We start from the raw sequence: 276,409 nt of genomic DNA, 5'->3' as shown, positions 1-276,409 counted from the left end.
TCAATGTACATTTAGACTGTGATTTTAGAACCTTACAAAGTCCATCTTCTCTGAGCACAAACAGAAGGGAAGCACATATTGCAGCCAGGAAGGACAGGGATGGAAAGGACAGTAGTGCTCCAAAAAGATGGACTGTCCTTGTCCCTCTGTCCTAGGTGATTCAGGGCACTTCGTTCAAGCAGTCTTTGAAGAGGTGGATGGTACCACTGAAAGCCAGGGGTAGCTGTACTTTGGGCAGATGAGGTGCCAGGCTTAAAAATCCTGAAAAATCAGGAAAGACATATGTCAAACAGAAAAATCAATTTTCTGGCAAGCTCCAGCTGTCATGATTTATATTGGTGAGTACAGATGGGATCTTCATTCATGGACATGCTAATTACACAGACCATGTGTTTTCTGTGGAGGAGAGTGATGACTCCCCCAGAAGGATACCATGGCTGTGTCATTCAAAGTTCTGAAACTGAGCATAATGACCTTATTTCTGGTATTGCCTGGCTTTTGAATCCTTATCTTGGCAACCTTTGGATTGTTCATCTAATCAAAGTTGTATGTGCCATAATGTGACTCTGACAGGCTGGAATGCTAATTATTAGGCAGACTTCTTAATCTCTTCCTAGTTTTGCTGTTCCACATGGAAAAAGCCCAGCCTTGAAACTGGGTTATGAAATATGACTGACCTAAAGCTACAGTTTTCAGTCATCAGATCCCTGGAACAACTGCTGTGGAATTTGTCCAAGGTAACTGCTTGTTGCCAGTCAGCTTGCATTTGAAATTCAGGTTCTTCCCCTCTACTACATGGTTCTTGGTTTGCAAATAAAAAACATGGATTTGAAGCATCAAGGCCGATTTTCCTGGTGTTCTATTGCTGATGGCTTGCCAGTGGGGTTTAACTAGATATACCTGAATGTTGCCATGTGATTAGAACAGAATAAACATTTTGGAATAAAGATAATATTTGGACAGTTCAACTTTTTTTTTTTTTTTTTTCTCTTTGTGAATTGACCACAAGCAAGTTATGACTATTTACAACATTTTTGCTTAATCAAAATTACTCAGAGGATAACTCCCTGGTCAAAAGCAATTTAAGAGCAAACTGTATCTAATATGCACTATTTAGGCACTGAGTAAAGAATGAATTCATGACTCATAAGGGTGGTTTTGCACCTTGTTCTCCCACTGGGCAAGTAAAATTTAGCTTCAGGTTTTGTGCAAGATCACTCCCACTGCACAAGTCCAAAATTTCCCTTGTCTGTGAATGTTTCCAATTGTTCCTCAAAAATCTATTGCTTGGCATAAACAATAGATGTCAAATTCAATGTGCACTCGGACACCTGCAGGGCCTCTGGAAAACAGCTCCTGATTCCTGGACAAGTACGAACAACTTAAAGGCAGTAAATGCTTCACTTCACACTTCCTTTTTATTAAAAAGCCAACAAACTTTTTTGGCCTATATGATATCACTAAGTAAAGATGTGAAAGAATGTTTCCAGAAAATCATTTGTACATACAAGATCTGGCCAGGGAAATTGCTTGGTTGTATACAGGACACCCTCTGGAGGAGCTGTGTGTCACATGTAGGTCACTGCAGCATATCAGATCTGCAAGAGCAAAATGCTTATAACATCACATCATAATCAAAACAAATAACAGTTTCCCTTGTTCACTTCTATAGGTCTGTTAACTCTTGGCTGTCGTGGATTTTGACCAGCTCAAACATGTCTGACACTAAGTTGTACATTACTCATTGGCTTTGTTAATCACATTATGGCCTTTTATGAATTCTCAGAGAAAAAAAACTCATAAAAAATTATAAACTTACGCATTTTTTTTTTGTAAAATAATTTATTTGTCTTTTAAAAATAAATATAAAGGCTTCAGTGAAAGGACAGGAATTTTTACTCAATTGTTTTGCATTCTAGACATAAAGGCTAATAGGCATAAACTGTTTTTAGGGGAGAGGGAAGAGGGAAGTGGACTAGAAAAGTTTTGGTCTGTCCTCAGGATTTTCTCACCTGGACTGAGTCGTTGCATTGCTTCTGCCAACACAGACAGCACTGTACACAGCTGTGCCGTTTGTACTGTGCCCCATGGGCAGCAGCAATTAGGCTTGAATCGGGACCCATGGAGGGACTTCACCTCAACTGGGTCCAATCAGCACCCTGTCTCTCTTGGTAGGCAATGAAAAGAGGGGGGTTTTTGGAGACCCTGTTGTTTTAGACACCCAGTTAGGGTGAGACATGCTCAGCTGCTTGCACTGACCAGGTCCCTGCTTGCTATTATTATTTATTATGCCATTATTTATTATTGCTATTATTATTTATTATGCCATACTCAGACGTCACTCATATCTCTTGCACTGTGGCTCCCACAGCCACTCGCACTAGAGCTGCAGCTCCCCTTTCTAATCCTGCTGGGCTGTATTTGCCAGTCTGGCTGGAAAGTCACTCCAAGTGTAGAAGACATCTACAGGGCCTCAGCATTTACCTGAGTGGTTCAGAGACAGGAGACCTACACCGGGGATGCAGTGAGCAGTGGGAGCTGGGACTCCCTTGTTCCTTGCAAGCTCCCCTGGAGAGCTGGAGCACACTGGAGAGTAGATTGAGCAGAGTGTTGTACAGAGCAGCACAACAAGCCCAGTGTGGTTTTGTCTTGCTGAGACATCTTCTAGGATGTCAGCACAAAAGAGGGGAGATTGAATTCTTTCTCCAGATCTGCGTCACATTTCCATATTAAACTATTCTCACTCGAAGAAACTTGCTCACATGCAATTCTCCCCATAATTCAGATTTTTCTTTCCTCTGTAAATCACATGCACTAGAGAGCCCCATTTATGAAAACAAAATCTATGACAAAACCCTCCTAACACCAGTAAATCTTCTTTTAATGAATTGGGCCTGTAGCTTCAATTATGAAGCTGGGATGTGACGGCTGCTAAGTGAGCCATGCCAACAACAACACTGAGGCAGATCACTGTCACAAGGGTGTTAGGAGAGTCTTGGGAAAGGCTTGGATGCTCCCTCTTTCCCTTCAAGCATTTTCACATCTGCACTGCATTATATCCCCATCCAGATGACTTTGCTGGGATCTCCAGTGTTCTTGGGAGTATTAACATTATAAGAAAAAACCCATTAATTTATTTGCTCAGTCTTTTACATAAATATACCCATAGTCTAGCGTGAAACAGCTCATGTTTATCTGGTTTGCTTTGTTTTCAAATGCACCTAGCTTGGATTTTCAGTTTTACAGTGTATGTAAAGAATTAAACCCTTTAATTACATTGTAAACCCTCTGGTTCATTTTTTAACCTGTTTCTGTGCACTACACACCATAAGACACTACTGTCCTTTAGCATTACCAGGAATAAAGCCCTTCCAGGTATCCTGTAGAAGCTGGATGGGCCAGTCACAGGGAGGGGCAGATCTAGTGACTCCCACATGGACAGGTGATGTGGGAGGATGAAGGTGCTATTTCTGTCCTCTCCCTTGGCAAGGACATTTGGGCCATCCATAAGACACAGGGTATTGCCAAGCCCCGTTTTCTCTTTAGCATTGAGAAATTGCCAATGGACTGACACGTGATAGGCAATGCTCTTATCCTTTCTGTCTCTGAGAACAGAGAAAGCAGCAAAGCACAAAGCAAATGTTCACCCTCAAACCCTCCTCCCCTCATCTGTGACCAGCGTGATGATGAATGCACTGGGGTGGAGGGATTAGATCGTCTCAGATCTAGGATGATTTTCACCCGTTCTTGTCATATTGATACCAGTAATAAGCTTTTCTTGCTGCCTCTTTTTTCTGTTGGCCTTCCAGGGTAGCTCTCTTGAGTCATCTTGGTACCATAGTAAAACTCAGTATTGCAGAGGACCTCTTTGACTCTACCTTAATTTTTGAAAGTCTGCACTTGTCCTGTTCTCTGTCTTCCTGCAGCAGTCTGGGTCATGTTGATTTAGTGATGGAAGATTCCTTGGTTGAGAAATGGGAGAAGGGAATATTAAAACAATAAATTTCACTTACTGGAATGCTTGGCCAAGAGACACCTGTTCCTGTGGATTTTCATCACTTGAAGTCCAGCACATAGGCACTCTTGTGGACTGCAAGGTGGACTGCAAGGTGGACTGCAAGGTGGACTGCAAGTTTGCTAAAGGGAGATCTCTCAGCAGTGAGGAGAACTACAGAAGTTTTTCCATGTTGTACCATGTGTTGTTCCACCTTCTTTCCTAAAGTTACATGGTTTCCTACTGGTAAGGAGGAAAAGGTATTTAAAGTATGAACATTTCCAACACATTCATCTGAAACTGGGCTTCTGCACAATGTTAATGATCCAACTTTTTTATTGCCTTTGTTTTTATGAAAGTGCCTGGCTTGCACAGGAGCTTCAGTTTGGGGAAAATTTCAAAAAATTTGGGGAATATTTAGCTGCAGACTTTGTGGTTTCCTTATTAAAACAAAAAAAAGTGGGAATTTATTGAGCTGCAGCAAATATGTATTCTCATGCATTCCCTTACTTTCAAAATATTGTGATGAAAACAGAATACATCCTGCACACAATGTCTGTTCTGCTTAACCCTATCACAATCCTGAATTAATGCACAGTCCTGTACGGCATGGATTGGCAGGAGAGGAGTGGCTGAACAGGAGCTGTGTGTACAGCTGCTGCAGGAAAGGTAACAGCTGTCACCTGTGTGTGCACCCAAGCTCAGGAGAAAGGCTGCAGATGTTTCAGCTTCTGAAGGGCCACAGCATTCTGGGGTGCAGCAGGGGAGGGATGTGTGGGGGCACATTTGTCATTCTGGTGACAGCCACATGACATCTATGGCGCTTGGGAATTTGAGGATGAGTATTTCCCCTGAGAGTTCAATTTCTGAAAACCAGCTGGGGGCACATCAGTAAGGTCAGGCATTACTCATGAGTCAAAAATTAGTCACTCTTTATCTAGATATCAAACTGTAAATGTTCTGGTCTGGAAAATCATTTTGCCGTTATAGACTAACCCCATGGACTTGCGGTCAGCTGCATAACCCAGAAGGAGATTTCAGGGAAGGGTGTGGCTGAGAAAGCAAGAGAAAAGACCCCAGGACTGCAGCCAGCATTAGTCAGAGGAACTGCTTTGTTGTTGTATTTCAGCTGCACAGTGTTTTTAACCACAAACTCCGCTTCAGACCCAGGCTGAAATGGGTGCCACAGTGGTTTGTATGGCAAAACAAATTACAAATCGCTCATGACACACTGTTTTAAAGTCCTTTGAAAGCATTGTTTGGGCAACAGCAGGACTCTTCTCAAACCCTACTTGGGTTGCAGCTCTTATTTCTAAAGGTACAGCTATACAAACAAGTGACTGTGGGGAGATGCATGTACATCACATCATGTTTTCCACAGCAAGATCCCATTCACAGCCTATGGGAAGTGAAAAGTTCCCTAACCATAAGGGAAATTTGCTCCAAGGCAAGAGGAAGAAGTTGCCTCTAGCAGCTGCACTGACACTATAAATCCATACCTCCACTTCATTCAGAAATATCTGTAGGTGTACCCTTTATTACTAGAGCACTTGTTAGAGGTGCAGTGCTGCAAGAAGCAGCTGTGCAGGAGGTACCTGCAAAGTGCTAGGGGTGTTGGAAATGGATACCGGTACTTGTGCTTTCAATGGGAAAAGGGAAGTGTGTCCCTTTACATGCCTATGTGTTACAGTGTTATCTGCCTCCTCCATCCATTGCCTGGAAAATTCTGGCTAGTGGAGTGTTTTCTATGTGAATCCCAATCTAAACTCTCACAGTTAAAAGGAGATGGGCTGATTTTGCTGTCTGCTGCATTGGACACAATGAAGGGCAGAAGTGCTGCTGTAGGTGCTTGTGGCATCACAGGAAAACAGCTCCTGCCCTTCTGACAAGCTCCTGAGAGCACAGCATGGCCTGGGCTGCTGGAAGGCCCATCTCAATGTGTGGAGAGGCCATAGACTCAGTGTAGACTTAATTTTATGGACTTCATTCACAGACTTCATTTTATCTGTTACTCTCCTTTATATGAGCAAAAGGAAAACAGTGAGTGAATGGGACAAGGGTTGTATTTGAAGTCTACCCATATTTCCCCTCCAGCTAGGATTTCAAGTGCCTCTAATTCCCTAAATTAGGGACAAGGTTAAATACTGCCAGAGAAATATGGGCTAAGGTTGAAGCTCCAGCCAGCCAATATCTAGGTAATAATTTAAAATGTATTATTCATGAACGCTTTATTACTGTTCACATTAAATTATAATTCTTTCAGTACCAATGTCCCTGCTTCACATGAGTGGTGTTTAATGTTAGCTGCTGTTCAGCCCTTTCCAGCCAAATAAAATCAGTCTTAGTTCATTCTGTCTTGCTTGAATCAACAAATATGGAACTTAATGAACTCCCCCTGCTCTGTGACTTATCTTGCCAGGATGGGAGGGGGAACATGCCACCACAAACATTCCACAGCACTTTCCTTTGACAGCACACAGTCCAACTCGTGCAAGGACCATGAGAGTGCCACAGGATGCTGCACATGCCAGCTCCTCTGTCTGCCAGCACAGGTGGGAGGGCAGTTCAGCAGAGCAGTGGGTCCTACAGTCAGTCTGCTTCCCAGAAAGATTCACTGAGGGATATTCCCTCTTCCTCTGTCCTCCCCAGTATTCCCTGTACAAGGCAACAGGTTGGACACTGTGAGAGCAACCCTGGTGCTGGGCTGGCAGCACAGAAGCTCCAGGCTCTGCAGCAAGTCATGGGATACCAGCCTATCCCTTGAGGGAGGCTGGCACACAATGATGGAGACTGGAAACTTTGGGGATACCCAGACCAATCTCTATTAAGAGTTTGAAAGCTGGGCACTGGGAATGTTTTTGAACCACGAAAGCAATGCCAAGAACAAAACCATAGAATAAGGTCAGGTTCTTTTGGTTAAATCTGAAATGTTCCCAGTATTACTTGAAAACTAGAAGCAGACAAAATTATCCATCATGCTACAGATAACTTGGCTGCAGAAACATGGCATCAGCATATGCTGAAAAGTAAAAGCTAACATGATTAGTAGACTATTAATTCTAGCATCAGACTTGCCTGCATGAGATCCATAAGTACAGAAAATAAAGTCTTTGGAGCAAAGACCAGAGTTTCTGTGTAGCTGTAAAGCAGGTGGAAGAGGTCTGAGTATTAGACTAAAAATTGTGATATTGAAAAACTGGTAACAGCCTTCAAAAATGTTTGCACATTTGAAGAGTTGCCACAGACTTGTGCTTCTATTGAAACTGGATTATATCCATATGTTTAATTCCACTGAGCTGGTTAGGCTAACTTGGATCTGGCATCCAGGTATGTCTATCCAAAAACTAGGTTTTCAAAGCACAGCTACAACAGCTCCTGGAGTTCATAAAAGCTGTGATTACAGAACTTGGAGTCAGTGCTCTGTGTGATGCAGTTTGCACGATAATGCATCAAACAATGGCTCCCTGATTTGCCAAACCTCTGGGGTTTTGCACTTGCTGTTTTCTAAGTGTCTTAACTCAGGAACTGCAAATACCTCTTTCTTCATTTATAGGGGGAAAAAAGGGACTTGATTAAAGACTGTTAAAGACTGTACACCTGCTTAGATTAGCCCCACAGACATGCAGTGGGAACATTCTCAGGGTACATGAAGAAGAAATTGCATCCTGCTGAGTTTTGGCAACAATTTCACACTATCAGCAAAGCTTGTGAAAAACAAACTTCAAGATCACTTGATTAAAAAAATCCTGTTAAATCATGTTAAATGTTTTCTATGCATCCATGAAGGGTTTGACAGCTAATGTCTCCATATCACTGCAGCCTGGGTTAAGTTACAAATTACACATACCATCCTCTCCTAGACTCCCTCTCATGAATCCAGCTTAGCCCTTCCAAATCAATTTGGCTATAGCATTTTCTGGCTTGACCTTCAGTATTTTAACACTAATAATGTGTGTTGCAGTTAATCTCTCCCAGGATTTTTGTTTCCTTGGTGGGATCTGAGGGAATTCATATTCCCTTTCCTGGAAAAGGCAGTGATTTCCTCAAGGTGGATGCAAGCTTGCCACTCTCTGCTGAAATAGCTCTCCCTCACCCAGGAACCTGCTGTGCTGTGCAGCTCCCAGTCATGCTTCCTCTGACCTTCAGGAGCCACCCTGTACCACATTCAGTCATGGGAATTGTGGCAGCCAGAGCAAGCCCACAGAAGATCAGAGATCAGTAGACCCTTTCCTATCCATGGCCTCTCTATAATTTTAATGTTACCACATTTAATTAATTCCAGAAATTCTTATGTTAAAAATCTTGTTTGCAGGTGAAGGAGAAGCTCACCATATATTATTGGGAACCTGAACAATAATTTGAAAATCACTGCTGATTGATACAGAGAAAGAAAGAAAGAAAGAAAGAAAGAAAGAAAGAAAGAAAGAAAGAAAGAAAGAAAGAAAGAAAGAAAGAAAGAAAGAAAGAAAGAAAGAAAGAAAGAAAGAAAGAAAGAAAGAAAGAAAGAAAGAAAGAAAGAAAGGAAGGAAGTGTCGGAAGGAAGGAAGGAAGTGTCGGAAGGAAGGAAGTGTCGGAAGGAAGGAAGGAAGTGTCGGAAGGAAGGAAGGAAGTGTCGGAAGGAAGGAAGTGTCGGAAGGAAGGAAGGAAGGAAGTGTCGGAAGGAAGGAAGTGTCGGAAGGAAGGAAGTGTCGGAAGGAAGGAAGTGTCGGAAGGAAGGAAGTGTCGGAAGGAAGGAAGGAAGTGTCGGAAGGAAGGAAGGAAGGAAGGAAGTGTCGGAAGGAAGGAAGGAAGGAAGGAAGTGTCGGAAGGAAGGAAGGAAGGAAGGAAGGAAGGAAGGAAGGAAGTGTCGGAAGGAAGGAAGGAAGGAAGGAAGGAAGGAAGGAAGGAAGGAAGGAAGGAAGGAAGGAAGGAAGGAAGGAAGGAAGGAAGGAAGTGTCGGAAGGAAGGAAGTGTCGGAAGGAAGGAAGGAAGGAAGGAAGTGTCGGAAGGAAGGAAGGAAGTGTCGGAAGGAAGGAAGTGTCGGAAGGAAGGAAGTGTCGGAAGGAAGGAAGTGTCGGAAGGAAGGAAGGAAGTGTCGGAAGGAAGGAAGTGTCGGAAGGAAGGAAGGAAGGAAGGAAGGAAGTGTCGGAAGGAAGGAAGGAAGGAAGTGTCGGAAGGAAGGAAGGAAGTGTCGGAAGGAAGGAAGTGTCGGAAGGAAGGAAGTGTCGGAAGGAAGGAAGTGTCGGAAGGAAGTGTCGGAAGGAAGTGTCGGAAGGAAGTGTCGGAAGGAAGTGTCGGAAGGAAGTGTCGGAAGGAAGTGTCGGAAGGAAGGAAGGAAGGAAGGAAGGAAGGAAGGAAGGAAGGAAGGAAGGAAGGAAGGAAGGAAGGAAGGAAGGAAGGAAGGAAGGAAGGAAGGAAGGAAGGAAGGAAGGAAGGAAGGAAGGAAGGAAGGAAGGAAGGAAGGAAGGAAGGAAGGAAGGAAGGAAGGAAGGAAGAAGGAAAGAAAGAAAGAAAGAAAGAAAGAAAGAAAGAAAGAAAGAAAGAAAGAAAGAAAGAAAGAAAGAAAGAAAGAAAGAAAGAAAGAAAGAAAGAAAGAAAGAAAGAAAGAAAGAAAGAAAGAAAAACAGTGCAGTTAAAATTCTTTCACACACACCTGATTTCCACTCCTTTTCCTGGTGTCAGGCTGTTCCTCCATGCCCTGAGGTGGGTGGTCTCAGACTGGTAAGGCTGGGGTATTGCAGTGAGTCATGGACATCCAGAATGTTTTGCAAGGAGTATGCTGATGCTCAGGCTGATGCTCAGGCTGATGTTCAGGCTGATATTCAGGTTGATGTTTAGGTTGGTGTTTCCTTTCTTGATCTAGGATCCACTTGGAGTAGTTTTCATAAGTTTTCTAACTTGCTTTCTTCAAACCTTTCTCTTTCTGCACTGGTCTGCAGCTCAATGTGCTCTGGAATTTACTATATGTAATGCCTTTGACATATGTTTAGTACTGTTTCTTTTTCTTATTTTATTCTAAAACCAAATTTGTCCAGTTCCAAAATTCATTGAACTAACTCTACTTGAATTTTATGGAAGGGAGGGATATTTATAGCTGTGGGATCACCAGTGCCTGTCTGTGCCACATCTCTTGCCATCCCATGCCTGTGCATCCTGTGCATCCTGTGCTATGGAGATCCACTTCTCCATAGATGTGGTGGCCAACTTGTCCACCCCTGTACTGCATTATTTTATTGATCAGAAATAGCTTATTCTGCATAGAATAACTACAGCCTCTGTAAAATTATGGCCATAGCATGCAAAGATGTGCAAAAGTAAAACCAACTAACTTTGCACACACAGTCACCTAGAGAAGTTAACTGCCACGTCTAAATGAAGCAAAACAAAGTAAAAAACTTCAAGCAGATCAAGAACAGTTCAGACAGAGCCCAAAAATCTCAGTTTTGAGTATTTTGAAATCCAGTACAAAGCTTCTGGCCTGAGAAAGGCAGTGCTACACTCCAGGGCTGCCTCACCACATGATGCCCTGCTCAGCTTCACAGGCAATAGTTTTTCCAGTGCCTCACCTGAAAATAAGATTGCAGGCATTGGAGCATGCAAGGATGGATGACAGTGACACATGAAGGCAACACCATGTTTCAAGTGTTAGACCAGTCTGTGCTTGCTTTTTTTTTGTTAGCTGTTCAACAGGTGCTAGTGGGGAAGTGCTGCTGTGGGTGGTGGAACAGGTATCTCCTGCTTTTCATCTCTTGAGCTTCTGGCCTGTCTTAACAGAGCCAAAGGTGGGGTTTGACAACCCTGCTGTGTCCCAGCAGGCCTGGGAAGGTGCATGTCCCCAGGATTACCCTGCTTGCTTCCAGAAGAGAGGAAAAAAACTTCACATTTGGCATGGGCAGCATGTCAAAACTCTTTTCTTTCTGACACATTTTTTTCACAGATAAATAGCACCTAAGAATTTCTGTCATCACTGCAGTATGTTCTGTTCTTTAAAGAGATATGAGTGTCTATGTCTGCATCAGTCTGGCTTTCACTGAATTAGAGCCATGAGGCATTGGTCACTTTTATCCTGAGCTGTCAGTAGGTCTCTGACCCTGACAGTCCTGCTGTAACTTAGTGCCACCAAGCAAGGAAAATGTCACTTCTATCTGCAAAATGGACACACTTCATTGGATGATAAATGAAGCAGGTCACTGTCCATACAGGCTGGCACTTATCTTCAACTCCTTGCTCCTTGATTTACTGTGTGTGGGAGCAGCTTGGCACATCAATATTGCAAATTAAATACCAAGCAGATAGGTGATCTTTTCAATTTGCATCTGGGAAGGAAACAACTTTCAAACTGAGGTTCAGCTCTCCTTCAGTTCAAATCATGGCACTCAACTAATCAAAGTGTTTGATCAGCAGTTTTTATGGAGCTCCAATCTGCATAGTCTGTTCTGGGCTTTTTCTTCTCTCTCTTTCTGTCTCTCTCCTTGAGCAGTCAAATTTTACTTCAAAGGCTGGTTGAAGCTTTTAGACTAGTATTACACCACTCACTGGTTAAGTGGAAGCTGCTTAAAATCCTGCATAATTGCATTGTCTTTGTGTATCTGTTTTCTGTGGGGCCCTCCTGGTGTGTGGAATCAGTGGGCCTCTTAGAACTATTAAGGCCAGGCACAGTTAAGCCAATGAAAATGCTAATTAGGATTGAGAAATATGTTGTATGCATTCCACATGTTTAGCTCTTAAAAAAATATGAAAAATCTACAGCCTTAACACTCTGAAAATGTCAGATAGTTCTCTCAGACAATGTCTTGGAGTTCTATAAGCCTTGGCAGAGATAATTTTGTAAATGCCCCCCCCCGATAATTAGATCCACACGCACACAGGATACACCATGAGCCCTGTCTTGCCTTTCAGCTTCAGGCCTGTGACAGTGGCTTGTGTTGAACTTCAGGGTGTGTTTTAAAATAGCACAAAAATATGTCAACTAAATATTGAACATCTCAAATGAAGCCCCTGGGCTAGGAGAGGCCAGTACCCACCCCAGTGCAACCCTGCTGTGCTGCCTTGTGTCACGTCCTGCACAGCCAGATGCTCCATCTCCTACAGGACCTCTGTCCCACCCAGGGTACAGCAGCCTAATTAACCAACAGCTCATCAAGAGGTGGGTTTCATCCTGTTCCTTATAAGGTAATCCAGGACCCTGGGTCCTGTGGCCCAGGGCAGGGTCAGAACTCAGACCCCAGACCCCACAGCTGGAGCTCAGCAGCCAGTTGCCAGCACCCAGCAGTGCTGGTGAGGATGTGGCTGTCCTCTGCCTTCTCCAGATATCCCATCCACCCCAAGGACATGGATCCTTCCTCTTCATCATCCTCCCTTCTCCCTTTGGGCAGACCCCACTGGTTCCTCTGTCCTTTACTTCCAGCTAAAGGCAGGATATTGAATCCTGTCCTTGCCACTCTGTTGGCAAAGGGACATTTGGGACCCTGTGAGGGAACATGTGCCTGGCCCAGGGGGACCATGGGGCAGCCCACAGCTGCTCAGTGCCTGCAGCAGCAGGAACATGGCTCCTGGTGGCACATGTCTGGGCAGTGCCATGCAGCAGCAAAGGGCAGTGGGGCAAGCTCACTGCTGGGGCACCTCAAGAGCTGGGCAGCTTCTGTCTCTACACAGCATGTAAGAAGTGCAAATTCTCTGAGGCAAGAGTTAGCCTTTATTCTAAAAGCAGGCGAGCCCTTGTCTGGGAAGAATGATGCATCTGACTCCATTGATATCAGAAGGCTAATTACTTTATTATACTTTATTATTCTATACTATATTACACTGCATCTAAACTAAAACTGCACAAGCACTCAACTGCTCAACTGAACAAAATCTTGTGACTGTCTGCTGACCAACAATCTGCACACAGGCTTGGCCCTGATAGGCCAAGGAAACAAAACACCATCACTTTGGGTAAACAATCTCCATATTGCATTCTACTTTGGCACAACACAGGAGCAGAAAATGAGATAAGAATTGTTTTGATCATTCTTTTCTCTGCTTCTCTCACTGCTTCTCTCAGGTTCAGAGAATGTGAATCCCACAACCCTTAACTTGGGGAATGTCCTTGGAAGGGCATACATCTGTAATGGCAATGCTAAACTGCTGCTGCAGCCCAGGGGTGGCTGGAGGAGGCTCATCAGAGAGGCTACAAAGGAGGCTGTTATGTTTATACTGGGCTGAGCAGTGTGTATTTTATTTTAGCCGTACTCTTGGAAATGGATGAACTGGTTTAAACTGCACTCCCAGTGTCACAGGGCCTCTTATAAATACCAGCACTTTGCTACACACCATTTCTGAAAGATGAAGGAGGTGAGAGCACATTTGCACCCACTGGAGGAAGGGCCCACTCTGCCCCTTGCTTCACAAGCCTCCCCACCTGCTCTTTGTGGCCCACAAAGCCTCTCATGTGCCCCCAGCTCTCTGCTCTGCCGTGGGCTCAGGAGGGAAGAGGCACAGGGGGATGGTTCCCCCACATGCTTGTCCTGTGTCAGGACTTGCCTTCCCTTCCCTCAGCCCCAGGGCTGCTGTGGAAACACAGAGGTTATGCATTAGTGCAAGAGGAGGAGAGCATTAAAACATCAATAACTGCAGAAAATGAAAATTATATTAAGAAAACAAGTCCAAAGGTTTTAACTGTTAAAGTGGTAAAATAAGATTTTATAAACATAATCTTCCTAATACTCCATAATGTACTTCTCTGTGTCACACAGCACAATAATTTCCTGTTCAGCTTCACTTTCTGAGCAAAAGCAGAGACCAAGATTGGCAAGCTGTAACAGGAGAGATGGGGCTCTCCCCCAGCCCCAGGCAGCAGAGAGCCTGGAGAGCCTTTCTGCTTCCTTACTCCAGCCTGCTTTCAGCTGCCCTACCCCAGCCTGCTTTCTGCTGCTTTACCCTAGCCTGCTTTCTGCTTCCTTACCCCAGCCTGCTTTCTGCTTCCTTACCCCAGCCTGCTTTCTGCTGCCTTACCCCAGCCTGCTTTCTGCTGCCTTACCCTAGCCTGCTTTCTGCTGCCTTTCTCCAGCCTGCTTTCTGCTGCCCTACTCCAGCCTGCTTTCTGCTGCCTTACCCCAGCCTGCTTTCTGCTGCCTAACTCCAGCTTGCTTTCTGCTTCCTTACCCCAGCCTGCTTTCTGCTGCCTAACTCCAGCCTGCTTTCTGCTGCCTTTCTCCAGCCTGCTTTCTGCTGCCTTACTCTCGGCATAAGCCCCTTCAGCCACCGGGTGATCCTCTTGAATCGCTTTTTAACCGAGTCAAGACTTCTATGGCAACAGCCTTGTTTGTGTGTAAGGAAAGGGATTTGTCGAGAAGTAGTGAAGGGGGAGGAGAGAGAAAACATTTGGCTAAGAACTGCTTACACAAGTAAAAACCGTATTTCCTCCACATCCTGCTTCAGAGTTTTTGGAGAATGGGAGCTCTAGAAACATGTAATTACCGTTTGCCTTCTCTAGAGATTTTATTTTTTGTCTTTACGGCATTACTCTGTTCGAAGCCAGCTTGCTTTGCAGACTCCTGCGTGTACCTGTGGCTGTGTTCAGGGACACCCGGCTCGGTCCCGGGCTCTGTCCCCGCTCTGCCGGCCCTGCCTGGGCCGCCCCGCCCGGCCCGGGCCTGGCGCGCTGCACAGCACGTCCCGACTTCCGAGGTGCGGGGACGCTTGTTGCTTGTGCCCGAGCGATCCCAGATTGTTTTTCCATTTCGGTACCGCTATATTTAGGCTGCCCAGTAACTGTGCCCTGGACTTTCTAAAATAAATCGGTGCACGAGGCCCTGTTTCAGCGGAGTGCCAGCGCGGAGCCCGGCCTGGCCCGGCTGGCCCGGCTCAGAACAGCCGCGGGCAGAGATCCCGTTCTAAGCCCGGGCTTAGGGAGCCTCTCCTGCCCCGCTCTGCCCTTGTGTCCCGCCTGCCACCTGCTGACCGGCACTCAGCTTCATACAGCGCCGCCATGAATCCAGCTGAATTACAGATTTGCACCTATGCAGAGAGGCCAGAGCTCCTGGGGTGTTTTCCTATTTTAACCATCACTTGATACATATTTAGATTTGTAAAAAAATAACCGCCTGTCTTTGACGTCTGTAGGAAACAAGTCAAACAAAACAATCTCGTCTCTTGCAAGTTTGATCCTAAATCTGTATTTTAATACCAGGGATCCACTTGCAAACTGAACCAAAGGTTCAGTTTACAACCTGAACAATTACTGACTGTAATTTTCATAAGTTATCCTGCAAGAGTCAGACACCAGAAATTTTTTCCTCACTTATCAAATACTTTTTTTTTTTTCCTTAACTTGGATTGGACATTGTGAAGCTAGTTAGAAAGTAATTTTGCAGGAATTAAGCCTCAAAGCTTAAATACAAATTCCCCTTATTTCAAATAATAAAGACTGATTTTGTCCCATGTCTTCACTGACCAGTAGCTGGGTTTGTAGCCACACACTGCCGCTCCATCCTCTGGAGACTCTGCAGTGTTTCTGTGAGGCTCACTGACATATTTATCTTACGGAGTAGCCAGCGATGCTCCCTGCTCACAGACATCGGCTGTGGGCTGGTGCTGGTAGCATCATTCAGAGGCTTTTGCAGAACTGAATTCCCACTGGGCTGGCAAGGCTGTGTGCCAGCAGCCTGTCTGGCCCCACAGAGTGGAGGATCTCCAACATGAAACTGAGTTTCATACCTAGAATATCACCTTTGAAGACAACCACAGTGTCTTTATTTAGAACTCATTCGAGACGATGTTAGTAATTAATTTGCTGTTCAGTTTTTGTGGTTGGGATAGGATTTTTATCAAGCTTGTGTAGTTGAAGCACACATGGGTCACATTTATAAATAAAAGGTGTCACTGCTGGGGTCATGTAGATCTTGAACAGCATCCAGCTGTTCATCAAGGTGCAAACTTGCCAGGCAATATGAACTTCTAAAGTTCAAAGGAATGGTCAAAGCCTACCAAATTGCAACATTTCTCATAAATATAAGTGCTCCAATGTATCAGCTGTCAGGAATTCAGTGCCTAATCTGTCCCATCATTGACTGGAGTGATAGGAACACTGCAGTTGGAAGGATGCCATTCTGAGAAGCTATCACATATAGTCTGTAAATTAATTCTTGAAGATTTTCAGTAATTTTGTCTAATCAGCATTTTTGTTGCTGTTTTCTTTTTAAGAAATCTTGTGACTTCTGCTCCAGTGATCCGGCCAGACCCAAGAGTGAGGGACTGAGAAGTTTCAAATCAAATCAGATGTGAGAGCTAAATAAATTGGGGAGTTCTTGGCAAGACTTCTCAGAAACATAGAAACAGATGTAAAAAGAGGCACTGGAGAAACAGCAATGCCTCAGCTGCTCCTAATGAGGGTTCCAGCAGGGAGCTGGTTAACCCTGCTCTGGGACTTGCAGGCTCCTGGCTAACCAGAGGAGAACCTGAAAATGCAGTGTCAGCATGTGCAAGAGTTAAAATGGCTCTTTCCAACCTCTTAAGCTGCCACCACATGCTGCTGGTATTGTGCTGTGGCATGTATTGCACAGCCTAGCAAGGCTTCTGTCTGTCTTGTGAGCTCTTGTGCAGCAGCCCTGAAATGATCAGTTCTGCCATTTTTGGCAAAGCTTAACATGTCTGAGAAAATGCAGAAATTCATGGACTGTCACTGTCATTAGTGTAGTCTGTTTGGTGGGAAATACAAGGTATATGAAGGTTTCAAGAAGAGTAATTTCCACTGATGCCAGATTTGGGGCCCATCATGCTGCACCAATGGTGCAAAAAATATTTCCATATGTCTTAGGACCCTCCCAAGAAGAAAGGTTTCTCTGAACACTGGCTGGAAAAATTCCCATGCACTTCAAGTGCTTGTGGTTGTATTAGTCATGCAATGACAAGAAAATAATCTGCTCTGGGAGCTGTGTTGGTGCTGGCTGGGAGAGTGGGATGGAGCTGGTTTCCCCCAGCTCTTCCACCTTTCCTTTCCAGACTAACAGCAAAAGGGGCACAAACCACTGACAAACATGCATGGCAGCTCAGGGCTAAGCCAGGGAAGCTGGTCTGTTGTTGAAGTCATCCTGAGGATGGTAGGAGAGGAAGACATGCCCTGGTTATTTTCAAGTACAGAGAAGCAATATTTTAGCAACTGTTGTGAAATGTAAACAAGGAGAGGTTTACTGCGTAATGTTTCCTGGCTTTGAGGTAATCTTTGTTACAAAAGCAAGTTATCACTTGTAGATTTTTTTTTCATTCCTGATTAACCAAACTCCAGACTGCCTGCCTCTAAAATAGTCCTATTTTGTAACTCTGGCATTGCTAGAAAATGAAAAAGAGAGCTCTTGACTGGCATGAAAGCTCTTTTCTTGCCTTTTTTGGTAGTGTGTCCTACTACAATAATTCTGTCGAAACACAAACAAAGGGCACTTTCTAATTGCTAAGCAAAAAGCAAAACAAAAACCATAAAATATTCAGTGCGGTAACCCATGCTTTAAATGTTGTATTTCTGAGCATTGTGTCACATTCTGAAATGAGTGGTAATGCCCTGTTGCTTTTGTAGCGGTGAGGTTTGCAATGCTGATATCCAGCAAGCAGGTAAAGAATTATGTAATGATGTAAAAACTTTTTTTTATTTTACATGGAAAAGAAATTCACCAAAAACCTAACCAAATCGATTCTTACTTTCACTGAAAACCAGACATTGGGGTAAGTGTGTTTCACAGCAGCAGCTCACAGGCCCATTCCACTGCCAAGGAGTAGCTCCTGTGCCAGACTAAGCCTGACATGGTGTCCCAGGTGTTGGTGTCCCCTAAGCCCGAGGGGCTCAGCAGGCTGGGGAAGACCCCAAGGAAGACAAGCATGGAGCTCAATCCAGTGGTAATCTAGGAACTGCAAAACTTAAAAGATTCTGCTTTCTTATGGTTTCTAGGAGTCCACTTGTTCCATATAAAGCCAACAGTCTGAAAACTGAGTGGCACTAAAAATGCAATTTTCACAGAGGAGTTAGACTGCCTGGAAAAGTGTTGGCCGCCTGTAGTAACAAAAACAAAATGCTGTTGAGCCAGTCCTGGGGGTGTACCTGTACTGCTGAATGTGCCCCATAGCTAGGAGGGTTTCCATGCCTCTGCATTCCTGGCCAGAGAGGAAGGGCTGACTATGGACATAGAGGATCACGGCGGAATGCAAGGCAGGTCACGAGCTGCAGCAAGGACAGTCAGATGGCCAGAGGTAGGTGTTTATTGTATCTGTCTCATGGATTTACAAAGTGAATTTGGAGTACCTATATAAGGAGAACTTGAGGTACTTATAATCCATTAGATTTGACAAGGAACATTACTGGATACAATATTGTTTCCTAGTGGTCTTGCTGGGACTAGAACCCTTGTTGTAACACCTATTCCTATTTGTCTTGTTATCCTTGCTAACCCCTATTTGTTTTCTCTCTTTGTGTCTAACCCTGAATTTCTTTAAGTTAGCACTTGCAGCATCCTGTGGTATTGGGGAGGAAATTTGGACATGAAATTGCACAGCAGGGAGAAAGTTCCCTGTAGAAGTAACAAGCAGCAAGAAAATATATGCAACATTTAACTTATTTCTTGCTTCCTTGCCCTGGGCGGGCTGGTACAAATAGTATCTTGTGTCAGACTACAAGAACCACAGAGGGAACAAGGGATATCAAGGAATTCAGTTAACAGGAGACAAAATGTGTTGCTTAGTGCTCAAATGTGTCAGAAATATTTATATAACAATAACAAATTATTTCATAGCTTACGTATGACTTGGTATTTCCAAAGACACTGTTAAATAGCAGGGCTTGCTGGAGTCTCTAGCAGTGAGGACAGTTTGTATGCCCATTAAAATAGATAGGTTGTACCCAAATAGACATTATATTTTCTGTTATATATTTATATTTCTGGTATATTTTCTGGTGCATTTCAAGTCTCAAACTCAGATCTAAAACTTTGGGAATTGATGAAGTTATGCATCCTCAGCAGAAAGTTTGGGAAATATTCTCTTCAAGGAAGGCCACTTTTGCTTTGACTTTTGGTACTGCAGCCAGGGGGAGCTTCTACAGATACTCAGCCAAAAAAGCACCAGCACAAAAAATTTTCAGGAAATCTGCAACTTGCTCATATAAACGTGTTTTATGAGTGTCCAGAACTGCTCTAAATCTTTCCTTGTCGAAGTGGAGTCTCACTGTTGTGGATAACAGCTAGAAAATAAATTACAAGTAAACCAAGCTGTACCAAAATTAGATGCCAGCTGTACTTCAGCCTCACAACAATATATGTTTGAATCTCTGCATAGCTGTGATGTGTGTGTGCTGGACAGGCATTGAACTCCTTTGCAGAAATAAACACCCCCAAAACAACCAAAAAGACTCACCAAAGAGGGAGGGAAAAAAAGAAAAAATCCCATCCAGATAATGAGACCTCAGGGCAACTTGTTATTTGGAAATTGGTTTCTCACTGAGCCGCTGTGTCTGCAACGGGCCGAGATAATCCCCAGTCATAAGCCCTGGAAGGATTGATCTTGGCTGAACTCTGTGACTCTGGTCTGTCATGCTCAGTGAGAGAGGAGCCAACAGTCCCTAAAATACCCTTCCTCCCCGTGGCTGGGCAGTTGCCCTCCATCGTGGTGCGAGCAACACTGCTGCTCCTTGCATGCTGAGCTGCTGGTGACAGGCTGAGAGGAGGGTGCTGGAGGCTGGACAGCAGCTGTGCACGTCACAGCACCCTGAAAGTGCTGAAAAGTGACTCAACTGAATAGTTCAACTCTGGTTGGCCTTAAAAATAAGAATGAGGGAAAAGTATTGAACCTCCAAGGCTTGTCAGCACGGACAGCAGTCTGACAGATTAGGGGCATGCAGCAGGAGGGCTGGTGAGTCTCTCTAGCTTGGGTGTGCAAAGTGACCAACCCAAACAAAATCAAAGTGGTTCATAGCCTGCTAAAGAGAACAACACTTAGGAGTTAGGCTGGTTTAATTAACACAGATCTTTATTCCATAACAAGACTTGCTTTTCTTGAAACAAATATTTGAGTCCTTGAGCAACACATCTGGGAAACTAGAGAATAAGAATAAATATAGATCTCCTTGGAATAATTACCTTGTCTTGTGTGCACTTTGAAACACTCAACACCCTTACAACCTTTTCTGTAAAGCTTGTGGAACTTCATGGCCCTCATTATTAAAGGTATTGAAGTCACTTTTATCAGGGAAAGGTGGAATCCTTTCTCCTCATCACTTCACACTGAATCTGCATCAAGTCCATTTGGTTTTATGTCATTTCTTGTGAACATGACCCAAGCCTACTCCACCATCAGAGGAGAGAGAAAAGGTCAGAACCATAAATTTTTGACCTTGCTGGGTGAAAGCAGACATTACACTCAAATCCCTGTTACTAATGGTTGCTATACTTCATGGCAGTGCGGCAGCGCAAAAGGGCACCAGCAATGACATCTTTCATCACTTGTGCTAAAATGCTCCTCACTTACTGCCTCTTGCATGGGGTGCCAGCAAAATGAGATGTAAATGGATCTGTTGACAAACAGGTTAAATGTCAACACCCACAATGATACGTTGTTAATAGTGAGGGCACAAGATATTACAGAATTGTTTAAAAGGGGCAAGTGCTGAAAGGTGAGCAGAGTTATCATCAGGGTTATTTACTGTGTAAGTGCCATGGTTGGACTGCTGGCTCTGCTTCAAGGCAGCTCTCATCCTAATCTTCCTTTTCTTTCTGACAGCCTTGCTCCAGACTTTGCTGCTGATCACCCACAGCCTTGTGGTTCCCCTGCCAGTGTTGCAAGGCAGCAGGAAGACTCAGAGGACACACACAGAGGTACCAAGCCCTCTTAGGACCAGTAACTGGAGACTAAAGTGCCTTTGGCTTGGTGGAAGCTGTTCTGGGGCATGGTGAGAGCTCCTAGTAAGAGAAGTTAGATATTGTGCAACTCAGGGCAGCTATTAGATGTGACACTCCTTCTGTGTGCTCTGACTTGTTTGCTTTAGAGGGAGACTTTTTAATCACACTGGTATTTATATTGTTTTGCAATGTTTTTAGTGCTATTCTGAGTCTCCATTCAGGGCAAAGAGTCTCTGTTTTGCTAGGCACAACTTAATAACTTAATGCTGTTATTCTCCCTTGATTTTCTTCTGTAATAAGGATCTCAGGACACTGACAGTTCCTACTAAGGGAAGCAAACTGAAAACTTCCCTTTCTCTAATGCTGAAATACACAGGTTTTTTCATGGGGAAGGTGCTGGAGTGAGTGACTGCTGCTGGTTTCCACCGTGCCTCAGGCAAAGGAGGAAAGATTCTACAGAAATATATCAGAAACATACACAGACAAGGTAGTATTTGTGAATGACTTAGTGTCTTCCAGGCAAAATAGTTTATAAGCAGGATAGCAATTAGACAAATGATTCATTCTTTTGGTAAGGCTGTACTATTTGTTATGTTTAACCCACAGTCATACCCCCATCTCCTATGAAGGTCTGCTGTCTTGGGTGATGTGTAAACATGGTGAGGAATATAACAGGCAAGATTAGACTTATTCCAGTCAGTTTTTGATGAATAAATATTGTGATGGTACATCTTAATGATGTGAATGGAGAAACTATCCCATGAAAGGATGTTAATATAAAATAGCCAAAGGGAAAAGGAACTTCTAACAAGATAGGCACAGCCCTGAAATCAGTGTTTCCTGTCTTAGGTTGATGGATTTGTCACTTCCTCCCTTGGCTCTTTCCCAAATGTAGATGCCAAATGAAACAAAAACAATAACTACAGATTAAATAACAAAAATAATAACTACAGATTAAAATCTTCCTTAGAATTAGAAAAATCAAAAATCTCCATGCAGAGCATTAGAAAAGTATCTTCAAGAAAATTTAATTTCAGCATAAAATGTAAGAACGTTTATTACTAGAAAAAAAAAATTTAAATAATAAAAGGAAAGCATGACATGTCAGTCAGCAGGAACTTCTGTGGAAACAGGGCTAGTTTATGGCTCAGTCAGGGATCATCTCAGATGTTTTTTACAGCTAATCCTGAAATAACTTTTTCTTTGGTAAAACAGTGCAACTTTGAGATGAGAAGCCGAGGGCAAAAGTGAGAATTCCTGACACAGAAGAAGTACTTGGTTGTTTCTATGCTTTGGAATTAGAAGGAATGCTCTGTGAGACATATTTTCAAAAATATATTTTCAAAGATATTTTTCCAGCCAATAATTATTGGTTTGAAAACAAGTAATGACCACTTACATTCTAGAGTTAAAAAGTGGAATGGATCTCAACTTTGAGGCCATAGGGCAGAATGTCACCTCACTCCTGGGGAAACCTTTCCTTGCAGCATCTTTTCCCTAATGTCAGCCTCCCTGATGTTCCTTCCTCCATGTCCTTTGCTGTCATTCCATAGGAGGTTCTGGCTGTGAGTGTGATCCAGACCAGCAGTTCCTTGGTACCCCACAGAAGAAATAAGTTTCATGGAAATATCCCAGGCCCAGTGGTGGTGAGTCTCTAAGCCACATGGCAGCTGCCAGTGCTCTGCCTGGCTTGCTCTCCAGGCTGTCTGCATCCCAGTTTGGATGTGACCTCCAATCCCTCCTGGCTTTCTGCTTCCTTTTACTTTTTCTCTATGTTATTCTTAGGGCTCCTTCTTTTTGCTCTCTAACAAGGCAGCTCCATCTGGCTCCTTCTAGTGCTTATTCTGTTTCATGGTTTACTTGTGTTTCCCTCACAGTGTGCCAGGCAGGAGCATACAGGACAGCTCTCTTATTGTTTGCAATAATAAGAAAGGGGGTATTATATGGCCCTTTTGTATGAAATTTCTTGCAGGATTACAAATCTCTCCCTGCTGTGGTGCTAGAATGCTCTCACTCCACCTCAGGCTGTACACCACTGCATGCCCTTCCTCACAAATGGCTTCATCCTGTAATAAAGGAAGTACCTGGAAACTGTCCATTTATAGGACAATGCTCGAGTGCTCTTTGCTTCAGTATTGCATCAGTTTTGCTTCTATCTACTCCTGACTCTCTCTTTTCTCCACAGAATTTTCCATGCTTTGAGCCTGACCTCCCTTTCTCTGCCTGTTTATTAATCCTATGTCTCTTGGTCAGGTCCTGGCTCTTGGCAGTTTGTACAAACCAAGTGACTCCTTTCTCTCCAGACCTTTGCTAAAGTCCACAATCTCTCCTATTTTTCCTGCCTTCTCTTTTGCTGCTTCTTGGGCTTCTCAGCAGTCACAGAACGTCTTCTTCCAATTCCAGCTATTCATAGCTGTGAATTTAATAATTGTCTCACAAACTCAGTAACAGCAATAAATATATACACTGTGTTAGCATTTTAACTGTACTCGGTTATTACTGAATTACTGCACAAAGGGAAGCAATCTGGCCTGACAGTCAGAGCTGCTGAAGGTGGATTCAGCAGTGCCTCAGGGCAGGTGTATCAAATGGTGTTTTGTGCTGTGCTGAAGAACTCTGTCTTTTCAAGTGGGAACTTGAGAAACTTTTGTGTACCATAAATTTACAGCCTGTGTTCTGCTCTCCTGTCACTGTGTTGCCATACAAATCCCAGCCAAATAACTCATACTGCATAGTAAGCACTGGTTAAAGAATACCACACATTACATGAACTTACATAAACCACTAAGGTTACCAAAGATTTATCTCCCCAAAACAACATCTTACATCTCTAAGACCGTAGCATGAACTTACCCAGGAAATACCTCATCACCTTCTGCCCTCAGTATAAACTCTGTTTCTTTGATGTTACCACTTTTAAATATATAATAACATGTGGTGTTGTTAGAAAATTCAAATAACTGTATATACTGGAAGAGAGAGTAAAGGAGAGCAAGCATGTGAGAAGCTGATCCCAGTGGGGAGCTCAGGAAGGAGCTGAGATGTGGTGATGGAGTGTATCAGTTTCAGTGTGGGAAGGATGGAGTAGCCGAGTGGCTTGCCAGGATGAAGTGACTTTGTACTGATGTGGGAAGGGACCTCACAAGGTCTGACTCCAGGCTCTTTCCTTGACCAGTTTTTGCAATTAAGAAAAGAAACCCCCTATCTTCCTACTATTCAAAATATTTTGAATAGGCACTATTCAAAATAAGACATCAGTAACAAACACAATGTCATTTACCACAGCTTAACCTTAAGGTGAGGGTGGAGATAACTTTATTCCTGCAGTATTTCTTCCTGGTCTTCAGCTCCAGTCAAGTGAAGGGTCCCTAATGGTGACAGTAGTAACTCCAAAGCTTGATAAACTTGTCTTTATCAGTGGAGTCAGAGCATGTTATTAGCAAATGTATATAATGATTCTGTGTTTTACTATAGTACATGTTTGTGTAGCCTTTTCTGACAGTTAAAGATGTGCTAAGTTTCCTTGACAGAAAATAAATTTTAATAAAATGGCTGCCATTTAACTAGAAACTCCTGGGCAAAGCTCTACAGTTCCCATGACCTTCAGGGGGGAAGAAATGTTTGTTTTTTAATAGGGTTCCATTCTGTAAAAAAAGTCCTTACTCTGCAGTATCCAGGTTTTTTAACACAACCCTAATGATGCAAGTCCTGAAGAACTGCATATGCCATTTGCAGAAACATATTGCTGATTACACTAGTCTTTACTTTCAGATAAAGAAACTTTGAACTATTTCAGAACAATGAATTTGGAGCAGAGTAAGGCTGAAGCAGAATCTTTTGTAATGCCTCTAATTTCATTACATTATACCTTATAAACCTGAAATGACAATTGCATATTGATTTACTTACCCATTTATGCAGCTGACTGATAGTTTTGTGTGTCTGGCAATTCATACTTGTACTTTGCATTGGTTTTGGTTTGGATCATATTTAAGTTAACATCTAATGTATTTATTTTAATATAAAGCATGTTTTACAAAAGTAGCAGAACCTATAACCCAGCTGTCTTTATTCTGTGTATTCTGTTCATGCTTAAGGGTCACCAGCTTGAATTAGGTCCTTATTCAACATTGAGGGATTGTTTATTGGCTGCACGTCACTGAGCAATTGTTAGAAAAAATGTATTTATGAGCTGCCCTACCTGGGAGTGTTCCCCAGTGGCAAGAAGGGAGCAATGGGAACTGAAGTTGCAAAGGAAGTTACACCATCTGTCTTGAATGCCAGATACAGGTGAGAGATGGAGAAGGGATGAAGAGGGGCATTTGTGAAAAGCTGATTCATCACTGATCTGCTTGTACTCAAACATAGAAAACAATAGCTTGTTTATGATAAGGTTCTGCCCTTCCAAACTGCATTCCATTTTGGCAGAGAGAATGTACTGTATGCCATGAACTCAGGGTGATTGGCTTCATTTCACCAAAGAGCTTGTGCTGAAACTCCATTTTTTGTCTGTGGCTGGCACTGAAACAGAATGGGTCTACTGGGCAGGAAAAATGAGAGAAGCTCTGCAGAGTGCACCTGGACTGATTGCTCTGAAGGCTGTTTGGCAGAGCTGGATGGACAGCCATGCTCAGTGTGAAATCTGTGCAGCTCCTCAGGCAGCTTTGGCTCTGAGCCCACCAAGGGTCACTGCTCACCCCTTCTGCAGTGGCACCAGCTCTCTGCATCTCTAACCCAGTCCCATAGCCTTGATTTCCTACATGTTATATGGCCTGTGGGTTTGTGCTGCATGTTCTATACCCATTCTGTACAGCTTAAAGTCAATAAAATAACAACAAGTTTCTGTTTTTTCTTGCATATGTATAAATAAAAATATTTTTGAATTACAAACACAACACAGTTCCTTATCCTGCCTCCTCTGGCAGAGGCTTTTGCAAGCAGTGTGCCTTACCCTGCCATTTGTGGCAACCACTCTCAGTTTTCTCTTGGAGCAGCAGCATTTCCCACATCTCCATGGGCAGGATGGCTGGCTGGCCCTTGGGCACAGCCCCACCTGGGGTGCTCACAGGCTGCTGCACCCATGAAGAGGCAGTCCATTGCTCCCCAGAGACACCTTCACAGCTGCTCTTCTGGCACAGCACAATTCCATGCTTGTATCCTGAGCTCCCAGTTCAACCCATGACTTATTCCAATGCATAATAAGACAAATATAAATCACATATATGCTCATATGGTAAAATAAGAAAATCCAAGAGGGATGAAGTTTTTCTTTAGGCTTCTAGCAGCTGCAGAAGGAAATCATTCTAGGAAAAGAAGGCCTGTACACTTTTTGACAAGCCTGCTTTGCAAGGGAAATGATGCTGATGTGGTTGCACTCTGCCTATCAGACTCCTTTCCTGTCCTCCAGCCAGCACCTTTCCAGCTCATGTGCCAGCTCATACAGGTTGGGACAGGATGAGGGTCCCAAAGAGGCTCTTTCTCCCTGTCACATGAGACCTGGGGGCTGCTCAAAGGACTAGGACCCAGCTCAGTGCCTGCCCTGTGGGAAAAGCCCCAGTTGGTGTTGAGAGTTACCCAGTCCAGTTAGATTCCTTGCTGGCAGAGCAGTTCAGACTGTCTGTGCAGGGGGGCGCCAGATATTTATATCAGAAAACATTTATTTCATTCATGGGTCATGAGAAGGAAAGGAAGAATTGGCTAGACTTCACATGGTGACACCAGGCTGCTCAACTGCTGATTAAGCTGGATTTTCTGTTTCTGAGTTCAAGAGGGATTTTTACAGACTTTAATTGCAGAGCAAACAAAACATAACATGAGGGTCTCCATTTTTCATCATGTTTTTCACACCTGAAATGAGAATCACTGGGGCTTGAGGCTTTGCTAGTTACAACATGTAAATACTGCAGACCTTTGTTTTGAGAGGGAAGCCAGGTAGAAGAATGGCATTCATGGAAGAAAATTTCTGTCTGGGTATATATAGAGCAAATACTCCCCTCCTGCATTTAATGTCAGGTTTTCTTGCAAAGGTTCAATGAATCCTAGGTGCAGGGTGTTATCTTTTCACTGTGTGCAGCATGGGGACATTTTGGTGTCCCAAAACATCAAAGGCAAATGGCAGTCTGGCCCAGGCACTTGGGGTTGTGATGCCACTCATGCAGGCAGTGCAGAGGAGGGAAAACTGTATGGCTAAAACTGGCTCTGAGCACTTTGGTTACTGAAGTAAACCCAAATTTACCTCTCAAGTAAATTTCTTCCATGACAGTGGCTACTGGGGTGACATTCTTGTCCTGTCAAGAGACGTGCCCTCAAAGATAGACAAAAGAGCTTTGCACTGCTGAAAGCAAGAGAAAAAACCATGTTGTGTGGATAATTGAGGGGAGTAACAACTGTTATTTGACTTACAGTAAACATTACAGGAGAGGCTCTTGAAGAGCTCTTGGTGAACTCGCACATTTCACACAACTTGTGAAGAATAAACATAAGAAGAAAGGACAAAAATAGCAAATTCTTTTGTGTTCAAGTTGTACTTTAAAAGCATAATGGCAAGGTAGAAAAGGTGTAAAGCATATCATTCCATGTATATATTGGTTTTTAAATACCTGACTTCACAGTTTTATTGCAGCAAACAAAATTTCATTAATTGTTTCAATCACTTTCCTGGAATAATTTCTGACAAAAGATTGAAAGCAAATTACCAAGTGGCTTGTCCATGTTTAAGGAAATTGTACTAGGGACTGGTCTAAGCTCTATTTTCAGTCATATTCTTCAACTTGCTAAAATACTTAGAGTTTTTTATGCCCTTTCTCTCTTCATATGCAGGAACAGAAATAATATTTTTTTTATCTAAACAGGTTGCAGCAGAGATCTACAGACAGATTTTTATGAATTGAAAAAAAACCAATAGAGAATAAAATTGTCTATTACATCTTAAACATCCTTAAAAACTCCTGAATTATATTAAGGGCAGTAGCAATGTATACTTAGGAAGGAAATGAATCCTCTCTAATAGAAATACAGTGCCTCTGACTATCCCATTGAATAAAGAGTTGTTCCACATTTGTGCCTTATTTCCAACCAATACAGGCTGTGGTGCACAACCACTGTGCTGCCAAATGGGAATATCTACAGAAGCTAAAAAAATTATTTTCTTGCTGAAAGACACCATCACCCCAGCCTGTATATGGGGAGCGCAAAATGAAAGTGAGGGGTTCCGGGGTGTTCCAGAGGGTGGTGGTCCACAGGGCTGGAGTGACAGGAATGGTAGAAAGAATAAAATTCAAAAAGGGAAATATGAGGGAATAAGAGTGAATTGAGACCACAGGAGAAATGTGGTATTTGGGGTTGCTGAGTAATGGTCCATGAACGTACCATGAGGTGATGCTAACCATCAGGTCATGTGCAATTCAGCCCATTAGCTGAACTGCATCCAGCAAAATCTGATATTTCTCCTGGCTCACTCCTAATACAGTGCAGCTCACAGTGTGTGACAACCACAGTGCCGAGCACGTAGTGGCTATCAGCCTATGGCTTACAGACATGGGGCTTGTAGAAAGTAACAAAGAAAAGGCAGATTATCAAACAGGTTTCAACTACCTAGAAGGTTTCTCTCTTCAAAAATATCAGAGCAATTCAAGCCATAAAGGGTCCAAAGATGGCATAGTGTATACTATCCAGTGGTGATGCCATCTGTTCATTGTCAGAGGATAGCTCAGTAGTCTGCTGGATTTTAAGTCAGTAGTAACACTGATGTGCAATTTCAGTGGAGCTAGAGATGAGATTTCCAAATTACCATCTTAACACAAGTGTCAAAAAAGAGCAGGGCTTTATAAATTGCTGCCAAGCCTGTTTGGTGCTGTCAGTAATCATTCATCTCTCAGTCAGGCATTGCAGGAGATTTTGTGTTCATGTGATAACAACCCATGGATGATGGTAATGATGCCAAAGTGAAAGAAGGAGATATATGTAAAATATAGTCCACTTAATGAGGTCTATCTCCTTCCAATGTAAGTCTGTGAAATTCACTCAGCTGCTGAGCACCTGCACTGTCCCTAATTGGATGTGGTCACTGACATTGCCAGCAGTGCTCAGCACCACTGTGCAAGAGAAATTCAGAAGCAGTGCATTTGTGTCTCAATGACAGCCAGATGAGTGGTGACCTCTTCAGGCCTCTATGATATGCAGGCTCATTACATCCACTGTAGCTACAGAATATCACTCTCTTCCTTTCTTTTCCACTGTGCTCTTGTGAAGAGCTTCACACAGGGAAGAGCTCAGCTGCGCTGAGAGTGATTTTTTTGCTCACCACTTCGTGAAAATGCAACCACAGCTGCAGCTACAGGACAGAAGAAACATGACAAATCTTTATCTCATTGGTGTCATCTGAGTTGCTGTCTCTGGATAATAATTATCCCCTAATAATGTTTTAGCTTGCACTTTGAATCTTGCTGTCACCATGTTTGTAAGCTTAGAAAGAAACTTCTGTTAAAAAAGTCTCTGTTTGCACCCTGAGCTGCCAAGACACTGCACAAGATTCCTTTTCCAAAGAGCAGAACCCTGCTGCTGGTGCTGAGTTGCTGGCCCAGGAGTTGGACTCCGCCTTGAAAAAGCCTGCATCTCCATGGCTCCTCTCAGCCTTCAGGGAAGGAGGTGAGGTGAGAGCAGGAGCAACATGACTTGATTTTTCAAAATTCACGGTAATCTTCAGAGATAGTGGTGAGAGAAAAATAGCAGAATGGCTTCCAAATTGCATACAAACTCAATATCATGTGGAGTCCATCATGTAGGGACTTTTTTTTACTCTAGCTGCCTCTCATTTAATAATGAAGGTCCTCAGCTTTCCATCCAGAAGTCTTGTGTTTTGATAATCTGCTCGACTGTTTCCCCAAATCCCCTTCCCTCTGTAATCAGACCATCAGTCACTACAAAGGATCAAAATTGCCACATTTAAATACTATTCTTCTTGTGAGAAACTACCCTCTGATCAAAGATTAACAGCATGAAATATGTTACTTGTTTTTGCAGTAAACCTGCATGTCCCTTGTTGTCGATCCAAGTTCATGGAGGTTTATTTTCAAAGCAAATCTCTTGTTTTCCTTTCACCAGAGAGTTGTTATAAAGCCAGCTATTGTTATTGTAGAGTATAACTTTATTTTTTTTAGTCCAACTACTAGAAGCAAATGGTTTTCATCAGGTAAAAAGTCGTTGCATAAATGCATTATATGGACAGATCCTGGACACAACAAGCAGTTAATGGTTTTTAATTAAATACAGTGAGACAGGACACTCAAGGAGTGACCCAAGGATTACTTGTAGAGGAAGTTTCTCTCATGACTAATAGTGACTACAAGTAAGATGGGGTATTACAATAAAATTCTACTGCTGACAAAAATATTAGCAGCAAACGACGACAGAGCTTTCATCTGGGACTAGGAGAGCATCTGGAATATATTAAGACTGTAAAATTTCCCTTAAAGTGTGGCTTGCTAAAGTCAAAACCAGCCACCCTGAAACTATGGCACTCAGAGAAACTCAATATTTTTTTTCATTAAAAATTACTTAAGGAGATTTACATCTTCCCTTGGTTGACATTGTGATGTTCTGCTTGTCCAGACTTTGAGTCCTGAAAATATGCATGTGATGAGAAGGAGACGAGAAAAAAATGGTCTCAAATATGTCCTGCCTATGTTGATCTGGGAAAACAACCCCATTTCCAGGCATCCTTCTGCAATGCAATCAGTCAGATGCTCTTTGCAACCACTCTGTGCAAATGCCCACTGCTTATTAAAACCGTATGTGAAGCTGATGAATTATGTATCTAGAAATGCAATATAGCACCAGATATTGACAGAGATAAACAGGACTGAAGTGGAATGTGCTGGGAGATCATTACAGGAAAAAAGGAAAGTTTGCTTTAAAGGAAAAGACAATGTGCTAAAAGACCAGCATCAAGGCAAAGTTCCTGTTTCCCAGCCTCCTTTCTCCCTGTCCCCAGGTGTCATGACACCTCTCACAGACACAGTCTCAAGACTGTGACTGTGAGTTCCTGGGGACAGAAATTGTCCTGTAACTTGCATCCATTGTGTGCAGCCCAAGAAGTGCTCCTGCCTCTCCTGGATCTTGAAGTGGTGTTTGTGGGGCAGCTGCAGCTACACTGGGGAGCTCCATGTCTCTGCAGCTGAACTGCAGAGCATCACAGGGACCCTGGGAGGGCACCTAGCACTTGCTCCTGTAAAGCTGCACCAGCTGTTCTCAAACCACCAGGAATTAGGAATAACCAACCCTCTTGTACAGACACCCATTTTCAGAGTGAAACCCAGATGACATTAGTTTAGGCTCCACTGGAAGCTCCCAAAAGGCAAGTCAAAGGTTTGAAGAACAAGCTGGGAGACAAAGGGTAGCAGTGAACTCCTGCTCTCAGCAAACTAGGCCAAAACCTGCAAAGCTCCAGAAAGTGGGGTTCATTTCACCTTCCAGGAGGCCACAGGTCATGAAGATCCTGGGTACTTCTTCCATTTTCCTTCACTTGCTCTAGTGACAATAGCAATGGGAAGGACTTGTTCCCCAGCAGTTATTTCCAGCAGCTTGTGCTGAGTGACATAAAGTCAATCTGCTGTATTCAGGAATCAGTCCTGCCAAAGAACTTTCCTGCCCTATGTTTTCCACCCTGAGGCACTTCCTGACTATTTCTGGAGGAGTTTTGGTGAGGGAAGTGCAGCACAGCTCAGCACATGAAGCACAGGAGGACCTAATTTGCCATCAGCATAGCAGTGGTAGGTCATGGTGTCTCTTAGAGCCAAGGATCTCATGACCAAAGATATTCACAAATTCAGAACAGAGAGTTGGTCCAGAATAAAAGCCAACTCACTGGGTGGCCTTGGTAAGCATCTTATGTTAAATAAATATGTTTTTATTTCCACTCATGCATGGTTTCCTCAGAACAGGGGAAGGGTTTTACATGAGTTTCCTGTAAACCTTCAGCCCAAATCCTGATGTTGAGATAACTGCCGATATTCAGAGATCAAAGAATGGTGTTAGGAAGAAGAAATTAATCTTCTCTCTCCTCTCCCCACCTCCTTCCATCTCCCACTTCCTCTTTCTTCTGACCATCTATTTGTGTGGGTGAAACATTCAAAAGTAGCTATAGAAATAAGATCAAGTGTTTAAGAAACTGGCAAAGAACATCTGTCCATCGAGATCCTTACACATGGACAGCACCTAGGATCTAAGCTCTAATGATCTAAGCTCACGGGATCTAAGCTGCAGGATGAGCCTCTAGCTACCTTTTTGGCACCTAAGTGGAAGTTTTGAAATGCCAGCCTGTAGTTTTAAGAATGACAAAACTCTGTACATTTCTCCCATCAGGGAAATCTGAAGATCTTGATCTACCCCACATCTCATCCTACCAAGACACTGGTGAATGTTGTCAAAACAAACCAAACCACAGAGAGAAAGTCTGATCCTGGAAATATTCTACAAGGAGAAAATTACAGATATGCACTGCTCTGAGGACCAGTCCTTACCACCCAGTCCCACTTCAGGTCTTGGTAGTAAGGGAGTGGCATGTGTGTGTAGGAGACAAAGTAGGGAAGCTGGAATAATCCACTGATGTCCTCAAATTTTCCCTCCTATCAGTAAATCATTGCTGCTAAAGGCAGTGAAGGAAACGTGCCAAATATAACAGCTAAAACCAACACCCTGAAAAACATAATATTTAGGGAAAGTTGTGTGTTGGGGCCAGCCTGTACCAGCTGCAAAGTCTGCAACCACAAGAGGTCTGGGCCATGTGGAGGTCTCCAGGAAAGTGCCTGTTGGTGGCCAGGCACAGGACAAACCCCCTGCTCCTGTGCAGATATGAGACCGTGACCCTCACAGCTGATGGATGGTCCTGCTGGCAACATGGAGGGTTCAGCTACTCCTCCCTTCAAACAGGTTGCTCTTTGCAAATGGAAACGAAGATAAATACAGGTGACCCAATCCCAGAGGGATGCATGGTCTTGGCAAGCAGTGACTCTACAAGGACTGAGGCCATGGCTCCAGTGGCAGCTCACAGGGCCTTAGCAGGAGCTCAACATCAAGATGGAGTGAAATAGGGCCTTAAGGAGGGCTTGGACCTACTCGGGTCCTGTGGATGTCCTTTGGAGTTGAAGTTTTTTCTAACACATCTCTGTTAGGATGAGGGCAATGCTATTCCTTTCTTTAGGAGGGAACGTTGGGAGGGATGCACGTCATGACACATGGGTCTCATGATAGACATCTTGTTAGAGATGAGAAGACAGGATGTGAAATATGCAAAGAATTCCCCATTCTCCCTGTTTATACACGTGGGGCCTAATCTGGGCCTACGGTGAAGCTCCTTTTCCCATCATAAAGATGACATTGCCTGGTTACCCTGCAGGGAGATTTGACTGAGGAATTGTGTGTGGATGTTATAGGGGTGATTCCTGATCTTTTGCTGGTAGCTGCTTTTGCTTAGCAGCTCTATTCCCTAAGGATTTGTGTGTCTTTGTCTAATTCATGGTAATGGGCTCAAGTGACAGCAAAGCAAAATTTTACTGGTTAAATACCTAATTTGCAGGTAGTTTGATCTTCTGCCCTTAAGGTCCATGAAATCCATGGCTTTAGGTCTATGTGAGGTGCTCATGAGCCGCTTCTTTCAGCCTGTGTTGCTGTCCTTGGCATTGGAGTCTCCTGAGAAGTCTGAGACTTAGGGCCAGGATGTGCAAAATCAGTAATGGTTCAGGATGAGTAGTGGCCATTTCTACCAGGAGATGTGAACTCTGAACCATGCTGAGCACCTATTCTCCAGTCAGGCCTGTTCAAGCAGAGCAGATACTTATCCAAGGGCCAGGCTTGCTGGCTCCACAGTTCATGTGAGCTCTGCAAAGCTTCTGCCCCACCAGACTGACCATGTTGGGGCACAGCTTCTGGGGAAGGTGCTGCTGCAGCACCAACAACATTCACTGTACCTCATTAAAAATGTACCTGTTCATTTTTGATGGTCATCTCTGTCTAAAGAGTCCTAAAACAGCTTTTAAATACTTCACAAGCTCTTCCTAAGAGATCTCCCTAATTTTTCAGTATCTGAAAGCCTCTTCTCCCCATGGGGCTCCTGGAAGCCACTGCAATTGCTCCTGTCTTGCTTCTCCTTGCAATTTTCTGTACACACTCTCACTCATCTGCTATTCCTGTGCTCATTTTTCTCTTACACCAGGCTTGAGCTGTGGCTCATTGTGACAATATTTCCTCATAAGGCTGTGCTTAAAAAGCGAGGAGCTCGTATTTGTTGGTGCTGGGTGATGGCATGTGAGGCTGCACAAAGGAAAACAAATGTTTGAGATGTTTTTGAAGGTGCTGTCATGAGACAAAACAGGGCCCTCATTGCTAAGTTTACTTGTGCTTGGATATACCAGAGTCTGTTCAGGCTCTTTAATAATTCTGCCCTGGGAAGTTTCCATCACCTCCCTTGCCTTCCTCCCCTCCTGCCAGCACTGCTTGCCACTGGAGCTGTGCACTTTGGAGGGATTGTGGAGTCTGACCAGCCACTACCACCTTGCAAAAGCAACTTCTTCAGCCCTGTTTGTCACAGGGTGACACAGCTGGGAGCACCTCGTGCAGTCACAGCAAGGCTGCATTTGTCCTCCTCCAGAGGAGTTCCACTCAGACCCCACAGATTTAAACATTCCAGAGGCTTTGTCCAGGCTCTAAGCAGGTAAAGTATCCATGCAAATGGATAAGGGACTAATATCCACTCAGTTCAGGGGAAGCTGTAACAAGGAAACACTAAATCCTATTTCTCTCAAGGGTCAGGGGAGCAGAGGAAGTGACACTGGATTGGCCACTGCACCAAGCTGAGCTTGCTCACTCCTTATCCAGCCTGATTTGGAAGCAGAGCTTAAAAGCTGTTTGCTTAGGAGGTTTGTTATAGCTATGAAAGCTAATGCTGGAGTTAGGCTGAGCAGCAGGGCAGAGGGTAAAACAATATTTTATCCCTAAGTTAAAACACTTTCACAAGAGTAAAGTCATCTGCTCTGTCAGCAGCTTGTGGATGCAGGGTGGGATCATCCTGTGGGTGCCTCACTGGGGATTTCCCCATGGCTGCCTCCGAGTGGGAATGCTGCACCTTTGGGTCCCCAACTCACCCAGGGTGCCACATCCCTCACCCTCCCTGTCCTCTGGAGACCCTGGTGATTCTCTGGAGTGAGGTAAGGGGGTTATTTAACCAGCCAGCCAATCCCAGGGAGAACAGCTCTCTTAAAGCCCTCAGAATGTTAGACCTTCTTTCCCTAAAAATGAAGTTCAGAGCTGTGAAGTTGTGATTCCTGGAAACTGGTGTCTTCTCCTACAATAATTGTGTGAAATGGGTAACAAAGCACTCCTAGTATTTAGGAGAAGACTTATTTTGAGCTTGAAAGGATTTGCTACTTCTCTGGCCAGCTGTGCTTTTCTCTGAAATAAAGGAAAACTCTCTCAGGCTTTTAGGCTTTTTTTTCCCCTCCTAATATTTGAGTACCAATTTGCCCTGGAAATAAGATATGCAAAGGAAATACATTTGGAGAAGAACTGTACTCTGAATGTGGGAAAGTGAAGTCCCAGGAGGTCAAGGGTCTTGCCCCAAGCCCCATAGGAAGCTTGTCCCACACTGTAGAACTAAAGGACCTTTTGAACACTGACACTTTTTCTTAGTTGTAATTTTCTTGTAAATATTTGGGTCTCAGATTTCAAAGTTCAAGCTGGGTTAATCACAAAGAATGCAGCTCTTCCTGCTTTCCATGCAGGGTGTAAGGTAACAGTCTGTGGTGCCCTCCCAGACACCCCATGCATCTGCAAGGGTTTCAAGTGACAGCTGGTCTTTAAACTCAGTATCACACACACAGATTAATCATTACCTGGCTGCTGTCCTGGCTCCCAATCAGTTCTACTTTATTGACTTAGCCTGGGCTCAACAATGGTTTATTAATCTTGCCTTTGTGTCTACATAGCAGCCTTATTGTGATTAAATAGTTCCCCATTTTATTAGCCAGGTCAGTGCTGTAAGGCACTGAGGACTTTGTTAGCTGGGGCTGTGGTCTGCAGCCTGGAATAAAGGTAAGATTGCTATGAGATTGCTATTCTCATATGGAGAGATTTGATAACAAGATGCTGCTGCATCCTGAGGAAAACATGGGAATGGAGCTGGGAGACTGTCAAGACCTGAAAGTTGCCCATCCCATGGGGTGCCATCAGAAACTGTGCTGCAGCCCAGCCAGGCTTGCAGGGCAGGGATACCTGTATGCCAGAGATATCTGTGTGGCTCCAGGTAGCAAACATATTTGGGAAAGTTGCCCCAAACCATTCACCAGACCCTGTTCCTGGAAACAGATAATTCAAAACATTTGTCCAAAGGATGATTTGTGGGATAACCACAAGCACTTATACATTGGAACAAATATTTGAGGCACATCCAGATCAGCTATTACTGATGTTATTGTTTTCAGTCATCTTTCAGAGGAGTCCCTCAGGGTTGCCTGCACTGGGAAGTGACAGGACGAGAGCTGGGGCATGAGGTGCACCCCAGAATGATGATTCATCTGCTCCTTCCAGATGCAAGTCCCTCTGCAAGCATGGACCTGAGAGCCTGGGACTGTGATGCAGAACCTCCAAAGGTTTATTTTTAGGGAGGCAGCCTGCATATGAGGAGAAAAAAGAGCCCATTATAAAAAGTGAAGGGAGTCAAATAGCAGCTGTAAAAACTAAAACTTCCAACAATACAACAAACAGAAAATTACATTTCCCCTCATTGTGTGGAAGGAGCCAAGCTTCCAGCCAGCTGTGGAGGAAATAAGGAGTTTACATTATTTGCAGTGTCAGTCTGCAAATTTCCTGTCTGTCTCCCTCTACAAATTAGCAAAACTTTGACAAAAAATTATTTTCATTTTATTCAATTTTTCTGTTTCTGTGGGGAGGAAATGCACCCCAAGCAGTGTGGTGACAAACAGTGTAGCTGAGAAAGTGCCATGGGAAACTGAGCAAACAGGAGATCAGAAGAGGAAGGCAGGAACGGCTGTGATGCCAGAGCAGGGAAGCTCTGCCCCTCACATTTCTGGGCCCAGACAGAGCAGCAGCTTGCAGGCCTGTGTCCATGTCTGTGGTCTCACAGAACAGCATTTGCCATTAATTCACAAACCCAAGCCCAAAGATTTTACATCTCCTGCCATGCAGAAAATTACCTCCCCCTATGTTTGTTTTAAGTTTCAAAGCATTGACATGAAAACTTAAATTATTAAAAGAAAAATGCCATATTCTGTCTTGGTGCTTGTTTATTCAGTCTGGGTAAGCAGAAATCACAGCCCACATGTGCAGAGAGTTTTCCATGCCTTCCTGCACTGCAGCATGGGATATTTTAGCCAGCTGTGGGCAGAAATGAGCCCCACAAAACCCTGGCCCTGGGTGGTGGCTGGCATTCCAGCTGCTTTCCCAGCTGCTTCCAGCATCCTGTGACTGATGTTGCTGGGCATGAAAAAAGCAAACATGCAGAGTCAGCACATTTCAAGTCAGGTGTATGTAAAATGAAGCAGTTGATAGTCATTAGCAAACCGCTCAGTATGGCTCAGCATGGCACAGGCTTCTTGAGGTACTCTGGGGGACAGTCATGGGTGTGAGACCCCAGGCAAAGTGTCCTGACTTTGCATTCTCCTTTAGTCAATCCCACCAAAAATAAAACTAGTATTACCAGCTCATCTTCCTGTCCAAAATTACAACTTTTATGTTCCTAATTTAAGAGCAGCTCCTGCCTGCCCTTTGCCTGTGTTTGAGGTATGCTGGCTGCTGGGTCTCTGGTCTTAGTGTCTTGGAATAAATAGCAGAGCAGTCAGCTGCCCTGTTCCAGGATAGTTGGAATCATCAGGGTGCATTTCAGGTGACAGAGGGAGGAATAATTCAAGCTTCTTCTCTTGAGAGAAGGGAAAGAGCATGCAGGAACCTCTGAATGAGAAGAGCTGGATTTCACTTGAAGTACTGTATTGCAAATTGACCTAACTCAGCTGCTCTTGCTTCTCTTTGTAGCCAAAGAGATTTTCTCCCCTGCCTGAGGTGCTTCCACAAGTTCTCTTCCTCTGCTGTTGGATGTTTGTGTATCTGTTGCCTCTGTGCACTGAATGGGGGGCTCTTTTCCATGCACCTGCCAGGGCAGCCCTCAGAGGGGACCCTGAGAACCACATGGAGGTGGTGGGGAATTGTCAGAATTCAGGACATCCCTCTGGCTGTCCTGGATTGCCAAGACCCCTGCCAGGGGGCTCAGAGACCCTGGCACAGAGCCCAAAACACCTGTGGGTTTGATTATGACCCATGGAGCAAACCTTGTATGAAGATATGCAAGCCCCAACAGTTTACGTAGAATGATAGTGAATTTATTACAGGTGAAAAATAGATTCTTGGGGTTTTTAGAATGGGGGTTCAGGGGGCAAGATGGAGGGATCTGGGTGTGTCCAGTCTTTCTCCTTCTTCTTCTTGGCCTCCATCTTCTGCTGTGACGTTGGCACTTTTGGATTGGTTTAGAGTAGAAGCTCACTGTCTAACACAGGTGATAGGTATTGGAAAGTATTGTAAATATTGTATATGTAGTTTTTAGTATAAAGACATAACACCCCCCAGGGGCAGGGAGAGTGCCTGGACTGTCGTGCTGAACAGACCTCAGCTGGACAGGAGAAAGAATTTTATAGATAAATAACAATAAACAACTTTGAGACCAAGAACTGAAGAGCTCTGACTCCTTCTTCAAGCTCCAGGCTGGGAAAAGAGACTTTCCAACTTTTCTGGGGGTCACTCTGAGCAGCGAGAGATCCCGAGAGGGGATGGCCGGGGCAGAGGGGTTGGGGGCCAAGCTGAGGGATGTGCCCTAGGAGGGTCCAAGGAGGGGGTGCACTAGAAAAGAGACAGAATCTGCTTTTGGAATGGCTACAAGGATTGCTGGCTCCAGGGTCTCCCAAGCTGATTAACTTCTGGTGTGGAGTAAGCTCATGTGTTTACCTTCTCAGGAGATGAAAAACAGAGTGACATTTTGCAGCACTCAGATTCTCTGAATTTTTTTAAGATTTTGATTAATCATGAGGCATTTTGGCAGCCTCCTTGGGTACTCCATCAGCCCTATTTAATCAGTCACTGTCTGAGTGCTTGCTCTGCCTGGTCTCAACTGGCAAGGCTTGACAATACAGGGGAATGGGTGGGCCTCAAGGTGCTGGTGGGGCAGGCAGCTGGCTCTGCTCAGGGGCTGTGCCAATATCCCCTTGGTTTCTGCAAGGGGAGACCTCATGATAAATGCCCTTACATGGATGTAGAACATAAAATAGCCTTAATGTGTATTCTGTGCAGTCACAGTTGGTTTGAGGGGCTCAAGGAAATAAAATGAGCCAGACTTCATGGACCTGGAGGTGATCATCATTAAAGCTGGACAATGCCATCAGTATTACAACAGTGAGGTTGTGCAAGTATTGCCAGATAGGTTATGAAGGTGGGTTTTCACTGTGCCCTTCAGCTCTCTGAGTGTTTCTGCTGTGCCAGGTAAATGGACAATGAGGGACCCCTGAACTGTGTCTCCATTAACAACTTTGTGCAGATCAGGATGAGACTTTCAAAGCAAAAGTCTCTATGTTTTGTGATGAGAGAGAGATTTTGGAGGATCTAAGCTGGATAATCTTTCAAACAAATGGGAATGCACTCCAGACATGCACTGGACAGCACATGGGACCTCATCCAGATAGTGCAAAGCAGCCCCTCCTTGAAAGGCTCAGTGTGTGGGTATGGACGCACACACACACCTTCCACTTTCCACTCAGCAATTTTGCTCACTGGGCAATGATACACAGCCAGTGCTGAACTGGTCAAAAAGATAGATACCCTTTTCCTGTTCCCTCTGCATGGTGGATCGCTTGTTTAGTTCCAAAAGGTGCTGTATGGTAACTCTTGTTTAACCAATCAGCTTTTCTTGTGTTTTACTGAGATGGCAAATCTGCTTCTGTACACAAAAAGTACAAATATTATTTGCAGAACAATCTTTTTTCTCATACAGAATGGAAGCTGTGCTTCATTTCCCCTTCTAAATATTTCATTGTCTAAACCAGGAAAATTTAACATTCTTCCTTCCAAAAAAGGAATCCCAGGAATATGCATAAATATGCCACTTTACAGACCTTGAATAACAATATAGGCCACTGAGAAGCCTAACAAAGTACAACCAAGCATGTCTGAAAGAACAGGATGAACATAAATTGGCACAAGAATAAAGACAAGAACTTCTACAGTAAAGAAATGTGTCACTTATTTTATGTCTTACAGTGTAGCACCATTAAAAAATGTACAATTCCCTGCTGTTTCAAGTCCATTTGGATTTACTGCATTTGGGAACACCAGGTTTCCATCATCACTGTGTACCCATTCCTTGATTTCCTCCTGTGATGATGACTGTGGCTGGTACAGGCACAGTGTCAGAAGTGTCATCTGTCTCTTCTTCAGAAGCTGAAGTAGATTTTGCTACCAATCTTCTTTGTGCACCATCTGCCATGGGGGTGTAGTCTTCTAATTACCTGGTTTTGCACTCACAGCAAGAAGCTGATGAGTGGATTCCTTTCTGAAATGTGTTGAAGACTCTTACTGGTGCTGTATTTACATGTTAGACAGAGTCAGAAGTGTAGAGTGAATTACAATATCTTAGGTCTTGGGCATTTCCATCAGAGGATGGAACATGGACTGGCTGAGAACAGGCAAAGCTCATCATGTGGGAATTGTTCAGCAAGTTGTGTGTGCAGAGAGCTGTCAGCTGTCTTTCCTGCCTCTTCCTCTCTCAGGCATTACAGAGTCAAACCTACACAGCAACAGTCATCAGATTTTAGATGCACTGTAACCATTCTTTCTGATAAAGTGATAAAACAATTTGTCCCTCATTCATTGTTACAGCTGAATGACATGAAAATAATAATAATGCTGGTGGTGAATAAGTAGCTGAGACAGTTTCAAGTTTTAAGCTACGTGGCATTTAGTAAGCTGGGAAAAAAAGGCTTGTTCAGAGAGCCAAACATTGAGTTAAATGCCATGCAGACAGCTTGAAATTGGTGTCCTGGGATCCCTTTTTCTCATAATTCCTGAGCAACTAAAAAAGTAAAGGACAATTTTCTTTATAGATTTCCCTCATGGAGGTATTTATTAGTTTAAAAAATATTAACATAATTAGGGGAACATTAGAGGGAATATTGACCTCTAACTGGAACCAAATTGCTATCCAAAAGAACACTCACATGCTCTACTCCCTGATACCCCATGTTTATTTTGCAGCTGTCAGCACTAGGAGAGGTATGTGTGATGTGAAAGAGGCTGAAGAGATGCTCACTGAGGTTTCCTGATCAGGCCTGTAGCTGGGCCAGACAGATGTGCAGTGAGACTAATTTTTGCCAATAATTACGCAACCACCACTGATTTGTCTTGAAGAACTTCTAAGCTGCTAGGACAGACTGTGCACACAGGAGTTTAACAATGGCAGTGGAAGAAAATATTCCCCTTGCCTTGTTGCTGGTTCCAGCTGTAGATTGCTCAGCAATTTTCCTGTGTCCATCTTTAGTCTAGAGAAATATCAAAACTGTCCTCAGCCAGTGCCCCTTAAAAATTCTGGAGGGCCAGTGGAAAATACATAACAAATAACTTGTGCCTATGTGAATTTTGCTATTTTGATGCCACCATTTCCCTCACACTGCTGGTGCCGAGCACAGTAAGGGCAGAGAAAGTCACACCAATGAGGACAAGAAATAAGAAACAGAACTATTCATTCCTCTTGCAGCTCCTGCTGCACAGATACTGCTGGGTCCTCTCTTTAGTGGCTGCTGGTACTTCCATGTCTGTGGCAACCCAAGTTTCCTCCTGTGCTGCACTATCACTTTTTATCTATCTGAAATAGTGAAATGATATGAGAAGATTATTCTTAAGCCTTAAAAGGCTGAATATTATCTTTAACACACCATTGAAAGTTTGGGACTTCCTTGTATCTTATCTTGAGCTTTAGCTCTGCAGTCCCCTGTTCTAGTTTGTACCTTTATGGGCTCTACTGTGATAAACCAGCACACCACAGTGGCTCTGCAGCTCTGATCTAGGTTTACACATCCAATAGGGGAATGGGAAAAGGGGGTTTACTCCTGTTTTTAAGTTCTTGGAAGGATTTGAGCCATTGCATTGTCTGCAAGGGGAAAGTTTGCAGCAAAACATGAGAGCCACGATTCCTGGATTTGACCACTTAATTAAGAAACTAGAGACAGATTCAGATCCCAGCTCAGGACATTTGTGCCCACAGGTGTTCTTGATGTCCGAGGCCTCTGTGGTCAGAGGCCAATACACCAGCTGGGTCGACAAGAATTTCAGATGCCCAAATGTGATCACCAAAGTCTCTCCAACCCCTTTCATCCACCAGATCACCACTGACAGTCGGAGGATAGCAGATACCTTCGCCTGTAGACACTCTTGCGTTTAGGGGTTTGGCTCTCAGGACCAAATTCCACCTTGGGATTTGCAGATGGACCTTGCAGCCTTTCATGGGCAGTCATCAAGAAGTGCTGGAGGCTGGAGCACACACCCCAGCCACAACACAGTGTCCATCCATGGCCATCCATGCTCTCCCAGCTCAGATTAGCTGTCCCTGTGCCTGCTGACCCCACAGAAGAGTCAGAGCTGCAAGCACCAGATAGGTCATGGCAACAGTGCAAGAGCAAGAACAAGAGCACCAAGACCTGGAACTCAGGTTCTGAGTAGGAACTGCAAAACTGCACTGATAAAACTGGAAAAAAGAAGTTGTCCTTTAAATTAATAAAACATGTCACCCACAATAAACAGAGAGCTTAATACAGATCTGAATGCATCAAATAGAATAGAACTAGATGGAAAAATCAATTATGTGTTCTGCAGAACTGAAATGGAAACCTGGCTGGAAGTCTGCCAATGGAAAAAAATTACTTGCAAAACATTGACTGCAGTTAATTGTCTTGAGGATACTTTTGGCCTTCAATTAATAAAATAAACTGAAGGGGAAAAAATGGAGACATAATTTTCATAACAGTGAACATTTTTTCTATTTGGACATCATCAGTCTTTTTCTTTGTATTATGAGCTATAACCTATTCCCAAAAGCTTATTTCAATCAAAGTCTTCATTTTTGTTATATAAGATGTTTGAAGATGTTTTAACCACTTTGTATTTTTTCACAATTAGGATTCATTTGCAATATTCATTCTGGAATGGAAAAAAAAACCTCAAAGAAGTAAAATGTCCTCTGCAATGAAAACTCTAACTTTCGGATTAGCTGTTTATGTTCCTCCTGAAATATATTCACTTACTGGCTTTTCTTATATTTATATTATAATATATTCCAGCTTTTGAAATAAAAGCACAGTTGTTGACTAGGACATTCTTCTCACACCTTGTAATATGTCTGCACAAGAATGCAAGCAAATTTTATACTCCTTGATACTTACCATGTTCCTAGAAATAGTTGTATGATAAACATGTGCCTAAGTAACTCAGATTTATTAAGTTCTGCCAGAAAACCTCAATTATATTATTTATTGGATTTATATTTACTTTTTCTTTTATTTGTTCATCCCTAGGACTCAGACTGAAAATTTCCCCAGTCTGTACGGAATCCTTCATGGAGACAAGAAAAATATCTACTTTTTTTACTTGTTTGTCTGGGTTTTCTTTTTTTTAATGAGAATAGAAATTAAAAATACACGCACAAGACCTGCACAGAACTTCTCTAACAGAGATTGGATATCTCATGATAAAAAAAGGTGAAAATGACTGCTTGAGAAGTTCCAGGGGATAGAGGAAAGACAAGAGCCCAAGGAGAGATGGCATTTCCTCAAGAAAGTCAAGGTAAGTGTGCAAGGATGAACATCTTGATTAGGGTGGTGACTAGCCTGGCTAAAACAGTGGCTTCAGGAGCTACAGGGGACAGAAGTTGTGGAAACTACATTGTGTGAATTCAGTATAAAGTATGAAAAAGATAGGCAAGGTTGAGGCAAGAGAGAGGCCAGAACAAGCCAGGAACAAGGGGGCAGGACTGTGGTGGCTTTGCCACTGGTGGTGTCCCACAATGTCCAGGACCCAGAACTCACACAGAGAAGCAGCAAATTTATCTGAGAAGCTGACATGGCTGACAGAACACCCAGGCTTGGGGGACATGCAGGTCCTTCCAGAGGACACAGCAAAGGAAACCACAGCACACATCAAGCAGTAGCTACCAGGTGACATCTAGAGGAAGAGGAATCCCTTTGATAGAAGCAGTGGTAGAAATAAAAAAGCCAGGGAACACCCTGCTTCACTGCTCAACAATGTTGCAACTGTTGGCAAAAGACTTAAATTTATTGCATATTTTTTTATCAGTCTTTGCTGTAAACAGGTAACCAGTTAGTTAGTTACATATTAGGGAAAAAGAGTCAAGGCTTTGTCTTTAGCAGTTAATTTTAATAGTCTCAATTTTTAAAAAATCATTAGCAAGGAAATAAATAGCAGTCTGCATGGAATTGTCAGAAATAAAGTTATTTTACCCCTGGGGTAAATAGCAGGCTTTGTGGGGGAGGGCAAGCAGCTTCATTTTAGCCAAACACTGAATGCCATGTTTGCCATTTTCATAAGCAGGGCAGGGAAATGTGGTGTTGATGGAGGGAGTGGACATCTTTGAGAGCAGGCTACACAAATAACTGTGAATTCTTTACAGGTGAAACTTTTAGAGACCAGAGAAGAAAAAAGGGATTGTTGGAGCATCTTCCCCTCTATTTTTCTGTTTTCCTGTGACTTCACGTGCACATAAATTATTATTAGTTCCTATTATATTCTGCATTCTGTTCTTGTCCTGCTTTGAATCCTTTGCTGTTTTTTCTTGTGTAATTGACACTGAGTTCAGTGCCTGCTCAATTATATCACAACTGTTTCTTAGTTCCAAGAGGCATCAAGATCTGAAAGCCTCTTTTGCCAGAGGAGTTTCTTTCTCCTTTGAAGTCATTAAATTCAATAACATGGAGACATGACAAGGCAGAGAGAGAGAATTGCAAACAAGAGAAGCCAGACTCCACGGAATCGATAGCAAAGCTGACAACTGAGCCCAAATCTCCTGGATCCCCAGAGAGTATCTCATGTGAATGACTCTCCTATTAATCATGGGGGCAGGACAGGCTGTCATGAGCCACTGATGAGCCTCACACCAGCAGCTGCCTTCTTCTCTCTTTCTCAAGTTGAGTACAGGAGCTATTGGGCTGTGTCTTAATTGTGAAGCCCAGGAATTACTCCTGAGGCTCCAACATCCCAATAAATGCAAAGTTTTCATCTCAGCATCAGCATTGCAAGCTAATGAGCCTTTCAAAGCTCCCCTCAGGTTGTCTGGAGCCACTCCCCAGCCACAGACTTAATTTTCTCTATACACTCTGAAGAATGTAGTCTATTTAATATTCTACCCACAAGCTGGCTTGAGGCTACTTGAAGCTATTGTTTAAGGTTTTTTTCCGGTCTGTTAATTATACCTAAAATTGGCAAACTACCATTTCTGATGTAAAGCTACATGTGATGTGTCCCTAAGCCAAATCACATACTATCTTAGCCTGGAAACCGGCAGCTAGCAGCCAAACACAGCAAAAACTGGGCTTTGGAAGTGTCCCCTGAGCATGTGTAGGCAGCAGCAAAGACAAGATGAGGAGGTGCCAAAAGGGCAGATCCTGCAGCACTCGTTCAGTTTTTATGGCAATCCTTTGCACAGGCAAAACTCTTATTTGTTTTAGGGAAGTGAAGGCTTTGGAGTGTGGATCTGCAGCACTTACAGGCAGATGACCCTGGGGAAAGATCCTCTCTGTGCCCCCTATTTATGGTTGATGGCTAATACCAGGTTGTGCTGCTTCTCACCCCACCGAGCGATGCAGGTGAGAGTCCCTGGGGTGTCCCCTGGGGTGTTGGGGACAGCCAGCAGCAGGGCCACCTCCACGGCCCAGCAGTGCCAGCCTCTGGAGAGCCCTGGCTGTGTGGCACTCACACTGCACACCGTGGGGCAGAGCTGTGCTGAGCTGAGCCCTCTGCTCACCTCTCGGGTTCTCAGTTGTTGGAATGGCTCCCGAGGTATTAAAGAGTCTTTTTTCCCAGCCCCACAATCAATGAAGAAGTCAGGATTCCTCAGCTCTGGTTTTCAAGGTTGTTTGTTTTCTCTTGTCTGATACATTCTTTTTAGGACCTGCTGAGGTCTGTCCACTGACACTGACCACCCTTGGGGGGTGTTATCTTTTTATACTAAAAACTACATGTACTTTATTTACAATCATTTTCCAATACCTATCACCTATGTTAGACAGTCTGTCTCTACCCTAAACCCATCCAGAAGTGCCACCATCACAGCAGAAGATGGAGGACAAGAAGAAGAAGAAAGACAAGACATGCCCAGATTCTTCCATCTTGCCTCTTGAACCCCCATTCTAAAACCCCAAAATTCCACTTTTTCACCCTGTGATAAATTCACTATCATTCTATTCAAACCCTTGTGGCTTGTAAATCTTCACACAAAGTTGGTAACTGTTTCCATGGGCTAAGATTGAAGGCTCAGGTGTTTTTGACTCTGTGCCAAGGTCTCTGACCCCCTGCCAGGGTCTCAAGTCCTCCAGGACAGCCAGAGGAATATCCTGGGTTCCAACACATGTCTCTCCTCACGTGCTGCACCCTCAGCATTGCTGATTTGGAGAGGAAAGTGGTCCTGGCAGGGGAAAGCTGGTCCCAGAGACGGCAAGCTCAACAGGAGAGCTGTCCCCAAGCAGGATCTGCTCGCCAGGCTGCGCGCCTCTGCACACTCAAACTGAAAGGCAAACAAGGCTCCCAAGGGCAGGGCAGAGCCTTGGCCTCCTGCCATTCCTGATCCCAGCCTGAGGTGACAGAGAATTCACCCAGCACTGCCCTGTGGTGCCACAGAGATGGACCAAGGGACAGCCACCACCATTGCAGGTGGGCATGTTCACTGTCAGTGGTCAGAGGGGAGGAAAAGGACAAAGACTCTGTGCTGGCCATGAGATAAAGGGAAGGAAAAGTCCAAGAATTGCTCTGAATCCATGCATTTTCCTCGGAAATCTCCATATGTGGCTGCCAAGGCCTTACGCGTGGGACACAAACCATGCCTCTCCTCCCAAGGGTGACAAATCTCCAGCAAAATCCACAGGGATGCTTGTGAACCTTCCTCTTGCAGTCCACACAATTGAGGGACAGCTCAGGCCTAAGCAGCCATGACTTTTAGTTGCTACAATAAGAAATTAGAATGGAAAAATCTAACCAGAATGGAATAAAAAATATTTTCATTTTGCAAAGTCTGAAGTGAATATTTTTTTTACACTTTTTGCAATTTGTGGAATGTTTTTGAAGTATTTAATCTTTTTGGTAGTTTGGCTTTTAGTTTCTTATTTGCTGCCAAATATAATAGACTAAGTGGTGGCCACAGAGTAGCACTTTCCCCCACTTTTTAAAATTTAACCTTGTTACCCTGAGCTTTCAAGACATTATAAAAATGTGGAAGTTCTGAAGAATTAAAGAGTGGCAGAAAGAAAATTAAAAGAAAAGTGATGAGTGGGGAGAAGAACAGGGGTTATTCAAGAAAAAAAGCTCAATAGGTTCTCATCTGGCAAACGGGTGTTTTCTCAGAAATCTGGACAGACTGACTGACAATCACAGGGCCACCCTCACACAGTTTGTGCAGCCTCTGACTGCACTGTCAGATCTGCTGTACAGAGGCATGAAATGAGTTTGTGGCACAACATCTGTGCTTTAATTACAAGTGCATTTCATGCCATGTAGCAAAGAAATCTGAGGCAACTTAATTTAACCAATTACTCTAAGATCAGGGTTAGTGAAGTCTCTTACATAAACACTTCAGAGCCTATGCAATCCATTTCCTTCTTTGCACAAATAAACCTCTCTCTTCTGTAAAATTTTGCACACAGAAAGAAAATTGGCTAGAGCAAGTCCCCTGGTAGAAAGGCTGCTTTCTGCAGCTACTCAAAAGAGATATTTTATGAGCAAATCTATAAAGTTGTGTGAAACAAGGCTCCAGCCCCAAAAACAAAATGGGGTGAGCTGGCTGGATCTTGGGCTGTGGCAAATGGATGTGGAGGGGGTTGGCTGGGTCAGCAGCAGCCACTGGGGTGGCAGTGCCATGCTGGGTGGTCCCTGGTGGGTTTGGGGACTGTGGCTGCACAGGCAATGCTGGAGGGCTCACAGGGGACTGGGCAGCCTGGCAGTGCAAAGCTGCTTTCCCAATTTGGCATCTGTGACTGGGCTCAGGCTCACGTCCAGCTCCATGCTTTGGTAGTAAAACTGCAAATATAACAGAAATGTATAATTTGACAAAAAAAAGTTACATTTTCCTTCCCACCTTAGCAAATTATTCAATGAAATGCTTTATTTGTAGAAAACTATAGAAATTTGATCACTGCTTTATATTAAAAAGCTGTAATTCCCTTGTCACTCTTGCATCATGCAGGATTAAATCCACCGTGATCTGGAAAACAGCAAGGGAGGGGAAAAGGAAAGACATGACAAAGGTGTCCACATATTAGAGCATTTACCTCTTTCTGAATATATCTGGAGCAGCCAGCATTGCTGGGAAATAAAATAATGTAAGAGAATTTAGAGGGCAACATCTGTTTTAGTGTCAGAATTCATTAGTGAAGAAAAGGAGAACACAGGTACACCATGGGGATTTGCAAAATCTGAGATTACAAGCAAATGTGTCATTCAACATACACTATTTCCTGTTTCTTGCAACTTTGCTTGACAGATGAAAAGAATTTGAGTCCAGCTAAAGAGTGTATGTGAGGCTTAGAAGTATTATGGTACTCATTATACTTCATGGAATCCTCCTTAATGATTTGTTCTGTGGCCATATAAAGGATCACAAATGCAATGAAAGTGGGAAATATTGAGTTAAAGCAATGTCTGGCACACTGATGTCATCTATACAATAAACAAATGTCAACATGGAGCTATAAATAATCTCTTTGTCATAACCTTGAATTGATCCGATACCAGATGTATGCACACTTCATGAAAATTCCTTAGCTTTGAAGAAAGAGGACAATAACCTGTAACATAAAGCTGTATGAATATTTCTCTGTGTGTGTGTGTGTGTGTGTGTGTGTGTTTCCTATGGGTTGCATATGCTACAGCAAGAGGGCACAGGGCTGTTGTCCTTCCTGCAGTCGGTGCCTCTGTGCCAAGCATGACACACTCCTGCGAGCATGCAGACTGCAAGGATCACCCTGGGCTGGTAAAGACCTCCCCAGTGACAGGCAGGTCCTTGGAAGCATAGAAAAAACTCTGTAAAGAACATCTCATTATGAGAGAGATCTGTGCACACCTGAGCTTTCCCTCTCCAATGCAAAGTGAAGCACATTGTGATGAAACATCACGTGAACATACATCTGTGCTGAAATATCAGTCCTGGGCATCTAAATCCATCCTTTTGTTTCAGATCTCTTTTTAATGCTGCTTATGTGAGATATTTCTGTCCAACAGGAGCTTTTTCATTGTAATGATTGCATTTAAAAAAAAAACAAAAACATTTCATCGGCTGAGCAGCATCTTGGGGTTGACTCAAGCCAATGAGAATCTTTCCATTGACGTCACTGAGCTTTTATTCAGGCTCTTAATCTGCAATCAATCAACCCTTTATGTTATTCCATGCAGAGCTCCATGCCTTCGTTTGGTGATAGAAAAAGATGAGACCAAACACTTGTCCCAGCTACCAGTGCTGGCAAATGAGCCTGGGTCATGATTACACTTCCAGTGAGCCTCAGTCAGGAGTTATCCCGAAATTCACTGTTTTGCCTTTTCTCCTTTGTGTACATTCCTCCAGCTTTGTGTTTTGGCTTTCATGCTATACTGGGATGCTCCTGCTGATCTCAGCTGGAGAGCCCAGCCCTGTGGCATCCTGAGTGCTGCTGGGGACAGCCAGCCTGAGCCATGGGCTGTCTCCAGGGGCAGGCAGTGTGTCCCAAGAGCAGGCTCTGGGATGTTAAATCCTCCTACAGTAGCACAAGTTATGTACTAGCAGTGCTGAGATGCTGCATGAGATTGTCAGAGGAAAAAAAAAAGGCATAAAATCCCTAATCTTCCCTGGCCTCTCCCAGCAATGCACTCAGTACTCCTCATTTAACCTTTCCCTCTCCAATGGCCTTGGCTGCATTTTCTCTGCACAAGCTGCCAGAATAAAGAACACATATCTAGGGGCTTTGATGACAGGGACTTTATCTCTTTATATTCTGGTGATCTTTCTGGTATGTTTTCGTCATATTTTTTTTAGAGGAAAGAGAATGGGAGCCTGGGTCTCCTCCTGCAGGCACAGTTGCACAGGACCATATACAGCTCAATGAACCACACACTCCATGACTATGATGTGTCTGTAATGGGTGAAACAATTTCCCTCAGGTAGCAGCAGAAAAGAACAGGGAAAAAGGAAGAACTGAAATGCAGGGCATTATCAGAGGTCCCTGAAACATGGTCTGGCAGAATGGACACTGAGATGTTACCTGGAAGAGGAGTGACAGAAGGGAAGGCTGAATAGGTTCAAACACAGAAATAAGTTCAAACACTTGCTAAACAGTGACTGCAGAGGTGCCAGAGATGGTTAAGGTCCCGGGTGGGAATTGTGCCTTGCTGCTTCCTATTGCAAGTCTGTCACTTACATTTGGAAATCATTCAACAAAGCCTTGGCTTTATTTGCTTCAGTGCCCAGTTGTCCCTGAAAGAATAAAAATTAACCAGCAACCCGATGAGGTCAGACAACAGGGAGAATGGTTTTAACTTTCAAGAACAGGGAATTCAGGATAGCTCTCAGGTATCTAAGGACGCCAGAGCTACAAATACCCACCTATACCGGAAGGTGTCAAAGTCTTGGCCAGTCATAAACTGGAGGCCAAATGGACAGATTTAAAGGAATAAAGAGCACCCTAACAGAAACTGCAGGTCCAGAGAGTGTCCACACATCTAAAGTAGACCAGGAGCAGAGGAGGAATCACTTCCATGTCTCTAACTTTGGTCTCTCATTTTACTCATGCTGACTCCATCATTCATGCCATGGATGAGGAGTGAGGTGTGCAGTTGGACAGGAAAGGAAGCTCATGGACAGAGGGATGCAGGGCTCAGGGCTGGCCTGCTCTGCTAGCAGACAGCAGGTTTCCCCCAGACCAGGGGGCACACACTGCCCAGGACTGGTTTTGTGGGCTTGAGAGGTGGGAGAACCCCAGGGGCAGAACTGAGGGTCAGGGAGAAAGGAGAGGAGCAGTTAAATTTAGAATGCTTGAACTGTGGCATGTCTGGGTGAGGGTAAAGATGGCCAGGGATCTCTCCCAGGAGGTTTGCATAGTGAAGAACCTCCCTGCATCTGTAGCTTCATTGCAATGCTAAAGATTAAATACGTGCCACTTAAGGCTTAATTTGAGGTGAAACCATAAATTAATTTTTTCTCATCTCTCACCATTCATCTTTTCTGGGAAGATATAAGCATATACAAGTCAGAGCTAGAAAATGAGGAGTAATTGATGGAGCAGCCAGAGGGCTTTGTTGTAGCCACATGCATTTCGTGCTTGTGAATTCTGCCAACAACAACAAATAGATTTACATTAGCAGCACATTCAGGATAATTTCTTGATGTGTAAAATATGTGCAGGTACCCTGATACTACAGATTCTGCAGAGATAGGCATTATCAACAACACACAGCTTTGTTTCTGAATTAATGCTGAATATTCCAGGTGCTCTGTAAGACTGAAGGCCTTTGCACTATAAATCACAGGAGAGCAATAATTTTAGCCTTTTACAATGAGAAAGCTTGTTCTGGGAAGTCTTTCCCTCTCAAAGGGCCCCTCTTGACTTTGAGTAGTTTGGTCTTGCAGGTCTCCCTAAATTTCTAGGCTAGAATTTACAGATAAAAATGTAAAAAACAGGTCTCCATCTTCAATATTTGTCCCAAGTGTGAATATAATATGACACTAAGGCAACAATGCTCAGCTGAGGTGGGGTGGGGGGTGGGGGTGGGGGGTGAGACATTTTCTTATGTGACTTAGGGCCACAGGAAATTGAAAAGTTTAAGCTGAGAAGGGACAAAATAGAGTATGTGTAATGTTATTTCTTACATTGGTCCCCTCTGGCTTCAGGGGACCTGATGATAGCCTGACTGTCACAAAGTTTCTGCCATTTCAGATGTTCTTGGAGTTTTACCATCTGGACATACAAAAATGCAAATGTCAATTCACAGGACACAATTTTCTTCCTTTCAGCACAACAGGAAAAGAAACTCACTTGGAAAACGTGAAATTAATATAATTAATGACTCTCAGAAATTGAGAGGGAAAAGTATCCAAAGTAATTGTATAAAATCTCATGATGTTTAAATCAAAGTGTTGGCATATGATTGAACAGGCTGTACTCAGAGATGTATCAGCCCTACAGCCAGATAGGCCAGCCTTTTTTCAGAATTGTAAAACTATTAAAAATGGATGATACCCCAATTTTCCAACCTATTGATGCTGCTTGGCCAACTTCAGTTGAATGAACCTGATGAGAAAACAGCTGCAAAGTGGTGTTGGTTGTGTTGGAGATCAATATCTCTCTGCCACGCAAACCAGAGCTCCATCCTAGATAAGGAGAGGGATCCCAGCCAGCCTGGGAAGTGCAGGAGGGCTGGATGGACTCAGGGCAGCCTGGCATGGGAGGAGCTGTGCTGAACCTGCCACCCACAGCTGCACCATCAATAGCCACTGCTGGGGTCAGCTGCACCATGGAAAGGATGTGATTCATGGGATTCTGAGGAAAATCGCTGGTGGAGCTCTGCAGAAAACTGCCTTGTCTCTGACTCACTTGCTAACTAGAAAAAGAAGAATTAAAAAGTAATCATCTGTCTGGGTGAAATGGAGGAGGAGGATTACAACACAGTGTCCAGGGCCTGGAGGTACCTGAACAAACATTTCTGCAGAGGGGATTAGCACAGCTGGGCTCATGAGCTGAGTTTTCAGCTGTTTTACTTCCCCCATCTCTGGCCTCCCCAGGCTGGGACACCTGCAGTGAGCCCTGGAGCACTGTGGCCCAGTACTCTGGCTCCAGGGGGCTCCTGCCTTTGGGCAGAGGGGCTCACCAGCCTGGGGCAAGCTGCAGTTCACTTGGACCCTAAAACTGATAGCAGGGAGACTGACAAGCTTTTAAACTGATCCTGTCCAGCCTTTTGTTCCCAGCCACCAGAAGGTGAATTAGGGAGGAAGGATTTGGGTTGCACTGTTATTCTTCTAGATAAATGCTACTGACATCTGGGCACTCTTGGCTGGAAGCTCTTTTGGATTTCTACTATATTTGCACATTTTGAGCTCAAGAAAAACAGCTGAGGTCACAAGCTAGGTACTTTCAGGGAGGAAAACAAACCAAACCCAAAGCAAAACCAACACAGAGCTGTCTAATAAAGTTGCCCTTAGAGGATGGCTATCTCAGCCTGCTGCCCACTGGCCTTGGGCAGGGAGGGGCACACTGAGATGGACACTGGCACCAGTGAGTCAGGGACAGCTGGGACAACCTGCAAACCATTCAGCTCCTGTGGGGCTGCAACCAGGGGGCACTTGCTGAGCCCCTCCCTCCAGGCTGTGCCTTAGGTGAGCTCTGCTTGGCCCCTGCAAAGGCGTGCTGTAAATTCAGCCAGCGTGTCAGCACGGCCTGAAGGCAACCAGCAGGGAAACAACCCAGCTCTGGCTTTTTCACTCTTTCTAAATATATGGGCAGTGACAGGTGTAAAATTACACCAACCAAGCAATAACTCAGACCTGTTTGAGTGCCAATTATGTGTCTTTTTACAACATTGGGCCTCTGCCTGAACACATCATTTAGGAGAAAAATGTGTTGTAAAAGTGTATTCACTCTAAAGAATGCAATAAAAAATGATTCTTAATATTGGTCTCACTTGTTCAATCTCCAATCTTTTCCTCTGCTCCTCCCTCATCCTGGGATAAAGGATCTTTGGATATCCTGTGTGTGTTTTGTGCACAATCTTGTAAGGTTAGCTAATAGGCCATCAAAAATAAATATACATAAATCTTAGCCATGTATGGTCTCCAGACGGGGAAAATGGCTTACAAAACCCAGGAAGATGACCACCTATAAAAAAAATGCTGGACACTATTATTTTGATGGCAGGCACTCAAGCTGCTCAGCGCACGGCACAGTTTACAGAGGAGGCTCTGACTGAACACGCTGCCTTGGCAGGCAGAGCAGTGCCCAGGGCACAGGGTCAGCCTGGGTCATGCACTGGTGCTGCTGGCTGCCACCAGAGCTAAGAGTTTAGCCTGTGTTATTTGGTTAAAAACAACTAAAAGTTAGGTTTATACGGTGAGACCCTGTCTCTGAAACATAGGAGTGTGCATTGTGTCCTTTGCTAACGGGAATGCTTTAGGTATGAACTCGCTCACTTTGTGGGTGGAACCAATGCCTGCTCTGAGGCACTAGGAACTTCTGTGGGCAATGCACAAAACTCATCCATGGAAAAACGCTCAAAGAAGATAGGCAAGGATGATGTGCTCATGCAGAAAACCACATGATGTGGTTTTCAGCTCAAAAAACCACACCGGAAGTGACCACAGATGTAGTACAGGAAGCTGAACTTGTAAAGAGGTCCAGAGGGTGGCCTACATTTTGGATAATCAGCTGTATCTGTTGAGTGAGGGAACTGGTTGTGAAAGTGGCCTTTCCTAAAATGATTGACAGGTAGTATTGTCTTCCTGAGCCAGCCACACCAGCATGGGGAAACCAATTCGTGGTTCAGCCCCACACAGAGTGTAAAAGCCAACAAAATGGACCCTGAAGAGAGCAATGGGTCTGAGTTGCTCTCAGCCAGTAATGAAAATCATGTATTACAATCCACCTGTATATCCAGCTTGCTTTATTGTGTTTGCCTTTTGATTTCAGGACACTGCTGTATCACTCTGTTATATCAGAATTCCATACAATGTCAAATATATAAATAAATCTAATACTAAACATCAAACTCTTCTTGAGTGAAACATCTGAAAGAACTTGGCCAGAAGATATTCAAGTCATGATAATTCCACACATCACCCTCCCCACAAAATAGGGTTAGGAATTGATTTCCCAAGCCCTTTGGAAGATGCTACTTCTGTCAGTAAAGCTGACTGCATATTTCTGTAGTCCATATCACACTTGGTGTCACTGCAGATTCCAATATTTCCCTGTAATTCCCAGCCTGCAGATGATTAAGGGAACTAATGTGAAACCACAGCTTCTTTGCAAACTTTTCCAAAGCACTGCATAAGCCTCTAGAAACCCTTTCACCTTCATGCCGCCAAGTTTCTTTCCAGGCTCTTCTCCCTCATTTCCTTATCCCTTCGGTTGCTCACAATCACTGGTGGGACTCATGTGAGCAGAAAAATCCCGTGCTTATTATTCTTCATATTCTGTACAGCTGTAGGGGGAAGGCTGAGCCCATATTCTGGAATAGAAGTATGCAGAACAATTCGAAGCACACCCATGCTTCTATTTACATCTTTATAATTATATTACACACAACAACAACATCTTATAATGTGGTATTATAATAGTAAAATATTTGAATATTTTTATTATTACAAAGAGTGGTGTATTTTTATATTTAAATGTGCATGCTTATATTGTTTAGCCAACCAGTGTAAACACTGAAGCCTTAAACTAGTTGAAATGTATCAGATGAATGTGGTAGTGCTTTGTCTGTGGCACAGACATATTTATAAGGAATCATTTGACACATGCAGTTATTCTGCTGAGAGAGTTTTCTTTTGCTGACACTGTATTCCTCAGTCTGCAGAAGCTCTTTCTTTCCTTACAAGTCCTGCTTTAATAACACTCCAAGCCATTTAAAAATCCACGCTGCAGCACAGTCAGGGGTGTAGAGCAGTGTGGAAGTCGGGGTGAGGAGAATGCAGCCGAGTCTGGGGTCACACAGACATTGCTGTGCTCAGCTGCCACCAGAGGCACCCCTTCGGTAAGGGAGCTGCAGGGCAGGGCTCAAGGGCTGCACATTCCCATCTATGGCAGAAAATGCACATTTGTTAGCATGAAGAAATAATCTGCACCAAGTCTCAGACATAAATTCCCTGGGCTGCTAGCTTCTGCTAGCTCCTTTTAAAATGAGGTGTCTTGCTGTAGGCTTTCTACATGTGAATTCATGACAAAGCCTGAAGTACCTGCTCTACTTTGACCTTCTCAATATCCTCCTGGCCTGGGGCTGCCTTTACCCTTTCTTAATCCAAAGTCCCAATTCACAGCAGCTTCATTTCAGCTGGGGATAAGAAGATGTTTCCAAACTCTTGAGCATTTCTGAGCATCATCACAACCCTTCCTTCCCTTCCACTGCCATTGCCAAAGACTAGAAGTTTATCTTTTAGGCCAATTTATATTTCAAATTTGGAACAATGAAAACAAACAAAGCTAAAACAGACTCAGTGGAACAATCAGACACTGGAAGACATTACCTTTCTCCATGTGAGGAACCTGGCTGGGAGGCTTATTTCCCTCCCAGGCATTACAGAGGGAAGTGGGGGGAGAGCTGGAGACTTCTGGATTTGGGACATTTAGGGTTCTCCGGACTCCATCAGGTTCAGATGTAGCGAATTGGTGGACAGTGGTATTGAGTATCTTTAAAAAAAATACAGTCAGGGTAATGGTCCAGTGGTTCTGAGGCAGCCAGCAATTAACAGTCCCCTGGGGAAAGCCTGTGGTAATTGGTTTCTAGAACTGATCAAACCGGGAGCAACATCAAAAACCAGATTACGAGAAGAAAGGAGAGTGCACTTGTGAAAGGAGATTTTAATTACTGTAAAGAGGCAACAAAAAGGCTGCAATTGCTGCTTGTCTTACCTCTCTGCCTTGGGAAGGCCAAATCCTGCATGTATTTCACCACAGATATGTTCTGTAGGATGTCCTGGCATTGGCTTGGATCTCTTTGCAGAATACCTGATGAAATAATTATGTGTTTCAGGTCTGTAGAGAATAGAGGTATTAGAGGCAGTACAAACTAAAATGCCTTTTATTCAAAAGGCTTTGGCTTGTTAGTGAGATTGGACCAGCAGGTGGTAAATACCAGCTTGTAATACAGCATAATGCAGTTTGCTGCAGAAAAATGTAACATAATTTAATGTGAGAGTAAGGAACCAATCAGTCAGAGCAATGAGTAGAGAAGGGATTGAGAGTATTACAGAAAAATCATTGAAACCATGAGGCCAGCACACAGCTGCAGTAATAAAGTCTGTCATAAAGTGGAAGGGACTGTAAGAGGGGACTTAGTGTAGATGGTATTAGTCAGAGCCCCATCCGCTCTAAGCCCCACACCATGTAAGGGAGATGTTAATGGCTCACAGGGGCACAGGGCAGCTCAGGGTGAGGGCACGCATTTTACTGCCAGGTTTGTAGGGAGGAGGTGACCTACATGGAGGTTCCAGCATTGCACAGGATGCTCTCCTACAACAGACAGGGAAGTAGGAATGGAGCTGAACCCAGGTTTGGAGCTGCCAGGCCTTCAAATCTTTACATAGAGAAAATTTTATGTATCCTTTGTATGCTTTTTGTTTAATTGAGAATAAGACCCAAAAAGATGTTTCATTATTTGTGTGACCAGCCTGCAGATGTGGACCATATCTGGTGCCTCTATGTCAAGCAAGCATTTTACAAAGGCTCACTGGGTAGCCAGCTTACCTTTCCTTAAACTCACCTGTCCCCCAACAAACCTTTCCAGAGAAAACAATCAGCTTCCTCCAATTTCACAAAACCTGGGTTATATTTCTCAAGTGAAATATTGAAAGATCACTGAATTGTTTAATACCACTATTCTGATTTTTTTTAGCAGTCCTGTTTCAGCCAGTCATGATTTTCTGATTTGTTAAGCAAAGAGATTCACTTTAGATGTGAAAGCCAAGCTGAGGTTCCCCTCCTTGTGTCCCATGCCCAGCCCCAAACAGCCTGAGATCAGGCTATGCTGCATTACCCTGTGTGGTGCATGTCATTGTACCCCATCCCTCCACACCAGGCACCCTCTTTGTCTTCCCTGGGATTGCAGAGTGATGAATGAGTGCAGAATCTGACTGAGCAGGAATTAATGAAGTTTAATACTGTCTTTGGCCAGACACAGTGACCACCACTTGATAGCTGAAGAAACGATTGCATTCCACAAGAAACCATATAATTAAACCTACAGGAACCTCCACATCAAACACAAGTATGTGTCACTACCCCAGATGAAAGTACACATGAGGCAGGGAAGGGGGGAGAGTTTTTACTGCCTCTCTTTCACAAAGGCTTATGTGTTTGGGAAAGAGGCCGTGCAGCCAAGGGGAGCTAGCAGAGAAGATGTAAAAGAAGCCCTCAAAAAACCCCATCCCAATAGTGCAGTATAAAAAGCTCTGCAAGAAAGAAAGGATGTTTGACTGGGTTAGAAGTGTAAAGCAAGAGATTATCTCCTTTTGTCTGATTTTTCCTGTGATTTGTGACCAGTGCATACCCTTAGTGCATTAACAGATGTGTACCAAAAGGACTTTCTTCATTGTCACTTTTCCTTTTAAAGGAAATATTCCACTATTCCTCATTTGGCTAAAAGCTTAGTGTTAAAAGGGAAGTGTAATACTGCTATTGCCTGAGATTCAAGAGTGCAACTCAGCCTCTCTACCACCAACAAAAAAAGGAGCATGTGAAAATAATCCTTGCCATTGAAGTCACCAGACCAGTATTCTGATTTCACACATGGAATATATCTGTTAAGAAAGCAGATGCCAATTTTATACAGGCAGTCTTTAGAGCAAAACCACACTTTAAATAATGAGGGAGTGGGGAAGTGCATCAAAGGTTGGAATGAAACTTCATGTTACCATGAGTAAAGGCTAGCAGGGCTCTGGATGCATTCAGAACTGGATCTTTGTGATATTGTCTCAAATAAGTTAAGTGAGCGTGATGGAATTTTGCACACATTAATTCACTTCCCACAAATACAGAAACACAAGGCATCCCTGACCTTCTCCCTCTCCTGGACCCAGGCCCAGTTACCCAGCTCACATCCTGGTTGTGTGCACAAGCTCAGAACCACTCCTGGCCCAGCTCCCCAGCAATGCTCAGCACCCTGGTGACACAGAGCCACTCCTGCTCAGCACCCTGGTGACACAGAGCCACCCCTGGCCCAGCTCTGCTCAGCACCCTGGTGACACAGAGCCACCCCTGGCCCGGCTCTGCTCAGCACCCTGGTGACACAGAGCCACCCCTGGCCCGGCTCTGCTCAGCACCCTGGTGACACAGAGCCACCCCTGGCCCGGCTCTGCTCAGCACCCTGGTGACACAGAGCTCTCTGCAGCTCCTGTGGTGTGAGGGCCATCACAACAAGGCAACCCCTAAGGGCCAGAAAGGGCCAAGGCCACCCCACAGGCAGGAGGAGAGCTGGGCTGGCTGGCTGTGCTGCAGTAATGCTGGGGGCAGGACTGGAAACAGGGCCACAGCTACAAGAACTTCTTCAAGGCTTTCTGACCCTGCAGTCTGGCTTTGGAACACCCAGAAGTGGCAGAGGGCTTCAGGCATGCGGGAAGGATCTAGATGACATTTGCATGCTGCAAGGATAACTGCCTTCCCCCCTCATGCTGCCTCAGTATATAGTGGGTTCATTCTCTCTCCTCATTAACCAGAAGAAATCCATGGGTGTCACCACTGAAGCTCTTTACAGCTGTCAGAGGCAGCAGAGCTGGTCCTTCTGTGAGCAGTTAGATCAGTTTAGCTCCATTCTGCCCCCAGCACATCATCATGTCCTCATCAGATATCCAACAACAATATGGCTTAAAAGGGATCCCAACAGAACTGGCAGCCTTTAAGGGACTTTTATTTTTATCAATGTACTTCAGGATAATTACTCCAAACAATTCCAAATGAGGTTAAGAAAAAGACTTCCACTCTTTATTTCAACCTCAGTTGCTAATTTGCAGCAGTTCCTTGATCTATTGATCCTTGTGTGCTATAACTACCTTTGGTCTGACATTAGGTCCTTTCTTGAGGAGGCTCCAAGCAGCAGGACAACTCATTCCAGGTACAAACAAAAAGCTGAAACACTCACTCTCTGACTTTCAGAGTCATTTTGAATCATCTGCATAATCCAAGTACAGATCAAAGCCTGGATGTCTGAAAATGTTCCCCTGAGGGTGAATGTAGTATTACAGTGGCTCCATACATCACAGGACAGGTGGTAGGATACTGAAGAATCATATTTCTGGATCATATTTCTTAGGTTATATGCCAGGAGGAATTTCACACATGAAACAGATCAATCAAAAGCAGTCTTGAGCTGGACTTTGAGTGATGTAGAAACCTCTTGGTCCTCACCTGGCTGCTGCAGGTCAGGGCTGGAAGGGCCTCTGGAGCCAGGGCTGGGGCTGCAGTGCTCTCAGGCTGTGCTGCTGGCAGGGCAGGGACATGGACATGGCTCTGGGCAAACATCCTGAGCTCAGCTGGGCAAAGCACTTGAGTCAAGGAGCTCTCAGGCACAGCATGGCCTTATCTTTTATCATCCCAATCTATGGACCTTATCCTGGGGTGCTGTGCTGACTGATCTGCAAGTTATAACAGTTAAAGTAATTAAATTCTTTCTCATCAGTAAATTTTAGATCCCTTTAGGCTGCTGCTTTCAATGATGACAAAGATAGCAGTTACTGTTTATGAAGCCAAGGTTGGTAACAAGCTATACTCTAAGGAAGGTTCCACTATGGTGACAGATTTTCAGGAATTGTTCAAAAAAGAATGGTTTTCTTTATGTTGGACAGAAATTCCAGTGCCATCTCAGTGCATGTAACTATAGATCCATATATATGTATGTTAATCCACATGCATAAAAAAAAATTTATATGTGTGGTACTTAGTTATATATTTGCAGTTATTTATAAAAGGCTTTTCCCACTAGACTAGTTCAGTGCAAAAGATAATGCTCTTTGCATTGCATTTGCTTTAACGTTCACAAGAGAAGGATGAAAAAGTAATTTTCTTTTAAATGTGAGTATCTTTTGGAGGCTTGTTTAAGCTGCCTTTTGTGGCCCATCCAGTTGCTGGAAATGGGGTTCTGTCAGACAAGGAAGCTGAAGGGCACTGTCCTCATCAATGACAATCCCAGCACAATTCCCTGGAGAACAATGTAAAAACATTGCACTGCATAAGCATAAACCCAGGATAAGTAGATTTAATGGGATCTTCCCCTGGCCTGAATACACACTCTTTCATCATGTGCTGTAAACAAAATGCAATCTATTTACTTTACCTAAATCTTATCAAGGAGCTTGCAGTGAAACTGTGGCAGGTTCATGTAGAAATCATGGATGAAGAAATTTTCTTCTCCCAGAAAACACACAAATAAAAGTCTGTGTCCCTCCTTATTTGATGGGATGGTTCTGCCCTGCAGCTGACCTCCTACCCTCACCTGTCCTCAGGAAGTAGCACTGATGTGTACCTGCATCTCTCTGGGAAGCAATTGTGAATGAATACTCACTCTTGCTAAGAGAACAAACACAGGTTTAGGAACCCAGACTTAAAAACTGGCCTTGGGACTGCATGTTAGTTCAGTTAGGAACAAGAACTTAATGTCATTAAAAAGAAATTTAAAAAGAGTGATGTTCACAAAGTAACACCTTCCAGTAGCTGAGAAAACATGTTGGCTCCCAGCCAGCATCACTCACTCAGAAGCAATTTAGAGATAAAGGGTCATTCACTAGGAAGCATTGCTCAAGAGCAGAGCAGTAGGTGAAGATCAGAATGTGCTTTGTGCTGGGGCAGTGGTCTGGGCACATCCTGCCTCCCCAGCAGCAGTCCCTTGGTCAGAGGGGACAGCACAACACCACAGTGCTCTGAGGGGCAATGCCCTTCAAGCCAGGCCTAGAAACCTGCAGCCTAAACAGCCCTGCTGTCCTCAGCATGATGTAAAGCAAAGTGAATGCCAGAGGGAACTGCAAAGGACCAGTTGTGCCTGGATGTTACTCTGCCTGTGATTTTCTGCTTTGTATTTTTGGATAGAAAATACTCATACTAGGCCAATATCCAACCGACTGATTTATTTGTAAAATTTCATACAAATGATTAAATATTAGATAAACACAATTATCTTTCAACTAGTTTATAAATAGATAGCTCAGTTACTGCACTGCATTCCAGGCCCCAGGGACAGTCTTAACTAGCTGATACAGACAGCCCTATTAGGAAAAGGTTTTGCCATGGTTCTGATTGGGATTTCACTTCAGTTGAAGAAACTTTTGACAACTTAATCTTGAGAAACAAATGCAAAAAAATATTTGTACTTGAAACAAAAAAGGACAAGGCAGGGGAGGAGGGCAAAGAGGGAGGAAGGTAGAAAGGGAAGAAGGTAAAAAGGGAGGCATGGGGGGAGGGAGGAAACAGGATTATTAGATATTCACTCTTTATTTCCTAAGTAACTCATGAACAACAAATTTAACCATAAAAGTGCCATTGGAACAGATTTTGGAAACACACCCCTACCTATCAGCAGTCCCACGGGGGCCTCCCCCTTCTGGTCCTACCACAATTAGCGAATAGCAATACAATTAGCAAATAGCAATACTTTGCTGCTCAGCAGAAACAGTCATCCTCACTTTCCCACTTCAGAGGGCTTCAGAGGCAAGGACACATATCTCTCTCTGTGGATTGGTTCAACAAGATATGAATATTTTTCTCCCATTTTTGCACCCAAAGGTGCACACAGCCAGGCCTGAAGCTCCTTTGTTGTTTTTTTTTTCTTTTTTTTTCTTTTTTCTTTTTTTTTTTTTTTTTTTTTTTTTGAGAAGAGTTACAGAAACAAAGATAAGAACAGGCCTAATTTTGTGCCAAAATGATCTGCAGCAACAAACTAAAGCATGGTTATAGCCATATTTATTGGCATTCCAGAACTATGACTCACATGGAATTAGCTCTTGAAGCAGAACAATGTGAGCTGAAGAGGTTTACACTTGAGGCATAAACAAAGGAGATGGATTGAGGATCCAACCTGCAAGAGATCAAATTTAGGAGAGGATTGGTGCAGTACAGTTTTGTTAGTTACTGGGCTTTCTGTTTTTCTACCTTTCTTTCCCAGCATTAAGGGTGAGATTTTTGGTCAGTGATGCTAAACTTTCATAGTTAATCTTTCAGAGTGAAATGGGTAACAGCAACTACCCTGCCTTTGTGCATGCTACCTGAGTGTACTTTTTCAACTTGCCACTAAGAAAAAAATGTGAATCTTCAGTGACTGAAATGAGGAAAAGGATTGGGCCATGAGCTATAGTTTATCCTCGAGCAATTTATCAGGTTTTTATTCAGAGCTCACCATTACATTCACAAAATCCTCTAAAGACCAGGCGCATATGATGCATTCTGCACAAGGGAGCTGCTCACCTTACTGGGGAAGTTGATAAAGATTCTGGCACACCTCTTTTCTGCTGGACTTCATTCAGAGTCTAGGGAGCAGATGCTGCCTCTTGAAAGTTCGACAACAACTTTCCATATTTCCTTGAGTCTGCATTCCCAGGGTTGTATCCTCCACCTCCATTCACCACCTACCTGCTGGAGGCTACTTGACTAATTTATATAAATATAGGCACTGTTTTACATGCAGCCTGCCTAATTTCTTCAGGATTCAGCTCATTTCAGTCACGCAGTGCTAAAAGCTGGTGGCTGCTATGGGGCAGAGGCACAGTGAGCTGCTGGTGCAAGTGCAGAGCAAAGCAGTGGCTTGTGGAAGGCACAGCTGAGAGCAGTGACACCCAGAACGTGCTGGAGGTAGAGCAGATGTCAGAAGCAGGAGGCAGAGGATGGCCAGAAATCTGGATCAGGCCTTGGAACAGATGGCTCCAGGGGCCACAGCCTGAGCATCTGTCTGGAGAGGGTGGATAAAAAGCAGCTCAGAGAAGGGCCAGAGCTGGATCTGCAGCAGGGTGGGCAAGGTCACTCTGTTTTGTTGTTACAGGGTGAAGTGCTGTGTTAATGCCCTTGCTGTGGAGGACAGTGCATGAAATGGGCTCATTTTGCTTCATTTAATGGTGGAAAGCATTTCACTTCTTGGAGGTCCCTTTTTCTCCTCCCCCCCATCATCTCTGTGCGTGATCCAGACTGGATTCCAAATGGGAGGAAAAAAGGAAACACACAATTATTGACTTGCTCTGCCAAAGTTTGAATAGATTCCTTCTAAAACAAATGAAAGCCTGTTTAACTGGCCTGGAAAACATGAATGTGAACAACATTATGTACTGCCCTTTCTGTAACTCTATCACACTGGGAGATCATTATAGCAAAAGACAGAACAACATTATCCCAAGCTGCCTGAATTATAAATTCCAAAGGCTGGATTACACTAAAAAATCCCTGGGTGATGGCAAGAGTTGGTCTCTTTCCCTTACCTAGGCAGGGAACATCAACTTCTTAGCTCAGCATCTCATTAACTTTTGTGTGTCTGCTTTCTTCCTCTGCCCAACTCCCAGCTGGTGTCTGAGGCTTCAAAATATTTAATGCAGGAGAAACTTGAGACAGTTGACCAGAATTTGGAGCAGAAACAGAACCCCTGCCACCTTGCTTGTAATTTGCCACTCCTTTTGAGTCCAGTGTGGCTGGTGAATTAGATGTGGAAAAATCTCCTTCACACAAAGAAATCATCTGGCATTGGAAGATCTCCTATGAGTAGACAGATGCAGCTTCTCAAGATGTGAACTTCCACCACAAATTAATTTAAATGCACTTTTAGAACAAATTATTCATCTGACTCTATTAAATATCCTGGTGTTGTCCCAAAATTTCTTAATTTTCTTCATTTCTTACAAAGTCACTGAACCTTAAATGCCTATGATACTGTGCCTCTGGGCCAACAGCAGCTTCTCCACAGAAAAGGGTAGGGGGAGAAAAGTGCCTATGAACCACCTTTGCTAATCCTTTAACTTAGTTTTCAGCTTATCTGGGCTATGTTTGTCTCTGCACTAACTTGTGAGATCCAAATAATTTGACAACTACATCTCCAAGTGTGGCTCATGAAATAACTTACATGAAGGTCACTACAGTGAGGTTCCAGTGCTCTTACACAAGACAAATGGGGATTGCCACAGCATCAAGGCACAGGAAATGCCTTGAAAAGCTGGGAAGATGTAGGCTTTAGAAGGCTTCACTGGAGACAAGCCATTCTCTCCAGAGCATATACACAGACCAACCAGTTATGCAGCTGCCACTGACCAGTAGGGATTTCTGGCTTCATGGTGTCCCCTTAGATGATCCTTTCAAGGCTGAAGTAACATCAGAAAATTTGACATTATTACTGTGGAATTTTTTACAAGGATTGAGAAGATGAGAATGGGGATTTTTTTTCTTCTTCTTCAAGTCTTCAGAAATGTATTGGTTGAAAGAGTTAAATAGGAAGAGCACGCATTGTGGCTGATGTCTGTTTTAAAACAGATGCAAACTCTGAATGAGAAAAAAACTCTAATAGTTACAGCAAAAATTTAAAATGGAATGTTTCTCTTTCATCAGAGAGATACTCCAGTCAGCCACAAGCAGTTGAAGCAACCACCTGCAGAGAGCTACCCCACCCCATGGGCTGTCAGTGTCATCAGCTGAGGATGTTTCTAGAGAAGGACCCTGCTTTGGAGGCAGACTGCAACTGAAATGCACCTGAAATGCTCCCATGAGTAAGTTTTTAGGTGTTTATTATGCTTCTTATTTCCTTCTGGGATGAGGACCAAAAAAGCAGAACTATCACAAGAACAAGCTCACTTTGCAGGGTTCCTGGCCACTGCCAGAAGTCAGAGAGCTGAAAATTGTTATGTGAGAGAGTGTTTTACTGGTTCTTCATCTGGTGAAATATGGGGTATATGTAAATGCTAAACAAACATCAGCTTTCAGGTACTTGACTGAGCCCAGACTCTGAAAGCTATGAAAACTATGAAAACTACCCAAACCTGCTTCTGACTACTCTTTTTTTCTTTTTTTCTTTTTTTTTTTTTGAGGGGTGAACACATAGAGAATAGAGGCATGGCCCCCAAAATGGGTGCAACTGAAACTACTTTTCAAGAATCACACTTTCTTACTACTCCCTCTGAAAGACACTTAAAATAATTCTCCAGTGCTTTGGTTCATCTGAGTAGGTTAGAAACCAAGACAGTTCAAAACATTCCTTCCTGCTCTGTTTCTAATAACTTTTACTTTGGAATAACAAATAATTCATTGGGTGATTAGGCAATCTAGGGAATCAGTGTATCATTGCACCTTTTTTGAAACACTACTGTGGGGAAACAAACCTTCTTGGACCAGGCCATCAGTCAGCTAGCCAACTTTAGGAAGAAACTTGTCTTGGGCAGCCTAACCTTTGACTATCTACTTATAAAGTTACTTGCACGTTTTTCTGAAATATCTGCCATTAACCACTGTCAGGAGAAACTAAATAGGATGAATCACTATCTAAATTTGGAAAATACAGTGTGATTAAAGTGCAAGAGATTCCCACGTTAGCTTAGTTTTGTGACATTTGCAATTTTTTGAGAAATCTCTCAAAAGTTGTACAAAGCTGCTTCCCTTTACCCAGCTGTCTTTTCCAAAAGAGAGACAGACAAGGTCAAAGCAGGTCCTGCTCAAGCTGAGTGCTGACCCTGTTCACAGTGCCAGCAAGATCCCCTCTTCCCTCCCACCTCTGCTTTTCAAGCTGTCAGTTTTCCTCAAGATGATGCCAGCTACAAAAGCAGAGTTAGGAAAAGGATCTGATCTTCTGAGAACACATCCAGAAACTAAAATCTCCATCTTTCTATTGTCTGACTTGATTTTCCATGTTGCTTTGTGAAACCATTTAGGGAACAGTTCAGCTCTGAGTTAGGCTGGTAAGTGTGGGGATGGCATTTCCATTCAAGCTTTACAGAGCACTTTACAAGTTCTCTGTGAATGTGTTTTCATATTTGAAAAAGGAATTCAGTGGGGGTGAGTAACCAGGCCTACTTATCTACAGAACAAACACAGTAGAAGGTGAAACAGAGAAGTGAAATCTCTTGTCCAGGCTGCTGAACTGGGTTAGCAGCAGAGAGATGGGAATAAGCCAGGTCTCCTGAACTCAAGGTTAGTCCATATCCCTATTTCCATATTTCCAGAGAGTGAGTAAATGAACCTGCTAACTGTTTGTGCATTCTCATCACCCTAGCTCTCTGCCTTGATACATTCTGCTTTGTCAAAACAGCTCAACTGCTCCAGTCTTGAAACTGGAAACCAAGGGAAGCCAGTGACTGTGAGCTTTAAACAAATCTTAAAGAGCTTCCCTGTCACTCCACTGAAAGGAGCTGTCACTCTCTGCTCGGGCAGCCCTGCCATACAAGTGACACAAGTGACTGATGCCTGTGTACAAAGGTAAGTGGCACCCAATATATCTCAGCCTACAAGGTGCAGGCTTGAGATTACTGTCCAGCAGAGCAATAGATGCACCACTCCTGACAGAATACATGCAGATGTATGGACAAAAGAATTTATTTCTCTAAAAGCTGATAACAGACTATCTAACTGCCTTGGAGGCAAGGCTCTTAACTCCAGTCATACCTGGATGTGTAGTGACAATACAAAGGAATCACTAGAGCCCTATTTGGAGTTAAAAGCTCTCTGCAGAAGCTAACTGGGCACAAAATGGGCTTGACAAGGTACATGGCCTGGAGGGTGAAGCTCTGGACAGAACAAAACTCTGACTCTGACTGCAGGTCAAGTAGGATGTGGTGTTAGGGAATTCTTAGCAGATGGCTTTCATTTAGGTATGCCAGGAGGGATCTAAGGACGTGTCCCTAGGGCATTCCTCACCTCTGTGCCCAACTCACTGAGGAAAACCTTCAGCTAGAACCCCTAGGGTATCCTACAAGGAATCTGCTGTACTCTTTCAGGAAAATAATACAAATGGCTATTCCAAGTTTGGCAAAAGTGAGAAACTCCACTGTCAGGGCTGAGTAAGCTTCTGCCTTTCTTATAGTCCAGAGGCTTGCTTTTTCTTTTGGTTCAGCTCCAGCCCAAGCACACCTGAGACTCTCAGTTACTGTAATTAATATAATAGCAATGGCCTGAGCAGAAATTAAGTCCCTGCTGAACAGTGTGCTGTCTAAATGCAGGCAGAGATAGAGTTCCTGGCCTTCATAACTTGCAAGTGGAAAGAGCAAACAATGGTCAAGTTTGTGGGATATAATACCAGAGACAAATCAGGGGAGGGGTGATGATAGATGCATGACTTGTTAGCTCCATTTCTTTCTGACTCATTTGCTGTACTTATATTACATAAACCTGGTTTCAGGGGATGTCATGGGGAAAATATTATTGAAATAGGAGACAAGAGGGACTGTTGGAATAACGGGAAAGGTGGGGTCAATTCAAGCCTTTTAGTGCCCTCAGGACTCTGAGATGGAGGAAGAGGGAAAACAAAGGAGCAAAGATGAGCAAGAGGAAAAACTGAGCCCGCTCCTCCAACAGCAACAGAGCAGGAAACTGATGGCTTCCCTTTCTTCTTAGAGTTCATTACTTAAAACAATGCTGGGTACCAGCCTTTCCAGTTTCTTTCTCTGCACAGTTGTTAGAAGGGATCTGTGCTGGCTCCTCTCCCGCCTGGGAAAAGAATCAACCAGGGAAGTGTGCAGCTGGCCTCTGCAGAGCCTTGAACAGACCAGCCCTGGAAGTGCCATGGCAGCTGGCACGGGTTCTTTTGGTGAAAATGCTTGTGGAAAACCAGGCAGTCTCACAGCCTTTGGGCAGAGAAACCAGGCCTTTCTCTAACCCAAAAGCCAAGGCAGCCTGAGTTTCCCTAAAGCTTTTAAAAAAGGAAAAAGCCAAAGAGAACCAGAGGGTCAAAGGCTTCTTCACCCTCAGTCCTTAACCAGCCATCTCAGGACTTGCTGTCACCTTTTCAGGCTCACATGAAAGCCTTCCTGTCTCAAAGCCCACACTGAGCTGAAGTGCTGTTGGCATTCTTCTCTTCATGACCAACTGTTTAATGTTTTAAACTTATCAGGAATTGCATACATGGTGGCAACATTGCAACTGTTGTGTATGTGCAGGGTCACTGCCTGGGTAAGATGTATCTATCCTTCTCCAGGGACCACAACCCACTGCAAACCATCTTCAGGGAAAGTATCCTTTACATCTGACTCCTTTTCCTACTCTCCTTTAATTTCAAGGTATCCTTTCATGCTGAACAGGTGGCAAGCATCATTGGTTGCTTTGCTCTGTACCTCACTTTTGTGCAGTAAAGTTCATTTACATGAGTCCATATGCTGCCCCTCACAAAGTGGTAATGAGATATTTCCAGTGTCTTCCCAGAACATGGCTCAGCTGAGTGTTTGACGTTCCAACTCAACAGTGCAGTGTCAAAACTGTTTAGCAGTGTCCCTTTATAATTGCAGGATTTATTTGGTGGCTGTCACCATGATAAATAGAGCTTTACAAGACTTAGTGGGAATACAAACCACATGAATAGTTTCCTAGTTTTATCAGGGTTTTATGGACAAATGGTTTCCAGAGCTTGTTTCTGACCCTTGTCTCACAGAAATAATGGTGTCTCCTTAAGCCAAAGTTTGTCCTACATTAATGTCTGTCTGTAGCTACAAATCTAAAATAGGCAGAGGAATATTAGAAATGAGCTAATTTGCCAGTGTTTCTATATTTTAACTTTCCTCTCCTTTGAAGAAAATCCACAGGTATTTAACAATACTGGCTTCCAGAGAACACAAGTATTTCCCCAGATAATTATCATTTGGAAACTTCTGCATAAATTCTTTTTTAAAACAAAACAGGCAGAGTGTCAAGGCCAACAGGAGGGAGAAAGAAAAGAAAAGAAAAGAAAAGAAAAGAAAAGAAAAGAAAAGAAAAGAAAAGAAAAGAAAAGAAAAGAAAAGAAAAGAAAAGAAAAGAAAAGAAAAGAAAAGAAAAGAAAAGAAAAGAAAAGAAAAGAAAAGAAGCTAATGTTTCCATCTTGTCAGCAACGAACTAACAGAATCCTGCGAGGAGAGCCTTGAGGTTCTTTTTCCAAAAAAACCAAGCAGGTAGAGCTGTCCTGCTTTGTCTTTTTCTTGGGGATAGGTCATGCAAATATGAAATGTTTGGGACATAATGGACATCTTGCGCTTCAATAGCATAATACATCCATAGCAGGGCAGATACTAACATAGCTACACTTGCTGTACACTCACCAGAGCAGGAGAGGAGTCCTGCCTTTGTACAGGGCACCTGGAAAGAGGTTTGGGGCATTAGCAGCCAAGCTAGCTGCATATATTAGTTCTAAAATATAAAATAAATTTATATTGTTATAGTTTATATAATATATTATTTGATAATAGTATTTTTCTTAGTAATTTATATTATATATTTGGTTTGCTTTCTGGGCATAAATCCAGAAAACCTAGAAATGTAGTCAGATTAAGCCACTACTAAGCCAGCTCAATGTTGACTTGCTCTCTGTGCCCATTGCCCCAGTAGTTACATCTGGTCTAAATGGATGGGAAAGGATTGCCACTGGTCCCCAGGTGGGCAGGACTGTGACACAACTAATCAACACCACTTCCTCAAATCAACAATTCAAATCCTGCTAGATGTGAAAAACATACCTGGCAGAGATTCTCTTCTCCCCTGCAGCTGATGTAGGTGGTGTCACTGATTACCAGGATAAAATAAAAACACATCAGCTACAGGAAGAGTGTTGGCACCAGCTCAGCCTTGGCTCGTGGCTGAAATTTTTGGGGTTGGGGAAGTTGCTGAGCCCTCCCTGCCAGGAGCACAACAGAGACCTGCAGGAACCTGAGACTGTGGGTTCCCAGGTGTCCCTCAAACAGGAGCACCCATTCCGGGATGCTCTGGAAAGCATGGTTGGCTTTGGTTGGCTTTGTCCATGATGCAGGGAGGGCTGAAGCATTGGGAGAGGAAGCATTGGGAGAGGAAGCACTGGGAGAGGAAGCATTGGGAGAGGAAGCAGCATTGGGAGAGGAAGCATTGGGAGAGGAAGCACTGGGAGGAGGAAGCATTGGGAGAGGAAGCACTGGGAGAGGAAGCACTGGGAGGAGGAAGCATTGGGAGAGGAAGCATTGGGAGGGGAAGCACTGGGAGAGGAAGCACTGGGAGAGGAAGCATTGGGAGAGGAAGCACTGGGAGAGGAAGCACTGGGAGAGGAAGCACTGGGAGGAGGAAGCAGCATTGGGAGAGGAAGCACTGGGAGGAGGAAGCACTGGGAGAGGAAGCATTGGGAGAGGAAGCATTGGGAGAGGAAGCACTGGGAGAAAGAAGCCAGCTCTCAGCACTGACCGCAGCTTGGCAGGCTCAGCTGACTCACTCCCCGCTGGCAGCCTGAGCTCTCAGCCAGGCAGAAACACAAACTGGCTGCTGACCTATTTGCAGGAGGACTGGTGGGACAGCAGGCTGTGACCCCAGCCCTTGGGACAGTGCTCGCTCCTCACTTCAGCTTGTACCTGCCTTGGTGTTTGATTCACACCAAATCTGTGGTTTCCCATGCAAGGATGGGGATGGATAAAGGCAGGTGACAGATTCTGCTCTGGCATTATAAATATGATCGTGGAAGTAGGACTGGGCTCAGCCAATATCCTCTTTTAGTTTGAATGTACAGTTAAGAATTCTTTATGGAGAAAAATCTGCCAGTCTGCCTTGGTGCCATTCTACCGAAATCTAAGAGGAATCAGTATTTTAATTGCAGTCATGTCTTTTATACTCTGTGTTAACTCTTTGTAGTTTCTGGCAAAAAGAGGCTCAGTGCCCTAATTTTGTTCATGCTGCCATTGCCCTTCCCTCATTGTATGGCTTCAGAAATGTATATGTAATTTTTAACCCAATGTACACATTCATTCCTATTTTTTAATTTTGAACAATTTTAGAGCAGAAATACATTCTCCATCCACCTTTAAGCCAGAAGTTAGGAAGTTGCTTGTGCTGATGCCTGGGCTGTTATCAAGAGTCTTAAGTCTCTTGAAAGCATGTCTGCTTTTGATATGGTTGCTAAATCTGGTTTTTCTCCTTGTTAAATTTGGCTGCCTCATTGGAGTAAGTCACTTTTCCACAGACCAGATGAGTAGAAAAGCTGGTCATATTTTTCAAGCAGTTCCCTTTTGGGGATGATCAGATTACTGCAAAGGCATTGGAATTTACACAAATAAAAATGTATTCTAATTTCAATGGCTTGGGATTTTTTAAAGTGGCAACACTAAGAGACTGCAGAAAATGTGAAAAATAAAACATCTGTTAGTAGAGGTCTACAATGGTTGGGAGGCTGGAGCGCGTGGCTGAAAAGCAGAGGCTGAGGAAATTGAGTTTGTTCAGCCTGGAGAAAAGAAGGCTGAAAGTGGGGATCTAACTTCTGTCCTAACTAGAGATTGGGTGGTTTAATACAGAAGATAAGATATACTTATCTTGGAGGTCATCAGTCAAAGAGGCAACAGAGACAAACTGCAAGGAGGAAATTCCAATTAGGGAAATATTCCTTGAGGGCAGCCAAACCCCAGAACAAGCTGCACAAAGAGCTTGCAGAGATCTGATCCTTGCAGATACTCAGATCTCAACTGAGATCCTGAGCAACCTGACTGAATATTGAAGCTAGTCCTGTTTTAAGCAGGAGATCAGACCAGATGACTTCCAGGAGCTCTTTCCAACCCAAATTGTGCTTTGATTCTATGAAAAATATTGGAACTAGTTACCAAATCAGACACAAGGGGACAGGTATACCACAAATTGTCAAGGAAAAAAAATACTTTTTAATTGTTTCAAGAAGTAGTTAATTCTGCCAATATAGGAATGTAAACTACAGAAAATATACTTATTATAAAGTCCTTTTATCTTTACTGGTTGTATCTGGATTGCCATGTGTCGCAGCCTGTGCCTGTGTTCTGGGGTCCAGCAGCTTCCTGATGAAGCCAAGATCTCTGCAAATTTCTCATTACCATATGTAGGAATCATTTCTCAGCTCTGTATCACAGGGGTTAGAGAAGATGCTCTTGGAGGATGAGTTTTTGTTTGTTTTCCATTCTGGAATGCACAGATCTGTATTTAATCAATCACAGAAGCTACAAGGCTGGGAACTCATTGGGCTGTTTCTGTTCAGACTTCCAGTGATCCATCTGGTGAGGTGGACACTTTTCCTGCATCCACCCAGAAACAGGGACTGGCTCCATGAAAGAAATGTGGGGAATAATAGGCACATTCTTCTTGGTTAGCAGAGCAAAGGGTAACTGTAACATTCCCTGAAGCTATGATAAAGCAGACATAATTTGAGATGAAAAAATAGAACTCAAATCTTTATGGACATGGAGAATTGAGTGCTATATGATCATTTCTCTCTCTAGGGCATGCTTCAGAAGTGAGGTTGGACCAAATATGTGGAATAATTCAGGTTGAACTGTCAAGTAATCATGAATTTAAGAGTTCAATATATGAAGTAATTTCAAACTTACTCCAAAAACAGGTTTGGGAGGATTGGATGAGGGTTTTTTTTGGGGGAAAATAATTGCCTGTAGCCAAATCTGAGTTAAGCATTTTGTCTAACTGCATTCTTACAGAAAATTTGGGGAAAGAGACATGTATGGATGTCAAATCACTTTATTCAGAGAGATATATGTGTTTACGGTGGTGATGCTTGCAGCAGGTCAAACCACACAAAGGTTTCTGTTCAAGAATGCTGAAAATTAAATACTGAGTTTGGAAGTAAGGAGATTATTTTGATCTTTTTTTTCCTCTTAAAAAGAGGTGCTATTTAAACAAGAAAGTGTTTTGATGATAACTACAAAATGAAACAGGGGGAAAAAACTTCAAAGAATTACTTTGCAGCTTTTCTCTTTATCTGAAAACAGAAAATCTACTGCACTGGCTTTTGCTGTACAAGTCCAGTATCACACCTATTGTGTTTGGAGTTGAGTCAGTATTTACAGAGCAAGACAAAGAAAAATTCTTAAGTAGCAAATAGAGCTGCTAATAAGCTGAAGAATGTGTTCTGTTAATTTGTAGTAATATTAATGTGTTGCCTTATTTAGCATTTCCTCCAAATGCTTGTGGTTACTAACTTTAATATATTTTACAAAAGTAATTATCCTCTAGAAGCAGAATATGTTAAAGTTTGGTATTTTTATCCTCTCATTTATGACTCTATTTTAAATTTAAGAGTCTTCCAGTCGAGGAAAAACAATAGTTGAGACTACAAATACACAACACAGATAAATATGTGGAAATGCTCAAAGGAAACTGTTTCAAAGAGCCAAAGGACTGAAAATTATTTGTGCAAGGTATTCCACAAAGAAAGTAGGTGAAAAGCAACACTAAAACATTAAAAAGCTCAACTCACATTTTTTTCTTTTTCCAAAAATAATGGTAAATCCATAACAAACAGTCCAGCCAGCTCTAGACTCAACTGGGATCTGATCCAGTCATTATTTTGGTACTTGAAATCAAAAGGGATTTGATGGGAATGTATGATAGATTATTTTCTGCACATTTTTAATTGGGTGACTTCTTCCCTTAAAGGGTCTGTAATTTTTCACACATGTCTCCAAACATCCTCTGCCAATACTAAATTCTGCTCAGATGGATTTTCTCTTGGAGAAAAATTTGGCAGTTACAACTGTTTGGCCAAAATCCAGTAAATTCAGATGGGTGGAGCCAGGAAATGGAAATACTTTATGTAGATAGTATGTTACTTCTTCATGCATCCAGATTTACATATTCTTGGAAGAAACAAATTCGAGAACTTTATTTTGTTTCCTTTTTGACTTTGAAAGAAAAAAGCTACAGTAGCATAGAACCTTCCTCCTAATCTTTGCAGTTCTCTCACTGGCCTTTGATGTAACAAAAGTCACCCAGCTCTATTTAGTATTGCCTACAAATCTCTTCCCCTTTGTTCATCTTACAGCATAAAACCTGACCAAGGCTTTTTTAGAAATGAGAGGTGATTTGGTCAGATGGCTTGAAATACCAAAACTCCTCCTAGGCAAGGTTAATAAGGTGAATGCCTTATGATGTTATGTCCTCCTTAGATATTCTGTCCTTTAATCTTGTGAAAAGAGATTTAAGAGAGAGAGAAATCACTAGTTAAATTTACTGGAAAAATAAAAGTCTCAAGCTTTGTGTGAATAAATTGTTCAGAGAGAGAATGGATTTCCAAGCTTGTAGATGAATATTTAAGCATGCCAGTAATGAGCAGTTGAACTAGCACAGCTAGGCAAAGCAAGGCAACTTTAAAAGGCCCCAAATGGTTACATTCAGATTCCATGATTTTATGAGTGATTATTTTTGCCACAGATTTAAACAAAATCTATCTTCTCATTCTAGCCTGAGGAAAAAAGTGACCAGAAGAGTGGCTTGTACCATACCAGTGATGTCTCCTTGGCACACCAGTGTCTGAGGGCAGTGTCCAACAGGTTTAGTGTTGGAAAGCTCCTGTTTCTAAGAGCTACTTCTGTCTCAGGGACCATTGCATGTGTGCTTCAGTTACTGAGGACATGCCCATCATAAAAATCTGTCTAAGTTATTTCTTCTCACAACTTTTTTTCCCTTTTATTTCTTTCCTGCAAATTTGGATTTATTTGGCTTAAGGTAATTAAGCACTATTTCCCTGTCTAAAGGCTCCACACACAAGACTACGGCAGAACTGGAACTTCTGTTTCACAGGAAATTCTGACATTTTGAAACATATCCAGGTTTGGAATGAGAAAAAGATCAGAGAATTCATAAATTTCTATAAAGGAATATGTTCCAAAAAAAGTCATGTCAATGGAAATAAATAACTTTGTTAAAATTCAATAAAACATCAATTTAGTTTTTTGTTTGTTTGCTTGTTTTTTAAAGAACAAAACTAAAAAACTAAAACTAAAGAACTCTTCTGAAAGAATAATAAATAAGAAAAATATTTTTCTAAGACCTTTGCAATAAGCCTTAACCAAATTTCCTTTTACTAAGCATGAATATTTCCAATATGAAATTTCCACCTTGACATATTCCCACTGATGATTCAGCATTTTCAAAATGGAGAAGATTTAGAAAATATTTTCCCAGCACTAGGAATAGATTGGGAAACTGCTTCAAAGTATTCTTTAGTTTCTGTTTTCAAATAAATTTTACTAAAAAGTACCATAAATGTTATTTAAGTGCTCTCCACATCTTGTACTTGGCGCACTTTCCGTGTAAGGTAGCAGCACACTCACCTGATGATCGTCTGTCTCAATGGGACTGGGAAGGAGTTTGCCCTGGAATCACCTTCTTGGCACCAACCAGAACATCTCAGATGCTGCTGGCAGCAGGCTGCTCCTTCGCCACTTTGTGCTTTTTCCTGCAGCACTAAAAGGCCTTACAAGAGTGGAAACAGAAATTCAGCTCTCCACCAACTTTCACAACTGCTCATTTTCACTCAGGTCCTGATGGTCGCAAAGGAACATAAGATAGGACAGCAGTGGACATCTGAAAAACAAACTTACTGACTCATCATCTCCATTAATGAGATAGTTATCTCATTTATCTCCCTTTCTCCCTCCTTTCCATATTTATGGGCATTATTTCCACAAGGAAAAATAACTTGGTAGCCTTGCAGAACTTCTCTCATTATGGTAACTCAGTCTCTCCTAAGTTATCTGAATTTTCTCCACTTATGTTTCTAGATTTGATTTGATTTGATTTCATGTGATTTGATTTGATTCGATCTGTATGTGATCTGCACACATGAAACACCATAAATTCCACCCATCCATAGGTGCAAGCACTGTCGAGGAAGAGTAGTATTATTATTTTTGTTGCTGCTTCTAGCATAAAAGATAACATTTTTATGGCTTTTTCATGGCTTGCTTGTGTAGTAGCAAAATATAATTACACTCATATCAGACTGGGGAAGGTTATTTGCTTTAGAGAACATCATTAAGAAGAATATAAGGAATTGACCTGGGTGTAAAGATACCTAAGACAGAAACACGGAGAAGCAGAGGAAGAAGATCCCACCCTATTATAGGAGGATGTAGTTTCCAAAACAGTGAGTTAAGTCTGCTCAAGCCAGGCCAAATCTGTGACTCCACAAGCAATCCCACCCAAATGTGTTCATTATATCGACCTGTGCAGCACATTTAAAGTTTCTTGACTTGTGACGTCTTTGTGGCAGGTACTGGCCTTCTTTATTGGTTTTGGACAGGCTTCAAGACCATGGATTTACAGATTATTTGAACACACTGAGACATTTTAATTGGCTAAAATGCAAACATTTTGCAGTTAATGAGGGGTGGCTTCAGAACCTGATTTTCCACTGCCTTGTACCTTATGTAGCCATTAGTTCACAGCAGGAGAAAGGTCTCAGAGTGCGGTTTGGCAGCTCAGTGCTTATGACCTTCCCATGACATTAAGCCTGCTGAGCTTTTAAAAACCTTCTGTGTGGCTGGTTCTGTTCTGGCTCTACCACACTGCCACAGCAACATGATGGGGTGCAGAGTTAATGCAACTGATGTCCATGGATTTTCTCCTCATCTCCAACTTCAGTGCCCAGACTTTGGAGTGCATCAATAAAGAGAGATTTGTTGCCAGATCATGTTGTATTCCAGCCTTTTAATTTTTTAAAAATATTTTTACCCATCCCCCAGCTATTACAGCACTTGGTAGAACCTCAAATACCTGAAGAAAATGAGAAGCAATCCCAGAGCTACAAGTACCAATGTCTTCTGCTACAAACCTATATCAATCACAGCTTGTGGGTTCAGCATAAAACCGGCAAATCACTTCAGCTTAACTTAAAATGTACTACAACTATTTAATTCTGAGTATTACTACTGTATTCTTTGAGAGTTCTCAAACACTGCACAAATATGTCCAACTTGGGCATAAATAAAAAAAAAAAAAAATAAATAACATAGAAGGCAGAAAATAATTTGTCCTTGATTTGAGGTATTTTAACTGTTAGCTTGGAGTATATATTTTATGGCCAAGTAATTTCTGATCTTATTAAATTATCATCGTTATGGAAATTACTCCTTGACACAGTGTTACTGCTGGGATTACGTTTTCACATTTTGCTTCTGCTTATTACCAGACACAGATCTTTGGCAGCAGAATCTCCAGGGCTGGAGGAAAAGTTTGTGAAATTGTCAGCACTGCAAATGAACTTACAAGCAAATCTTTGAGAACATTTTTTGTACCTTCTGCCTTACTGCCTACAATCTAGTGACAATATTCTGGACTGCTCTGGGGATGTGTGCAGTGGCTCTCACACAAACTGTGTACAACCAGAGACTGAGTTTTCAGCTGAAAGACACACTGTCCTCCATTTCTGTGGCTGGGAGTTGAAGCTGATGGCCCACGCTGTTTTCCATTTAATCTTGCCAGTCCTGAGTCATGCTGTAAACAACCAGTGAATATAGAAGTGTATTAGCAAAATTAGTTTATACTGAAGACTATATTTACATCCCACAACACAGGGACATTGGTGATGTTTTTGAAATATCACAATACAATTGTGCAGTAACAAACACCTCGGTCACCAAAGTACTCCCTCTATCACTCAGTAGTAAACAGGAATTTGCCTCATAAAATCTGTCTTTCTATAAAATTCCTGCCTTTAAAGTTTTATTTAGGCCTAGAAGATGTTGGGGCATTTCATTACAAGACAAAACATCTCTGTTTAGCTTTTTGTTCCTTCATGAATTCAGTTTGCTGAAAAAGCTCTGAGTTGTACAGAGCGCTACTTGTTTAAATTAGGGCTTTCCTATTCAAATAACCTTATTTTATTTCTCTGAAAAGTTGCTTCAGGCAAGCCAAAAGTGAGATCTTTATTTCACAGATGAGATGTAGCCTGGAGGAGGATGGATCCCATGTAGCTTTTCTGAGACAAACAGTGCAAGTGAGATTGCAAACATTTTCATTCTTGTAGACAGAAGTCACTCTAAGCTCGTTTCCACCCCTACAGTCTTTCACCCTTTGATGTGGATTGCCCATAAGAAGTGTCTCCATTGTTTCTGGGGATTTTTTGTGGCACTCACAGCTGTTGCTGACACATGACTTTGAGATGGAAAATAAATAATGAATGCACTATTAAACTGCAGGATCCAAGTGAAATATTGCAACAAACTCAGGCTTTCCTTGGGAGTGTAAACATTAATCACAGTTTATGTTTATATGGCACTGGCAGCTATAAGACTTGGGAGGGATTGATTTTAAAAAGATTGTGCTTTTCATATATTTCTAACTATTTGCAGTTGTGGAACTTCACGGGAAGTCTGTGTTTAAGCACAAGAGTGCTCCAGAAAACTTATTATTGCCAGTGGATCATTCAGGACCATACATTTCCATCTCCTTCAGCCACAATGACTCTTGCTCCAGCTAATGAGATGAAAACCCAGCTTCATGTGGAGGATTACTGGATGTCTGGAGCAGTGGCCAGAGCTCTCACACAAAGACAATGGGTCATGGACTTCTAATTCAAAGGTCACAATATTTTTGAAAAAAAGGGAAAATTTAAAAACTTTCAAAGTTATGATTTTTCCAAGCTGTTTCGCTTCATGCTTAAATTTAACTGTTTTGCAGCTCTTTTAAAAATTAAACCAACTATATAATGTTTCTGATTTTCCTCCTTCTTTTCTAGCCGAAGCAATTAAGAAAATTAAACTGACATTCCCAAATACTGTTGTCCCCTTGAGTACAACTTGTTTAATTACTTGACTATGTAAAATAAAATCCTTGTTACTCCAAAGTAGTGCAAAACAATCCTTTCTCTAAATCCAAGCAGTTCTGCAGCAAAAGGACCCCCAGTGGGAGCTCTGCTCTCATGATTTCCATACAAGCAAAGTTTGTGCACACTGAAGCAGCTAAAGCTCCTCTAGTTGTAGATGTTTGTGAGTAAAGACCTTGCTTTCATACAAGGTCTTCAAGAAAGGCTAATGTATGTTAAGACTTCAGACTTTAAGCAGTTCTTAACATAGACAGTATGTTAAGAACTGCTTAAAGTACTGTATTTTTATTTACATCATTTCTTATAAATTGAATATTCCCTTGAAGTGTTGGAAACAGAAGTGCAACCCTTGCAGAACAGCAACTCTGTGGAAACAGAAGTTGGAAGAAATGAACAGATAAGCTCAGTTACACAAGTGCAAGGACTTAAGGAACCTGCAGGGTTTTTTCCAGGTGGAGAAGTCCTGCATGTGAATGAACCCACATGGGTTTTGCTCCATCTCTTTGTTGCCTGCGCCATTACAGAAAGTCACCACAGACTCCAAACTCTGTAATGCCACAATTACACAGCTCACTGAGGCTGGAAGGCTGAGGAATTGTGAGCAATTGCTTTTAGGTCCCTTGCATATTTCAAAGTCATTAAAATTAGAGATTATCATCTCCATTGTGCCACAGGCACATGTCAGATAAATAAAAAACTGCACATGTCTGTGCAGAGGACACACAGCTTTGTGCAGTCACTGGGGTGCCCCTGAGTGCTGTCCAGCTCCTTTTAAGCACTATAGGCCATGAATATTTGATGCCAGCAACTCTCTAAATTCTGGTGAACAGCAAAATGCTAATGTTGATGTTCCTGGTCATTATGGAATTACTATTTTTGTTCCTCTTGCATGTTAATTGTTTTACATTTTAATATCTGCTATAAGACTTCTGGATGGTACTAGAAGTCCAAGATGAGGAATGACAGTCAAAATCCATTATTCCAGAAGCACTAGAATTTGTATTTTTGTAACTGTGATCTCCATGTGAGAACATTTACACTGAAAATGTGTAGAAATATGTATTCAAATAATGTAATGAAAACTCTGTGACAGACAGGCTCACTGCCTTTTCTGAAATCTGTATGTCAGTCCGAGCCACTTTCTGAAGGACATGTACAGAGGCCTTCAGCTTTTTCGTGATGCTTTTCAGATGCTGCCAGTAGCTGAAAGCTTCATTTCAGCATGACCCTGTGCTCCAACACTCTACTGAGTTCAGTGGTTTGGGAGCATCCTCAAACTATAACAGCCTTGCAGAATTTTATGACTGACTCCAAGCAAAAATCAGTTTTTTTCCAGGTAACAATGTCTGATTGTGGGGAGACATGCAATCAAGTAAATAAAAAGTCAATTTATTTGTATCAAAGAACTACTCTGTAGAATTCTATGAGCATGTGAAGACCAGAAAATCACCATAAGCCTGGCATGTCCAAATAGCAGAGGTGCAGTACATAAATTATATAGTTAATTTGACTTTGCTCAGTAAGTGGGTTTAGTATGGGTTGTGCTGTTCAGCTGGGCAACATATGCTCAGAAGGTTTAACACTGGAAGTACTGCAGACTTTGTGGAGTTGATCTGCAATGCACATGAATGTGTCTAGGATTTCCAGATATCCAGCAGCTCAGGCAGAGTTGCTATTCTGGTGAGACTGTTCCAGACAATTGTCAGCATTCTCAAATTCATCCCCAACAAAATTGCCAAGAACATAAAAAATATGTCTGGTAAAAGCCAGATATAAGGTAGGTAAAAAAAAAAAAATTCTATCATATAAATCAAACTTTTATTATTGTTCTTATTCCAGTGCCTCAGACTGTCACCTCCTCAAGACCTATGAGAAATAACTCAATAACCTCATGTGTTAAAGAGATGCCAAATAAAGAAATTAAATAAAAAGCCAAAAATCAACGAACCAAACCAAAATCAACCAACCAAACAATGAACCAACCAACCCCAATTCTACCTATGGTTCCTAAGCAGAAATACATGGCACCATTGTCAGAGCAGGGAGAACAGGATAAACCACTTCAGTGCATGGGATCCATGCTAACCTGAAAAAGAGTAAATGCAGTTGGTATCTGAGAGCTGCATTTGCTCCAAACACAGCTGGGACCTTTTCCCAATGTTCCCTCTCCTTCAGAGCTGAAGGCCCTCGCCCCAGTGTGAGCAGGAGCTCCTGAGGAGCGAGGTGAGCACGGCAAAGCAGGTCACTGGGAGGCAGCAGGTCCTGGGCCAGTAACCCCATTCATCCACCCAGGATTCCTTTTCCCTCAGACACTGGCTCGTGTTACTGGCCTTGGTATTGATTGCCAGGGAACTTTGACATTTGCTCGCTGTTGTTTGATGAAAGCAGCTAATTGGAGAGCTTCCTCTGAGGAAAGCCTTTCACATGCGTGGAGTCCTTTGTACCTGTGCATGTGTGGGTGATATATTCTGAAATCTACATAGAGAAAAGCTGTTTACATGCAGCATAAATGTAACTAACTGCTCTTGCTTTGCTAAACATTCACTCATAACCTGCAATTCAATTCCATCACCTGTAACAAAATACTCGAGACAACTGTAAACTAAATGTCAGCCCTCTTTCTTCTCAGAGAAGCCGCCTTTTTAATTCAGTAGAATTAATCAACTTACATTACTTTAAAATATTTTATACCCCGAGAGTTGGGTTTTTAAAGCAGTCTTACAGAACCTCAATTGAAAATCATATAAAGTGATTCAAACAGAAAGGACTGAAAAGTGGAATATAAATCCTGATATAAGACTTCAGATGTTTTTACATACAAAGATTTTTTTTTTAACCCTGGTACTCATCCATATTATACAGTGAAATGAACAAGCAGAATCAGAGACCAACAGTAAAGCACAAAAAATGTATTTCCATACTGCATGAAATTTAAAACAAATCATATGCTCCAGCACAGTTTCTTCAAACATCTTTTTCCAAACTCAACAGCTCCTTGGTAAGATGATTTAGGTGATGAGCATGCTTGTATAAATGCCATGTGGGCCACAAAATATGTACTCCACCTGCAGAAACTGCTGTCCTAACTTATCCCAACTTCCTTTGCATCCCCTATTTTCATTTTTTCCAGTGCAATGATTGCAATAGCACAGACATAAGGCAGGACTTACTCCAACATTCTCCACAGCTCCTCTTAGAAAATACATAGGAGTTTGTACTGAAAGTATCTCCTGACAAACAGGAGATTTTTTGGGGATTATGTTGGCACCGCCTCTCCCCACCTGCCCTTTCTCTTCTCTTTATTTTTTGTTGCTTGTGAGATGAATGGTTATTATCAGTTTATTATTACTGCTTTTCCACAGACTTTCTCAAATGTCAAGTGAATCTGATCTGGAGTTCAGGCCCATAATTACACTGGACCAACTCCAGGAACTCATAAATAAATCGGGGGTGGCTGCTATGGTTGCCAGAGCTCTGTCATTTTGCTCTTCTGAGGGTGGACAGAGGCTTTGGCTCTTTTCTAAAATTCTACACTTGCTACAGAGTTTTTCACACCTTATTTTAAAAGACCCTAGGCTTTCTTACTAAAGTTTGGCATAGTTTTACCACAGGCACAGAAAGCTACTAGACTGCAACATTGTTGAATATGTCCACTTAGAGAAGCATCTGAAATGTGGATTGTTACTTTTTAATTTTTTTTTTTTTTCTGCTTTCTCTATATGTGAGAACCTCACAGGAGCAGACATTATTTCTGTGTCTCTGCTCTGGCCTCTTTGTTGACATTAGGAGTTTACACTGGGCTCTGCAGTGAGGCACATCTTTGTCACAGAGGGCAGCTCCAAGGCTCAGCAGGAAAGGCCCACAAGTGCAGAGATGTCTGCATTCAAGATCATGGTTTAAAAGGAGAGGGCACAGCATTCATTCCCAGACCTGGCTTACTGAGGTCTGAGAAGTTTACTAGTGACTTTAAATGTTACTTTCCAGCCTGTTTCTAATCATGTCAATGCACACAGAGCACAGCATCTGGTTACAGAACTGAATCTCTGGCCAGTGCAGGCTTGAACTGAAAATAGTGCAGATATTGATCTTCTGATATTTTTGACATTTTTTTTTCCCTGAAAAACTTCAAATAAACTACTGAAGCACATCATGAGAGCTGATACAGAATGTGTAACTATTCAGAACATGGTTCCTCTCCTTCAACCTCATCTGCAATTAGAACTAATCCCCACAGCAGCCATTCATGGATGCAGATGGCAGCACAGATCACAATTTGCACAACTTGATCTACAGTGGGTTTTTACCAGAAGCTAAAATAATTCCTGAAATCAGAAGTAATCCTCAGTACAGACAAGGCCTCAGACTGCCAACTAGTTCCAAATGCTTTTAAGATGTGAATGCTCGTATGCTGCCAATGGGACCGAGATGACCAATTCTTTTCACGTGGGTCACTCTGAGGCCAGCGAATGGTATCAGCATTTCCCCAGTGCTCCCCTGGCTCACAGACACACAGTCACATAAAGGTGAAAGTTTCTGGACTCCTTTATAATGGATTGAGTCATTGTGTCTTCTGCAGAGCACTTTTCAAAACAAAGCAAAATACTTTATGGAGTGGAAAACACTGAATTATTTGCAAAAAAATGTCATTTCTTTTCTACATCCCTCCCCAGGAAGCCCATTGTTCAAATAAGTATTTGCTTGTGCCCCAAAGTACAGATGTTTTTGACTCTTGTCATAAATCAAACATGCTTATGTCTAACACATTAAAAAAGAGTAGAAAATAGCAGACATGGATTAAGATGGTTGGTCTGACCCAAATTATAGTTCTTCAATACTGTTAATTTTTTTGCTGATTCTTCTGGGAACAAAAGATTCGACAACATCATTGTGCTTCCCTCTTCTCCCTTGGAATTAAAATCAATCTTTTACTCCTTTTGAAATGTAAATTTGAAATAATCATGTATCTGGATCATGGATTAAGTTTGCAGGAGAAAAGTCTCTGGCAGAAGATGGCAGGGACCGTGCCTAAAGCTAAATCCAGACACACAAATCAGCTCTGAGCTCGGGTGAAAACAGAGTTCTGGTTAAATGGGTTGCAGGTTTTCAGTTACAAAAGTTTCATCAAGAAACCATTCTGATATTTGAAAACAAATAAGAACAGCCTCATGTCATCTACAAGAAAAGCAAATTTAGTATTCCAATTACTTTCTTGTCCCCTCAGACAATTCTCTCAGGCCTGTTTTAAAGGGCATTTTTTTCAGAATCAGAATTCCATCTCTAAACCTTGACAATTCTAGTGAGATGGTGCTGCCTGTTTTTTTTTAACAAGGAAAGATAAGCCTTTGATAGTTTCATATAAGGGTGTTGAACAACAGGACAAATTTTCTTGAAAGGCAGCAGGATAAACCAGTATTTCAAGGTCAGTTTTTTAATCCATGGCTTTTAACCTTGCTATGATTTATGTTTAACCTTCTTTCCACAGTAGTTTTCTTCCTTCTCTCCTTCAGACTGGAAGGACATGTCTGTGCTTCCTATTTGATGTGGGTTTCATGTATCTGCACAAAGTAATTCATAACCACTTGGCAAAAGGCATGAGCCCACACCACATCATTATCCTGCAATTAAGAAAATTCTCCCTGCCACAAAGCCATAAAGCCCAGTGATGTTTCAAGCTAAGCCCTCAATATTCATTCTGAATTCATCTAAGGCACAAAGCTGCTGTGGCGCTGCAGAGAGACTTTGTAGCATTGTAAACTACTTCTTGAGCATTGATTGGAAATTTTTTGGCTTTGCCTCATCTCAGCATGCTACCACACCTTAAGATTCTCTCCTGCTTCTCTGCACAGCCACAGATATAGAGAAGATAGCTCTTCTCTGCAACTGGATGGAACAGAAGCATGCTATTGTATTTGGTTCTGGGCGTCCTCTACCTAAGGTTTAACACATTCTTCAAATGATTTTTAGATTTTTGATTATTCTGTCTATGCTGTTGGTCAGGTTACAGGTTGCTTTGTAAGACATGATCAAGCAGGTCTTGAATTATCTGTGTAATTCACTTACAAAATATTTGATTAAAGTAAAAGACTGAAGTGAAAGGAAGAGAAAAAGATTCTGCCGTCTGGGATGTTTAATATTAGTCAGTTTCAATGCTATGCTTCCCTTTCACTGTGTGGACAAACACCTTCCCTGAATCAAAGGTGAAGTCTGTATCATGTCATTTCCTCCACCTTCCTAATCATGCCTTGATTTTAAATAAATGCATCCAAGGGGAAAAAGTTTCACCCTTTAAACAAAATGTGGTGATGACTTCCCAACTTCTGCCTCATGTGGCCCCAGCGGAAGGGAAGGAGCAGGACATTTATCGAACTGCTTCTGTAGACACCTTCTCCCCAAGGTCTTCCAGGATCTGCTGCATCCCAGCAGGAGCAAACTCTTCCATCAGGCTGAGACAGCCTGGAGAGGGTGTGCAAGTTAATAAAGAGAGCAGTCGTGTGTCTCTGAATGTACACTACAGAGAAGGAAACGCTGTCCAGAAACGCTGCTAATGCAGGAGCTACCCATAACCGTGAGTGACGGCGCCGAACCCTGCCAGCCCTCTGCTGCACCGGAGCTCTCTGGCTGGGCCTGCCCTCCTTTCAACAATTACGGATTCTATTGGCCACGCTCGGTGAAAGGGACCCAAAAACGCCGCTCCCCGCCCCGCCGGGCGCGGCTCCTTTAAGGCGCGGAGCGGGAACGGGAGCGCGTTCGGTTCGGTCCGGTCCGGTCCGTGCGGCGCGGGGCCGGAAGCTGGGTGCGGGTCCGGGAGCTCCGGCAGCTCCGCACGGCCCCGGCAGCTCCGCACGGCTCCGCCGCCCCCAGATCGCTCCCACATCGCTCCCGGGCCGCTCCGGGGGGCGCCGAGCCCGGGGCCGCCCCGCCCCGCCCCGCCCGCCGGCCGGAGGTGCCGCCCCCCGCCCCCCGCGGCCGCGCCGCTCCCCCCGCCCCGCTCCGCCCCGCCGCCGGCCGGAGGCACGGACGGACTGACGGACGGACTGACGGACGGACTGACGGACGGACTGACGGACCAGGCCGCCGGAGGCAGCGGCTGCCCCCGAGCCGCCGGGTGCGAGGTGAGTGGCGGCGGCCGCGCTCTGCCCCGCTCCCCGCGGGTGGGGAGCCCGCACGGGCGCTGCCCCCGGGCACAGGCGCTGCCCCCGGGCACGGCCGCTGCCGCCGTGGCGGAGGCGCCGCGGGCTCCCCGCGCTCCCGGGCAGCGCCTTTGGCGGCGGAGGTGCCGCGCGAAACTCGCCGCTGCTCCCGCGCTGTCACTCCGGCGCGGGGCTCTCCCGGCGCGGGGCTCTCCCGTGGGGATGCGGGGCTCGCCCGCGCTCCCCGCACCTGCTCCGGGGCCGGGCTGCAACCGGGGCCGCCGGCGGCGCGGGGCTCTGCGGGGCTCGGCGGGGCTCTGCGGGCACGGCTCGGTGCCCGGGGGCAGCGGGCGGGGGGCGCGGCGCTGGGGCCGCTCCCGGGGCCGCAAAGCAGCGGGGCTGAGAAACGTTTGGAGGAGTTTTGTCTCTTCTTTCAGCTGGAAACAGAAAGGCATCGGCAGCGGCGGCAGCGCGCACGTGTGATGTAGAGAAAGGGGGACTCATGATGCTGGCTGGCTGCAGCTCGGCAGGATACCGGGAAAGGCGCACAGAATCAACAGGGCGCCTGTTGGGAGGTGCACGGAGCCGCTTCGGCCCAGAGCCCCCGAGCTGGTTTGGAGAGACTGAGCACTCACCTTAAATGGCTCGGCAGTGGGGTTCTGGCTTGCCCCGACTTGTTCAAACTCCAGAAAACAATATGACGTTTAGAAAGAGGGGAAACAATGTGATATTGTGATTAATAGGAGAAGAATGAGTAGTAGGGTATGCCGATGGTTATCAGTGCAGTGCTTGTAGGGTTTTACGTAGAGCTTGGATACCCAGTGCTGCAGAGCTGACTACTTAATTACACCTTTGTATCCATTCTACTAATAAAACTTCTTGCAGTCTGATGGATCATGATCGTGGATTATGACTCTTTTAAGAGAGACTTAAGTGGTCTTTCGAAGAGTGAGTGTACCCAAGTTTATTACTTGGCAGGGGGCAGCAGCATGAAGCCTCGGAATGAAAATAGGAAGTGAACATTACTCATTTAGTTTTGATATTGTGTCTTTGACGGTTGTAAGTGTCATCATAGACTGATCCTAGCTCAGATAGCATCTCATGTACTGAAAGACATTACTCTTGTCCTGGTTTGTACCTACTTCTTCTAGCTGTGCAAGCAGTCCCTCTAATATGGAATATGTTCTGAACAAGTCTGGTTATTTTTATAATGGGCAAATGTGTTTCTGGAAGAGTAAACCAGACTGTATCACTCTGAAGAATTTTCTCAACCTGTAATATCTTAATCTCATCTGTTCAAAATGAAAACAGCCACCGGAAAGCTGAAACCACTCTTGGCTGATGCACGTGGCTAACGGGGTTTATGACAACAGAACTGTGTGCAGTGTTACTACACTGAGGTGTTGCTGCTCACACCTGGAGGTGCAGCTCAGGCTGAGGATGGGCTGTCTGCTGGCTCTATGTGACCAGCAATGGCAGAGGTCCAGCCTGAGTGTTCAGAGAAACAGTCCTGGTTGCTTTATGGTCCCTTTGGAGCCTTCATGAGAGAGAAGTGCTTGTTCTGGAGGCTGGGAAGGAATAGTGGTGATGTGCCCCGCTCCTCAAGCATAGGCTTGACAGCTGTTCCTGCCAAGAGATGTTCTTCCCTGGTGGGACCCTGAGAGGCTTGAGATGTCACCCTGTTCTCCTCTGCCCCCTGAGGCTGCAATAAAAAGGGTTTTGGCCTGGTCCTTAAATGCATCTGGCCGTGGGTAATGGCACAGTGAGATGCTTTAGAGTAGTTTGCTCAGTTTCAGTTCTGCTTTGTTTATCTGTGTGGAGACTTTGTTACATGTTACTGTGTCAAGTGAGATGCAGTTAAAATTTTGATTTGCTATCGTGATAGGAAATATGCTTCAGCTTTCAATTTAAAGTAGTTAATTGTAATGCAAAAGAGTTGTATACTAGCATGGATGTGCATGCCTGTGAGTTTATCTGGCCATGCTATCGTTACAAACCCCTCTGATACAGGCAGGACCAAAGTGTCTGTCCTGTGTAGAAACTTCTGCAGTCACCAGAGGAAAGGCATGGGTTTTTTCACAGTAAAACTCTGAACAAAATTCCTGTCTTCAGGTGAGTGTTAGCTCTTGCTAGGTGTGGCCTGACTGTACTCCCCTGGGGGAATCATTTCATACCCTTTGTTTCGCTAGAAAATTTATAGTTCCCAACTGCACTGCTCAGTTCTGAGTGGATGCAAACCATGCTGACTCATATGCTGAACTGCAGCCTTGCTCCATGTAAACACAGGCACACTTCTAAAATATTTAATTTGTAATGTCCTCTGTGGAGAGCTATCCCACAGCTCCTGGCACAATTCCCAGAAGCAGCAGATTCTGGGGTTCTGGGAGTTTCAAAGGCCATTGGTGCCCAGCGGGATAATCATCTGAACTAGTTCAGTGTAGTTTATCCTGGCACTGGGACAGTTCAAACTGAACAGGTATTTAATCTTGCTTAAAGCAAGTCTGCTTTGAACAATACGTGGTATGTGCATGAGCGATCTGGAGCCTGTTGGGACATGGCTGTCAGGAGATCTACATGGAGGGAAATCTTTGTTATGGCAAGTACTCTTTGGTGTAGATGTACCTCCCAACAATTTCTAAAACAACCTCTGTGGGCAGTTATAGTAAAACCAGGAATAAGCTATTACAACATTTGTTTTCTTAGTTCCTCTCTGGCCAATACCAGTGGTAATTAATTGTCTTGTGAAATACCTGAGTTTATATCCATGAGTGAAATGCATGCTAAAAAAAGATTCTCAGAAATACAGAAACTCACACCCATTCATGCACACAAAAATTCTCATTTTTTTAATTGAAAATAAATTACAGTATATGATTTGGCTACAAAGGAAGAGAGTGGAATCAAAGAATGATTTCTAAGCACGCTTATGTTGTCTGTACCTGCTAAGTACAGCATTGGAGTTTTAAGATAAATATCTTCTCCTTTAAAGCAGTAATTCATTCAGTGGAGACTAGCTGATAAGAAACTAGAGTTCTTTGGCTCTTTTGTGGGTTTTAAAATTTGGGTTTGTTTTTTTTTTTGGTTATTATTGTGGGCTTGGTTGAAAGACTGATCTAAGTAGTACTCTCTATACTAATAAGTACAGAGAGTAGTGTGGGAGAGGTTCAGTGATCTTATGGATGGTGTAGACAATCCCATATCACTTGCTCAGGTGGGCTGTCAGTGCATTACCTGTAATAGTTAACATCATCTGTTTGCTGTACTGTGCCCAGCCTTGCTGATGTCATAACTCATGCCAGCATCCTGCAAGGTCTTAAGCATCCACTCTTAATTTTTTATTTTGAGAACAATACTCTAGAGACACTAGAGTAGTGGGATGTGCACATCTGGGTTGCAGAAGAGGTTCCAAACCCTGGAGAAAAAGTCCCTGGTGCAAATGGGGCTCTGGAGCTCACTGAGGTCCCTTGAGGATACAAACCATTGCTCCCAGTGCTTGTATCCATGCTCTGTCAGTGCAGCAGGAAAAGCAAATCTGTGCTCTTTCTTTTACAGATGGTAGGATTTGAAGGTAGTGTGCCTGTCATTTCTTTGACTGCAGGAGGGGTACCTGGCATAGTACTATTTTGGTACAGGAAGCATCTTTTCTGTGACCATGATTCAAGGCTCAACCTATTTTCCTTCTTTATTAATATGGGGAATTTCCTTACAAATGTGGCTTAATTCGCAAATTAATTTCACTAGAAAGACTTCTTTATCTGAAATCTGAAATTGAAGTGTACAGATGTGGCATTTTGTTGCTTAAGTGTGTTGAGAGATACATTTGCCATTAGCAGAGTCCCATTAGTTATGAGGTAGTCTTACAACACATATTTCAAAATCCTGCTTTCTATGATGCCTGTTAGTGGCATTTTTGTTTTAAAAGCAGAGGAAGTTAAAAATTGTGTCTGCATCTGTTATTGTTGCTGTCACAGCTGTCTTTGTCCAGTTTTAACCATCCTATTCTGAGTAGCTCCTAACTGGGGTTGTAACTTCAATGGCCATGTGAAGAAGAAGTGGAGGTCTTTCAATGCTGTCTCCTTCTCTCAGTCAAAAAATATTTCTTTTGAGTTACACTAGGTTTAATCAAGTTCAATGAGTAGAAGTATTCCACTACTAACTCTGTTTTGGTGCCTGGCATAATTAGGGCTGATATGGTTACGATATTAATTAATTATATTAATTAAGCCAGTTCCTTAGCACTAATTAATCATGGTTTGTCTTGAGCAAGACAGATGGTACCACTGATACTGTGCTTCTGAGAATTGAAAACTGGGAAGATCACTTGAAATAAGGTGATGCAATTTTTGTAGGAGGTCAAGTACAAAATCATTTCTTCAGATGGCAATTGTGAAACAAGTGAGTGCTCCTTGCAACACACTATCAGTTCTTGCATAAGTAGGCAGGAAACAAGGGCCACCCCTCTGTCTAGGTGGGCAGTGGGATGTGCTGTCTTCAGGTGCCAAATCACTTTTGCACCAATGTGCAACACCAGTGTGAAAAAAGATATAAATAGATGTAAAGCTCGTGTTTATTCAAGTCCTCCTTTCTAGCATACTCAGCGTCTTCCTCTGAAGTGGAAGGCCGACTTCTGTGTAGTCTATGTTAAGAGTTTGTAAATGGCTCTTCCTGACTCTAGCTGGAGAACACTGTCATGAGAGGAGTTTTTTGTAAGTTAAATGGCAACCTGTTAGAGTAACACGTTGGAAACTGTTGGTGGTAAAGTAGCAGCAGCTTGGGAAGCTCTGTGACCCTAATCCAGATTTGTTTTAGAGCGTAATTTCTAACACAGAATCCTGTACAGTTCGGTCCAGTTGGAGGGTCAGCTGTCTATTTTGGAGCTCAGACTGCTGCCTTTTGAGATAAAAGCCATATTTTGTGAATATGAACTCCTTTTTATCTGCTTGCTGTGCTGGTCTGAGGGAAGGAGCAGCTGTAGTCCATTGGCCAGACCTGCACTTGGCTGTTGCTGCCATTGTGTTGTGTGTAAACATGTACCATTATTTTGGATCATATAGCAGCCTGTTCAAAAGGGTCTCGCATTCCCCAGCTGTTCTGCAACTTTTCCATCTCTGAGCTTGCCAGCTGCTTAATACAGGCAACTGTAGCTGCATTTGTCTCTCTGGTGTTAAGTATTAGTGGAGATAAAATTGGCTTGCTAAATGTTAGATGCTGGAGCCTCTCTCCTGCTTCAAATGGACTTAAAACAAAAGCAGGCTGTTCCTACCACATCGAAGTTAGAAGTTTTCTTTGTCACTAGTTGAACAGATTGCACAAAAATCTTTGTTTCACAGATTTGAAACAAATAAGAAACACAATTGTTTACAAATACAGCCACAGATTGTAGCAGTAACTAATCCGAAAGAACTGGGTTACAAAAGGTGTGCCTTAAAGCCATGTCAGCAGCTCATTTGTTTAACCACTTCTCTGAACAATGTTCAGTTTGACAAGGCATCCTGTGCTCTCTTGTCAGCCAGCCCTTTTGTTTACTGGATCTGGGAACTTTTGTTTCAGTGGCAGCCCTGCTCAGACTGGATGTCAGGGAAGGAGCAGGGGCTCTGCAGTATCTTCTATCTGAACTCAGTGAGTGCTGAGTCCAGGTGAGGAGCCACAGGCTGAGACCTGCCTTTTCCAGCCTGCTCTCCCTGCCATGAAAGTGATAGCAAATGTCTGGAAAATGTTTTGTGTGACTGAGCTCCTCTTTACTGCAGCTTTGAATCCACAGCTATCTGCCTGGAGATACAGAAGCTGAAAGAGTAAATTCTAGCTCCTTTGGAAAAAGGAGATAATTCTGTTCATGACTAAAGTTACTATTCTAACCACTTAACCTGTTCTGTCAGTTTGAAACTTGGGGTGAGGAGGAGTGTATCCTTGGTTGCTGCAAGAGACTGCTAAAAATAGTGATAAACCAAAGTTTTCAGAGGCTGGTGCCATTGATTAGTGTTCCTTACTCCCATACAAGGGGATAAATCAGGTGTTCACCTGAAATAATTTTTGATGCAGTTTGTATTTGAAAAATAGAAATTTGCTTTTTCATGGTTTTGCTATTTGTTTAATGGTGACGGAAACTGGAGGGGAATGACTTGTGCATTCTTGCTCCTGATTGCAGAAAAGATTGCAAGACTGCCTCTGCCCCAGGGTCCAAGTTACCCATTGTAACTGGCCTGAATACCCTATTATTCAGAGAGGAAATTTCCAGGTGACTGTAAATACATTTCTTTTTTCTACCTCTTTTTTCCCCCACCCTTTCACCAGGCCTGCTCAATCCTTGCTGGTTGTAGCTTTCATGTTCATGTTAAACATCAACACTACCTAAATTCTGTTAGGATGACTCTGGCTTCATAATAGAGCCTTGACCTGTAAAAACAAAAGCAAAACCATAAAAAAGTCTTTTGATTTAAGGTAGCATGTTTCAGGATCTGTTTTTCGTATCTCCAAATAGCTCAGAGTTTGAACTTTTCCATTCTAATGGAAGTGTCCTAAAAGAAGTTGGAACACTACTTGGCTACATGCTTCGCTTGTCTTCTGCAAAGTAAGTTTTCAAAGTCAGTGTTGGAGCACTGAATCATTATTTGTCTGAAATCATAGCAGAAATATAGGCTTATAGTTTGAAGTGATCATATAGATACATAGTTATGTTAGCTGAGCAGAGTGATAGATACTAGATTAAAATGTCTAGCTAACACAGAAAATGTAGAAATGAATGTGAGTTCTGGATTTAATAATTACATGTATGAACTGTTCTTTAGAAAACAGGTAGCAGGGTTTCTCTTTCAGAACAGCAGATTGAAAAAAACACTTCAAAAATAGAGAGAGACAACTGAGTGTGATACTGAGGGCAGGGAGAGAGGATAGGGAATGGAGAAGGAGCTTCTGTCACACAGAAAGTTAAGGAGGGCATCTTAACATTTAAATTTTTTTAAGTCCTGCTGATTAATTCATAAACCCCTTTGGAATGACTTTAGAGAATGGACATAGAGGAGGTTGGGACAAGTGGATTTTGAGAATTAAGAAAGTAAGAAGTGTTGGTTTGTCCTCAGTTGAACAGAGGAGGAAGACAGTATTTGATTAGTGATTAGTGTTCAATTATTGAAGGCTTTGGGAGAAATAAATATTTCTTTCAGAATGTGGTGGGAAGTGAAGGGAAAAGTTTTTAAATGGGCTTAAATTGGCTAAACATGTTTAAAATAATAGAGGGGGAAAAGGAAGGGATTACAGTCTCACCCACCTCCTGAGACTGTTTTTAATGAAGTTGGTGAATGTTTTGGGAAGGCATAAAGCACTTGAGGAAACTTTTTGTTAGGTGTTTTTCTTTCTTTCTTTCCTTCTTTAAATGAAAGGTTCTGCCAGTGTTTTTAACTTGGCTTAAATTTGCTCCATCCTCTACAGGGGAAAATATTTATTTTAAAGTTTCCTCTAAACTTAAATTGGCTTCCTAGTCAATTTAAAGACATGTCTGTCTATGTAATACCTTTTAAATCCAGGAAAGGTGAAAACTCCAAGGCTTAATGAAGGAGGAGACCTTGTTGATCGCACAGGAGAGCAGTATTTCTAGAAGCAGAAAAATTGCTGTTCTGAAATTGTAGCTTGAATTAATCCCTTCCACCTTTGTTTTCCTTTTGCTGTTGTTAATGATTTCCTATGCTCAGTGCTAAGTGCTGTTGTGCCTGCCTCACTCCACTGATTCTTCCACTGCTCTCTGGGACTAAAAATTACAGTATGTGTCAATTTAAAGACAGAAATAGAGCAGGGGCTCTAATAGAGCTTCTTCACTAAGCTCAAGCTTTGAGAGTTATGATCTTTAACTTTGGCACTTAACGTTATTTCTCTCCAGGGTGGTCATTGCAGCTCTTAGTGCGGGTTGTCCTGCCCACTGATGAGTTTGGGTGCCTGTTATCTCACAGGTTGTGTGGCCCAAGTCTCTGCCCTATGTGTAGCTTATCAGCACAGCTCCCTAGAGACCACACAAAATTGTCTCCATCACTGAAAAGATTCAAGGCTTTAAAGAAGGTTGCTTAGGCAAGAGTTGCAATAATGAACAAAATTACAAAAAGAAAACAATATATTTACTTAGGGAAAGTGTGTCAGTAAGGATCTGGCTTAGTTAGGCTCTGTTGTTAGGGTTGCCTGTTGCAGCTACTTGAGTTCTGGATGCTTTGCCTTGTTTGTGAGCTGCATGTGAGGCTGTGCTCTCATCTGTAATCAGCATTTAGCTGGAAACTGCTGAAAAGTCCCAGTACTCCTGCTTCTTCTCCCACCTCACTCCTCAAAACTCAGCTGAGGTATTCCTGTTTAGATCACACTCTTGGCTTTAGGCTGAAGCTGCTTTAGTCAGAGTCCTTTGTCATTTGTTGTTTGAAGTATATGCTGTGACAAATATTACTTCAAAGGAGTTTGTACAAAACTTGACCCTTGCAAAGCTCAGAGAGTAAAGACTCTCAGAATTTATAAACACCCTGACCATGGGATTGCACCAAACCTCTTCTGGATGCTCCCCCTGGGCCCGTCCTCTTCCTTCCTGCTGAATGCCAATGGTTGACAGGCAAAGAATTTGTTTTTCCTGAAATACACTTGTTTGTCTTCTCTCCATAATATTTGTTGCATGCCTGACTGGACAACTTCATGCAAATGCCTATTTTTGTACTGTTTCTGTGGGTTGGCAACAAAGTAATTGTGGCTTCCTATTGCAAGCAAAAGCCTGGTGTATGGAAGTGAGTTGTTTATATGGATTCCTGGATTGGAATGCAAGCTTAATTCTTTCAGCTTGAAAATAAATTGTGTTGAGTAAAATTAACTTTGAATTTAAGTGGCACTGAACCCAGTTAAACAATTTTCTAGGGCTTACATTAATAAAAGCAAACTATAGCATAGCTAACTACTGCTAGGGATGCATTTCAGGTTCTTAAAATGCGTAGTTCAAGAGGGGAATGCTCAGCTTATACTTCTGTAATAAACTTCATGTCTGAAGTGCACTGTGTGGTGTACCCTGCTGGGATAGCACAGCCACAGATAACTTGAAGGGATTTATGTGGGCAGGGAGAAGGCAGATGAAACATTCCAGGTGAGATATAAATTTTTAGGTTTGGGAAACTAACCTGTCTTACAGTTAGAGATAAAGAGCTGTGAAAAAGAAGTTATCAGTGATTTTGTTTCATCTAACTACTGTTAGAGGACCTAGTGGCCTTTAAAAGAAATCCTTAAAGCAATATTTGGTTGAACGTTCTTTTTCTGGACTCCCAGGAGGTGTTTGCCAGCAAGGAGCTGCTGACATCAAAAGCAAAACCCCAAAAGGCCCATCTATGTGTGTGAAGTAAGGAAACTGGGAATGAGAGTGGTTTTGTGCAGAACTTCAGCTGGAAGATCTTTCTAAATGCAATAAAGAAATGGGGCACCTTTATTACTGCCTCCAAAAGTTGTGATGACTTGTGAGCCTCCTAGAATAACATCCAAATGAAGACAGTGCCCTTCCAATAAAACAAATATTACTTCATTAAATGTTTCTTGTGCAAGACCAATATGAGAACTTATAATCATGCCAGTCACCTCTGAAACAAAGCAAGTAATCTTGGTGTTACAGAGGTTCGTTCCTTAAGGAAGCCCTGAAAAAACTTTTTCCATGAACATGTTGGTATGAATTGGCATTCTGCCTTGCACAGGAAACCACAAATTCTTACTGCGGAAAACTTGTAACTCTTGTAAAACAGTCATTAGTTTTGTGTCTTAAATGTGCAGAATGTTCTAGGTTTTTTTTGTGTGGCCTCTGGAGAGCTGCTCTAAGAAATGCTTCTCTTTTGATAAACAGAAGATGCCTTGCTCAGATGTTTCCAGTCACTTGCAGTCCCTGTGCATGCTGCTGGGGCTTGGATACTTCTCAAATGCCTACAAGCCCGAGACCATCTTTATTGCTCAATTATTTTTACCCCCTCAAGTCTGACAGTTGCAGCAAGTGAACATGATCCCTGTATTAAATACAGCAATGTGTCTGATGAGTTGCTTTGTTAGGGTTTCTGAAACTGGTGCACTTGAAATTGCCTTTGGTGGTGGGGCAGAGTCACTCAGTGCACACCCACAGACACACCCTGTGCTCGTGTGCACTCCTTGGCACACTTGTGTGCAATGTCAGCCTGACTTGTACACCTCTGGTATGTGGTGTGTGCTACAAGCTGGGAGCTTCAGTTTCAGGTGACTGGAAAAATTACTTCTGTGACTTCACTGAGCATCCCTCTTTTTCTTTATGCTAGTCTTTTTCAGTCTTGTCCTCTTGATATATATTTTTTTCAAGTCCCTATTCTGGATTTGGCATGCAAGCTGTAATCAAACTGCACAATAAAACCCTTTCTTGACTAAGTTTTACTTAGTTTTTGTTCCTTTCAAATACACTATCGAGAGTAGAACTCAAATTACACAGGCACATTTTTTTTTTTTTTTTTATGACAGAAAAAAGGATAATGGGTGGGGATATAGCAAATCACCTAAGCTAGCAGTGATAAAAATGTTTGTTTGTTTTTATTTTTTTTTTACAGTGCAGACTACTTGTTTGAATCAGCTTTATCATATCTTCATCAATGTTTTATAGTTTCTACTATTTTGGAGTGTTAGCTGGGTTCTCAAGTACTGGAACGTTACTGCTGCTATTTAAGGCAGGACATCTGTCATGATGTGTCTAGAGTCTGATTTCCCCAAGCCTGAACAATTCTTGCCTTTATGCTCTACCTATGTATCCCTTGCTCTTTCTGCAACCTAAAAATAACACAGAAGTTAAACAACTCGTTGGAAGTCTGTAATTTCTGAGAGCAGCAACTTGCCAGTAGCTATGTCTTGTGTCATCTGCACAATGCTTTGGCAGAGTTTCAATAATTTGCTAAAATAGGCCAAATTAACTTTTCTTTCTGATCAGGTGTAACTTTCTGTACACAAGGATGTGCACAAAATAAATGCATGTTTCTCACAAACAGTGTTAACCCTGCCTCATACTCACACCAAGGTTTCTGGGACCCAGCCTGAGCAGCATCCTCCTGTCCTGCCCTCAGCTTCCTCCATTCCTTCTGGGAGTCGTGGCTTGCACATTGGCTTCCTTGGGGTTTGGGAATTTTCCCTTCAGTAGCTTCAGTGTTAGTTGCTCTCTCAACTCTGGTTTATGTCCCAACAGCTGTTCAGTTTGCAGGATTTTATTGTAAATAGTTTGTACAGTATTATTACAGTGTTATCAAGTATTCTGTGCACAGGATAATGAGGCAACTCACAACTGTTCTGTAGAACAGCAGACTCTTTTAGAAATGATTCCTCTTCTCCCACTGTAACCCTACTCTGAAAACTTTGTTCTAGGGACAGTTTTAATGAGCTTTGAAACCTGTGTCACAATTTTCAAAACAAACCCTTTATGTCTGTGGCCTTTCAATAATGCCATTTTTGGGGCTGAAATTTTATTACTCTAACAGCTCTCCTGCCATTTCCCTCTTTCCTTCCTGCTCCCAGCTGTATGCATGTGCTGATTATTCTGGGGTGGTTTTAGTCCATTCCTTCAGCTCTGTAAGCTGCTTTATCTCAGGTTTTGGTTGCTGGATCAGTAGATCAGTGTCTGCTGTTAGTGAACTAAGGAAGGTCTCAGACCTCCAAGGTGTGTGGGAGCTGGTGCAGTGGGGACAGTGTCAGACTAGACAAAAATATGTTCTCTGCTCAGTTCAGTTTGCCTAGCATGGATCTGTAGATGAACATGAGTTTTCTGATGGCGCCTCTCAGTTCTGATTTGACAAACTAAAAGCTTTCAAATGGAACCCCAAAATAGTGTTTATTTGAAGCTTAAAATGTTGGAATTGTATTGTTTCCCTTTGTGTTTGTAGCTCCTATGCCACACTGTTTTTACATGTTGTTTGTTTAAATGAAACTTTACACTTCCCAGGGAAAATTGCAGCTGGGAAAGGCCTGAAATGATTGCAGTCGCTTGGCTCTGTTGGATTGTAACTGTGTATGACTCTAACTAACCTAAAATTGTAAATGCTTTACTGTTTAGCAGATTGTAAAAATGTTGTGAGACCATCCAGCATATTTTAAAATTACAGTGAGTTATGGCACTTTGGAGTTAGAATGGTCATGGTGACAGCATGTCTCTTTGTATTGGTGGAGAACATTAAGGAGAGTGGGAAATAAATACTAAGGAGAATTGAAATAATTGTACATGGAAATGCAAACAATATAGGAAGATTTGGGAAGCTTTGTTAAACTCAGGCTGAATACTTAAAGGTTTACTGGACAGTAATACATGGTATTGATGGCTTTAGCTTGTGATCACCAGTGAGGGCCTGCTTTTTCACTTAGTTTTGCAACTGGGAATTTACATTGGCACAAGGAAGATAAGTTTCTTATTTGAGTTAGCAGAATACAAGTGTCTGGTTGGAAACATTCCCAGCAATGAGCTGATTCCTAACCTTTTCTGTAAATGCTCAGTAGTGCCACCAATGAATATTTGTCCACAAAATCGTTATGACAGCTTGCATAAACTCCAGGATTTTTTAATGTATCAAAACCACTTTAATATAGGGTACAAGCTGGTCATTTATAAACACTGGCTTGAAACAAAACAATCAGATTTAACAGAACAGCTTGGTGGATGGTCAGTTCCAGGTGCCCTGGCTTCCCAGGAAATGCCCGCTGAGTTTATCAGAACTATTGCTGCTGCCTGCCAGCCACTGGCCCTGCACACCTTCCTCACAGTTCTGGAGTCTTGTGGCTGAAGACAGCATCTCCCAGACCAAGATCTCTAGATTATTGCTGGGCTTCCTTTAGAAAGGACACCTGAGCTGGCTCTGTGGCCTGCTGCAGGTGTTGAATTGCTCCAGTGTTTTACAGGAGCTGTGCTGCACTATCAGTATATCCTCCAGGCTAATTCATATATACATTTTTGACCAAAACAGAAGAAAGCACTATCTTCTTTTACACCATAATAAACCTTTTTCTCATTATAGAGTGTTGAATTGAACTATTTGAGATAAAGGAAAAAACCCCAAACAACAAGCCACCAAACCAAAACAATTTGATTTCTCAAAATATTCATTCTGGCAGTAGATGCACATCCAGCATGTGAAGGAAAGACTCATGACTGTGTTAAGCTCCAGATGTGAGAGGGTGTTCTGCATTATAGGTAAATGAAATTTTAAAAAAAAATCAGAGCCATCTGGCAGTGAGCAGAGTGCAACTGCTTGACTGCTTTGAACTTCACTCGTACAAACAAACCTCTTCACAGGTTGAGGACTGTCCTGAAAAGATTCTCATTAGATTTTTTTATTTTTGTTTTTACATTGCTTTCTGGTGAGCCTATCATCTGAAATACTGCATAATTTGGATCTGGGATTTAGATTCAAAGTTAATATATCTCCATAGCAAAGTCCATGTTGTTCAGAGATGTTGCTGTGTTAATTGTTAGCAAAGGTGCTCTCACTGCTCAGCTGAGCTGCAGGGTTTGTTAGCTGAGCACTGCTTGCTGCACTCTGTTGTTTAAGTGCTTTTTTTGATGTCTCACAGCACCAACATGTGTAACATGATTGATGTGCCATGGAGGAGCCTTATCCTGAAATGTGCTTCTGGAACTTAGTTGGAACTGTTCAGATTTTGCTCAAAAACACTACTTCATATTTTCTCCAGGGGCTAATTGCACCATCAATTTGATTCATTCTATTTAATGAATATACTTTTGATCTTTGAGCAAAACAGCTGATTTTATTTGGTTGATCACAGCAACCTGAGTATTGTCTTTTATGCTTGGTTTATGGGTTGGGTTTTGTTTTTTGTAATCCTCTTAATATCGTCTGTATTCAGTGCTGTTGTTTAGAACAAGGGTTTATTTGTGTGTGCACCTGCTGAACAAGATTCACTGTTATGTTTCAGGGGTCTTCAGAGTCTTGCTTCATCTTGTCTACTGCCTTTGCTTCGTTTCTGTTTCTTTCTTGTGGGGTACCACCCATTTGCAAGACCTTGGAAATTCAGCTCTCTCTCTCATGTATAGGCAAGTCTTCTGCCTTGTTCCATAATTGTTCAGTGAAGAGATCTCAGTTGTTGTCAAGGAAGCCTGAGATGCTTTGAGGTGTTGCAGATCAGAAGACCATTGTAGTTCTGTAAGAGTTCCTCTCTTTTCCAGTGTGGTCACTAACAGAGCATTTTTGAAAATTCACATAGGGGAACAGAAGTGCAGAGGGTGACATGAATCCAACACAGCCCTCATTTTGTTACTTTGCTTGAAAAATAGATTTTATTTTTACCTTTAGGAATTCTTATTATTTTTAATGAAATTTGTTCCATTAATAAGGGAGTTGTTTTCAGCCGTGTTTTCACAAGATGCTTAAGTCCAGGAGGTAAATCTAAACATGGGGCAATGTCCAGTCTTGAATACATTGTAAAGAGGTGATCTGAATGGACAAGTGCAGGACCTGCTGGTTAAAGATCATGCATTATTAGTCATGTCTTTCTGACTTGTCTGGGGAAACCAAATGTTTAATGTTCTTTCCATTTCTGAATCTTCCTAGAGACTGTGGTTAGCAGTGACTGTTGCCTTTGGTAGGAAATTCAGCTGTTTCTGTTTTGGATTTTATGCTCTTCTTTCTATCATTAGTCGATCCTTGGGTATTTGGGAGATTTCTTTGGTGGGTGTTCCTCCTTAACTTGCTCCAAAGACTTCAGTGCCAGACACCAGCCGCATCCAATTGACCCAAGTTATCCCAATAGCTGAGGTAACTTGTTTCCTGTTGGAGTTGGATGTTGTGCTTGTGCATTTTAGGATGAGGCATAATAGCCTGAGTAGGAGAGATGCCTGTGGAAAAAAGAAGAGGAAAACAGGATTCCTAATTATGTGACCTCTCACTATCTTCAGGGAAAGGGCTGCTGGAAGGCAGGTAAATTTTAAGGGACTACTTTTTTATTATGAGTCTGCACAGCTTACATTCTCATTTAGCACTTCAACCTTTGCCAGACCTCACCAGATCTTCTCCTTCAGCCATATTGGCAGTATCTTTCTTTTCTGGCAAAAAAAAAGAGAGGCATGCACATTGTAATATGCCTTTTTTTTTTTTTTTTTTGCACACCACTCAATCATTTTGCCAGAGTGGGGAAATAGTATAATGTGTGTTTGGAAGGAGGGCATGAGTTATGTGAATTATATTGTTTCAACAAATTTTGTTTGTAGTAAAGACCCTAAGAGGGTTTAAAAAACTCCAGCATAACTCTCTTTGAGAATTTTGAAAGCAGACTAATTTGTTTTTGAGAGCAGACTAATCTGAAGCACTTGATGTTCAAAACTGTACAATTATTATATGTAGAACTGTCCTTTAAAAATACTTCTTTCCCCTTAATTCTTGAACTGCAGAAATGGACACCTGTCTCTGGACTAATGCTGGCAGGTTCAAAACTGTCAGTGGTTTTTGTGATGAACTGGAGCTTCAGAGGTGACTCTGCTGTCAGATCTTGTCTCTGTCCTTCAATGCAGCAGCTCTGTTCCTCTGTGGTCTCATAGAAAACAGTTGGGATCACTCCATTTCTTGGCATGTAAAAGTTCAGCATCTTTAAAGCAATGAATACTTCATGCTGCTAATGGCTTTGGAGTAACTCATTTAAGTGGAAACTGAGCAGTTCCTTACTTAAAATGTGCTCCAGATTGTGTTTGTAAATATTCTGAAAATTAATTGATGCATCTGATTTTCAGTATTTCTCATGTATTTCAGGGAGACAGTAAAGTATCAAAATTGATTTGTTTTGGAAAAAGAGAACAGACTGGCTTGAAGGAATGAATCTCTAGACCTCAGTGCTTGGTATTAACACTGAAACTTATGTACTAGGAAGGCCATAGACTTAAATTACAATGAGGAGATAACATGGCAGAAAAATGAGTCAGAGAAAGGAGGTAATGTAGGAAAATCAAATAAAATTACCTTGTAATAATGAATTATTGAATGTATGGGTTTTGGGTTTTTTTGTTTTTTTTTTTTTTTTAACAGGTGGTTAAGAACTTTAATCTGCATAATGGAATGTGTGTTCCAAAGGAAAAAACTGCTCTTATTATGAAGTCAGAACATACAAATGTCTCTGAGTCTGAAGAAATGCTTCAAAAATTCATTTTGAGGGCTTGGAAGACAATCTAATAAGTGTGTGTGTGGAAATCTGCTCCACAGTACTATTAGGTTGGCAGGAGACATTGGTTTACATGATAATAAAATATTGCTTTCATGAGTATTGCTACTCAACAAGACTGAGAACGTTATAATTTGGTTTTGCAGCCCTTTCAGAAGATGTCCTACATAATTGATGCCCCTGCCAAAGGAGCTAAGAGAGGCATTGTAATGGAACCATCTCTGATATCACATTTTAGTTGTTAAGGAGCTATTAAATAATGGAACCTTTAAACCTGAGATCATATTTCATTTTGGCTAAAATTGGCATTTATTTAATTACAGTTGTGCTCCATTTCTAGGAGGTTTTTGGGAAAATTTTGGAAGTTACAATTGTTCTTGCTCAGACAAACAGCTGAGCAGGCAACTGACTGCAAGTCTCATTAGACATTCAGGATGTGTTAGCATGGATGACTGTGACTTGAATTAGTGGCAGCTGCTTTACAGGTATAAAAGGAATCTTCTCTTTGCCAGCTGCATCTTAGTCAACTTTGCTGAAGTTATTTCAATGTACAGTCAGGTGTGTGCAGGGATCTGGGTGAAACCTGGTCTGTTTATCACTGGGATACCACTCTCATACTGTCTAGACCATGTAGGAATTGCAGCACTTTTTATAAACTGGATTTGTGGGATGAGCCAGTTCATGCAGCTAGTGCTTGGCTTTAATTCTGGTATATCTAATTGATATGTAGAAGGAATTCAAGCTGCAGATTAAGGAGTGAGTGTGCCTGTGAGGGCTCCAGCAATGCAATTTGCCCTCTGAACCCACGGCTGAAGCTCTAACTCTGGTCTGTGTTTCTGGCCCCTGTTTCTGTCCCGGGGCACTGTCAGGGAGGTTCCCATGCTGTTCCTTGCACGCTGGCCCCTGTCAGAGGTTGCTCTCTCAGGGGGAGTGCAAATAGCACAGCCCCAGTTTGTGACCGAGGCCTGGCTGAGCAGAGCTGGGCAAGTGCAGCTTAGATAACATAAACACAGCCCACTGGGTCTGCCAGCTGGCTGACACATGCAGTGGGTGCTTTACAGCACATATCTCTAAAGGGAAAGGAAGGTACTGAAGACAAGAGTTGATTCCTGGATGTGCTGTAAACCCTGAAATTTTAATCTGTTTTTTTGTATTGTGCTGTAAGGGTTGGTCTTTTTAGGGATTTTTGTTCCTGCTCTTTTTTCACCTCTAAGTAGGGAAATTAATTTGAATTTAGATGCATTTCAACAGTGATGCAAATAGTTAATTTTTGCATTTAGCATAGTAACTTACTTGTCTAACAGCCTTTTAACACTGTGTTTAGCTTTTCAGTGGCTCATTACTAGCCTTAAAAAACACCTCTCTCTTCATTTAAAGTGAAACATGGTTGTCTAATACTCAATTAAAAAAAATAAATAAAATGTACCTGTTGTGTATGTTTCAGAGAAAGCACTTGCCTGCTGCTGGCAGACTGAACACCTGCCCCAGGTTAGGGATTTCCATGGGGCTGGGGAAAAGTGAGAGGACAGCGCTGGGCAGGGCAGGATGTGCTGCTGTCCCTGCTCTGCTGTCCCTGCTCTGCTGTCCCTGCTCTGCTGTCCCTGCGCTGCTGTCCCTGCTCTGTTTCCCTGCTGCTGTCCCTGCTCTGCAGTTTCTCAGGGTGTGGAGCAGGGAGGGCTGTGCTTGCTGGGATGCTTTCCCAGCTGTGTGGTGGAGGAGAGGAGTGCTGGCTGAGCTTGCCAGCAGTGATAAGGCTCCAGGTGGGGATCACAGCAAACATGCTGTGAGAGAATCAGCTCTCCCAGGAGTTACATGAGGCAAAGATGTTCTTCTGTCACTTGTTCTGCTGGAAGCTTCTTGCTGCTAACAACTAATGCAAATCAAGCTGTGGCTCTTCCAGCCTTCCTGGTGTTCTGACTTATGGTTCTGTTTTCAAAACTGAATTTATCAGCACAGACTATTTCACTCTGAAATGTAAAACCTTACCATAAGTGCTTCTTGTGCTACAATAAACAGACATAACTTTCCTTTACAAGATCTGCACATCGTGCTTGCTTTTTCTCCCCAGTTTATTCACTTCCGTGCCAGCAGCACAGGTATCTCCTGAACAGGTTTATGCAGAACTGGCAAATTGAATGGTAATGTCATTGCTTCCAGTGAATTCCAGCTATTGTATTCTGCATACAGCATTCACAGCTCTATTACTGACTAACCAGTCTGCTCTTGGCTACAATGAGGTGCCCCACAGACCTGCTCTGATCTAAGGCTTTGGTTAGAATTTGAGACAGTTATCTTAAACCAAAAGAACCGAAGTCCATAAATAAACTGTTAAGCAATGTAAACTTTTTAACAGCAGAGACAGTTAGCAAGGAACTTTGCAAACCCCCAGGCCAAGATAATCTTTACCATAATTATGTAGACTACTAAGTGAGAAAAATTCCAGAGCTTTGCTCATGAATAAGACTGGATTATTTGTGATGTGATTTCATAAAATAAACAAGGAGACTAAAGGCTCCAGAGGCTACTTAAGGTTTTGCAGAGGGGTAAATGTTAATGCTTAATTGTTTAAAGTATGTGTGAGGTGATACATGGCAAAGTTGTACAAAGTATGCCTTAAGAAATAAACTTACTGTTAGATTTGTGCTGAATTTCTTTACCCATATAGCTATGTTTCCATCAGGTCACTTTAGTAATCCATTCAAAATAGCCTTTAAATGTTCAGTGAGCTTTTTCCTACTTGTTCTGCTAGATAACATATATTGCTAAATACTTCCTCTCTGCTGTATTCTAATTGTGGTAATAAAATGAGCATTGCTGTGACCTTTTTTGTTCTGCTTTGGTAGTATTAACACATTTCTGTTCTGATCCCATTTATCCCATCTAATTCTCCCCCTAAGCCAGCTGTGCCAACAGAAGCAGTAGGAAGAATACAACTAGGAAAAGATGCTCCCCAGAACATGAGTGTTGGAGGAGAGAGATAGCTGAGGTGCTCAGCCATGGAGGTGATGGACTTCATCCTAATGGCTTGTCCTGCCTGCTCTTTGAGACAGCCAGCCCCAAAGAGCCACAGAGATACAGCCAGCACACTGGAGATCACAGGAAACTGGAGCTTCCTTCTGGAGGGCCTTAAGAGTGGATTCTGTCTCCTCCATTTTCTGGGAGGGAGAAACGAGTTCCATCTTTTGGGGATGCCTTATCTAGGGAACAGCCTCAAGACTCTCTTATCTTCTTTTTGTTTGTTTGTTTGTGCTAGGTGTTTGTCCAGCTGAGATAAAGCACTATGCATACTTCTGATACAGGAATTTATACTTCTGATACAGGGATTTGTACTTGTTCAGATAAATCTGTGTAATGCTCCACACCCAGATACAGAAGGAATCACACAAAGAAACAGCAGCAAATGGTGGTCTTCTATGGGAAGTCACCAAGACCAACCCTGGTGACTTTTCCTTTTTACATCCCTTGTACTGGAGCTTCCTGCAAAACAGACCTGTCCTGGAGTCTCTGCATGAGCATGGATCCCTGTGTAAGCTTTATTTTACTTCACCAAGTCTCTGACTCAAAGTCCCTACAGAGCTCAGAAATTTGAGTGATGGAAGCCAAAGACTTACACCAAAATGGGTGTTCTGTAGAAAAAAAATTCCCTTCCTTAGACAAATAATCTAAAAAATTGCTCCAGTGAGTTAATATGAATCTCAGTGCTTTTTTAACCTTTTGTTATTTGTGCTCACCAGACCCCTGTGAAACTGAAGAGCTCCCTTTATCTTGAATGATGGACTGGGAGCTGGGTTCTGGGGCTGCCTGCCATGTTCTCCCCCCCATGTGCCAGCTCCCCCTTGCCCTGCCCTGCTCTCCTGACCCTGCACTGACTCATCTGGGTTTGATACCTACAGAGCAGTTGAATTATTTTTATGGTTGCTGGTCTGAAATGAGTCAGTGCAGGGTCAAATGTTGTGGGGCAGGGAAGGGAGAGGAGTGGGAATCTGGCAGGCAGCAGCTGGCTGGGATTGCCATGGAGCCACAGACCAACCCTGGTGACTTTGCCAAGGTCACACAAGCTTCTGTCAGCAGGAAATTGAAACCTCTCTGTGTTATACAGGGTGCTGACCACAGGTCTGTCAAATGCAGTAACTGGCAGGAAGTGGCTTTAGATTTATTCTTCTTGAATTTATTGTTTGTTTGCAAATACTGATGTATGAATTAATAGTCGCTTTCTAGTGTATGCCAAAATCCAAACATACTGAGCTGGTCATAACTGTAGATTTTCAGGTGTAAGCTGGGTACATTCCACGAAGAATTCATAATTAACTCAAGCTAGCTTTCCCTTAGAAATGTGATTTTTGTACAGGTAGTGATCTGCACATTTCTGTATAAGGACTAGTGCCCTTTAGTAAAGATAGATGAGGAGTTAGTGCCTGAAACAAATCATTGCCAATTATTATATTGCCAATTTGGTAAAAAAATCAGTTGGTCACAGTTGCTTGATAACTCACACAATCGGCAGCTGATACTTTATCAGTGGCCTAATACTTTATTTAGAATTTAGAATGGAGCATCTCACCAATCCTGGGCACACAAATTGCTGGATGCACAGCATTTTGAGCTATGTACATTATGAAAGCAGTGCTGAAAGTAGGGGTATGAGGGCTTAGGTCATGTATTCTGGCATCCATTTCTATGCTCTATTTTCCTGTTAGAATTCATTTGGGAGGAAAGAAACAAAGAAATTTTCTGAGTGAAGAATTTGGAGCTCTGTGCTGGTTATAAATCTGTCTATGTCGCTTCTGTCTTTTTAAGGTTTCTTTAGAAAGAGGACTAGCCAAAAAATATTCTGGATGTGTTTGTATGTAACATATGTGCATTTTCTTTGCACAATACACTACACTTAATTCAATTTGAAGGGCTTTCTTCTAGCTGTGACAAATCTTGTCAACCTACCACTTGACTTAATTTCTATGTCTGGTTATGGTTTTTTGTTTTATTTATTTGAGGTTTTTTTTAACTTCTTGGAATCAAAGAGAACTTGTTGCAGGTGGGTTTCTTGGTTTGATTTTGTTAGGTTTCTCCCATATTATCCTTCTTAAAAAACAAATGTCCAGCAATCTAATATATTGTCTGGTGTTCTTCTAGTAACAAATATATCATATGGATTTTTATGTAGGAGTCTTTTTAGACTTTTAAAGGTTGGGTGTTAGCCACAAGGTTCATGTGACATGACAAATGTGGAACATCTGTGTACTGCTGCACATCACTGTTCTGAAAGTCATTCCCCTCACCACATGCATTGAATTAAACACAAGAATTCAGAGAAAAAATAGTTGGAAGGACACATTCTGTCAAATACAATGGAAAGGATCTGTTGTGAAGCTGTTGGAGCTCACTCACACAGTTCTCCAGTCACTAATCCAGGGGTCTGGTGTGCTCTGTGCCTCAGCTCTCCCTTCCTTGGAGCTGGGAGAGTGGAATTGTGCTTTCCTAGCTGGTGGTGAACTGTTTTCTGCATAGAAATTAGAGTTGAGCATAAGGCTAAACTCTAAAGGGATTTCTAATAAACTAAAGGGATTTCTCAGTGTAGTTTCTTGTCTGAGTGATGTTTGGGCTGCATGTGAGGGAAGTAGGTGGCTGAGTTGGCTTCCTTGTATTGCAAACAAAGTGTGGCCAAATAAAGTGTGCTCAAAGCAGGAGCTCTCATATTAAAACACGAATCTTATCTATAACTCTGCCTGAAGTGATCTAACTTGGTGACCAATATCCCTGTGAATCCTGAGTGCTTCTGTTTGTCTCCATGCGAGAGCTGCAGTGAGAGTTCTTGCTCATAAAATAAATGTGATAAAGAAAACAAAAGCAATTCTTGTGGGTAGGGTTTGACCTGGAGCATTGTGGGCCAGAAGCTGGAAGTCCTTGTTCTCCTAGAGTGATTACCAAGCTGCAGGAAGGGTGCTGTGCTTCATTAAAGCCTGTGTACTTTGGGGATATCACCTTGCTCTGACAGAGGGGCTGCCAGTTTTAGAGTGCAGGATAGAGTATATCCAAAAATCCCAGTCAGGACCCAGGTCACAGCTGAATTTGAGGTGGAACTCAAGTGTTGGTGGTGTAGAAAGCAGATATTAATAGTTGTCTTCTTAGTTACTTGCAGGTATTTCAGATGTGTATGTTGAAACTGTAGGTTTGAGCACATCATTAAGTAGTGGGGTTTTCAAGGCATTTAAAGCTATCTTTTATATATTTTTATTACAGATAAGGGTCTATTGAGTTCTGATACTCACAGCTAGAAACCAATATTAACAATGTGATCCTCACTTCCTAGTTTGTCTTCACAGACTCAGTTCTGGGACTGCAAATATAAAGGGCCTCCTCTGGTTGATCTGAATTTAGTTTCAAACACTTGCCTCTGAGATTACTTCTGAATACTTCATTCATACATTATGATGGCTGCTTTCATGCTGGGCTTAACTCTTTCTGAATTTAATATTTCTGAGGCTTTTAACATCTTGTTCAAAAGATGGTTTACCAGAGCTCCTTCTCTGGAGTGCAGGTGAAAGCTCTTGTTCCAACAGAGCCACATATGCCAGGCTTGGGAAAGCTTGCTCATGTTGAAAATATCACTTCACTATCACAAACAGCCTCTGGATGATTCCTTGCTTTTTGAGGAGGTTTGGGAAATGGTCTGAGGTAAAGGAAGCACCTCTGGGATTTGTTGTCTAGAGGCAGGTGCATAGGGAGGGTAGAAATGGCATACAAGTGGCATACATGCCTGAATAGTTTGGGTATCCATTTCAATTGTTCTGTTCTCTTTGAATTGGCTATGCTCTAATTAAGTAGTTCTTGTCATAAAACTAGTTAGGTCATAAAAAAATGCAGATTCTTTAATCTTAAAAGTTGTGGGGAAACCATTTTTGTTTGAAACAGTTTTTGAAACTAACTTAAATTTTTTGTTAGTGCTTTTTGTTTGGTGTTGGTAGGTTGTGTTTTTACCTTCTTAAAAAAGCTGCTAACCCAAACCAAGCATCTTCTCTCTCACCCCAGTGTGCCTGGGCTCAGGGCCATGTCCACATCCCTCTGTGAGCCCTGTGTCTTCAGGGAGGGAGGACTCATGCAGATTTCTATGTTGCATTTCCAGCAGCCTCCATGAATTCAGTGCTGGCTGCAGGAAGCACATCTGAGTCAGCCACCCTGTCCAGAGGCACTTGGAGAGTTGTGCAGAATCTGGGGTGGTCTCATTGTGATCTGGCTGATACAGGACTTGCCCAAGCTGAGTGTTTCAACTTTAAATGTTTTTTAATTTAGCTTTGTAAAACTGTAGTTAGGAAACAATTCTGCACATTCAGAGTGCGTAGGTGTTAAATTCAGCTGGGTTCACAGAAGTTAAATGCAGCTTTGATGTAAATTACTTTATGTAAACACAGCAGGAACTTCACATCCGTTGAACAATTTAAGTTCTGCAGCTTCTTTAACCCATGCTCCAGTTTTCTTAAACAATTGAGAGTATTCCAGGGAGGCCCTTCTGACTTCAGTCTGTTTTATTGCATGGAAATATTCTTCTGAGTGCTGGGGAAAAAAAAGATAATTTTTCTAAGCCTTCAAAGAGACTTGTGATGTTTTGAGTCTTTATTACACTAGAGGTCAGTGTATGATGGGAGCTTCTGTGCTGTGGTATAGAGTTTCTTGCAGAATCCTATTTCATCAACTTTGAAACCAGATTCTAAGAGAAACTGTAGCCTGCTACTATGGAAAAAACTTCACATTGAAGTGTCTTGTGACTTTCTTGGCTAAAGGACTTTTTTGAGCTTCCTACTTTTAACTTTCCTTGCCTGGCAAATACAAGGCAAATATCAGTGAGAGTACTTTGATGTGGTATCAGCAGGAATATGCACAGCCAGTGGCTCCAGTGTGCACCTCAAACATTCATCTTTCACTGCAATGCCATGACTTTTTGGTGCATAATGCTGTGTGCCAGGGCATTTACAGGAGTCATCCTTAGCTTGTGCACTGGGAGAATTGCACATGCATCTATTATTGTTAGAGTGGGTGCCAGCTTCCTGAGCACCGAGCTGGTCACTTCCAGGTGGGTGGCTTCAACTTTTGGGGGTTGAGGGAAGCACAGTCAAGTGTGATTCTGTCGTGGTGCTTGCAGAGATTCTTTCCTCAGCAGCTCTTCTTCAGTTCTGCAGGTAAGTAATTTCTTTAAACACCTGGAATGTGCAAAAGCAGTTTGTTCCTGCAGACAGCATTGGGCAGGAGCACCAGAGCAGAACTCCAGCAGTGCTGTGTGATGTGAAATGGGAGGGAAATGCACTGAAGGGAGCCCTGCTGCCTGGGGCAGGCTGCATCACAAATGACAATTGAGGTGAGATGGTGGAAATTCCCCACTAGGGTGGATTTGAGCTCTTGGATGTTTTCTGTGAGAACTGACTACAAACAGAACTGTCTGTATCCTGTTGCTCTTGTATAGAGTTCTTCTGAAATGCCTCAGAAAAATAAAAGAACATGGGATGTTAAGAGTTTACAGGCTTGCACCAATGTAGGGTGTAAGTGCAGGCACAGAGCGGAATTTTGCTGGTTTTAAGTGATGTTCTGAGTGTTCAAGAGACTTGGACTGATAAACATCTTTGTAGCCTTTCTTTTTGGTGAGTGGGAGTGGAAGGAGACATAGTAAAAGGAAAACCAGCAGTCTGAAAATCTCCTTTGCACTGGCTGCTGCCCAGTATGTTGTGTTACGTGCCTCTGGAGCATGAAGGAGGATAACACCTGAAAGAGCTGCTGGACTCTGGTTTAATTGAACTCTCTGTGAGGATTCCTGGCTTCAAAGGAAAGATGTTGCACTCTTCTACCTCTTGCCCAAGTTTTTCCAGGCTGCATTTCTTCTTCCTGTCAGAAATGAAAATGTACCAGGGTTTTGCAGAATGGGGCTTTATCAAAACATCTCTGTGGTGTTAGGCTTCATTTGGTTGGGCAAGAGCCTGAAAAGGTGGTGGCTTTGCAAATCTGATATAAGTCCTCAAGCAACAAATAAAGCATCCTAAAAATTGATTTCCTTTTCCTGTCCTTTTCTGCTTGGAGGCATGCAGCCTTAATTTGTTTCAGTGGAACTGAAACTCACCAGAGTCTGTTCTGCATGTAGGAGCTCAGGATCTAGGAGGCTTATCTTGGAGAAAAGAAGGTGGTGTAGGTGTCCTGCAACCCATCTAGTGAAGAACCTGATGGATCACTGCAGATCCTTGCAGAGCAGCTATTTGTCTGTTGCACGTGGTGACATTCTTTCTTGGTTCAGCTTCAAGTGTTAAATCAGTCCAAGTGTTGATGCTCTCTGCACCTAGAAGAATATTTGTCTAGAGAAATGTAAGTTTGATTATTCTCTTGGATCAAAAATGATGGATCTCTGTGGCTAAAGAGAGATGATTACCCACTAGCCCCTCTTTCTAGTTGATAATAGGAAGTATCATGATGATATTTTCACGTCTCTTTCCTTCATGATGTACTGACTAACTCTAGAATCTGTCTGTTGTGTAATAAAGAGTCCATGAAAATGGCAAGAATTAGTATTTGGAGTGTCTTTTCCTGCCTTTGTTCTAAACTCTCAGACTGCAGGGGTTATCAGACGTGCAGTTCAAGTGGCTTGCCAGGAATTTCTCAGATGAACTGCAGAGAGAGCACAAAAAGCTGCAGCCAAGGTCAGTCTTGAAGAGATTAGAATTCAATTGCCAGCCTTCAACGTTTTGATTTCAATCTCAAATGTTTCCTGATAGGTGCTCTGTATTTGTTAGGTCTTCTGTTTGTGTTGTGTTCCTGCCAAAACTTCTCATGAGACTCCTGACACTATCAAAGATCTGTAGCACACAGTGACACAGGCAAATATATGTATATATAAAAAACCCCAAACCACTCTGTCAGAATGTTTCCACTCCCACCAGTTATTCAAGGTTCCTTTAAAGGGTAGACTTCAAAGCTGCAGGCCTTCAAAACTGCAGCACCCTAGTCTTCTCTCTTGTTCCAATATACAAATGTAACATTTGCAAAAAAAAGGAGGAATTTGCCAAAAAAATGAAGGAATTAATACAATGTAGTAGTGGGACAGTGACAGTGTGCACCAGGTTTAATGTATTCTGTGCATTATAAATGTCCCCTCTTCCCACCACACAATTGCTTCCAGAAAGTCTCTGAAGTACTTGACCAAAATGATAGCTGGATTTCAAATCCTTCCTTTTCTGTTTCTTTTTGTTTGTTTGCTTCTTTTTTTTTTTTTTTTTTTTTTTTTTTTTTTTTTTTTTTTTTAATACTGATACTTAAAGAGGAAGCAGCAGAAGGAACAGCAGAAGTAATCAGGCAACGCTATGGTTAAATAGCAAGAATGAATTTGGAACCAAGAGTTATGTGATGGTGGAAAAACTTTATTTTATCTTTCTATCAGCTATCCATTGTTAACCATCATTTTCTTCACCTTTCCTACCCCACTGAAGTGCCCACTCATTTACCCTTCTAAAGTGTAGGAGTGCTCATTTGAAAGGATTGTAGGCTGGAAAAGCAAAAACAATAGTGTGTGGTTTGCCATATTATTGGAATTTTAAGTGAGTTTCCTCCCTGAAATACAGAGATAAAAGTGGATAGATCTTAAAAACTGTCTTAGTTCACTTGTTGTGAGCAGTTATATAACACTGGGGACAGGTTAGCTGTCTGATTTGCTGCCTTGCCTGTCCCTATGCATTCTAAGGTAGTCTGTGTTTGGGGGTCTGCTTGTCTTCCAAAATCAGAATTTTTCCCAACTCAGGCAAAATTTCTGTCTTATCTGTCTTTTCAATGAACTATTTTTGTTTTGACCTCTTCTCTAGATGCTGTTATTAGAGTCTGACATGTTCAGCAGCTGCAGGAAGCAGAGCAGTGACCTGACTGCTCTTGAAAGTTGTTGCTGTAGTCACACAGGATAGCATGACTTCATTTTGTACCTCCTAATAGATTATGGAAAAAAAAAAAGTTGAATAAAGCAGCTGTGAAAGTGAAAACAGTATATTTGGCACCTAAACATATGCAGGTCAGGTGAGCTGAGCCTGAGCTGAGCAAGAGTAAAATGTTATTTTACTTAGCAGCTGAAAGAAATGGGAGACAATAATTTGTGCAACAGCAGAGGCTGCTTCAGGTCTGCACTGGAGAACTCTTCAGTCTCTGTGGAAAGAAGCAACTGCATATGGTACAGAATAGAGCAAGAAGCCCAGAGCAGCTGGTTATTTTAAGTTTTCATATGTTCAGGGAATTGGCATCTTTAAGGACAGTGTGGTTCTGAGAAAATTCAGCTAGTTTGAAATAATCTAACTTGGACACTTGATTAACATGAGGATCCACATGGGCTGAATCACCCTGCAAATAATGTTACAGGCACAGCCAGAGGTGTTTTGTGTTTGCCAAAGAATAAAATAAAACCAGCTGTGGTTCAAGGTGTGGGGATCAGAAATCAGACCTGTGGCAGAGTTGTTTGCAGAACTGCTTGATAGGTCAGGTGCTCTATACTGGGAGAAGTCTTGGATCTGTCTCCTGGTTTCTGTGGTTCTAGAAAGAGAATTGGCTCTTTCAGTTGCATCCAGTGATGTTTAAAATATAGGATTTTGAGGGTAATAGTATTTTGGTAGATGTTCCTGGTTTTGTTATTATCTCCAGTGCTGCTTGACCTTACAGAAAGACTGAATATATAATAATAAAGGCTTCCTGTGACTATATAATAATAAAGGCTTAATATATAATAATAAAAGCTAAGGGGAAGTTCAGTTCTTGCCTATATGAATGGACAAGGTAGCAGAATGCTCCAAGCTGCCTCAGCCCTTGCAGTCAATCAGTTCATCCCCTTTGTGCATCTGCCTACATCTGAAATGTTTGCCATAGCCTGGGGTGCACTGTGGCTCTCACCCATGCTTTGTTCTGTTTGTTTCTTGCAGGAGGGCTGCCTTTGGACTGTGAGCACCTGGACAAGGTGATGCAGTTGTACCTGCAGGGTCAGGCCTGGATGGCTGGGATTTAAGGTAAACCTTTGCTGAAAAATACAGATCTGAACCAAGAACTGTGAATTGTTGTTTGTTTGGGGTTTTTTTCCCTTTTTTTTTTCCTTTTGAGGTGTTAGTATCAAACATTTAAAGAAGGATCTGTGTGTGCCTTCTAGTGCATATGTACCATAACAAAATGCAGTGATATTATAGTTAAGATTCCAGAGTAGCCCATAGGACCTTCAGAAAAGCTGATTGGTATTTAAAAACCTAGGAGATGCTAATGCTGCCTTGGGAAGAAATGTTATTCAATGAGGAAGTAGCAATAAGGGTTCCTGAGACTTCTGAGAATTCACTGGGAGGCAGCAGGTGGCTAAAGTGGACCTCCTGTTCCAGCCTTTCTATTATTCCTTCTTCCAAATATTGTATAACAGAGTAGCTTCAACTGTTCTAGATCATGTACAGTTCCTTCAAATGTAATATTTTAATTAATTACAGATCTGCACTTTCATGTTTTCCTTTCTTCATGTTGCAGACTTTTGATTGAATATTTGCAGTTTATATTTGGTTCAGGATTTTTTCCAGCTCTTAGCTGTGGAAAAGCATTTACCTATGTGAACACAAACCCAGAACAAAAGGGACCTTTTTGTATGTGGAAGTAGATGGCAGGTTCTGTTGGTCCCACTAAGGCAGAGCTTGCAGAATTTCTGTAAAGTGTGGGATTAATCTTGCCCTTGGAGAATTGTGTAATTTTGGTTACTGGAGAGATGTGATTTCTTAGATGTGATCAGGAAGGTCTCAGTGGGTTTGAATCAGCAAAATTAGGATGTAGATGATCTATCTTTTAACATTCCATAAAGAGAATTGATGTCTAATTCTGGTCATACTGCCAGAGCTGTCATGCTGTTAGTTCTTTTGCCACAGGTAGCCCAAGTTTTCTCTCAGGGTATGGAAGGCACCATTTCAGCTGTTGCTCCAGAATTATGCAAGAGCTGTTTTCCTTGCAGCTTGTCATAGCTTCTGAAGTCTGTGAGAACACTGTGGAAAGAGTGGAAGCTTGAATGAAATCATCTTCTGCTGGTTTTAACATCTGACTTAAAAAGCAGGAAAGTGAGGGACTGGGAACAGTGTTTACTCTTGCATGTGCTAGAAAGCCTGAAAAGTTGTAAAGGTCTTGCTGTAGAAAAGCAAAACCTGACCTTGAATGCTGAAGATTTGAGCTTGGAGCATGATCATGTAAAACATTAACTGAATATGGACAATTCAGGATTAAGGCATATTAATAAAGTTTCCTCCAAAAATGTTAGAGCAAGCAGATCACTGTTATTAGCTGTGTAATTTCTATGCAGAGAATAATTTAATGAAGGTGAGCAGAAGTAGGGTGCTCTTGCAAGACTAATGCAGGTACTTAAAATTATGTGAACAATCATGGGAATTTAGTTTTTTAAGGGTAATATGGACTTAATTTCTTTCAAACAAGACTCAAGTCAAGCCTTCAGAGAACTTCTTGCTGAACTTGTTTCTAGGTATATACCATCATAAAATGGTTGTAAGCTTCAGAAGATGATGCTGTTAGACCATGTGAATGAGTATTCTGCTGTATTTTTTAAAAATCAGCAACAAAAAAGAGATTTATTTTAGTAGAGAATTTACAGAACTAGGGTTTGTTAACAGTATGCAATTGACACATTTGATGTGACATAGCTGGACCATGTCAGATAACTAAGCCATGAGCTATTTGGAAATAGTCTTCAGGTGAATGTGTTCATGTTTTTCCACAGCATCTTGGAATTCTGTGCAGTATTTACTGTACCTGTTACTGCCTTATAACATATATTCATTAAGCAATTACATGGACTTCAGATTATCTGACTGAAAAATTATGGGAAAAAATTGGTGATTTCTGGAGGTCATGACCAGATTTCTACTTCATTGCTGGAGCTGCACCTAGGACTGGCCAATAGACTTTAGAGGCTGGAAGTGTGCACAGTCAGATGAGTCACTTATACCCTCTTTTCATAACATTATAATAGAAACAGTTTATGGACAGGTATTTGTTTTTTTTTAATTTATAGTGTGCTAACTTTGCTAGCAGCATACCATTTATCATGGGCTGTCTGTATTTCATAGCTTCCACAATGTCAACAGAGCCAAGGCTTCATGTGCAAGTTCATGTGCTGGACACTTTAACAGCCCTGCTTATATGTGAAGAAACACACAGTGTTCCTTCTAATACTGGTGTATTTTTAATTACATAAATTACAGCCAACTCTTGCTAGCTAAAACAGTGAATGGGTTTATTTCTGCCTTCTAGAATAGAACTGGAACATTGGAGATGCCCAGCTTTTGTAAATCCTGTGTTGTGCAGCAGTCCCCTTCAGGTTAATGTTCTTGCTGGCCTGACTGGAAACTTCATCCTCTCCCTTCTGAAAATAAAAGCAAATAGATGTATTTCTCTTTTTCCAGGATATCAGTGAGATTGTTCCTCTCTACTGTGGTTTCAGTTTTCATGGTTTTCATTTTCCAAATGCTTTGTAAGCTGAATTATTAATGCTTGCACCATTTTTAAAATCGTGCATGCAGTACCTCACGATCCATTGCTGACCCAGCAGTTGGGGATTTTTTTTTTTTTCTGTTTTGGAAACAGTTTACTTGAACTTCTGCATTTCACTGTTCCAGGACAATGGTACTGGACTTCTTGCAAAAGCTGAGCTTACAGGAAATGTCATCCTGACAAAAGTGGTTTGTTCTTACACAGCATATGATAATGCTTTTCTTAAAATGTATTTGTTTGGCCTAAGTCCTGTAGTGCCTGGTATTCTCTGGCAGCGTTACTCACTCTCAGTTTACCTGAGGATGGGAATGTAAATGTTGGATTTTCCTGGTGTCTTGTGCAGAGAGTCAAGGTCTTTAATTGTCCTTAAAGCTCTTCCCTCTGCCAACTCTTCCCCTTCTACCTTGTTGGCAAGAATAAGTGTTACACTGTTTTCTCCATAAGTTCCTCCCAGTCTCTGGGATTGCATTTCTTGAAAGCATCCTCAAAACTGATTTTTGTTGTCATGACTTTTATTTAGATCCTTGGAAATTTTTAATGAAGATGTCAGGTGAAAAAGAGTGGAATAGGAAGAGTGCAAAAGTGTCTTCCTTACTGCTGCGTTTTTCTTCAGGCTAATAATTATTGGTAAAAAAGAAGCTATGCCTGATGTCAGTCCCAAAAGTTAACATGTATCTCTCCCAATAGTTAACATGGCCTCTGCATGGCTGTTGCCACATGTCTTTAGCTATTTTTTATGGACAAAACAATGTCCTGACTATTTGAGAACTGTAAATTTTGGATGAAGTCATTCAGTTCAGTTCTGTCACTGCACTTCTTTCTGTTGTGTGGCTTTTGAGGAGCAGCCTGTCCACCTGGGTCATTTGCCTCTGATTTCCATTCACTGAAAGATTTCATATTTGTTTCTGGGATGTGGATTACTCACACCTCTTCCCAAAGCTTTTATTGCAGAGATTTTCAACCTTAGGAATGTGTTTGCCCCCCAAAGTGTAATGACTCAGGTGTGTTGCTGTAAAGCCCCACTGCAAAGTGAGAGAGGATCAAGAAATCTGAGAAGGGATGATTCAATTGTGCTGCTTTTGCTGATTTCTTTGAATTGTGGATTCTGACTTCATCAGTAGCGTCTACAAACCTCAGTGTTTGTGACTTGCAACTGATACCTTTTCTAAAAACAGAAGGAGGCAGGAGAGACAGAGTACTCTGTTTATTTCAACAACCACAAGCAACACTTCCAAAATACACTTGTGGTTGTATCTCAGAGTTATGAATCTTAGGTTATCTGGTGGTGAGTAATGTGGTGAGACAGGAGCCCAATATGTCCATGCTTTATTTAGAAAAGGTGGCTCTTATCAGAGGCAAGGAGCACCGGTGTGCCCCTCTCTGTGCTTGCTGAACTAAGGACAGATATCAAATCTGCTGACAGTTTATGGGTGCCAAGACACAGCACTTCCCTCTTGGGGTCTGACTGCAAATTCTTAAGGATTTTGCAATATAGAAAGAAACAAATTCCTTTCCCCCTCCAGCTGCTCACCCAAATGCACTTTTTAAGCTGTGCTGTGGTTTGATCAGAGTTAACAATAGAGTTAACAATAACAGAGTTAACAATATCATGGGTTGTGATATCTCTTGATCAGATAGATTTTTTCTTATTTAAACACTATTATCTCACTGGAGAGGATGCTCACAGATTGTAACAGCTTTCCAAATTCTTCAGGCAGACTCTAGACTGTGCCAATTACTACACCTAGAGAATCCTGGAGATTAAGAAAATATCACTTAATTTTCCTCACTGCAGAGTTAAACCTGTAGAGTCTGGGAGTCTGGGTGTGTTTCTTCAGTAAAACAATAATCTTTTACTGTTCTATCTATTTAAAAATAAAATGGAAGAGCAAATCCTCCCTGGCAAACCAGGAGATACTCAATTTTGGGATTATATACAGTTTGCATTGAAGAAAAGCTGGGTTAGGGGGCACAGGCTTTGACACAAAATGTGTGGCTTTATTCCCATGGACAGACAATGCAGCAGAGCTGGGGATTACTGAAGACCGTGGGACTGTCCTCCCTAACTTGCCACCTTCTCCTCAATTCAGAGTGCAGGGAATTGTTCCTCCCCGTGGCAATAACATCACTGTAATTTGTGTCTGATAGTGAAAGAATGAAGGATTTATTCTCCCAGAAAAAAAGTGTTTGTGTTGGGTTTGATTTTGTTATTTTAATGTTGGTGGGTGTTTGGTGGACTTTTTTAAACATAAATAAAAAATCCTCTGTGAGTCATTTTAGGCTCTCACAGAAACTTGAATGTGCTAAATGGGTAGGTTCCCCTGGCTGAGCCAATGGGGATGGCCAGGCACAGGCAACACTTTTATCCCACGAAAGGGAGGAGGGGTGAATGAGCCAGAAGATATAAGCTGAAACAAAGCCATGCTGTCCTTCTGAGTCATTCTCATACACTGGATGGGTAAGGCTTCCTGCTTCCTGGGACACACAAGTGGGGTCATGATTCTAACAATGGATGCTGGTAAGTCGCTTTTTATTAAATTTGTCTGGGTTTTTTCCCTGGGAAGTCTCTCCTTCACCTCTCCTCCCCTCCTCCCCCAGCTGAAAAGAAGCTATCTGTAAACTGGGAAGCTGAGTTGTTAAATCAGGGAATGCTGAACCCAGACTTTGCACGCTGTGTGCACTTCAGTGTGTGTTAGTTACCCTGGTGTTATTTCTTGGCTCTTACTCACTGAAGCACATATCCTCTCCTGCAAAGCCTGAGCTCAGAATCAAAATGTGTCTGTTAATTTGTACTTCACTGGGACAGAACCTGGGGCCTGAGAGGTGCTTGATGTCTCCCTCTCTTTGATGATAGAGCTGATAAGTGTCTGGAAGATAGATTCTAGATGTTAGGCTTGTTGTAAAGGGACAGTGATTAACTAATGTATTGTCTGTGGCTTCCTCTGCTCTGTGTTTACAGAAATTCTGTATTGAGGAGGAACAGGCAGAAACTGCTGTATTTCTGTGGTAGGCAGCTCTGTTTTATGTGCTTGTAGTCAAGGAAGCCTATGTTCTATGGAAAAGCACATGCAGGATTTTTATTTTTTATTTTTTAAATTAAGTATAAACATGAAATCTTCAACATAGTTTCTTGTGTGATATGGAGAATGAATGTAGAGTGGTTTCTATAAAAGAAACAAGCAATCCCTGTCTTGCTTCTAGAGAGGGGGTGTGTTTCCATGTCATAACTTGCATCCTTCAAATTCCACAGTAATAAAAGACCTTGGATTTTAATGGTTATGGATAGGGCACAAAGCAGCAGTGGCTGTGCTGTGGCAGCATGCTCTCGGCTGCTCTTTCTCCATACCAGCTGCAAGCATGCCTGCTGCATTTTTAAGGGCTCTCTTGAACTTTTGTCAGCAGTTGGTTCAGCTACTTTTTTTTCAGCACATTGCAGAAGTATAATGTGACTACTGTAATATTCTACAAGCTCTACTCAAAATTATAAACTTAGGCAGATCTTGCTGGTCTGTTTTATCTACTTGTAACATGCTGAGTTTACTCCATGCTAATGAAATGCTCATGTATCTGAATTGATTCAGTTGGGCATTTTCTAGGTCCTAAAGAGAAAAATGTCTGTGCCTTTGTATAGCTCTTTGACTTTACTGAGACTTCCAGAAGGTGACCCAGCTGGGTTATTCATGCACAATTTAAAGGAGACAGCAAACCAATTCATTTCACCCACCCACACTTAATTGAAGTTGTTTTGTTATTGTCTTTGTAGGCAGCTAGTGACTCTTTTTGTGTTCAAGGTATGTTACATGCTGTGCAAATCAGTTAAAACCCAGGCCCTTTAACAGAGATGATAAAATTTAACACAATTGTGAAGATTAATAAGATGGTGTATGGCTGACAATTTTCCATTAAATGGAAGCTGATGATTTTTATATTTTTGCCCTTCCATTAGAGTAGCTTCTAGAGGCCCTTAAAGCAGTTGGCAAAGCAGGAATTGGCAATCCTCTTCTACCCTTGCTTGAATAAGAAGGGTGGATGCCTAGATGAAGATGTCCTGCCCAGTATTTTGGGAGGATGCCCTGGCAATGTTCAGAATTTACGTGCTTGTGGGAGGTAGAGATACAGACTTTGCCCACAAGACACTTCTTCCCCTTTGAAGTGCCAGGGTTCCTGTACTGCAGTGGAGTAATTGATGTTTTGGGATGTGATGTTTTGGGATGTAATGTTTTGGAAAGACTGGCAGGATGTTAATAATAGATGTTTGAAAAAATACCTTTTATTTGCATATACCTACATGCTTGCATTGTGCACGGTGTTTCTTTGCACCATGAAGATAATAGTGCTCACCTATGTTTTGTTGGATCCAAACCTGCTTTTTTTTTTCTCAGAACAATGCCACTGCACTGGTTTCTCAGTAATTATTATGCTCTTGTAGTCCTGGTGGTAATTTTCAGTTATACCAACTTACATGGTTAGTAAACATGTATTTTGGAAGCTTTTAATGCTGCGAGAATTCTTAAATTATAGTTATCAACTTCTTTGTGGGAAAATGGTTCTAACTACCTGAAAGGAAACATTGTAATTCGAGGATTTATAACAGGGTATCCTAGTACTTCTCAAGTATATTTAGGTTACAGAAAAAATATGCAAGCAATTCAGTGCCTTATGCCTTAATCTGGGATGTGGATAGTGCTCCATAAAGTTTATCTGCTTAGTTTCATCCACCTTTTAAAGCTGTGCTTGCTGCTCTTAGAACTGTTTGTTTATTTCAAATTATGTGTTTGCTTTATAAGCCAGGGCTAATAACTTCTTTTTTATGAGCATCAAATACTTAAGCTGTTTTTTAAGAGAACAGAACTTGTCTTCCTTAAGGTAGTGGTAAGAATGCTTGTGCATCTGTTTCAGAACTTTTTTAATTCAGGGTTTGATTCTGCTGTGTTTGCCTTAGCAGCTTCTGATTTCTGCCAGGAGGACGACTGAAAATGTTTTGGGCAGGGGGAATAAAAGGGAGAGCTGCAAGACAGGGTTGACAGTATAATTGGATTTGAAGCAGCTACAGGCTGGGACTGTTGCAACAGCTGATTTGATCCTTCTGAGTTTCAAGAGCTATTTATGGTAGATTAGCTGTATCAAAGCTCTACTGTTCCAACCATAAAAGGCTGGTCCTATGTGAAGTTGCCACACTGCATTTGGCTTAGTCCTCAGAGGTTGGAGAGCCTATAGCTTTTTATGTGGATAAATCCAGTGATGGATGGAAATACTAAAGGCAGATCAAGGAATAACACTGTTGAGGACTTCAGATGGCAGCGAACTCTTAACAGGAGATTTTCACTAATAAATTTTTTGCTCTGATGTTTGGAATCAGCACTTGGATATAGCTCCTGCATATTTACTGCATTTGGTGAACGCATGCTTTTAGGAAAGCGCTGTTCTAAATTTATCTGACTTATCTGAATCATCTTGACTGCACATGTACTTGCCAGCCATGCATGTTGATATTTGGTAACTTTTGTGAATTCACTTTTCTGTTTTCTAAGTGGGTGAGTGTTAGGTTCTTGGGAAAAGAATCTTAGCTGACGCGAGAAACTTCTTTAAAACAAGAATAATGAAGTACTTGGCCAGAGAGACCTGCAGGCGTTATCAGTAACTATTTTGAGAAGACTTTGACCCCTTTTGCTGCATCTGTACCTTCTTTCTGTCCTCTTTGTGTAAAGACAGACAAGTGGATTTTTTACAGGACTCTGAAGTAAGTAGCACCTCACTCGGGCAGCTTGCACACCGTTGCTCCAGCCAGTTGTTTGTGAATATTCACTGCACTGTCAGGTTCTAATGCAAGTGGGTTTATTCCAGCCTGTGCATGCCAGTCCTTCACCCTTCCTTAAGGCATTTTGTCTTTTTATTCTCGTGGTTTTGCTTAGAAGATGAGTTCATTCTGCTATGAATGGAAAGTCCTGCTGCTGGTTGGTTTGTGTGATGTGTTTCTCTTTTCTTCTTAGGTTTTATTATGTTAACCTTAGCCACAGTACTACAAATGGATATAAGAACACTTCTATAATAACAAAACTTTCAGTGGTATTTTTCTCTTGTGTTTAAGAAGTTCTATAAATACATGGGAGTACTGTTGCATTGGATAACTGTGCTCTATTTTGAGACTTGGAGCATTCTGAGGAAGACTTGCTCCAACTTTCCATTCTCTTAATTTTAAACATTACCAGGACACTGCAGGTAGAAGAGGTAGAAGTTGCTGGCACTGTTTCACCTTCTTCTCCTGCAGGAATATGTTTGCTCACAGTTCATTTGTTTCAGAAAGTTTGCAGCATTGTCAGGTTGAAATGTGAGTGGGTTTATTCTAGCCTGTTTAAAGTGGGGGAGCATAAAGGACAGGGGGATTGGAAGGTGAGTTTCCTTGCTTCAGGGATATTCCAGGTGTTGTATTTTAATCACCAGAAACACAAGAATAATGTCCTTGACAAAAAAAAAAAAAGAAATAAAATTTCTACTTCTCAATTTCCCTTTCAGGAACTAGCAATTTAAGGCCACCTTCCATTTTATTAGGATTATAAGTATGTATTTCTCTCAAATGGATCCAGAATTTTTATTCTGAATTATATAAGCCTTTGTTTTAATCTGGAGAATACTAGAAGACAGAACATGTCTGGAGCATTACTATTTTAAAACCACTTTGGGTTTAGTGATAGGAATATTTTATTGGAATAAACTCCCCCATATAGGGAATCTTTCTCCCACTGACTTTGTTAGATATATATTTAAATAATCACCTGTATCTGCATATTTTATAGCAGATTGAATCCTTCTACCTGCAGAAGAAGTGAGGGTTAGGAAGAAACTGCCTGATAAAAATAATCCTTCAGACATCTTAATTTTTGTATTGTATAACAGTTGTGTGCTTCAGTCTGGTACTGAGTTTTAAATGTTTTTACATTGCTTCCATTAAAATGAGTATTTTAAATAAGCATCCTTTTTTACATGATCTAATTTTCTTTTCCTTTCCTAATTGTATTTTTAAAAGCAAGTTGCTGCAAATTGCTCCACCATTTTAAAATGCCTGTTATGTTCCTGCAAACCTGCTAGAAGGTGTCAGTGCCTTAAAGTCTTAAAACAGACCACAGAGACTTCAGATATGGAAGTTAGACACCACAGAGTGTGTACTAGCTCTTAACTTGAATTTAAGACTTGAGTGCACTAAGGGTGGAATGAGGGAAAGAGTTTGATTGATGGAAAGTAACAATATCAGCTTCTCTTTGTGCAGCAAAGGTTTAAACTTGTTAGAGCAGGTAGATTTTCTTCCCTATCTCAATTTAAGAGTTAATTCTGCCTCTCCCGTGTTGTTTTGTCTTGATTGCATTGCTAAATGACATTTTTGGCAAAAAAATTCCAGTAGGAAGGAGGATTTCAGATTTTCTCTGAGCTTTATTCAGCAGGACTGACATTTCTTCACTAAATTCTTTGTATTTGATACTTTTTACGGGATAAAGGTAGGGGGGACATGAAGCAGTTTTAAACTGTCTCTAACTATGCCATGGTTACTTTTTTGTGCAGAGAAGAAAGATTTCACTGTAACTGTACATGGAGCTCCCCAGAACTGTCTAGTAGAGGAAAATGAAAAAGGTAGTGCACATTGCTCCTTCACAGTGAGTCCAGGTAGGCTCAGAGATGCTGGAGGTGGGCCATTTGTGACCAGGACATTTAGGCAGGTCTCTGGAATCTTTTGCCAGTTTTCTGTTTGGAAAGTGTCTGTCTTACACAATACAACACAGTATGAGCTGAGGTTTCTCTTGTCTCTATGTTGATGAAGTGGTTTGAAAGCTCTATGTAGTTTAGTACATTTGTTTATGCAAAAGCTGACTAAGAATGTGTGGAATTTGTGGTTTGTGGTTTTGGGGTTTTTAAATGTAATATTGTAATTTTATTTTCTTAGAATATGTTTACAAGATCAGGTGTCTGTGAAACCTTTAACATAATGAAGAGAGGAGAAAATTGCACAAACTTATTTAGTTTAAATTGCCATTGTTTGAGTTCGTGTTTGCTCCCCAATGTGTTGGCTGTTGTGGATGGAAATTTCACTGTAATTTTCAGGAGGCAAAAGCTGTGGAATAGCCTGCAGGAACAGAGTGGCTGAGATTATTCACTTTGCAGCGGCCTTGCAGTCTGCAGAGTGTTTTTCTTGCTGAATGCAAAAGTTTCTGTCTTCTGTTTGTGCATGGAGAAGCCTCCATTTGGCTTCTGCAGGGGAACAGTGAGCTTGCAAAGGAATTAGTGTGCACCATGGTCTCACCTTGTTAATGCCCTGCTTTTGCTCTATTCCCAACTGGACACTTGAGAGTTAATGGACACATTGGAAGGTCGTGATTTTTAATGAGCAAAACACGTCATACTTGGAGTCTGCCTTAAGCAGATAAGAATGCATTGGGTAACTGGTGGTAAAAACGCTTCTGATGTCACTGATTCACGTGGTGGTGTGTTGAAGGGAGTCTTTCAGTACAGAGGGTACAGCAATCATGCATTAACTCTTTGATGATTTATTTGGATTTAGTTGATGGAATGGTCTCTCTTTGCTCTAATGATGCCAGGTTTCGGAGTTAAAAAAAAAAAGTGAAGTCAGTTTTCAAAGACCCAGATTAAAATTATTTGGCTTTCCATGTCTCTCTTCATATGCACAAAAAATCATCACAAGGAACTTGGACATCAAGCATCATATGTCATAATATTTAAGGCCATATACATTCTAAAGCAACTTGAGCCTCCATCAGACCATTATGAAGAAAGTGTGCAATTTCCTCACAGAACTGAGCTCTTTGACACCCAAAAATGCCATGCTGTTACCAGTGTCTGTTACAAAGGGACTGCATTCAGGTGTTAGTCCAGAGATTGTGTGCCAAAGTACTGTGAGCAGTAAATGATATTTCTGTGGAGTTAATGACTGCCAAATGTGCTCCTGGTGGCTTATACCTGTAAAGCTCTTGGCAGGCAGCAAAGATGTGCAGGATTTCATTCTTGCTCTGTTATATCAGCCTTAGATTTAGACAAAATTACTGTCTATTCCCTAAATAAAACAAAGGTAGCACTGTCTCCCTTCAGCTCTCTGAGGAAGGATGAAGGACTGTGGATCACTGTTTCAAAACAGTTGCACCAAATGATCTAGAGAATATGCAAGTCATATGTGCTTCACATGTGACTTTTTCAATCTTGCCCTTTCTAACAAGAAGCCCAGTTAAGCCTCAGAGACAGCTAGAATAACTCTTTAACTCTTAGAAAATAATTGCCTCAACTGTTTATATTAGAGTGAAAAATGGACAGTATGTCAATGTCATTTTCCATTAAGTGGCAACTGGCTCTGAAAATGAGGGGAAATCCTACTGAAAGCAGCATTTCAGGCAGCTGTTGGCATTCCAGCAGTGTCTAGGGTTGGGTAAGGCTCACCCTGCAGCCACAAGTTAGGTCTGGGAGCTGAGACCTGGGCTCACTTGGCTTTGGTGTCAGTCATTGTAACACCTGCCTGCCTTCAGTTCCAATGAAAAAACCTGCCAGATGTTTTAGCACAGGCAACTGGAGCTGAGCAACCAACACAGCTTTTGCTCCAGCAGCCCTGCGTTTCACTTTTTTACCTCTTCATTGTGAAGAGAAGCAGTTATTTTTTGTGGTGAGTAAAGCTAACCTTGAATTATATGTTTCTTATTGTAGTCAAATATCCAGAGCATGTAATTTATTTGAAAAGCAGGCTCAAGGTTTTAGTGTTGGTAATTCCAAGCAATGTGAAGCTGAGGCAAATAAAGCTTACTGCATGCCCTAGAGTTACTTTTTACTAACCTGTTTCAAACTAAAGAGATGTGCTAGCTCCCTGAGCTGCACTCAGCAAAAGCTGTGTGAGTTGTACACAGCTGTACACTGAAAACACAGCTCAGCCCCCATCCTTTCATTCTGACTGGATTGTAAGGGTTGGCTCGGCAAGTAAGGAAACTTCACATTTGTAGATGAAGGTTGAGTTTTAGAATGGGAAACTTCATTTCATACCTGTAAAATTAACTCAGGTCTTTAAAGGCTGCATTACAGATTTAAAAACCAAATTCTCAGCTTGAAGTTTCCCATATTTCTTTAAATTCCATTCCTTAAACTAAACTTTGAAAAATAGCACAGGATATGTTTTGGTTATAGAGCTCTGCATACTAAAATACTCTGTTTATCAGTGCACAGGTATGTAAAGGTACAATGCTGCAGATGTAATTGTGACAGTTTTGACATTGTCAAAATGCATTGTGAGTTTATATGTGGAATTATTGAAACTGTAGCTCTGCAAAAAAATCAACATTGCATTTTCAGTCAACCAACTATTCTGAGAATGAACAAAACCATGAGAAGTTTTCTTGTGGTCAATTCTGCTTACGTAGCAATCACCTAGAATTGTTTTTCAACTGACCACAGTGGTTTTGTACCCAAACACTTGTGGAAGAAACATCTGTTTGCAAAAATTGTTTGCATTTGATGTGTGGACAACTTTTATTTTTTCTTTCCCCTCTTGCTGACATTTCTAGAAAGGATAAGGGTCTTTTGGCTTATTTGGGGCTATAAGAACTAACTGAACTGACCACATATGCTGACAAAGGCGAATTTTATGAAATAACATGTAAATCTACCCTTGACATCTGCCAGGGATTTTGTAGGAGTGTAGGTAGGAGTGTAGGATCAGGCAGGTAGACAGGTGTGTGCACACATCTGTAAAGGGCAAACAGACACAAACATGTTGCTGCCCTGAGCAGCTGAGTGGGGCAGTGGAGGCCAGGCAGGCTCAGAGTTGGTGCCAGCAGGGTTGGAGTGCAGGAATCTACACCAAGCCTTCATCAGGGCTCCTGACTGTTGTGTGCATCTCAAGAGTGACCTGTCCAGATGGAGATCTTGCAGTGGTGGGAATGGCATGTTTAAGATGTAGAAAACCTGGCTAGGTTAAGTTGTTTTAAAAAGTAGCCAAGAAATGGTTGTCTTGGAGTACATCCCAGCTCAAAAGCGCAGGTTTGATGATTGCATGCTCATTTACAGCATAGTGTGCCAGATAAGAGATAAGTGTTCAGATCAGAGAACTCTGAGAGGAGCTGAAAGAGCTGTGAAGTTAAAAAAAAGCTCTTGTATATGCAAATGTTTGGTATTTCTCTTCCGATCAGAGGCTGGCAGCCTTTACTGTTCAGTCATTAGATGAAGTCACAACCCTTTATATGTAAGAGCTATGTTTAGGTGGGCAAAGGAAAATGATCCATCCTGGCACTTACTCAGACTGAGTCATAGAGGCCTAGATTTTCTGGTGTTAATCGTGTTTCTGGCTATTTGGACTGTGTATATTTGCTGGCTATAAGGATTTGTAAGTGTTAAGTCAAAGGAGAAAACACAGCATCAACAGTTCTGTCCAACATTTTGTTCTCTGAGTAAGTAATGTGTTCCAGACATGTGAGTTAGGATTCATAGCAATTACTAATTGCGGGAAAGAAAACATAAAATCATCCATGAGACTTTGTGTTCTTTGTAGCTGCCCTGCTTTAAACCAGAGAGGCCAAGAGTGGCCTTGCTATTTATTTGCTTGTAGACTGGTGCTTAGGGCTGCCTTGAAGTGGATTGAGGCTTCAGGGGGCTAAGTTTCAAAATGAGATCTCCTCAATTTTTGTTTAAGGCCAGCGTTATCAATTTTGTTCTTCTGACCACTTTAGGCAGCTGATGGTTTGGATTGGTAGATAGGAATAGTGGAAGTGGCAATCTTGCTTTAAAATACCAATTTAGGAAACCTTCCCGCTTGCTTTTCCATTCCCAGTTTGCTCTAGAACCACTCTCTCTGATACCATGAGTTGAGTACGTGGCCACACAGATCAGGAATCTGCTCTGTCAGAGGTTTTTTCCACTTCTCTCAAGTCCTCTGGGTTGCTCAGACCTGCTCACCCTGGCTGTGTCAGTGTGGGTGCTCAATTAGCAGCAGAGGAAGATCAGCTTTGAACAGAGCTGCTCAGTGTGGGAGTGAGCGTGTCGGACAGGTGAGGAGGGAGCTGTGTTGGCTCAGGTTAGATTGCCAGAGATGAGATAAAACCTGGAGTCCCTGTGAGCTCTGTGAGGTTCCTCAGTGCTTTGCTTTCTCCTCATCAGGTGAGATGTCAACATTTAAATGTCTGTGGTGTGAGGTCTGTCATGCACTGCTCATGACAGCCTGTTTGCTTGATTTAGAGACTTAAGCAAATGTTGGTAAAACATGTAGGAAAATGTCTTGTGCCAGTGTTGGGCTAATATTCTTATGCAAAAGAGAACTTCTGCTTTATTTTAAGGCACTGCATTGATTCTTGGACCAAGTCTACTCCTGTGTCTTCTAGGCAGTATTGAAACTGCCCACAATCTGCCTCTGTGTAATGCTTCTGGAAGGGTGTCATGAGGACTTCAATTTGAACAGTGTTCTATTTAGTTCTGAACCTTTGAGTTGAGATATATGTAAACTCTTTTTTTGAATGACCAAAGCTCATATACTGCCTGTGCTGGCTTGTTTGGACTTAAATAAAAACAGATATAAGTAAAATTGGGGCATAATCTTGAATTGCAAGTATTAAAGAATTATATTTGATATCACAAATACTTTAAAGCTTAATTGAAGCCAGCACAGAAGTAGCACATTTGTAGTGAAGTATTAAATGTACAAATATTTTTGATTGAAATCTAGGGCCCAGTAATTGAGTAGAATTTTATGAGTGACTTCAAGTGCCTGTGAAGGATTGAATGCAGACAATGAAATGTCATGACAGCACAACTCCATGGAAGTCAATTGTCAGGAAAGAAGTGACTCCACACATAATCCTCTCAGCAAATGCTTCAGATAAATCAATAATTGCTTGGCTCACTCTCTTGTACTTCCTGGTATCATGGTGGCCTTCCCCAGCAGGCCACTTGCTCCCTGTGCAAGACTTTGGCAAGGCAGAGAGGAGAGAGGCAGCAGTTGAGAGAGATCAAGGATTAGGGACCAGGCATTGAGATGGAAAGGTAGAGGTGTCTTCAAGGGAAGCACTTAAAGAATCAGAATAAGCTGAGTTAGAAGGGTCCTGCAAGGATCATCGAGTCCAACTCCTGGCCCTGCACAGCACCATTCCCAAGAGACACTAGAGGAGCTCTCCCATGGTTTTGTTTCTCCTGTCTTGATTGGATAAATGAGCTGGTTTAAACAGGATCTTCAGGCACCTCTGCTGGGAGCAGACAGGGTTGATATGCTGGGATAATGGCCTGAGATTTAATCTAAATATTGCATCATGACATTACACCCCAGGAGGTGTAAATGGCTTCACTTACATGACCTGTGCCCTGGCAATGCCTCAGCAGGTACCTGGGAGTGTTTTACTCCTTATTCATATCTTTACTCAGTCTGTAAAAACCAGCCTGCTGCTCAACTGCATAGTCTAAAGAATGTTTTGAGTTCAAACGAGCTTCAGGCTGATTAACACTTCTGAATTGCTTCTCTCTTGTGACATGCAACAATTACCTGAATTACCATGACATTTTCTGGTGTTTATGTTGCTTCCACGAGCACAGATTTTTGTGTCAAGCACTTTCACTGTTACCTGGGGAGCAAAGCACAAGTGTGTCCCTTGCATGTTGCTAAACTGGGGGACAAAACCTTCATAGCCATGAAAGCCTGTGGACCTGAGATGTGCCCTTCTGCCTGCCAAAGGATGCCTCACTGCATCTCCTGCTGTGCAGACATGTGTGGATCTTCCTCCACAGAGGAGTAATTTAGTCAGCTCACTGGAGGTTAAGTGTATTCAGTAGAGTTCAGTAAAAAACAATGCAGTTGGTGGTACTGTTCCCATCAAGCTGCACTCCCTGTGGGTGGTCCAGCAAGGCAGACAGGCTCAAAAAGTTTGGAAATATGTACACAATTCAGGACCCTGAATCTTACCAACATGGCTGTCTGTCCTACAAGAGTATTGGGTGCCAAAAAAAATTGGTCATTCAGCTTTATCCCGCCCATCATGTTTTTCTTTGTAGCTGAAAGTCTTTCTTAAAACCACCTGCAAAGTGTTGTGGCTGTTCAGCTTTAAGGGCTGACAGCTACCCAAACCTGATTTGATTGCAGGCTTGAGATTCAACTGGCAAGCTACTGAAAATAAATAAATAAAGGGGGTTGGTGGTGCTGTAAGAGTTTTTTAGGCCAGACTCAGTTTGGATTTTTTTACCTACTTTTGGAGCTCTTAGCAAAGCAGCAATCAAGCTTTTGGGTCAGATTCTTGAGGTAAATGATTTTAAACTTCTGTTCCTTTTTAAAATAATCATAATATTTTAAAAAAAGAACATTATTCTTCTAAGGGAGATCCCATAAAAGTGAAAGGTTCCCCTTCCCCCTGCACCACAAATGATCTCTCCTGGTTAGGGCAAGCAGGCATCTTGTGACTTGGACAATGGGTCTTTGTGTTCTGAAGACATAGCATAAATTATTCTCTCCCCAAAGAAGGCTAGGAAGCTGAAAAACAAGTCCAAATAAGCTGGTTTCTCTGCAGAAGCCAAGCAGAAATGGTGCCATTCAGCCACAGGGATGTGTGCTTGCTGTGCCTGCAGTGGCCAGGGCTGCCTGCAGTGCAGAGCTTTCCCCAGGCTCTGGTGGGAATTCTCAGTTGCCTTCCCAAACACCAAAGGCCAAAGCTGTGACCTGGGAGCTACAGGAAGCATCAAGTGATGATGTTCTACAAAGCCATTTTATTTATGGGACTTCTGACTTTCTGGATTGGCCCCTAGGCCATTGTATCAGTCACAATTTTAGCCTTTCCCTTTTTAAAATAGGATCATGATTACATCCTTCAGGACTTCTGACCTTTTTTCTTCACTGTTTTAGTTGCTGATCTCTAATTTCTCCTCCCTTTCCCTTCAGGCATTATATCCTTTTTATTACTTGTTATTCTTTATTAACATTTCTCTTCTCTTTTTTTTCCTGCTGAATAGTCTAGAGATTCTCTTTGGAGATGCCTTTAAAAATTGCATTTGCCAAATGGTGCTGTTGGATTAGAGCTTCTCATTGTTCTGTAAATAATTCAAGCAGAAACAGAAACCAGAAGCTTGGAATGTTCATTTATGACAGATCAAACCTCTTACCTTGTTTGTTCTGAAGCAGTGGTGCTGAGGGGAAAATCACATAATTGCATAAATTGTTGTAAGGTAAGGCTTGACAATAACTTCAGAAAGTTCTAACTAAATTTGTTTTGTCAGGAAATGACAAAAGTAGTTCTGAGCTTTGCTGAGCTGCCTCTTTGCTGACAAAGAAGAAATGTAGCTAAGGAATAAGTAGGAGAAATGACACTATTTGGCTTTCTACTTATGCTTTGCAATTTGCATAACTGTTAGGAGGAAGCTTCTGGCTTAATATACACCTGGTTTAAAGCATTAAATGTAGCCTTGAATTTCACATTCCTTACAAGCTGTGCTCTAAATATTTGTTGTGATATTCAGATTCAAAAGAGCTTTTGATCTACCTGCATTGTGAACTTTATTGAGCTCTCCTTTTAGAACTGGAGATGCTTCACATCTGGGGATGGTTGGTTCACATGTCTGTGACATACAGAAATGTCCAAGCCAGTGGCCTAAAACTTCAGCACTGTCACAACTTGGAAAACACAAAAAATTGTCAAACAAATTACAGCCTGTGATACGGAAGAAATGTTTATGCCTCTTGGTAATGGACCAAAGTGTCACGAATTTTATTTAGCTGATGCAGTGCACCAGTTCCATCTGTGCTGTAGCACTTGCTGAAACAAGCTGACTATGGGGAATAATTGCTGTACATCTGATAAACTCTGTGGTTTGGGCAACTGTTCTCTTGCATGGGAGCAGCCTTTGAAGGGCTGGCTGTTGTGTGCTTGGCTTGTAATTGCAGTGGCATGTAGGAGGAGAGAAACAGGAGGAGGTAAGGGAGAAACAGTTTTTATAGCCTAGAACTGTGAAGAAGCATCATGTCCACTGGAGGGATAAATGGGCACCCTGAGCAGCAGCACGAGGTGTCTGCTGTGCCACTTAATCTCTATGAATTGACCCAGATGGTTGGATCAACTGCAGCCTTGGTGCACTTTCTAACTTGTAATAAATGTGCTAAGGAAGAAGCAGAAGGAATAGAACCTCTTTGAGCACTGACATGCCATTGGGTTTTCAGAAATCCCTGGAAGTGTAATGCTGGCAAATGAATATTCATAAACCTGGCTATTAAAATTTTAAGAGAACCTTGAGGGGATGATGATGTCAGATTCCAGAGTTAATTATAGAGGGGGTAAAGTTCTTGGCTAACTAGGCTGAACATACTCTCACAATAGTTTTAACACAATACAACAATCAGAGGGAGCCACAGTGTTGGATGTAGGTTCTCAATCTCTTAATATATTCCTTGAACTGAAAGTCTAGCAGTGCAGGGAAGAGGAAGTATTTACATCCAGCTACTGTGCAAATAAATCAGCTTCTAGTGGTTGAGTTGCTGTTTGTCTTTTGAACTTATTTTTGTCACTGAATTGATTTTAGTTTCTGGCTCATTCACTTGTCATAAATTGCCCTGCAGGGTTGGGCTGCTCTGCTGTGGTGGCTCTCTTGAAAATTGCCAATTGTTACATGCAATCTGTAGTGTTCATGAGCCTTATTACAGGGAATACTAATACTTCACTACCTTTAATTATTCAAGGCAGCAATCAGTTGCTACTGCATTTTTTGACAGCATTGATTAAAACTCTAGGAAAAATGCCAATGCCAATCCCTGATATTTATTATGTCACTTGGTTAGAGCATGGTGCTAATAGGCATGGTTGTGGTTCATACCCCATGTGGGCCATTCAGAGTTTGGCTTGATGATCCTTGTGCATCATTTGCAACTCAGAATATTCTGTGATTCTTCCTATGGCATTGTAGTAATGCAATGGGCAAAACTACTGAACACAATTATAGCTACCCTGGAATCAGGAGGTTAAAGCTCTGAATTGTGGGATCTTACTGAAATTAATGTTACTGTTCCATTTCTAATAATATTTCCCTTCTTCAATAGAAAGGGTGAAAAGGAAGAACACATTACTGTGTTTCTCAACTCAAAATTTTACCACAGGACACTTTTAATAGCACAATCCACGGAAGGAAGAGGAAGAAAATAATTCCTGGAATTTTTTTTTGGATGTTGTATAAAATTAAAATCTAAAGCAAACTAGTTAATTTGGTTTGGTCAAGAAACACCTGAAATAAACACTGCAAACATTGGTGAAGCAGTTCTTAAATCCAAGCAAAAGGTCTGAAAGCAACTGTGAATCTCAAAACAGGTTAAATTGATTCTGAAAGTGTAGGATAATTTAGAAAATCATTCCACTTGCTTTGAAATGGAAATCTTTCTTCTTAAGAGGCAGCTCTTCAGCAGTCAGTAAGTCTAATAGAGATGCTTTGTGACCACGAATATGAAAAAAGTCTTACATTGTGAAATGCATTTTATCAGAAATTATAGTTCCAAGAACTCTCATCAGTTCTGGGAGTGCAACAGGAAATTGGTAATGTCTAGTGAGATGTGATGCAATCTTGGGAGAAGGTAAATAATTTCTTAACCTCAGCTTTCAGCAGCCCTTGTTGTAGGGTGACTAAAGAGGCAGCATCTGCTTTTGGGTGTAAAACAAAGACTGCCTTTTGGACAGAGGCCTTCAGAGTGCTCTGAGAGGAAAGTATATTTATCACTTGCCTGGTCCTGCAGTTTGCATGATTAAGTCAGCATGAGATCTTCCACACTGCTCAGTCTTGAGTCCTTTTCCTTCAAGAGGGATTTGTGCCACAGAAACTGGGTCCTGCCCACCTTCTGCCTCCTTAATAAAGACTTTTACACATTTAACATTTAACAACATGGCCTCTATACATGAGATCAGGTGGAAAAAAATACACATCTGCAAGATGTATTTCATTATGGAAAACAAAGTTCAAGACTGTTGTGGATGAAAGGCTTTTGGATGTCACATGCTGGCAGCCAAAGCTGTGCTGATTGCATCCATGCAGGAGACAGGAAAGTTTCTTGTCACAGAGGAAGAGCTGAACAGATGCCAAACCTTCATCACAAATCTGTTCACTTCAAAGAAAAACCATGTTAGTTGGAAAGCTGGGGTTTTCCTTAGCAAAATAATATTTCAGTAAGCATTTCCCCCTCTTTCTCATGTCAACCATCCATCTGAGGATGGATATGAGTGGTTCCTATCATAGAAGCCAGATGTCTCTGTGAACACTGCTCTAGAGAGGCTGGAAGTGAGGCTGGCTGGGTGGGTGGTGGTGGTGGTGGTCCACCCAGCTCCAGTGCAGTGGGTAATTTTTCCTCAGTTCAACAGCACTGAGCCAATGCTTCAGGAGTGTAAGGAAAACCACAAGCTAAAGATTGTGCAGAGTGTGAACTTCAACTTCTGGGAAAAAAAGGTTTTTTTCTGAAGAGGATGAAAGTGCCTTTAAATAGATAACTCCTCTTTCTGTTTTGCTTTCATGCCTTTTTGTATGGCTTCTGTATTTGACCTTGGCAATACTAGGGAGGAAGAAGGTAGGGAAGAAAACCTGAATGGAGCTTGATGGAGTCTCTTTTTCCAAAAGAAAAAAAGAAAAATTTCTGAAGATATGTCAGCTTTTCTAGCTGAGATTTTTTCTTGGTACGAGAGAAAGCAGGGTGGAGAAAGAAAATGCAGATTGTGATCTTTCACTTGAGGTCAGGTTATTTCTTCAAATTCTTGGGGTCTGCTCTTCTCCCTTGGTCTCCTTTACCTCTAATGCTCCTGAGATCCCTGGGAGACAGGAGTATCAGGAAGATGACTGGCCTCAAGTTATCCTTCCATTTATTTTTGTCTAAGTGGTCAGCAGCTGTGTAAAAATAGTCTCTTCTCTGTCTGTGGGAAGAAGGGGGATGTGATCTCCAGGAGCCATCTTGCAGGTATTGCTGGCAACAGCCAAGTGCCAGCACCAGTGTGGGAGCTGCCCTGAATCCCTGCACTTCGGTACATTGATGGTGTTTTACAGTTGGAGTTTTACACCGAGTCCTTTGTCAGCACTTCAGGCAGCTCCTGTTCATGGCCAGCTCTGCCTGTGCTTTGCAGGGCTGTGGCCTCTGCTCCAGAGCTGGTATACACAGCACTGTGCTCCAGCGTCCCAGGAGTGCAGCTGGGTGAGCCTCATCCTTGTGGGATTTGTATGGAGCTCTGCTATGGCCTCTCTCCTTTAATGATTAATAAGCAATTACAAAGGGTTTTTTTGTTTGTTTGCTTTTTCAAACCGTAAACTCCTCCACACTTGTTTTTTTGTTTTTTTTTTTGTTCAAGGAGCACATGGCTGTATTGATTGTGCAGAGCTGCCTGTCATTTTGCCAAGTTGCTGTTAGCCTGCCTGTGGCCAGGCAGCATCTCTGAGAAAGCCCTGCCTTGCCTGCTCCTGCATTGTTTCCAAATAAAGGCATGTCTGAAACGGGAGTTGAGCCTCCAACTGCCCGACCTTAATAAAGGACTTTTTACCCATGGATTGAAAAGAGGATTTTTCTGCAACAAAATGCTCCTTCCTCACCCCCTTCCCTTTCTCAAATTAGGCAAAAAAGTTGCTTTAAAATTTAAATCATGCAAACTGCATGTTTTAAACTCACTCTCTCTGTCAGACAGTTAGGGAACCTAACCAGCAGGCCTGGAGTCACCTCAAACTTACTAAAATGTCCAGTCTATATATTTTGTTATACAAAATATAACATTTCCTTAAACAGAAAAATGCTCATGTTCCTGGCAACCATTTAAAAGTGATCCTTTCCTCATCTATGTGAGGAGTCAGCAAGGTGAATGACTACCTGTAATGCAAGTTATTAGTTTGAGTGACTTTGGTTTTTTCATCATTTCTTATGGCAGCAGTACTCTTTATCATGGTTTAACACAAGTTTGAAGTGACATAATAGTGTTTAGCTGTGTATGATCTAAGGACATAGCTAACATGAGGTTGTTAGGAAGAGGTAATTTATTAGACCAGCTGGTATAGGGGGAAAAAATGAGCCAAGCTTGCAGGCACACGAGCACTTCATCGGGTCTGAAATAGAAGCAGCAGATTTCAAGGTTAAACAGAAGTTATGAAAAACTACCCTGTTTAATCAGACATGCATTGAACTGCCAAAGAGGAGCTGGCTGGTATGATATTCCTTCAGGGGAGGAGGGAGGGTGGGAAGATGATTGTTGTACTGTAGAAAGAGATAAGGACTTCACAGCCTGTTAAACAGGGGGAGGCTATAGAACCAGTACCTGATGAGCTCATGACTGTTCTTAATACCTTGGGGATAAGAAATTTTAGTTCTTTGTCCTCTCTTTGTAAGGTTTTGGTTTTGTGGGATTTTTGAGAATCATTATTGCCACATAAGTCATTTGTAGACAAGTAGTTGGTTTTACCTAAAGGAACTTTTATCAGACAAATTTCATTTCAGGCATTCTTTGTCAGTTGGTTGTCATCCTTAGCCTACACTGCTAACTTAAGAAGTTACTTAACACCAAGTTCATATTTGTAGAGAGAATGGCTGAAACAAAAAAACCCCAACAACTAAACCTCTATTGTTTATTGGTTTTTTAAAGCACAAAGTATTTACTTCTAAAATCTGATCTAATCTATTCTAACAAGAAGTCCTGAATGCTAGTGGGCTTTTAAAAAATATATTATTTTACTCAAGCAGAAGCCAAATTCAGAGTTGAAATGTTTAAAAAAATAAGTTTCAAGGCTTTATAGAACAACAGATGCTTTACTTGTGCTGCTATCACAGTTGGCAAGGTGCTGTGTCTAAGATTTGAACTAGGTTGTGTTGTCAATGTGGTTTCAGTACAGATCTGATGATGCACTCACTGTCTGTATGTATTGGACTGTACACTGTGGAGAGCAGAGGAGAACTACTTGGTACTCTTTAAAAAAAGCTTTTCAATATTTTTCTGTACTGATGTATCCTAAATTGATAAATATTATAGGTAAAGCAGTGACAGAGTAAATATGTTGAAGTCACAATCTTCTCTCTTGCTCATCTGACTTCTTGGTTATGTTTAATGGGCTGTGTGTACAAATGCTTTGTAAATTAATCTCTGTGTGTATTTTGAAGTTACAGAATCTGCCTTTATCATGCAAGACTGACTTGCAGTATCAGGTATGATGGTCAAAGCGATTGATGGTGTTGTAGTGGTGTCAGGAGTCCCAGGAACCAGGCTGTTCATTTTTCTGGGTCCCACTGCTGTCTGTTGGGAGGGCAGAGCTGTTTACTCAGCTGGGTCCCATTTATACAGCAGGGCTGGATAGGTAACCCTGGAATTTAACCCAAGCCCTGGGTAGGGGGAGGAGGTCAGAAGAGCTTAATCTAATTCAGATAAATTACTTGCCAGGAAAGGGTATAGCTGTATTAGCATTTGTCTTTCTCTGCCAGAAGACAGCTTCCTCCAACCTGCTGAACCAACAATTTGGAAAATGTTGTCAGGTACTGGGAGCAGTTACACAGCAAGTGGGAGAGACTGCAGCATCTTCCAGGATCCTTGATGTTGCAGTATATGCCATAGCTGTGCCTTGGCTTACTTCAAAGTGGTTTATGGAAACTTTTAAATATTAAAGCATGTTAAGATATCCCTTCCATGGGGTACTAGAGTCACAGAACTCTTTGGTCACATGGCTAGTGTTGGAGCTAAGTTTTTTGTGGTTTGCTCTCAAATTTGTCAAGAATTTACCTGTAATGAGCTGTGAATGCCCCTCCAGCACTAATACTGCTCATACTTTAGCAGCATTGCCAGTGCTTTAGTAACCTGTCTTATGAGTCTCAGGGAATGTCCTGGACACCTGCACTGGACACCAGATCACCCTTGGACTCCAGGGGTTGGTGGTACTGAGTGTGGCCTCTCTGCAGCAAGTGCATAGGGAAGGAAATATTAGAAGCTAATACCAATATATTGTTTTAATGCTTGACCAAAATGTAGTAGCAGTACTAGACTGATATGTGGTGTGGAACAGGTTACAGAAAAGCTGTAATCTGACTGGAGCTTAATGGAGTGTGATGGCTCAGTTCTAACAGATAGGGCTTTGTATCTTGGCTGCATGTTGTGTAAGTAGCTTTTATTTATGGCAGAGGTAATGCTCTATGCAGAGAATGCTCTATGAAGTTGAAATATGCGTATTTATAGGACTCCATCCTGATTAATTAATAATACTTGTGCTTGGAAAGAGAGAGATTTAGCTGGCATAACACTTGATGGGATTAAAAATGGGAAGGGGAAAAAAGTTAAATAAAGCAATTTCAGTCGATAGAAATGGGTTAACTGTAGATTCTTCCAACTCAACTGGAGCCCAAATCTGTTCTGAGATATTTTTTCCAACTCCTATCTCTTTATGAGGGTAACTGAAAGGAAGCAAAAGGCCTGCTGCACTCTCCAAATTTAAAAACTGAATAATTCTGTACAGAGCCCACGTTTGTTTTTCTCATGATAGAGTATGTTAAAGAAGAGAAAAGAGTCAGTGAGCAGAAGCACTTAAGGCGTGTAGATAAGAAAATAGAAATACGATGTTGGTTTTCTATTTGTGTAGTGAGGGATAAATTTGTTACAATATTTAACAATGTTTGCTATTGGATGTTCCCATTAAGGAATTTTCCACAAAGTAGTGATCCTGGAATACACTCAGTTGTTTGCTTCACTGATTTGAAAAAGAAACATAACTAACAGTATGACTTCCACAGAGAAACAGCTTTTGAAACAAAACATGAGAGCAGTCCACACCAAGTGTAGATTTCTGGCATTCCTAGAGCTCATTCACCTTGGCAACCCTCACTTTACTCCTTTTTGTCCTCCCTGTCTTTCTGGTTTTGGAAGTAATTTTCTGAGATTATTTACCAAGTTACCTGACTTCTGCTGTTTTTTGCATTCTGACTGCAAGACAAAATGACAAGATAGGTGAGTTGTGTGTTTATTCTCACATAAAATGTTCTAATAGTCAATAGATGAAAAAAAAGCTAAAAAAACCCAACCAACAAAACATTTCTTCCTATAAAACCCAGTTTCTATGCACGTGTGTTTTATGCACCCACAGACCCTTGAAATACTAGAATCTGGATGCTCACACACTGTACTTCATAATGACTTGCAAGTAATAATGTTATTACTACTTAGCCAAAAAAAAGTTCCCAAAAAAGGAACCAGTTGAGGACTTACATATGCCAAATTGTTTAATAGGATACTTTCACACATATGCACACATACCCTTGAGGGCAGAAAGTGAGAATTTGACTATAAAAATGAAATTATGGTATCCCAATGAAATCCCTATATAGTGCCTTCACTAGAGCAGTGCTCTAGTTTTGTTCAGCCTTCATTAAAGAGCATTCTAGTGCTCTGGGTCTCCTTGGATAGGATTTTGTTCTTTTCCTGTATATTGTGAACTAATGCAACTTCTGGACTTAGTCCAGCCTGTGCTGACTTTACATCTAGACTTTGGGTATAAACTGCTGATTATGGCTTCTCAGGAAACAAAAATAAAGAGCTCAAGAAAATGTTGCAGCTTTTCACAGTGACCTCATGCATGGCCACATGCTGTCAAGGATTTAAAGTTTATTGTACTGGGTTCTAATACAGGCATACTTTCCATGGCAGTCTGAAATACTGCTGCAGTTTGACTTACAGCCATTGGCAAACAGTATCTTTACAAGATAGTCTGAATGTCCTAAAATGTAGCCTTCACTGAGCCTTTTTTTTTGTTTGTTTGTTTACTTGACTATTTATGCACATGATTTTTTTAAGTCAAAGCAATCTATGTGTATGCTTAGCTGCACTACTAATTGTTAAATAATTTAGAGAAGCTGCTGGATTACTTAACTCTTCTACCGCTGTATTTTATTCAGGTTTTCCATTAGCACTTACAAGTCAGGCCAGGTACAGAAAGGCAATGAGGAAAACGAGCATCTTACTTGGACTTCAACATCCTTTGTGTGGAATGTAGATCTAGAACTTCATAGTAAATATGCCAGTCGTGCTGGTGGGCTGAAGTGAGTTCCCAAATGGCTCCCAGAGGCTCCCTGGTGTAGGAAGGACTGTCTTCATGACATAAGAATGCCTTTCTGTAGACTCTGTGAGCAGGACTCTGTGCTGACAATGAACTCAGTGCAAGAATTTCATGTGTGTCTCTCCAGTACAAGCTCTGTCAAGGTACTGAGGCTCATGAACAGCTGCCTTTCCTTGCTTGAATCACAAACTGTGGGCCCAGCCTTTATGGAGTGTGTGAGGATGACGGGGCATTTAACAGTGGAGCTTCCTAGGGTCCCTGTACCCAAAATTCCCCAAAGCTTGCAATGTCTCATTTCCCCTGAGAGCTGCAAGGTCCTGGGTTTGGAGACAGTGTGGTGTGGTGGCAGAGAGAAGCCTTACTGCAGAGCATAGCCCATTTCCCTGCTGGGGTTTGCAGCCCCTGCTGAGGTCCTGGGGACTGAGCATTCTGAAGCATCTCCTGGCACAGGGCTGGGTCCCACTGTGCTAGGAGACATTGCACTGTGCTTGTCTGTGAGCTTGATGATTATACACTGTTCCTCAGCAGGGGTTTTGCCTCACTTTTAGACAAATACCTTGCAAGGCAAGGTATTTTTTCTTTGTCTTGCAAGGCTCTAGTCCAGCACCCTTTCTGTAAGTGGTTGTTGGTGTATTACTGTAACAACCAATGGCCATTAAGACATCAAGCGAGTCCTTTCTTTCCAGCTCTTAATTTGTTCAAGCTGCCTGTCTTTTCTCTTTTTTAAGGGATGTCTCTTTCCATTACACATGCTTAGTGCCTCTCTTGAAACAGTGCAGCATTCCTTTGATGCTATTCATGGGACAAACAAGTTGACTGATGAAGGGAATTTACCTGCAAGAAAAAAATGTCCAAGAGTATCAGCATGTTTACACTGTGACCTTCTGGTTATTGGCTGCTCCACAGTGTGCTGCAGAAGTTAAGCTTTGTACACTGCAGTTGGTTCAGCTCTCACTAGAACAGCTCCTTAGATTCCTGTGATCAGTTCTCTCCTAATAAAGTGTGCTAGGTTGGACAGACCTTTACTGAAATCTCCTGGAGAAGCAAAACAAAACCCTTCTCAAAAAGATGGCTGGGTTTGTGCAGGAGGTGAAATGAAGTGGGTTAAGAGGGTTAGTGAGGAGATTGAGTTGACCCAGGGGAGAAGTGGAAGTACATTTAGAAACACTGAAGAATGAAATGCAGGGGAATTACCCATAAAATGGGGTACAGGAAGAAGTTGGAAGTATACAGAAGGCAGCAGAAATAAAATCAGAAGTGAGGGATTGACAAAGATGAGAGCTGGGAGACTAAAAAGAGTAGAGCTGGGAATGGTGGCTCTAGTTTTGGGAGGAGGAAATTTGGAGCAAATGCAGCTGAGTTCCTCCATGTGTCAGTAAAAGCTGGGGTGTGACAGAGCACTTCTCTTCAGCCATCACACAGGCATCAGTATTGCACCAGCCCTGGGGGCTGTTCCCTGTCTGCTCTTGAGGTGGCTCTGGGAACCTGGACTGTAACAAACCTCTTGGCTCCCCAAGGAACTGCCCTTGTTCTTTCTTTTGTAGGCTGTTTTCTCTACTCACTTAATTTCAATAAAGCCATGATGTTTTACTTTCGAGCTGGAACTGACCATCTGCAGAGCAGGGGAAGAACACTGCCCCATTACCTCACTGAAACCCCATCTGTCTTCTCAGTGAATGTGTGCCTGCAGCACATAGCTGGTGATTACATGGTGGATGTGTTTCCTCTCCTGTGACAGAGAGCTGGGGTGGCAGCTGATTCTTGTAAGGTCACTGGAGGAGGTGGCCTTTTTGGGGGACTGAGTGTGGAAAGTATTCTTCAGCCTTGATTTAAGCAGAGGTCTTATGTGAGCTGCTCTTTCAGCATCACTTTTGCTATGCACATACAGATTTTGCTGAAATTGCTTTTCTGGCCTGTTCTTGAAAAGTTCAATGAGAATTTTACTCTCTAGCTCTGCACCAGTCAGGTTTAACTGACTACAGTTACTGTGCTTTGTCCTGAGCAGTGAAAAAGCCAGGTTTCTTCATGTGGGTGACTTCCCTACCACTTCTCTACCACCTTTTGCATTTAAAATATTCAGAATATAGATTTTAATAAACATTAATTCTACCTTTCCCCCTATCATTAGGACAGAGGAGGAGATACTGCTGTATTTCCAGAATTCCTTCCTGAAGCCTGCGTTGGAAATCATATTGTCTGTGAGCAAGCATGAAAAATGGGAGTGTTAAAATGGAGAAAAGTCAGCTGTAACATTATCTCCCGTTTAAAATTAAAATGGTGAAAGCATAAAAGCATTGGAAAGCCTTTGCTCACGTGCAGTTACACAAACTAAAATAACTGGTGACAAATAAGCAATCACCTGTGAGGGTGTCAGAGTGTTCCCTTCCAGATGTGCCCAAGTTTATTGAGATTCTCCTTTTTAACCAAGAGCAGAAGTAGTGTTCCCCTGGTACTTTGCATTTGTCAGTGTGTATTCAGAGAGACTTGAAAGGAATAGATGAACCCATTTCCTCTAGCAAAGCACTTTCCTCTAGCTTTTCTCTCATCCCAGCCTGAAAGTCTGTGAAATGTGACTGATTTTCATAGTTCAGAGCTATCTTGACTTCTTCCTAAAACTCTTAACAGGTCTAATGCTCACACAGCAGTTCTTCTCATTCCTTGTGTGTTGTTTAGTTTCCTCCAGCATTCATTATTGATATTCATAAGAGCATATTGTGCTGCTGATCTAAGCAAATTGGACACAAAGTGAGCTGGCTTATTTTAGGACTTACCTTTGTGTAATCATGTCTGACTGGCCCCTTTTTGAATGTGTGTGCCCCATTTCCTTGTATAAGTGAAATATATTTTGGGTGAGAACAGTCTGAGGTGAAAGTCAGCAATTCTGAGCCAAAATCTGTGTGTGCACCTGGGCACAGCTTCAGCCCAAAATGATAATGGCTAAGCTTACAAACTATCAGCTGATTTTAAAAAAAATTTACTGTTTTAAGAGTGAATGGGCCATATATTTTATCTCTTTTAATTATAATATTGTGAACCTCAGGTTCATAGGAGGAGCAGGACAAAACTGTGATAGTTTTGTTACTTCAGTGGGGCGATTATCATAGTTTAGTTTTCCATAATTTAATTTCAGTAGGGTGATAATCATAGTTTAGTTTTTAAAAACTAATAATAGCTTTTACTTTTTAGTTTAGCTTTACTCCCTGTACTCAAGACAATTTTCTAGCAGAATTGCATGATAAATACATCATTATATCTGATAGTAGTAGGTAGATATTTGAACCTTAGAAGGTGGTTTTAATTAAGGATGGAAATGCATTGTCTGTACTGACCTGAGGGCAGAAGCCACTGTGTGTGTCCCCTCGCAGGGGTCTCGTGGCAGTGCTGTGGTACCTGTGCTGCTCTCCTCTGCCTGCCAGCTCTAACCACAGAGCTGTCTCCTGGCTTTCCTCACAGTGTGCTGGGAAGATGGGTAGGACAGTATCCAAATGTGGCATCTTGAAGTTGCCTTAGGAGTGGTGTAAAGGAGAAAATAGACTGAATCACAAGGGAAGCAGCAGAAGAAGAGATTTTTAATTTGGCCGGATAGCTATTTTTGTGGAGAGTAAATCATTACTTTTGAAGCCATCTGTCTGAATTGCAGTGAATCTCACCATAACTGATCAAGAGTAATACATAATTAAATAGTAGTGCTCAAATGAGTATCTCTGCCTTGCTTTCATCTCGTTCCCTTGGTTCTGGTGTTTGACAAGTACCTGTCTGCTGCCTCGGAGCTGTGAAGGTGGCTGTTCATACCTACACCGCTGCCCTACTTTCGAGCAATTCATGCAGTGAGAAACCTGATTATTTTTTCAGTCTAGTGGTCCTGCAGTGTGCTGTGGTGGAAACTGTGCCTGCACTCCCTGCAGTTTGATGCTGTGTGGTGAATCCACAGCGTGTCCCCCTCAGCTGTAGCAGCAGCGCCGATGTGCCCCGGCTGCCGCGGCCCTGCCAGCGCGGGGATGGAGCAGAGGAGCGCTGGGAGGCTCCAGCTGCCGCTGGCTCGCAAGGTAAACACTGGGTGACCTCTAAGCCAGCCAGTCAACTCACGCCTGGCCTTATTAGGCAAGCTGCAGAGCCGTGTCTGGGGACGGAACGGGCTGCATGAACCGCGCAGCCCTGAACGGATCCGGCGCAGACCCCGGGAGATGCGACCCAGAAGCGCGGTGCTGACAGCGAGCTGCTGTGCTGAGCCTGCCACTGACACTGCAGCCTGCCTGCAGATAGCAACTATTGTGCTAGAGCTGGCTTTAAAAGTGAAATCCTTTTGTGCAAATGTTAGTGGCTGCAGTTCTGTTCCTAGCTGACAGCGAGCTGCTGTGCCTGGGCCTGCCACTGAACTGCACCCTGCCTGCAAATAGCAGGAATTGTGCTAGAGGTGGCTCTAAAAAGTGAAATCCTTCTGTGCAAATGTTAGTGGTTGTAGTTGTGTTCCTAGCACAGTTTTATAACCTTAGGATAGCAGTTCACGCTGTCGGTCCATATACTGAAACACTCTGTGGGCCTTTGCTGGAAGTATGTCTTCATTCCTTGCACTGCCTGCTTTCAGAGGAGTACTGGACTAAGAGGAACTATTTATTTTCTTTTTTTAATGACTCTGGGACTTGTTTCTCCTCTCTTATTATGCAGTTTTATGCCCTTTATTGGAAAACTTATTTTTACTGCCTAAAACAGTTATCTCCCTCCGAGAAGAAAGGGTACATTGGCACCCACTGTCTGTGTACAGACCAGGACTAAGCTAGGTTGCTTCACACCCACCTCATGAAATCTGACTTTCACATGGAAGAAGCCTTTTAAAAAGTATTTACGTTTTTTCTTTAGTGTAATCTCCATAGATTTAGACAAGCAGATGCTGTGCAAACTTTCCCAGGCAGCTCTGGGAAGGCTCTTTGGATCTGACTTGTGATTAACTTCCTGGCACCCCCCTGAGCACCAAGAATGTTGGTGATTTTTGCAGGGGCCTTGGCAGTGAATGAGGGCAATAAAGAGAAAAACTCCATAGCTGCCATGAATTTAAACCTGCTCTCTAGAGAACAGACTCCAGATCTGCAGCATCACTGGGTTAGCTTTTTATCCTCTTAATTTTTGCTTAGCTGTGCTGGTTGCAAATTAAGCCTGGTACATGTGCCTTTTTCATAGTGCAGTGACAGTACTGGCAGTTGACCTGTCCTACCTTGACCATCAGCTCTTGAATAAAGCATACATTTTTCTTTATTTCTTTTAATAAATATTTAATTTTCTGAGAAAGCATTGCAACATGCCATAAACAGGATGGGAGCTGGGGTCAAGTATTTCTTGTCTGCAAGGGTGCTGTCTGTTTGAGGCTTGAAAAATTATATCTCAGGGTAAGTATGCAGGGATAGGATGTGGCCTGTGAAATGTCACATTGCAGTGGTAAACAAAATTGGTGTTTTCCTTAGATGACTACCACAAAGAGCCAAAGAACTTTGTTATAAATTCTTTCTTAGGGTATGCATGCCTCTCTCTGCTCCCTTATTGGGTTTTTACACATGTGCAGAGGTGTTCAAGATCAGGCAGGAGAAAACTCAGTAGTGTGGCAGGGCTTTTTGTGGCACCTACCTGCATGGGGCAACTTGCTGCTCCAGGCAAGGAGACAGCCTCGTACTGCTTGCAGACACTAGAAGTGTCAGAAGATGGGGAAACCCATCCTGGAAACCTTGGCTGCTTGTTTTTGAGGCACACAAGTTTAAGTCTCCCAACAAGAGTTTAAGCCTGGGCCATCTCAGCAGCAAAGCTGTTGTTCACTGCAACAGCAAAGAAGAAGCTGAGGCTTCACAACTCCACTGAAGGATGTCCACAAGCTGTGACTGACCCTCTGCCTTCACAGTGTGAGCTCCAGCTGCTCCACAGAGAGCTGTGCTGTGCAATGCTCTCCAGTGCTGTTTCACTGGGTAAAACACCATGTCTCCTCAAAGTCCTTGAGCTGTTTAATGATTGAGATTGTCTGTATTGCTGGGAGAGGAGTTCCTGCCCTATCCTCCTTTCCAGCCATTTGCTCAGTGCAGAAATGGATGTGTTCACACCTGACATCTTCTGTCTGGGCTTTGGGCCCAGAGACAGATAGGTGTGACTGAATACAGATAATGTGCCCCACTGATATATCTGATTACACATGAGAAAAGGGCATCTGGCCTTTGAACTTCCTTGAAGGAGCTTCTCGAGTCTGATCCTACTCCTAAAGAGGAAAACCTTGGACAGCTTTTAATTATGCTGCAGTCTTGTCATGCAGCTTTGTGAACAGTGATATGAGAGGTAGGGATGTTCCCTGTTCTGAAATGTGTTCCAAAGATACCAAAATCCCCTTATAAGGGTAATTAATTGCTGATATTAATGAATGGAGTGAAGTGTGAAATAGTAATCTGGAGATGAGGATTTCTAGTGTGGGTACAAAAAATACCTGTTGTTCTTCCTTTTCCCAGAGCACATTACTAAATAGCCAGTACAAAAAGACCATCCATGTTCTTTCAACACATTTTGTACTACAAACCTCAGTCCCCTTTATAAATCTTTCTAATCAGCTTTTTTCATCTCTTTGCATATGACCTGTTTTAAAGTACACTACACAAGCAATGCGCTGCTGAAGTTAAACTGAAGACTTGTCCTAAACACAATCACTGGCCAAACATAAATCATCTCACCAAGATGATTTTTTGGAAAGGATTATATTTGCTTTCCACTGGAGTGATGACACCATGTCAGGAAACTTTATCCTATTTTTGAAGTTCATAAGAATGGCCTCAATTTAAGAAATGAGAAGATACCACTTCCCCACATACATGGGGTTTGGATGGAGAAGACAAACCTGACTGGCATTGCCAACCCAGAATATGTACTGTGATTGCAAGGTGGGCTGCTGGGATGTGACTTGAGCTTTTATGTGATTGTACTACTGAAATTATCTTCTGGGAGATTCTTGACCTGTCCTTCAGCTTTGGGCTGGCTTCTTGAACAACTTGGCAGAGATTGCTGGAGGCTGGGAGGAAGGGGAAATAAGAAAAGGGAGTGTCATGCCACATTCCTTTGGAAAGATACATCTACACACCAAAAACTGACAGGGTGGCGTGGGGTGGGCAAGCAGCCTGCAGCCTGGGAGGGGAGGTCAGATGGACTGATGGAAAAGAATGGTTTGATTTAGCCCAGTGTTCTGACCTTCATTCCTGCAATCATCCACAGCATCTCAGATCTTGGCAGAGCTCACTTTGACTAGCTAATCCAAGGATGCTCACCTTGGCCAGAAGAGCAGTGGAATAAAATTCATGAGCTCCTTTAGATCTCTACCCTTGAAGAGTGGATGAAAACATGACTTCATCATTACATTTATACAAGATCATAATTTATGCATCTCAGTTTTCTGTGTGGCTCAGATTCCTGTTTACCTAACTAGCATATTTGCAGAAAGTTTCATGCACTCACTGTGGGTTTTCTTTCCTCTGCCTTGTTGATTTCTTTAAAATTTTATTTTATTTTTAGCTTTTCTTCAAACAGCTGTCATGGGCTTCTTTGATTTTTTGCTTTTATGATAACTGCAAGTCACAACAAAGTATCTATCTCTCTTTATCACTTCTAAACACTTCTAAATATAAATTCATAAGTGATCAAAATTCCAGAGCAAAAAAGGCCTGATCTTGGTGGGACCTGGTTCATAACTCCTCAGTGCTTTGGGGCTGGCAGGCCTGGAAGTTGGGAAGCATTTTTCAAGTCCTTTAAACTCCAGCTTTGATTAGAGCTATTAGTTTTGCCAGACAAAAGGAAGATATTTTCCTTCTCTTCCTGTGGGAAGCTTCAGAACAATATTTAACTGCCAGCTGCTCTTTCATGAGCAGTCTCAGATTTGAAATGTATACATGCTTAACCTCCAGCTCTAAGCCCAGATGACTGCAAACTTAGCTTCCCACTGGGCTGCCCCCCTTTCTGAAGGCTGAACTGTTGTTCTCTCTGTGTTTGCTTATGTTGGAAGCTGCTAATGCTGAAGAATTAATGATGGCAGAGGGGGACAAGAACATTACTACTGATTTGTAACACAGCCTTGATAACATGGTTTGGCTGAGCACACTTGTAGGTCCTGGAGACTGGGTCATTTTTGAAGGGCAAACTGCTCTTCCCCCTTTCTTCATCGAGTATTTAGAGATTAACTTATTTTTCTCTGGGAAAGATTTGCTCTTAAACCTGCTGTTTTTAAACAAGCAGCAAAATGCTAAATCCAAGACTTCTTTTCTTGATACCCTTGACTCTGCTGACTTACTGGTTTTGCACCCTGTTTTTTTCCACTTCCAAATCTGGTTAAGGGCCAGCACAGAGACTCCTCTTGTGACAGGTGATCCCTTTTTGGTGGAAAGGAGGGACAGAAGTGGTCACTTACCTACAGTTCAGTATTCCAAATGATCTGTGTGAAGTGCATAGCATTGCTGTAATACCCAAAGGCTCCAACAGCTCAGAGTTTTAATACTGGGACCAGTGTTGGCACATACCCCTCATATTGACTCAACACTGAATGAACTCTGGGATTGCAGATTCTGCACAGCAGCACAATTTCAGTATCAACAGCAGTGCCAGGAATGTTAAATCATAGATCCTCTATCATGCACATAGATCCTGTGCATGGAGCAATGGCTGATGATCACCTTCCAGCCAAACATGAAGAGATGTTTAAGCCAAACTCTAGGTACTTTTGTGAAGAGCTTGATAGAGATTCTTTCTTTAATTGAATATTTTACTTTCCCTCTCTTTGGACCCATGAGGTAGCCCCTGGATTCTTGACCTGCCAGCTGTATAATAGGAAAAGGAGTCCCATTTGCACCAAAGCCTATCACAGATATTTCTTCCCAGGTGGTAGCCAGACCAATTGTAGAGACTGGCTTCTTACTGTGTACTGTAGGCAGAATATGAACAGCACAAGCAAGAGCCTGTTTAAAAATTACACAATTGTGAAAGGCATTCCAGAGTTTTCCTGTCTTTCTGCAGCTCTCTGTGCTCTCCCTTCTGCACCTCATTCACCAGGACAAAACATTGAGGATGATGTATAGCAGAGCAATGGGGGAGCCTGACCCTGCCCTCCACAAAAACAACCATACCCCTCCTCCTGTTGTAGGGGACATTGCCAGATGGGGGGTGACATTTGAGCTGAGCCCACCTCCTTTGTTAGCCAGAAGAGTTGATCCCTTTTACTGATCATAAGAGCTTGTGCCTTTTTCTTTGTTCTGGCACCTCCTGAAAAGCATGCCCAGCAAAAATGAAAGGAAATATTTACTCCCATTGTAGCTGTCAGGCTGGGTCACTAGGGGAGCAGGAGCTAGCAGAGCTGCTGCAGCAGGAGGAATGATGGCTAGGACTGTCTTTATTGGCAGCCTTGAGCTATTGCATCAGCTCAGCTGTCAGGTCTAACTTCTCCTTCAACCTTGCTAAAGATTGCAGACACAATATTTATCAAATGAGTGATGTTTACCTGAGCTTTATCAGAAACTTCCCTTACTGTGGACCAGATGAATTACAGGTGGTTAAAAATGCTCCAAGTAATAATACCTCTATTAATGAGATCAGGTAAACAATCTTCAGACAGGCAAGGTTGAGAAAGAAGGTTTTTTTCTGGGGGCAGGGTGTCTCTTGTTGCTATACCAACACATATCCTGGTCCAGAATTTCCCCATGAGCTATTACCAACAGCTCCTTAGTAAGTTCTGCCTCATCTTATTTTTGTGTTTTTAGCACACCTGCACTTATGCCTTGGCCATAAAGTGCCAGATTTTCATGTTAATTGAAGGTTTGGACTAGTGCCAACAGATTACATTTTTTGTATATATTAGGCTCAAGTACATGGAGGCCTTCACAGCTGGTCAGGAGTGCACAGCAGTGTTGGTTTGTGTTCTGTTGGTAGTGCTGGGAGTGGTTACAATTAAACATGTAATTGGCAAGGTTACAGCAAAGAAAAGAAACATGGTATGTACCATCAAATATTTCTGAACAGAGAGGGTTACTTGATGAGTCAGAGGCTTCAATATTCCTTGTGTTGGGTGATTCTTGTTCCAGGGAGTTCTGGACTGTTGAAAGATGAGCTAAGAAAAGGTGCTTTGATTAGGTTGACTCCAACATGATTTATGTTTTTAAAAATAAATATATTAAAACAAATATCAGGTGCATTGGACAAGATGGAATGCATGTTCTTCTATCCATTGCAATAACTTGTTAGCATGAAGAACAGTGTTTTGATGACCTAGAGAAGCTAAATACAACTTCATGATGAGCGAACAGCCATTAATAGGTTTTTGATAGAGTAGGTTTTTCACTTGTGGTTTTGCAGTTTTTCACAGCATCATTGTTCATATCTTGTCCATACATTTAAGTTCCCGGCATAGGATCAGGGTTCTGTTCTACCAGGCATCACAAAAACAGGTAAGAATAGTCAAGAACTTCAGCCTTGTGTTTCTAGTCTGCCTTTTCATGGTCCTGACAACCCCAGTCCTGTGGAGAGTTTTCTACATATAGAATCATAGAATGGTTTGGAATGGAAGGGATCTTAAAGATCATCTCATTCCAACCCCCCTGCCAGGGACACTTTTCACCAGCCCAGGTTGCTCAAAGGCCCATCCAGCGTGGCCTTCAACACTTCCAGGGATGGGGCAATTCACAGCTTCTCTGGACAACCTGTTCCAGAGGCCTCACCACCCCCATAATAAAGAATTTTTTCCTAATATCCAAACCTACCCCTCTTCAGCTTAAAGCCATTGCACCTTGGCCTATCTACAGGTCCTTGTAAAGTTCCTTTCCTGCTCTCTTGTAGCCACCTGTAGGCACTGCAAGGTGCTCTAAGGTCTCCTTGGAACCTCTTCTGTGCTGAACCACCCTATCTCTCTCAGCCTGATACAGATAGCAGCTAAAATCTTTTGGAAGGGAAGAGGTCTGTTGGAGGGAAGCTGATAGAGTTCCCTATTTGTTTGGATTGGGTTAAGTGCATGGACCTGTTTCAATCACATATTTAATGCTTCTTTGTGTCTGTGTTAGACCATCAGGTAGTTCAGTGGGAGCTCCTAAGCCAGGGTTATTGCACCATTGCAAACAAATATTTCCAGACTTTCAAAATTAGCTAAAAGGGTTCCAACTCTTCAATCCAAAATCCATCAAATCTGTTTAATAAAAAAAAAGGTAGCTAGACAGTACTTTAGTGCAATTTTTTACCTTCTGTCTCAAATTAAAATATTTGGAGCTGTGGTGTCTGTTCTTAAATCCCTACCCCCACCAGTAATTTTGCTCATATGTTATCCATAAATCTTGTCTGTTTTAAATGTTCCAACTAATAGTTAGGCAAAACATTTAAGCATAATGCTATGATTATCAGAGTCCATTTTTTGGCAGCCTGGATACTGTTTTTCTTAAATAAGCACTGCAGTTTATCCTGATTAGAGATATGAAGGAATTATTCCTCTTCTCGACATTTTTTCTGTTGTTGTTGGGGGTTTTTTTGTTTGGTTGGTTTCTTAATATGAGGATTCAGGGGTTCTGCATTCGTTTTGCAGGAATATAGTGTGCAATTTGGCTGGATATTTGAAGTGGTAATATTATAAATCTCCCAATCACCACTGCCCAATCTGTTTTAGCATTCATGTGCCTAATTTCTGTTCGTAATCTGATTATTGGCTTGAGCTGCTCCGGCTTGCAGCCTATTGCTATGCATTTACTGTACTCCCTGGGACGCAGAGCCTGACAGCTCCAGTCCTGTGCTATGAAAAATCTCTACACGATATTGCTAAGACAGGCCTAAGGGCTGTGCCTGCTTCAGAATTAGCTGCTATTGTAGTTTCTCTTTGCCGAATCCTTTGTTTGTGCAACCATGTTCAGAAATCCTTGGATCTCCAGCTATTTGGGAAATGTTAAATACTCTGAGGAGCAAGGTAAGAGTTCCAAGCAGATAAAAGAAAATGCAGTTTTTGTGTGTTAATCTCTCATTTGTATGTCTGCATGTGTAAATGTTGTTTGACTGGCTCTCCTGCAGCTGCATTAGGTACTTTAGCAATCAGTATGCAGTTAGTCACCCAGGCTATTTTGTTATTTCCTAAAGGACACTTTTGAAAGATCCGATTAGATGGATCTTTTAATTAGCTTAGCATGCCACCGACTTAGGGCCTTTAAATATACTGAGTAATGCTGGAAGGTTATAGCTACTTTTTCTTTTTAGATTGTTCATTTTAAATTTCCTGCATATTAAATTATGGATAGTAGTTTTATCGGGTAGTTTGTGCCTAAGGGAGAGAGAACTCGACTGAACAAATGGTTAAACTTGTGAGCAAGTCTGATTTACACTTCAGTAAAGATTCTCTTAATTTTGAATAAAAATATTTTAAATTGCTATAATATGATTATGAACATGTTTAGAATTCTTCAGTAAAAAGCACAAAAAGAACAAAATGCTGTTGTAAATTTTTTTTTCTGTCTATAGAGTACAGTGAGGGTGGGTTTTTTCATCTTTAAATTAACCATTGAATAAGACTCTGCTAAACTGATGTTTCTTTTGTGGGCATATTTATTGTCTTTTGAGACAGAGTTGTTTACTTTTCCTCCTGTGTTTGTATTTAAGACTTCCATATTGTGGTAAGTAAGTTTTATTGGACTTTAATCCCCCCCACATGGTGTTTAATTTGAACAGGAGGAAATACATAAAATATCAAAACTCTGTAATGGAATTTTATTGTCTGCTAAGTTTTTCTGTGTTTGGGATGTGGGGGAAGATCGGGACTCACCCCTGTGAAACACAGCAGAGTTTTAAGATTATTTTGAGGCATTAAAGATGTGGTGTGTATGAATGTTGCTGCATGTGTTTAAGGGGTGCAAGAGCCAAACTGGCTGGTGTGCCCCTCCTAGCAGCCCTTCTCCCTCCCTGCTCCCTGGGAAGCAGTGCAGGCTCCTTTCTTCCCTTCTCATATTCCCTCCCCAGTTTTGGCTGGGCTACGCAGAATTTCTCTGTGGTCTGCTTGTGGTTTTCATGGTGGACAGCTGTTCCAGTGCCAATAATTCTAGGATGGGTTGCATCCTGTTGGAACAGCTATAAATTTAAGATATGCCTGGTTCTGATTAGCTAAGCTGATACTGAGCTGGGCTTTGGAAGTTAGTGCACAGTCCTCTCAAAGTAATGTAAATCTCGCCTTTTTAGAGGATCCATATGGCTCAGAGTATTCTTTTTAATGCTGTAGTGTAAAATATAATGATTTATATACCATTCACACTGTTTTTCTTATAATATTCTATTTTGATCTAACAAGATGTTTTTGTGTAATATGTGTGCTTTATTCTCCACTTAATGGAAAGAGAAAATTAATGTTAACAAAAACAGGAAAAGTTGCCTAATAAAGTTGAAGACTGCTATTATCAAAGCTGCTTGAAATCTGCACTGACTTGTAGCAGATGCCTAGAAAATGCCTTTTTGCATATTTTTAGCTTCTTTATCAAGTTGTTAAAATCATCTTTTTCTGTTGCTTTTTAGAAGTTTTTTCAATCTTTATACCTGTAGGGGTGGCAGAAGGAAATGGAAGAGGATAAGAAGTTTTGAAATGCTTAGACAAAATGTACCTTCTCTAAATTAAGACCCATATTGTCAGCTATAATAAGTTTCATTAAACCCTTTCTGCAAAAATAAGAGACATTCTACCCAGACTTAAAATACTGTGCATAAGCAAAAAAATATTTTTGCAGTTAGGTCTTCCTTGAAATAGTTAAATCTCAGCTCTGAGGTAGGGTAATAGGAGTGTAGCTGCCACTGAATTGTTCTAAAGTCTGGACTGTGTTCTGAAGTCTGGGTCTGGTTTTGAAAAATAAAATGATTGCTGTGTCAGTGACCAACTGTTTATTAATGTAGGGTCTTGGGTAGTAGATTTAATACAGATGGGGATGGAAGGCAATTTGTCATTGGGAGTGAGTTGTCAGTAGCTCCATGTGGTTTTGCACAGCAGTCCCAGGCCAGGACCTGCTCCCTGGCTGGCAGAGCTCTGGGGTGTCTTGGTTGCATCCTCACTGAATGGAGGGAGAGGAGGTTCCCTCCTTCCACTGGTCATCATTTAGACCCTCTGGTGATGCACTTGATTGCAGAAATTAAAAAGTTTAATCTAGGAGAGGGTGGGGAGATTGCCCATTGCTTGTTATGGTTCACACAGTTTTGGGAACCCAGAGGCTTTGTAAAACATGCTTTTTAACATAAGGCTGCAGTTTTGCTCTCAGTGTAAACATGAGTTCCTCTGTGAAATGCATGTTGTAAGGCTATTCAGAAAAAAAAAGGGAGCTTCCAAACAGTAGGCAATCTTCAGAAATATTTCTGCCATGGATGTGTAATACTATTGCAACAGATCCTCAGCTGGACATCTCTTGGCTTCTGCAGTGAATATGCAGCTTTAATAGTATTGCCAGGCTGCAGCCAAAAAGGCTCTTGCTGTTTGCAGCATTTCTCATTTGCAGAGTGCTTCATAAACATGTCCATTGTCCATGTTAGAAGCTGGGAAACAGTGATTTTAAATGATCACCTCAGGCTGTACTGCTAAACCACAAATATTAGGAATAGAACATGGCAGTTCCATAAAATGTTGATGCTTTTGATGTATCTACTGTCTGTACTCATTTTCACAAAGCTTTGGTTTTTCACCATCTTGGACATGCCAGCAGGTGCTCCTTTGCATAGAGAGAAGGCCTCTGCACAGTCTTTTGCAGGGGAAAAAGGTTAGGATTGGAAACTATAACCCAGTGTACCAGAAGTTCCCCATTTATTACAGGATCTTCAAATTGATGTGATTTTTTTTTCTATTTCACAGATTTTGCCAAAGGAAACTCAATCAGATTTAAGCCTTCACGACTGCTCCTACGGAAGAGAGCATTAAGGTAAGGTTGAGTTTTTCTAGCCCAGTGAAGATGGCTGGTTGCAGTAACTTTCATTGCTTGAATCTACATTTATCCTTTGTCAGGAAAAGTGATTATTGGTCCTCTCACAGGACCAAGCTTTTGTACAGAGCAGATGTTCTGATCAAGCATTGAAAACACCAACTGCCTCTACAGTAATGTTAAATTTTCTAGCTGACATTACTAAAGGGAAAGTCCCACTGTGCACTGAGCTTCCTGCCATTGCAATGCTCATTTTAATGCCCATTTTTCCTTGCATGGCATGGGCAGAGTACAGACATCCAGTGTGAACTAGCCTGGAACACTTACGTGTCTGTAAATCAGGTGGCTGAAGTGGGTAAATTAATTATACATCCTGCAGGGAGCAGTCTGGGGGGAGAGAAGAAGGGGACACTGCAGAGATGAGTGGGCTGGTGCTGTTGCTTCCATGCAGGGCTGTGGCTGTGGTCTGTGTCCTTAGGGCACACTTGCACAAGGCTGAGTAAGGGGAATACAATTAACAGTTAAGCAAGATGGCAGGTCACATTCCCTCTCTCTTCCCATCCAAGCTGCCTTGGGTGTCCACATTTGTGCTTGCTGGACTCATCCAAATGGCACAGAGAGGAGGTCAGAAGCTGGGGATGGACCCTTGCCCCAGGAACCAGCTGTTCCATTGGCTCAGCTGCACAGGAACCCACCTGCCACAAGTGCACAGGCTCATCTTTGTGAGCTTCTTTTCAGCCAGTGCACACACCTGGAGCACACCTGGTTCCCTGCCATGTTGTTTCTAAGGTCCTGCAGAGGGATGGAGGGAATGGTGTACAAGACACACTGTGCTATGAAAGCAGGAGAGAAGGACATGACCGTAAAATGGACATTTTACAGCAGAGTCCAGGGAAGGAAGTTCTCCTGGAGGCAGAGAAAGAGAAGAGAAGTGAACAGCAGCACCTGGCTGGCAGGGGTACAAGTGGGTTTTGTACTTCAATCATAAAATCTCAGTATATGCCATAGCTTTAATTGGGATGGCAGGTCAGTGTTACCAGTGGCATTTGGATCAAACTTCTGGTTGCTTTTAAGGATGTAACTAGGTTAGTGGGACAGCTATTTAGAAACCATATGCTGCTGCTGCAGCAGCAGATGAAGGTTTCAGCCTGGAATCCCTGATGTACAGCATGCAGCTCACACTTACTCTGGAAGGTACCAGAACAGTATAACTACTGAGACTGTCAAGTACTCCACTAATCCTGCATTGCACATTGTTTTTAAAGACAAACTATTGAGATTGTGAAATGTTGTTGCCTGTGTTTTAACAGGAATCATCTGAATTCCTGAACAATGGAGAGTATAATGAGTTTGTTGGGGACCTGAGGCCAAGCCACACACAAATCCTGTGTGAAACAAACTGGTGGAACCTCATGCTGTTGATTGCATTTCCTGAATGCAATCATGATCAAAAGCTATATTTCAAGCAAGAAACAGACAATAAGTTCCCCTTTCAATATCCAGATTTGTCAGGGATTCAAGAAAGAATTCTTTCAAATGTCTGGTTAACTTTTTATTTTTTAGAGAAACCCATGTATTCTCTAATTATTTTAATAATAAATGTGCATAGCCTAGCTGTTAAGTGCAAAAATTCATAGTGCTGCTGCTCAGAATCTTACCCTAAATTTACAGCATGACTAGATGTAGTTGTGGCATTTCTAGAAGAGGGTTTTGGATGAGTTTGAAGGTACAATAGATTTGGCAATCCAAGTCTGACTATCTGAATCTGCTTAAGCAATTGAATTGATGCTGTGAGTGCTCCTCCAGCAGAGAAACTAATAAAGCAGGGAGAGGTCTGGAAAGATCCCTTTGAGTAAAAAGGGATTTTTTTTTTTAAGGAATTACTTATGAGTTTGTTTTTTAAAACACTTATATATAGTGATGAGTAGCCTCCTCTAATTTTTTTTAATTTGAAATTGCCTTAACATCATTCCAACTCAATTTAGATTCCTAATGAATGTTCTTATTGAACACTGTGACATGTCCTAAATATGCCTAGTTTCATTTTTAGAACTAATTTGATGTATGTGTCTATAAATACTCAATTGTTTGGCTTGACTCTGTCATCTTCAGAGCAGTGCTGTCTCTGAATCCTCTGTGCTTGGGAAAGCAATGTAATTATGCATTGGATTAAAACATTTGGGTTTTCTCATGTGCAAACATTTAAAATAAGCAATTCCACCTGCAGCTGAGCAAGAGAGAGCAAAACAAAAGTGTCTGAAGAGGTAAAACTCCTACATTGTGAACAAAACAGTGTATGATTTTGTTAAAAATTTTGATAATTGTTAATCTTTAAAAAATAGACAGTAATGGTTGACAGTCTCTCCAGAGGGAAGTGGAAAATGGGGGCACAAGGGAAACTGTGAAGGGACCTTCACAAAGCAGATAACCTGTGATGCTGTCTAGTGCAGTGAGGGTTAAGCTTAGGAAGTTTGTGGCTATTTAGGGAATTTTAATGAGTGAGCAAAGGCTGCAAGCCACCCTCTGTATAAAGGAGGAGGGAGCTCCCATACAGGAAGAACTGGATGAGGAGTAATAGAAAAAGGATGTAATGTAATAATACTAAGTGCACAGTTGTGCATTGGGGGCTGATAAATTTTTCTGTTACTTGCAACTGATGAAAGAAAAGCCTTTGCATATTAGTTTCTCATGCAGGATTGAGCAACCAATACAGTGTATATGTAAAAAAGCAAATGTGTTGTAGATCCCAGCATTCAGCTAGATATATAATAATGCTTTCACTATTAAAAAAATCATATTTTCATAAGATACTGCTGAGACCCAAGTCTGGAATCAAGACTACCCAATTCTGGTCACCATATAAAAAAAAGATTACTTAAGACTGGAATAAGTAGAGGACATTGTAACAGATAATCAATGAGACTGAGAGCCTGTCCTGAGAAATCTGAGTACATGGAGATAACCTCTTTTAAGAAAATAAGCAAGGTACCTGACAACACTGGCACAAGAACAAATGGATGGAAACCCAGTGACAGACATTTAAACAGGGTTTAAAGGAGCTCTGCCTTCAAAGTCACTAGAGCTCCCTGGAGGGGAGGAGCAGGGGGAATGTAACTAGTTTACAAGCAATCCAATAATATGGTTGTTTATGGAACCATCAGGCTAGTGCCAGTCCTGATTCCATGATTTTACCCTTGAAAATTCATGTGGGAATTAGGCATAGTGGTGGGTGTTCACACACATTTCATTTAAACAAGGATTCTGCTGTTCAGTGAATGCTTTTCTGCACAAAGCCCCTTGTTGAGGGAAGCTTAAGGTGCTGCATTGTCATAGACATTATGAAAGCAAGTGGAGATACTGCTAAATAAAGCCCAGGTATTCAAAATCTGAATGACTTTGAAGCTCATTCAAATGAGCTGGATCCCTCAGCACTTTTGTCTTAAGTAATTAAGTTGATTTGGCAAAATAAATTTGGGCTTGGTTTATAGCCTTAGGCCAATATTATTTGCATTTTTCAAACTCATCCTCAGCTAAAGTCTGCTTTTAAATGGGAACTGGCTATCTCTCCATCCAGTGTTCTCCAGGAGTGTGTCTGTAAGAAAAGAATATATTGTGAGGCTAGTAAGAATTGCAAGTGTTGGCAGTGTGGGGTCAGGCATAGAAAAACATCCAGTTAACTGTCTGAGTCTCTGCCCAGTCTCAGATGACACATGGATCCATCTGCTTGTGGCTGCTGTTTTTTCATTGTGTTTGGATTTTTGTTTAGTTCAATTACCATTTGTTTGCTGTGTAAGGACACACAGTTCTCTCTAATGGACAGCTTATTGCAGCTCTCCATCTTCTATTTGTTATTTTCTGTAGTGGTTAACATTGCTTTTCTTGGCAGTACCTGAAATAATTTCTCTAAGTGCAGTTGTTGGAGACAATTTGCAGCAGGTGGCATGGTGCCTGGTTGTGACACAACCCAGTTTCTTCATTGTCATTTCAAGGGTTTTATTGTCCCCTCAAAATCTTTAAAAGAGATGTTATTTATAAACAATATATTTATAAATGGGAATACTTATGAAACATATTAGTCAATATATGTTAAAACTCTTTTCAAGGAGAATTATTCCTTAGAAATAGTGAGTACAAAATTCATACCCTTAAAAAAAAAAGCAGCCATTTAAAATCTGTCCTCAGGAAGGATTTTCCAACAGTAAGACTGTGCAGTTTTTCTAATCAGAATGACATTAAATCATACAGCACACCAATGCTGTGACAAAATGAAGAACCTGGGATCACTGTGAGGATTTATATCTGTTACACCTGTCTACACAGTTTATTAAAGGCTTTAAGACCATTATGAGTTTTCTTATGCCCAGCTGGGATAGTCAGAATGGCTGAATACAATCATTTGTTCTCTATTTTTATTGATTGGAGAAAAAAAAGGAGCTTACAAGGAGGAGCACTTCCTCCAAAAAAGTCACTCTAAACAGTTGGGATCTACTTTAGACCATTATGATACCCACATTTTAAAGTTAAAATTTACGTATTTAATGAACATATTTAAAGAAATATTTTGTTTCATTTAAATGGGCAGTTTTCCTGTTTTGAAAAGACATGGTACAAAATTAAATGATCTGGTACTATTAGAATATTGTAAACTGTGTAAGATCCAGAGAACAGTGCAGTAACAGCAACAGAGTAGTCGTGCAGAAGGTTTCTAGGTGGAGTGTACATGCAGTACTGCCTTTGATGACATGTTTTAATATTTATGAAGAACCATTCAATATAGATTATGTTAAATGTACTTGCTTAGTAGAGCATTTTGAAGGCAGTCAGTAATCTAATGCAAAAATGTCTCACAGTCAGTTCCAAACAAGTTTCAAATTATGTTAGGTTTGGCTTTCTGAGTTTCTTTGGGTTATTTCTTAGCTCATTCTTAGGGAAAATATTTTCTTTGGTATCTCTGTTAGACTATCTTGCAGTAAATTGGTTATGTCTTGGGTTTATTTGATTTGCAGCAGAGACATCCACAGTTCTGTAAACCAGATGTTGCTTTCAGTTTTCAGAAGGAGTTCTCCCTTGAAGATAAAGAAGAACTTGCGAACAGCACAAAGGATATTGATGCTAATCTCTTAGCAGTACTTCCCAAAGGTAGGTGAGGGAGACATGCTGTGAACACAAGTGGTAATTTAACAGCATGTGAAGTTTCATCTATGCAAGTACAAGGCACAGTTAAAATCACTGAAGCACAGATGTTTTGTAAATGAGTTTTCCCTGTGAAGTGTGCATGAAGGATGAAACGGGATGAACCACAATGCTCTGTTATGAGACCTTCCTGCATCCCTGCTGCATAAAGTTCAGCTTTGTTTACCTGTTTCAATAGGCTAGTAGTTGAAATCCAAAACTTCACAGAGTTTATTTTTACAGATAGATTAATCCTGAGTTCAAAAGTATTAACTTGACTTGTTAAGTCACAGCTCTTTCCAGGCCCTTTGGTGGTTGGTGGACTCACTGTGCTTGCATGACCAATTGACTGCACTTGAATTTTTGTCTTGCATGTTAAAAGGCCTGCAGTACATATGGAGTTTAGTTTGGGGGGTATTTTATATTTTCCAAATTTCTTAGTGTGAGTAATTTCTAAAGAAAACAGCAGTTCCATCTTTATCATTTGACACAGTTGAGGTAGAGGCAAGAATTAATTCTCTTAAATTATTTAGAGAAAATTATAATGTGCTTGACCCCCAAAGGGTGACATTTAACTAAGGAACTATGTGCAACTGGCACAAAGGTGTTCCTTTCATTCAAGGATGTCATGGACATCAGAACTTGGATTAAAATTATGTGTGTGTTTGTTCTGGTGGTATTTACTCTTTTCAAACTAGCTACAAGGCTAAATGCACTAATTCCAACATGAAGGAACTGGCTTGCTCTTTTAATGTCATTTGTTGCAGAGTTCCTCTGGAAAGAAACACTTCTTCCAGCATAGCATTTAAATGCTATATAAGTGACATGCTTGCTTTTAAATATGATCGTTACAGATGTTCAGAAAGGAACATTGTTGGCAGAATGATGGAATAGAGTGATGTGCATTTATGCAATACAGACTTCTGACAGCACCAGAAAGTAATAATCCATAGTCCTTCATTATTCCTTAGCCTTACAGTCATGTGGCCAGCAATTTAACTGAGCCTTCATTTGAGAAGCCTTATATGTAAGTTGCTTCACAGTGAACTAATTTCTATTCCAGGATGTTTCTATTTTTCAAAAAAATAGTCTCATAATGAAGGCATCATATTTGGTGTGTACCAGTCTTAAGAATCAGCAGTGGGAGCTTTTGTTTGCATTCCAAGGGGACTACTTAAAGTCCAGGGCTTTTTGAAAATCCAGGTTATTTTCTAGAGCCTAATTGTGATCCAGGTTTGCATATGTTGAGAAATTGAAGGGATATGTTTACTTTTCAACTGATACAGACTGAACTGAGGCCTGCAGTTGGGCATTGAACATGTCAATACATGTTTGCTGGCATAAACAGAAGATAAATGCTTTTCCAGTCTAGTTTTAAGACCATCACCTTTCCAATTGTGGAGAGGAAGAAGTAGGAATGAGGCTGGTAGGCTTTGCTATTCTGTTAAATTTTCCTCAAAATGAAAATATGTGGTACCTGTGTTGCAATGGTTATTTACCATCTCTGAGAAATTAATCCTCTGGCAGGTAACCTTTTGATCCATGTCTACCCAGACTTCACAAGTGTACATGCTCCCTCTCTATTATGAACTTTTGGAAGGCTTAATTGAGTTTTTACAGCTTCTGTGTTGTAAAAAGAAGACTGCTGTCTCATGGCTGCAACTTTATTCACATGTCCCTTCTGCAGCTGTCAAAAAGGGCTTTCAGTATGTTCATATTCTGCAGCAGGTTTTGGAAAGATTTCTGTGAATATATATTTCTATAAGAAATATTCCACCTTAATTTAAGGAGGTTTTAAAACATAAGATGCCCTCCAAATATACTTTTTTTTTTTTTCATTCTGGATCAACATACAGAACAATACTGTTTTTCCTAAATAAAGGTATTCCGAAGTAAATTTTGTTTGGAAGGACTACAGTTGCCATAATTAAGATGCCTCTTGACAGTTTACCTCAGAGGGTGTCCCACCACAGCATCCTGCTCAACATCCTAAAATAAAGCCTCAAGTTCAGAGCTGTTTCTGAGCTGTGACTGTTCTTCCTCTTGCCCTTAACTGACCAATGGTGCTTACAAATGTGTTGCCATGAAGTAATCTAGATAAGGAGCTTTTACTGTGAAATTAATTATTTTAAGCTTCTTAGTGTTTTCTTGTGTGCTGAATCAGATTTTTGTGCTACTTTTTAGGTAGAAGTGTTGCTGTTCTTTAGCGCTCCCATAGTGTTATTTGTGATGGTCACATGGGAAAACATCCCATGGACAGATGGGAGCTGGCACCAACATACTCAAATTGTGAACTAAAAATGAGAAATTGGTCACCTAAATTTGCAAGGGCCAATCAGTGTCCTTGGGAGTGAAATGTCTCCAACTGATTTTTATGTTTTGAAGTAAAATATTTTATTCATCAAAAAGAAACCACTAGGCTAGAAGATTTTCTTCATTTTATCTTCTTTTGGTTTTGCTTTTTTTTTGTGCTTCTTTTTCCCTCCTTACCAAAACAAGAATATTGCTGGAACTGCTTTCCCCCAAAAGGTTCTGCAGATGTTGTGTCCAACCTTGCTGAAATTACTTCTGTAATCTCAACCTTGGAAAAAGTGTAAGGCAGCATGGAGTAGTCCCATGCTATTTTTGTCCCACGTTGTTTGGGGAGGTGTTGGGAGACATTTTTCATGAGACCTGTGCTCTTTTTAGGTCTGCAAAGTGGTAGTAGAATCTCTGGAACTTCAGCTAGCAAGTAGCAGGAGAGTGTTGAGCTAATGCTTTAGGAGTTCTTTGGATGTTCCACATTTCTTGTATGTGGACAACTTAGGTGGGGGGAGAGAAGACTTTCACTAATAAATGAAGCTGTGCTTTAGAGATTAACTAAAGCTTGTAAAAGACCTGTTCTCTGATGATGGATTTGGTGACTGTATAAATTGGTGACTAGGGAAAAAAAAAAGGATCAGGATGTGGATGGAATGTGATTTTAGTAACTCTGAGTTCCAGAGGCCTTTGACTTGTCTGAAGACAGACAATTACAGGTTTTGTTTTGACAATGTTGTGTGTATATAGCCAACGGATGGAACAGAAAAGACGGAACAGAAAAACTCTAATAGCTGGTGGAACACAATGAAACAGTAGATTTGGGGAGGTGAGAGCAAAGTCTTTATGAGAAATAATTTCCTTTGGTGTGGATCTGAAATGAAGGCTGGTTTCAAATGGCTGATTGCATTGCCAGCACAGCTTGAGTACGCAGGGCAACAGTGGAAACTGCTCATGCATTGAGAGAAAAGTCTGTGAAAACACAACATAAAGGCTCATCTTTGCCTTGGGGTTGGTTCAGGATCAGAATGTGTTAATTCTTGATGATCCTGCACATTTTATCTGTAGTCCTACTTTCAGGCTTTTCAGCATGTAAGGTTGATGTGACAGTCAATGTCAACAGTATCTGTGAGGTGTGAGCACTGGTATTGAGTACAGCAAACTTCCTGCATGAGTCAGCTCAGCTGGAACCCTGACCAAGCCATGCATGTCAAGTTCTTGCAGCAGAGGGAAGGCAGAAAAGGTGCATCTGACCTTAAAAGGGCGGTGTTTCAGTAATATTTATCTTCCAATTATCTAGAGCAATGAGATCTGGTAGCAAGAAAAATAAGCTGATACGTTTACCTCTGCAGTGGAACAATGTCAGCTAGACACTCCTGACTCATCAGGTGTTTCTGATGGCAATCTCTGCCAGTTTAGCAGGCATAGACTTTCACTTGCTTTAACTTTTGATCCCTGGGTCAACAGGGTTAGAGCCCCAGATGTGCATTGGCTCAAGAATAGGGGCACACAGCTTTCAGCACCACGTTTGCCAAGGTCACAATATGTGGATGTGCGTGTCTGTGTGTTAGGCACACCCCACCCCAGTGCACTGCTTCCCTGGACAGCCTGGGCAGTTTCTCTTCCTGGTGGTAAGAAGCCACCCTGCACTTATTTGTGTAGCACTCACTGCTGCAGTGTGGTCTGCACGTGCACAGATGTGGGTATATATAGGGATTACTTCATCTATCGTGCCTCCCCTTGGTTCACTGCAGTTTTGTGGACTGTGGCAGCTGTCTGCTGGCACTTCACACCAGCAAAGGCTTCAGGGGAAGAGAAGGAAAGTATGTAAAATTAAAATTACTAGGGAAAGTTATAGCAAAGTAGCAAGTTATTAACCATGCAAGAGGTACCATGATGGTGCATGGTAATTTTCACTTCAGCAATGAGTCACTGGGGTTCTGGGGATTTGATCAATATAAGGGTGTGTAGGAAAGTAAGGAGGAGGGGACCTCTTCCTTACTGCTTCTATTTAAACATGGTCAGTCCCTGACCTTTGAGTAGGCAGGGCAAGCAGACTTCCCATAATACCTGGTTTTGAAATGGGTTACTAGGGCACTTAAGTTTGACTTTAGCTAATCAAAATACAACTTGTCCAGCATACACTACATCTTGAAAACTGCTAGGATGGACATAGCAGATTTGGGATTAGCCTGGAAGTATGTGGAGAGGAGTACTTGATGGTCACACCTATGTGCCTAATGCACTTCTGACAGCACAACCTTAATAAACTAGGAAAACAAGAGGAAAATGCTCATTTCCTCCCAAAAGCTATTTCAAACCATTGAACTTTATTTGACTGTTCCTTCTTATTCTAAAACATTTTAGCAAGTTTCTGAAACTTATTGTTTTATAAGCTACATAATGTTTTGTTGTCTCAGTTTCAGAATTAAGAAAACTCTTTGAACCAAACAACCGAGATTTTTTGGAAATGAAAAGGTAAAGGAAAAAAGTGTTTGGCCCATAAAACAAAACACACAGCTTGTTTTGTTACCTCCTCGTAGAAACTATGCCCTCCAATCTTCAAGATGCCTGTTTTCACATTTTTCACATATTTTTCAGAAAGGAAAGAATAGCTAGGCGCTTAGAGGGAATTGAGAATGATACACAGCCTATTCTTCTACAAAACTGCCCAGGATCAGTCACACACCGTTTGCTAGAGGAAGACACACCAAGATATATGCGAGCAACTGACCCATACAGCCCCCACCTAGGTGAGTGGCACATGGCAGGCCATATTGCAATGCTGAATTACTCCATGTTTGCTACACTATCAGCCTAGAAGCTCTTCTACAGAAGAGTTCTGTCAGGTTGTTTGGGGTTTTTAATTTGCCTTTTAAGTCTCCAATTGTCTTACTTGAAAAATGTTTATTGCTTTAAAAAAACTATTTGAATTGAGAACTATTACTTATTAAACAATTATTCCTAATACATATTTCTTAATTGTTTGTGTGTGCTTTTGGAGACAAAAGTGCAAAAATATAATGTGTCTGTGCAGTCACTTTGATTTGTAAGAAAATGGAAAGCTTTTAGTTCAATCAGTTTGAGGGGTGGATGGGGTACCTGGAGTTTTGGGAAGGACTTGCTCATATATGTTGTACTTTTGACAGGAAGATCAAATGAGGAGGAGGAAACTTCAGATTCGTCTGTAGAGAAACACCCCAGATCATCCAGATACCGATCAGAAACCACAGGAAGTAATAAAGAGCCCTTGTACAGTACAGCAAATATGGATGTCCAGGAACTGGAGTCAAAAGCAGAGAGAATAGCCAGGTACAAGGCAGAGAGGCGACGCCAGCTGGCAGAGAAGTATGGATTAGCCCTTGAGTCTGATTTGGATTCTGACTACTCATCCAGATATATACGGGCAAGGAAAGATCCTGACAGCGTGGAAAGAAAGGGAGTGAAAAGTGAAAGGCAAGATGATGAAAACAAGGACTATGGCAGCCTCTATTTTTCCAGGACTGAGACAAAGTCATCAAAGAGTGCGATTTCTGATTCCAAAGAGTACTCCAGCCGTGAAGATAAAGATGACCTCTCAAATGAAAAGGGTGTTAGAAAAGCAGATGACAGTGCCATTAGACAGGCTTCTGAGCCTTCAGCAGCCTTGGATAGCTCTGCCTCCCTTTCCCTTTCTGGACGAGACTCTTCCTGCTATAACGAAGTGCCAATGCCACCAAAGCAAACCCCCCGAGAGTCCCTCTCCTCACCCAAGCGGGCAGCCTCACCCACCCACTTGCAGAATGACCAGCCCTTGCACAGTAACAGCAGACAAAGGTAGGTATGATTTCTTTTTTTTTTTTTTTTTTTTTGCTGTAGATTCCTTTATCTTACTCAGCTTCTGCATCAGTGTCTACGGTATTAGTGAGAGTGTATTTATTACCCTTGAAGAATGTATTTAGTTGCTTTGGATGTCTCAGGATGGATTAGTTGGGTTTATTTATCACAGTGTGTGTCTGATACAAGGAAGTGGCTATGTATTTCTCTAATTAGCTATGTCCTTGGTTTCACTTTATATTTATAGAATTTTTGCTGAAATTAGGCCCTTTGTGGGGAGGACACAAACTAGAAATTGAAGGAGTTATGGTTCTAAATCTCCTTGGGTTTTGTTTTTTGGTACCTATTAGAGCAAGTCTTTAACTTTCTTTCTTCTATATCTTGCAATTGCTGTCTGGGAGCTTCTAAGTAGAGGCAAGCTGCTTCTCAGTGAAGATTTGACTATCTTTATGATGGCTTCTGCCAAAACAAAACAGTTTGCAAACTTAAAAACTGAAGAGTGTCTTGGGTCAGTTGAAATAATAGTTGATTTGCTTTCCTGATGTGAAAGTGTAAAAGTCTTTTGTACTGTGGTAGACAATTTTTTAGATAATATCAGGCATATATATGCATGAAGGGGCAGAGGGGAGAGTTAAAATTCTATGCTGAATTGCTGTAGACTTGACAAATATACTGTGGTAATAGGGTAACCAGATTCTTCCAGAAGGAGAAAAAAAAAATAGTTTCCACTAATTTTACATTACAATTTCTCAGTGTGGTATAGAAATACTGTCAAATTCTTATGCTGACTGAAAATAATGTGTGACTAAGAATTTTTTTAAAGTATGATTTTCTCTAAGTGTGAGTCTTTAATTTCTTGCTGGGCGGATAGATAGAAAATAATAACTGTAAAACCTTAACTTAAAATGTTGCAACTAAAAATTATGTAAATGAGAACTTAATTTTATACATATGTGCACGCTGAACACTATTGACTACTTTTAAGAAACTGAGGTATCTGGTATAAACTCAACCATTTATGCTTTCCATAGAGCACAAGAGCTTTTCAGTTCCCAGTTGTGAGAAATCAGGAAAAAAAAGGAAAGACACCAACATGGATTATTAAAGAAGTGAATGCACAGTAGTGAGCAGTGACAGGTGTTTTGGGAAGAGTATAGGGACATTGCCCAGTTGTGTAGAGATGAGGTTAGGAGGGACAAGGTGAAGCTGGAACTGAATTTGGCAAAGAATGCAAAGCATAGCAAGGACTTCTACAGGTATGTTAGCTGGATATGGAAGGTCAAAGCAAACTGGTAACAAAGGATGAGGAGAAGGCTCAGCTAGTTTTTTGCCTCAGCCTTCAATAGCAACCTCACTTTCCACACCTCATGAGTGGGTGGACAGCAGGGTGGTGACTGGGGAGGCAAAGTCCCTTCCATTATAAGAATAAAATCATGTTCCTGACTGCCTGAGGAAACTGAACAAAAATAAGGCTACAGGACCCAATTAGATTTATCCTGGAGTCTTGAGGGAACTGGCTGATATATCTCCATGATATCTGAGCAGTCAGGTGAAGTCCCAAGTAACTGGAAAAAGGGAAACATTGCACCCATCTCTAAAAAAGGTTGAAAGGAGGATACTGGAAACTGCTGCCCTGTCAGCCTCACCTCTCTGCCTGAGAAGATCATGGAACAGATCCAGTCAGAAGCTATGCTAAGGGACATGGAGGACAGGGAGGTGATTCGAGACAGCCAGCACAGCTTCTTCAAGGCAAGTCCTGCCTGTCCCATCTAGTGGCCTTCTGTGGCTGAGTGACTATGTAAGGGGACAAGGGAAAGGCTACAGATGTCTCTGCCTGTGCTCCTGCAAGAGCACACAGTCCCCCACAGCATCCTTCTCTCTAAATTGAAGAGCTATGGACAGATTGTTCAGTAGATGAGGAATTGTTTGGACAGCTGCATCCAGAGTAGTGGTCAGCAGCTCAGAGTCCTGATGGACATCAGTGACAAGTGGTGTCCCTTAAGGGTCTCAGTGGGGACCAGGGATATTTAATGTCTCCCTCAATGACATAAGGGAGTTGAGTGCACCTTCAGCAGTTTTGCAGATGACACCAAGATGAGTGGTGTGGTTGACACTCCTGAAGGATGGGAAAATCACCCAGAGGGACATGGACAAGCTTGAGAAGTGGGCTTATCAGAGTCTCCTGACGGCTTTGGTAAGGCCAAGTGCAAAGTCCTGCCCCTGGGCTGGGGCAAGCCCCAGTAGTACCAGAACAGTCTGGGGTTGAACAGATTGAGAGCAGCTCTGCCAAGAACTTTGGGGAACTGGTGGATGAGGGGCTGGACATGAGCTGGCAATGTGCACCTGCAGCCCAGAAAGATAAATGGGTCCTGGGCCACATCAAAAGGATCATGGTCAGCAGGTTGAGAGAGGTGATTCTGCCCCTTTACTCCACTCTCATGAGATTCCCCCTGGAATACTGTATCTGTAATCCTCAGCACAGGAAAGACATGGGAGTGTTGGAGCAAGTCCAGAAGAGAGCCACAACAATAATCAGAGCAATGGGGTACCTTTCCTGTGAGGAAAGGCTGAGACAGTTGGGGTTGTTCAGCTTGGAAAAGAAAAGGCTCCAGGGAGATCTGATTTCAGCCCTTCAGTGCTGCAGGAGGTGATTGTAAGATTGGGACAGACTTTTTGACAGGGGCATTCCTCTTTTCTGATAGGACAAGAAGGAATGGTTTTGCACTAAAAGAGAGGTAGATTGATGCTAGATATAAGGAAAACATTTTCTTACAAAAAGGCTGGTAAAACACTGGCACAGGTTGTTCAGAGAGAAGGTAGATGCCTCATCCCTGGAAGCATTCAGAGTGATGTTGAATGGGACTCTCAGCAACCTCATCTAGTTAAAGTGTCCCTGCTCATTGCAGAGAGATTGGACTAAATAACCTTTAAAGGTCCCATCCAACTCAAACTATTCTATGAGTAATAATATAATACAAATTGCTGACTGCATTATCTCTAATTTCAGATTTTTTTCTGGATGAGGCTTGAGTAGTATTTGCATAAAAAAAATTTCCCCTAATTGCTGTCTATCTTGTGAAGGAAACTATCTGCACCCACCAAGATGTGGTGTAGTACTTAAAGCAGCCAAGAGCTTAAATATGGGATTTGGTCTCTTGTTTGGATATACATGTAGGCAGTAGCTGGTATTTTAAAGGCCATATTGCCAAGAGCCCATTATTTAATACCCCTGACACTTTCAGTGCCAGTGTGTACTCCCTGGTATAATATTCAGAGATGTGAGAATAACCTCTCTGAAACACTTGTCCCTGATTCTGAGTGGTAAAAAAGTCATTGTGTCCATGCAGTCCATTTAAAGTTGCTCTGTGGTGGTCCCTATAAAGCTATTTGCACAAGAGAAAAAAAAGGCTAATTCCAGTTTTTCAGGTGACTGCTGTTCTGAAGTCAGTTCCACATTATATACAGGCCATAAAATCGGTTTTGTTAAATTTAAATTTCCCAAGTTTAAATTGGAAAATAAATGCAGCTCACTTTGAAATATATATGAAAAGCTTTTGTGACTTCAGTACTAAGATTTAATAATTAATCCAGTTACCCATCACTGAGGAGGTATCATTTGACATTGCCTGCATTTGGCTCCTGAAATGGCTGATTAAATTCAAACGGTCTTCTGATTGCACTCTTCAAAGGATGAATGATCAAGTACAAATAATTACTGCTTGGGCCGTGCCCACTATAAAATTGTGCCAAAGTACACATTAAAAGAGAAGGAAGTTCCTGTGCTTCAAAACAATTCCAGGTAGTTGCTTCTAGTCAGCTTCTGTGGAAAGGTTTTGCCTCCTCTTGGTCAATTCCGTTAGGGATTCAAAAACATTTGGAACAAACAGAAGGTGTTTCAACAGTTGGTGTTTGCTGTTCTAAGATAGATTTGGATTCAATGACAACAGTAGGTGAGTTCTCAAATTTAAACTTACTTGCATCAAATACACTGTTATCTCCAGAACAGTTGTTGATTTAACTTTTTCCGACTATTTTTCATAAAAGAGTAGTTAAGAAAAAATGAAGTATATGACCTGGAACTTAATTTGGGGGTGTTATCCCAAATGGCTCTTCTCCAATGGAAAAGTTCTTTCATAAGTAATGGAAAGCATCCTGGATGCTTGTCACCTCTGGGAAGTGAGTTTGTAAACATTAATGTGGCAGGACAGGCTGTGCCTGCAAGGTTAAAAGTACTTGATGTGTTCTACTGTTGCTGGGGGATTGTAGGTGAGGGTGAGCTTTAGGAAAGTTTTTGAGAAACTTTATGTAGGAAGCAAACAGCCTTTCTTACACTGCTGCAGGGCTTTTAAAAGCTCCTCTTTCTTTTTATGCTTTCAACTCCAAAATGTGAACAGAATAAAGTCAAGGCAAGATTAAATTAGGAGTCACTTTTTTCCTTAAGTTTTTCCTGTGCCAGGTCACCCAGTGACACAGTGTCTTTGGTGTGTGCTAACCAGGTGGGCATTTCTGAAGCTCTGTGATACAGGGTTACAAGAGGACAGAGGGGTTCCAGATGCTCCTGAGAATTTCTTTGGAAATATGATGCAGCATTATTAATTTTCCACTTCATTAAATTCGTACTGCTCCTTTGTTTTGGTTGCAGCAATCTCTACCACTTTAAATCACAAATTAAAGGAATTATTTTTCTAGCTTTTACAGATGTCCTTACACAAACTGACCCACAGTGGAAAATGCAAAAATAAGGTTGTGTAGTTGCTTTCACTTCTCAATTTTTGGACAATGTGCACAAAGTTACCTCTGCAGAATCTTTACCACTTTGCATACTTTGTATATGTTTGTGGGATTATATAATAATTTCTTTCCCAGTTTATTACCTTTGAATTGGATTAGTGTACATTGCTTTTGTTTTCTAAAACTGTCCTCTGCAACTGAGTAATCAAAAAAAAGAAAAAAAGCAGTGGGGAAGGGAGACTGGAAGAAATAATGGGAGCATGTATTGAGGTCTCAGAAATTACCTGAAGTTCTGTTTTCTGTAGTAGTGCAGGGAAAGCAAAACCTGAATGGTTTCTTCAGAAAGATTCGGAAGGGGACACACCTTCACTTATCAGCTGGCCCTCCAGGTATCATGAAGCATATCTGTGTGGCTAACAATCAGACTGCAAACTCCCCGTCTTTCCTTTTACTATCTACATTTAACACTTGCCCTTAATTTTCCTTTAACAGCAGCAAGTAAGAAAGTGAAGGTTTTTGTGAATAAAAAGCTTGTGAAACTTTTCTGAAGCATCTGCTTTTATTCTAACTTAGAACAAATTGGTGTTTTGATGAAGAAGTACAAATTCCCCAAGCTTCTTCCACAGCTACAACCATTCTGGCTTCCACTAGATTTTATAACTTCTTATTTTATGTCATTTTGTGCTCTGCAAACCAGCATATTTTTATACTGTACACCCTTCCATCTTAGAATTCCCTACAAGTAACTCCTTGAATTCCAAAGGAGATGGTACAATAGAAGTAAAAAAGAAAAATTACATGGAAAAGTAAAACAAAATCTTGATCAAAGCTACAGGCAGCTGCTTTCTCCTGGTTTGGTAACATTTACAGTAAGCCCACCATGAAAATCATTGCAGGAAGACTGTTTTTCATGTTCCTGGTTAAAGTAATACCTATAACCCAGTACTAACATTGGTGTGGATGTTCTGGAGAATGCTTGGTACATGTAGTTCAAAGCATACTTCTTCAGATTTAACACACTTTATGTGCTTAAGTAACTCTGCCTGACAAGTGCATCAATCTTCAGAGGTAAGAAGCACCAAAATATTAGAAAGAGTGGTGTTTCAAATAACTTTGGATATCCTGAATTATTCTCTTAAATAATTTGCTTTTTTTCCCCCTAAACCTTACTTTTTTTTTTTTTTCTTAATGATGTAAACTCCAAAAAGTCTGTTGGTAGCAAGCCTGGAATTGCACATACTTTGAGCTGGATTACTTACATTCAAACTGTAGTTTCCTAGTTTGACTCTCTCTCTTTCCTTGAAACTAAAATTATTTTTTCATACCCATTTGGGAGGGGAGGGAGTACAGGGCTTTCATTTTTAATACTGTGTGTGTTATCTGCAGACACTCACCCTGTGAGGTGTCTGAGCCTTGGTGAGGTTGTGAAAGTGCTGGAGAGCTTTACCTGCAGCAGCAGCTCCAGCAAAGGCAGCCCCTGGCTGCACATGCTTGTCTCCCTCTGTGCTGCTATATTCCATTTAGAAATGTTAAATAAAACTCTGATTTGCATGGATGTTGCACAAGTCCAGAGGTGTTTCTAGAAAACACACTGAAGTAAGGTAACTTTTGGGAACAATTGTTTTTGTTGCAAGTTTTGCATGTTAGAATGTAATGAAACATTTTAAAACAGAATACCTGTTTCAGTTTTTAAATGTTTTTTTTCCCTGCAAGCTCTCTGAAAAGCAACAGCCATGCCATAGTTCTGCATTTGGGTTTAGGACTTGCCCTTTCAATGTTTTTATTCACTTACTGAAACAGGTTACACTACATATGATTTTTCAGATATCTTAAATGATATACAAAAACACAAGTAAACCAGTCTCTGGCAAAATATCTGAAGGGCTAGGTGGAGATAACATTTCTTTTCACCTCTTTCCCCAATGCAACAACGTCTTGGTGTGATGTAAGCTTCCCAGTGTTTAGACATCTTCAAACATCTGACTGCATACACAGCTGCCAGTAGAATTTGCAATTTCAGGCTGAACCCAACACTCTGATAATATAAAAAGCAGTTTTGATCATCTTGTTTGTTTGAGACTATGGGTATGTGCTGTTTGGCAAACACACTTGTGATCTCATGAGAACATGCTGTATGTTCCCAGAGCTTGCACAGTTACCTTCTCAGGAGTCATGCATGTCCATGGCCCCTGAATCACTTGACTGTTTTTGAGCAGTGTTACTGCTAAGACCTGGGGAAGGAAGGGGTTGCATCATAAGATTGCTTAATTTTGATGCATTGGTTTTTATTTTACTACAATGTTGCTGTCTGTACCCACAGTAGGTGTCTGTGTTCCTTTCCAGATTGGGTATTGCTGTTCACAGCTTTAATCCTTTTTCTTTCTTAAAGAGTAAAAGTTAGAGAGAAATTGGTGAAAGAGGAAAGTGCTCGTGGAAGCCCTGAACTTGCCACAGACACAGTATCTCAGAGAAAATCCCATCCAGTGCCAGCCCACTACATGCCTCTCCAGACAGAAACGTCTGCCTTTGATAGGGCTCTAAATCAGCCCGTCAGTTCCGTCCGCCAGCCGATCCATGGCTATATCCAGCCTGCTGGCATTGCTCACACAGCTCAGCTGATGGCAGCAGAAGAACCAGCAAACAGCCCTGCTGGCAGCCTCCTCCCCACAGACACAAAGCCCTCAGCAGCCCCTGCCTCGGAGAGTGAAAAGAAGGAAGCACCTGGTTACGGAGCAAAACCTGCTGGAGAAGATTCCTTGGAAGGGGAACAGGCCTCCAAAGGCAGAAGGCCCATTCTGCCATCTGAGATTCGCAAGCAAGGGAAGAACCATGAAGGCCTCTTTGGCGGAGGAGAATTGGAGACCCCTGTGGGGAGCTCCTCCTTTGCAAGCAAGCCAAAAGTTAACTCAGAAGTTCAGAGGGAGTTGGAATGCAATAAGAGGCAGGCCCCAGAGCAGCAGTTTAAGACCCCTGAGAATGTAGAAAGGAGTGAAGCTGTCATGTACATACAGAGCGGATCTGTACTGCAGCCTGACAAGGCACAGGCTCCTGTTTGGAAAGTGTCAACAAAGCATAAGGTCCTGACTCGCTCCATGTCTGACTATACTGTGACTACTAAGCTAGAACCTTTTAAAAGCAAGGAGAGCATGGAAGCAAATCCACCAAATGGTGAGATTGGCATGGTTGACACAAAAGTCTCTGTTGCCCAGCTCCGTAATGTCTTTCTGGAGTCTGCTAATGCCAACAAGAAAACGGAACTGTAGGTGACATTTCTCTCGTATTTTCGTATGAAACTTGCACGTCCTTGGCAAAATTACACCCACTCAACAGCAGTTGTTGTTCGGCACTTAAAGCACACAGCTTAGCTCTCACCAGAGTGTACTGGAGGCTGAGATGGTTTGATCCTTGCTTTTGTGCTTCTGCTTGCCAGTGCGAGTTGTGATGTGGGGTAGCTGGAATGTGTTCGTCTGCATGGACCCAGAGGAGCATGCAGAGTGGTCTCTGGGGACTTGTTGAGATGCTTACATCTATGTTTTACTTCTCTCTCCTATTTTCTTTCCTATGCGCTCTCTGTGGTGCGATTTGAAAGTGAGTCTCGGTTTGAGATGTCGGCAGCAGGTAGTACTGTGTCTGCCAATGGGGACCGTGGGCCACGGAAGGCAAGGCGCTATTTTACACCTGGTGAAAATAGAAAGACTTCTGAGAGGTTTAAAACTCAACCTATAACATCAGCAGAACGAAAGGAGACAGATAGGTAGGCACGTACGTAGCTCTGTGTAGCATTCTGGCGCAGGTGGATATTAGCAAGGTTGGGACAAGATTTGTCCATATATTAAAATAAATGTTTTCAGGGTTATTGTTTGTCATTAAAAACAATTTATTGTAGCTTCTTACAAAATGAAATCCAAACCCCTCCCCCAATAAAACCAATTTGTTGCAAATTCCTCCCATTTGAAATAGTGAACAGTGAATCATCATTAAGTACTGTAGCTGTTTGGTTTGAATGTTAAATGCTTTTGGTTTCATATAAAGGGTTTCCTTTTCATCTAGTCTACTCTATCATTTACTCTCTTTGTAAACCACCAAAGGTACCTTTTTATGTTAAAAAGCTGGTCGCAAATCATAGACTTTTATTTTCTGCAAGGTGAACTAGAAATAATTTTCCTTGACTGTATTTAAGCTGCAATTGCTAGCATTTGTGCTTTATTAAAGGATGTTCCCAAGTGAACACTGATGAAACTTGAAAAACAGATAAATTCTCCTGCTACTTCAGATTGAATTTGAAATTCATTTTTGATGTCTTGTTTCCAGCTAACTTTTTTCTGTTTGACAATTTTTCACTAGGTCAATCTTGTATGCAGAAATACCAACTGCTGACGGTATGTTGCTGTACTGTTTTCCAAGGAAGAAATGGGCTTTGATGTGTTTTATTTTGTTTTAACTAAAGAACTGTTTGATAATGGAAACAAAATCCACTTGAAAATATCTTTACCTATGATATATAGTTGAAATACCCCTTTTCCTAGGGCCATATCTACTACAGACTCGATTTCAATCTCATTTTCAGTCCAAAAGTCTGTCTGTGGATACCAAACTTCAAATGGGAGTCAAGCAGAGAATGGCTTGAAACTTTTCTATATAATTGAGGTTGGATTTTATCCTAATTTAGACAATAAATAAGCTGGTTGTTGGGAAAAAAAATTAGTCATTGATCAGTTTTAATCACTGGTCTAGGACTTAAAATTTAAAGAAAGCCTGTAGTATATTGTGAAACTGATGTTGCTAATTTGTTTTTTGGCTAAGGAAGTTGCAAAATGCAGGTTATTAAATTACAGAATTCAGTCTGCCATCTTGCTCTCTTTCCCTCTTGTCACCCTTGGCAAGTCTGGCACAATTTAAGTAGGTAATCTCATGAGTAGCTATATTTAGATTTAATGCCTTATGCTATTTGAAAGCTGATATTCCTTGCAGCTCTGAGATGCTGGCTCTTGGATCTGGAGGATGCTGATTTCAGCTCCTGAGGATACCAATTTAGCCTCTGAGAAATGTGGACACAAGGTGGTAATCAGAATGGCCAGCTAGTAAAAGATAGATGTTCAGTTCTCTTCACTCACCCTTAAGGCAGTCTTTATTTTCTTAGTCCATGTGTTCTCATAGACTGATGCAATAAGTTTGGTTATTCATCAAATGTTGTTTATATAGTTTGAAAGGACATGAACTGTCCTAAAGACAAGTCTTTTGCTTGCAAATCGTGTCAGACTTCATGTCAGACTGTACTGCTCATTTGATGCAATACATGTAAAAACAGGTGAAGTTTACACAGCTGTATTCACAATAAGTTTTCTGTTAAATGTGAGAAACAGCCAGCTTATTTGCTGGTTTGTAATTGTTCATATTAAGAAAATATTACTCTTATATGAGATTGATTCATTATGTTCAGCCTCCTTTTTTTCCTCTTTGTGTAGATGAAGAAAAATTGGATGACCGAGCTAAACTAAGTGTAGCTGCAAAGAGACTCCTTTTTAGAGTGAGTATTGCATTAAATTAAACACTTCAAATAGAACGTGCTGAAGATGCCCAAAGTGCATTAGAATGAAGTATAATGCAGTTAACCAAGTTCAAGCTACATAACTTTTGTTTTTTACTTCATTCCCTACCTACACAGACCTGTTGCCTGCTTTAAAAGTGTTATTTAGAGAGAAGTGTGGAGTTAGTTTTAACTCCATGGTGCATACTGTGCAGTTACATCTTGCTTCTAATTCAGAGATGGGCATTTGAGAATTTCACTGCTGTGCATGCAAGAAAGCTAAGAATAAAGTACTGTTTCAGAACTTTTCTTCCATGGTTTTAATTATGACATATGTCCTGCTAGGAAATGGAAAAATCATTTGAAATGAAGAATATTCCCAAGCCACCTGTCAGAAGCTCGGCGGTGGAGAGGAGGCTGCGGCGCTTGCAGGACAGGTCCCACACCCAGCCCATCACCAGCGAGGAGGTGGTCATTGCAGCCACGTAAGTCTGCTCTGGGCTCTGCCCCTGGCTCCTGCTTTCAAACCTGGGAATAAGCTCCATATCTGTGGTGCTTATAACTTTGTAGCAAGGAAAATATTTATTGCTAAGGGCCTTGAGAGCCACAGGGGAAACTATATTGAAATTCCTTTTGAAATGTAGAGGGACTAGTAAAGCATAACTGTAATTTGGCAGGAAGTTTAGGAACCTGTGGATTAGGTAAACGAGATTAATCATAGCATTCTTTCATAACCCAAATGAATAAGATAGTTTGTGCTGAGGGAAATCTGCACCATTTCTTATGGAATGTATATGTATTGGGGAAAACTTTTTACACCCCGAAATCTCAAAGGTACTTTTTGGAAATGCTTTTCTTGCACTCTACTAGTATATCATGACATTTTCCTGAAAAAGGGAAAATCATTTTGGGGGGGAAGTTAAACAATGGTGAATTGAATGGATGTTCACCTAATGGTCAGATGTTAACTTACTTTATGGGTTAAGAGTAACTTCAAGGGACAGTCTGCTCCTGTAGGTCTTTAGTTCTTTCAAGGTACTTGGAATTACTTTGCAAATGTCACAGCAAATAACTCAGTTAATTAAAAATGATTGCTGTGTGGTTTTTTTCTGTTTTGTTTTGGTTTGTTCTTTTCTGTAGTTAACACTTAATGTATTGCTTTTCTTAATGCTTTTTTCTTCTCTCTCCCTGTGAATTTTCCCTCCTTGGCAATTCTTTAAAGTGAAACTAGCCCTGCTTCACGTTCTGTGAATACCCACACAGTAGTGACAAGAGTACCTAGTCCCACTGTAGTTAAGAGCACTGTACAACCTACCAGGTACTGGGGGGGTAAACATGCATGTTACATGGAGCACAAGATTCCTCAATAGCAGATGCATCTTTAAAGTCTTGAATGCCTTTTCAATGTGTCAAGTGAATACTTGTCTCAAGAATATTTAAAACATTCATCAACCTCATTTATGTTTGCATGATAAAGCAATGCAGCTTTTTTTTGTCAAGCGTCTGTTTTCAGGAGCCTTCTAACCACACTTAACCTGCTGTAGAAGCTTATTCTTCTGAAAGAAAGAAATTAATTTGCATGTGAGCAAACATAGCAGAACCCTCTTCGCTCTTGTAATTTTTTGTATGGTAATATCATCCTAAGATGAAAATAGCACAGCTGAGTGCTTGATTTCACAAGCAGTACATGTCCTTTGTCTGTCTCTACATGTATTTTTTTAGCTTGCAAAATTAAAGGAAATATAAGAAATTGCACCACCTATAGGTAAAGTTGCAGAATACTGTTCTGAATGAGAGAATTTTAGCAGAGACCATGACAGAAAAAAAATAATTAGAGAATACTACTAATTCCATAAATGTGAAAGAAGTTGAACAATAAAATCTTTTATAGTAAAGGTGAATAAAATACATTATTGTAGAGACAAATGCAGTTACAGCTTTTATGAATCAATATGTCTGCCTTCAGCATTGGTCAATTTTCAAAATCAATGGACTGTGTTTCAAAACCAATTTTTCTTGTTGATTTATCCCACATAATTCAAAACAAAAGACAGTCTGAAATCTGTTGCACTTTAGATTAGAAGAGTCATTGCAATTTTTTCTAACTTAAAAGCAGCACAAACTTGGAGTTTAAGTCTGTCTTTTAAATGTTTTTATCATATATGGTCCACAAATTGCTTTCAATAAAATTGAACTTTATATAAATTGCACTGTAGGACCTTAAAGGCATCTTAAATGTCTTTCCATAGCATGTCTGTGCTCTGTATAAAGAGATTGTCTGGAAAATCTCTCTTCGATCTTGAGTTCCCTTGTAAAAAATGTTGTGTCCTAATCAAATAAATTCATGAATGAAAATGTAACTTTTTTTTAAATCTTCAGCTTTTGAATTAGAATTCATCATGCCAATGTTGAACCACTGCATACCCACTTAGGCTGCTACATTACATTGGCTATTGTGCTTCACGTGCAGATCTTCTGCTTCTATCAGGTTGAGATTTTAAAACTGCCCAATGGCTTCTTCAAAACTAATTTCCTGTTCTGCTTCTTCAGCTTGCAGGCATCAGCACACCAAAAAATTTTAGCTAAAGAGGAGATAAGAGCAGCCAAAGAGGCGATGGGGCAAGATCAGTCTGAGGAACCAGATTCTTCCACCTTAAGCTTGGCAGAAAAGATGGCTTTGTTTAACAAACTGTCTCAGCCAGTGTCCAGGGCCATCTCCACGAGGAATCGGGGAGATCTGAGGCACAGGAGGATGAATGCTCGTTACCAGACTCAGCCAGTCACCCTTGGAGAGGTTGAGCAGGTAAGTGCCATCACAGCTCCTTTGCATTTCTTTTTATTGGAGAAAACAGCTTCAGTGTAAGATCCCACAAAGGCTGGCCTTTCCTTTGCTATGAATACACACAGAGGAAAAAGTTTGTCAGGAAGCTGCCTTCTGACACTGAACATTCCCTGAAGTGTTCAAATTTTTTGGTATGATTTTCTTCTTTTTCTAAGTAATTTGAGAGTATATCGACTTCCTGCCTAGTGCAAGCTGTACCTTTCACAGTGTGTGTCACTTCCACTAGAGTATTACATGTTGTCTAAAAGTAAATTCTTGATCAAAGGTGTAAAAAACTGAGACACACATCATTTTGCTTTGGTTGTATTTTCAGGGCATTTTGGAGCTTTGTCATGTGCATTTTTCAGGCTCTTTCCTGAAAGCACAATATATTTCTGTTATTAGTAAGGACATAGTCTGTAATTTTCTTCTGGGAGGAGGCATTGATTTTTATCTGTATTTTTTTCCCTTAAAGCAGAATACTTTTGAAATTCAGGAAGTCAAAGAGAAATTATTTAATGTGCAGTGAAATTTGGCTTCCTGTTCTGGAATACTTCATCTAATTGGAACTGCAAAGGAATGCCTTTTTAGTAAAGCCTCAGCATAAGGTGGCCCAGAAATGGTCTTTTAGATCTCTTCACAATAGCAGAAACAGCAGTCCCTTTGCACTACAGCTTTGAAAGAAATCACTTTAACAGTCAAGCACAACTCCTGTGCATGTCATATTTCTATGTATTTGGATAAATCTGTGTGTTAGAAAGTTCCTGCCCTTTTCTTTCTATATGCTTCATTCATGATTATACATTTTCCATATTTTATAATAACAGGATAGTGAGAAAGCAGGATTTCTCTAAACATATTGGTGCAAGGCTTTACAGATTATAATTGTACTTTATGCCTACTTTACTTGCACATGAAGTAATAATAAATGCTTGACAGATTTATTTAAGCAAGGTTTCCAGACCTTACATAGTCCTTTTTCCATTCGCTCTCCACGTGCCAATCACTGTCACAGCATGGCCTCTTTTATGGTTGTGTCACCAACTTGTTTGAGGGCAGCATGGTGGTGAATGGAGCAGGGCTGAAGCAGATGGGGAAGAAGTGACAGCCACACCACTTTGTCAGCCTTATAGAGCAAACAGGCTTTTCAAGAGAGGAAAATCAGAGGAAGCATGTTGTGTCATCTTTCTGAACCTAGCAAATGAAATCAGAGTTGACTCTGAAGCAAGCTCAATGGGAGTGTGTTTGCAAAAAGACTTTCTACGGTGAACTGTTCATTGGAGTGTTGGGGGGTTTTGAGATGCAGATATGGTTTTTCTAGAAAGAAGAAAAAGAGAGCTCTCAAAATAGATAACTAGAGGTTATATTCCCAAAATGCATATTTGAAAATTAAAATATCTTGTAATTAAAACTGAATTCACTTTTCTGATCTCCTCTAAATTTCTAATTCTGATAGATGCAATGGAAAAAAAATAAACTGGTAACTATTTTCTTAATCTTGTTTGAAATCTTTGAGCTAACATAGTCTTTGCTCTGCTTCCCAGTTTTCTTAGTGAAGACTGTTGTGTGTGTTTTATGGAATCTGCATGCACTTTTAAGGTTCTGAGCTGACCTCTTCCTACTGGTGTGATCTTGTCTGTCCTTTTGCACACTGTTCACTAACTCTGCAGTTTAAGAAAACAACAAAAAAAAACCCTCTCCAGATGTGTATGAGGCATGTTTGTCACTCTCTTATATAGCTTTCACAGCTTCTCCTTTGGAGAAGATAAAGCTCTGCATGTCAGAAAAAGAATGCATCTTAACGGCATCTAGGAAAATTTTACAAAATTATTATGTTAGAAGAGTAGAAAAGATAGTTGTTCCACTGTGGGGCCTGGCAGAATAAGTTTGGAAGTGTTTTTAATGTGCTTCTTAGGCTCAAATATTTTGCCAATGACAGCCAATGTTTACATTTGCAAAAGTCCTGCATGAAGGTGATTTATGTGGAGGGAGCATCAGGAATGTCTGCCCTGGGTTGGGACAGCACGGAACAGTCTCTCCCTGGCACTCAGTGGTCACCAGAGCTGGGAGCTGCGGGGCTGTGCCAAAGCTAATGAGTCCTGCTGAGATGCAGAGGTGATTAGCCTGGGCACATGGCATGTCAGCTGGCATCTGGAGCCTGAGCTAATTCCTTCCTGCACTGCTGCAGGTCCTGAGCCCCGACACAATGTCAGGTTGCATGTTCCACACACACCCCTTGTTGCTAAGGATGTTGCTGCTCACATGCAGTTGTTTTTACCTTGAGTGGAATAACCCATCTGCAGACAAATTACAGGGGCATTGTTGCTTTCCTTACCTGTTCTAGTCTGTACTGATAGAGTACAATATTTACATGAGAACATACCTTGGATGAACTGATGTGATATGGCTGCTTTTCGGAACTGATAATTTCAGAGCTTGTAAGTCCTATTTGGCTTTTTTGGATTTTTTTTTTTGTTTGTTTTTTTCCCTTCATAGGTCCAGAGTGAAAGCGGAAAGCTCGCTCCCCTGTCACCTGCAGTTGCAACATCGATTTCAGCCATGGCCTCTGCCCTGGCTCCCTTGCTTGGGGACCTGCACGGGAAGCTGAGCCCTGATGGCAGAGGGAGCGCTGGCACCAGGTTCCACCCTGCAGCAGAAAACTTGGACTCTTCAGGAAAACACACACACAAGTCGGAGCAGTGGCAGCCCTCCATGGAAGCCCTAGAAAGCAAAAAAGCATCAAAGAAACATGAAGAAGAAAGAAAGAGGTTTCTAGCCCATGAAGCTAATGAAATTAAAAAGTACAGCTCCTTTGAGGATGAAACCACACATCCTGTTCCTGAAAAAGCAGGAGACCACCATAAAGACACAGCATACAGCTTCCTGAGGAAGGGCAGCTTGGAACTGTTTGGTTCACAAGCACTTTTTCAGCCCCTGGAACAGAAGGAAATCGATACTGGCATGCAAGGTAAATGGGAAGACAAAAAAGGCCAGTCCTTTGAAGAAAAGGTGGATTTGGAAAGTGTTCTGAAAAGCAAGACTTGGCAAAGAGGTGTGGTAATTGCTTGCTGTTGGTGTGGTCTCATTCAGCAAATGGTGTTTCAAGCTTTATCAAGACTGGTTATGTTTCCTTTTTTAACACTGCTTAGAAGTACAGAAGTATCTGTGAAAAGTTTTATAAATAGAGGGCTTTTTTTTATTATTCTTTCTATTTTCCAGTCTTAAAAGATGGCTCAGTTTTATTCAGATTTATTTACTTTGAAAGAAGTGGTACTATATGCTGAAGCTAAGATTTATTCTTTCTGGTTTTACCCTTTCTCCTGCCCTCCAAAATTCAGAACAAACTAAACTTGCTGTTTTGAGTCAAATATCTGCCCTTAATTTTTGCCTTACTGTGCATATAGAGTTATGAATTACCTACATAACTGCATACATAAGTAGGAGTGGATAATTTTCAGATAATTAATTTTGCAAAACCAGTATTATTTTCTCTTTGATGTGGTGATGAAATACAAACCAGGAAATTCTCAGAGCAATTACATTTCTATAAGCACAGCATAATTTAAACTTAAAAATAAACTTGCCTATCTTTAAATGAAGTACTTAGGAAATAAACTGTGGATTTGGTCATTTCATAAGTCCTTCTATTCTGCTGAATTTAGAAGGATGTTCTGTTCCATTTCTGTTTGATTTTGATGGGTGACAGCATCACACCACCCTGTAGCACTAAAAGCATTACTGTGTTCATCCTGTGAAGTTAATATATTTTGAATTTAATGGTCTTCACACAGGCATAGAGAGGAAGGTACAGTTCTGCCTGTATTCCTCTAAAGCAGTATCCACTCTGTCCAATTAGCCTTTGGTGACTGCAGGGAACATGGAGACTGGGATATAATAGGAGCAGCCATATATCAGAGGGGTGTTGTGCTTATAACATTTCAAAAAGAAAAATGAAGATCAATTATATTTCTTTAAGGATAACTGTAATAGTGCATTTATCTTTTTTCATTTCAGTTTTTTCCTGTGGTTTAATTGCTGCTTGAAAAAACAAACCCAAAAGAGCCCCCAACACCCTCCTAGAAAATAATACCTCTATTAAGCTATTAAATATCCTAGTGTGCTACTCAAGCATTAAACTGCTTTACCAAATAGTTAATTTTCTTGTTTAACTTTTGTCTGCTTCTCTTCCCCTGCTCTTTGTTCCCTGTCACTTTCATCTGTTCCTTTTCCTGTTGGTGTGATGAGGGGAGCAGCAGTTTGTGCCTCACCCATGTGAAGTTCAGAATTGTGTATTGAACATGATGTTCTGTGGCTTACTTGTGAGCATCAGTCACAAATGGCAGCAAGTAATGCTGCACAATTAGTCTCTGTGCTCTAGCTCAGCCAGAAGTTTCTCCCTGTTAGAATAGTATGTGATGTGAATGTTTAAAATACAGATTTGCTTCTTCAGTGTTAGCAATGTAAAGTGTCTTTGAGAATAAAACTAATTCAGCACTTCTCTTTTGAATGGGCAGACCACGCTGAGCCTTCTTCTGAACTCACCAGCACATCAGCCATGAGGACAGTTTCACAAACAGCAGCTGCAGCATCCTGTAGACTGCAGGAGCTCTCTGAACAATTGGAAGGCAAATTTTATAAGAATTCATGTGAGATGTTTTCCATGGGAGAGAGCAAAGCACAAACAGCTGAGGATGTCCTCGATAATGCCAGCAAAACTATGTCAATTAAGGAAAGGTACTTTAATTTCTCTATCTTTTTTTAATGATCCCTATAAATACAGTTATTATATTGATGGTGGTATAAAAAGAAGAAAACTAAGTAGTGATTACTAGGCTTTATTATTACTAACAGCAGAAACATGCAGCTAATCTGCCTGACATGCTTATAAAGCAGATGATGGTGAATGAGAATTACCATTCAAGAGAACATAATGACCTGAAAGAGCTACCTGAATAATCAATGAATATTTCAGAAAATTAAAGTTGGAAAATATAGATGTTCTGATTACACTTATATACTCAATATACTTCTCCAGGTTCTGCTTTCAGTTATACAACAGGTATAATGTGATTCTGGTTTATTTTAATAACCATTTCTTCTTGGTCTACAGGATAAGCTGACTAGAGGGAGTCACAGATAGACTCTGATATTGCCCCACTAGTTCAGAAGTACCTGGTTGCCATTTTGACTTCTTTGTATTTACTGTAGGGATTTTAAAAGGATAGTAAGTTGGACAGGTTTATAGGAGTACTAGAAATACTTTTTCCAACACAAGATCATTCTGATCTGAAGCAAAATGTTAAGTTCTGCACTTGTGCAAAGAGTGGGAGTCCAGGATTGAAGTGCCAATAGCTGCTGTAGTACTTGTAAAAGTTTTCCTAACTTAGTTAAAACTTTGAGAGTATAAACTCAGTCCCAAACTGGTAGCAGTCCAGTGAGTGAATTATGATTATGATTATTTGGCCTATCTTTGCTTCAGTTTTTCTGCATGAAAGCAGAACCAATAAGTTAAAATAACTGCCTGATTAAACTTTCACCGTGTAAATGTATTTCCTCACTCAATGAGGGGAGTGTGATATTAGGCATTCTGAACCTTTTATTTTTCTTTTAAACATAATTCCAAAGTTTGCTTCTAAAATTCATGTGTTTCTAGGAGGTATGAGTCATTCTCACTTACAAGCATCCCCACTCCCTGTCAACCCCTTTACACAAGGGGATGCAGGGACAGCTTCAGCAGCTGTGCACTCTTAGTGCCCTTTCTGAAGGCTGTATTACCTTTTTCAGTTTATTCTTGTTTTGTTTAAAGCAACTTTCATCCCCATTCCCCATCCCCTTCTGTAAATATGTCAATTGTCTTGGCAGATGAGGTTTAAGACAAATAACTTCTGGTTCATAGGTGGTGAATGATCTACCATCCCTGATCCTGGTGGAGAGAAAGAGGTTGGAGGGAAGATCCAAGTTTTAGTAGTTGTTTCAGTCCTAACTTCAATGCCTCAGCTGAGTTGGTATCTTGAGGAACTGAAGCCTGTCAGTCACACAATCAGGAACCACTTTTTTTAGGACTCCAAGACTGTGTACTCAGTCCCAGAGCTGGCAAAAGGAAATACCTGCTGTCTTGTCAGGAATTTGTATACCCTGATTCCACAAATATCTGCAAATGACTGAGCTCATATCAAAATGTTTCAGCCTTCCAAAATACCACAGTAGTCTACTTGTCCCAGAATTAAAATACTACAACCACTAAGTTTCTTTTGCCTGGCTGCAGTTCATGCCAAGTATTCATAAACATCAAAGAACATTTCTGCTAAAGATTGACTATTACATTTGGATTTCTTTTTCCTTTTACATTCACTAACTTCATCTTCCCATCCAGTGGATTTTTCTGGCTGTGTCAGACATTCTTTCACCTTATGGAAGAACAACTTTTCCACACATGAAATAGTATTTGGGCAGGATGCATGAATGCTGGTCTGGATAAAAGTGATTTTCCACAAAGACTTGCTTCACTGAACTAATACTATCCTTGTAGAGTGAATGTATGGCTGGCATTTTTAGAATTGCCTATATTATATAGAAGAATGAAAATCATGACTTTTTAAGGAGGAAAGACACCTATACTCTCTTCTCCTGCCTCTGTGCATTTATTGAGACCAAAGGCCATCCTGTCAGCTCCACTGTAGAAGTCAGCTGCATGCCATGATCACCATTTTAAAAAGCTACATCTGAGTCATTTCTGGCGAACCTCTTACCATCATTCTCACTTGCTCAGGAAAAATCTAGCCTAAACTTAGTTTTCAATCTTTTTTGATCTATGGATACCTCAGCAATACTTTCTTACATAGTCTGGTTCCCACTATACTGAATTTATGCACTCTTTTTACAGTCAACTTCCTTTCTGTAGTTATATATCTCATATTGCTCTCCAGGATTTATGATTTATCCAGAAAGAACTGGTCAAGTGCAGCCAAGGGAGAACATGTAAAAACCAAGCCTGTGTCCAGTTTATTCTAGCTCAAGGAGACAACTAGCAACTAAGATACTAAAATATTGCCACAGAGGAAAGATGTGTCATTTTGGACATTTTTTGCCAGGACTTTTGCCAAGGCCTTTAATGCCACTCTCTTTGTTTAGGCAAAACCATTGTTCAGATCTCATTTCTGTTTTCCTTCAGTATTCACTATCCAGCATTCTGCCTTCAGCTCTGAAAGCTTTTGCTTTGAGGCCACCCTGACACCTCTGGGATGAGGATCATTCTTCTTGATGTCACATAGTCTGTCTCAGTAGCAGGTGAAAGAAGGATGCAGAGCAAGCTGTCAAAGATGGGCAGACACACTAAAAGCTTTTTCTTTCAAGAAAAGAGTAGAACTTACTTTCGTCATATTGGAAAAGGAACTTTTGGAGGCAAAAGTTGTGTGTCTACACTGTGAAAGTGACTAATGAATGTTTATTCATTATTTATAAAAAGTGGAAAACTAGAGCTATTCAATGAAACTAGTAAGCAGCAGGCCTTAAACAAATCTAAGGGTTAGACCTAATATTTGCCTTATTTTCTAAGACTTTCCAAAGAATCAGCTGCTCTGTACTGATGAGCTTGTGGGCTTACTTTTAGGAACCAGTTCAGTAGTTCTTGCATCTTTATTCGTCCAAAAGGGTGTCCTCCATTCAGCTGTTGCTGAGTCAGGGCACTCTGACTTTACTGCCACTTCCATTGTTCAAAAGAAATGTGTGGCTTTAGGTTTTACACAGCAGTGAAGGTTTTATTGGCATACAGAGCATACACTTGTTTCTTTTAAGTGGTGATTTCATTGCTCAAAACAGGCAAATGTGTGTTCTCACTTGTAGGAGTCAGTTGTTTCATTACATATACCAGTGAAGCATGGAGGGCTGCTATGAAACCATCCTTATGGCAGAGAAGAAAACAAAATCTCCAAAGACACAGAAGTATTCTTAGAATTACAGATTTTTCTCTCCTTGATCAACCAGGCTGCTTGGGTCAAAGGTCTAGAGCAAATACCCTGCAGTAATGTTAGCTTAAAAAAACCCAAAACCCAGGAAATAAAAAAAAACACTTTTTTTCCCCCCTGCCTGCTATGCTGAGTAGCTGTAAACATTTTTAGAAACAAACCCAGCTTAGACCAAACCTGACCAATATGCCTTCTAGCTTCAGTTATCACAGATCATTTCTAAGCAAAACTGACTTGAGAGAACATAGCTACTGAAGATAACTCATTGCATGGTGGCAATTCAGTCCCATCTTGGTCTCCTCCACAGTTTTACACATGCATGGATGCACTCCAGAAGATTAGTTCTGGGCAGTGAAATCTTGTGTCCTTTCTGCAAACAATGACCATGACCTCAGCTCCTTATTGTGAGTCCTTCTCACCCCTACTCATCCCGTGCTGTGAGGTATGAAGCAACCAGGCACCGTGAAGCCTGCCAGCACTGCCTGCCTGGGCAAGAAGAGAGGAAATAACTGCTTTCTTGAATACTAACATTCTTACTGCCATTGTATTCTGTTAGATTTACTGTTTTCTGCATTCTTAGTTTTTCTCAAGTGACTGCCTTAGGCCCAATTGATCATCCCCCAATAGGTCAGTAGCATGGCTGCACCCCTTGGATTTTTGCAGGAGGCAGCTGCCTGAACCTTGGCCTCTGGCTTCTAGACCTCCTTGGTTCTACCCTTTCCTTCTCCTCAGAGTTTCCAGACACAATCTGCTGTGAGGATAACAGTAATCACATCTCTGAAAAAGAATTTCCATATCTTGTGGTCGGAATAGGTTTAACTACTCAACCTGTTCAAACATTGATAGGGTTTAGGGTTTTGTATAATTCTTACTGAAATGCTATAGATTTGAGAAAGGTATGTCATAAGACTTAATTAAACTAAAAAATTATTTAGTAGATCAATGTAACTATTTGCAAAAGTGCTGCAGATACACATTTTATGGATTACTAAGAATGATTTCTGAAGGGTAGAAAACTCATATAAATGTCAATTTCTGAGGAAGGTAAACTGAAGATCATCATGCCTGTATAGACCTTATGTTCCTGACTGACTTCCCCTGTCCCCAAAAGTAGTCACCTCAGGGTTTGTAGGGACAAATATAATTCTAGCAAACTAATCTACATGTTGTCCCCACTGCAGCCAGTCAGCACTTTGTACTACATTCAGAATTTTGCTCAAGATTAGGAACTGTGAAAAGATCCCACTTACTGAGATTAATGGTAATCCACATTTTAAATGTTAGACCTCCTTTAAACAAGTTGAATGTTGCTGGTAAATTTCACAGCTGCAGAGTAGTTAGCACCAGGTTATTAGTGCATTGATGCTGCTGATTTGTGTCACAGCAATGTTGGGCTAAGCAAGGGAATACAAAGTGATCCCAGGGAGTCTGATAAGTAACCTCAGCCCCTGGAGCTGGAGTGAAAGCAGGAACTGCAGAGTTGTCCTTTGATGTGCCTGATGAGACCTAATTGGTGTGTGCCTGCTGAACAGACCTCTTTCTTCTTGGGCTTTAAAGAAAATAATTTTAAGAGTATTTTTTAATGAGTACAATTAAGACCAAAGGTAAGATACATATTCTTAACTTTGGACATCTACAGGATAAGTATCCATAGTCAAACTACTCACTTGCTGTGCCTTAGTGACAGGGTGGAGGGGAAAAAGCAGTTATTAATCTGACCTTTTTATACACCTACTTTAGGAGGATTTGTGTGGTACCTTGGTCTCCCTTGACTGTATTGGCAATTTCCACTGACGATACAAATTAACTGGAGTGTCTGTCTCAGGTCTGGATGTCTGTGTTTTGACAGATGATTGCCACTCAACATGTACAGTATAAGGCTTGGTGTTTGTTTGTGAGCTTTGTATATGTGTATGAAATGTGAATAACTTAGCTAATGCTACAAAACCTAATTTCAGATTATCTTGAATGCAGCATTAGTGAAACAATGAGGTAACCTTTTGAGGATAATGGGAAGGACGGTTTAAAGCTGCCTGTTGGCATGCTTTTCCTTGTAGGTTGGCACTGCTGAAGAAGAGTGGTGAAGAAGATTGGAAGAGCAGGCTCAGCAAAAAGCAGGAGTATGCAAAGGTGGCCGTCGCTGATCGCAGTGCGCAGATGCAAGAAGTTGAGCAGCTGTTGAAGAAGGTAACTCTGTCCCTATTTGGGAAAAACATCTTGCTTGAAATGTTTTTGCTTTTTGAAGATGCATCCAAGTAGACAGGCATGCCTAATATTAGCTGCTAGCTCCTGCTGCTCCTCTTGTTGTCAAGCTTGTCTAAAAACCAATTCTCCCAACATGAGGGATTATTTAATGAGGAGGTCTCCACTGTCCTGGAGAGATGTGTAATAGTGCTCACAGTGTCTTCACATCAGAAGATAATGAACTAGGAAGTGGGTCTGTAAGGCTTCTGCAGCATGTACAGGTATAATGATTTAAGCCCTTTCTTCTGCCCCTCTTCCCTCTACCCCTTCCACGCCCCCACACTGAAATTGCCTTTATACTTAGTTCTGGTGTTTTCTTATGTATGGGTGAGTTTGTAAAAATGTCACATTCCTAACACTGTGTTATCTCTGTGCATACACTGGGTTTTTAATCAGTTATTTTGGATCCTAGAGCTACTGAGGTAATGCAGGAACAAGAGCATTCATGAGCCATTTGGCTTTTGGTTATCTTGCATGATCTTTGCAGTTTGTGAAGAGCCAGAAGTGGCAGGACCAAGATTTTATCTGTCTTACAACAGGTAGTGAATAAAGAGGGAGATGGGTAGGAAGGTGTGGAGGAAAGGGAGATCCACATTGTTAGTACACTCTGATTATGTCTATTTACATGAGTAAATTAGGTTGCCCAGCGAGAGCAGATCTTTTATATATATATATATGTATATATTATTACCTCAATACAGTAATGGTCGCTGGATGTGCTACCTGTGCCATATTTTTTCTTTGGTCCAGTGAAATTTTTGTTTCAGACTAAATTTAGCTTGGTCCTGTGTCCTGACTGCCTTTAGCAACAGTAGTGCTACATGGGGATCTTGGAGTGCACTTCAGGCCTTGGGTTCATGCAAAAGTCTGTGCAGTCTGCAGTGTGAACCAAAGTGCAGAAAGTGAGGGTGACTGAGAGATTTGCTTCAAAATGGACTGTCCCCTGGCGCAAAGTACAGGACCAATGGAGACTTGTTTCCCTTTTCAGTCAGATGAAATAGGCTGTCTCAAAAGCCTTTAATTTCTGTAGGAGTACTTCACAGAGGACAGGTGAAAATAAAATTTATGTTGCAAAATTTGCTAGTGGGGATGGTAATATTTGGATCCAATTATTTAGTTGTTTACTTCTACTAAATATATAGGTAAACAGTAACAAAAAGTCTCCTGCTCCATCAGTGCATTACAAGTAAGGACACAATTTATCATTATTGAGAATAAATCTGTGCCTGAACATGTGAGTCATCAGTCATGTTAACTGGACAGAAAAGAATAAAGCTGATTTTTGCAGTTTGGTTTATGGGGTTTGTTTTGGTTTTGCCCTGTGGACTTGTTCAAAAATCCAGCTGCTAGTTTGAAAGGCGTCCTAAAGCAAAAATAGTTCCAGGGAGGAAAGCAAAATTGTGGTCACATTTTTAACAGGCTAGTCTCCAAAATGACAACTGTTGAGCTCAGATAACAAATGTACTCTAGCTAAAGACAGTGGGGTTGAGAAAAAGCTTTAAACAGCTGCCAAGATTTAGGCAGAGACAAACCCTTTGTTCTCTCTCCTCACCCCTCAGCACCCATACCCTCCCTGCTGCGTTACCATGTGCAGCAAGCACAGTCAGGCTTTTAAAGCGAGTAAGGGAGCATGAAGTGCTGGAGGGATACAAGCTTTGAAGTGACAGTGCCAACAGGGGACGTTTCTGTGACACTGGGTCACCCACTCTGATAGTTCATGCTAGCTCTTGGCTATTTAGAGCCTGTCAAAGGATTTTCATGTCTGCCTATGGATGAAAACTTGGGTATGTAAGATCCACAATCCCATGAACTATAGTGATGTTTGGGATGCTGATTCTCATGTGATACATGGGAAATATGTAAACTCTTACTGAGGGTACTCTACTTACAAGACACCATGTTAACTGCCTTTAAATCTAGAAGTATTGATTTTGATAAGCAATCAGTGTGATGGCTGTTATCCTTTGAGGACCATGAAGCACTGTGCTATTGAAGAACTTCTGTAGAACTTTGAGACTCTACTGTACTTGAGAATCTTAAGTGTTTTCTGTTGCTGGATTACAGCAAAAATGCAGGAATTGTAGTGATTACTGAATTTTGAGCTAATTAGATAATTTCCACACATGGCAGTCATCAACATCATGGCAGTCACCAACACCATGGCATCAACAGCAAGGGTGTGTAAACTTCTGTCATGCCCTGCTGCTTCAAAACAATGCCTGATATTTTTAGTTGCAGTATGGTGCTCCTATTAATGTAGTCAGACACCTTTTTAGGGTTTTTTTTGGTGTGTCTGTGTGTGTCTCTCTTTTAAAAGGTTACCTAAATTATTCTGGAGATTTGATTATTGAAGCATAGCTGCAGAAATTAGAAGTAAATAGAGTACATTTAGATTTCATATAAACAACAAAAGTGAAAAGATTCCTACTCTTAACAAAATAACTACATTAAATAATGCTGTTTGATCACTTCCAGTCAAAATGCTTCTTCGTGGTGTCTACATGGTGAAATATTTATCCAAATGTGTTACAGTCATTTGTGTGTAGACTAAACTGTAGAAAAACACCATAAAATTCATGGAAAAGCTGACAGAGCAACCTCAAACAGGAAAGAAAAAAAGAGAGACTAAGGAATTAACACAAGCAGATACAGATGAGGGGGGAAGCTGAGATTTACTTGGAGTCCAGCATCTGTTTTGATGATTGCTGCACACAGGAGGAAAAATTTTTGGAAGCTGTGAGACTTCTTAGATTATTTATATATATGGTAAAACATATTTGGACAATTCAAAGAATAGCTCTAACATCAGGGGAACTGTCTTGCTGGATGAATGTCTTACTGGAAAAAAAATCTCTTTTATTTAGGAAAAATATTTTGGATTTAGTACTTTGTTTTCATCATCTTAGGCTCGATGGAACACTTGCAGTTTGTTGGATTTCTTCATGAGTAGAAAAATTAATTAATTTCAAAATCTTTCCATAATATCAAAATAGGAAGATTTACTGGAATAAAAATTTCTGGTTTATAGTGAACCATTTTTAACAGAGTCCCTGATTAATGTGATTACCAGCTGCATTGCAGTTGCATTAAAGCAGTGACTGACATTTGAAACACTTAATTCTTACATTATGTTTAAATTGCAGCTCAGCACTGGTGTTAAAGGCTAGGGCTCAGCAGTCATTTCAAAATTACTCAGAGATGAAGTGTGTAAAAATCTTAGAGAGGGTAAGCCCTTGAAAAGTGACTTTTAGACACTAAAATATTAGTTTTTTGCTGTGGTAAGAGTTTTATCCAGTTCATATATGTCATCGACCAAGCGCTTGTATCACATTCTCATCAAAGCTGAAACTCATTATTAGGCTGCATTTTGAGCCACTCTAATAAGCTGCATTTATCCATCCACTGTGCCATGTTCCCCATTTGCTTTAACCTACAGAAAGGGAGAAGAATTAAAGCTGATAAAGCCATGTCTAATCAGCTTTGGGTAAGCCCAGCTCTGGGGCAGGGTTTATTTGTAGGCTGTGTTTGGAATGGTGAACTCACCTTCACTGAGTACCCTGGGCTTAGCAAATCCTTCCAGATGGCTTTTGAGTCTCCCAGTTTCAGCAAGCATTCTTTCCTTTCATCCAGAGAATAGATGATTTGCTGTTTAGCAGGGTCTGATTAAACTTGCAGCAGAGTTATTCACATTGTGGTTGACATGGTTCATCAATTTAATGGTGCATGAAAACAGAGACATATTAAAATTATCAGCATACAAAAAGTGTGTCTTCCAGCTGTGCTGTTTTGTTCTGTGTTGGGTTGTAGTGATATTGTTACTAACTTGGATAATTCCTGCATGAAATGGCTTTGGTAAACATGCTGTTGTATTATGACAGCATTTTTGATCTCTGCTTTCCAACAGTGAAAACATTTCTAGAAGATCAAAAGATTTAGTAAGAAATAAGGGAAAGAGGAGTTACTTCTCCCCCATTTCCATTTCTGGTAGTCCAGTTCTTTTCTAATTCCTTTGCTCTGCTTCTGTCCTTGTCATAGGAACCTGTATATGCTTCTACTTACTCTCCTGTTATACCTGCTCTCCATAAATTTCATCCTTTTCTACCTATTAATCAGGTGAGCAAAAGTCTGCACAATTTAAATGCTCAACAGTTTCAAGTAAGGACATTTTACCTGTGTTTTTTAACATACAAAATTAATAATCCTCTTAAATGATTAACCAGCTCAGTAAATGTAGCTTTAAAGGAACATAATGTTATGCCACTATCCTGTGTACTCTTCCTCAATATACAGTGTGCTGCTATTTCTCTTATGGTTGCTTTTCTGAAAGTTCTGTATCTGTTTTAGACTGTATTGGTGAGAAAGTAAAGGAAGAAAACATTATTGAATTCATTATAATACTGAAAACTTGTAAGTTGCTAAAAAAGGTGTATAAAAGGAGTAGTATGGAACTAGACAGCATTATTGTAGAATTTTGCTGTGTACCCTGATCTCCCTGTAAGTAATGTGCATGTCCAGTGTGAGACATAACATCATCTAACTTACTGACTGTAAAAGAACTGCTTTTGTTGAGAGGTGACTTTCCCATAGTGCTTTTCCTCAGTCCCTGTGTAAAGGATTTTTGCCTTGCATGTCCTGCTTCTATTCTCTGACTATCCCATCTTCCTGCTTCTCTCTTTCTTCCTTTAAGGTCTGTAGTACTAGTTTGAAAGAATCAAGCTCTCTGATTTCTGATGACCGTCATCCTTGGAGATGGAAGGTGAAATGCTGTATAAAATTTCTATTTCATTTTTGGAGGGAGGAGTGAAACAGAAAATTACACTCAGATTGATGATGCACATTCCTAATTTGTGTTTGCCTGGGAACAGAGTTCTGCTGCTGCTCCAGTAAATATTAGAGAAACTTCATGGGAAATGTTCCTCAACGTCATGTCTGCACCTCTGCAATTCCATCACAGACAATTTGAAGAATTAATAGATAATGAGAAATATAAACTTCCTGCACTCAGAGCAATATAACAAAGTTCTCTGAGCAGTAGAGTACTAGACCTTGATCTGAGCAAACCATTCCTGGTTCACATGATCAGAGGTAAAAAATGCAAAGGCAGAAGTGGGCAAAGAAACAAGCTGCAGAAAAACACAAGAAAACATTTTGGAATGTTTTCTTGAAAGAAAACAAAGAGGGCTCACTGGAAGCTCTCAATAGATTTACATAAATCAAATTCTGCTATATTATACTTCCTTCTCCCTTGCCTCCCAGCTCACACTTGTGGTTCCTGTGTTACAGGGAATCCATTGGGTTCTTCATTCCCACAGTCTGTGCTGCATGTAGGGAGCTTTCTGACCAGCCTGGGTAATGGCAGTGAGTTCAAGGAGCAGATACTGCTGGGCTGGGATGAGGAATACAGAGGCTACTGGATATATTACAAACATTTAGACGACTGATATTTACCATTTCCACATTCACTTTTATAGCTGGTTTTGAATATGATCTTTTACTGTGAGTTTTTTTTAATTAAAATTAAATTTTAGACTATTCTGAAATTTGTTCGTGCTACCTCTTTCCTATAAGCTGTGGATTTAATATAGCTTATTTACTTTGGTTGTGACAGAGTTCACCAGCTTTAGGTATCTAGAAGAGAACAATATATTCTAACTTAATAATAACCCTCCAGTAATGACAGGAGGCCTTTTAATGAGCTGTTCATTCCATCTGTCTTAAAAGGATAACAGCAAAAATAGTCAAAAAGAGTCTTCTTTACATTGATTTTGGTGAGCTACATCCTTCTCTCTTAGCAAGCTGCTTCCTTCTAGCACTGTGTCAAGGTACATGCAGATTTGTTTGGGGTTTTTTTCTGACACAGTTAATCACTTTGTTATTTGCACCAAACATGAGTTGAGTGTGTTCTGTTTTCCTCAAAGCATTTCTGAACAGAAAGGCATATTTTTGCATGGAGTTTTCCCTCCATGTTTTCTTACATGAAGGCCCTTATAAAGTTGCAGAGCAAAACAACACAGAGACTTTTTACCGTACTTGTACAACTGTTGGATTCTCCTTATGCTTTTTTGTTTTAGGAGCTTACACTAGAGAAGTTACTTGTATTAAAAAAAAAAAAAAAGATACTTTTTGAATTCTTCTTTTATGTAATTTATAATATTTGTTTTAATAGAACCCCCTTTTGAAAAACAGATTTTTTTTGTGTTCATTCTTCGCTTTGATTCCCCCAGGTAGTGGCAGTCTTGATCTTCTACATAGAAAAACATGAATTATCTTATTTCTTGTATTAAAAAACAACCAACAAAAACAACAAAACCAAACAGCAGCATGCTAACAGACCACTCTTTCTCAGTTCTTGTCACCTAAAGGGGACCTTGCTTGGACTGCAAAATTGCAGGAGCATTGCCTAGAAGTGGCCCTTTCCTTAGCATAAACAGGGGAGTGCCTGCCATACCCTCAAGAAATGTGCTAGAAAAGACCAATATCATCATCCAACCTAGCCAAGCTGTGGGAGAAAGTAATCCCTTTTTCTAACTGTTCTTGCATTGAGTTTGTGAATCCCTCCCAGCCTAAAAACAGGATCTTTTAGAAAAACACGCAGTCTTAATTCTAAACTGTCAGCCTACAGAAAATTCTTGGCAATATTAAGTAATTCTTCATATGTTATTATTCTTGCTGTGTTAAATGTAACTCCTAACCCTTTCTTCAGTGAAAATACATACTTACCTGATATAATCTAATGTTAATTAAAAAAAATATTTTAAACCTTGCAAAATTGTCAGCACCCTGGGTAGAAGCATGGAGTCTGGAAATGGATGAGTTATTCCAGTACAGATTATCTGTTCCAAACAACTTTCCATGAGAGTTTTTGTTTCTCTTCTTTTTCTGTCTTCCTAATTGGCTGGGTTGGGGTTTTTTTTAATAACATTTCTCTTAAAAGCCTGGTTTACCAGACTTTTCTAATATCCTTTTTTTTTCAACCATCTATGTGATTCTCTCTTCTTTATCTTCATCATTCTCCTCTATGTTGGTGTCATCATGAGGGTCTTCTCAGGGGATGAGACTGCATCCTTTGTTTTCCATGTTCATGAAAACATTTTGATCAAATTTGGGATGAATCAGATCACTGCATGGCTCTTTCTTCTTTGGTCAGTTAACCAGTTTACAGCCTGTAAGCTGCTCTGGTATTTTTATGTTGCTCAGAAAAACCTACCCCAGAATGTCATCTGTGATTAACTCAAATGTATTAAAGAAATCACAGATAACAGCGTTAATACATTTAATCACACTTGAGCTCATCAAACTTACCCTTTTGATTAAACCTGTTTTCCATAATGCCGTGTGGAATGGCATTAATTACATGCTGGTGATTTGATTCTTCATTGATTGTCTTTGCAGCAGCCTTGCCATGGGTGTCTGGAAGAGCCAACAGCTTGTGTGACCTGTTCCTACATGCTTTAGTTTTACTTCTAAATATTGTCCACATCTGAGCTTTTATCCTAATTATTTTCCCATTTTCAAAGGCTTTTGTTTGAAATTAGCTCTTGTATTTTGGGGTATCTCCTTTTCCAGTTTTTTTGTCTAAGGTATCAATGAACACATCCATCTATTTTACACAATAAATTAGAATGTTTCATTGAAAGTAACTACTTTAAGTGAAAAAATTGCATTGGATCTGTTTTATTCCTAAGTTTTTGTATGTTATTTTTATTTATTCTTGATATATTAATTTTTGATTTGACTTTTTTACAGTTGCAAATTTGAGGTTCTTCTTTCATATAATAATTTGAGTTTTTAAACTTAGAAATAAAATTTGGACTTAGAATCTTCTTGAGTTTTAGCTTTCTTAACATATGTTGTCCCAATTAGAATGGGCTTTGACCAGTTAATTCCTCTACAAATGCTCCATGTGGCAGTTCTGAAAGCTTTCCAAACTTTTCCCAACTAGCAGGTGGATTTTTTCTGAAATTTCTTTTGACAGTTGCATTGGCTCATATTAGCTTTCTAGCTATATAAAGTTATTATTTATTTAATCATGGCATAGACTTCTGGTTTTCAGCAGAACTGTTAAGGGAAGTTAAGTTGATGGGAAATTTCTTGGTGTCTATTTAGTTTATAATTTTTTTGTTTATTTGTTCATTAATAGATTAATGTAGGAGTCCTCATGCATTAGGAAGAGATCTAGTGTGGAATTTCTCCAAATTGTGTAACATACGTAGACAGTCTGATTTTTTCTTTTGATTAGGAGCTCCAAAGATGTTTCGCCCAATGGAACAGCTTGAATTCTTCCAAAAAAAAAAGAAAAAAAAAAGTCTGCTTCTCCTGTCTGACAGCTGTTTTCTTTTATCCTTTGACACAGCTCCAGGATGACTGACAATCTTTCTGGCAATTCATGTGTGTAGTGATTAACACACATACTTTCTAGGTCTGCATCTTCAGAATTTTCAGTAGCTCTGTAGACTCTGAAGCTCCTGGTATTTGCTGGAGATAAAATCCAAAATTAAGACTCCTGTAAGGTTAAAAACCCAAATCCACATTATTTTACTCCTTTCTGCCTCTCCCTAACTTCCCTCATATCATAATGGAAGTCAGCATCCTTTTCAAGTTTAAAATATTTGGTTTGTGTATTAAATTTTACTTGTGGCTTCATTAGGTGTTTATTAATTTCCTGCCCAGGTCTCCTTTAATATGTTGTTGTGGTATTTTCTATCAACTCTTCATCCCAGAGGTGGCTGTGCTGACAATGGGTGGAGACTGGGTGGAAGAAATGAAAGAAACTTCTTCAGTGTTTTTCTTTAAAGCATTCAAAGGCTTTGACAGATGAGGAAATGATACTGAATAGATTGCATGTTGTTATTTCTATTGAACATTTTGGAGTTCTAGGGAAAAATCAGAGTATTTAATCTTGATTATCATGGCTTGCAGTCCTGTTGTCTGTCTGTCCAGCTCTTTTTCCTGATAAATGGAGAGGAAGTGTTACTGCAGAAGGCTGCAGAAATATAGTGGCCCTAGTCCTTGTACAAACTTTTTCTTGGTTTGTCTTCATTCTTCTGGCTAATGTCTGCTGATCCTGGTAAATGTTGAAAGCTACAAACTCTCTATATTAGAGTGTCCCCTGCAGTCACAATAGTTTTTATATAAAATGACTTATTTATTTAGTCTGATTGATTTTTAAGAAAATAAAAAATAACAATATCTTCTTGAAAGGAGAATAGTTTTTATGTTCACAAGCTGGTGCATACTTTTGCATTTTCCTTCTGTGGTACTCTGACCTAGAGTGGTATTAAAGCTTGAGATTTTAATTTATTTTTTTCAATTCTAGCAGCTAGGTTGTGAAGAAAAATGATTAATAGAATCAACTTGAAAGTAATTCTAGAGTTGACAGTCCCATGCACTAAAAATACTTCTTTGTTTGACTTCTATGCAGTGTAATCCCTGAAATGTTGATAGTTTTTAAAGATGACTATATTAAAGTAACAGTCCTTTGGCCTGACCTAGCTACAGCAGAGTATGTAAATTCAGTTTCTTCCCTACCTAAAGTACCATCATCAATCTGTCTGTGTGAGAAGGGCACTGAGACAGTTCTCCTTCTGCTTCTAATCACTCCAGCTGTTGGCTGCCAACCTCCAAAGCAAGAAAGGAAAGCTAAGGGTGACCTAGGGGGAGAAAAAAAAGAGGGAGTGGTAAAGATGATCAGTCCTTGGAAAAATATTTAGGAGAGCAAGCTGACTTAAGATCTAAAACGAGCAGCCTCTGGAGACACTGCTAATCCTGCCTGGGGAGCTGAGTTACTGTAAGAGACTGATCAGGAATCACCCACTGAAGTTACACCACTTCTCTGTTTGTCCCTGTGCCACCTGCAGATTTGCACACCTGGAAACATCTGCTCATAGTCAGTAATGATGTCACCTGTGTAGTAAGTCATGGCTCAAAAGAACAAGGCCTGGAAAATGATTTCTTACACAGAGTGAATTGTTAGCTTTGAGTAGAGGAGTGCCATCTGCCCTGGCTGGTAGTCTCATTAAAAGGTCAGAGAGCACAGACCAAAACCTTGTGCTCCCAGTGTAATGGGGCAGCAAGACAATGAAGCCCTGCAGGGTGTGGGACTTCACTGTAGCAGCTTGTTCCCTGCTCCCTTCCTCTGCATCTGGCAGCTGAAATGTTCCACCAGTCTTTAGCTATGTCTCTAGCAGGTTTTTGAAACATCTCTTTTTTTCTTTCTTTCTTTCTTTCTTTCTTTCTTTCTTTCTTTCTTTCTTTCTTTCTTTCTTTCTTTCTTTCTTTCTTTCTTTCTTTCTTTCTTTCTTTCTTTCTTTCTTTCTTTCTTTCTTTCTTTCTTTCTTTCTTTCTTTCTTTCTTTCTTTCTTTCTTTCTTTCTTTCTTTCTTTCTTTCTTTCTTTCTTTCTTTCTTTCTTTCTTTCTTTCTTTCTTTCTTTCTTTCTTTCTTTCTTTCTTTCTTTCTTTCCCCCAAAAAGCAAAGAATGGCAGATAACCAGGAGAGTCAGATGACCATTGAGGAGAGGAAACACCTGATTTCAGCTCGAGAAGAAGCCTGGAAGTCCAAGGGAAAAGGAGCAGCCAATGACTCCACACAGTTCACTGTGGCTGGCCGAATGGTAAAAAAAGGTCAGTGACGAAATGATCCCAATATAAATAAGACACCTCTTATCTGTCTAGTCAAAATAAAGTCAAACTAAAGCAATGCAGAAACTGCATCTGTATTTAGCAAGAGGAAGACTGTTTATCTTCAGCTGAATAATTGTGTCATGAGGCTGTTCACTTTAGTTTCTTGTGGGCGTGGTATTGATCCATTTTATTCTGCACTGTTGCACTGCCCTCCACTTATCACTGGGCTCTGTCTGGCTGGTGGAAATCTACCACTGCAACAGGGATATATGTTTTGGTTTTCCTTCTAATACAACCCACAGGACATAGTCAGATTATTCTTTTTTACTTCCTTTGAAAACCCAGCTGCACTGTCTAGAGAATAGTTGTGAAATCGAGCTGTTTCTGTTGCTGGCATTTCCCCCACTCCTAGGATCACTGGGAATATTTAGCAAACAAGTATTGTTTTTATGGATGCTGTCTTGGACAACAGCTTGAAGTGTTATGTTTGGCTGAAGATTCCCTGGTTCTGCATAAAACCACAGAGTAGAAATGACAAGGGAGCAATGTTGACTTTTTTGGGATCTCTTGAATTCAGTCACTGTTTCCAGATCTAATCATTCTTCTGAAGTGGACAGGAGTCTCTGAAGGCTGCACATGGTAGGAGTGCAGCTGTTCACACAGCATGCCTGGGAAGATGATAGCTTTGGGAAGAAGGTACCTAAACTGATCTTTTGTGCTTAATGACTACTAGGTTTTGGGTTGTTACAGGGACTTGGTTATTAAACACAACAACAATGAACCTTGAATTAAATTGCAACCATGAAAAAAAATTCACTGTAGGGCAAGGGCAATACTGCAACAGGAGTAAATGCTTGCAATCCAAGCCACAATCTGTTGGCAGACAAACAGACAAATGGTATTAGGAATTGCCTCTGTTAGTAACATATTTTAGCTGCTGCTTACATTTTGCTGCTAGAAATGACAGTTGGTCACTATTTAAAGAGTAGCCCTTTTTGAAGGGTCACTAAAAAAACTGTTTAGAGTTCAGAGCAGACCTGCTCTTTGAGTTTTGGGTTTGTTGGTTTGTTTTTTTTTTTGGTGGTTTTTTTTTTTTTTTTGCAAATAGTTTGGTCTTTGGAAAGGAAAAGAACGAATAGAAGAGCACTTGCCCTTCTTAATAAAAAAATTATCTTGCAAGGATCTCTTTAGGTGCTGTGATGATTCTTTTGAAGAAGTAAGGTAATGCAATGACAGTGAAATCAATAAAAGTAGCCCAAGTTAGATGTGTACTGATTTATATCCTGAAAGAATAAATTATCATTATGAGTTTTTAATTTAAGAGATTATGAAAAAGCAATGCAAAATAACATCTTTGTTATATGCATGTGCACAGATGCTGTATTTTAATTGCTTCTTATGGCTGAAAATTATCCCGTCCTAATTGGAAGGTGATCCTCTCCTAAGCAGTTCTCTGTGGTCTTGTGGATTATGTACTGGTAGAGCTGCTTAAGAGCTGTGTTCTCTTGAGTGTGTCTTGAGGAAGGCTTAACCCACTGACTTAAAATCTGCTGGAATTTTGAGTCTCTTAGGTAACAGAGGAAAAAAATTGCTTTTGGAAAAGCTACCTAATAATATTCCAAATTTAACTTGGAATTTAACGATGATGACAATTATATTGCTACAACGTGCAGTAAAGATAATGGAAACATGTTTAGTATATGTTCTCCCAGCACAGTATTGGTTTAATCTGATCAAAATAACTAAAGGCTTAAGCTTACATGGCTCAGTAATTAGTAAGCTATGGCTAAGTGGAAAATAGATAATAGAGAACAGTATAAATGTCTGTTTCTCCATTTACTGAAAGTCTAGGCAGCAAAAGTTAATAGGTGCAATTGTTTGCCTCAGTATCCTTTTCTACCTAATAAAACCCACGACTACTATAGAGTGCAGTTCTCTTACTAGACCAGTGTAGATTCACATGACAACTAAAACTAAAAAATCTATCCTTATTTTACCCACTGGGTCTAGAATTAATTGCTTTATGATAGTTACTGAGAAGGATGGAGGAGAGTACAACAAAAGGAGAGCGTAGTGCTTGATGTGGTGGAGATTCTAACTTCCATTTCTACTTCAATTTCCATGTATACTTAAAAACTGAACAGGGACCAAGAATTACTGTGAAATCCAGGGACAGCATTCACAAGTCAGATGCATTCTGTTATGTGTATTCATAGAGTGCTTAAATTTTAAAAAGGGAGCAAGAGAGTGGTAGAGGTGAAGGTGCCTAGCAAGATCATGGTGACTTCCCTGCTAAACTTATCTTTTTTTTTCAGAACACTTCAATGTTTATGAAGCTTGTGGCACAGCTGGAGCCCAAAATGTAGGACAAATGATCTGCTGCTACCTTGAAAAGGAGCAAAATTAATATATTCCAGAGACAGCCTATATCTTGCGTTAGCTTGTTAAGAGACACTGGGAAATGAAGCTTTGTGAATGGGGTGGTTTCTGAGGCTACTGTTGAATAAAGGAGCAGGGAGGGCCCTCTGCCATCTCCAATACAATGGCTGGGGAAGTGTGCTGGCCTGTAGGAAGTATCCAGGCTCAGCTGCTTTCCCCAGATAGCTTCTCTGTCGTCCCTGTTGGAAGCACAGGCTGACTCATGGCTGCATTTCCTGTGCTCTGTGTCCCTGTGCAGGCCTGGCTTCCCCAAGTGCACTGACACCAACAGCATCCCCTTTCCGGCAGAAGTCTACCACCCCAGTTACAAAGCCCTTGGAAGGTAAGAAAGAAAAATGGCTGAAATAGGTTCAGGCTTATTTACTTCCTGCCAATTAACAGGTTTTACTTTCTCATTTGCTTAGAAATTGAAGCCAGGCCTGACATGCAGTTGGAATCAGATATGAAGCTTGACAAGTTGGAGTCATTCTTGGGAAGGCTGAATAACAAAGGTTGGTAGAGTTACAAAGGGTGGCAGTATATCCACCCTCTAACTTTAGTAAATTGATTAAAGTGCCCCTTAGTTAAAATATCTGGTAGCAGAAACTGAATGTTTCTTTGCTCACACTGCATTTACTGAAAATTTTATTTTTGTGATTCAGTCTTTGCTAAATTTTAAAAAAAGCCTTTTGCAATTGTATTACAAGTGTACAGTAAAATAAATCACAGATGCCTAAATAACTTTCTTAACTCTCTGGAAACAGGGATGTACACATCCTTTTGTAGGGCAGAATTTCCTAACAGCACACATCCAGTCTGAACCATATTGCCATATACAGTGAAACATCTTTAAATGTAGTTGAGTCCTATTAAAATCAAAATAGGATACTAAGCTGCTCCCAAGCACAATTCATTCACTTTCCTGCTTTTTTGAAAATTGACTGTCTGTAGCAGCTCATCAGCTTCCCTCACAGCCTGTTGACTGTTTATGAAGCTCTCTAGAGTTGTCTGGTGTTTCCATCTCATATGTCTGTCCTCCATTTGTAAGACAAAAATCTTTATTACATCTCTATGTAATTTGTAGTGTAACAGATACCATAAACAAATGTATTTACATTTCAGTACAGGAGGCACTAGCATAGAATAATGACTGTGCCACACTCACTTGTCTGAAGTAGTGACTTTTCCTCTTGTGATTCTAGATCTTTTCAAAGGCAGGAATTACACAGTTGGAGGCAAGATGGAATATACAAAAACTAAAATGCTTACATCATCATACTATAGCAACTCATTTATAATGTCCAAGTTTTCATTTAGCTTTATTTCCCTACCATTTTGTATAATGGTTATTTCATATGAGTTGCAGTTCACTGTTTTAATGTTCTTTATCAACACACTTTTTCTACCATCAATTAAAAAAAAAAACTAACACACAAAAACCCCAACAAAAACCAAAATACCACCACCACACTGAAAAAAAAATTACCCAGGCAACTACCAAACAAGCCATGTTTGCCTTTTCTAGACTTAGAAACTCTAGTATGGTTATTTACTGGGTGAGGTGTTTTTTTCTTGCAGTTGCTGGGATGCAAGAGACAGTGCTGACAGTTACAGGAAGGTCTGTAAAAGAGGTGATGAAGCTGGATGATGATGAAACATTTTCCAAATTTTATCGCCATGTGGATTTCCCTTCCTCCTCAGTGCCTTTGGACTTTAATGAGGACTTCGATGCCATCTTTGATCCTTATGCACCAAAGTAAGAATTACTTTTCCCCCATTGTTTTGAATGCTGAGACAAGGGCAGTGTTCAAAATGTTCAGCTCTAAGTCATCCTTATTGGGCACGTTCATTTCTTCTGAAATCATGCTCCTGCCTGAATTGAGGAATTGATCCTGATTTATTGTCATTAGATGATTCTGACTAGAAAAATTACCTGATGATTATAAACACTGCTTGTTTTTCAGGTTGACATCTTCTGTAGCAGAGCACAAACGTGCAGTTAGGCCCACACGCAGAGTCCAGTCCTCCAGAAACCCCCTGAAAATGCTTGCAGCAAGACAAGATATTCTGCATGAGTATACTGAACAAAGACTGAATGTTGCCTTCATGGAGTCAAAGAGAATGAAAGTAGAAAAAAGTAAGCCAGCAGGATGATTTGTACAAGACACCATCTTGCCTTTGTAATTAAAAAAGAAAAAAAATCCCAATGCAAAAAATGGAACTGAAGGAATGGAACATATTCTCTGAGTGGCAATAAATTGATTGAGGTATAAGGTGAAATACAGACTGCATAGGAGACCTGGAGAGAAAGGCATCTGTGATTTCCTCATGGAAAGCTACCTATAGCCACCTCCTGTGCACAGATTTAATTATTTATTTTTAGCACAATCACCTTGTGCAGAGGGGGAAGAGAGAGAGCCACGATGCCTGCAGGGTGAGGAGGTCAAGGAAAGCAGATCCAACCTCATCATGCTGGGGTGAGAGCTGGCAAGAGTAGATGAATTTTTGTTCAGATACACTGGCCTCAATTTTGGGTCCTAATTTTCTCTCAGAAAGTGGAATTAGCCTTCTTGACTCCTTCTGATTAATTTCCATACAGGATCAGTGCTTTGTGGCAGGGCTTACAAGGTGTTTTACTTGTGAATTTGCTTTTTCCTGACAACCAGACGGACAACAAAGACATCACTGTAAAATTTATTCAAAGATTTGTCCAGCCACTCTTACATTTTGGGGTACCAGTTTTCCTTACTACACTTGAGTAAAGAAAGATCATCTTTAACTATTGATTGTATTGATGAAAACACTAAGTATATATGTAATACTTTGTTGCCATCTCATGAGAAGGATTTCCCTGAGTTATAAATTCAAAAAGTGTCTTGTCTTTGGTTGAACAATAAACAAAAGTAGACAAGAATCTGACTGTAAGTTTACAGTAAAACATGGCTAAGACTTTGAAATGTAAATGAGTGTTGCATCACACTGTCTCAGCCAAATTTTAAGGGAATTACAGTTAATTAGCCTTGTCTCTGTGCTGTCTTTTATTATTAATGACTTAAAAGGCATTGAAGATCTGCACAGTACTTCACAAGACATTGGGTAGGACGGTTCCTAGTAAAGCTGGTATTCATGCCAATTCTGACACTGACAGTGTACTCTTGGATATCTAGAAATTAAGATAGTCCTAAACCCACAAATCTTTGGGGTAGTGGTTAATGTGCCTTTACTGTTGCTATGGAGAAGAAGAAAAACTGGAAATAATGGGCAGAAATTATTTTCTTAATGCAGCAACTAATTTTTTTTTTTTTTTTTTTTTTTTAATTTTACATCTCTCTGTCTTTCCTCCAATTTCTTTTCATGTACAAGTGTCTACAAATTCAAATTTCTCAGAAGTAGCACTTGCTGGCCTGGCAAGCAAAGAGAATTTCAGCAACATTAGCCTGCGGAGTGTTAATCTAACAGAGCAGAACTCTAACAACAGTGCTGTGCCATACAAGAAGCTAATGCTCCTGCAAATTAAAGGTATGCTGGAACTGCTTTTACTTTCCATAAATAATAGGCTGAATGTAACATGTGGGAGTTGCTACCGCATTTAGATGCTTAGCTTGTTCTAAATCTTCAGGATCCCAAAACCTGAAAAAAATAAGTGGTAATTGTGTAAAAAAAGTTAAACCTTACAAATAGGTTTGCATTGGTCCACTGGCGTGTGTTTCCCAAAGAGAAAACAATATTTCAGAATATTTCAATATAAATTCTGGCTATCCCCTGTGGAAATTTTTTAAGTGTCCCACTCTTCCAGTGCTCAATATAATTTGGAAATGATGTGACAATGTTCTTGCTCCACTTCCCCTTATAGTTCATAGTAGCATATCTGATTCTGCAAATAGCAAGGTTTTAGAAAGCAAAATTCTTAAAATCCTAAATTCTTAAAACTTTTTACTGCCTACAGAAATTGTGCTATGACTTCACTTAAGCAAATGTAAAAGGTTCTGGAATTTTGCTGCTGTCTGCCATTTACTTAATTCATTTCTTTCCAGAAGGACACAGAGTTGTTAAAGCAAGAACAGGAAATAATAGAAATATTAGTTGATAGGAGACAACATTTATTTTGTTTCCTGTGAGTAAACTTTTTTTCCACAGTAGTAGTCTTTTAATTATTCTTAAACAGTCTGTTTCCACATATTTTGCTAAATGTGCTGGGATTGTTTGTGTTTCATTCAAAACAAATTAGATCGTGGCATTTGATAGTAGTAGTTGAAGGAATATAATTAGCTTTGTTTTCTCTTTAGGAAGAAGACATGTTCAAACAAGATTAGTTGAACCAAGAGCCTCATCACTGAACAGCGGAGACTGTTTCCTGTTGTTAACTCCACATTTATGTTTCTTGTGGGTAGGAGAGTTTGCAAATGTCATAGAAAAAGCAAAGGTCAGTACTGTTGTGAGGTTTTATTTATTATTTATTTTTAGAACCTTTGCAATATGTGTCTCTGATAAAATTGAGCCTTAGTGCCACTTCTCTCAAAAAGTGGCATGTAACTGATAGTCTGTGACAGGGAGATATGCAGGATTCCTGAAAATATGTTTTAGGTCATGCACTGAATGAAAGCTGGCATTTGTGAAGGAGTGTGTAGTTTGTGGAGCTGCAAGAGAAAAAAGGATATCCTCAGGATACAGACTAAACTAAAAAAAAAAAAAAAAATAGTCTGAATTGCAGGATGTCCTTTTCATTCCCATGTCCACTGAGATCAGTCTTGCTTTAAGGCAAATGAAAGAATGAATGCATTTATGTAAATTTTTTTTCTAGTGTCTGTTTATTTAGTGCAATAAATAATAACAATTTCTTCTGCTATTTGCTGTATTATATCTCATTTGCCTTCTCACCGAGCAAGAATATTGCACAAGTATTCCAAAGACTTAAGCAATCCTGTTCAGATAACTGTTAATCTCTTAGGCTTCAGAACTTGCAACTTTAATTCAGACAAAGAGGGAACTTGGCTGTAGAGCTTCTTATATACAGACTATAGAAGAAGGAATAAATACCCATACCCACGCAGCCAAAGACTTCTGGAAACTCCTTGGTGGACAGACAAATTACCAGTGTAAGCATTGTTATAGTTACAGTATCTGATACTCTACCACAATAAAATAGTAGAGTTGGTTCTCTTTAGTAAAGATATTTGGAGGTTAATTTTTTGTTTGTTGTTTTTGACAATCTTTCCCTTAAGCCGCTGGAAGTCCTGAAGAAGACGAAATGTACGAAGCCGCAATAATAGAAACAAATTGCATTTACCGCCTTGTAGAGGATAAACTCATTCCTGAGGATGACTACTGGGGCAAGGTGCCAAAATGTACCCTGCTACAACCAAAAGAGGTATTGTGCCACTAACTGCTCCTGTGGTAAGTGCAGGAACATGTGTGTTGTGCATGTTGTACAAGTGCAGCTGGTAATGACTTGCAGTAACTGCAAATGCTTGTGGAGAGGATCGCTGAAGCTGGGTCCTCTGTGTTTCTGAAAGGCTTTTCCATACTTTGCTTTCCAGAGTGTGCTGCAAGGTCTCAAGAAATTATCTTCATAGTAAAATACCATTTTAGGAAGTGTAAATCTTTTTTGTCAACAGTGGCTTACCCCAGAGTCATGAAGTGCAAAATAAGTTGCACTTTGGAAAAACAAAACAAAATAAAACCTGCTTCTATTTCTATCCCTAGCTGACTTTTTGTCTTCCAACAAATATTTCACCCATCTAAGTCAGAAGGAGAGCAGGTTTATAAAATGAGGATATGATGCATTTTCTTGAAAGTATTGAAGTCACTGCCTTTTTGCCTATATTGTGTGTTCTGTCAGCCCTCCCTGGCTGTAGGACAATGCATAGGTCTGAAATGTCAGAGAAAGCTGCTGAAACTGGACAGCTATTAGGCATGCAACAGAAACCAGACTTTTAGCAGTAAGAGCTCTCTAAGCTGCTAGTGACTTCAGCTACATAATGATACACATCACAGCATTCCCCCTACTTACTTCCAGTCATCCTCAAAAACTGGACATCACAATGCAGACCACTGGCCTGTCCTTACTTGCATTGCAGTGCTCTTTGTTACCGTCTATACAGAAACTTGTATTTGGAGGATTTTCTGTTCAGCACAAGAAAACTGGAGGATCAGGGTATCACCTAACCTAATAGTAGGTTGATTTTTTTGTTGTTGTTTGATTTTGATTTTAGGTGCTGGTGTTTGATTTTGGCAGTGAAGTATATGTATGGCATGGAAAAGAAGTTACTTTAGCACAAAGAAAAGTGGCATTCCAGCTGGCAAAACACTTGTGGAATGGCACCTTTGACTACTCCAATTGTGATATAAATCCTCTGGACCCCGGAGAATGCAATCCCCTCATACCCAGGTATTGTAACTCAAATTAGTCTCATTTCAGATACATAGTTTTCCTGCCCTCTTTTCACAGTGTTTATTTTGATTCTATATCTTTTCTTCCCTTGCACAGAAAGGGACAAGGACGCCCAGACTGGGCTGTATTTGGCAGACTCACAGAACATAACGAGACAATACTGTTCAAAGAAAAATTTCTTGATTGGACAGAACTGAAGAAACTCAATGAGAAGAATTCTAGTGAATCCCTTCACCAGAAGGTGCATATAATAAGCATGCTAGGTATTTCAAACTAGATGACTTAGTTGGGATGGCAGTCAGGGAAGTTTGTGCTCAAGGATCAAGAGCACATTTTTTATCTTGTGGGCTTTGATCTAGAGGTCAGAACATCACCTCCCAGAGTGAACCCACAGAGTTGTTTTATATTATTATTATTTATAGATTATAATATAATTATATCTTATGCTTTGATTATATCTTATATATAAATAATGATATATTTATTGTTGTTATTCTTATTAATATATGAGCCAGGCAGCTCAATGAATACTGCTGAGGTGGCTATGACAGGGCTTCAAATGATGACAAGATACTAAAGTACTGAAATATGCAGGAGTCAAAATGTTTGACTGGAACTGTGTGGCAAGGAGAAAAAAAATGCTGTGCTCAAAGAAATCCCTTCTCTGTGTTTTCTGACAGGAAGAATCCAGATCTGACTCTAAACCATATGATGTCATGCTAATGGTAGCTGTGCCTCAAACAACTGTGGGCACGGTCTTGGATGGAATGAATATTGGCCGGGGTTATGGACTGGTAGAAGGAGAAGATGGGAGGCAGTTTGAAATTATCACTGCCTCTGTGGATGTCTGGCATATCCTGGAATTTGATTATAGTAGACTGCCTAAGCAAAGCATAGGGCAGTTCCATGAGGGAGACACATACGTGGTGAAGTGGAAGTACATGGTGAGCACTACAGGTTAGTGAACAATTCCATTTCATCCTGCTGAAACATGCAGAAGTGCAGCTAAAATTCCTGCTGTTAGTGGTGACATCCAGACCTAGATTCCCATGGATGTGAGGCAGTTTGAAAGGTTAAGGATGCTAATTTCGCCTTTCTAGGTCATTAAAATGTAAAGTTTCGTATTTTGTTTAAAAGAAAGCAGTAGAAAATAAAAAAGTTGTAGTTATTTTTGATATACCAGATGTAATGCTTCCATCTCTGCTTTTACCCGCCATTGGTGGTGTACATGTTCACAGGACAGTTCATTAAGCCCACAGTTTAACACCAAAATAGTTAGGCAACTGGACTAATGGCAGTGGTCTGAATGTCTAGCAAAAGAGATAGGCTTAGCAACAAGAAAAACTTTTGCTGGTTATGGAGATCAATAAAACAATGCCAGGAAAAGCCCTTGCCAGCTCATTGCCCTTGCTATCCCTTCTGCTGTTGCTGGAAACCCTTTGATCTGGATTTGAGGCTCAGCAGTGTTCTGACAAAGAGCCTGAGAGCAGCAGGCAAAGCCTGAGAACCAGTCAGCTCAATAAGCCCACTGGAACTCTCCCTTGTGGCACTAAACTAAGAATAGGTGGTTTTTGTGGTAAGTTAAAAACAAATAGTCTAAAACTGATTGTTCCAAATAGAGTTTATTAAAGTCAGTTGAAAGCACATAACAGTTATACAGCTTCAGGCTTTTAGCCAAAAAAATGTAAGTAGGTCTTAGTCAGGATCATTGAGATCAGATACTGGCAAATCCAAGAAAAATATGAAAGCTTCTAAGTCTTGGGAGAAGTGGGTAACACTAGTACTGAACTGTAAACAGACTTCTAATCCAAATGGATGAAAACATATTCCATCACTCCAAAACAGAATAAATTTTTATGTAGGAGGCAGTACTTTTATGGGCTGAATGTACAGATAAGAATGAAACCCATAAATTTTAAAGTAAGTAGTGTTTTGAGTATTCTCAACTTGAAAAAAACAGGATGCTTTCTCCTAAGTGTTTCACTTGGATTCTGCTCAGCACTGCTGGAATCAAGGCAGATGTTTTAACGTTTTTTTTTCAAATCTGTTTTAAAACTCTTGGGTTTTTTTAATCTTTGATTTCATTCTAACTGTTTATTCTCTATTCACTGTAAAGAGTGCAATGTTCTGTAAGTAGTTGTGTTGTGAATCTCACTTGCTGTAAACATTATTTGCTTATCATAACAAGTAAATGCCGACTCTTAAGGAGAAAAAAAAAAGCAGCTCCTCTCCTGCTGCCAAAGAACAGTGTGTAATGTGGAAAATCAGCCATAATGCACTCTTCTTCTAACATTACTGGACAGGCCATTTCACATGCAAATTGGCTCAAATGCTGTCAGTTATTTTTCTCCAGATAGTAACAGGTCTTTCTACATCTCTTTCTGCAGCCAAGACAGGCATCTCTGCCTGTGGGCTTACATCCACCTGAGGAGACAATGCCAGCTCTGCATGGGGACACTCTGGCTTGGAGACTTAATGTTCCTCCAATTGCACATTTTTTTCTTTCCTGTTCTGGATGGGATAGTGCTGAGCTGGCAAATGAGATGAAACCATGTGCTGTTTAAACCTATAGCCAGAATATTTTCTTCAGCATGTGCTCTCTGTTTCACAGTTGGAAGCAGACAAAAAGGAGAGCAACAAGTACGGGCTGTTGGAAAAGAGAAATGTGTGTATTTCTTTTGGCAAGGAAGGCACTCCACAGTGAGTGAGAAAGGAACATCAGCTCTCATGACAGTGGAACTTGATGAAGAGAGAGGAGCACAGGTGAGCTTCCTAGATGGCAGATCTGGTAAGATCTGCCTGTCTGGATAGCCATGAACAGTAAACAGGAATTATCTTCTTTGCCTTTCTGTAAACGTGTTCTTGCCATTACAAACACAGACCTCAAAATTACTTTTGACATTATTCCAATTGCCAGAGACACATAAGCTCCTTTATGGACTGTCATTCCCAAATGGTGCTTCTAAGGATATTTCTGAAAAGGCTGAAGGAGAAGGTCTTTTCTCCCTTCTCTGCAGGAATAGGTGAAGCACAGTTGCACAGATTCATGCCATCCTTTCAAGTGCATGTTCAGAGAGCAGGACTGTCTTCCTAGTGCCAAGGAGAAGCACTTTTTGCAGGCCAAGGCAAAAAAATACATTGGAAATTTTGAATTTGCTTACTTTGTAATTACATATTAATTGCATTGTTTGCAGAGATTCTAGGAAATGAAGGTGAAGCTGAGAGGACAGGCTAATTTGCTTTGTCTTTAGGCAGACTTGGGCTTTCCTGTGGCTTCACTGTTACCAGCATACAAGATGGATGGATTAAAGTTAGTTTCTGTGCCTTGGTCCTGCTTTAATTAGTTTTTTAACAGCAGCGTAGAAATGACCAGCAAGACAGGAGTTCATAGAGGAGAAATATAAGGGCCCTTGATCAAGAGTGTGAGAGTCTCTGCAACATAGCTGATTTAGGAATTGGCTATATCAGTTTCATACTCTTCATGCAATGTTTAGTGAACAAAGAACATGCATGTTATCAAAGAAACCAGTTTTATAGCAAATTTTGAACCTACTTCAGTTCCTATGTTATCTCCATAATGGTTTCAGTGAACATCGGTCAAGGTGGACAGGTTCTGTAAATATTCATAAAATTCAAAAAAGGTTAGTTTAAACCAATTTAAATTAAAGTTCATTTGGTATTCCATTATCCTCTGAAACTCAATTGTTGGATTCCAGCTAGAGTTTCTTTTAATATGCAGGCCACATATGGAACCCATTGCGTGCTGATGTATGGTAATTTAAACAATAGTCAGCAGTTGTAAAGTAGAAGGAAAGCTATGTTTGTGGGTGGCCATAACTATATAATTTTTAATAATCTATAGAGACCAGTTTTCCTGAGTCTGTATACTTCTTTTATTTTTTTAATGAAGAGTGGTGCGTTCAATTTCCAGGTACAAGTCCTTCAAGGGAAAGAACCACCGTGCTTCTTGCAGTGTTTCCAAGGAGGGATGATTGTGCATGCTGGAAGAAGGGAAGAGGAAGAAGAAAATGCACAAAGTAAATTATTGTTAGTTAAGAGTTTCTGCCCCAAAATCCTTTTTTAGCTGTTGTGGAGAGCTTTGTATTCAGCCTCAACTACCCTACTCGGTAGAAAAGAAAAATTAATGCATGAAACTCTTGAGACAGCTTTGTAATGCTTTGTTTCAAGGTAGCCTTTTTCTTCTTTGAGCAGAGAATGGATTTTGTCACCCTAGAGCATGCTGACTTGATTGTATTGATGCACATATAATTTTTTTTAGTTTGATTTTGCTTAAGCCAAGTTCCATTTGCTTTAAAGTATGCCCTTTTCTACACAGTCTGGGGAGGAAGAGTGTTTTTATGAGCAGTTCTTCTGCTCCAAAGAAAGCTCTAAGCTTTTATTCCCCAATCACTGCTTTTTGTAAGATATTCCTTGAATGCAGAAGGAGAATTTCAGTGGAAGTGTAGCTTGGAGATGCTTCAGTTTTCACTTGACTGTGACCTTATGTTCCTAAGGTGCAGAGGGAAAAGAGAGCTGAATAGGAGGAATACTGTGTTTGTTTCCCTTCTTCACCATATGAAACAGCAGAACTTGACTCTTCTGCTCTGTTAAGCTCTTCAGCTCTCAGTACTTGTGCTCTTGTAGCAAGGTTTTAGAAGGCATCTCTTCTGCACGGGGTTTCTGAAGTAATGTTAGCCAAACCCAGTGCTTAGCTAATTCATTCTGTCACAACATAGGCACGCAGGAGGTGAAATTCATCCAGTATGAGAACAACTGTTCCAGAGTAGGGGTTTTAAATTTTCAGTCCCATGTGATTTTATAATAGTGCTGCTCTGTTCCTGTCTTCTCCAGGTGATTGGAGGCTTTATTGTGTGCGAGGAGAAGTTCCCAATGAAGGAAACTTACTTGAAGTAGCGTGTCACTGCAGCAGCCTGCGTTCCAGGACATCCATGATTGTCCTCAATATCAACAAAGCTCTCATCTACCTGTGGCATGGCTGCAAAGCACAGGCTCACACCAAGGATGTAGGAAGAACAGCAGCCAATAAAATAAAAGAACAGTGAGTGTCTGATCTATATTTTGGAGATGATATATAGACTACCAATTTACTTGAAGTAGTCTTACTCAAAGAAAATTTGAAATAAATAAAGCTGTCCTCTAAGTACAAATGCAACATGTGTATGCTTTGTCAGGAGGAGGAGTGAAGGTTGGATGGTTTGGTAGAGTGTAGAAAACTCATATCCTGTAATTGCTTTCACAGGAGGTCAAATGCATTTATTAATAAACTCATAGAATGGTTGGAAGGGACCTTAAAGATCATCTAACTCCAGTCTCCCTGCCATGGGCAGAGATACCTTCCACTAGACCAGATTGCTCAAAGCCCCATGCAACCTGGCCTTGAACCCTTCCAGGGATTGTGCTGATCCCCCATCACTCTTACAGGCACCTACATTCTTCCTACTGTACTAATTACAGTTAAAACAAAGTCGTTTTCCATTTGGAGTGAGATGCTAAACAACTGAATAGCAAATCAAAGCACATTCAATAGCAGGATTAGAATCTAGCCTTGTGGGTAAGAAAGGGAAAATTAACTTGGGAAAGCATGTAAGGAGAACAGCAGCCATTACAAAAGCAGGCAGTGACAATCCCTACTGAGAACTCCTGTGAGCATCTCCTTCACTCTGGGAATGGGATCCATATGCTACAAGAATAGTTGTTGAAATTCCCTGTCTTATTTTTGGATAATTTTTCAAAGTGCTTGTGTTGGCCTGAAGTGTGCAACAAACCTGTAAGGTACTTCTGGGGTCCACTAATGCAAGTAGCCAGCAGCTTTGTGTGTTAGGTGTGTTTGGGGCAGGAGCAACATGAGTCCACTCTCTCTTTGTGTTTTATAGGTGTCCACTGGAGGCAGGGCTGCACAGCAGCAGCAAGGTGACAATTCATGAATGTGACGAAGGGTCAGAGCCCTTGGGATTCTGGGACGCCTTGGGGAGGAGAGATCGGAAGGCCTATGACTGCATGTTGCAAGGTAGATCTGCCTTCCTGGATTTGGCACTCACACTTTACTCTACTGGTGTACAGTGTTGTCAGATATAATGTAAAGTTTTTGAAAAATTTTTTAGTTGTTGAGTTCTTCAGAGAAATGCTTTCAAAAATCTTACTGAGTTAAGTAATACTGTTCTAGAAGGAAAGTACTGGAAAAACCAAGTGTTTCATTTAGTTCTCCCCCGCTTCTGCTGCCCCTCTGTATTCAGGCAGCACATAGCAATAGTTAACACTGTTACAAATATATTTTGCTTCTCTTCTGAAGGAATTTAAGAGGCAGTTCTCCTCATATTCCTGTCCAGCCTTTGCTTTGAAACTGCCAACAAAGGTAGCAGGGGAATTGATTTGCCAAGTGGAAAATTTGTCAGCTAACTCTGCAATGGGCTTGCTTCACTTAAGCTGCAGAACAGCGGGTTATGAAATGGCTGATAGTAACTAACCAGGATCAGATTCAGACTGATGGCAGCCAGCCCCTCAGCTCACCTTTTTACAGCTGTTGCTAGTCCCTCAAGACATCTGGTTGTCTTTCCTGATTTTTCAAAACCCAGAAAATTAACAGTAATTTTTAAAGTGTATTGTTAGCTTTTACAGTTAAGTCTAACATTTTTTGTTGTGGCTCTTCTTAATTTTTGTTCTTTAAAGATCCTGGAAAGTTTAATTTCACGCCCCGCCTGTTCAGCCTCAGTAGTTCATCAGGAGAATTCTCAGCCACTGAGTATGTTTACCCTTCAAGAGACCCTGCTGTCATCAATTCCATGCCATTCTTGCAAGAGGATCTTTACACTGCCCCACAGCCAGGTATGTGCTTTAAAATACTTAAGTAACAAGAAAACAGATGACTGTGTCCTGCGTTGGGCAGTATCTTAGTAATTGTAAGCACTTCTAACTTGATATATCACAGGAAAATGTGTGCATGTGATGCTTATACAGTAGTAGGCAGTAACAGTAATTTTTCCATGATGAAGATGCTGAGAAATAATCAAGTGTATATATGTATGCCAGAAGCTCGCTGTAAAAATATGTTGTTTATATCAGAGAATCAGAGTCCAGTTGAAGTTTAGCTGGATAATTAACAAAGAAATTGATAAGATATGAAGTGATCCTGTTGTGATGCTGACAAGCGTAAAAGACTGGGGTTGTTCAGGGGATTACAAAAACTAGTAAGTAGCTAATGATGGATTTTTTATTTTCTGACTGTGTTGACACAGCCCTCTTCCTTGTTGACAATCACCATGAAGTGTACCTGTGGCAAGGCTGGTGGCCTGTGGAGAACAAAATCACTGGATCAGCTCGAATCAGGTGGGCTACGGACAGGAAATGCGCCATGGAGACGGTGCTGCGGTACTGCAAAGGTAACAGACTGCTGTGCCTGCTCTGAGTGTGTCACACCTGTCCATGCCTCCTGTCCTCAGCTGAAAGGTGCTCCCTCAGTGTTATCAATAAGCATTTGAAGATACATTGCCCACTCTTTCTTAGCAAACCATTTGTTTAGTAACAGCGTTGTTCCCAAATTGCCAAGATGCTCTACTGACTCTGCCCACAGTGGAAAGGCTTTATTTATTGTGTTACACCTCAGAATCACAGTTTAAGTTAACAGTTTAAACATTCTCACTAAGCCTCCAAGCTTAAGCTTAGTTGTTCTTGGCAGGACACTTCTGCTGAGCATACCAGAAGGTTTCATTTACCTGAATTTGGCTAATTTCAGACCATCACACTCTGCTTACTCTATTCTAAGTCTGCTTTTGTAAGATAAGAAAGGCTCTGGGTTAGAAGGAGCTGTTGGGGATTTTCAGCATATATGTTTTAATCTTTGCAGTCAGATACAGTAAAAATACTGAAAAACATGTTAAAAGGTCCCATATTAATTAAAAAGAAATCCTGGAAAATTTATTCTTTCTGCCTTAAGCTACTTCAGCTTTTCAGGAAAAATTAAATACCCTTAGGAGGTAGCTTTAAATAGTGGGTGAGATTGCAAAATACTGTACCTTTTGTAATTTCTCCCTCCTTTTCTTTGTATTTTGACTATTTTTAGGAAAAAATGTAAAGAAGCCGCCCAAATCCTATCTAATTCATGCTGGCCTAGAACCTCTGACTTTCACTAATATGTTCCCAAGTTGGGAGCACAGGGAAGACATCGCAGAGATCACAGAAATGGTAAATCTTTTCATTGCATAATCTGTTTCCTATTGCTAGTAATTGTGCCTTGTGTTGTCAGTTACACTGGTTGTTTCCACTGGCAAGCCCCAAGATCCAGAGGATAAACTTAGAAAGCACAGTTCAGAAGTCTGCATAGGGGAAAAAAAAAACCAGCAACACAGCTAAATTCTGACTGGGAATGTGTATATCAGAGGCATTGCTTTTTGATTTTTCATGTAACTTCTCATATTCTTTTTTTGTTAAAAACAGAAGAAAAGTGTTACCTGAATCATCTCTTAAAAAGAGATGTGCTGGAGTTTGAGCTTAACAGATTAGCTGTTTCAGTCATGCAGCAATGTGCAGTTCTGGTCTGTTCCCCAGATTCAAAGTGCAGGGGAACAAAACACCTTTCAAAGGATCAGCTGGCCCCAAGGGCTTTGTTACTGACTTCCTCATCTGGGATTCAGAGTCACAGCCAAATTACATGTAGCTGCTTTAAATCTTTCAGTCAAAGGGCATCTCAACATAAATGACATTTTCTGTTTTGTAAGTCTTCTGCAGACATCCTTAGTAGAAAATGCTGGCTTCATGACTAAAAACAGATTTCAGCCTTAAACTGAGATTCTGGGAAAACAGGATGTCCTTCTGCTAAGTGCAGACCTGTTTTTAGCTGTGAAATTTTTGTAGGGCAGCTCTGTTGGCCTCTGTGCACACCTGGACATACAGCTTTGTGCTCAGGCAGGGCAGGTTATCCCATGCCATCTGCAGATGGCCATGGGCACAGCTGATGCTTTCAGCATTGTGATCCTGTTCTGTGTTTTCTCCTTTCAGGACGCTGAGGTTTCTAATCAGATAATACTTGTAGAGGATGTGCTGGCCAAGCTGTGTAAAACAGTGTATCCATTAGCAGATCTCTTAGCTAGGCCTCTGCCTGAGGGAGTTGATCCACTGAAGCTTGAAATTTATCTTTCAGATGAGGACTTTGAGGTAAGGAGAGAATAGGTGCACTGTTACTCTGTGCATCTATGCCTAACCATGCAAGAGGGTAATTTGCTGGTTGTGCTACTCATCAGTTGTTTTTGCTAATAGTACATCCTTTCATTTTAAATGCAGGTTGCATTAGAGATGACAAGAGAGGAGTACAATGCACTGCCATCTTGGAAGCAAGTTAACCTGAAGAAGGCAAAAGGACTTTTCTAAGCTGTGTTTATGGAAGTGAGCACTAAAGGGATGTCCACTCTCTATGTCCTTTAGAAGAATTGTACCCTACATTTACAGAACAAATAAAAATAATTCGAAGTTATTAGTGACTACCTATCTGGAGGTGTGTAATATTATAATAAAAGGCCAAGAGAACTCTTTGAAAATGGAATTCAATTTTGACTCTTAAAGGTAATGTTTTTAAGCTCCGTTCTCCTATGCACTTAAACAGTAGTTTCTTGAGCTACTGCTGCAGGTGTCCTTTGGCTATATCCAATACTTGCCATTTTTGTTTTTAAAGAAGTTCTCTTTGTAAAGTGTTATTTTGTTAGTTTGTGGATTACAAAGAATTTATATTTATATAAACACATAGAACAAGTATTTAACAATGCAATATGTATTCACTTTCAAGACTTCCATGTCAAAACTACAGAAAAGTAGCTGATGGCAGTTGCTTGTACTGAATTAGCTATACCACCAATATGTATCTCCTTTGCATTCTGAAAAGTTTCTCTTTGCAATAGTTAATGAATTGTTCTCAGTGCTGCTTCAGGTGCTAAACTGAAAAAAGCATTTGTATTTATAGCATGGATTTCTTGAGAAACTATGCGAATCAACCTTTATACTTTATTATCCAAAAATGTATAGTGCCTTGTTTTTTGTGTACAGTTTATATACAAAAAAAAAAAAAGATTGGTCTGCATTTTGAAGATGGCTTAGAACGGTCTCCTATGTTACTTTTATAATAGTAGAAATAAAAACATCTCAGTTTCTAATCCTTGTTGTAAACATTAAACATGTCTTTTGTGATATAAGAACCGAAAGGAAAAGCTTCTGAATAAACTCTTAGCGATGCTCTGACTTGTCATTAATTTGTACTGTAATCTGTACTAGCATTGGAACCTCCCATAACATAGTATTTTCTCAAAATATTTTAACCTTTGATATCTGTGGGTATTGTACAAAGTTATAATTTGAGAAGCAGATAATGTAGAAAATAATCAATGTATGAGATAAAGTTGGGCAGAACTTTAATGCTGAATGTTGGAACCTGTCAGTCACACAACTCTGTATTCTTTGGGTTTCCCTGTTTTATATATGAAACCAAAATTATTATGCTGGTTTTCAAAATTTGAAAAAATCTTTTCAACCTTTGTGCAATTGGGAGTAAAATTTGAATTGAAAATTAGCGTTGTGTCTATTCTTTCAATAAGCACTGAAGATAAAATTTTTTTCACTCAATTAATTAGGACATTGAATAGAATCTTCGAGTAAATATTTGCTTATGGTTTGAAATGTTTTTCAGGCATTTGGCATTTCTATAACAAGCTGTGTGGTTCTCCTCTGTATCCTAGTGGGTTTCACATTTTCATTCCTGTCTGCATACCTTTCCTTCTGCCCTGCAACCATTTAGAGCTGCTCGTGGTGATATCTCAGGTTTTAGCTTTTCTTGGGGTGGTGCCTGTTGCTGCTCTTGTCATTCTCCTAGGCCAAGGGACTTGAAGTGGGACTGTTGAATGTGTGAGGTGTGGATTTCTGCAAGATCTGCAATAAATATTGCTTCATAGTTAAAGTGAATCTTGTTTTGACAGATGGACTGGTAAGTTGTAACCAAGCCTTTAAGTAAATGAATTAAAAACTCAGAAATACATAAGTACTATTCACCTAACATGAGATATTACAGGTGAATTTTTAGCAGTGGAGCATTTCCTTTCATGTGTGGGTTTCTGTCAAGAACTGAAATGAAATAACCCAAGAAAATGTTAGGAGCAGTATTCAGAGCCAGAATGCTTCTTACATACATGCCAGCAAAAAGCTGTTTAGATGCCAGTTCCTCAGAGGTCCTCAGCTGCATGTATACACTGTTAGTTTGAAAATGCAGGGCTTTATAGTGACAAGTTTCTAAAGCCACTGCTGTATTCATCTAAGCATTTTTGCACCCATATATTTTCCTCTTTCACCCTCCCTGGTGATAAAATCAAGCAGGAATTAGGTTTTGATTATTCATGTTCAGTCTGTACCATGAGGGTAGCAGGTTCCTCTGTTTTGATTTTTCTCTCCAACCGAGAGCTGATTTGCATAGCATGATTGACCTTGGTTTTCCCTCTGGCAGGGTAGTATCACTTGCTTTTGTTTATTGAAAACATTGTCAGCCCTTAAGTGCTGCTGAAGGGCAACATTCACCCACCTTAAAGCCTTTAGAATCTCAGCTGAAAGACAAGAAGAGCCAGCAAGGGGGCTGCAGGCACTGAAACAACTCGCTGTTGTCAGATCTCAGAGTCCCTGTAAATTTTCCACTATTTTGTATTTAATGGCCCAGTTCCATGAACCAGGACACAGAACCCAACTTTCTACCTGGGTGCTTTTCTCATAACATTGCCCAGGAAAACTTTAAGGTTTTGCAGAAAATACTTTATTATCCATTATATACTTGTTACTTATCACAATGCTTTCCATTATATATTGTTACTATCAAAATGTGAAGCTGACAACAGAAAGCAAATCAGTGTCAGGCCTTAGACAGAATTGTAGATTATGCTTTAGCTTTCTGCTACCTTCCCTCTCCACTATAGGGATGCCATTTGTGGTTGGAAATTACAAAGGGCCATTAAAATATTCTTGAACTGGTTTTAGAGCCCTGCATGGGAAATAGAGCTGAAACGTGTCCTGCATGGCCAGGGGGACAGGGTTAGTTTGGTTGCTTGCCTGGGTTACCTGGTGTTCTCTGCTTGTTTCAAATAGACACCCAAGAACTCCATGTTTAGGCAAAGTTTCTAGTGTAAGAAGTCTGCACATGAAAAAGGTAGTACATTAAACATGGCATTCTGTGTTTTCCGTCAATACCATAGCTTTCAGGCCTTGAGTCATGATTTTATTTCCTATGGTTTTAAACTGTCCCATCCTGACTCTTAAAAGTATTGTTCTCTGATTACACAGTTATTCCTGCCCACATAAGGTTTTGTTAGCAGTGAAATGGGCTGGAAATGTGAATACATTAGTATGCCAAAACAACAAATAAAACATTATGTCTGAAAAATCTGCTACCTGTATGCAGCAGCCAGAAGAGGAGAGAAAATAGGAGATAGGTAAAAGGAGAAAAAACCAAAACTAATCTTTAATCATTTGGGAGAACTTTCTTCTGCCTACCACTGTCCCACCAGTCTCCCAAATATGTACTTAGCTCAGGAGGAGCTGTGGATCCATGTACAGAACTGGTGAAAGCTGAATTCTGAGCTTCTCTGAAAGCCTGTGGTGCTTTTGTGGAAAGGGGCAGTGGCAGGTTGCTGTGGTGAGTCCCACTGTGTGCACAGCCCTGCTGGGATAGAGGTTTCAGCTGGTGGGACAGGCTCCCCACAACCCTGCTTGGCTGCACTAAGGGGAAGAACAGTTTGACCAGTCTGCTTCTAACTCCCAGTCAAAGTTTCGCTTTTGGATCAAGTAGTAGATGATGAGAAATTGCCCAATAATATTCTCCAAAGTGCCTCCTTTCCACTGAGGCTCCAGTTCCCTCCCAGTATGATGCTGGCTGCCAACAGCTGATGCTGCAGGGAATTCCCTTTTGGGCACAGGGTAAGTAAGGACTGTGCTCAGCCAGGCAGTGCTGGCTCTGAGGACACTTTCCTTCTCACAGGCAGCAGCATGGGGTTGACCACACAAGCCTGAGATGCTGCCCTAGGTAGATGAACATTTTAGCTTTCCTCCTGAGATTGGACTGGTGAATTGATGGGGGTGAAGGGATTTGTGGTGCAGTGCTTGAAATGCCAGGTTTGTTTTCTCTCCTCTGGTCTCATATGTATATACCCTGTAAGATTAATGCTGATTTGTGTTGTTTTCATGCAAGTCGATTGGTGGAGTAAGAGAACCTGGAAAAACAGCTAATCTGAGAGCAACAGCTAATTGTAACTCCTGCTCCTATCAAAGTGAGGTAGTAGCTAAAACTGCCCAAAGAACAGCCTAGAGAGTCAGTGCAGTTTCCTCATTCGTACTGTCTCTGTGGGCAAGGTTTGTTGAAACCTGTGACTGTGGGATGGCGCTGTCACAGTGTTAGTTTTCCTCTATCTTAAATCAACAATCCTGATCCTAAAATAATAAAAAAATATTTTAATAATATTTCTTCTTTCACATTAAGATCTGTGTGTGTTGTACTGGCCCCTTGCTAGCAATATTTTTACAGGCACTGATTTCTGACCTTGGAGATGAACAAGCACAAAACCTGTCCCTGGGCAAAGGCACAGCCCAAATAACTGAGTGGTAAGTACAACCAATCCCAGCAGAAAAGGGATGCAGCCACTTGTTTTGTGACTCACAGGTTGCCTTAAACTCTGCTCTGTATTAAGGATGTTTCATGTGGGATTTTCCAGTTTGTGAGACTCGGGGGTAGATGTGGGAAATGCACAGCTATATGGCAGGGTTTCACCAGCCATTCACCTGGCAGCCCTTTCCCATGGGTAGGACAGTCCTCTTCCACGTGTCTCTGTGCTCTGGGGTCACTGAGAGCAGTGTGGGCTGGCAGCCAGTCATGTGGGGACTATTCCAAGAGCTGGAAAGCCACTGAAGAAGCAAACCCAACCAGCCCATAATGCTGCATGCTCTAGAGCTGAAGCTAAGTAAATCATCATCTCTGTTTGTGTTCTGCCTAAAGTGCAGCATATTTCAGAGGAATGGTGAAAAAGAGGGAGTACCATACACTCCACACACAACCATGTTTTCTGCAGCTGGTACTTTGCCTTTGGGTGCTCCCTGTCCTTTATTCCTTGGAGAATTGGTGCAGTGTGCCCAAGTGCCCAGGCAGCAGGCACAGGAGATCAGTAGCAGGGACTTCATCTCCACATTTTCATGTCAAATCCTGTGCTCTTCACAAGGATGTACAACCCAAGAGGCAAAGATGTCCCCATTCTGATTCTACAGCCACTGTCATAAGGGCAGCCCTATGACATGTTCACATGAAGTCCTGTTCTACTGACAGTTCCCTCTTGGCAACAGAGTGCCACTTTTATAAACCTTTGTAAATCACTCCCGCTCAGTGTAGCCTCTAGGACTAGCACAGAATATATTTTCACAGCAAGAACCAGACTCTGGGCAAATTTCTTACATTCTGTTGCTAAAATATACGATATTTATGTAAAAGAAACATTCATTTTCTGCTCTCTCATTGCAGCAAGGAACTAGGGTATGTGAATAAAACTCTCCTTTATCTATTCAAACAGAAGACAGTCGGTTGTAGAGATTCATGGTAAAAGGTACTGACTGTGCACCTGAGGTCCTTGGCTCTGCTCCATATGCTGCACACACAGTCCAGGCCCTGTGCTGGCAAACTTGCAGCTGAGTATTTCTCCACTTCTGGCTCTACCAAGCCAGCCAAGCTGGATGGGGCCTTGAGGGGCTGCCTGCACCACAGCTGCAAATGTTACCTAAACCACCCCAAAGTTCTGCTCTCTCCTCTGCAGGTACCTGCCCATGGAATTGCCAAGTTACTGAACCAGAGAAAAGTCTTAGAGTGCATGCACTGTGAAAGCACAAGGGAAGTCAGGACAAAGCAATCTGTAGTGACCCCATTTGCTATTTCACTAAATGATACCTGCTCAGCCTCAATTTTACACTCCCCTATCTCCCTCTGCAGCCTGTGTGTTCCAGGCTGTGCTAACCAGCACATTCATTTTACAGTGGCAATTGCTGAGCCACTTGTGCTTCGTAGCAGAACACTGATGTTTAATTCCTTTAATTTAGAAATGTGCCGTATAAACCGTTAACTGTTTGCTCATGTGGCTATTAATTGTCTTTTAGCAGCCAGTAAACATATAACCTCAATACAATCACTACCCTTGGTCATGGCAACTGCCTGTGAGGAAAGGCACCTGCTTCCTACTCCCCAAATCAGATGCTGTATATAATAATGTTGTTGAAGTGGTAACACTTTATTATTAGTGCCTCTGTTTGCTCACTCTATATTTTATAAAGTGGTCATGACTTATAGACAGAAAAGTAATTGATTTGGCTTGGTTTATCTACAGGGGCCCAGGCAATATTTTATCGTTTCACTTTGAAAGCTGTTTTTGAACTCAAGTCATTTATGTAAGTCATTTCCAAGTAAAATCTCTGCTGGTTCTCCTGCTTTTTCTTTTTCCAACTCTGACTGCTACCCTCATTTCACTGAAGTTTTACATTTTAAATATGTGGGTGTTTTTTTTAACAATTCTAACTTTCGTATTTGAGGAATATGATTGCTGGTACCTTTCTGTATTGTTGTAGTGGGTGTATTTGCCCCTACACCCCACCCCACCACCAGCCCAATTCTTTCCAAATGGTTTATTAATGATCTTGGAAATATTATTCTCTATTTCAGAAAAGATTTTCAAAATTTGCCTGCAAACCAGAAGCAGAACCACATATTGCACCACACCAATGCAATAAATACTAAGGAAGGCTGAACATTTCACAAAAGGAAAACTACCAGAAAGTGTGAGGTTTTGACTTCATCCAGAAGCCTCTGGTTTACTATTAAAATTTCCAGCAAAACAGACTTAATTTTTGCAATGCTTTTTGTTTTCAATAGAGCTATGCATTCTGCCAAGCCATGGTTGCTGGATGAGCAAAGTCTTCCAAGACAGTCTCTGCAGCAACAGATGCAGGACTGAAAGCTGGAAGTGACATGAAGCATAGAAGGTCCAATTAAAATTACACAGGGCAGCAAAATGAATGAACTTTGAAAATCCTGAGTCTGAGCAATAGAGGGACAACCTGGAATCCTTTAGGAATGACCAGTGAAGATGAGATCCTCTGGAACCACTGCCAGTCTTGGTACCAGTCTGAACAGATGTCACTGGAGAATATCTACAGTTTGTCTTTAAAATATATGCAAAGACTTCATAAGGTGAGGCTTATAAACAGCCCATACTGGTTGGACAAACAAGATACCACCTGTCTCAACACACATCACTTGTGGATGTTCATATACCATAGACCAAGGGCTAGAATATGTGGTTTTCTATTTTGAGGATCTTACCACATCTACCTCATTTCTGATGACACAGAAGAGGCAGTGGTCTGTGAAAGCCTGGTAGCAGCAGATTTGTTTCCATGTTCTGTCTCCAGAACAAGATGGTCCTTATCAAACACCACCAAGTGTGGAAGTGAAGCTTCTAGAAGCACATGCATAAGTGGCCTCCCCACTCTGTCATGAAGGGATCTCTTATGGGTTGATTCCTTCTGAAGCCCTCCCCTTTTTTAGCCATACTCTTCCAGAAGAGTTAGAAAACCTTTAAAGCAGTGTTTTCCAAAGAACCATGTGTGGGAAAGCAGCCAGAGCTCAGGAAAGGCTGGTTAGAGGATGCATGCTAATGAGGAAACTGTCCTGGTAGATGGGATAATGATTGAGCCTTAGGAGGGAAGAGACGAGGGAAAACCATTGGAAAAGTGCCAGAACAGAGTGATTAAAAGTCCTTTCATTTTATATTACGGAGTGGCTGAAGGCCGCCAACCTTGTTTGAAGTTAATGGGAGCTTGTCCTTGACCCGTGTTCACGCTGCATCACATGAGTCACGGCCGTGGCATCCTGCGGGAGCAGGTGTCTGACTGGGCGGACGAGCGGCTGCTGCACCGCAGCCAGCGGGCACACGGGGCCTCCCTCCAGTGCCGCACAGGTACCACGGGAGGCCGGCAGGGCCCTGTGCTCTGCCCCTCTCCCCCCTCTGCCCGTCGGGACTGCCTGACCGCCGTGAGAGCATCATCCCCGGCGGGGCTCACCCCTCCTCCGGCCGAGCCCGAGCCGGACGCAGGTTGTTGTTGTGTTGCCGCGGGGCACTGCACCGGGTGCCTCCCACCTGGCCAAGGCTTTGCAAGCGCCGCTGCAGGGCTGGGACGGGAGCACGCAGCCGCCCGCCCCTCGGGCGGACCGAGTGCCTCTCGCCGCAGCGCGGGGTCCGTGTGGCACGGCTGAGCAGCCGATCGCTCGGGCTGGGCGCTGCCGGCGACCCTTTCCCCTCCTGCCGCCCTGTGGGCCCTGCAAGCAACTTCGGCGCCGGCGTTAAGCCCCGCGGGCCGCCCCGCCCGGCCGCGGCTCTCCCCTTCTCCCGCTTCCCTCCTTCCCTCCCGGGCGCCGCCGCCATGTGGCCCCGCGGGCGGCAGGGGGCGCCGCGCCGCCACCCGCGGGCCCGGGCTGCCCTCGCTGTGCGCGGCGGGGCCCGGCGGGCCCGGCAGCTCCGGCCATCGCCACACGGCCCCGGCAGAGCTTGGTGTGATTGGTGTGACAGCCCCGGCCATCGCCACACGGCCCCGGCAGAGCTTGGTGTGACAGCCCCGCCATCGCCACACGGCTCTGGGAGAGCTGGGTATGACCAGCCCCGGTCACAGCTCTGCCCTGCGGAGGGGCTCGAGGCAGCGGCACAAACAGGAGCTGCCGGCTGCCCCTGCCTTCCCAAGGGCCCTTCTCCCGTACCAGGTGACGGCTCCGTGCCCTGGGCGCCGTGCCTGGCTTGCCCCCAGGCCGGCGGGGTGGCAGAGCAGTGCCACTGCCCGGCTTTGGCCGCGGTGTGACCCTGGCACTACGCTACGAAATGGCTGCACGAGCCCCTCACCAAAAGCCTTTAGCGGCCTCATTTGCCCCTCTGACATTCTACTGCTGTGTCAGACCTACCCTGACCAAACCTTCTCCCCATGCAGGCATATCCCAGCCTGGGGAGGAGAGTTATGGTTGGCATCAACCACATTGCTCCAGCCAGAAGCATATGAAAAGGCAAAACTGTATTTTGGCCGTGAGAACTGTAGTGGCCCTTTGGGGACCTTGGCACAGGGCACAAAGGAGAGGGAAGCACTTCAGCAGGGACAGTTTTAGGGACAAGCATTTTTCCTGACAGCTGATTATCTGGTAGCTGGTCTAAGCAAGCCAATGCTAAGGTCCTGTTTCATGTGGGAGCTCCAGGGATGACTTCCTGGCGCACCCAGGGTTTTGTGGCATTCCTTGCTCTGGAGCAATTGTGAAAAGCATAGCTACTCTTTCCTTCTCCCTGAGGACCCAGTTGTTTGGGCCAACCAGGCTGTGGCTGTGTACCGAGGTACATCCCAAATGCCAGGTGCTAGTGAATTTGTGATTGCTATGTATCAGTAAGGAAGATCCACATCACTCCTCCTCCAGCTCCACCAACCACAAACCCACACACTCCTAGTGGTTCTTCCCTACTCCAGCAAACAGTTGGCACAGACTAGAGAAGCAGCAGCTTGCAGCTGGCACAGATCAGCCATGACTCGCTGGCCTCAGTGGCTTCCCTTTGAACTTGCTCCCTTGCTGTCGCCTCTTCCTTCCCCCCCTTTTCTCACAGAGCTGCACAAAGAGAGCTGGCAGAACTGCCCACCACCCCAGCAGGCACCACTCACCTTGCCAAGCAGGGCCCCCTCCATGCCCCCTTCCTGCCACCCCCTAGCTGCTTCACACCCTTCCCCTTTGTATTCACTTGCCTTTGAAATTGGCAGGAGACATCAGCTGTGCTCAGATGATGAAAAGAGAGGCAGAAGCACCTGCTCATGTTTGGGGCTGGGGTTTAGAGCTGTGCTTGTGCTGAATACATACACCCTTATTTGGGTGCCCAGATGCAGAAGAGTTGGGGGGGGGCTTTTCTTCAGCTGCTGAAATATTCAGCCAGACACAGTGCAGCAGTTTGCAGAGAGACCCTCTCCCATCCTCACACCACCACTGTCCCAAAAAACCCCTGTTCTTTTTAAGCACTTTATGTGCTGAATGCTCAAGTGTTTTTTACCTTACAATGGGAACACTGTTAGGATGGGCTAAATGGAATAACCAACAGCAGACTTCTTGCCCCACTGCACAGTGACAGCACGTGTTAGTTACCTGCATGCATCATGTCTCTTGAAAGTATTTTGGGACCACAAATTTTCAACCTGTAAAACACATTTGGATACCTAGGAGGAGTCAGGCAGTCTTTACATCAAGTGGGAAGGAAAGGACATTTTCCCAAGGCATAGGAATAATGGAGTAAGGGTGAATTACTTTTGACAGATGATTGTTGACAATTTCCTTGCTCATTTCCAAAGCACAGATTCAAATGAATGACCAAAACAAGCTTGAACTTTCCTCCCTTTCACTTCTACGACGTTTTGATGGAGAGGGAGGTGGGTCCAGCACATTTGGCTGAAGCAAGGTAGTGGTTATGAGCCCTGCACACCCCAAGCCAGGCAGCAGCCCAGGGCTGTCCATGTGCAGAGAGCTGGTAACAGCACAAGGTGCAACCTGGTGTCACACAGGCTTAGCAGTGGGTCTGATGGCAGTACTGACACATTTGCCTGGCATTGCACCTGAGCTAATAAGCCTTGGGTTTGTTATCTTGGGCACAGCACTGCACTGACATCAGGGACCTGCACTGGTTCCCAGCCCACCAGCTGGGATGCTTCTGGGCTGTTTTTCCTGATTCTGGTGCTGGGTAAGCACAGACAATTTAAGGACCAAGAAAGTTACGTCATTCAAAGTCCCCCTTCCTTACTTTTTGCAATACTTACTAAGGCTGAAGCCCCAGTAGTTCCTCAGCTTTTGCTCCTGCCTCCATGTCAAGAGGAGATGGACAGGAATGAGCAAGATAAGGAAGGGCATGGGAGCAGCTATAAATGGCTTTGTCACTGTGCCCAATGCAGTGCTCTGCCTGCCCTCTCTTCCTTTTCTCCATTTTCAGCCATCAGACTTGCAGAGCATCTTACACCTGAATCCATCTCATGGCTCCACACAGTGGCTAAGGGAAAGTCTGGGAAATCAATCACCTCTGCTCAGATCACACATGAAATGTCAGCAGAACTAACTCTGTTTCAGCTGCTGGAGTCACCTCATCCAAAAGACAGCAGGAATATTATCGGGTGAATTATATCCAAAAGGTTTTTCCCTTACACCCCTAAATAAAGGAGCCCATGGCTCCACTTCAGAGTGAGGAGAGAGGAATGCCAAAATTGGAATCCACAGGTGTTTAAGTTTTCTCAATAACCCAGGGCTCCGCACTGGATGTCTACCCTAAGCCCTTGCCATTGCAGTAGGACTCCTCAGATTCCTGCCTAGAGCTATGCAGGATGTCCTCCTGCCCTCCCTGAGGGACCCCAAGGCACAGGGGTCCACACTAATGTCCTCTACACAAGTAGCATCAGACCTGGCTGTGATTAGGCTGGTGGAGGCAGCACTGTCTTGCCTTTGCCCTTTAACACTGTTATTGCAGCTAAGGAGAGATTTGGGGGTAATGTCTGAACTGACAGACTACTGACTGTTACCTTCCAGCCATCTTCCTGACCATCTGATGTCAGTCTGCTGGTGCAGGGGGGACACTGGAGGGAACCAGGCTCATGCAGGGGGAGTTGGGCAGGTGACTCCTGTGTCACTTACCAGGCACTTCAGTGCTGGGTCTGTGAGCCACATCCCATCAGCCACTCCATGGAGCTGACCCTGCCTGCCCAGTATCAGGCAGCTGGGTACCAAGAATGCTGCATGGATAGAGTCTGACTTAGTAAATATTAGTTTTCAGAGTCATGTGTGATCTAGTGAAATGTAAGCAGTTTTCTGCTAAAGAGCCCCTTTTCTGAAAGCTTGGGTGGTGAAGTTAGGAACACTCACTTTGCCCCAGCAGACACAATGCCTCAGTCATTAAGTGGGGAAAAGTCCCAAGGAATTTGAGCAGTGCAATGATAAAAGGCCATGAACAGCTGCTGAAAGTGTTCATGAACCAGGGGTAACTTTACATAAAGAACTAAAACAGAAATAAAGCCCGGTTTGATTAAATGGTTGGATTCAGGAAAGCAGGTCACCTCCTGGAAAGCAGCTTATGTAGGTGTGAGATGATTCAGGCTATTTCTGAGGAGGGAAAATATGCAACAGCTTCCTGGCTGAAGCACAGGCCACCCCACTCCCAAGTAAGGCCACAGACTTTCAGTGACTTGTTATCGCTCCCTCAGGCCCTGTGCTCTCTGGGAATAATAATGCTCCTCTGCCTGATCTCTGCTTCCAAAGCTAAAACACACACACACACATGCACTCACACACGCAAACAATTCCCAAATTGCTAAGATTCATTCACCAACACAAAAGCAATTTCAAAGGTGGTGAACCTTTCCACTCTTGGTCACATGATGCCCAGAACTTCATTCCTTAGGTAGCACAGTGGCCAAAAGCCCTAATTGAAACTATAAACACTCGGCATGTGAAAATCAGGACACGTCCATTTTTGTGTCTAACCACAAATAACTGCTTGGAAATAATACCTGATGATTTCCCCTGAGAATCTAAGTGCACCTTGCAAGTCACTGTAGGAGATGTAAAACCTTCAAGCCCCTGTGAGTGCATGGGTCAGCTGGTGACTGCTGCTGGTGCTGCCCACGTAAGCAGGTGAGCTGGAAAAAACAAAGCTATTTGCTAACTCACAGTTTGTCACTGTGACTTGTGAGGGGTGAGATCTTGTGGTCTGGGTGATTTCTTTGCAAAATAGCTGGCAGAGAGCCTGGATACACATCCTGGCTCGTATCTGCTTTCACTGTAATTTGGCCCAAGCAGTGAAAAGCAAATGAGGGAGGATGTAGCAATAATATGGGGGAAGCTGGAGATGTTGGAAATATGTGCAGGAAATAATCGAATTAGACTGTGCCTGGGAAAACCAAAGTTGATATATTTGGGAAAATAGTCTGAAACTCTACTGCTCAATAGGACAGAGAAATCTGGAAAGCAGGAAGATCAATAAGCAGACGCTGCTGCACTATGGCCCAGGACAGGTCCATGTGATTTGGGGCTGCCCACTGAGGTATCTTAGTGCAGAGTGGGGTGTGCTGGGGCTGCAGCAGGGCTGCTGCCATTGTTACTGTACACCCCACACCAGGGGTGATGCAGACAGGCTGAAGGCTTTCAGAGAGCATCACATCAGATGAAAGGTGGGAGGGAACAGCTGGATGAGGAAAGCCTGAAAGAATTTGGCATAAACAACTTTTCTAAATAGTGACTAAAGGAGGAGGATCTAATAACCCTCTGCGAGTATTTGAAGGCTATAAACACCAAGTGAGGCTCATGTGGGATAAGATTAGATGTAATGGGATAAATGCATGAGCAGGGTAAAATGTGTTTTATGCAAGGACAGAGGCACAAATTAATAGAAGGTGGTTTCCCAAAGGAGAAGTCTAATTGGTGTACACAAAACTGCTCTAGGTAGAAAAAGGAAACAAGGCCATGTGCTGCTGGGATAGTTCAGCAAAGAAGAAGTGGATAAGGTAACCTTTACTTTCAGGTTCTTTTGTTGTGAGGCTTGTTGTTCTGTAGAAAAGAAAACCTTATATTCATCACATTGCTTAAAATCCCTACCAGAACCAAGCTGAGTACAGAAATAGGTATCAGGACTCTTTTTCTGCAGTGCTGAAGAACATTGCTCATCATAGTCTGGAACTTTCCTTGCTTGCACCACGAAGGAGGTGTGACATCCTGCTTTGTGTGGGTTTTATGGAGGATGGCCCAGAGGACATAAAAAGGGATAGTTAACTGCACTCAGCTATCACCTATGTCACTGGCAGCACACTGGCAGTGCTGAGGTGACTTCATCCCACACCACATTCTTTGTAGAAATTAACCTACAACATACTGGGAGTGTTTGTTGGCCAGGTACCTGGTGGCCAAGCTGTAATTACTTCCTGGGATTGCAGTGAAAATCAAACCAGGGAAGGGTCACTCCTGTTCTACAGTTAATTTTTCTTCACAGTAGAAGTGAGGCATAATTTTTTACCTCATGTTTATTCAGAACCTTTGGAAGCTCTCTCTTGTACAGGCATTTTAAAGGAAAAAAATCAGGACTTGGATGCAATCCTATCACCGGCCAATTGCTCTCTCCATTCCAGTCAGTAGAAAGCTAGGCAGAAAAGGGCCTTTTTTTCCCCACTCTGTCTCTCTCTTCCTCTAAAACTGTGTAATCTATAGAGGCAAGGGTATTCAGTGCTGTTCAGCTCCTATATTTTGGCTCATTAAAATGTCAGACTTGCCACTGCACACCCAGGATGCTCATTCCTGTTGACATCAATGGACAATGAAATCAGTGGAAGTTGGGGAAGTAGGAAAAGCCCACAACTTTCTTTATGGTGAGATTAGTGATCAAAGTAGCATTAAATTATGTTAAACTCCTCTAGTGTCATTAAGCAGAGTTGTCAGTCTGTCCAGTCTAACACAAGCACACAACATTTCAGGAAGTTTTCTTATGTGACTTAGGAAGAAAATGTGTCTGACACTCACCTGTGCTCTGCTGATGAGCTGTGCCAAAGCTTTTGTGTTGTTGATGATGGTAGAAACATGAGGAAAATGGATTTTGCTGCTGTGTTTCAAGGTTTTATAATGCATCACACAAACCATTTAATAAATACACAGTAAAGTGGAAAATAAATTGTTCTAGAGAAGCCTGAGGTGATCTGAAAAGCAAGCACAACAAAGCTGTCACTCAGTTTCTCTGGCATAAAACCCTTCCTTCCCTTATTTTCAGACTGCAGAATTGAGTAAGCAGCTACCACAAACTCTGTTGTCTTTTACCTAGTTGCTTCCAAACCTTATCTAAGGTATTTCTACATGTAAGACTGCTCACAGAAATAATGCACAGTCTGAAAATAAGATTTGATAAGACTTAAATCACAGTTTGTAAAACTGTACTCTGTCACCTTCCTCACATTTAAAAGGATTTTTTTACTTTCACATTTGGAACAATACATGCCTTGCCCCTAGATGAAACTTTTATGGCCCCAAATATGTTTAATAATGTTTCTAGTTTAATTCTGGAAATTATTTTAATGAGGACTGTCTCTCTTCTAATAAACCAATATAATAGAAGCTCATGAAATACAGTCAAAAGGTTTCTGATATAATAAATCATTATAATATTTTATTGTGTGTGAAAGAGCTGCTCAGCATTTCTGTGTACCCCAAACATGAACTACTTTTCCAGGATACTGCAGAGGAGCTGTGTTTTCCCAGAAGAAAAGCAAAGTGGTAATGTTTCTGCTTCATTTCTCATTTTCTGCTGCACCAGACATATCTGAATTTGGGGCTGGCATGGGCAGCAGTGCTGCTCCAGTGCAGGCATGAACACAGGGTCCTTACAAAGCTGTCAAATAAGTGGTAAAAGAGGTTGTGCATGTGTGACACAAAACATTTAATTGGCATGTTAAATAATCACATGTGCATTTCAAAGCAGTGCCAGCTGAGCAGGAAAGCAGCCTAACACAGTTTGAAGGAAACACTCATATTTGCAAACTTTTTTTTTCCCCTAAGTTGACTGTTGTTTCTTGGACAGTAAAGGGAAATCTGGTTTTTTGGAAGCAGAACATAGATTGAAGTCCTTTATTAAATCAGCTGGCTGAACTGCAACTGCTGAAGGCTGTGGTAAGAACTTGCCAGCTTCTTTTGAAAAGCACTGTCTTGTTCTGGGCATGGTTTAGGCCATACAAGTTTATTGCAGATACTGCACTCTGCCCATAGGGTAGAGGCACACACTTCAGCATACATCATTGCAGATTTCTGGGACACTGAATTCTGCCAGAACAAGTTCCCTTGCTCCACCTGGACCCAAGTGAAAAGGAGATTTCGCTCTTTCATTCGTCAGCATCTCAGCCTGATGAACTTGGAAACTCAACTTGCCAAATTTGCACAGTTTGAGAAGGTTCACATTAAAGCTATGGGACCTGACTGTGCTTTCCAGAGCTTCTCCTGGCATTATTCCTGTAACAATCCCTTCCAGTTCCATTGCCCAAAAGCCTAACAAAACAAATTCTAAGGAAAGTGCTTCCATTGTCAGATTAAGTTCAACCCCTTGGCTGTCTCCTGGTGTGAAGCTGGCCCAGCACACACCCACTCATTTCTCTCTTTTGGGCCACCTTCACTTGCAGGCCAAGCAGCAGGGTCCTGTGCAGGCAGCAGAGGGCAAGCAGGTATCTACCTCGCCTGATACCAGCTAGACACAGGCATGGTGCCACTGCAGCTTCTGCTGCCCTGCAGATGTTTGTACCTGGGACATAAAGGACTCACACTTAAAAAGAAAACCACAAGGAAACCAAAAAAACAAAACAAACCCATCACCCCACCAAGTTTGGTTTTAGAGACACTAGGAATTAAGTGCAACCATGGGTGTAAGAATTGTGAAGACCTTCTCCTCCAGCACTCTGTCAGAGCATCCCTGGTTGGGGGAGCAGGAGTGCATCCTCATGGGTAGGTGCTCCAGAGGCCCAAGGGAAAGGAATGAATGCTCCTTTGGACATTATGTTCCATCATGCTCCCTTTCCCAGTATTGTGGAGTGGCAGCTAAAAACAAAGAAGAGGGACCTACAGTGACAGCCCAAGGGCAACAATTTTGAACAGTGAGAGGGAGGGTTTAGGCTGGACATCAGGATGAAAATTTTTATGATAAGGGTGGAACAGGTTGTCCAGAGAAGTTGTAGATGCCCTGTCTCTGGGAGTGTACAAGGTCAGGTTGGATGAGGCTTTGAGCAACCTGATCTAGAGAAAGATGTCCCTGACCGTGGCAGGAGGGTTGGACTAGTTGATCTCCAAAGGTCCTTCCAACCCAAACTGTGCTGTGATTCTTACAGCCACTGCAGCAGAGTGCCAGTGAGAGGGGAACTGGGGGTGCTGGACACATTGCAGGATTGGACCAGGCAAAGAGACAAGATCCTGCAAGGCAGTCTTGATCAGGCATGTTTTGGTCATTGAGCGCTGGTCACTTGGATGCAATGCACTCTAAAAACATATTAGATGTCAAGGTCCTGGCAGCTGGAAGCTGATGAAAATGAGAAGACACCTGGGGAAATCTGAGAGCAGCAGGAAAACAGGAGGCTGGAGACAAAACGGCAATTTTTAAATCCCTTTCTTCTCTAGAGTTTCATGGTCTGCTGGATTTGGCCTAAGTTGACATGAAAGATCTGCTGTGTTTCCTGTTACACATGAAAAATGACATACACTCCAGTAACATCAATATTATTATAATTTTTTAAATCAGACTTCACACATAATTTTTACTAAAAATGTGTACTTTGAGATTTATAGTTCATCTTAGCCTGGTTTTTCTCATTGAGCGTGACCAGAGTTTTGGGAAGAGTGATGAGATACTGCACCTCCAGGCAACGCCCATCACTGCCCAAAGTTAGGTCAGTAGTGCCAATGGGCCACCTGCATCTTTAATAATGTCAAGCAGCTTCAAAACACTGACATCTGTTTGTGAAGTTTGAAGTTTAAGTGATTTCTCAGATATGCAAGTGAACACTCTCTACCTGGAACCTTACTTGGAAAATATTTGACATTTCTATAGCAGGCATTTGCTCACTCAGGAAAAAATTATCCAGAGAAAATAAGGGCTTTACTGCTTTGCCAATTCTTACACACACCACAAGTGAGCTCCCCCATCCTCTCCTTTCTCTACATTGTCACGTTACTATGAGAGAGAGATACACCACCACCATCAGTCTGCTTGTGGGCTTTTCCCTCCTGCAGGAACTCTGCTCCACTGCTCATACACTGGCATATTTTGTTTTATTTTTTCTTGACAACTCACTATCAAAACAGTAAAACTGGGGGATTTTTGGTTATTTAACTAAGGATACTTTAATTGCTCAATTATGTAACAAATCTTGTAATGGGATCTGAATTTTTGCTCAAATACCAAAATCCCTGGCAGAAGTTCAATATTTCTTACATTTTAAGCAAGCCTTTATACAGTGTTTTTACAATATTTTAAAGGGTCTCATCTTTTTTTAATAGCTTTATGGGGATTGGGCTGTATAATAACATGAAGACTTGGATAAAATCCAATCCAGATCAGCTGCTACTACAGAAACAAATCAAACAGGGCTGATTTTTTTTTTCTGTTCTCTTTACTCAAAACAAGAAATAGGGTTGGAGCTGCATCAGCTGCCAGTGAGTCAGAGCTTAACCCCAACATATAAAATCTGCAGCTGGGTTCATCCTTCCCCCCCAAGGCCAAGAAGAGCATGCATGTTGCAGTCATGCAGACTCACCCATGCATGGAGAGAACATGATTGCTGTGTATGGCTATATAACAAAAAAACCAAACGTGCCCCACACACCAGAGCAGGGTGTTTGGTGCTGAGCTGGTTCTAAAGTCAGACTGGAATCTCCACCCTGGTCTTTCAGCAGCTCCAGCATTCAGCAATTTGACAAATCAGACCCTCATCTTTAACTAAATCACAGCAGCAGCCCTAGCACAGGTTGGGGGGAGCTCCCTTCCTGCTCTCCCCAGCACAGCTTTCCCAGCTCCAGCCCTGCTTCAGCCCCCTTGCATCAGCACTGGGGAGCAGAGTCTGATACACAGCATGCTTCAAACACATATTTCTTCCTTATAAAAACATAGAACAAGATATTTGGCTTTTCTTACCAGAAGCTTGGGGTATAATTAATCCACCCTATCTTGCATTTTTAATTATGTCGGTCCTTAAATATCCAAGTCTTTCACAACCCCAATAGGTTTAAGATGCAGGGAAAATATTACAGCCATTTTCACAGGAAGAGAGCCTGTGGCATAGAGCCTCTGATTAAGTAGGCCAAACTTCAGAGAAAACCTGGAGCATGACTGAGAACACAACCCAGATGTACCCAGGCTCATGCTTCATTTTAATGCAGCACTAGGATCCCTCTCACTCATGATGCCAGTATAATGGTATTTCCTCTCCTGGAATGGTGTGTTCGACTTTGGCCAGCATCTCTCTCTGAGAAGTCAGATAGAGAGAAAGAGAAAAAGACCAGAGCAGCACAGCCAAGGCAGGTTCCCTTGTGCAGAGGATCTCCATACAAGGCAAGGAAGAGGCACAGGAGCCTGTAGAGGACTGTGAGGTGCTCTGTGCCTGGTGGAACAGCAGGCTGGCAGCACAGGGCTGGGCTTCACCCAGCCACACAATAAGAGGGCTTGGTGATGGAATTTGGGGTCAGTTTGAGTCTGCTTCTACATTCTCTCTGTCCTGCAGTAAACCATTAAACACTTAAGGGCTTGTCTACCAGACTGGGGGAACTTTGGCAGGGTGTAAACAATGCAAGTTTAACACGTGCCAGCTGCCTTGAGCTAACTCCCCAGGTCAGTCCAAATGCAAGGCAGAGCACTCGTGAGTGGCTATTCCAAATCTGCTCTTAGACCTCTTTCTTACAGGTCATTTGTGACAGTATCATGGATATATAGAATCATAGAACTGTTTGGGTTGTAAGGGACTTTAAAAGTCATCTAGTTCCAAACCCTCTGCCATGGGCAGGGATGCCACTCACTAGATCGGGTTGCATCATCCAACCTGGCCTGGAACATTTTCAGGGATGAAGGGATGGGGCATCCATGACCTCTTTGGGATCCTGTTCCAGTGCTTCATCACCCTCTGAGTAAAGAATATTTTCCTTACATTTAATCTAAACATGCCTTCTTTCATTTAAAACTGAATTTTGTTTGTCCCTTGTCTTGGCACTATCTGCCCTTATAAAAAGTCTCCCTCCCCTTTAGAAACCCTCTTTAGATACTATAAATTGTATAAGGTCTTCCTGAAGCTTTCCCTTCTTCAGGCTGAAAAGTTCCAACTTTCTCAGCCTCCTCTTTGTAGGAGAGATGCTTTGCCATGGTTTAAGCCCAGATGAAAATTAAGCACCACTCAGACACTCATTCACCCCTCCCTTCTCTCTGCCTCCTGCCCCAGTGGAATAAAGAGGACTGAAGTAAAACTGATATGTTGAGATAGGAACAGTTCAAGAATTGAAAATTAAATAAAATACAATAATAATGCTAAATAATGGTAATAAAAAGGAAGTAACAAGTGATGCTCAGTGCAACTGCTCACTGCTCGTTGACCAATGCCAGACCCCCTTCCTGATCCCAGGTTAACCCCACTTCCAGGTAACTCCCAGCAGTTAAATACTGGGCATGGTGTTCTGTGGTGTGGAATCCCCCTTAGGTCGGTTCAGGTCACCTGTCCCAGCTATGCTCTTTCCCAGTTTCTTTTGCATACCTCCTCACTGGCAGAGCATGAGACATGGAGGAAAAAAACTTCTGACTTAGGATAAACAGGAGTTAACAAAAACCAAAACATCATTCTGAGTCCAAAACACACTGCAAACAGCACGGTAACAGCAACTGAGAAGAAATTAATTGTACCCTACCTGTAACCAGGACAGTGCTTCAGACCACTGACCATCTTTATGGCCCTCCTCTAGACCTACTCTAATGGGTCTTTCTTCTTCATCTTTCTTCATCTTTCTTCTGTTGAGGACCTGAATCCATCCCCAAACCTGGGTGCAGTACTCCAGGTGCTCCAGTATAACCAGGTACACAAGGGCAGAGTAGAGGGGGAGAACACCTCCCTTGACCTGCTGGCCACACTTCTTTTAATGCAACTCAGGTTTGGCTGTTGTCTCATGTCCAGCTTTTCATCCACATGTGTCATGATGAATGTGCTGTGAAGTCCCACCTTAGTACTGCATACAATGGTCCTTAACAGATGTAAGCCCTTAGGGAAGAAGGGCAAAGCTCAGCTTTATCAAACCTGAAGACCCTCACATGCACTGTAGTGATAGAAATACAAAGTATTCTTTTTTTCAAGCCTTTGTAATTCCAGAATGACCTGTATTAAGTACCCTGGCCTTTGGGGCAATGGCAGAATGACATTTACTCATAGAAAGACTTTTAAAACTTTGAAGACTTGAAAAATAGATCCCATTCAGTGTGTTAGAGAAAAACCACCTGTAAAGATTTGAAAAAAATTAGGAGAGCTTTTACCCTGTATAATTACTTCACAGACCTCTTCTAGTTCATGCTTGCAGCCAGTGGCCAAATATTGGAGCTGGGAAAATGCACAGTTTTACTGAGGACATTGTTTTTTATCTCCAGGCCTGTGTAAGGAGCACTAAAATGCAAGTACAGCGTGCACTGTGCTGTGAGGTAGCTGAGCAGAGCTCACATCCCAGGCTTGGAAAATCACTGTCTCTACAGTGCAGGGAAGGACCTGATGAGCCCCCTCACCCTAAATCGCTGCAGGGCTGCATCCTCTAGGAGCAGTGAGGAGTGAGCAGTGCAGGAGCAGGCAGCATAGCTGATTTAGGAACAGTGGATGCCACATCCTGTTCTTCCTGCCTGCCTTGCAAAGTGTTTGACCACTGCCTTCAGCCACACATGAGGAATTAAATGAAGCCATGCCTGATGTTCTGATGAAAGCCATGGCATGCTCTGTGCAGAGCTGTCAGACACACGGTGGTGTGATGGTGGCATTGTGAAAAGCTGCCTTCATCTGGCAGACGCAGACCGGCACCACTGAAGATGTGCCATGGCCTTCAACAAAGCAAAGCTCCCCAGGACCATACCCAGCATCCCCAAGTGGCTGCAGACACAGGTGACAAACCAGATGCTGTCACACCATCAGCATTTTTACTCACTCAGATATGTTTGGCAGTCCTACCAGGCTCTAAATCTGTTGGACCATGCCAGACAAAAATTAAGCTCTCCAAGGAGTTTGGCCCCAAGATGAGTGTCTTTTCAGGGCATTCTTCATTCCTCCTAAACACAGACTGTGAAATGTAATCTGTCAGCTCCCAGGTGCTTCTTTTAGGCAGCTCTTCATGGTACCTGTGCCACTGCATGAGGGTGCAATGAACTTGGCAATGGGCACGATCACTAGACAGACAGGATGAGTGCCCTAAGCACAAGGCCATCAGACAGAGATGGTTCAGCCCTCCAGCAGCAGAGTAGTTCAGGATTGTCAGCGTTTGACTCCACTTTAGGAGGTGGAGGAGGTCAGGAGACCCCAGAGTTGCATCAGAGCCCGGGTCTGCTTCATGTTTTTGATCCCAAACACCACAAATTCCAAAGACACTCTCTCCTCCACCATAACCAGATTCTTTATTGCCTCTGGAGACCAAGGTGGCCTTGCCTTACACCATGTCCTTTGACTTGTATCTTCATCTCCAAGAAGTCCTGCTTTTCATAAGGGCATGCAGAGTGGTCTTAGCAATTTTTCTCTCCTTAAAGCCAGAGACTCTCTGTGAGAAAGCATCTCTTCCCACATCTGCATGTTTTGTACTCACTTTGAAATCTGAGATATACCTATGGTTCTGCTACTCTGCTTTGTGCACATATTAATGTGAACGTGGGAATTCCAGGCAACTTGAGACAGAGATTTCCTTTGGTAGCCACAGCCATGATCTGCCTTAACCCTGTAGCTTAGTGCTCTCCTGGCAGCCTGTATCACTCATTGTTTGTTTGTACAGATCTTTCCTCTACCACTCACCATCTCATCCTCCCATAAACATTTGTCAGTTGTGTCTAAAAATCTCTTCTGCCATGGTGCCAAGGAGAAGCCTTCTAAAAAGTACTCTTTGCTGCTTACAATGCAAATTCTCTATCAGTTCCCTCAGACCCAGGCCTGCCTATACTGTAAACTGCCTGGACAAGACAAACACTTGTTCTGTCTTTGGTGCAAGGGGAGGATGGTCCAGAATGAGTGATGTTCTATGAGACAATAATAAAAGTAATAAACAAATAAACAGACTAATGCAGGGGGAAGTCCCTGCTAGAACCCTGGTAAGAAAGATCAAGTAATTCCTCTAAAATGCAAGTTATTCCAAATACCATCTTCCTTTACCCAAATCAAGTGATCAGGACTTGCACTGATTTGATTGATCACACTTTCTGTCATCAGAATCTGCTTCCCCACAACCTCTTCAACTTCTGATTATCTTCACTTTCAGAGCCCACAAACATAATTCACTTAGAAATAAAATTTAATTTACAACATCAAAAACAGTCACATTTGGAAACAGCCTAATTTCCTGATGCTGAAAAGCACATCACATTATAATTTATCAACCATCACATTTTTAACTATGTCAGACATTTGTCATAAAATCACCATTAAATGGATATCTAATGGCTTCTAATAAATGTCAAAATGAACTTGCAGATGCCTATTCAAAATATATTAGGAGCCATTAAACAGCAATTAAAAGGAAGTTTCACAAATAATATTTTATATTAGATATGTTGTAGAGCCAGGCAAGGAAGGGACAGTGACATTTTGAGGACCTTCTGGAAATGCTCCCTTGTGCCACGTATTTCTGCAATAATGGACTGCACACCTCCCTGGAGAGCATCCCATGCTTCCTGGACATCCCTGCATGATGAGGCCCTGGGCACTTATGATGTGGATGCTGTAATTCACTGCTTTAAGGCGCAGCATGAACAGTATGTGAGGTAATGGCATTATTCCCATTCTCCCTTGTGCCCTTCTGCTCTGGGGGCACAAAGCTGTCCCAGGCCCTCCCTAGGGGTGCTGGAAAGTGCAGCAGCCAGCAGGGATGTGGGGCAGGAGGGAATAACTGCCAGTGTGGGGAGAGAAAAGACACTGATATTTTCTGGAGTTTGGAGGGGATGGTAGAGGAAGATCTCCGGAGGGATACAGAAGGTGTGGGGGATAACGAGCAGAGAGGGAGATATGAACAGCCATTCTCCCTCTGGAAGTGTGAGGTGTGTGAGAAAGAGGGTTACTAAACTGGGGAGATGGACAACTTGAGGCCACTTAGCATTGAGGTGTGCATATGCACTAAACCCCAAAGTGTGCACAGTTTTCTCCTGGCTTCCAGGAGAGAGCTCACACCACTGGCACTTCCTGCTCTGCCATCTCTTTCTCTAGTCCACAGATTAACAAAGCTCACCTCAAGTGGCTGGTGCAGTCTGGTATGAGCACGTTCTGGGCACTCTCAGGAGGGCACTGAAGGTCACCTTTGCCTCCTGGCTCGAGGCTCTCCAGAAGCAGCTGTGCACTGAGAGGCACTGATGGTCCTTCTTTTTCCTGCTTCTGTTCTGGAGCTGTGATTTAAAAAATGCATCTTACAGGCACAATAAGTACACATGCACATGTAAATACAATTTATATAAAATATACAGCTGGTTATAGGTATGATGTCCTTAGTTCCTCTTGCAACAAAAAGATTACTTTAATTTCTATAGAATCATGGAATCATTTAGGTTGGAAAAAAACCCTATGATCACTGAGTCCAACTGTAAATTCAACACTGCCAAGTCAACCACTAAACCATGTTTCTATACCCTGAAAATTACTCACAGACATGTAACCTTTAGAAGCAAACATTAACATAATATAAATGTTAAACATGAACAGTAACAACAACAATTCTTAACAAGAATTTCTTAGTATTCACATTCCTATAGCAGTCCAGCCACAGTTTAGAAATAGTTAAAAAGATGAACTTCATCCCAGCTTGTTCCATTCCAATGCCAGGTTCTCTTTAAAAGAGCAGCTTGCTTTCTCCCTCTTTTTTTTTCTTTCCACATTTGCCCTTACAAACAGGAGGGAGGGAAGGATAGCACTAGATGTGACCATTAATCCTGCTGGGGTTCAGGCCAGTGCAGTGAGAATTAGGTAAGCAGGAGGCTGTGGAGCCCGGTGGGGACAGCATGTTCTGGCAGGGTCAGGAGCACAAGCAACAAAGCAGCATCTTACACAAGGAGGTCTCAGGAGCCACTAATAGAGCCATTGTGTCAGTACACAAATATGTTGTTATGCTCCACCTTCTGTCCTGTTTGTTTCTTACAGTACTATGGCTACTTTCCTCTTCCATTGACGTAGCTGAGAGTTGGTCCTGACACAGAAAGAAATGAAAAACCTCTCATTCCCCCCACCCTCCCCATCACTCACACTGCAAAGGACCTGTTTACACAACTGTGGAAGAGGGTGTGTATTTGCATATCAAATGGGATCAAGAAAATATGTAACATATGTTGCAAACAGAACTAATGTCTAAACACACATGCAAACCTGGGCGAACGGGTCCTGCCAAAATATTTTAACCATCTGTTTTTACTTAGCTGTTTTTGAACAAATTATGTTTATTATGTTAATTTATTTTACTGTCAACAACAGCAAATGACAGAGTTGCTGCTAAACAGCATCATTATATATCACATTCTGGCATAATACCAGCAGGTTCTTCTAATGCGACAGGAATAAATGCATATTAAAATGTCAATTTGTTTAAAATCTAGTTCAGGATGGTAAATACATCTGCACAAATTCATCATGTTCCAACAGATGCTGTTTGCACGCAGACTATTTTAAGATAAGGTGCTCTGAAAGGACCTGAAGAGGCAAGAGCACAGAGGTCCTGCCTGTACTGCTGGCTCCAGCTTTCAGGTTGATCCTGAGAGAAGGGGAAAAGAGAACCAAAGTGGGAGCTAATTCATGTTTTAGAAGTTGTGATTAAACTTCCCATGAGTCTATCTGAGTCTATCTTTATTTGCAGCATCCATGAAATCTCCCTTAGATGAAGAAAAACTGAAATTGAGATCAGCCACAAAATAATATTGATCTCCATCCTGGGTCCATGTCCTGCTCCCCAGCATTCACTGTTTGTCCAGAGCCTCTGTCCCCAGGTTCTTCACTGGGCTGTTGCAGTCAAGGAATACCCAGTGCTGCAGGCAGCTGCTGCTGCAAGCATGTATCCAGCACAAAAGTTCAGTGAGGGATGCTCTGGAGGTCCCAACATCTCAAAAAATCCCTCAATAGTTAAGTCAGATAATATCTGGGTCAGCTCTTCTCTGTCTTGATCAAATAATTTTCTGCTTGTTGCCAAAAAGCAATTATTTTATTTCAGCAGGATTTTTTTTTTTTTGCTGACCTCCCTAAGAGGAAAGATCTCTCCTCTGGAAAGGGCAGGTGGGTCTGTCAGTGGCTTCCTTGCCCTCCTGGCTGTCTGCCTTCACCATCCACAAGTCTGAAATCATTCCTCTCCTGATTACCAAAGTCAGCACCTGTTGTCCTAAATCAGCCTGCTCCCCTAGTCCTGTTCCCATGTAGACAGCTGCTCAGAGCTTCTGTGACAAAAACAATCCTTTCTCCAAATAACTGATGCTGAATCCCATCTTCTCCCACACAGACAGTGTGAGCTCCCCTCTGGCTACATTTCCCTTACAGTACAATTCATGGGATGCTGTAGACTGCATTTTGCCTCATTCCTCCCTCAGGACCACACTTGCTGGGCTGACCTTCCTTCGCAGTGAGAGAATCCTGCTTTTCCCAGATCTGGGCTGTGCATGCTTTTGGACCACTTCACAGGCAGGTCAGGAAAGTGGTCAGAAAACTCCAACCTCCTTCACTTCATCCTTTGCAGTCATGGGAAAATAACTTATCGTTCCATACAGCTGGAAGCAGAGATTTTTATGTGCTCCAGAAGACAACTAGCAAAACTGCAGCACTGGGGAGTGCTCTGGGTTTTCAGCCAAAAACCATAAAGAAGGCAGACTGACTTTCCTGCCTAAATATTTTCATTCTTTCTTTCTCTCTTTTGCCCACATCTGAAGCACTGAATCATGGAATCAGTAAGATGGGAAGAGAACTGTAAGACCATCACAACCATCAGCCTGGGACCACCACCAGGCTCACCGCTGAACCACATCCTAAAGTGCCATATCTGCATGTTGTTTGAACACTGCCTTGGATGTGTTCCACCACTTCTCTAAGCAGTCTGTTCCAATGTGTTCCAAAACTTTCTGAGAAAAAAAATTTCCTAATATCTAATGTAAACCTTCTCTGGGACAACTTGAGGACATTTCTTCTCATTCTGTCACCTCTTACCTGGGAGAAGAGACTGACCCCACCTCACTATGACCTCCCACTCACCACCCTGGCCTCCATCTTGTGCAGACCTCTAGGGCTGTCTTGCTTATAGCTGGTAGCTATCAACACAGCAACGGAGACAATGTGGAATTCTCACGGGTGCTTTTATACAGATCTCAGAGAGGAGAAGAGGTCAAAATGAGCCTGAAGCCTTCAGAAATACTGAAGAATCAGAATAGAACAAGATTAAAGAGAAATGAGTGGAAAAGTCCAAAATGAGACCATGAGCACAAGTAATGCTCTCTGGCCATCATGAACCATCCTGTTTGCTCCAGGAGCTGAAGAAAGGTATAAAATGTAAGCCAGTGACAATGTAATACATTACAGGATATGATGCAACATAAAACACAACATAAAATACAGTCCTGCAAAGACCAATGCATGTGCAAGACTAAGTATGTGATGGTTGTGCTGAGGGCTGAGGAATTACTCTGGTGCAGATGGCTGAAAGCATGCATAAAACATTGCAAAGACAGAGCCCAGGAGAGGTATGGTCAAGGAGGAGCTTTGCTGCCCTGAGCAGTCCTAATGCAGCATAACAATGCCTCTGATGTTGAACTGGCTGAGAAGTAATCAGTAAGGAAATATAATATTCCTTTCTGAGGATTAAGGACCAGACATCTTGGGATAAGATTTTGCTTAAGACAAGGAACAGGTTCCTTTTGATTAACCTCAGCCTTTTGAGAAGTGTAGCAAAGAAATACTGTCCCCGTGAATGTTTTGATGTCTCACTAACAAATATTGTAAGCCATGTCACCTTTGTTTAAATGCCTTTCTTTGTCATGGCAAGGGCTGTTCATGCAAGATGGTAAAGGAATCCTTGTTTATAGCATCCACAATAGCACACTCAAATGCAGCGACGTGAGAGGAAGTGCTATGCGGTGCACAGCTTAGGGGAGTTCCCCCTCCCCTCTCTGAGTTCTGGTTTTATGAAGAGAAAGGTTACATAGTGAATATTTCAGGAGTTGAAGTCCTGAGAAAATAAACCTCAGTCCAAGTACTTGTCCAGCATACAACAGATATTCCATAAAATGTATGGGCTGATTTCATGCATATGGCTGCTCGTTTTACAAGGGGATGATTAAGATGGTCATGGTTATGTTGGCTTTTAGTCCACAAATGCCTCAGCTGTTCTGGATTCATTTAAAATCATAATGTACCTCTGTGTGCTAAAAGCAAGCAGCCAGCACTGCTCTGCTCTTGCTGTCCTGCAAATCCAGCCCTTTGCTTGTGACAGCATTTCCAACATGGTTCATTAGTCACTATTGACTTACACGGTCCATCTCTTTCTTCTCACAGTCTGCCCTCTCCCTCTGCTCTGGCACCAAAGGGACCCATGGAGCAGACAGGGCTGCCTTTGGGAAGAGATGAATTTTTATTGCACTTTGCTGGCTTCCACCCCCCTTCCTGACATCTTTCTTACACTTTGATATTTCCCAACTGGCATTTCACAGCCTGCCTCCTGAGGGATGTCAGCCCACCCTGTCCAGGCCTTCTAGCCAGAGCACACCAAGCTGCTCTGCTGGCACTTTCAGAGGAGTAGTTTGTTGAGAAGAAGTGTTACCAGTGGAAATGCAGTTCAAAAGAGATTTTTTCCTTTCTACACTGAAAATTCAGCTCTTGCACCTCAGTCTGAAAGAGAAGCATATCTTCTCTTTTGGACTGAGAAGCACCATTGGGAGAACTAGTTTTTCACACCCGGGAGTGGAGAAGGCTTTTGTGGCATGGTCTGGGTGGTGCAGCATCATGCAGTGTTATTCCACATCCCCTCCTCAGGAGTCACACAGACAGCAATTAAATGGGCAGGCTCTGACTCAGGAAACATAACCACCTTTTCCCATTTTAATGTCTTTTGGTCATCTTGACCTTCTATTTGATACTTCCTGCTTCAAAGGTTTTTCTTGCTGCAGCTGCCTAGCATCCTTTTCCTTCACCCTCCTCCATATCTTGTCCTGAATTTGGTTTATCTCTTCCCTCTAAAAAGGAAAGGCATTTATTGCTCCATTCACATTAAGTGATCATCATGTAACAGAAATAAACTGCTTGTTCCTATATAATCACAGATAGCTTTGCAGAACACAGGTCTCAAACAGCAGAGGTAGAAGTCTGCAATGTTTTCTTCTGAAGCAATCTTCATTTCATAAAAAAACCAACAAAACAAACCCTAAAACCCCTAAGTCAGTATCTTCCCACAACTGCAGCTGATTTCCTGTGTAAACTAAAACCATGTGATATTCCATAAATGCTTCCAGCTCTAAATTACAGGAAATGAAAACCATCATGGAAAAGGAAAGCTTTGGACTAAATTCCCCGATCAGATATCTTTGTAACTCTGTTTCAGTCTGATTACAATTTGGATGCTTTCTAGCATACCTGTTAGTAATTAACGGAGCTGATAACAGCTGTTGGAGTGCAACGTCCCCCAGGGCCTTGCAGTGGGACAGAGACATCTTCCACACCCAGGGCAGTGCCCAGAGGTGCCACAGATGAAAGCATGAGCTGAGTTTGATCATGGGAAGCATTTTTATGTAGCCATTGTGAAGGTCAGGCTCTGAACTTCCAACTGGGTTAAATTGCATGCGCTGCACACAGTAACACTCTGCAGCCAGCTGGCCACACACACACCCACACCCACATGCGTGTGCTGTTTCACCCTCAAGGGCTTCATGGCTGTGCAGCTCTTCATTGCTCAGTAACACCTTTTGCAATGAGAAAGAACAAGTTGTGCAAAGGAATATGAGCCACTGCTGATACAGAACATATACATGGCAAAAACATAAGAAAAGAGGGGAACTGATCTCAGCCCATCCCACCTCAATTTGGAATATATGCATGGCCCTTTGGGAGTGGTGCTGTCTACTGCTTCTCAAAGCCTTCTCAGAGCTGCTGTAATCCCAGGGAAAGCTGAGAGTTAGGCCATGTATTCATACACCATGCAGTGTGAATGTGCAGATGTGCATGTTTTCCCCAGACAGTGCACCCAGAGCCCCTCAGAGCTGCCCTGAAGGCACTGCAGAGTTAACAGACTGAGGCCTTCAGGTGCCTCTCTGTAGCTCTCACTTGCTGACAAGTCAAGTAGCCAAGCTGAGATTTATGGACACTTGCCTCAGTGTTCTCATCTCATAAATGGCTGCAGAAAGGGGATTTCCATTCCAGTGACCAGCGCATTCTCTTCATTTCTGAAGAGTGTCTGTGTCCTTCAAGGCACTAAATCAGCCTGCCACTGCTAAGAAATAGGGACTTCAATTAAACAAATTAATTGCAATGTTCTACACAATCTCTTAATTGATTCACCAGGAGATTTTTTAGTTTGTTCAGCCAAGATCATTATAATTTTCCTGTTGAACTGATGCAGTGAAAATAATTATCAGACTGAAAAGAAGTTGAGGCAAAGTGCTAATTTTAAGGAGAGTTTTGGGTACACTATCATTCCTTTCTTATTCCAAATGTCACAGGAGCAAAGCTTCACTTTTACAGGGGAAGGGAGTGTTACTGGTTGCCAGACCAATGCCTGTACACCACAGTCACCTTTTTAGATGTTTTAACCATTGCTGTCACTTCTTCACACATAAAACATTTGGGGTAGTCCCTAGCACCTCTGGGTGTAAATTAAAGCTGTCCTGTTCCTGGTACTATGAAAGCATTTCTATAAACCAGAGTGTCTCAGCAGCCATCGATATATCATTCACATTTAGGCTTGCATTGATTTCTTTCTTGTTACCAGAATGAGGCAGATGCTTCAGCAGGGCAGAGGGTCACATATCCAATGCCAAAGGCACCAAGACAATTTGCACAAATTGAGGACTTCAGCCAATACTTTTTATAAGCTGTTCCTGCTGAATGTCCCAAATGAGGGGTTTCAGTGCCAGCAAAATCATTAAAGTGAACAGGTCTGCCTTGTTCCCTACCCAGCAGACATTTCTGTTAGGGTAGGTCATTAGTTATTCCTGAGGTCATTAGGTTATCACATTGAATCTTAATCCATCTAATTCATCCCAGTGCACTCCCATTTGTTTCTAGTGCTTGCCCTTTAAAATACCATTAAATCATGTCACAGGCTGCCTCTGCACCTGCCAAGAAAGCTGCATGCCTTCTCTCATTTTCTTTGCCCGGTGAATTCTATTTAGTATATTCCTGGAGAAGACAGCTCATTGCAAATCCTCTTTCTCCTGTTTCTCCTTCCCAAGCACACTTGCTCACTCACTCTGGGGATTTTAACTTTTACATACCCAGCTTAGCCCTGGCTCAAGTCAATCAGTGCTGTCCTGAGCAGATGCCAGTGGGTTTCCATTGCCTCAAGCTAGCCTGGGTGTCCCACTTTCTCTTGCTGAGATAAGTTATTAGGGCAAAGAAAGAAGAAACTGTTTGCCTTTGATAGTGTAATGCAAAAATAAAGAAATCCCAGTAAAACCTTCCCTTCTTGTCCATAAAACCCTTTGGTAAAAAATTCTTAGAAGCATACTATAAGCAGAGAAAATCCACTGAGATTGGTGAACAGCTTTAAACCAAACACATAAATTAGTAAAGAAATAGCATTCTCAGTTGTAGATAGCTTGTAGTGAATTAGACCAGGGCTTTTACAGAACAAAGGAACCTAAAAAAACCCTTAATCTCACTTTGACAGGAAAAAAGTCTCTGATCACTCCACCTGCCACTTCTTTCTGTGCCAAGAAAAACTCAAGTATACACCAAAAACACTGAAGGAGAGTTGAGTGTTGCACTAAATTTATGGACCACTAGAGACCAGGGTTGAATGTGCTGACTGAACTTATTCTAATAACTTAGATGGGAAAAATCCATACTGCAAATCACCTTGCTTAGGTTGATGTAACCAGAACTATTTACCCAAGAAAGAAAGAAAAAATCATGAATGCTGATTGCTTTCTCTCTCACCCAAGAAATACACACAGCCAGAGCCTGACAATTTTTTCTAGCTGCAAAATACCACAGAGTGAGAAGGGGAGTAGTTTTTTAGACCAAGTAAAGGATTTTTCACAGAAAAACAAGCAGGATTTGCAGAGAGCTGTGTTTGTGCATGTGACAAATGTTTACCATTGGTACAAGGTTTGAAGGCACACAGGGAACCAGGACATCCTGGGGTTGTGCTGATGTTGTCCCAGTCATCGTGGTGAACCTTAGGGAGTGCACTGCACCTTGTGTTTCTGAGCCCACATCACCTGGCCAGACCTCCGTGCTCTTGGGCCATTCCATGTGTCCTAGTTTGGATCATAACCTTAATGTTATCTGATACCACCTCACATCCTTGCCAGGGCCAGGGGAAAGGAACTCTGGCTTCCAAAAATGAAGGGGGTGGCTTCTGGTCATAAAAACATGGCAGCATTGTCCACCACTGTTGGTTTTCTTATCTCATTGCTGTTTCCAGTAAATTGTTCTTATCTCAACCAGTAATCTCTGCCTTTTAGGCTTCCCATCTGAGAGGGCAAGGGGAGTGGCTCATGGGCTTTTTAGTGAGCAGAATAAATTGGGGAATACGATTCCCAAACCATGACACCATGTCTATTACCTTATGGCAAGGACTTGGTTGCAGCCTCTCACCTCATGTACACACACTGTGGATCTTGGTTTGGGGCAGTGGGCACAGGGCATGGTCTGGAGGTGGATCAAGTACATGAGGTGAATGGATTAATTGCCAATTACTCTAGGGCAAAAGTCACCTACACCCCACTGAAGAGAGCAGACCCTAATTGAACAGGGCCAGGCCTGGTCCCCAGACAGTCCAGTAAGACACACATATGTAAGTCTAGTCAATCCTATGGTGAGGGAATGAGGAGTTAGGAAGCATCCTTGGGAGGATCTAGGGAATGTGGGGAAGGAAAGGGTGAAGGGGCTAAAGCTAGAGCAGGTCCTGGGAAGACTGAGCACAAAAGATGGGCAAAGCTGCTTTAGTTACAACTTCAGATATTCAAAGTCTTGCTGATGAAGCCAGAGTCTAAGAGCAGTCTGTGCTGCAGCCATGGTCTGTAGCAGCTTTTTCAGCATCTAAGCCCCCAGGGAGGGAAGTCTCTGCTGAAATTGCCAGGGAGGTTTCCAATTAGCACCAATTGAGGCGAGTTATTGGGGGTTTTCTTCATGCAGACACACCTCCCTGGGGCACAGCATGGGACCACCCACTGGCATTGCACAAACCACCAAAACACCATTAAACTCATAGGAACCATTCTCAGGCACTACCAACCCACACTAGATTTGAACCATCCACCAAAAGGTGAAACATTAATGTGAGCTAATTTTTCAAATCACTGCTGTAACATTAGGAAGAGGCTCTGGTAACCTTTTGGGGGCTGCTGACTTACTGCCTGGTGTTCATTTGGCTGATCTTACAGGCTACAATCATGATAGGATAGTGTCCCAAGAGAGCAAATAAAATCCAAGAGGTTCATTTTTCTTCTCAGCACTTGCCTGCTATAATTCTGAACCCTTCATTAAAAATGTGATAAGCCATGCAATATATTTTCCTGTAAATTATAGCCTTTAATCTTTAATGTTAATGACAGAAATTTTACCATTAGCAGGACTGTATTTTGCTCCACACTTTAAACATTCTTTAGTAACCACATTTTCCTGCCCTCTTTCAGACAGATGGTAACTATTTCAGCTTGAATTCCTTTTTATATTAACATAAAGGGAATTTGAAAAAACAAACTAAGGTATAATATAACTAAAATAGAAGTACTTACAGCACTGAAATGTGGAACACTTTTTTCCTAGCTATGACCACCCTTTGACTTTGCTGTTACTAGGTGTGTGCCTTGAAACCAAAGTCAGTTTTGGAAATACTGCTGACAAGGAGGAATCAATCCACCTCAATCCCCAAGTCACACTGCCTAAACTTGGGCTCAAATCTTAGAGGACAAATTACTGGCTTATCAGTTGGAAAATTTGTGTATTTATGAAGAATGTAAAAGCCATGTTGGAGAGTAGTGCCTGATCCAACAACTAATTTTAAGGCTGGTAAGGAAGGAATTCCTGAAGTATAATCTCAGCTACATGTTTCTCCATGTCCTTCACACGTGCCATTCCAGCTTCCCTTGCAGCTTTGACCCCTGTAGCTGTTAATGCAGATTATAGCACAGACACCTGCATGTTGCTCCAGTTTTGCAAGGAGTCATTAACTGTGGCACATCTTCTTACAAAGGTAGCATCACATTTCACACAGAGGAACAGCCAACATCCAGAAAATGGGATTGGCCACAACCCTTTTAAAGGTAGGAGAGGAATCATGAAGAAATACTTCAAATCTGAGATGGGGACCAGGAACTGGGGCAACATATCTCTATATATTTGCTAAGCATAAGAGGGTCCAGTCTGCTGGCACATGATTGCTGTGCCTGTAATGCATGGGAGAAATGGTGAAAGATTTCAGTCCTCGATCCAGGTAGACTTCCCTTTAAAAACAATCTTCCAAGCATGAGGCTTGGGGGTTTGTGTCCTATTGCCCTCCTGCAGTCGCCTGCCCTTCCTGTAGGCTGTTCCTTGGTCCTGGGCAGTGCCAAGGTGTGAGCTGGCCAGAAGCCACCCGTGCATTCAAGCAGCCAGTCTGGGAGATGGCCAGGGAAGATTGACCTGCATGGCAGGCAGTGGTCTTCACTGATCATGAGCTTCCTGGAGGTGGACAGTTTTTAAGGAAGGAAAAGGACATTTGCTTATTTTGGCTTTGGTATTTTGATTTTGTTCCTTCATTAAGGATATGAAGGGGAATAGAACCCCATGCAGTGACAGACATTAGTGATTCTGGCAAAAATCACTAAAGGCAAAAACAAGTAAAGGCTTCTTTATTTTTAGATTAATTTTTCCCCCAGTTTTTTTTCATGCTAAATTTGGTCCTAAACACCACAAGTTTTAGACATTAACGGACCTTCTATGCCTCTTATCTGTAATTTCTACTATTAATTTTAAGATCACAAAATTAATATTAGAAGATCAGCAGTCTCATATCCTTTTTGGAGGAAAACCTAAACTTTTCAAAATTCCATTTAAAATTCTAGCAGTGGCAATGTGCAAGGGCTGTAACTACTGAAAGTCCTGCAATACTGAACAGTATTATTCCAAGTAGCCATTCAATAAGGAAGATGCTCTCATTAAAGCCTTCATGAGCCTTCCCCAATAAATCAGTATTGTTTCAATATTTGATTTTCAGTAAAAGGTCTATATTAGAAGGTTGACATCATAAATTTTAACTGCCACCGTGGCTCTGTTGTGATTGATAGTGTCAATGTTTTTCTGCTACTCAAATTTGCAGCTATTGTCAGTGTAATTCCTGCTACTGCATCTGGAGAATGTTGTATATTACATCTAATATTGGCATCTTTTTCTCAATTTAAGCAGATTATTTTTTGCAGCTGTAATGCAACAGCATTAAAATGTAGCTGATGATCCATATCTAGCAGAGCAAACACTAAATCACCAATAGGCTTAATTAGCACAAGGTGAGAAAATTTTGCCCTCCATGAAGTTGCAAGGCTCGTGCTTGGGAAGTGAGGTAGGCATGTGGACCCTCCTTGTCATCATCACCTTTGTCATAATTAATTTTATTATATAAATTTCCTGTATGGAGAGCTCTATCTGTATATTTTCCTGTAAATCAGTATGCACTTTAGCATGGTCAGTAAATAATAATAAATATTAATTACAGGCAGTTCTGGTTTTATCACACTGTACCCATCAAAAGCCAAAACTTTACCTCATCCTTTATTATAATATTATAAAATAATGATTCATATTTCTAATCTTTTACTGGACAGTTGAATATAAATAATCTCCCATTTTTGTCTCTTGGACTTTCAACAGCTTCATCTCTGCTACTAATGGCTTCTTATGTCTCCAGAAAGAACAAAGCATTAAAAAAAGAATATAATGATTTAATCAAGGACAACTGAAATGGCAGTTTTGCTGTGTGGACATAAACAGAATTAATGGTTCTCTCAGGACTCCTTTTTGAGAACCATAAAATCCCAACACTTAAGAAATAAGAGTTAATACACACTTTAAGAAGTGTTTTTCTAGTTGAGGAAAGGACTGAAGTCTAATACATTATTGGCTGAATCTTAAAACATTTATGATGGTGGGAAGACAGGGTTTTATTATACATTTCATCTTCACCTCTTCATTTATTCTTACAATAAAATCAAATCATCAGTAATAACTTGATATTTTGGTGTCAAATGGAACCTAAACCACACACAAAAATGGAAAATCATTCAAGCAATATGTGCACCTTTGGTGATTGAGCCTTAACTAAGTAATGGACTACAGGAGGTGCCACTTGGGCATTTTATCTCACTCCAAGGACTCTCTCTCATTTTAAAGTGCCAGCTACTGGCAATTATGGGGAAGTCTTCATGCATTGGCATTGCTGGGCAGTAGCATTTTCAAAATGAGCTTCCCACAAGTCTTCCTTTCTACTTGGGGGAAAACAGTACAATTAAGCTATCATACAAAGGACATGCTGAGGTGTCTGCTTACTATCCAGCTGCAAAAATATGTGCATTGCTCAGACAATTTACTGCAAGACTCCTTTCTCACTTTTTAATGGTGTTAACTGGAAATGACTAGGAAATTTCCAAGTGCAAATTTGGTCTGGATTTCTGGAGACTTACCAAATGAAAGGTGAATTTAGACTAAAAATAGTATAAGCAGCTTACAGGCTTATAACTATAGATGAAAGATTATATTCTGTGTGGGAGTTTTGTAGGGAACTCAGGCAAAAGTGTTCAATGTCACTAACCAGTTTGTTTCTTTCCATTACAAAAAAAAAAATAATTATATTTTAGGACATAAAACCTCAGTAAAGAAAGCTGGAAATTTTAACATCTACTGGAGTACCTAATTCTCTTTTAACCCTGTACTGTTTTGCAAGCACTTTTGCAGTTTCTATTCCAAAAAATAAATAAATGCAGACTGTGCTGCTTAATAGCATTAAGAGCATCAGTCTGCTCCACTGGCTGGATCTGGATCAAACAGTAGAGATCAAAAAGAATATAAATGTACTTGATGTTCCAACACATCCAGAAATAAACTGCATGCAATAGAAGGACTAAAGTGAAGAGGCATATATGTTATTTCCACTGTTCCTTCACAGTTACTGGATTAACTCACCCTTCACTCCCTTTTTACTCATTCAGATCTTGACTCTTTTATCCTCTGCTGGCAAATTGAAAGTCTGCCTTGTGGTCAGAGGTCACTGAATTAATCACTTTAAACAAGAGATTTGCTGAGGTTTCAGAATTTCTAGTGTGACCTATTTCTCCTTTCTGTTTTCCACAGCTTTCCCCCTGTTGTTTGTAAAGGAAAAATCTGTGGAACAAGATCAAGAGTCATAAAGTGCCAGGAAATGAGTGGTCTTGTGGCCCAGCTTACAGGAAAGTGAGTGGCTCATGTTCCCAAGCTGGGATGGCTGCCTTGGTTGCTGACATCTCTCTAGTGCCAGGATCTGGCTGCTGCTGTAGAAGGAGGTAGCCATGTGGGCTCTGTGGCAAAGCACTGGATGAAAAGTTTCCCTCCTAATGTTAAAATTGACATCCACCCTTTAGTCCCATGGGTGCAGAGAGAAGAGTTCTACCCAGTTACATGGTTCAACCAACTGAAAGTGCAACCTTCTTAATCTTATGCCCAATACAATTTCCAAATTATCATTACACAAGCATTAGAGTCCTTAGGATATGGTGGTTTTCACAAAAAAAAGAAAAAATCACAATTATAATAGTAATTTAAAAAACCACTCTTGACCCAAACTATTTTGGAGACTTTTGGAAACTTTTTGGAGCTGTGACCAGACAAGATGAATCAAGAGGAATTTGTGCCTGTTCTGACACAGAAATTAGGCCATGACACCCCACTGGTAGAGCAGTGCTGTTGGGAGAGGAGTCTGGTCCCTTCTGTGGGGACACTGCAGCAGCAGTGTCTGTGCATAGGGATGTGTGTGAGCTGAACTCCCACCAGGCTCTTCTGGACAGTGTGATGTGTCCTCTTTTGTGCACTGGATGTGCCATTTATTTAGCTAAGTAGCAGCTCTGGGGGCAGAACTGCCTTCCTGCATGCATGCACCATTAACAGTATGCTGAATATTTAAGTCTGCACCTTATCTAGAGAACAGGCAAAAAGAAGAGTATGGTATATTTTGGCAGCAATTTTTGCCACATGGGTAAGAATTTGCCAGTTGTAGGAAAGCCACCATATTGTTTTTTCCACTTTCCACTCCAGCTGAATCCAGGTCACCAGTGCAGTTGCCTATAGATGTATGCTTGGGCACTGTGGAAGGAGAGGGTTAGCAAGGGTCCTGGATCTTGTGGGCAAGAACTGTCCTTGGGTGTCCAAAGGCTCCAAGTACCTCCTTTATTGACTTGTTCAGTCCAGAGGCTTCCCCTTTTGCTGCCATCTTCTCTCTTCTCACATAGAGAGGGCCAATTTCCATATGCATTAACATTCCAGGGGCATCACAGGAGCAGCAAATCCTTTGAAGGGTAGAGAAGCTCTTTCTAGCTATTTCCCATTGGAGCTGATTCCAAGGCAAATCTGCATCTGAACAACTGTTCAGTGACTAATGCAGGAATTGTACCTTGACCAGTTGCAATATTGCACTCAGGATTTTTTTATATTCTGTTTCCACTGAACCAAATAGGATTTAAAGAAGTGCTGTAAGATTTAGTGAAATGAGTGTTGTGTTTGGAGCCAGAGCTCAAGTAGTTTCCCTTCTTTTATGGTCTATTCAGATATAGGGAACACACTTTAAAAAATAGAATTTCTCACTCCCATGCACAGGGGAGCCAGTGTAGGTGGGAGGAAAAGGTCACTGCCTGCTCAGCCCTTGCCCCATTGCACCATTTCACCTGCTGGCATTGCTCTCAGCCACTCCACAAGCATTAACTGCCTTTTACTGGATTACTCTACTTTCTCTCCCACTACACCTTTGATCTCCACTACACCTTGAAATATTGCATTTAAAATGTAAAATAAAAAAAAGAACTAATTCCATTAACTCAAAATAGGTTGCTAATTGACCTCTTTATATGGTGTATATAACATGACACCATACAATTTTCATATGTAAATGGGATGATTCTTAATAATTCAGTGCTTCTATTTCCATTCTATAGAATACATCTTCAAGGGAGTTGGGAGAAGGTTGTGAATTTCTGTCATTTATCACTCTGCCACAAAAATTAAACTGTGGCTGCCAATATGAAACAGTACATTTTACACCTGCCTTCCTGTGCTTTGCTCTTGCGGTGCACAGCTCCAAAACCTGTGTGCTTTTCTCATAATAAACATATTGGAAACTTGAATGTGAACATATTTTTCCCTAATCTGTTCAGTAGTAGGAAAAGGAGGGTGCTGACAAACAGCATTTCCCATCACAGGATCAGCTCAGACTCACAGCTACTCTGAGGAATGAAACGCACACAGAGCAGAGCTTGTTACTTTGATTCCATGTCGGGCTCGAACGCTGCATCTCCCCTGCCACCTCCCTCTCCCCAGGCAGCCCATCCCCTGCACCCCCCAGTGACACTTCACATTTAATCTAAACCCTCTCAGATTAAGCAGGTGTGTAATTTACTCCCACAGTGAGGTCCACTGCAGTTGTGGATATGCTGTAAAGGAGAGTTTGTTTAAACAGTGTTAAGCCTGCAAACCTGCATGGAAAACCCTGGTCTGGGCTGTCAGCAAAGCCTTTAATGTGCATTCAGTCCTGCATTCATCTGGGACCTGTGTATGGTATTGATTGATGTTTTATTACTGTTTGGAAGATAAAAATATTTAACTTAAGAACAACTCAGTTGTGGGAAGGGCTTTATATAGTCATCACAACATGCTTCTGCTGCTGCTGTGAGTGTAGGAGGCAGGAGAGTTTTCTACCACTTAACATGTAAAGTCTGACATATTTTAAGAACATGATTAAGCTGCAGCTTTAGAAATCACTTTAAACATAACAAAACCAAAGAAATAAGTCTGTATAGTCTTATGACAATTTCCCTCAGCTAAACTATTCCAATATGATATTTTTACTTTTATTATTTCTTTCTGCCTTTGGCAGCACAGGTCTTTTCAACCAGATAGGGTATAATGGACCATGAAAGCAGGATACATCCTCAGAACCCAAATGTCAGCAGCAGTTAAAGTGAACTGCTTCATTCTAAGGTGCAGTGAGTTACCTTGTGCTTCACTGGAAACCTCAGCACTGGTGGGAGAGAGGAACTGGGAAAGGAGGGGTTCTTCACAGGGATGGGTTGTGACAGCCCTCAGGCCACTGGTGCCTCCTCATTCTATGAAGTAACAGCTTTGTTAGAGAAATACAAGGGAAAGTATCATTGCCAGATTTGCACTATTTCCCCCTCTCACAGACTGTGTATTTTGCACAGCTGACAGTGCGTTTGTTACAGCCTACCTTCAGATGTGTGCCACCAGGACATACTGGAAATTGTGCATCCAGACCAGAGGATTTCTTAACCATAGGCCTCTGACATCTGCTGCACACTTGTTACATGGCTGGAACATGAACAGAGCTTTAAATTTTGCTCTTTGATTTTTGCATTCCTGTTTTTAAATGCTGTTTGTGTAATTTATGCCTTGCAAGCCCACAGAAGTTTGGTGGAAAGGAACTTCTTTATTTGAACTCTCTGAAGTGCAATATTTCTCTTGGCTTAATTTTTCCCTCCTTCTAAGCTAATGAATTATCATCTGACAAATTGGATCTGTTATTTTCCAGCAAGTTATTTGAACACATACTTGTAGCTGTTTTTAAGAACAGTACAGCTTTCAGATAACTTCATTGTTATTTTATGTGCCAGATGTGGTTTGTTTTCCACAGTTGGAGTATTAGAAAAATGTTGCATAACCACAAACATCCATCTATTCTTTTACAAATAGAAATTAAAATCTACAGATAAAAGGTAAGTGGATCATGCAGAACCCAACACTGCCTTATTTCACTTGTCTCTTTATGCTGAAATGGGTTCAGGCTTGCAGTCACCTCCCTGCCAAAATACAAGCTCGTTGCTCATCTTCCCCGTGCCTGGGCTTCCCCAGCCATCCTGCTCCTCTGCACTCCAGTGACTGCCTTTCACTTAACGTGCCCATTGGCCAGAAGCATCCAAAGAAATCCTTCTTTATTCAAACCTTCAAAGCAAGCTCAGTCAGCCTTTTGGTTACTCTCCACTGACTGTGTCACCCACATTAGCAGATTTACTTTTGATATTTAGAGTTTCATTAAAAGCTGGTATGTGCCCAGAATCTTATCCATATTCTATGCAACCTCTGTTTATTTCTTTATTTTGGGAGCTGTTACACAGAGGAATAGCTGGTGTCTCTAACTTTTTATCAAGTGCCCTGAATATCACTTCTGGGGGCTGTGGGATGAACCCATGGAAGGGTTCACCTGGCTCTGCAGTGAGATTGTACACTATGAGACTCTCTTTCCCTTCAAGTGGGTTAAATGCAAACAAACACATTTAACTCAGTGGGATCCAACAGGGCAGCCAGCATCTGCATCCAGCTGTGAGCTCTGTGAGGTCTGGGTGACACTGACTTTCTTCAAAGGAAAAGACAGAAACAAAATGATTTTACAAATTCCATGAAAGCTGCCTTTGCAGATGAAGACTGTATAAACAGAGGTACCAGTTTGGCAGAAAGCTAAATTTGCTCCCAAGCTCCACACTAACAGCAGCTCATCTTTCTTTGGGAATTGCTTGTCTGTGTATCTCTGTGTGCAGCAGTTGTCACTGGGTGTTCCCCTTGCAGAGTGTCATCTCACTAGGGTGGAAAGACTGCCATGGTCCATGCTTCAGCTGAGGACAAGGGGAGGTAGCCCAGTGCAACATGCAAAGCCAGACAGTGCAAAAATTGCAATTACTGATGAGCCAAAGCTGCAGAAACCTTCAAAGCATGCTTGAAACATTGCTGATATTTTAACGTTTTAATTTAGTAGATGATTTATGTATTCACGCTGTAAGTACTTTATGATCACTGATTCTGCAGTCTTCTGGACTTCAGACCTCAAAGAGGTAGAAAAGGGAACACCCACATACAGGAGAAGAAGAGTCTTCTTCAGATGACAGGACTCAATATTTTTCTGGTTTATTTTTAGTTTTATAGATAGAATTGATCAGGAATTGACAGACCAAGTCATTATGGCTTCAAAAAGTTTAAATGTAAGCCACTTTGGCATTAGAAGAATACTTAGGCACATATGCAGCATTTTCTGTTTTCAAGGTGCCACAAATGATAATTAACAAATTAATTTTGCTTGCCTTAGCTAGAAATGTCCCCTGTCAGTCTTGGACTTTCCCCCAAAGCCAACAGCAAAGGCCTTTATCATAACTGCTGCAGCAGCACTGGGCACAGATCATGTCTTGACTAAGGGGATATGATGCAATAAAAAGCTTTATAGATAATGAAACCATCTCCCAAAGCAGAACACTGAGAGGAGACTGGACACAGTTACAGCAAGTTATGGATTACCCAGCCCATGCTGCCAGCGGGCAGCACCTCACAGGCAGCTCTGCCCACCCCAGCACAAACCCAGGCAACTTCCCTGCTCCTCACTGAAAAATCCCAAAGGGATTTCACCATGTGGGCTCCTGCCCCTCAGAGAGTTGCTGGGATGGGCCTGCAGGGTGGAAAGCCTTGCACGCTGCTGATTTCCATATCCTGAATCTGCTTACCTGGGGATACAAGGGCTTGGAGTGCTTCACAGCCAAGGTCTTTCCTTGGGGAATGTACAGCCTGGAAAATTCATGGGATGGAGCTGTTGTGAAGGGGGGTTCTCAAAGAAAGAGGTTCAATGTATTTTAGTTTGTCTGTGCAATGTTCTAATGTAACAGATCCCAGTTCCTCGGTCTCTAAACTATGTTTCATCAGTAATTCTGAGGTATCCTATGGGGACAGCAAAGTACAGGAATCATGTCTTGAAAACGAACAAGAGCTTCAAATACCTTTATTTATCAAAGATATTCTTGGTGACAATGTAATGAAAGTCTAGAAGGAATCAAAATCACAGAATAAGCTGAGTTGGAAGAGACCCAGAAAGATCATCAAAGTCCAACTCCTGGCCTGGCACAGAACAGCCCCAAGAATGACACCCTGTGCCTGACAGCATTGTCCAAAAGCTTCTTGAGCTCTGTCAGGTTCAGTGCTGTGACGGCTTCCCTGGGGAGCTGTTCCAATGCCCAACCACCATCTGGGTAAAGGACTTTTATATAATATCCAGCCTAAACCTCCAGTGAAAACTTCAGGCCATTCCCTTGGATCCTGTAACTGGTCACCAGAGGGAAGAGAAGAAAACAGTGTCTGTTCCTCCTCTTCCCCTCACAAGGAATTGTAAGTGCAGTGAGGTCTCCCCTCAGCCTCCTCTCTCCCACGCTGACCAGACCAAGTGGTCCCAGCTGCTCCTCACACGGCTTCCCCTCAAGGCCCTGCAGCATCTTCATTGCCCTCCTTTGGATGCTTTCTCACAGCTTTATATCCTTCTTATACTGTGGCACCCAGAACTGCCCCCAGCACTCGAGGCGAGGCTGCCCCAGCTCAGAGCAGAGCAGGACAATCCCTCCCTTGCCCTGCTGGCCATGCTGTGCCTGATGCCCCCCAGGACAGGGTTGGCCCTCCTGGCCCCAGGGCACTGCTGGCTCAGGTTCAAGTTTCTGTCAACCAGGACCCTCAGGTCCTTGCCAAGGAGCTGCTCTCCATCCTCTCCTTGGCCAGTCTCTACATCCAGGGTTGCCCCATCCCAGGAACAGAATTCAGCACTTTACCTTGTTGAGGTTCATGTGGTTTGTGAGTGCCCAAACCTCTAATCTGTGCAGCTGTCTCTGCAGGGCCTCCCTGCCTTAAAGGGAGTCAACAGCTCCTCGCAATGTTGTGTAAACTGCCAACTTCCAGTCCCATGTCCAAGTCATTTATGGAGATGTTGAAGAACACAACAGGATGGAGCCCTGTGGAACCCCACCAGTGTAAGGTCACTGGTCTGGTGTCACCCCATTCACTGTAATCCCTTGTGCCCCAACCCACGGGCCCCTTGCCCACCCACTGCATGACGAGGGGAGCACAAGGACATGGGGATCACTTACAAGCAAGAGAGGTCTGCCAACAATGAGGGAGGGCAGAGTCTGTGGCTGTACAAAACTCAGGAGTGAGGCTGGGAGCTACAGAGGTGCATCCACAGGAAGGTGCATGACAAAGTCAGAGTAGAGGAAAATTATTTCAGTGAGACCAGGCTCAAGGTGAGGCAGAGAAGAAAGAAGATGGAGAAACAGGTTGTACTAAACTGAATCACGAGGTAACATTCTACAAGAAATCATTCAGCTTGTGCATTTCTTTATGTCTCCTTTATAATTCCATGCCAGCGTATCATACAGGTAAATCTTATTTTCCCAATTATTCCTGTTGGCTCTGCATCACTATAATTGAAGGGTTCTGCTCTTCTCTCAGCATGAGCTCACTGAGAACAAATTGCTCTTACAGAGGAGCTGAGCTGATGTGTGAGCACATGCTGGGAGGACCTGACAGGGGCAGCTCAGCCCCTGGCACAGGACCAGCTCTCGGGGAGCAGGGAGCAGGCATGCCACTTCTAATTACATGACTTCTTAATGTCCACATCTCTGGGGGAAAAAAAAATGTGCCTTTAACAGGACATTTGTTCCCCTTGTTTCAAAATGCTCTCCAGAGGTGGTGGTATCTACTCACAGTTAGAGCTGGACACAGAAATTCAGCAATGTCTGTCCATCCAGATCTGAATCACTGCAATATTTTCAGGAATGTTAGCTGGGAAGAGGAGGGAATGAAAAGACTGTTGCCCATAGCATCTGCCAACAAACCTGCTTCTTTTTTTTACCATCTCACATTTGGAAAACACATTAACACTTCACAATATCTCATTGTGGAAAGCATTTCTAAGACACAATTTCATTATTCTGATTCATATCACTACTGCAATCATGCTGGTCAATGAGTTCTTTGATTCTGATGCTAACTGCCAGTCTCCCACTAATTGACTCAATAGAGAGAATTACAGTTACTGGTCAGTGTAGTGGAACATTGAATAATCACAACAGTTTCAACCTTAAAAAAAAAAAAAAGGCTTTAAGGAGCAGAGATAAAGCACAGGATTAAAGGAACAGGCTAATAAAATCATTATAGACAGGATCTGCATTTTAATTCTGACCAGCACTTTGCAGTCAAACACAACACCTTGTCCATGGTATATGCCAACATTTAATTTTAAAGAAAAGTTCCACTGGGCAGGTAAACACTACATTGAATTAAAAGGTGCCTCTCATTTCCTATAAGATTTAAAATTATTAACCTAGGGAAAATAATTGCCTGACTGCAGAGAAATGATACATAAAGCAAAGTCATAAAGACATTATATACTCTGTGTGTATATTTAAATGTTCCCTCGTTACCCCTGATTACAGCTTGCCACATCAACAAAACACCTGGTCTGGTATTTTTCTTACATTGAAACCTCTTGGCCAGTTGGAATTTTTATCTGAAAAGCAGCTGAAACCTTTGTTTACCATCTCACAGGACATGTTGTTGCAGTCTCGTGCTGAAGATCTTTTTTAATGACATGCTTGACGGGACTGAATGGTGCATGTTCACCAGCTTTCACCTTCACTATTAATAACAGGACAGTTCCTACCTGAAATGTCTTCTATAATTGTGTAATTACACAGCTCATTTATCCAATTGTTAAGCCAGGAGTCTGATTAAATATTAACAACAGCTTGGTTCTCCTAGTGTCATTAGCTGGAAAGCAACCCTGTAATCTCAGGTAACCCATGATGGTAATTATCCTTCACAGCTCCCCTCAGCTGAAAATCCAGCACAACCAGAGCAGATGAGGTTGCTGGGCAGAAAACACATCACCGCTCTGTCCCCCTCACCTCAACACTGCCTGAGCCCTGTCCTGTGTTTGTGGACTTTCCGTGATAAAGAACAGGTACAGAGCACTGCAGAGGATGACACTGGCTGGATTGTCTTCTTTAATCCCGTGCTGCATGTTAAGAAATTGCAGCCTGACTTCCAAAATCATTTGTTACTTTAAATCAAAGAAGGGGATGTTTGGTTTGGCCCAAACATTCCTTCCCATGGAAAACAAGGGGAAGAGCAGAGCACCCCAGTTTGTGACAAGCTGTGTGTGACGCTCTCATATGTGGTCTTGCATCAGAGGGGCACATGCCCAGGGAAGATCCCAAACTAGAGATGACCAAAGATGAAATGCATAAATCAGGAGCAAGCTGCACTTCCAATGCACTCTGCATGGGAGCATGACAAGGCCCTTTAAAATAAAATGTTGCAGAAGAGAGCATCAAAATGCTATAAACAACCCAAAGCAATGGCAAACAGATGTTCAGCTGAGCCCCCTGAGGAGGAGCCCTGCGTGCTGCTGCCCCCAGCCCTCACCAAACACCTGGGGACCCACCTGAGCTGGGTGGGAGGACACGAGCAGCACCCTGTGCCTCTGGGATGGGACCACATCGTGGGGACATTTGAATGAGCAATGGGCATGGGGGATGCACAGGTGTGGGCATTGCTGAAACCGATCCAGAAGATCCAATTTTCCCAGCTGCTGCTGCAGCGTTAACAGACCACTGCCTGGAGCAGCAGGGCTTTCCCCCCATTAACATCCTATTAGGATGAAAGGCACAGTTTATACCTCCCGGAGTTACTGCTTCCAGCCTGCCTGCAGGCTCAGGTGAGCCCGTGCATCTGGTTCAGGTTTCCAGCCTTTCGCTGCGGTGGGGAGGCCGGGACCGTGATTTGTGTGTGAGGAGAGCAGGGCTGGAGGAGGCTGGGACAGCGAGGGGGGGCTGCCACCTGTCACGCTGGGACAGCGAGGGGGGCTGCCCTGTCACGCTGGGACAGCGAGGGGGGCTGCCCTGTCACGCTGGGACAGCGAGGGGGGGCTGCCCTGTCACGCTGGGCCACCAGCACAGCGCTGCCGTGGCCGTGCCAGCCCCTCGGGATCCCCTCCCGGGCTCAGCACGGCCGTGCCCGCGGGCCAGGAGGGGAAGGGCCGGGTTTGCCCTCGGGATGCTCCGGGACCTCTCCCAGCTTCGGGCAGCGGGAGCAGCAGCGGCCCCGGGAACGCCCTGATCCAGAACTGCTGCTCCACTCAGGCTCCCAGCGCGGCCCTGCCAGGTGATGGATCTGAAATAGGATTTGCAGGATTGGAGTCAGAAATCAATAAACTCCATCAGCTAGGATCTAGCATCTGCCTGGAACAACAGGTTACAACAGCTGATAAATACTTTAAGGTGGAGGAAATAAATTAAAAATAAGACCAAAATATGATCATAAATCATGCTCTCCAGCTGCTAACACTATATGGGGAACAAAACCCAGGAAATAAGCACATTCAGGTACATCCCTTAAAACACAGGTAGCACAACCTCTCCAAGGACGGATACCTTTATAGGGAGGGCAGGTTATGCTACAAGTGACCAAATAGCTCCTTATTTAAGTTTTAGCTGCCAGGTTCTTGTGGTTCAGAAAGCTGAATTATCAATTCTTATATTCTTTCTGAAATCCACTTCAGAAAATCCTCATCCACCCCTCTGCAGTAATCTTTCTCTTCTACTTGCACCAACTGTGTCAATAAATGATTCAGTGAAATGGTACAGATGCTCATGACTCTCAGCCTCAGCAGGGATTTTTTAGAAGCAGAGAGAATGTTTGGGCTCACCTCACCAGCAGGCATCTTGCAGGTGGGACATGGATTAGGAGAGGCTCTTGTCTGAGAAGCATTGGGGAACCCTCCATGGCCAGTAGAATATCAGCTGAGGCTTCCCTCTCCTTCATTTTCCTTTGCAACCAAAGCTATTAAAAATGGGTTTTAAGCTAGCACATATTAAACATAAACAAGAAAGACAGAAGACCAAAGTGTCTGAGAGGCAGGGGTGGCCAATGAGACAAGCCTGGAGATATCAGGGCTACCTCCACCCTACAGAACCAGGGTGGGAATTTCCCAACTCCTGTAGGGGAATAGAACATAGAATGCAATCTTACCCCCTAAAGAGTTACAGCTGAGCTAATTATTAAGGATTAGGAGCAGGCCTGATGTTAGCAGGTCACACCTGTTGCCAATAAGAGTTATAAAAGAGTGGATTGGTTGGCTGAGGGGGATCTGGAGTCAGTTGGCTGCTGTGAGGACAAGGAGGAGTCAGTGCCTAGAGGAGCTGCCTATGAGAAACATCGAGGAGGTATGGAACTCCAGCAATGTGGAACTTTTGCTGTGTACTGACAATAGAACTCTTGCAACTATAATGTTAACGTTCTCCAGCCTGGGCAGGGACACAGCACTGGGATCTAGTAGGCTAGGGCAGGCTGGGGAGATGCCAGGAGCTTCCCTCTCCCTGGAATGGTTGCCTCCGATCCTGCAAGGGGGAGACACAGCAGTCTGTGAGAAGAACTGACTTGTCATTAATTTATTAATTTGTTACAGCAGCCAGGTGCCTGTGTGGCTGTATTTTCCCCTGTGTGGCACAGGTCACACACTGGGGGTGACTCTGCAGTCACCCGTGGCCAGCAAATGTGGAGCTGCAGGCTCATGTGCTGCTTTCCCACTGGAATCACAGGGAGAGTCAGGGCAGATGGGCAGTTGTAGCCTTTGTGGGCAGTGGATGAAAAGCATACAAAATATTGGCAAGGACACTTGTTTGCAGCTGTGCTTGATGGCTTTAGCAAGCTTGTAAGGACTGCAAGAATCGTCTCAGGAAAGGAGGATCTGACATGGCTTCCATTCCTGCAGATGTTTCTGGCTCACTAAAATCTTTGTGCCTTATGCTAAATAAACCACTTAAAATGATATTGTTGGTATTTAAACATTTGTAACACTTGATAATCAGAAACCATCCAGTAGGCCTTTGATGAAGAATCAGAGATCACACATGAAACCTGACTTTTGCAGCACATCACTCACTGCCTTCTGTAATGCTGCAAGTAGCTCTACTGAAAAATAAAACCACCTGGAGGAATAAATTTGTTCAGTTGAGGCTAACCAGAATAAAAGGGTAATTTTTTTCCTTCTGGCCTTGCACAGACATTTTACAAACTGTTGTTTTCCACAACAGTGTATCGATCTTCAGCCATACTGATGCTGTGTGCCAGGGGCCTGCCTGTGCTCTGGTGGTGCAGAGGATCACAGAATGTGGCTGCTGCCCTGCAGCAGAATTGCCCAATTCCCCAGAAAGATGAGAGCTGCCATTCAGGGACCCAAAGCAGCACCTGCTCCAGCAGCACGTTAGTTCCAGCCAGCAGAGCTGTGTGATCTCGGGGAGCCACCTGCAAAAGCCCACACAAAAATGCTCCCCAGAAACCTCCCAGCCTCATAAACCTCTCACAGGCCCCGAAAGGCCATAAATCCTGCAGGGTCTCTCACAACTGTTTCAAAACATTTCATGTTTTCCTTCTGCTCTGCGGTTTTACTGCCCACAGTGGGATCTCTGCACCCACCTGATATTGAGCCTGGAAGAGTTTTGCTCCATATGCCAGAAACTGCTGTGGAATGGAGCTAAATTGTCTTAGCTGATTCCTGTCCAGATAAGATATCAAACCCACTTCCTTATAATATGATTTATTTTAAATTACACAGGGAAAAAAAGCAATTGGGGTAAGTATTTGAATCAGATTTTCAGTTTCTAATGCCAGGCATTAAGATACTGGTGGAACAGTTTAATGGCATCAGCTCTGAACTAAAGAACTTGAGTGTGAGATAAGTATGATATTTCTCTTCATAAACATAAAAATGCTGTTTAAAAACCAGCACTCCAAACAAGGAGAAGTAACTTGTAAAGAAAATGCCTGATCCTGTCACCTCAGCAGGAGTGAACACTGAATGAGTTACTGAAAACAAAACTGATCGAAATTGCAAAGTTCACTGGTACAGGAAAGAAAGTGTAGGAATGTGAACAAACCCAGCTGGACCATGGAAAGAAAACTGAGAAATGGGAATGGCAATGCAAAACTGGAAGTGCCTGAAAAACCACCTGAAAAAGATTTTGTTGTATAGTAACTGGGAATGACCCTCTTGTTTCTGCTGCCAAGCATCTATCAAATGAAGAACATTGGTGTGTGAGACAGAACTGCATCACACAGAGGGAAACCCAAGCTATAATCTCCATGATTACAGCTGGTTTGGTCCATTCTCAATGTTGAACTGTGATTTGGAAGCATTTATGAAGAAACATAGAAGAAACAAAAGAAAAAGAAAGACGTGAAGGTTGGTTGTCAACCCTCAAGCTCATCTCCCACCATTTCTCAGCGAGATGAGTGATGTTTTGTGAGTGGGGTGCACTGGGTGAAACATCCTGCACCTCATGAGGAGGTGCCACACAGGAATGGGGCACTGAACCAGGCACTTCTGTCGTGGGCAGGGACAGGCCCAGAGGAAAACAACCTTGGGCTATGCTGAAAGAGGAGCCACCAGGAAAGACAAGGTACCACCATTTCTGAAGGATCAGCATTTCAAGTTATTTTATTTAATACCTTTTATTAATGAGGTAGGAGAATCCTAATGAAATCTGTGGATCTGACAGAAGTTAATTGGTTTAATAAAGGAGATTGGAATACAGTGCATGAGACCTAGATGACTTTGTGGGTTTGAATATTAGAAGCAGATTAAACTTGACTGCACCAACTGTTCATCACACACCTGGAAACTCCTAACTGTAGCTTTCACATGGGCACTTACTTGGTTTGTCATCAAAAGGGGAGAGCTTTAGCTCACAAGAGGATTATGAGCTACCAGCACAGTGAGGCAGTATGGAAGATCAAACTCCAGGACCTGAGAAATTTATTCCTATTGCTCTGAGCTTCATGCACAGCCACTCATGCTTTCCTCTGCAAGGGGCTGGAAAAGCCTCACAGTTCCCTGCTGCCTGCAGCTCCTGTGGGAGCTGCCACAGCCCTCCCAGCAGGCAGAGCTCCCAGGGATGTTTGCAGGGACAGCCACTCTCTCCTTGAGTGCCAGCTCAGGGCACTCACACCTAACGTGGTGAACGAGAGACAGAGAAATGAAATAATGTGAACCCTTGTACTCTCTCCAAAACTTGGCCAAGACTGTAAGCCATCCCTGCAGCTGGGCAGTGAAAGAGACACTCTGCTCTTCCTAGCTTGCCACCAGCTGCAGAATCCTTCTCCCCCTGCTGCAGCTGGCCCAGGGCTCAGTGGAGAAGGAGAGGTCTGTGTGCTCCCAGTCCTGCTCCTCAACCCCAGTGCTCGAGGGCTGAAGTATCCTAATGCACCGAGCTGAGCTTCACATTGATTATTTTAACATGAAGCCTGTACAAGATTTCACTGGCAAAGCATTTCATGTGAGACAAAAATATTCTGTTTCCAGCAGTGAGCCATGTTTTTCTTATTTGGGCACTGATGGATTCTGTGATGGAAGCACTGAAGGGAGAGCAAGAGGCTCGGTGTGCTTGTAGCTCTCCCCTTCCCTGGACACACATCTCCCCAAATGAAAAGGGATTCCACTGTGTGTCCGTAAGTGCATTTCACTCAACTGTGATGCCCCCCACTTGGTAAAAAAAATACAGGTTTTTGTTAATTTTTAATACCTTTTGAAAGTTTCTTATACAATGAATGACTAAAAGGGATTTTGCTGGAAAGGACTTCTATATGCAGAGAAGAGGAGGGTACAGATAGAAGGACAACAAAAAATATTGCTTAACACAGCACACCTGAGAGTACCAAACTGCTGTTACATTTTTGTGGCTATTTCTGAAAGTACATTACAATCTTACTCTATTTGAAATCCCTGAAAACACCTCCAGACCTGCTTGTCTTCATTAATTTTCTTACACTGTCTATAAAACATCAATCAATAACCAGTGCTACAGATGAGAAACTCTGTGTGAGGGAGGAAAACCTAAAGCAAACCATGTGGTCTTTGAGTTTCAAAGCAAGAAATCACTGTGGCCACCTGTGGCTAGTCAGTTTTCACTTATTAATTTCTCTTTGGCATTAGATGCTGCCGTTCTCTGCAGAGACTGAGATTTTTTACACAAATGACAATGAGGAAATTTTTTTGCTTTCTGCCTGAGCAGCCAACCCCCACTGCAGTCAACAGGAGCACAGTGAACTTGCACTTGGTGAGGGATGGTGCCATGTCTGAAAGAGAACACAGTAAGGGTGGAAAGGCTTCTCACTGACTTTACCCTGAAATGGGATTAAAGTAATTTTAAATACACTTTCCTTTTAATTTCCTTCTAAAATACTCTTTTGTTTTTAGTCCCTTGCAGTGATTTAAAAAATACATTTTAAAATTGTATGTAAAATACCTTTTTAGTTATCTTGCCTTCACTCTTAATAAATATCTATCTCTATAAATATTTTAAAATTTCTTCAGGTCCTCTCATGCTTTTATTGCCCTGGTTTGGTACCTTCTGCAAAATGCAATTTGGTGGGTGAGTTCAGACCAGTCTATTCCAGCTTATATTGTAATTGTATACAGCAATTAACATCTTTCTCCATAACTAAGTAAATAAAACTATTCCTTGGATTTCCTCATTTTAGCCTTCCTGTCAGACTCACTTTTCGTCCCATAATTACTTAAAACCTACCAGTAAGGACATACACTGAAATCCAGGTAAGGTTCTTGTACTGATATTTGTCTTTTGTTTTGATTGCTGTAATCAGCATGAGGAACAGGACTATTACAGGTTCACACTCAATTTTCTCATGAATGAATTAGAAGAGATATATTGCTCCATAATTCGCTTAATTCTCCCTTCTCACTATATCCTCCCATAACCTAGCCCAGCGCTGTGGCTGCTGGCCAGCAGGGGCTGGTTGTCACCTGTCACATCACGAGTGTCTGTCCTGCTGAGGCTTGCAGATAGAATACTATTAGCTAACACAGAAATTCCCAAAATGTCTAATTTTTAGTGTTTGCAGGATCTGCTGCCTAAATCTGCTGCTTTAGTGTTTGCAGCCCCCACTGTAGGGCTCCCCCCCGCAGGCAGCCCTGGCTGGGGCAGCAGCAGCTCCTGCCCAGGCTGTGCCAGCTGAACAGCAGAGTGAGCCCAGCCCTGGGCAGCCACAAACCCCCTGCAAACACCAAAAACCTGCCTGGACCAGGGACAGGCACAGGGAGGCACAGGATGGGCTGTGCCTGGCTCACCTGGAGCTGGCAGACCCAGGGGTGACCTCAGCCCCTCCTGAGTGAATGCTGCTCTGGAGACACATCTGCCTCTGAGGCTGTGAAAACGTTTCCAGTGTATTTTATTAATATTCCACCAGCTGAGTTACGGAGCAGCTCAAAGTTCTCCCACCCAATTACAGCTCTGGCCATTAATGCAGCAGGTTATTAAAGCCAAATTAAAGAAGGAGGGGGCTGGATTTGCCACACTGCTTTATTTCTCAGAAGCTTGGTGTTTAGAAATAAACTAATCACTTCCACTTGACAGCAAGCAAGGCACTATCTGCTCTGTTGTCTGAGTCTTTAGAAGCATTTGGATACATTTAGAGGTTTATTAGAATAGGGTTTGCCTGTTCAGAGCAGGATGCTGGGTAACTGTGCTGAGCTGATCATATATATGAGTGATATAACAGGCAGAAAACTTGAAAGGTGAAAAGGTGAATAATGAGAGACTTGGAGCTTCATTATAATGCCTTTTCTTTTCCTGAAGACTCCTGTTGCCAAACACTGAAGGTTCAATCAATTTTCAGATTTAGCAGTGATTAAAGTTCTACCATCTATTCTCCATGGAAAAGTACTGCTATGACATTATGGCAAAGAAATGATGTTGCAATCAGATGCTGCACAGAGAACTGAACAGTGATTCCAAATTAACTTCATACCTGCAGCTCTCCCTTGCCTTGGGGAGAACTTCTCAGTTCCCCTTAACACAAAAAGATCTGATGTTTTCTTTTGGTTCAAAAGTTGTTCTCAATTATATTGCAATTTCATGAGAGTAGCTGAACAGCAAGACCACTCTGCTATGAATTTTATCCAAAAGTAGTTACTTGCACTCAGAGATCCTGTGTGCATTGGGGATTTTTGTTGAGTTTTTCTCTAAGCTTTGTTTCTCTCTGCTTACAGTTTACCTTCTTTTTCCTGTCTTAATTTTTCCAGACTGGTGTTTTTCAAAATCACTGCCATATTTCAGGGACTCCGAAAAGATATTGAGTAACAAACCCCTAAATTTTCTTTTGAGTGAGAATGAATCCTAAAAAACTTCACGAGCTGGAAAGCTTTAAAACAGAAAATGCTTCCCTATGGCCCATGTCAACCATATCTCCTAGAACAAAACCTTATTCAGTGCTGAGTAAACAATAATGTACTTCCCCTCTTAAATCTAACCTGTTGATTTATCATCTTACTTTCCTTGGACACAACTGCAAAAGCAGAATTACTTTTCACAGCTGACAGTGGGAATGCAGAGCCCAGGAGTCAGAGAGCCCCAGAGACCTGACAGTCTTCTTGAACTGCCTGAAAAATGCCTGAAAAATGCAATTCATCTGAACAATGCAGAGAGAAGGCAGAAAAAAGGATGAGCCTAATTGGTTCTGACTATTAAAGTCAGATCTCAAATTTTCTCCAGAGATGTGTACTAGAGCAACCACTATTAGTGTACCCAGATCCCTTTTAAAAGGGCTAATTTGATCAAATGCTACAATAATTTAAGAATATGACACTGTTAGGAGATCTGCATATGATACTTGACAGCAAAAACCATCAAATGTTTGTCATTGACAGCAAATGAATAATTTGGAAGATGGTACCAGCAGGAGCCAAAGGGAGCAGCCTGGCATAAAATGAGGCTTCAGAATAGAGACTTTGCTGAGCACTAACTCAAACCCAGATCCTGTTGATTATGCACAAAATGAACACAGGACAAAAGCCCCAAAGATGAAGAGTTCCTACCATGAAGGTGTGAGAACAGTTTATTACCAAGTGATGGATGAGATGAGTTTGTTATCAGCAAACCCTCTCGTGCTGCACACAATGCTCAGTGTTTCCAAACCCAAACCCTTGGCTGCAAGGAGGAGCTTTGGTTGGGCAGCATTTCCAGACTGGCCAGGCCTCCCCCAGGGCTCCCATCACACCTGAGGGCAGCAGGGGCTGCAGCAGGAGCTCCCTGTGCCCTCTGCCTGCATGTGGAGCTTTCAGATGGATCCTCCAAGGCCTGCAGCTTTCTCATTTTTTTTCAATGTCTCACCTTACATAAGCACTTCATTTATCAGAAAGAAAGGAGGAAAAATCCATTCCGTGTTGAAATTGACTGCCACCTGCATTGCTTCCTAATGTAAGCAAATCCCAGTGGAAAGGTTTAGCACCAGACTTTTCTGCTGGACCAGTAAATCACTCTCAGAAAAATCATTTCAACCTTTCAAGTGGTGTTAACCAGCAGGAGTGGCACATTTTTTAAAAAGAAATCCCAACAATGCAACAATTAATTCATTTCCTGGAAGAACTTAGGTGACCTCTGTGTATTTCAGGGTTCGGATCAGCCATACATATACTAGCAATACAATAATAACACTGTTACTGCATTTTAATAAAAATAATTAGAATATAGTGTCCAGTGTGACATTAACATACAAGTTAGAAGTGTTCCAGAGACTTAATCCTTCTATAATTGTGTGTGTGATTGTGTGTGCATGCCTGTATAGACACTGGAAACATTGCTCTTGAAAGACATGAGACTATTAACCTGTGCAGTCATTGCAGTTCTCTCCTGTAGTGCTGGTATCCCATCCATTTATCAGCCCTGCTGTCTCACAAGGTAAAAATAAAATGGTGCTTTCAGTTTAACTTGCTGCAATCAACTTGAGGAGCAGGGCTGGGCTCTGCTGTACTGGGCTTGGGAGTCTAAAAAGTGGATTAGGAGAGTAACACATAAAACAGCATAAACCTCCTAAGTTTTACCCTAGAAAACTTTGTCTCCAAATATTCATAAAAGAGATTAAAAACAAGTGAGCTTTCAAACAGTCTGTACCAATTCTCTATTTTATAGTTCACTGCAATTTCTTTTAATTACCTTGCAATTTAAATTGGTTGAATCCTAGAGCCGGTTCCCCTTAAAAAAAGTCTTCTTGCAAACTTTGATTAGCTCCACAGAAAAGAGAGCAGATGACTTTAAATGGCACAGAGGTGGATGTATTGGCAAGTGTGTCGGGTTTGCACTTAGCAAGGAACTGGCAGATAGCAGAATATGGCTGGACAAGATTCAAACTCCAAGGACTTGGAGCTGAAAAAGGATTTATTTGAATAGCAAAGTATAGGAGTGTATTTGCTGCAGTTAAAATTATTAGAAGCTTTTAACTAAAAACATGAAGAAATTAAACTTCCCGTGAAAGGCAAGCAACTGCATTCCTTCAAAGGTATTGTCACAGGGACATTTATTTTTCCTCCCTCACTGTGTCACTTACTGCTCCTAGCAATAGGAAAGTTCATGGATCTCCTTGATCAGGTGTATGTTCAAAAGCCAGATTAAACCTGAACCTGTACAAAATTACTGAGCATTCAGGAAATGAAATGCTTTATTTTTATCTTAAATCAACTGTAGGGGGGAAAAAAGTAGTCTATTCACTGCATGTGAAAACTAGGGAGCCTGCAGTCCCAGAAAAAGCAGAGTCAAAGGAGCGTGGGCTGTTTCACATGGACAGACAAGAGGCTTGGCCATGGCCTGAAGCAGCAAAGCCAGGGGGGTGTGCTGAGAGAAACTCACACTTACTGAAGGACTGCCAGCTGAAACTAGGACTTTATCTGGGGTTGTGGGGATGTTTTTGTCTCAAATATCATGTTTGCTTCAAAAAAGGTAAAAAAATTGCCTGTGACAGTGCTTGAAGTGTCAGCTCACACACTGGAGCCTTGTTTACACTCATGACCCTCACACTGGCAGTGAACCAGTGGGAATTGCAACAGAAGTAGCTTCCAAAAAGCAAAAACTTCTGCTCTGCTCCTGGGCTGGTGCTAAGCCTGCTTTGGGCAGGAGGCTGGCCCAGCATCCGCTGTAACCTGTTTTCCTGACACATTCTGCAAAGGAGTGGTCAGAGCTCCCCAGTCCCAGGCTTTGGGTGATGAAAAAGAGGGGCAGGGCAGGGTGAGATCTCAGTCCCAGTGTCTCTGAAC

General features: G+C 41.9%; 1 protein-coding gene across 7 annotated transcripts; it reads left to right on the top strand.

Moving 5' to 3' along the window:
• Window positions 1-86,570: 86,570 nt before the first annotated feature.
• SVIL (supervillin) lies at window positions 86,571-221,023 on the top strand. 7 transcript variants are annotated; one of them, XM_058825555.1, is made up of 42 exons: window positions 86,571-86,657; window positions 114,746-114,829; window positions 156,211-156,277; window positions 161,325-161,416; window positions 166,168-166,225; window positions 166,349-166,500; window positions 166,897-167,563; window positions 172,603-172,683; window positions 174,684-175,553; window positions 175,884-176,048; window positions 176,639-176,673; window positions 177,760-177,821; window positions 178,167-178,306; window positions 179,044-179,139; window positions 180,372-180,624; window positions 182,099-182,122; window positions 183,139-183,694; window positions 185,157-185,376; window positions 190,664-190,793; window positions 194,886-194,963; window positions 195,538-195,606; window positions 201,320-201,470; window positions 204,148-204,231; window positions 204,314-204,400; window positions 205,467-205,644; window positions 205,853-206,025; window positions 207,252-207,407; window positions 208,175-208,311; window positions 208,837-208,984; window positions 209,111-209,256; window positions 210,101-210,276; window positions 210,376-210,520; window positions 210,960-211,236; window positions 212,891-213,042; window positions 214,211-214,316; window positions 215,131-215,338; window positions 216,174-216,307; window positions 216,967-217,122; window positions 217,533-217,676; window positions 218,357-218,478; window positions 219,292-219,447; window positions 219,574-221,023. In XM_058825555.1, the coding sequence occupies exons 5-42, from the start codon at window positions 166,218-166,220 to the stop codon at window positions 219,658-219,660; spliced, it is 6,729 nt and encodes a 2,242-aa protein (XP_058681538.1). In that variant the 5' UTR covers window positions 86,571-86,657; window positions 114,746-114,829; window positions 156,211-156,277; window positions 161,325-161,416; window positions 166,168-166,217; the 3' UTR covers window positions 219,661-221,023. The 7 variants fall into 7 exon arrangements, with proteins under 7 accessions (XP_058681538.1, XP_058681562.1, XP_058681556.1 ...); XM_058825579.1 differs by having other exon boundaries at window positions 183,139-183,610; window positions 219,574-221,022; XM_058825573.1 differs by lacking the exon at window positions 172,603-172,683.
• Window positions 221,024-276,409: the final 55,386 nt, after the last annotated feature.

The sequence above is a fragment of the Ammospiza caudacuta genome, chromosome 1 (genome assembly GCF_027887145.1).
Source record: "Ammospiza caudacuta isolate bAmmCau1 chromosome 1, bAmmCau1.pri, whole genome shotgun sequence".
Classification (NCBI taxonomy): Eukaryota; Metazoa; Chordata; class Aves; order Passeriformes; family Passerellidae; genus Ammospiza; species Ammospiza caudacuta.
The sequence above is the reverse complement of the archived record's forward strand: the minus strand, read 5'-3'. Positions and strand labels throughout refer to the sequence as shown.

Coding starts and splice junctions, on each gene's coding strand:
- SVIL (XM_058825555.1), top strand. Junction 167,564..172,602: donor CACAGTAACAGCAGACAAAG/GTAGGTATGATT, acceptor TTTCTGTAGTAG/TGCAGGGAAAGCAAAACCTG. Junction 217,677..218,356: donor GGTGCTGCGGTACTGCAAAG/GTAACAGACTGC, acceptor GACTATTTTTAG/GAAAAAATGTAAAGAAGCCG.